The following is a 282,904-nucleotide window of genomic DNA, read 5'->3' as shown; positions in this document are numbered from 1 at the left end:
CCTTTCCCACCAGAAACTCGCTCCCCCGCTCCCGAAGGTAACCTTCCCCCCCTTCCTCGCCCCAGATAAAGCTAACCTCTGCGTCTCAACGAGACTGACTTCAACGGCGAGGATAACCTACCTCCACGATTAGGCTAACTTCGTTCACCCGATAAAGCTAACCCTCCTGCCCTCCCCTCCCTCACAAGGCTAACCTCCTCCCCCCGATAAAGCTAACCCTCCTGCCCCTCCCCTCCCTCACAAGGCTAACTTCGTTCACCCGATAAAGCTAACCCTCCTGCCCTCCCCTCCCTCACAAGGCTAACCTCCTCCCCCCGATAAAGCTAACCCTCCTGCCCTCCCTCACAAGGCTAACCTCCTCCCCCCGATAAAGCTAACCCTCCTGCCCCTCCCCTCCCTCACAAGGCTAACCCTCCTCCCCCCTCCATAAAAATAACACTGCTGCACCTCCAACCCTACAATGAGGTTAATTCCTCCTCCCATGAAGCTAACTTTTCCCTTCCCACAACAAATCTAACCCGACAATTCTATTTAAGATAATCTTGTCATGTTGAATGACGCCTCGGTGCAGGGACGTGATTATTGTGTAATACTAATACACCTCAGGATGCAGAGCCTTAGATGAGAGAGAGGGAGAGGGTTAGGGGTGGCAGTTTGGAGCGGGAGAGGGTTAGGGGTGGCAGTTTGGAGCGGGAGAGGGTTAGGGGTGGCAGTTTGCAGAGGGAGAGGGTTAGGGGTGGCAGTTTGCAGAGGGAGAGGGTTAGGGGTGGCAGTTTGGAGAGGGAGAGGGTTAGGGGTGGCAGTTTGCAGAGGGAGAGGGTTAGGGGTGGCAGTTTGCAGAGGGAGAGGGTTAGGGGTGGCAGTTTGCAGAGGGAGAGGGTTAGGGGTGGCAGTTTGCAGAGGGAGAGGGTTAGGGGTGGCAGTTTGCAGAGGGAGAGGATTAGGGGTGGCAGTTTGCAGAGGGAGAGGGTTAGGGGTGGCAGTTTGCAGAGGGAGAGGGTTAGGGGTGGCAGTTTGCAGAGGGAGAGGGTTAGGGGTGGCAGTTTGGAGAGGGAGAGGGTTAGGGGTGGCAGTTTGCAGAGGGAGAGGGTTAGGGGTGGCAGTTTGCAGAGGGAGAGGGTTATGGGTGGCAGTTTGGAGAGGGAGAGGGTTAGGGGTGGAAGTTTGCAGAGGGAGAGGGGTAGGGGTGGCAGTTTGCAGAGGGAGAGGGTTAGGGGTGGCAGTTTGCAGAGGGAGAGGGTTAGGGGTGACAGTTTGGAGAGGAAGAGGGTTAGGGGTGGAAGTTTGCAGCGGGAGAGGGGTAGGGGTGGCAGTTTGCAGAGGGAGAGGGTTAGGCTTGGCAGTTTGGAGAGGGAGAGGGTTAGGGGTGGCAGTTTGCAGAGGGAGAGGGTTAGGGGTGGCAGTTTGCAGAGGGAGAGGGTTAGGGGTGGCAGTTTGCAGAGGGAGAGGGTTAGGGGTGGCAGTTTGGAGAGGGAGAGGGTTAGAGGTGGCAGTTTGCAGAGGGAGAGGGTTATGGGTGGCAGTTTGGAGAGGGAGAGGGTAGGGGTGGCAGTTTGGAGAGGGAGAGGGAGAGGGAGAGGGAGAGGGGTGGCAGTTTGGAGAGGGAGAGGGAGTGGGTTAGGGGTGGCAGTTTGGAGAGGGAGAGGGTTAGAGGTGGCAGTTTGCAGAGGGAGAGGGTTATGGGTGGCAGTTTGGAGAGGGAGAGGGGTAGGGGTGGCAGTTTGGAGAGGGAGAGGGGTCGGGGTGGCAGTTTGGAGAGGGAGAGGGAGAGGGTTAGGGGTGGCAGTTTGGAGCGGGAGAGGGTTAGGGGTGGCAGTTTGCAGAGGGAGAGGGAGAGGAAGAGGGTTAGGCGTGGCAGTTTGGAGAGGGAGAGGGTTAGGGGTGGCAGTTTGCAGAGGGAGAGGGTTAGGGGTGGCAGTTTGCAGAGGGAGAGGGTTAGGCGTGGCAGTTTGGAGAGGGAGAGGGAGAGGGTTAGGCGTGGCAGTTTGGAGAGGGAGAGTGTTAGGGGTGGCAGTTTGCAGAGGGAGAGGGAGAGGGTTAGGGGTGGCAGTTTGCAGAGGGAGAGGGTTAGGGGTGGCAGTTTGGAGAGGGAGAGGGTTAGAGGTGGCAGTTTGCAGTTTGCAGAGGGAGAGGGTTATGGGTGGCAGTTTGGAGAGGGAGAGGGGTAGGGGTGGCAGTTTGGAGAGGGAGAGGGTTAGGGGTGGAAGTTTGCAGAGGGAGAGGGGTAGGGGTGGCAGTTTGCAGAGGGAGAGGGTTAGGGGTGGCAGTTTGCAGAGGGAGAGGGTTAGGGGTGGCAGTTTGCAGAGGGAGTGGGGTAGGGGTGGCAGTTTGCAGAAGGAGAGGGTTAGGGGTGGCAGTTTGCAGAGGGAGAGGGATAGGGGTGGCAGTTTGCAGAGGGAGAGGGAGAGGGGTGGCAGTTTGGAGAGGGAGAGGGTTAGGGGTGGCAGTTTGCAGAGGGAGAGGGTTATGGGTGGCAGTTTGGAGAGGGAGAGGGTTAGGGGTGGAAATTTGCAGAGGGAGAGGGGTAGGGGTGGCAGTTTGCAGAGGGAGAGGGTTAGGGGTGGCAGTTTGCAGAGGGAGAGGGTTAGGGGTGGCAGTTTGCAGAGGGAGTGGGGTAGGGGTGGCAGTTTGCAGAAGGAGAGGGTTAGGGGTGGCAGTTTGCAGAGGGAGAGGGATAGGGGTGGCAGTTTGCAGAGGGAGAGGGTTAGGGGTGGCAGTTTGCAGAGGAAGTGGGGTAGGGGTGGCAGTTTGCAGAAGGAGAGGGTTAGGGGTGGCAGTTTGCAGAGGGAGAGGGATAGGGGTGGCAGTTTGGAGAGGGAGAGGGGTCAGTTTGGAGAGGGAGAGGAGTAGGGGGGCAGTTTGGAGAGGGAGAGGAGTAGGGGGGCAGTTTGGAGAGGGAGAGGGAGAGGGGTAGGGGTGGCAGTTTGCAGAGGGAGAGGGGTAGGGGTGGCAGTTTGCAGAGGGAGAGGGGTAGGGGGCAGTTTGGAAAGGGAGAGGGGTAGGGGGGGAAGTTTGGAGAGGGAGAGGGGTACGGGGCAGTTTGGAGAGGGAGAGGGAGAGGGAGAGGGGTAGGGGTACGGGCAGTTTGGAGAATGCATCAGGGTGCATAATACTCTCAGATGTAAATAATAAATGAATGACGCCTCAGGGTGCAGATCAAACGATATCTCTGCAGTTAGGACTTTCTCGAGGTTTCACCCGAGGTTTCCTTTCCACAGGTGTGAACGCGTGCGATGGGGGAACATATGTCGGCACCCCTGGTGTGGCGTACGCACTCTATCGGGCGGCTCGGAGCGGCCTCTTTCCCACTTCCGAGGCTGTGGCCTACCTCGAGCGCGCGACACTGCTGGCCAATGTGGGCGTCCACTGGGCAGATTCCGAGAGGGACCCAAAAACCCGTGCGGGTTTCCTTCTTGGTGGAGCTGGAGCCTATTTAGTAGCTGCTCTGGTAACTTTCATTTCTCATTTCCGGTCGGGTTTGCAAATATTCACTTAAATCTCCACCCCTCCCTCGCTCTCCAACCTGCCCCCGCCTACCCCTCTCCCTCTCCAAACTGCCACCCCTATCCCTCTCCCTCTCCAAACTGCCACCCCTACCCCTCTCCCTCTCCAAACTGACCCCCCTACTCCTCTCCCTCTCCAAACTGCCCCGCTTACTCCTCTCCCTCTCCAAACTTCCCCCCCTACCCCTCTCCCTCTCCAAACTGCCCCCATACCCCTCTCCCTCTCCAAACTGATCCACCTACCCCTCTCCTTCTCCCTCTCCAAACTGACGCCCCTACCCCTCTCACTCTCCAAACTGACACCCCGACACCTCTACCCCACTCCCTCTCCGAACTGCCACCCCTTCCCCTCTCCAAACTGACCCCCCTACCCCTCTCCTTCTCCCTCTCCAAACTGCCACCCCGACACCTCTACCCCTCTCCCTCTCCAAACAGACCCCTACCTTCCTCTCCCTCTCCGAACAGACCCCTACCTCCCTCTCCCTCTCCAAACTGCCACCCCTGCCCCTCTCCCTCTCCAAACTGCCACCCCTACCCCTATCCCTCTCCAAACTGCCACCCCTGCCCCTCTCCCTCTCCAAATTGCCACCTCTACCCCTCTCCCTCTCCAAATTGCCACCTCTACCCCTCTCCAAATTCCCCCCCTACCCCTCTCCCTCTCCAAACTTCCACCCTACAGCTCTCCCTCTCCAAGTTGCCACCTCTACCCCTCTCCCTCTCCAAACAGACCCCTACCTCCCTCTCCCTCTCCAAACTGCCACCCTGACACCTCTACCCCTCTCCCTCTCCAAACTGCCACCCCTACCCCTCTCCCTCTCCAACCACCCCTACCTCCCTCTTCCTCTCCAAACTGCCACCCCTGCCCCTCTCCCTCTCCAAACTGCCACCCCTACCCCTCTCCCTCTCCAAACAGACCCCTACCTCCCTCTCCCTCTCCAAACTGCCACCCCTGCCCCTCTCACTCTCCAAACTGCCACCCCTGCCCCGCTCCCTCTCCAAACTGCCACCCCTACCCCTCTACCTCTCCAAACTGCCACCCCTACCCCTCTCCCTCTCCAACAGACCCCTACCTACCTCTCCCTCTCCAAACTGCCACCCCTACCCATCTCCCTCTCCAAACTGCCACCCCTGCCCCTCTCCCTCTCCAAATTTCCACCTCTACCCCTCTCCCTCTCCAAATTGTCACCTCTACCCCTCTCCCAATTGCCCCCTACCCCTCTCCCTCTCCAAACTTCCACCCGACAGCTCTCCCTCTCCAAATTGCCACCTCTACCCCTCTCCCTCTCCAAATTGCCACGTCTACCCCTCTCCCGCTCCAAATTGCCACCTCTACCCCTCTCCGTCTCCCTCTCCAAATTGCCACCTCTACCCCTCTCCTTCTCCAATTTGCCATCCCAACAGCTCTCCCTCTCCAAATTGCCACCTTTACTCCTCTCCCTCTCCAAACTGCCACCTCTACCCCTCTCCCTCTTCAAACTGCCACCTTTACCCCTCTCGCTCTCCAAATTGCCACTGCTACCCCTCTCCCTCTCCAAACTGCCACCTCTACTCCTCTCCCTCTCCAAACTGCCACCTCTACCCCTCTCCCTCTCCAAATTTCCACCCCTACAGCTCTCCCTCTCCAAATTTCCACCTCTACCCCTCTCCCTCTCCAAATTGCCACCTCTACCCCTCTCCCTCTCCCTCTCCCAATTTCCCCCCCCCCCTACCCCTCTCCCTCTCCAAATTGCCACCTCTACCCCTCTCCCTCTCCCAATTGCCCCCCTACCCCTCTCCCTCTCCAAACTTCCACCCTACAGCTCTCACTCCAAATTGCCACCTCTACCCCTCTTCTTCTCCAAATTGCCACCTCTACCCCTCTCCCTCTCCAAATTGCCACCTATACCCCTCCCCCTCTCCAAATTGCCACCTCTACCACTCTCCCTCTCCAAATTGCCACCTCTACCCCTCTCCCTCTCCAAATTTCCACCTCTACCCCCCTCCCTCTCCAAACTTCCACCTCTACTCCTCTTCCTCTCCAAATTGCCACCTCTACCCCTCTTCCTCTCCAAATTGCCACCGCTACCCCTCTTCCTCTCCAAACTGCCACCCCTACCCCTCTCCAAACTGCCACCCTACCCCTCTCCCATTCCAAACTTCCACCTCTACCCTCTCCCTCTCCAAACTGCCACTTCTACCCCTCCGCCTCTCCAAATTGCCACCGCTACCCCTCTTCCTCTCCAAACTGCCACCCCTACCCCTCTCCAAACTGCCACCCTACCCCTCTCCCATTCCAAACTTCCACCTCTACCCTCTCCCTCTCCAAACTGCCACTTCTACCCCTCTTCCTCTCCAAATTGCCACCCCTACCCCTCTCCCTCTCCAAACTGCCACCCCTACCCCTCTCCCTCTCCAAACTGCCACCCTACCCCTCTCCCATTCCAAACGTCCACCCCTACAGCTCTCCCTCTCCAAATTTCCACCCTACCCCTCTCCCATTCCAAACTTCCACCTCTACCCCTCTCCCTCTCCAAATTGCCACCTCTACCCCTCTCCCTCTCCAAATTTCCACCCTACCCCTCTCCCTCTCCAAATTGCCACCTCTACCCCTCTCCCTCTCCAAATTGCCACCTCTACCCCTCTCCCTCTCCAAATTTCCACCCTACCCCTCTCCCATTCCAAACTTCCACCTCTACCCCTCTCCCTCTCCAAATTTCCACCCTACCCCACTCCCATTCCAAACTTACACCTCTACCCCTCTCCCTCTCCAAGCTGCCACCTCTACCCCTCTTCATCTCCAAGCTGCCACTTCTACCCCTCTTCATCTCCAAATTGCCACCCCTACAGCTCTCCCTCTCCAAACTTCCACCTCTACCCCTCTCCCTCTCCAAATTGCCACCTCTACCCCTCTCCCTCTCCAAACTGCCACCCCTATCCCTCTCCCTCTCCAAGCTGCCACTTCTACCCCTCTTCATCTCCAAATTGCCACCCCTACAGCTCTCCCTCTCCAAACTTCCACCCGACAGCTCTCCCTCTCCAAATTGCCACCTCTGCCCCTCTCCCTCTCCAAATTGCCACCTCCACTCCTCTCCCTCTCCAAATTGCCACCTCTTCCCCTCTCCCTTTCCAAATTGCCACCTCTACCCCTCTCTCTCTCCAAGCTGACCCCCAACCCACCTCCGCACCCTTCTCCGAACTGCCACCCACCCACACACCCCTCTCCAAACAGCCACACACACCCCAACAACACTCCTCTCCGAACAGGCACCCCACGCCCCTCTTCAATCAACCACATTCATCCCCCTCCTTCCTCTTCACGTACCTCTCCGACCAGCCACACTTCTCTGAACATTTTCATCCACACACCATCACTCCTCTCTGAACAGCCACACCCCCACCCCATGTACCTCTTCAGTCAGCCCCACCTTTCTCTCCCTCTCCCACCTCCCCTCCACCTGAATGGCACAAACACGTGACCGATGCGAGTCCTCACGCTGTAAGGGGTGGGAGTGATTGCCGGATGAAGGTGCAGGCCCCATGCACATATTACACATGCAGAATTGCCCCATGCTCTCACTCATACATCTTCGCCTCCATCTTCACTTGCCTCACCTCTCATCTCACTTTCTCCAACTCCCTTTTCTTGCACTGGTCACTTTTCTTGCACTGTTTACTTTTCTTGCACTGTTTACCTGCCATACCCTCACCCCACCTCTACTTTCCCAACACCTCCTTCCCAAGGTGAACAACCTTTCTGGAAAGATGGATGAAGTTCGGAAGTTCGTAGACCGTTATGCGAGCCTGGCTCGCACGTGTGAACCGATGTCCTTCTTGTCCTGTGGATCGGACGAGTTATTTGTGGGACGGGCTGGGTATCTCATGGGAGCACTGATCTTACAGCGGGACACGGGGATCGAGGTACGTGACCCTTGTAATGTGCAGGAAGTAACCTCATATGTTTACATCAACTAGCTTACACAACGCTTGCCATTGCAGTCACAGTAATTGATTCCCAGGGTGTTTGCACACACGTAGATGAGAGTGGTACCACGATCATGGGGACAGCACCATGAGGGTCAATAACGTTGCTTGCACACACCTGGATGTGGTTACAGAAAGGTCTCGGGGACTTAACCAGGCCCGATAAGGGTGTTTCCGCACATCTAGGTGAGAGTTGTGGCAGGATAATGGGGACACCACCAGGCCCAATAAGGATGTTTCCGCACATCTCGGTGAGAGTTGTGGCAGGATAATGGGGACACCACCAGGCCCAATAGGGTGTTTCCGGGCATCTAGGTGAGAGATGTGGCAGGATACTGGGGACACCACCAGGCTCAATAAGGGTGTTTCCGGACATCTAGATGAGAGATGTGGCAGGATAATGGGGACACCACCAGGCTCAATAAGGGTGTTTCCGGACATCTAGATGAGAGATGTGGCAGGATAATGGGGTCCACCACCAGGCTCAATGAGGGTGTTTCCGGACATCTAGGTGAGAGATGTGGCAGGATAATGGGGACACCACCAGGCTCAATAAGGGTGTTTCCGGGCATCTAGGTGAGAGATGTGGCAGGATAATGGGGACACCACCAGGCTCAATAAGGGTGTTTCCGGACATCTAGATGAGAGATGTGGCAGGATAATGGGGACACCACCAGGCTCAATAAGGGTGTTTCTGGGCATCTAGGTGAGAGATGTGGCAGGATAATGGGGACACCACCAGGCTCAATAAGGGTGTTTCCGGACATCTAGATGAGAGATGTGGCAGGATAATGGGGACACCACCAGGCTCAATGAGGGTGTTTCCAGACATCTAGATGAGAGATGTGGCAGGATAATGGGGTCCACCACCAGGCTCAATAAGGGTGTTTCCACACATCTAGGAGAGATGTGGCAGGATAATGGGGTCCACCACCAGGCTCAATAAGGGTGTTTCCGCACATCTAGGTGAGATGTGGGGCAGGATAATGGGGACACCACCAGGCTCAATAAGGGTGTTTCCGCACATCTAGGTGAGAGATGTGGCAGGATAATGGGGACACCACCAGGCTCAATAAGGGTGTTTCCACACATCTAGGTGAGAGATGTGGCAGGATAATGGGGACACCACCAGGCTCAATAAGGGTGTTTCCGGACATCTAGAGGAGAGATGTGGCAGGATAATGGGGACACCACCAGGCTCAATAAGGGTGTTTCCGCACATCTCGGTGAGAGATGTGGCAGGATAATGGGGACACCACCAGGCTCAATAAGGGTGTTTCCGGACATCTAGAGGAGAGATGTGGCAGGATAATGGGGACACCACCAGGCTCAATAAGGGTGTTTCCGCACATTTAGGCGAGAGATGTGGCAGGATAATGGGGACACCACCAGGCTCAATAAGGGTGTTTCCGCACATCTAGGTGAGAGATGTGGCAGGATAATGGGGACACCACCAGGCTCAATAAGGGTGTTTCCACACATTTAGGCGAGAGATGTGGCAGGATAATGGGGACACCACCAGGCTCAATAAGGGTGTTTCCACACATTTAGGCGAGAGATGTGGCAGGATAATGGGGACACCACCAGGCTCAATAAGGGTGTTTCCACACATTTAGGCGAGAGATGTGGCAGGATAATGGGGACACCACCAGGCTCAATAAGGGTGTTTCCGCACATTTAGGCGAGAGATGTGGCAGGATAATGGGGACACCACCAGGCTCAATAAGGGTGTTTCCGCACATTTAGGCGAGAGATGTGGCAGGATAATGGGGACACCACCAGGCTCAATAAGGGTGTTTCCACACATCTAGGCGAGAGATGTGGCAGGATAATGGGGACACCACCAGGCTCAATAAGGGTGTTTCCGCACATTTAGGCGAGAGATGTAGCAGGATAATGGGGACACCACCAGGCTCAATAAGGGTGTTTCCACACATTTAGTCGAGAGATGTGGCAGGATAATGGGGACACCACCAGGCTCAATAAGGGTGTTTTTGTCGCCTCATCAATTTCCAAGGCACTATGTGCCTTTTGTGCCCCTGAATGGATCTGGCACTTCATCTGGGTGTGCTTTTCAATCTCTCCAAGAAGGAGCCAGGATTCCTCCTCACAAATCCTTCCATCTTGCAGTGAGGCAGACACATGGTCTGAGATCGTGTTGAATTTTGCCTCGGCGAGTACACCAATCTCGTGATGCTTTGTGGCCTTGATGGCGGCGGCTGACATATTTGCCAGCCACACCGAGTAGCCCACATGTCAGTGTGGCGGCTTTCATTTCAATAACTATCGGGGCTGCGATAACGGTGGAGAGGATGCCAATGCCAAACCAGCAGCCACCAAGGCTGTATCCAAACAACATTAACACCGCGGCGTTACTTTTTGTATAAAGTGGACCTTGTGTCCTGCTCCTCTTCATGTCGCCTTTTGAGCTCGATAATAAGCTGAAGCCTGTGGAGGACAGAATGCGACAAAACTGACTCGCGATAAAAACTATGTAGGGCAGCTATGACTTCCAAATAGAGTTTTGGTGCCGGGAGCTGTGAGGGGGTGAATGGTGGGCCCCGGTGGGTGAGGATTTATGGCCACAGGCCCCACCACCCCCATCAACAGATTGCATGAAAACATTTGCAAGCACAGCAGTAAAAACATTCATGTACAAAGGCCTAGCAGCAAAGACTTCCGAACAATTAGGTTTGGGCGGGTCTGGTTTGAATGACTTGATGTCTCGTGCTTTCTGCCATCAAACGAATACGTTATCCACATCCCTGCTTACTCCTCAGCAATGGTAACAATCATGGGTGAGCTATTGCTCAGGTGAAAGTGCTCAGTGCATTATTTAAGTATTGAGCACTCAAAATGATTTCCTTGTTTCTCACCCCCACACAATAAGATTTTTCATTCTCAAACCTTACCTGGTGTCTTTGCCCTTGTGCAGGTGCTGCCCCCAAACCAGGCTGCTCTGCTGTGTCGGACCATGGTGGAGTCGGGTCGACAGTATTCTGCACGTGTCCAATCCCTATCCCCGCTAATGTTTGCTTATTATGGCGTGGAATATCTAGGTACGTTTGGAGCCTTCCCTTTCATTTTGTGCAACACTCTACTCTGTACCTGTACGAAGGTAACAACTTGGGAACATGCCGAAGCCTGAATACACTGCCAAAAATATAATTTTTTTGTATACTCAGTCAAGGCTCATATAAGAGCAAACACATAGAACATATGATAAAGGGAGTGGGAGACAAGATGGTGAGAGAGAGCAAAGCACAACAGCAGTAGAGAACAGGGACATCAGGAGATCTGTGGAAGAGACAGGGCTGGGGCGGGTTACACGGGATAAACAAGATGGACACTACAGGGGATTTCAGGAAAGAAAACGGTATTTGAAGGAGGTGGGGTTGGAGTGGATTAACAGGGGTAGAAAAGATCAAGGTTTTTGATGGGGGAAGATATGAGATGGTGGTGAACAGCTGTTTTGAAGATCTGGAGGGAGGAGTGGGATTGAAGACAGTGAGGGAGTTTGTTCCAGAGGCGGGAGAAAAGAGGAATGAAAGAATGAAGGTGAGCAGAGAGCCTAGATTTTGGTAGTTTCACCAGAAGAGGGTTGCTGGCAGAACTTGTGCGACCTGCAGGAATATTTAGGGGCAGAGCACAGACAGAGCTGGGGAGCTAGGCCGGATAGGAGTCGGTAGAAGACGAAAAGACCACCAACCTGCCTGTGGGGAGAGAGTGAAATGCCCTCAGAATCAGCTTCATCGCAGGAGATTCCAATGATTCTGAATGCTTTGGTTTCTACAGCGTGAAGCCGAGCTTGGTGTGAGGCAGGTGCACCACCCCAGAGGGGAGAGCAGGACTCCAATGAGCTGCGGAATAAAGCTTTGTATGTGGCGAGGAGCTCAGAAGTGCCCAGGAAGGACTTCGCATGGCGGAGGATACCCAGTCGGCGACTGGCTTTGGAGGAAAGAAAAGGAAAGATCATGAGTCATGACAGATCATGAGACCCAAAAGCTTGAGCGACAGAACTTCTTCGAGATGATTGTTGAGAAAATATATGGGAGGGTTTTCCAGACGGTCTTTTCGGAGGGAAAAAGTGAGAGTGTGAGATTTGTCAGGATTGAAAGACATGTTCCACTTGTTTGACCAGTCTGTGATTTTGACCAGGTCTGCAGAGAGTGAAGAGGCTGCAGACTGCCGATCTGAGGGTTGAGGTATGGAGGGGCAGAGAGAGGAGTCAGCAGCAAACAGACAGAGAGGATTTTCAGAGAGGCGGAGAGATCATTAATGAAGACCAGAAAGAGCATAGGCCCAGAACACTGCCTTGAGGAACTCCAGCCTGAACAGGAAGGGGAGATGAGAGAATTCCATTCAGTGCCACACATTGACTGCAATCAGAGAGGAAGTCCGCAAGCCATGCATGGAGATTTCCGTGGATACCATAGGAGGAGAGTTTGGTGAGCAGAGCGGGGTGCCAGACTGTATCGAAGGCACGTGATATGTCAAGGGAGACAGCTCTAATTTCCTGTTTGGCGTTGAGGACCTCCATCCATTGTTGAGACAGCAGAAGCAGCATGTCCAGAGTAGAGTGACCTGGTCTGAATCCAAATTGATGATCTGAGATCAAGCCATTGGAGAAGAGGAGGGATTTGATGTCAGAAGCGATGATCGATTCCATGACCTTGCTGAATATTGGGAGCAGGCCGATTGGTCTGTAATTGCAAGGATCTGTTTTTGCACCTTTCTTGTGTAAAGCGGAAATGTTGGCTGATTTCCAAGCAGATGGTAGATCACCATGAGCAAAAGAGAGGGTGAAGAGAACAGAGAGAGGGTGAGATAGAGCGGCAGAGCAGGATATTGTCACTTCCGGGTTCGGTTGCGAGAGGACGCTGGCGTTGCATATTCGCCGCTTCTCCGACTGGATGGATGTACAGGGTCTGCTTCTACCTTTCTGACCTGACATCTCACACCTGTCCTGCCTTTTCACACCCGCACGTGCCGCGTGTTCTCCGGCTGGATAACGGAATCTGCTTTTGATGGTACGGAATACGGAATTCGAAAGGCCCGCTCCCGTTGATTGTGGCCGTGGCCTTGTTTGCCGGTGGCCTTGTGGCCTTGTTTGCCGCTGTGGTCTTGATTAGCGGCTGCAGTCGTTTGCCGCTGCGTTTGCCGCTGCGTTTGCCGCTGCGTTTGCCGCTTTGCCTCCTCGACCTTGGCCTCGTACTCGTCCCTTCGCTCCTGCCTGGCATGGCTCTGAAGTACTCCGCCGCAAGGCTTCTTCTGCTCAATAACCGCTCCACCCCATCATGCATCTCTGCCATCAAATCAAATGGACTCCTCCGACGACCCAGGTACATTCACCGTGGCTCCGGTCGCAAGTTTGTTTATTTGCAATCAGGTCACTCCATCCCCGTCCTCTGGTCGGCTCAGCGCACTCTCACTCTTCGTCCCAGCGCACCTGGTCACAGCAACCCACACGATCGCACCTCTTGCCTACGAACCCTGGCTAAATCACCTGAATTCATCCCTGCTGTTCAAAACAACATCAAGCTCACCCTGTTCAACACCCGGTCCCTCAACAATAAATGCCTCATCCTGAACGAATACATCCTGGATAACAAACTGGACTTTCTCTGTCTCACCGAAACCTGGCAACAACCTCTGGACTACTACACACTCAACCTCACCACACCCAATGGATATTCCTACGTCAATAAACCACGCTCGGAGGGCCGAGGTGGTGGAATTGCCGTTATCCACCGTCAAGACATCAAGACCAACCTCATCTCCATCTCATCTGCTCCATCATTTGAACACCTGGCTTTAAAACTCTCTGGTCACACGCAGTCAGTCATGGCTGTCGTCTACCGCCCTCCCAAACCACACCCATCATTCCTGTCTGACTTCTCCTACTTTCTGACCCAGCTATGTTCCCTCTCCCCCTCAATCCTTCTCCTTGGTGATTTCAATATCCACATGGACTCCACTGACTCCACAATAACCACTGACTTCACTGATTTACTCACCTGCTTTAACCTCACTCAACATGTCGACTTTCCTACCCATATCCGTGGTCACATTTTGGACCTTGTCTGCTCCACTGGATTAAATTTGCACCATCTCTATGGCTCCGACCTCACCCTCTCTGACCACTTAGCCATCACTCTGACCATCAACATCCCCGCCCCAACACCAAGGCATTATCGCACAATCAACTTCCGTAAGCTAAACGCTCTTTCACCTACCTCATTCTCATCCACCCTCTCTGAAAAAATGTCCACTTCTCCCTTCATTGACCTCCACACCCCTTCCGACCTCACTGACTACTACAACCACACTCTCTCCTCCTGCCTTGACCAGCTTGCGCCTGTAAAAACCAAAACAGTTTCTTTCACCCATTCTGCTCCCTGGTTTACCCCTGAACTCCACCTGATGAAAACTCGTGCTCGCCAACTTGAAAGACTCCGCAATAAAACGGGTCTCACAGTTCACTCCCAAGCCTACAAGGACCACATACAACACTACAAAGATGCCCTCTCCCGCGCCCGCTCTGCCTACTACTCTCAAATTATCCACTCTGGCTCCGGAAACCCAAAAGCACTCTTCTCGACAATAAACAAACTCCTCCGCCCCCTGAACACCACCACCCAGTCATTCACAGTAGACAACTGCATCTCCTTCCTCTCTTTCTTCCAACGCAAAATTGACAACATCTACAACAGCTTGACCACCGCCGCACCCGCTCCCCCTCCAACCACCTGCCCCCCCTTGTCCTGCCATCCCCTGTCTCGGTTCTCCCCAATCTCTCCTACTGACCTCTCTGAACTCCTCATAGGAATGAAAACTGCCACCTGCACTCTTGACCCCATCCCCTCCAGCTTTGTCAAAGCCTCCCTCCCTGCTCTCTCTCCACTTATCATTGCAACAATAAACTCCTCCCTGTCTACAGGCATCGTCCCACCTTCCCTCAAAATTGCTGCTGTTACCCCCATTCTAAAAAAACCTGGTCTAAACCCTGACACCCTAAACAACTTCAGACCCATCTCCAACCTACCCTTTCTGTCAAAAGTTTTGGAACGCGCTGTAGCCACTCAACTCAAACATCATCTCTCTGCCAATAACTTGTATGAAACATTCCAATCCGGATTCCGCTCCAACCACAGTACTGAAACTGCTCTCCTCAAAATCACCAACGACCTTCTCCTCTCCTCTGACGCTGGCAACCTCAACATTCTCGTCCTCCTCGACCTCAGCGCTGCCTTTGACACCATCGATCACACTATCCTCCTCACCCGACTTGAATCCACCTTTAACGTCACCGGCACTGCCCTCTCTTGGATTAAATCATACCTCTCTGACAGATGCCAGTTCATCTCCATCAATAACTGCAAATCCCCCACTGCTCCCCTCCCCCAAGGTGTCCCCCAAGGTTCAGTTCTTGGCCCCCTCCTCTTCATCCTTTACCTGTCCCCGCTCGGTCACTTAATCCGCCGTCATGGTCTCCAATTCCACTGCTTCGCCGATGACATCCAGCTTTTCATCTCCACCAAGTCCGTCTCCACCGACACCCACTCTATCCTGACAAACTGCATCACTGAAATAAAATCCTGGCTTCAAATCAACTTCCTCAAGCTTAACTGTGATAAATCTGAAATAATCATCATTGGCCCAAAAACGCTCACAAAATCCACCCATAACTTTGCCCTCAACATCGACGGTATCCCAGTATCCACCTCCCCTCACATCCGGAATCTTGGCGTCATCTTTGACCAAACCCTTTCCTTCGACAAATACACTAAACAGATCACAAAGTCAGCCTTCTTTCACCTGAAAAACATTGCCCGTCTCCGCTCATCCCTCTCCTCCACGGCTGCAGAAACCCTCATCCACGCCTTCATCACCTCCCGTCTGGACTACTGCAATAGCCTCCTCTATGGTTCACCCTCAAAAATCACCAATAAACTCCAATACATTCAGAACTCCGCTGCCCGTCTACTCACTCATTCCCGGACCCGTGACCACATCACCCCCGTCCTTTACAAGCTTCACTGGCTCCCCATCCCCCAGAGAATCCAGTACAAAATCCTCCTCTTGACATACAAAGCCCTCCATAACCTGGCCCCATCCTACCTGGCTGACCTCCTCTCCAGACACACTCCCACCCGCAACCTCCGCTCTGCTGGTACCAACCTCCTGACCCCCTCCATCCGGACCAAATTCAGATCCTGGGGGGACAGGGCCTTCTCCATCGCTGCTCCCACCCTCTGGAACTCACTACCTCACACCATCAGAGACTCCTCCTCACTCACCACATTCAAAACATCACTAAAGACCCACCTGTTCAACGCTGCATTCAACATTCAACCCACAGCATTTAACCCCTGACTATCTCTTCTCCTTCTCCCTCCTTTTGCTTTAAATATTTCCCTATTGATTCTTGTCTTGTCTTTTTGATTCTTGTCTTATATATATGCCGTATATCGCTGCTGTTTGTTTTCTTGATTCTTGTCTTTTTGCAATTGTTGTTTTCATGTATTGTTATGCATTATGTTTTCCACTCTGTCAAAGCGCCTTTGGGCTTCTGGAAAAGCGCTATACAAAATAAATGAATTATTATTATTATTATTATATTAGGACCTGTGGGCTGATGCCGTCTGGTCCAGTTGCAGAATCAGAGTCGAGGTTTGACAGAAACTTCTCCACCTTGTCTGGAGAGAAGGACACAGAGTCCAGGAGCAACTGGGTATGACTGGGTAAGGTGGGAACAGAGAGAGATGGGTTTGGGACACAAGATTTTGAGGCAAACACAGAGTTTAGGTATTCAGCTTTTCCACGTGCGGAGTCAGCTGTGTAGCCATTTGAGGTAAGGGAGGGGATGGAGGGGGAACAAACACCAGAGACTTGACCAGATGCCACCAGGATTTGGAGGAGGGGGACGGGTTTGAGAGTTCAATCTTGAGTGTGGAGAGATAGTGCTTCCTGGCTCTCCTGAGGGTAGACACACACTTCTTCCGAGCTTTGTGAAAGGAACTGAGATTGCCTTCAGTTGGATTAGCCTTCCAGGAGGCGAAGGCAAATTGTTTCATGGCAACGTCCTCACCACAAGCTTCAGTGTACCATGGACAGGAGGAAGGGTATGACAACTGAAGACGAGATGGGATAAATCTGTGCATGAGAGAGAGCAGTTTGCTTTGGAAGAATTCCCAGGAAGAATTGATGTCAGAGGCAGTAGAGATGGGAGACCAGTCCAGATGATTGATGGCTGCTTGAAGACCGTGCCATTCGGCCTGAGTGAAATGCCAGACTCGTCGACACTGAGGAGGCTCTCTGAGAATGGCCAGAGAGATGTCCACTTTAACAAGCACATGATCAGAAGAACCGATTGGAGCAGAAGAAGAGCAGCAGACATTTGCAGCGAAGTTTGTCATAACCAAGTCTGGAAGAGAAGATACTCCATTGACTGAGATTCGGGTCGGGAAATTGACAGATTGTGTCAGTCCCAATGAGTCGCAGAAGTCCTTTGCTGAGGTGCCATGCCTGGTGAGAGAGATACCCACACCCAGCCAGCTGGCATGATGACTGTTGAAGTCACCACAAATGAGGAAGAGGGAGTTGGGATGAGTGGATATAAGTTGGTCCATGTTGTCAGACAGGGAGATGTAAATGGAGTCATCACTGTTGGGGGGACGGTACAGAACACATATGAGCAAAAGGTGGGAGCAGAGAGGAAGCCATAGCCAGAGGTACTCCTGGGGGTGAGGTGGAGAGAGGGCAGTGCAAGGAGAGTGAGGAAGAGAGTTTTTGATAAAGATAGCAACCCCACCACCAGGACGAGGCTCAGGTCTATCATACTGGAGGAGGGAGTAACCAGGAAGAGATATTAGGGAATCAGAGACATCTTGAAGGAGGAAAGTTTCTGTAAAGCAGATTAAGTCTGGATTGTCAGAAGCAACCTGAATGTAGAGATCAGTCAGGTTTGAGCGAAGGCCTCGGATGTTTAAGGTCCATACCGTTAAGGAGGTGGGCAAAATATGAGGCGAAGGAGGACAAAAGGCTAGGTGGTGATGGGGCACAGTTAGGAGTAATATGAGGGGGCAGAGGGAAGTAGAAGATTGGAGGAGGTGGAGGAATGAGTTGGAAGAGAGAGGAAGGGGAAGGAGGCAACTTTGAGGAGTGAGATGGGAGATTTGAAGGGGAGGGTTGAGGTGGAGTTTGGAAGGGAAGGGGTGAAGGGGAGTTTTAGTGGGGATTTTTGAAGGGAAGGGTTGAGGGGGGAGTTTTGAGGGGAAGGGGGGGAGGGGGAGTTAAGGGGAAGGGTGAGGGGGGAGTTTGAAGGGGAGATGCCAGGGGGGAGTTTTGAAGGGAAGGGTAAGGGGGGAGATTTGGAGGGGTGAGGGGGGAGTTTTGAAGGGGAGGGGTGAGGAGAGATTTTAAGGGAAGGGTGAGGGGGAGATTTTAAGGGAAGGATGAGGGGGAGTTTTGAATGGGAGGGGTAGGGGGAAGGTAATGATGGAATGGGGGTAGGTGGGAGTAGAGGGAGGGGACATGAAGTGGGTCGCTGTTAAGAGATTGGGTTGGTAGGATACGGGTGAGTACAAGTAGAGGAGGGAAGAGACAGGGAAGGGTTTGACATGGGTGAGTACAAGTAGAGGAGGGAAGAGACAGGGAAGGGTTTGACATGGGTGAGTACAAGTAGAGGAGGGAAGAGACAGGGAAGGGTTTGACATGGGTGAGTATAAGTGGAGGAGGGAAGAGACAGGGAAGGGTTTGACACTGAAGATGTACAAAGGGAACGGTACATGAAACACGAACGTCCATTGCAAACTGAGGATATTGAGATTTTCAGGTTAGAGATACGTTGGAAAATGATAGAGGAGGTGTGATATAAAGGGGAGTTGAGAGATTGTCGAAAGGAAGAACAATAAGATTGCATTTTTTGAATCGGAATGATTTTAAGAGCGATTTGAAAACAGCCTTTTGAAAAGAAAAGAGAGTGAATTGCAATAGAAAAGAGAATACAACATTGGAGAAGGACGTTTATACATTTTAAAACAAAACCGTGCAGACCGTCTGGGTATTCACCAAAATGAAGCCGGAAGAACAAAGATTGCAGAATGGTTTCAAAAGGAGGAAAACAAAGACCCATTAAAGGAGATTAAGAAGCCAGGTGGAGCGGAATCCGAAGGAACGTGGAGGTGTATTTAAGCACTCGGTTAGTATGGGAGACACTCCAACAACGAACGAGGACACACAACAGCTAACTAGGGAACAGGTTCGGACTCAAAAACCCTGGTAAGAAAAATCCGACAAATACTCCCAAATTTTCAAATGAAATGGAAGTAGAAGCACAAAGTAAACACAGACACAGCAAAATAAACAGTAGAAAACGCACAAAACGACTGGGAGTACTTATCTTTAAGGAAACCAGATGAGTCCAGAATCAGCATGACCGAGCTCAAGGAACTGCAACTCCTATTTATTAGAAAATATTTTCTTCAGGGGAACCTAAACGCAAATAATTTGTTTTCTGAAAACCATTGAATATCATTCATCACGGTCTAATTTGAAGGGAAATACTTTTGAATTGTTTTTGCCAATCACAGTGTGTCAAAACAAAGCCCTAGAACGTGGATTTTCGATTTCGCCAGTGACGTCACATCATGAACTCAACTTGGTCCAAATGGCGGTTTACATGGAGAACGTTGTATTCCGAGCTCAGATTCCAATACCGATTCCACCATCATTAACGACTCTGAAGGTTCTCAGTTTGTTCAAACGGATCAGTGGGATTTTGAAGAAATTGACTGGAGACAAAATTAGTGATGGAAACACCTTTGGGGGAATTGTCGAGCCGTAATGTTTTGAGGCAGGTGCGAGCGATTCAGACGAAGATGGTGTTCCTGAAGATGGCGGTGTTAATGCAGATGGAAATGCCGGTCACATGTGTAAAGTATCTCGACAAACTGCGATCAATTGTCGTACGCGTTTATTCACTCTGCCAATCAAGGCCCGATTCACAGCAGCGCCATCCGAGCTCTGGCGTAGGGATACAACCCGGTCCCGGTGTAGGGATACAACGGTGAACATTTGCACTGCATACATGACATCCTCCCCTTTAAGTCCAAAATTACCAAGAGCAATATACGTGCTAGATTTCCAGAATTGACATTTCAAAAGCAACATTTCCAAAACATGTGAAAATATGTGTGCAAACGGTTATGAGAATAATGAAAATACGTGAAAATAGAACATGTGTCAACGTGAAAAAAAAACATCTTCAAAGATTCAACCGGTCGGGTGCTTTTCTCTCACGCATTGAGCGTCGCGGTGTACCAGTGGATACAGAGTCCGAGGTGATTCCTTTGGGTCGCGGTGTACCAGTGGATACAGAGTCCGAGGTGATTCCTTTGGTCTCCACGAAGGGTGTAGCGTTTGCAGAGGTTTTCGGGGCATCCGAGCTGGCTGGAGCGGCCACGACGATCTCCGGCAGTGGCGGGTCGAACTGTTGTCCTGACTGTGACGATGCTGCAGGCTCCATCGACTCACAGTGACGGTAGGTTATGTGGTCCTGATGTCGACGAATTTTGCGGCCGTCCTGCAGGCGAATCACACTGGACAGTGGACCTGGCTTCTCGATGATGTCTCCCGGTAGCCACGTCGCACCTGCACCAAAATTTCGGGCAAACACTGGATCTCCAATGTTGATACATCGACTGTTGGACGTCTTATCGTGCACCAACTTTTGATTAAGCTGGCTCTGATAAACATTTGATGATATGTCTGGTTTGAGATTGTCAAGTGTCGATCTCAAGTGTCGTTTCATCAATAACTCAGACGGAGCTGCTCCGGTTGTTGATTGTGGCGTGATGCGGTATTTGAACAGGAGACGAGACAGCTTTGTTTCCAGGGTTCCCTCCTGAAGTTTCTGCAATCCGGATTTGATGATTCCCACGGATCGTTCGGCCAAGCCATTTGAAGCCTGGTGATGTGGGCTGACAAACTTATGTTTGATGCCGTTCCGACGTGTGAACTTGGCAAACTCGGTACTGGAAAAACACGAACCGTTATCACTCACGATCATCCTGGGCAGACCATGAGTGGCGAAACAGCGTCTGAGTCTTTCGATGACAATGGCTGACGTAGTACCACGCGTCACATAGGCATCAATCCATTTTGTGTGCGCGTCCGTAATTATTAGAATCATGCTGCCGTTAATAGGCCCGGCATAATCGAGATGTAGGCGATGCCACGGTTCGCTGGGCCATTCCCAGGGATGCAGTGGCGCTTTCGCAGGTGTATTCCGGGTGCTCTGGCAGGGGTAACAATGTCGAACATGATGTTCGATATCAGCATCAAGATTCGGCCACCACACATAGTTTCTGGCGAGTGACTTCATCTTCACAATCCCGGGGTGACAGTCATGGATTTCATCCATGACCCTGGAACGCAGATTTTTCGGGATCACGACACGACATCCCCAGAGTAGGCAACCATTTTCCACGCTGAGTTCGTTTTTACGTGCTTTAAAAGCCGCAAAATCTGGGTCACCCTCAGGTAGCAAATGCCATCCAAGCTGTACAGCCTGGACAGTTCTGGACAGAACGGGGTCTCGTCGAGTATGAGTGCGGATCTGGCCAGAATCGACAGCACAATCTTCCAGATGATCCATCAGTGCGATAATGGATCCTGGTGTAGGGGAATCATCAACGGATTCTGGAAGGGGTAACCGACTCATGGCATCTGCATTTGTGATAGACGAACCGGGCTTATAACATATGGTGTAGTCATAAGCAGCGAGAAACAGGGACCAGCGGATGATCCTGGGTGGTAGTGTGTCAGATGTCGCCTTAGTTGGACCAAACAGACTGATCAGCGGCTTGTGATCAGTGCGAATCGTGAAATGATGTCCAAGAAGGTACTGGCGAAATTTGCCAACGCCGAAAACGATTCCCAATCCTTCCTTGTCAAGTTGGGAATAGTTTTTCTCTGCCGGGGTCAACGTTCTGGATGCAAATGCAACCGGTCTTTCTGTACCATCAGGCATCACGTGCGATAATACACTCCCCACTCCATACCGACAGGCATCGCATGTCAGCACAAGATCCTTCTCTGGATCAAAATGAACGAGAACATTGGACGATTTGAGCAGATCCTTAGAGGTCTGGAATGCTGATTGTTCACTAGACCCCCAGCTCCAGGAGACTCCTTTCCTCAAAAGCCGATAAAGGGGGCCCAAAACGTCGGTCACATTCGGGATGTAACGACCATAGAACTGAAGCAAACCGAGGTATGACTTCAATTCGGTCACATCTCGTGGAGAAGGAGCATCCTTGATAGCTCGGACTTTCTCATCTGTCGGGTGTAGACCCTCGGCATCAATCGTATGACCCAGGTACGTGACTGATGGCACCATAAACTTGCACTTGTCTCGACGCAAACGTAGGCCGGAGTCCGAAATCTTCTTCAGAACTCTCTCCAGGTTCTGTAGATGTTCCGCGTCCGTACGACCAGTAACCAGAATATCATCCTGGTAACAAACGACGTTGCGTTCGGCGGCAAACAAACTGTCCATGACACGCTGATAAATTCCAGGTGCAGATTTCACTCCAAAACTAAGTCGGTGGTACCTATACAACCCACGATGCGTGTTGATGGTAAGATACTGTTTCGAATTCTCGTCCAAGCAGAGCTGTAGATAGGCGGATTTGAGATCGAGTTTCGTAAAAGTCTTGCCTCCCGTGAGACGAGCATAGAGGTCTTCGATCCTCGGGATTGGATATTTATCCAATGAAGAACACCTGTTCACGGTCATTTTATAATCTCCACATATGCGGATGGACTGGTCCGATTTTATGACTGGAACGATGGGCGCCGCCCATTCGGCATACTGGATTTGCTCGATGATCCCCAGATTTTCAAGATGATCCAGTTCCTTGTCAATCCGCTCACGCAGGGCGAAAGGGACTGGGCGAGCCCTGCAAAATATAGGATTGGCATCCCGGTCAACCCTGAGTTTAGCCGTATGTCCTTTCAAGGTCCCAAGCTCATCCTTGAAGACATCCGGGTACGTATCCAGCACATTTTTGAGTGTGTATGCTGCGGTAGGAGAAACATTGGCTGCCCGGAGTTGATGAATGCTTTCCCACTTCAGTCGAATTATGCTCAACCAGTTCCTGCCGAGTAAGGAAGGGCCCTTTCCAGGAATGACGATCAGGGGTAGGTGAAACTCACGGTTATCGTAGCCCACCGTGACATCACATGTACCGCAGGGAACAATCTTCTCACCTGTATAGGTGGAGAGTCCATAGGTAGTAGGTTTCAGATGGGGTCGGTCAGCATCACTCCACAGGTTTGTGAAAACAGCATGGCTGATGAGCGAGACGGCCGCACCAGTGTCGACCTCCATTTGCAATGGTCGATTGTTGACGACAACATTGGCAAGAAGAGGGTCCCGCCTATGGTGAGAATCAATATGAAGCAGGTCATACGATTCTGAGTTGTCGGAAACAGAGCTCACCTGGTCAAGCTCGGGTTCCTCCGAACCGATAAACTGATGAATCTTGTCAGCAGCTTTTCCTTTTCCCGATTTGCGAGTGATGCAAGCTGGAGCAATATGGCCAGTTTTCGAACAGAAATGGCAGGTGGCATCTTTGAACCGACACGTCTCCGGAGGGTGCTTTCCGTTGCACCGAAAACAGTTGTTGTGGGTTTGAGACTGCACTGGCTTCTGACGAGGAGCCTTGTTCCAACGTTGTGGCTGAACATGATCCAACCGATTCACAGCAGGGCTGGTACCAGATGAGCGAGTGGCACCGATGCTTGTAGCGTTGCGTTCAGCACTTTCCATGGAAATTGCGGTGTCTCTGGCATTTTGGAACGTCAGTCTTCTCTCAGCAAGCAGGCGTCTACGAGTGCGGTCATCGGACATGCCAACCACCAGCAAATCACGAAGCATGTCATCAATCGTGTCCCCAAACTCACACAGATGTGACAGTTTTTTGAGGTGTGCAATGAAGTCTGCGATCGACTGACCTTGCTGCTGTCTGCACATGTAAAAATTAAACCGACACAGGATGACTGAAGGAGATGGGTTGCAATGTTCCTTCAAAGCGGCCTTGAGCTCTGCATACGTGAGCTCCTGGATTGTCCGAGGCCGAATCAGGTTTTTAACGAGTGTGAACGTCTCACCTCCGCAAACGGACAGGAAGACGGCCTTCATCAGGCCTTCGGTCGCAATGCCGTTCGCCTCGAAGTAGAAAGACAAACGCTCAGAATACGTGTCAAAATCCCCCTCATGAGGGTCGAATTCATCGATATGGCCGAAAGATGTCATGGTCTAGATGTTTACCTTCGTCGCCATGTAAAGTATCTCGACAAACTGCGATCAATTGTCGTACGCGTTTATTCACTCTGCCAATCAAGGCCCGATTCACAGCAGCGCCATCCGAGCTCTGGCGTAGGGATACAACCCGGTCCCGGTGTAGGGATACAACGGTGAACATTTGCACTGCATACATGACAACATGTTCGCTGCAGATTGGTATGTTTTGTTTTTCCGTTCCGTTGACGGTTTGAGGGATTTTGTATTGATAAATCAGTCATATTAGTCCAGAAGAAGTACAGCATGGACGTGACACAGCACAACACTGACACGATAAGGCACAGACAACGCCCAAGCACACTTGGATACCGCCGACCAAATGGGTGACAAATGCTTTGGCGCACCTTAGCAGGCTGACCCCATGTCCTGTATGTTACAGGATCATCCAGTTTCATACTTTCACAAGACACCATTTGTGTCTGTGCTCGTGCTGTGCCAGTGTGTGTCGTGTTGTTAAAGTGCTGTGCCGTGTCGTGTCTTGCCGTGTGTGTAGTGTCTGTGCCGTGTCATAATGTGTCGTGAGTGCTGTGCTGTGTCGTGTCCGTGTCAGAGGGGAGAGTGGGGCCATGGGAGAGCAGAGGTGTTGGGTGGTCGTGGTTGTGAGTGTGGGGTGATTAGGGTGGTCCTTAGTGATGGAAACACTAAGGAAACACAGAAGGCAAAAAAAAAAAATTGAATCGTTTTACTCCTAACCTTTAATTTTTTTGGTATTGAGGTAAACCTTCTGCCTGTGAAATATTTTTTGAATACATCGAGTTTTAGGGGTTGTACAGTGACTCATGGTTGTTCCCGATAAGCGTTGATTTCCTGCATCCGGGAAACCTCTTGCGATGTTCTGTCACAACTTGAAGCAGATACTGGGTTTGTTGTTCATCCCTTGTCAGGAGACGATTGTACTCTTCAATGAGAGCAACTGCATACACCAAAGTACAGCTGTACTGTGTTCAATTAACTTAGAAACAACTTCAAAATGTGCAGTACATAGCAAGGTCATAGGTCAACTGTAATGGTCAAAATCACAAGTATAGCAGTGGAGAATAAATAATCAACTCCAAACATTTAGGCGAGCTAAATATGTGAAATTACAAACTCCGTGTGCAACCCCTAAATTTAGTCCAAATGGCTTAAAGTTTCACCACAAGGGTTTGTGTTTACATACAAAAAATTGTAAGTGTTAGGAGCATGACATTTCTAACTTTCATTTTGAAGAAGCATCCCAGTGGATATAGTTAGTTTGGGTGATGGTCGATGGTACATTGGGCATGGTATGGTTGTGGATATTGGGGGGCGGGGAGAGTGGGTGATGGTTGATGGGGGATTGTAGGAGGGGAATGGTGGAGAGGGGGTTGTGGTGCGCGATGGTCTTCCAGTTTCGAGCGACGGCTGTTTCTTCCGCTTAATCGTGGGGATGGCTCGATTGTGGCGGATAACCAGAAGATCGAAAGTAATTATGAATTGAAACTCTGTTGCTGTTTTTAAACTCTGCTATCATGAAACTTTTGTTTCATAACAGCGCTCTGTAAAATGCTCTGAGCACAAAAGCGAACTTCTTGTCGGACTGATCCACGCTCGTGTACTTTGGACAAACTTCGTCCAATTTCTGGCAAACTTAGTGTATTACTCCAACCACGAAGGTCGCATTGATGAGGCATATTTGCTATAAATCGAAAATTAATCGCAGCTTGAGTTCAATCATACCATGATGTAACCTGTAGACAATACGGAAATGGCGCTCGACTTCATGGTGTGACGTCATGGCTAGTCGTGAAGAAGATTTCGACTTTTAATCGCAAAATTACCTACTTTATAAATGGGAAATCTTAAAGACAAAAAGAAAAAGACATTTATTTTGTGGAGTATCAAGGGATATATTAGTGTTGAGGTGGTCTGAGCATTTGTGTTCTCCTTTAAAACAGAAGAGTTTTCTTGAAACAAGAAAAGCATGAGGGAAAAATAAAGCCCCAAGGGAAAAAAAATAAATTTAAAGTTAAACTTTTTTTTGTAAAGATTTTCTTAGTAAGGAAATGCATTTTGGCAGTGAGTTCGCTGGAACCTTCCAACTGAAGTGTTTATTTCCTTGTATTTATAATTTCACACATTCCCTTTGATGTATTGGATTTACCTTTATCGGGTTGACTTCATTTTCAAAGCACATGGACATTGGATCCGCAGTTTGATATCGTGAAGGACTCGTGCAGTGCATAGAATGCATGTTTGGCAACAGACAAGAGACTCGGAGATACTTGCAAAATATCACGTGATAAGATTGATATCACGTGATTTATCGAGCAAGGAGGATTGCAGGAGGGAGACGAGGAGGATTGCGAGAGGGAGTCGGAGGTCAAACTTGGTGGTGGGAATTGAGTGCGAAAAGCATTTACTGTGTTTACTTTGAAATTTTTCACTTTGCCGAGGGAGAAGTGTGGGGGGGCGTGGCGAGCGGCGAAAGAGGTGTGTGTGTGTGTGTGTGTGTGTGTGTGTGTGTGCATGTGCATGCGTGAGTGCGTGCACGCACTGTGATAACAGGCTCCGGCAGTAGGTCCAGCAGATCAGCCAGAGCAGTGCTGCTGATTGATGACCTGAGTGTCCCAAATTAATCAAGATGGTTACTACCTCTGCCAGTCTGGACAGATCAGAAGCGAGGTCCGGCTCGATCGTTTGAATGTGGGATCAATGGGGGTAGAGGCGGTGGAGATGATGCAGAGGAGGTTGGAAGCGTTTTGTGTGCAGGAGACCAGATAGAAAGGAGACAGAATGAGGAGGTTAGTAGGAGGATACAAGCTGTTGCACACTGGTAGCGATAGAAGGAGTAATGGCGTGGGAATAATACTATCGGAAGAGAACAGCAAACAGCAGGCCAGAGTGGAACGTTTGGAGGAACGGATAGTTATGGCTTGGGTGGTGAGACAGAGGCAAATTGTATGTGTTATGTCGGTACATGGGCCACAAATGGGAAGGAAGGAGTGGGGCGGAGAAACAGGAATTCAGGGATGCACTGGAGAGGATGATGGGAATGGTTGAGATGGAGGTGATGCTGTGCGTTGTGGGGGATTTAACGCGCATGCCGGAATGGCGGAGCCGGGTGAAGAAGAATATGTTGCTAAATTTAGTTGGGGAACGAGGAATAGAGGATCAAGAGCTGGTGACAAGGAAGGAATGGAATGGCCAGAGCGGGTTCATCTATCTATAATTCCAGTAATCTCTGTACGTTTGTACGTCTGTACGTCTGTTTGTCTGTGACCGCTGTTTCTCGACAACCACGGGTCCGATATACTTTTAACTTGCCAGGTATATTGCTGGGGACCCGAGGATGTGCCTTTTCAAGGTTTCATATTAATCGGACAATTACTTACCGAGCTATGTCCAAAAAACGATTCAACCAATCAGAGAGCAGCGAACGATCGCGTGTGCCGAACGTGGAGGACACACTCTGCCTCGGATGGCACATTTGAGAGCGTATTCATTTATTTCACGTTTGCAAACTATGTTGGCGCTATGTTGGCGTTAAACGATGTTTTAAAACTAATTAAAACCCCGGGGGGATTGTCACTGTACTCGCAAGCCGTTCGCCGTTCGCTTTGGCGTTGCGAATGAACCAAAACATTTCATGCACCAAACCATTTCATGTAAAGCGTTCGCCGTTCGCTTTGGCGTTGCGAATGGACCAAAACATTTCATGGACCAAACCATTTCATGTAAATAGAGGGGGGGATATAATTTTAGATATAGATATAGTACGGGCATGCCCTAGTTCTTTCAAAGCGTGAAAGCGACACTATTACCTATAGGAGTGGACAGCATAGAACAGAACTGGATTTGGTGGTGGTAAGGAAGCGACAGCTGTGGAGGGCTAAGGATTGTAAGGCAGTGGCGGGAGAGCATGTTACCACCCAGCACAAGCCTGTCTCCGAGTCTCTCGTCTGTTACCAAACATGCATTATATGCACTGGACGAGTCCTTCACGATATCAGACTGCGGATCCAATGTCCTTGTGCTTTGAAAATGAAGTCACCCCGATAAAGGGAAAGAAGGCCGATGACACTGTCCCGAGAGAGACCAAGATCTGGAGAAGGCGACACTGAGATTGATGGGAGTGCCGGAAGCAGAAGTTAGATTAGTGGAAGGGATGTACAAGGGAATGAAGGGAAGAGTTTTGGTTGGTCCTGGGATTTCAGAGGCCTTCAGTGTGAACATCGGATTGAGGTAGGGAAACACTCTCAGCCCACTCATGTTTATCATGGTGATGGAGCTAGTAAGCAGGAAGGTGAACAGGATGGGTGGTATGCGGACGACATGCCTAATGTGGTGGAGAGTACGTGGGTGATGCAGAAAGTTGTGGCACTGACAGATAACAACAGAGGCTGCAGGTTTGTGAGAACAACTGGGTCAGGGGGATTGTGGAAATGAAGAGGATGGATAGAAGGAGAATGGATAAACTGAGGGAGGAGATTGATGTACAGATGACCTTCATGGGGAGACTGGTGAAATGTCGGCTGATTTTGGGCTGGAAACATGGTGTGGATGGAGGAAGAGAGAATGGCAAAGAGAGCGGATAGGTTGAAGGAGCAAGTTCGGAGGAAAAGAGGTAGACTGAGGTTAAGATGGGAGTATTGTGTGAGGAGAGATGTCAGTAAGGTGTGGGTGGTTGGAGAGAGGTGGCGGAGGACAGAGGGAAGTGGTGGAGCATTGTGGTCAAGGCAGGGCAGGAGCTTGATACCGTTGGACCTCACCCCTTATAAAGGGGGGAGGATGGGGAAGTGGAGGAGGAGGATGGGGGAGCGGAGGGGGAGGAGGATGGGGGAGCGGAGGGGGAGGAGGATGGGGGAGTGGAGGGGGAGCGGAGGGGGAGGAGGATGGGGGAGTGGAGGGGGAGGAGGAGGGAGAGAGGAGGAATAGGTGGAGGTGGAAAAGGAAAAGGGGGAGGAGGAGGAGGAGAAGATATAGGACGATTCCTTTCTCCTAAAGACGAGAAGAAAAATACATAAAATGTCATAGCCCCTGTGGTTTTAGTAATTTTGCTGTATGGAGTTAAAGCCCACCCAGTCAGCCATCTTTGGTCATATTATAAAACAAAATCTTCGACATATATGTATACTCATGTATTGTCTTTGTGTCAAGTTTGAACAAAATCGGTCCATGCATGTCGAGAAATGGTTGGGGACACGTTTAAGTAACAAAATGGCCGCCATTCGGCCATCTTGGATCTGATCTCAGAAAACAATGATGTGCATATGTAAGCCGTCATTCATTATCTGTGTGTCAAGTATGAACAAGATTGGTGAATGCATTTCTGAGAAATGGTTGAGGACGTGTTCAATATCTGGCTTTTTACAACTGAAATGGCCACCAGTCTACCAGTCGGCCATCTTAGATTGCATCGCGAATCAAAATGATGTGCATGTCCATGCCGTCATTTGCTGTGCTTGTGCCAGGTTTGAACAAATTCAGACCATGCATGTTCAATAAATGGTTGGTGACATGTTTAAGTAACAAAATGGCCACCAGTCAGCCATCTTAGATTGCATCGCGAATCAAAATGATGTGCATTTGTATACCATCATGTATTGTCATTGTGCTGAGTATGAAACAAATTCGGTCCATACATCCGAGATATGGTTGCGGACAGACGGACGGACGAGACCCAACCCATAAGCCCCCGTTTAGGACTAAGTTTAACGGGGGAAAATAAAGGTCTTTCTTCAAGGAGGGCCCTTGATATTAGCACAAAGGGATTTAGGGAATCCGATGGTTATCTGCCCCAGAACCACTATCTGCACGACTTGCCACATTATACTGCGGTGTGGAGGTCATTTAACTTATTTGTAAAAGAAAACAAATTGTGCAATGCAATTTTCCAGTGGTTTCTTTTTCCCGTTTAGGCGCGGCACACGGGCTGGCCGCCATATTGCAGGTGCTTCTCCTTCATGCGAGACTGCTGTCGGAAGCTGAATGCTCCCTCGTCTGGGCCTCCGTCGACTTCCTCCTAATGCTGGAGCGTGATGGAAACTGGCCTCCTGTTATGTGTGAACAGATCAGGAGCGACGACGATCAATTGGTTCATTGGTGCCACGGCGCTCCAGGTCATGCTCAATTTGTAACAATCCGTGTTTTTTTTATTTTATCAAATTGTCCAACTGATTCATGGAAACGTTTTTGCCTCGTGCCATCAGTTAAATAACTTGCTCTGAGGTGTACTCTGACTTCTTTTTTTTTGCCTACAGGCGTCGCACTGTTGTTTGTCAAAGCGTTCCAGCTGAGCGGTCGGCCGCAGTATCTGGCCGCGTGCGAAAGGGCCGCTCAGTGCGTTTGGAACAAGGGGCTGCTTCTCAAAGGGCCTGGGACCTGCCATGGGGTCGCTGGAAATGGTTACCTATTTTTGGTGCTGTACCGTTTGACGCAAGATCCCAAATACTTTTACAGAGCATGGAGGTAGGTGGTAGTTATGTCACCCATGAACCTCCATCACTCGCTGTCACTAAAACACTTTTTCTGCGCAAGCAGTTATTCCGCACTTGGGTCACTTTTTGCTTGGCGAGGTACCTGGTCATAGTTTTGAACATGGGATGCTAAACCTTAATAATTTGTTGAAAAGTTAACTTTAATTCATGAAGACGCAGTTAAACAATGAATCTTTTGTTGTTACCCTGCATAGTGTGTGGTGATACAATACGCTCTCACAGGGCTGGTTTGTTGATTACTCATTGAGTCCTTTTTGTTTTTGACAAACGAGTGAAATGGTTAAATGTACTTGGTGTACAAACTTGGAATAGTGAGACACAGGATGTTTCCAATACTGAAGGGGAAGAACTATGGCCTGGCCGTTAATACTGAAGGGGAATAATAATGGAATAGACGGATGGTGAATGGTTAGAACAATGGAATGGTAATTTAGAACAATGAAGGGGAAGAACAATGGAATGGTAAGAACAATGGAATGGTAATTTAGAATAACGAAGGAGAAGAACAATGGAATGGTAATTTAGAACAATGAAGGGGAAGAACAATGGAATGGTAATTTTGAACAATGAAGGGGAAGAACAATGTACTGGATGGTTACAATGCTGAATGGTAAGAACAATGGAATGGTCATTAAGAACAAGCGTTATGCCTAGGTCCCCCGTCGGGGAAGTGATGTGAGTTGACAAAGTGGAACACGCAGAAAACATGCTATGATATGATATTTCGCTCACAAGGGTCAGACATACATGGAGGCGGCCATCTTGGATTTTGACATGGCGACCCAATTTTCAATAGCGTTCTTCCTTATGCCTAGATACACCCACACACCAGAAGGTACTTCGCTTATTTTTCAAGCTATTTCGCTCACAAGGTTCAGACATACATGGAGGCGGCCATCTTGGATTTTGACATGGCGACCCACTTTAAAATAGCGGTCTTCCTTATGCCGAGATACACCCACACACCAAATTAGAAGTTGGTACTTCGCTTATCTTTCAAGATATTCTTCTCACAAGATTCAGACATACATGGCAGCGGCCATCTTGGATTTTGACGTGGCAACCCAATTTTAAACAGCGTTCTTCCTTATGCCGAGATACACCCACACACCAAATTAGAAGTTGGTACTTCGCTTGTTTTTCAAGATATGCAGGTTACAAGGTTCAGACATACATGGCATCAGACATACATGGCGGCGGCCATCTTGGATTTTGACGTGGGTTGCATCCACACAACAAATTCGAATGCGGTCCTTCGCTTACGCATGCACGCCTGCACGCACGCACGGACGGACGGACACACGGACGGAGGGGAAAGCCATAGTCCCCCTTTCGCTCCGCTGAGCGACGGGGTACAACAATGAAGGGGAAGAACAATGGAATGGTAATTTAGAACAATGAAGGGAAAGAACAATGTACTGGATGGTTACAATGCTGAATGGTTAGAACAATGGAATGGTAATTTAGAACAATGAAGGGGAAGAACAATGGAATGGTAATTTAGAACAATGAAGGGAAAGAACAATGTACTGGATGGTTACAATGCTGAATGGTAAGAACAATGGAATGGTAATTTAGAACAATGAAGGGGAAGAACAATGTACTGGATGGTTACAATGCTGAATGGTAAGAACAATGGAATGGTAATTTAGAACAATGAAGGGGAAGAACAATGTACTGGATGGTTACAATGCTGAATGGTAAGAACAATGGAATGGTAATTTAGAACAATGAAGGGGAAGAACAATGTACTGGATGGTTACAATGCTGAATGGTAAGAACAATGGAATGGTAATTTAGAACAATGAAGGGGAAGAACAATGTACTGGATGGTTACAATGCTGAAGCGGAAGAACAACAACACGCTTGTCTTGTTCGTTGTTTTTGCTGCCGTTGAGGGTTATTCCAAAATGATGTGAAAATCAATTGTTGTAATTGGTTTGTAGCACACGGTGTTCATTTGCATGAAGGAAGTGGCATCGATAATGCAATTTGTGCATCCTTTATTCTGAAGGTCCCCTTTTGATTCTCCTCAAGGTTCATGGAGTTCATGTTCACGGAAGAGTTTTGTCGTGGTGCCCGCACTCCGGACTCTCCCTACAGCCTATTTGAGGGCCTGGCCGGGACCGCTTGCTTCCTGCTCGACGTGATCAAACCAGAAGGAGCCGAGTTTCCTCTCTATGCCACATTGTGATCGTCGGCATGATGTACGTTGGGTTTCCACAATCGATGGTACTTTGCTCCTCTCTGCCCTGACCAAAGGCTCAGAGGAAGAATAAAAGATGCTGATCGTTATGGTTTCAAGTATGCAACAACTACTTAAACGGTACCAATTAATACCACTTTGGGGTGAAAGTAGAGCTGCAATAAACCCGATTAATCATCAAGGTAAAATTGAGAACAAACAAAAAAACGCGCATCTTGTTCAATGCCTTCATTTTAAACTAAAAAGATCAAACAAAAAAACGCGCATCTCGTTCAATGCCTTCATTTTAAACTAAAAAGATCAAACAAAAAAACGCGCATCTTGTTCAATGCCTTCATTTTAAACTAAAAATATCAAACAAAAAAACACGCATCTCGCTCAATGCCTTCATTTTAAACTAAAAAGATCAAACAAAAAAACACGCATCCTGTTCAATGCCCCCATTTTAAACTAAAAAGATCAAACAAAAAAACGTGCATCTTGTTCAATGCCTTCATTTTAAGCTAAAAAGATCAAACAAAAAAACGCGCATCTTGTTCAATGCCTTCATTTTAAACTAAAAAGATCAAACAAAAAAACGCGCATCTTGTTCAATGCCTCCATTTTAAACTAAAAAGATCAAACAAAAAAACGCGCATCTTGTGCAATGCCTTCATTTTAAACTAAAAAGATCAAACAAAGAAACGCGCATCTTGTTCAATGCCTTCATTTTAAACTAAAAAGGTCAAACAAAAAACGCACATCTTGTTCAATGCCTCCATTTAAAAACTAAAAAGATCAAACAAAAAAACGTGCATCTTGTGCAATGCCTTCATTTTAAACTAAAAAGATCAAACAAAGAAACGCGCATCTCATTCAATGCCTTCATTTTCAACTAAAAAGATCAAACAAAAAAACGCGCATCTTGTTCAATGCCTCCATTTAAAAACTAAAAATATCAAACAAAAAAAATGCGCATCTTGTTCAATGCCTTCATTTTAAACTAAAAAGATCAAACAAAACAACACGCATCTTGTTCAATGCCTTCATTTTAAACTAAAAAGATCAAACAAAAACCACGCATCTTGTTCAATGCCTTCATTTTAAACTAAAAAGATGAAACAAAAAAACGCGCATCTTGTTCAATGCCTTCATTTTAAACTAAAAAGATCAAACAAAAAACGCGCATCTTGTTCAAAGCCTTCATTTTAAACTAAAAAGATCAAACAAAGAAACGCGCATCTTGTTCAATGTCTTCATTTTAAACTAAAAAGATGAAACAAAGAAACGCGCATCTCATTCAATGCCTTCATTTTAAACTAAAAAGATCAAACAAAAAAACGCGCATCTTGTTCAATGCCTTCATTTTAAACTAAAAAGATCAAACAAAAAAACGCGCATCTTGTTCAATGCCTTCATTTTAAACTACAGAGATGAAACAAAGAAACGCGCATCTCGTTCAATGCCTTCATTTTAAACTAAAAAGATTGTAAAAACGCGCATCTTGTTGAATGCCTTCATTTTAAACTAAAATCCACTTTTACTAAAACTTCTTTTAGTAAAAGATCAAACAATTACTAAAACTTCCTTGTCCATCCACTTTCTGAATAATCTTCTCCAAGAAGTTCTGTCACTCAAGCTTTTGGGTCTCACTATCTGCCATGATCTTTCCTGGGAAAACCACATTTCAAATCTGGCCTCCAAAGCCAGTCGCCGATTGGGCATCCTCCGTCGTGCGAAGTCCTTCCTTGGCACACCTGAGCTCCTCACCACATACAAGGCTTTCATCCGCAGCTCAATGGAATACTGCTCTCCCCTCTGGGTTGGTGCTCCTGCCTCACACCTAGCTCGTCTTCACGCTGTTGAAACCAAAGCATTCAGAATCATTGGAATCTCCCGCGATGAAGCTAACTCCATGGGCCTTTCACTCACTCACCGCAGGCAGGTTGGTGGTCTTTCCGTCTTCTACCGACTCCTCTCTGGCCTTGCCCCCCCAGCTCTCTCTGGGCTCTGTCCCGCAAATATTCCTACAGGTCGCACAAGATCTGCCTGCAACCCTCTTATGGTCAAACTGCCAAAATCAAGACTCTCTGCTCACCTTCACTCCTTCATTCCTCTTTTCTCCCGCCTCTGGAACAAACTCCCTCACTCTCTTCAATCCCACTCCACCCTCCAGGTCTTTAAAACAGCTGTTCACCACCATCTCTTATCTTCCCCCATCCAAAACCTTGATCTTTTCTACCCCCGCTAATTTCACCCCAATTCCACTTTTTTGAAATACCAACTTCTGCCCTGGAAGTCCTTGGTGTCCTTGTGTTTTATACTTCTCCCTCCCCCCCCTCACCCCCCTTCCCACGCCTCCTCCCCCCCAAGCCCTCTCCCTTCCACACATCTCCCTGCTCTCAAATGTTGTGTTTGTGTGCTTCCCCTTCTCTCCCCATCTTGTTTTCCGCTCCCTCTTTTTATATATTTTGTTTGTCTGGTTGATTTGTTTGTGAAGTAAATGTTAGCTCTTTCTCAAGCCTCGATTCAGTATACAAAAAAAAAAGAAGAAAAAAAAGATGAACAAAGAAACGCGCATCTCGTTCAATGCCTTCATTTTAAACTAAAAAGATCAAACAAAAAAACGCGCATCTTGTTCAATGCCTTCATTTTAAACTAAAAAGATCAAACAAAGAAACGCGCATCTCGTTCAATGCCTTCATTTTAAACTAAAAAGATCAAACAAAAAAACGCGCATCTTGTTCAATGCCTTCATTTTAAACTAAAAAGATCAAACAAAAAAACGCGCATCTTGTTCAATGCCTTCATTTTAAACTAAAAAGATCAAACAAAAAAACACGCATCTCGTTCTCAATGCCTTCATTTTAAACTGAAAAGGTCAAACAAAAAAACGCGCATCTCGTTCAATGCCTTCATTTTAAACCAAAAAGATCAAACAAAAAAACGCGCATCTCATTCAATGCCTTCATTTTAAACTAAAAAGATCAAACAAAAAAACGCGCATCTTGTTCAATGCCTTCATTTTAAACTAAAAAGATCAAACAAAAAAACGCGCATCTTGTTCAATGCCTTCATTTTAAACTAAAAAGATCAAACAAAAAAACACGCATCTCGTTCTCAATGCCTTCATTTTAAACTGAAAGGGTCAAACAAAAAAACGCGCATCTCGTTCAATGCCTTCATTTTAAACCAAAAAGATCAAACAAAAAAACGCGCATCTCATTCAATGCCTTCATTTTAAACTAAAAAGATCAAACAAAGAAACGCGCATCTTGTTCAATGCCTTCATTTTAAACTAAAAAGATCAAACAAAAAAACGCGCATCTTGTTCAATGCCTTCATTTTAAACTAAAAAGATCAAACAAAAAAACGCGCATCTTGTTCAATGCCTTCATTTTAAACTAAAAAGATCAAACAAAAAAACACGCATCTCGTTCTCAATGCCTTCATTTTAAACTGAAAAGGTCAAACAAAAAAACGCGCATCTCGTTCAATGCCTTCATTTTAAACCAAAAAGATCAAACAAAAAAACGCGCATCTCATTCAATGCCTTCATTTTAAACTAAAAAGATCAAACAAAAAAACGCGCATCTTGTTCAATGCCTTCATTTTAAACTAAAAAGATCAAACAAAAAAACGCGCATCTTGTTCAATGCCTTCATTTTAAACTAAAAAGATCAAACAAAAAAACACGCATCTCGTTCTCAATGCCTTCATTTTAAACTGAAAAGGTCAAACAAAAAAACGCGCATCTCGTTCAATGCCTTCATTTTAAACCAAAAAGATCAAACAAAAAAACGCGCATCTCATTCAATGCCTTCATTTTAAACTAAAAAGATCAAACAAAAAAACGCGCATCTTGTTCAATGCCTTCATTTTAAACTAAAAAGATCAAACAAAAAAACGCGCATCTTGTTCAATGCCTTCATTTTAAACTACAGAGATGAAACAAAGAAACGCGCATCTCGTTCAATGCCTTCATTTTAAACTAAAAAGATTGTAAAAACGCGCATCTTGTTGAATGCCTTCATTTTAAACTAAAATCCACTTTTACTAAAACTTCTTTTAGTAAAAGATCAAACAATTACTAAAACTTCCTTGTCCATCCACTTTCTGAATAATCTTCTCCAAGAAGTTCTGTCACTCAAGCTTTTGGGTCTCACTATCTGCCATGATCTTTCCTGGGAAAACCACATTTCAAATCTGGCCTCCAAAGCCAGTCGCCGATTGGGCATCCTCCGTCGTGCGAAGTCCTTCCTTGGCACACCTGAGCTCCTCACCACATACAAGGCTTTCATCCGCAGCTCAATGGAATACTGCTCTCCCCTCTGGGTTGGTGCTCCTGCCTCACACCTAGCTCGTCTTCACGCTGTTGAAACCAAAGCATTCAGAATCATTGGAATCTCCCGCGATGAAGCTAACTCCATGGGCCTTTCACTCACTCACCGCAGGCAGGTTGGTGGTCTTTCCGTCTTCTACCGACTCCTCTCTGGCCTTGCCCCCCCAGCTCTCTCTGGGCTCTGTCCCGCAAATATTCCTACAGGTCGCACAAGATCTGCCTGCAACCCTCTTATGGTCAAACTGCCAAAATCAAGACTCTCTGCTCACCTTCACTCCTTCATTCCTCTTTTCTCCCGCCTCTGGAACAAACTCCCTCACTCTCTTCAATCCCACTCCACCCTCCAGGTCTTTAAAACAGCTGTTCACCACCATCTCTTATCTTCCCCCATCCAAAACCTTGATCTTTTCTACCCCCGCTAATTTCACCCCAATTCCACTTTTTTGAAATACCAACTTCTGCCCTGGAAGTCCTTGGTGTCCTTGTGTTTTATACTTCTCCCTCCCCCCCCCCCACCCCCCTTCCCACGCCTCCTCCCCCCCAAGCCCTCTCCCTTCCACACATCTCCCTGCTCTCAAATGTTGTGTTTGTGTGCTTCCCCTTCTCTCCCCATCTTGTTTTCCGCTCCCTCTTTTTATATATTTTGTTTGTCTGGTTGATTTGTTTGTGAAGTAAATGTTAGCTCTTTCTCAAGCCTCGATTCAGTATACAAAAAAAAAGAAGAAAAAAAAGATGAACAAAGAAACGCGCATCTCGTTCAATGCCTTCATTTTAAACTAAAAAGATCAAACAAAAAAACGCGCATCTTGTTCAATGCCTTCATTTTAAACTAAAAAGATCAAACAAAGAAACGCGCATCTCGTTCAATGCCTTCATTTTAAACTAAAAAGATCAAACAAAAAAACGCGCATCTTGTTCAATGCCTTCATTTTAAACTAAAAAGATCAAACAAAAAAACGCGCATCTTGTTCAATGCCTTCATTTTAAACTAAAAAGATCAAACAAAAAAACACGCATCTCGTTCTCAATGCCTTCATTTTAAACTGAAAAGGTCAAACAAAAAAACGCGCATCTCGTTCAATGCCTTCATTTTAAACCAAAAAGATCAAACAAAAAAACGCGCATCTCATTCAATGCCTTCATTTTAAACTAAAAAGATCAAACAAAAAAACGCGCATCTTGTTCAATGCCTTCATTTTAAACCTAAAAGATCAAAAAAAAAACACGCATCTTGTTCAATGCCTTCATTTTAAACTAAAAAGATCAAACAAAAAAACGCGCATCTTGTTCAATGCCTTCATTTTAAACTAAAAAGATCAAAAAAAAAACGCGCATCTTGTTCAATGCCTTCATTTTAAACTAAAAAGATCAAACAAAAAAACGCGCATCTTGTTGAATGCCTTCATTTTAAACTAAAAAGATCAAAAAAAAAACGCGCATCTTGTTCAATGCCTTCATTTTAAACTAAAAAGATCAAAAAAAAACGCGCATCTTGTTCAATGCCTTCATTTTAAACTAAAAAGATCAAAAAAAAAAACGCGCATCTTGTTCAATGCCTTCATTTTAAACTAAAAAGATCAAACAAAAAAACGCGCATCTTGTTCAATGCCTTCATTTTAAACTAAAAAGATCAAACAAAAAAACACGCATCTCGTTCTCAATGCCTTCATTTTAAACTGAAAAGGTCAAACAAAAAAACGCGCATCTCGTTCAATGCCTTCATTTTAAACCAAAAAGATCAAACAAAAAAACGCGCATCTCATTCAATGCCTTCATTTTAAACTAAAAAGATCAAACAAAGAAACGCGCATCTTGTTCAATGCCTTCATTTTAAACTAAAAAGATCAAACAAAAAAACGCGCATCTTGTTCAATGCCTTCATTTTAAACTAAAAAGATCAAACAAAAAAACGCGCATCTTGTTCAATGCCTTCATTTTAAACTAAAAAGATCAAACAAAAAAACACGCATCTCGTTCTCAATGCCTTCATTTTAAACTGAAAAGGTCAAACAAAAAAACGCGCATCTCGTTCAATGCCTTCATTTTAAACCAAAAAGATCAAACAAAAAAACGCGCATCTCATTCAATGCCTTCATTTTAAACTAAAAAGATCAAACAAAAAAACGCGCATCTTGTTCAATGCCTTCATTTTAAACTAAAAAGATCAAACAAAAAAACGCGCATCTTGTTCAATGCCTTCATTTTAAACTAAAAAGATCAAACAAAAAAACACGCATCTCGTTCTCAATGCCTTCATTTTAAACTGAAAAGGTCAAACAAAAAAACGCGCATCTCGTTCAATGCCTTCATTTTAAACCAAAAAGATCAAACAAAAAAACGCGCATCTCATTCAATGCCTTCATTTTAAACTAAAAAGATCAAACAAAAAAACGCGCATCTTGTTCAATGCCTTCATTTTAAACTAAAAAGATCAAACAAAAAAACGCGCATCTTGTTCAATGCCTTCATTTTAAACTACAGAGATGAAACAAAGAAACGCGCATCTCGTTCAATGCCTTCATTTTAAACTAAAAAGATTGTAAAAACGCGCATCTTGTTGAATGCCTTCATTTTAAACTAAAATCCACTTTTACTAAAACTTCTTTTAGTAAAAGATCAAACAATTACTAAAACTTCCTTGTCCATCCACTTTCTGAATAATCTTCTCCAAGAAGTTCTGTCACTCAAGCTTTTGGGTCTCACTATCTGCCATGATCTTTCCTGGGAAAACCACATTTCAAATCTGGCCTCCAAAGCCAGTCGCCGATTGGGCATCCTCCGTCGTGCGAAGTCCTTCCTTGGCACACCTGAGCTCCTCACCACATACAAGGCTTTCATCCGCAGCTCAATGGAATACTGCTCTCCCCTCTGGGTTGGTGCTCCTGCCTCACACCTAGCTCGTCTTCACGCTGTTGAAACCAAAGCATTCAGAATCATTGGAATCTCCCGCGATGAAGCTAACTCCATGGGCCTTTCACTCACTCACCGCAGGCAGGTTGGTGGTCTTTCCGTCTTCTACCGACTCCTCTCTGGCCTTGCCCCCCCAGCTCTCTCTGGGCTCTGTCCCGCAAATATTCCTACAGGTCGCACAAGATCTGCCTGCAACCCTCTTATGGTCAAACTGCCAAAATCAAGACTCTCTGCTCACCTTCACTCCTTCATTCCTCTTTTCTCCCGCCTCTGGAACAAACTCCCTCACTCTCTTCAATCCCACTCCACCCTCCAGGTCTTTAAAACAGCTGTTCACCACCATCTCTTATCTTCCCCCATCCAAAACCTTGATCTTTTCTACCCCCGCTAATTTCACCCCAATTCCACTTTTTTGAAATACCAACTTCTGCCCTGGAAGTCCTTGGTGTCCTTGTGTTTTATACTTCTCCCTCCCCCCCCCCCCCCACCCCCCTTCCCACGCCTCCTCCCCCCCAAGCCCTCTCCCTTCCACACATCTCCCTGCTCTCAAATGTTCTGTTTGTGTGCTTCCCCTTCTCTCCCCATCTTGTTTTCCGCTCCCTCTTTTTATATATTTTGTTTGTCTGGTTGATTTGTTTGTGAAGTAAATGTTAGCTCTTTCTCAAGCCTCGATTCAGTATACAAAAAAAAAGAAGAAAAAAAAGATGAACAAAGAAACGCGCATCTCGTTCAATGCCTTCATTTTAAACTAAAAAGATCAAACAAAAAAACGCGCATCTTGTTCAATGCCTTCATTTTAAACTAAAAAGATAAAACAAAGAAACGCGCATCTCGTTCAATGCCTTCATTTTAAACTAAAAAGATCAAACAAAAAAACGCGCATCTTGTTCAATGCCTTCATTTTTTTTTTTTTTTTTTTTTTTTTTTTTTTTGTATACAAGATCGAGGCTCGTGAAAGAGCGAAATTTTAAACTAAAAAGATCAAACAAAAAAACGCGCATCTTGTTCAATGCCTTCATTTTAAACTAAAAAGATCAAACAAAAAAACACGCATCTCGTTCTCAATGCCTTCATTTTAAACTGAAAAGGTCAAACAAAAAAACGCGCATCTCGTTCAATGCCTTCATTTTAAACCAAAAAGATCAAACAAAAAAACGCGCATCTCATTCAATGCCTTCATTTTAAACTAAAAAGATCAAACAAAAAAACGCGCATCTTGTTCAATGCCTTCATTTTAAACCTAAAAGATCAAAAAAAAAAACACGCATCTTGTTCAATGCCTTCATTTTAAACTAAAAAGATCAAACAAAAAAACGCGCATCTTGTTCAATGCCTTCATTTTAAACTAAAAAGATCAAAAAAAAACGCGCATCTTGTTCAATGCCTTCATTTTAAACTAAAAAGATCAAACAAAAAAACGCGCATCTTGTTCAATGCCTTCATTTTAAACTAAAAAGATCAAAAAAAAAACGCGCATCTTGTTCAATGCCTTCATTTTAAACTAAAAAGATCAAAAAAAAACGCGCATCTTGTTCAATGCCTTCATTTTAAACTAAAAAGATCAAAAAAAAACGCGCATCTTGTTCAATGCCTTCATTTTAAACTAAAAAGATCAAAAAAAAAAACGCGCATCTTGTTCAATGCCTTCATTTTAAACTAAAAGATTTCAAGCATTTTATAAACTAGTATACCCGCTCACTACGGGAGCGGTAAGAAGGGTCATCCCTCTTTGGGGTATACAAGATTACAGTCAATCTATGGGCGGGTCTCGATAACATTTGGTGTGTGTTCATTTACCAAGTTTCTTGTGGAGAGATCGCCAAGTGGTTTAAGCATTCGAGCAAGCACTCCATTCAAAACCATTAAGGAACGGCTGGCTTGGCAAGCACTAGCTAGCTGCTTGGTAAAAGAGCACAACCCGGGCTTCCCTTTCAGTTTCGTATAAACAGCAGTAGCGGCTTTTTCAAAAGTTAATCCCACACCTTTGTGGTTTATAATATTTTTACTTCTGGTAGGACGTGCTCCCACGAAAACGCCACGATAAAGCTAGCTTAACACGGATATACACCTCAACATGCAACATAAGGGTTACACAGCATCTACTCCTCATCTGAGACGTGAGCAGTTCCATTCTGACCCGAGGAGAGTCGTTCGTACCAAATAAGTTGGAAATGGGACGTGCTGCTTCCTCACTTGACGTACAGCATTTGGGCAATGGAGCACCATGAACAAACCCCCATAGGTTGGCATCCAAAGGAGAAGAGGAAGTAATTCCAAGCCGAGGACGGAGAAAAGTGACATCGAAAAGATGGCATCGGGTTTTTTTTGCTCATGTTGAAGGCTTCAGAAGGCAGTACGAACCACGTAGTCCTCATTGAGGCTCAGCCTTAGATCAAAGAATTGCATAATGGTAAAGAGAAGAGAGCATGTAAAGGTGAGTGAAAATGAGTAAGAAAAGTGTGTGATGGAAAAGTGTGTGTGGTGTTTGTTTTGTGAGAAAGAGAGGTCGAAGTTAGGCCCGGTAGCTATAGTTTGAATGAGGCAGGAAGTAAGACCAGCAATCCTGACACGGAGAGGGTAAGATGGTCCGGGCACCACTTTAACGCTCCTAAATCAGAATGGTATTACTACCCTGGGCGGTTGCTGTCTGCAACCTACTACCTAATTACAATACCCAAAGTACCCAAATCAAAGCACAGTACCGTACCCAAAAAGTACAAAGTACCCACAGCTGGTACAGTACCCAAAGTGCTCTGTGAAATGACATCACTTCCCCCAAGCTCAGTGGCTGGGTTTGTCTGAAGCAAAGTTTGGTTGTTGTGTGTGATGTTATATCTCCTCCATGAGCCTTATCCCATGTTAACAAATAGAATCCTGGAATTTGAAGATGACATCAACATCGACAGAGCTACATCTGATTACATCAACATTACCTACCTGTGCTCCATGACCTTGTTTAGCCTCACTCATTACAAACTTCACAGCCATGCATCCCAGCATGAGCAATGGCTCACTTGGCAATAGAAAACAGGTGAACCAAGCCTCCTGGGTCACCTGAGGAACATCTTTCATGTGATACCTCTTAACCCTGACACCGTCATAATGACTCTTCCACACACATCATTCCCATTTGCTCATTTGAAAAACTCTCCATTCAACATCAGCTGCTCCTCCAGCACAGTCTGTAGGACAAGGAATGCAAAAATATTTTATTCAAAAGCAGGAAAAAAGTGAATAATAGAAAAGCCGACAAATTCACTAACTAACCTAACTCGGACTCCAAACATTGTCCGATAACGATTTTGCTTTTGCTTGAGCCAAACATTTAGAAAACACGAAACATTTAGTCAACCACTTTGAGCAAGCCGCTGCACCACCACCCCCACCACCGAGTTAAAATGGCGACGTGACGAGTTAAAATGGCGACGTGACGAGTTAAAATGGCGACGTGACGAGTTAAAATGGCGACGTGACGAGTTAAAATGGCGACGTGACGAGTTAAAATGGCGACGTGACGAGTTAAAATGGCGACGTGACGAGTTAAAATGGCGACGTGACGAGTGAACATGATAAGGAAACAACGTGGGGACGCTCCAAACGTTACAAAGGAGTCTTTTGCTTGGAGGAATAACAAAAGCAAATTTAAAATGTGCACTAAGTAACAAGCATAATTATCAATATGTAAATTCAAAAGTCGACAAAACCAGGGGCCGGTTAATTTCCACACGAGCACCTTTTCCCATAAGAACCGAGTACCGGAGTGAATCGCACAAAGCACATGAATCAATATTCATCGCCAAAGCCATATCGATCGGTGAAAGAAACCCCCGGAACAAATCCGCCATTTTGGTGTCGTGTTCATCATCACAAAATGTTACGTTTCTCACAGAGAAACCCGTGTACATTGTCGGCACAATGACAAATAAAATCAACCAAAAGGTGTCATCGTGGTTTGTGCAGTAATAATCATCTCTGAGTGTCTCAAACTGAACGTATAAAATGTCACAATCCAAAAGAGAACGTCCATGTACATAAAAATCACATGACGTGAAGCACGTGTGTTCAAACCGCAAAACTGTAATCACCACCAAAGGTGGATGGAGGTTATGTTTTCACCCCTATCTGTTTGTTTGTCCGTTTGTTTGTTTGTTTGTGAACAAAATATCTCAAAAAGTTGTGGACGCATTCGGACGAAATTTGACAGAGGTGTAGCGTATATGACAGGAACGAAATGATTAGATTTTGGTGAAGATCCGGATCCGGCTACTAGAATTTTAAAAGTGATTCTTCACCATTGGGAGATAGGGCCAGAAACGATACATAGCAGGATATCTCAAAAAGTTGTAGATGGTTTTGGATGAAACTTGGTGGAGTGGTTGGGCGTGTGACAAAGACAAATAGATTCGATTTTGGTGAAGATTGGAATATGGATTCGGATATGAGGATTATTTAATTTTTTAAGTGATTCCTCACCATTGAGTGATGGGGCTAAAACCAACATTTATCAGGATATCTCAAAAAGTTATGGATGGATTTGGACGAAACTTGGTGGAGATGTTGTGTGTGTGTGACAAGGAAGAATCGATTTAATTTTGTGAAGATCTGGATACGGATCCGGCAAGTAGAATTTTTAAAGTGATTCTTCACCATTGGGAGATAGGGCCAAAAACGATACATAACAGGATATCTCAAAAAGTTGTGGACGGATTCGGACGAAATTTGACAGAGATGTGGCGTATGTGAGAAGGACGAAATGATTCGATTTTGGTGAAGATCTGGATCCGGATAGTATAATTTTTCAGGTGATTCTTCACTTTGAGAGATAGGGCCATAAACGATATATAGCAGGATATCCCAAAAAGTTGTGGACAGATTATTTTGATTAAATGTGATTCTGTATTGTGATATTCTGGTCTACTCTGGGATACAAAACGTAAACTGTTCAACTGCCGGAGGTATGTCTCTACTGAGTAACGTGCTAGTTTGGAATGTAAATACGGAGAGTACAAGTAACAGAGTAAAATAACTCAATTTTCCATGACTTTCCATTCATAGAAACAACAAAATGGCTCCTGGGGACATCATTTTACCATTGATGAACAACAAACATCATGATACCATCACGATAATCGACTATTTGGTCAAATCCACAGATTCAATGAACATGTGACACCTTCACACATAATCAAACTTCAACATCTCTGACATCGTCATCGAGTATTTTTTTCGGCTTCAGTGGAGGCTTTGGGACATTGTTTGACCGATTACTTGGCGCATTTTCATCAAGGTTTTCTCTCGAATGTGTGCGTCTTGGATTAGTTTCAGAGTATTTGTCTTGGTCATCAACAAGACTCTCCTGAGATCTAGTACGGCGTGGGTGGTCATCGTTGCTGTAACTCTCATCCCGACTGTCATAATCTTCCCGACCACGGCCATGATTGTCCCGACCACGGCCATATAATTGTCCCGACCACGGCCATAATCTTCCCGACCACGGTCATAATCTTCCCGACCACGGCCATAATCTTCCCGACCACGGCCATAATCTTCCCGACCACGGCCATAATCTTCCCGACGACGGCCATAATCTTCCCGACCACGGCCATAATTGTCCCGACCACGGCCATAATTGTCCCGACCACGGCCATAATCTTCCCGACCACGGTCATAATCTTCCCGACCACGGCCATAATCTTCCCGACCACGGCCATAATCTTCCCGACCACGGCCATAATCTTCCCGACCACGCCCATAATCTTCCCGACGACGATCGTCACCGGAGCTGTCATCTCGACCGTAGTTTTCCCGACGACGATCGTCATCATGGTAGTTGTCATCACGACGCCGATCATAATCATCACGACGACGATCAAAATCATCCCGACGACGATCATTGTTACGGTCGCCGTTATCACGATGTCTGTCATAACCGTCAGTGTAACGATGGTCAGAACGCTCATCATAATGTTCATCCTTGTCTACATAATTGAGATTGCGGTCTTCATCATTTCCATCCCTGGGGTCAAAATCTTGATGGCCCGGTGGAATTGGACTTTTATCATCTCTCCTGTATTCCTCCCTTGAGGGTTGGGATAATGGAAAAGCAATGATGAAAAGGTCAGTGGTGTTAGATTTTAATGGCCGAGTTGTGATGTCTGATTCAGTGCAGGGCACTGATGCTATTGTACTTACGTCATCGAATAATTGTCGTCAATATTCTTTCGATTTCTTCTCCTCACACAACAGACGACCACAACAATGATGAGGATCAGCAGGAGTACCCCCCCTGCCATCGCGCCCATGTACAGCAAGGCGTTGCTTTTGGCTGGTGGGACAGGGCACGGTCACAGATAGAAAAAGTCTCAGTTCACAATGTCAGTCATATAATTGTCCCATAAGTAGGAATAATGGAACCGAACGGAATTTTATTACCGGTCTCAAAATCAAATCTCAATTAGTGTGAACAGCAAACTACAGAATGGTATCTGTGCATTTGGCTTGGTGTTCAACTTACATGCGGTTGTGTTTCACAGGTCGAGGTAGAGTTGTTTAAAGATATGGTTTAACCAATGTATTTTACCTTTATCTGGAAAGAAAGAGCAAGCGAGAAGGACATATATATGCTAGGAATGTGCGACAAATCGGAGATCAAGTCCCCCCAGGATTCCTTTTTTTGTATACAAGGTCAAGGCTCATGGAGGAGCTAGAACACCGAACGGATCAGGACACAACAGAACAAAAGGAACAGTAGAAAGAGGGGAGAAGACCAACAGCAGGGTTGAAGGATACAACAGAGGGAGACTCAGCCAAATGAGGGAAATGGGAAGGAAAGAGGGGTGGATAAATTGGATACACATGATCGATTTTGAGTAGGTGGTACACCACCCTCTCACGAAACCCCCCTTCCTTTTTCTAACCTCCAACATAACTTAACTTTCTTGCGAGCAATACATTTTCTCAACCAAATGTTGAGAGCTGTGTGTCTGCGAACCACCATTGGAAAGAAGGTCACGAGGCCTCTGACTTGCAATTTGATGTTTCCTCATCTACTCGTCGTCTCTCTACTCTTTTCCTGTTTGTTTATTCCCTTGCTTGTGCCCAACTCTGAGCCCATTGCATATTGCCTTTTTAAACTCAGTCACCTCACTCTTCCATGAGGCTCCATCATGTATAAAGAATAAAAAGGGCGATTTTGGTCCCAGGAACAGACAGACACAACTCAGGTGATTCATCAAAGGTATTGTCGTGTGGCCGCCTTTGATGAAAATCAGGCGGTCACGGATGCCGATCGCGAAGGCCTTAGCTCTCGAGGTGAAAACTCAATGGCGGACTCGAAGATAGACAGCTGTACAAAATAGCGCGGGGTGGAGGGGTGGCGCAAGACCCCTGCAGTCTTACCTGTTCTCGGGGCGTCTCCAATGCTGCTGCAAATTAAATAAATCACACGGAAAACTGCATTCAAGTATATACAGAAAATAATACAAGGATTTATTAACGGTTCCGAGAACAAAGAAATGCCGCGCTATGATGCTCTAAACCCCCTATATGGAGTACTCCCACTCGACAGACTTATTAAACAAACAACAGGGCAGATGACGAAATGAACAAAGCGGGTGTGTGTGTGGTGCGTTCTTAGCTTTGCTCGCTTGGGAGCGTGGCGTGGAGATAGTGCAGGCCTCGGACAGCTAGGCCTCGACATGTGGGTGGGAAGGGGGTCTCCCCGACGCGATTCACTCGCCGGCCCCGGTCCTCTCGCACCGCGACTCTCGAACGCTCACTCCGTCCGGAGGACCACGGTTCCAGCCGCTGTCGTCTCTGCTCGGCGCTCTGGTAATGGTGGGTGGTTGGCGATGGTACGCGCGAGGCCACGAACGCGGCCACTAACGGGGCCACCAACGGGGCGAACCTCGGCACAACAGCCGTCCATGCAAGCACGCGATCCGATCGCAGGGTAGATGGGAGAGAACGAAGGAAGGAAGGAACGAGAGGGAAATGTCCAGCGCACTTAATCGCTTCTGAATTCTCTGTGCTCCCCGAAATGGCGTCTGCTCTGCCTCATGTCCAACTCCGAACTCTTCTTCTTCTCCTTCGCATCGTCACTTCCCTCACGTCACCATCCCGCCCTCTTGTGACGTCCATCGGTCCGCCTTCCCCCATGACGTCAAAAGATATGCCCCCTTTTCATCGTGTCTCGGCAGGGCGTGTCTCAGCCTGCCCATTTTGGTGGGTGTTGTTTTATTGATGTGAAAGGGAAGGGAATTAATTAATGTGGGTGTGCTCGGGGCATGAATTCCTACTGTCCAGGTGCGGTGCCAAAAGGGACATTGGATTGACCACAGAGGTGGGAAAACACACAAAGTTACCCTTATCGCCCTGACTACTTAGCACTTCCTGTCCTCGTACAGGAAACACATACACAATTATCCCGACATACGCCTACACATACTAACTTAAAGGTACATAGTGGGTTCTAGCTATCGCGACATCCCGGGGCATTCGACCTACACAGATCTACCTACATCTAGGTATTCATCTAACCCCCCTGACATAACATTATTTAGCCAAACACAAAGAGAGGCACACAACGAACAAAACTGACGATGTTCAACATAAAACATCCTTATGTACATGACTCACGGTAAGAGACGGTCAATTGATAGTCGGATGACAGCTCACCCATCTTGTTTTTGGATGTACACTGGTAGATTCCATTGTGACTTTGAAGGGACAGGTTCTTCATCGTAAGAGTCCCAGCATCGGCGTCTGAGGAACAAAGGGAATTGCTCAATAAAACCGTGTGTTGAGAATAGTGTGTGCACACACCAGAAGGGAATTACTCAATAAAACCACATGTTGAGAAGCGTGTGTGCACACACCAGAAGGGAATTACTAAAAAAAAAACCACGTGTTGAGAAGGGTGTGTGCACACACCAGAAGGGAATTACTCAAAAAAACCATGTGTTGAGAAGGGTGTGCACACACCAGAAGGGAATTACTCAATAAAACCACGTCTTGAGAAGGGTGTGTGCACACACCAGACGGGAATTACTCAAAAAAACCACGTGTTGAGAAGGGTGTGTGCACACCAGTGATGTCAATAAGTCACTTGAGTTAAGTCTCAGGTAACTCGCAGGTGCCTAGGGTCAAGTGTCAAGTCACCGTGACCGTCGTATTACTTCAACTGTCACGTGCCACATTTACTTGTAAACCAAATGGAGTTCCAGCTCTCACTGAGTTAAGACAGGTGGATTCATTATTATAGTGTACTAGCAGAAGTACCCGGCGTTGCCGGGCTGGGGGGGGGGGGGGATTGGGGGGGTGGCAGGAGAGGAAGGGGGTTCATATATATGCTGGTGGGTGAATGTGGCTCACGCCTCTGAGTTAAGTATGATGCCGATCAGGAAGAAGAAGAAGCCGTACTTCCAAATGCGTACACTTCCGGAATTGTTCGATTTATTTGTATTCAAATGCCTGGTGTTTGTTTTGTATTTGTTTATGCGAATGTGTACTTGTATATAACTGTCATTAATTTTGAAAAGCTTAGGCACTGTCGAGCATTTTTTTTTTTTTTACTCCAAAAAACCTTTTTTTTTTTCAATTTTGTTTTTGGCCTAAAACACTCCCAGGCACCCACTGATGAACCTCTGAAAGTTTGACTAAGATCCGTTCAGCCATCTCTGAGAAAAATGGCGACACACAGACCAACATCTCTCTTATATCGTAGATTGTCGCGTGACTGCTTTCAGTTAACACCGGGAGAGTCACGAAAGGCAATCGAGCATTACTCCGAGGCGATGATCAAACAGCGGATTTTATTATATGCGGGAGGAAGAAAGAGAAGGGGGAGGGATTAAGGGTCTTACCTGCCGCAATCGCCGGCAGTTCCCGAATCTGCGAAAAATAAACTCAAACATAAACGGGGTTAAATGTACAAAAAGAAACAGGTTTATTAAAACGGATGCCGATCCTAAGAAAACGCGACGGTAAACTAAATGTCTAAATGGGACGTCCCCCACACCAGACTTGAACACAGACGAAGGGAAAGATAATGAAAGTAAAATAACAGTGTGTTTTATCGTGGCACTTAGCTCAACTTGGCCATGCGTCTCGCCTGAATTCTTCCAGGCCCCGGCGGCGCGCAGTCTCGACGCAGCTCTGGTGTTGGCGGGAAACCGCTCGTCGTTTGACGCGCAAAGCCAGACCTCGCTGCACGGTCTGCTCACTCCCGGCCCGGTGCGTGAAGCGAAGGAGCAGGCGTGCGATTCGCTCTTCCAGCCACGCCTGTCTTCGTCGTCCGTGCGCGTCAATCTCCTGGCCGCGATTAAGCCTTCCCCATGAACAAAGGACCACCATCAGAGCAAAGAGCCAAAAGTAGAACCAAGAGGCGAGGTGCGGAGCAAGAGAAAGGCATGAGGGGCAAGAAGAAGAGCGTGAGGGGCAAGAAGAAGAGCGTGAGGGCAAGAAGAAGAGAGAAAATGTTGGTCCGAGTCTTCTTTTATTGATCGTCTCATGACGTCATCTGTGCCTCTCTACCAATGCCTGCAGGTCACCGCTACATTGGCCAGCTCTCCACCAATCCACACGCAAGCTGCTCTCGTGATGCAGTCCTATCGGCAGTGCTCAGAACTGGCTTCCGGTTGGTTTTTATTGTTATTCATGCAATTTAATGGGCACTTCCTGCGCTAGTGTCCATGGTGCGGTGCCAAAAGAGATAAAGGATAAATCACAAAGGGAACGACAAACAGAGAATTACTTAACCTAATCCCTGAGCTAAATAACATGCCCCGCCCCCTCGTGACGGGGACAAATATACAACTTCATCCGACATCCGGGCTAAACAGGTTCTCTACTTATTACATGGTGGTGGTTATTCTTCTTCACGACAGTCGGAGCATGCTACCTGCACAAATCTACCTGGTCTAAAGTATCCTTACCCCCACAAACGTAACAGTATGTTCTGAAAAGATGTTTAACTCAAGTTTTTATTTGTCAACTTCATACAGCAGAAAGGTTTTGCTTTGTTCCCAGTAAAAATAAATAGGTGGGAGGAGGGAGGTTTTCCTTCTGACTCGCAAAGGTACCCAGTGTTGCCAGGCAACACAGGGTTACTCCTCCAACCCCTAACCCTGTCTCCTCTCTCTCTCTCCCCCTTCCCCTCTTCCCTCTTCCCCTCTCTCTCACTCCCTCTTCCCCTCCTCTCTCTCTCCCTCTCCCCCTCCCCTCTCTCCTTCCCTCTTCCTCTCGTCTCTCTCCCTCTTCTCTCTCTCCTCTCTCTCTCTCCCTCTCTCTCTCCCTCTTCCCCTCCTCTCTCTCCCTCTTCCCTCTCCCTCTTCCACTCCTCTCTCTCCCTCTTCCCCTCCTCTTCTCTCTCTTCCTCTTCCGCTTCCTCTCCTCTCTCTCCTTCTTCCCTTCCTCTCTCTCCCTCTTCAACTCCTCTCTCTCCCTCTTCAACTCCTCTCTCTCCCTCTTCAACTCCTCTCTCTCCCTCTTCAACTCCTCTCTCTCTCCCTTCCCCTCCTCTCTCTCCCTCTTCCCCTTTTCTCTCTCTCCCTCTTCCCCTCCTCCCTACCCCTCCCCATCCTCATGCTCCTCCCTCCTCTATCGCCATTCTCCCCTTCACTCTCCCAACCGTCTCCCTCCCACCTCTCTAGGTATTCCCGTCAGTCCGGAGGGAGGGATGAAGGAGAGTTAGGGGTGGGAGGAATAACCCTATGTTGCCTGGCAACGCTGGGTACCTTCGCCAGTCATGAATAAATGAAAACTACACAAGTGCAGCGTGTAAGACAGCCTGGTGCTCGGCCGTCAGCACAGCATGCGAGGACGGAATGGGTAAGGAGATTTTAATAATTTACCTGTATATTTATTATGTACGTTAAAATTAAGCGTATAACGTATTAACTGCAATTGTCTGTTAAGGACATGTGCTTTTTTGTTTTCCTTTTTAAAAGGTCCTCAATGGATGGAGGTCCTCAATGCCAAACAGGAAATTAGAGCTGTCTCCCTTGACATATCACGTGCCTTCGACACGGTCTGGCACCCCGCTCTGCTCACCAAACTCTCCTCCTTTGGTATCCATGGAAATCTCCACGCATGGCTGGCGGACTTCCTCTCTAATCGTCGTCAACGTGTGGCCCTGAATGGGTTTCTCTCATCTCCTCCTGTTCAAGCTGGAGTTCCTCAAGGCAGTGTTCTGGGCCCCGTGCTCTTTCTGGTCTTCATCAATGATCTCTCTGACTCTCTTGAAAATCCTCTCTATCTCTTTGCTGATGACTCCACTCTCTGCCGCTCCATTCCTCTTCCCTCAGATCGGCAGTCTGCAGCCTCCTCACTCTCTGAAGACCTGGACAAAATCACAGACTGGTCAAACAAGTGGAACATGTCTTTCAATCCTGACAAATCTCACACTCTTACTATGTCTCTCCGAAAAGATCGACTGGACAACCCTCCCATCTACTTTCTCAACAATCCTCTCCAAGAAGTTCTGTCGCTCAAGATTTTGGGTCTCACTATCTGCCATGATCTTTCTTGGGAAAACCACATTTCCAAGCTGGCCTCCAAAGCCAGTCGCCGACTGGGCATCCTCCGTCGTGCGAAGTCCTTCCTCGGCACACCTGAGCTCCTCACCACATACAAGGCTTTCATCCGCAGCTCAATGGAATACTGTTCTCCCCTATGGGCCGGTGCTCCTGCCTCACACCTAGCTCGGCTTCACGCTGTTGAAACCAAAGCTTTCAGAATTATTGGAATCTCCCACGATGAAGCTATCTCTGAGGGCCTTTCACTCACTCACCGCAGGCAGGTAGGTGGTCTTTCTGTCTTCTACCGACTCCTCTCCGGCCTTGCACCCCCAGCTCTCTCTGTGCTCTGTCCCCCAAATATTCCTACAGGTCGCACAAGATCTGCCAGCAACCCTCTGATGGTTAAACTGCCGAAATCTCGGCTCTCTGCTCACCTTCACTCTTTCATTCCTCTTTTCTCCCGCCTCTGGAACAAACTCCCTCACTCCCTTCAATCCCACTCCTCCCTCCAGGTCTTTAAAACAGCTGTTCACCACCATCTCTTATCTTCCCCCATCCAAAACCTTGATCTTTTCTACCCCCGCTAATTCACCCCAGATCCACCTTGTTTGAAATTCCAACTTCTTTCCTGGAAGTCCTGGCAGTGTCCATATGTTTTATACCTCGCCCACCGCCCCCTTCCCATGCCCCCCCCCCCAAAGCCCTCGCCCTCTCTCAGATCTCTCGATGTCTCCATGTCTCTCGGTCCCTGCTCTCAAATGTTGTGTTTGTGTCCTTCCCCCTCTCTCCCCATCTTGTCTGCCGCTCCCGACGTTATATGTTTTATGTGTCGGTTTGTCTTTCTGTGTGATGATGTTCGCTCTTTCACGAGCCTCGATCTTGTATCCAAAAAAAAAAAAAAAAAAAAAAAAAAAAGACAAGTTATGATATAATTTACCATTAGTGACAATGTTTAAATTAGAACGGCACTCAGTCGAGAGCATACCTTCGCCAGGTGAACAGTTTACGTTTTGTATCCTAGAGTAGACCAGAAAAATCACAATACAGAATCACATTTAATCAAAATCATCCGTCCACAACTTTTTGAGATATCCTGCTATGTATCGTTTATGGCTCCATCTCCCAATGGTGAAGAATCACATAAAAATAAAAAAAATTCTCATATCCGAATCCATATTCAGATCTTCACCAAAATGTAATCATTTCTGCCTTGTCAAACACCCAACCGGTCCACCGAGTTTCGTCCAAATCTATCCATAACTTTTTGAGATATCCCGCAATGTATAGTTTTTGGCCCTATCTCCCAATGGTGAAGAATCACTTAATTTTTGTTCACACAACTTTTGGTCTATGCCCGGGCACGCCGGCTCGAGCCCACGAAGCTCGCCGTGGCAAAAGCGGCGTTCGCCACGCTGGAGCGGCTGGGGATTGTACGGCGCTCCAACAGCGCTTGGGCTTCTCCGCTGCACATTGTGCCGAAGCCCGGCGGGGGATGGCGGCCGTGCGGGGACTACCGCCGGCTCAATGATGCCACCACCCCCGACCGCTACCCGGTCCCACACATTCAGGACTTTTCTGCCCGGTTGGCCAACACGACTGTGTTTTCTAAGGTGGACCTCATCCGGGGCTACCAGCAGGTACCCGTCCAACCGGAAGACGTCCCGAAGACGGCCATCATCACCCCTTTCGGCCTCTTCAAATTCCTAAGGATGCCCTTCGGGTTGAAGAATGCGGCCCAGACGTTCCAGGGGCTTATGGATAGCGTCTTGCGCGACGTACCTTTCCTGTTTGTCTACCTGGACGGCATCCTAGTCGCGAGCGCGTCCCGGGAGGAGCACCTGCTCCATCTCCGCACGCTTTTCGAACGCCTGGGCCAGCATGGCCTAATCATCAACCCTGCCAAGTGCCGTTTCGGCGTCGCCACCATCGACCTCTTGGGGCACCGCATCACCAAGCACGGGGCCGTCCCTTTACCGGCCAAGGTGGAGGCGATCAGGGATTTCCCGCAGCCCCGCACGATCAAGGGGCTCCAGGAGTTCCTGGGCATGGTAAACTTTTACCACCGCTTCGTGCCCCACGTCGCCCGGCTCCTCCGCCCCTTGCACGAGGCCCTTCGGGGCAAGCCGGGCAAAGGTGACATCGCATGGTCGGAGCCGATGGCCGCGGCGTTCGCGGGCGCAAAGCTGGCTCTGGCTGACGCCACCATGCTGGCGCACCCGGTGCCCGATGCACCGATCGCCCTCACCACCGACGCGTCGGACTACGCGGTGGGCGCGGTGCACGAGCAATGGGTGCGTGGTGCTTGGCAACCGCTGGCGTTTTTTAGCCGGCAGCTTCGCCCGCACGAACGCCGGTACAGCACCTTCGACCGCGAGCTGCTCGGGCTCCACCTGGCAGTCCGACACTTCCGCCACCTGCTGGAGGGCCGCCCGTTCACGGCCTACGTTGACCACAAGCCCCTTGTGTTCGCGATGGCCAAGGTCGCCGAGCCATGGTCGGCACGGCAGCAGCGCCACCTCTCTGCCGTGTCCGAGTACACGACGGACATCCGTCACGTGGTGGGTAAGGACAACCCGGTGGCGGATTGCCTTTCCCGGTCCATCCTGCACGCGGTCCACCTCGGGGTCGACTATGCCGGGATGGCGGAGGCCCAGACCGCCGACCCCGGCGTCCAGGCCTTGCGGACCGCCGTCACGGGCATCCGCGTCACCGAGGTGCTGTTCGATGCTGTGGGCACGGCCCTCCTATGCGACGTCTCCCTCGGCCGGCCTCGCCCCATCGTGCCCGCTGGCTGGCAGCACCCAGTGTTCGACGCCATCCACGGCCTGTCCCACCCTGGCGCGAAGGCATCCCAGAAACTCGTCGGGGCGAAGTTCGTCTGGCATGGCCTCAGGAAGGACGTCCGCGACTGGGCCAGGACATGCCTCGCGTGCCAGCACGCAAAATTCCACCGCCACACCCAGGCACCGTTGGCCCCGTTTACGGTGCCCGAGCGGCGGTTCGACCACGTGCACGTCGACTTGGTGGGCCCTCTGCCCCCCTCGCGAGGGTTCACCCACCTCCTCACCATGGTCGACCGCACCACGCGGTGGCCGGAGGCCGTCCCATTGGCGGCGACGTCTGCGGCTGAGGTGGTGCAAGCCTTTATCGCCACTTAGGTTGCCCGGTTCGGTGCCCCCTCAGACATCTCGTCCGACCGCGGCCCCCAGTTCACCTCGGAGCTCTGGGCCGCAGTGGCGCAAGGGCTCGGGGTGAAACTACACCACACCCCGGCCTACCACCCCCAGGCCAATGGCCTGTGTGAGCGCTTTCATCGCTCCATGAAGGCCGCGCTCCGGGCCAGCCTCCGCGACGGCGGCTGGGTCGACAGGCTCCCCTGGGTCCTGCTGGGCCTCAGGACGGCGCCCAAGGACGACCTGCGCACGTCCTCGGCGGAGCTGGTCTTCGGGCAACCACTGCGGGTCCCGGGTGAATTTATCCCCGACTCCACGGCTCCTTGGTCCGCGGCGCAACAGCGCTCCGCCCTTCAGGAGACCGCCCGGAGGTTCGCCCCGGTGCCAACGGCACACCATGGTTGCCCGCCTTCCCACGTCGCCCCGGAGCTTCGCACGGCAAAGTACGTGTTCATCCGGCACGACGCCCACCGGGCACCGCTACGGCCCCCGTACGACGGGCCCTTCCGCGTGCTGGAGACCGGTGACAAATTTTTCACGGTCGACATCGGCGGTGCCCCGGATCGCATTTCCGTGGACCGCCTCAAGCCGGCCCACCTCGATCCGGACCACCCCCCGCCGGCAGCGCTGCCTCCGCGTCGAGGCCGCCCGCCGGCGGTCGGACCCCCGGCAACCCCGCCAGCAGCTCTGCCTCCGCGTCGAGGCCGCCCCCCAGCGTTCGGACCCCCGGCATCCCTCAACCCCGCTGCCCCCCAGCCCTGCACCTATCCCCAGGGGGCGTTTCGGCCGGGTCATCCGGCTTCCCCGCAAACTCACCCTTCAGGTGCGCGGGAATTCTGGGGGTGGGGCGCGTGTGGCCGGCACAAGGGGCAATAATTCCGCGCACCAGTGGGTGGCGCGAGCACCCAGGCGGGGACCGATGGCACATGCCCCGCCCTTCGACCGATCGGCCACGCCCGGGGTCTAGGCGTGGCCTCGGCACATATATGCGGGCTCTAAGCTCGAGCCCGCCCAGTGCTGCAGTTCGAGCTTTCGAAATAAAGACTCTTTTGGTTTTAACAAACGCGTTGTGGCCTACCTCTTTGGCAAACAAGTTGTGTGCGCAGCACCACACTTCAACATAAATCGGCGGCCCATCCCGTCCTCTGGCTGATCGTTTCTTTTTTCTCCACCAGCTGTGTTTGTTTTCACCTTTGAAAATCTGTCTCGGCTCGTAATTAATTAATCACTGTTCGAGAGCGATGTTCACCCTCCTCTCATCCCCTCCCTCGTCCCTTCCCCTCCCCTGTCCTCGTCCCTTCTCCCCTCTCCCCCTGCCCTCGTCCTTTGTCCCTTTACCTCCCCCTCCTCGTCCCTTTACCCCCCCTTGTCACTTGTCCATCCCCCCCCCATCCTCGTCCCTTCCCCCCTCCCACCCTCGTCCCTTCCCCCCTCCCACCCTCGTCCCTTCTCCCCCCCCCCCACCCTCGTCCCTTCTCCCCCCCCCACCCTCGTCCCTTCTCCCCCCCCCCTCGTCCCTTCTCTCCCCCCCCACCCTCGTCCCTTCTCTCCCCCCCACCCTCGTCCCTTCTCCCCCCCCCACCCTCGTCCCTTCTCCCCCCCCTCGTCCCTTCCCCCCCCACCTGTTTACCTGTTAACAAATCAAATGGAATCGTCTCACCTGTTATGCTCGGCGATTGGAAAGTCCTCTGATGATTTTGCTGAGACCACTGGTGATGAACCTGCCGAGACCATTGATGATGAACCTGCTGAGACCATTGGTGATGAACCTGCCGAGACCATTGGTGATGAACCTGCCGAGGCCACTGGTGATGAACCTGCTGTCACTTTGGAAAATGTTAATCCTGAGCATGATGATGCTGAATTCCCGTCAGCAGAAAATCGCGAAACTGTCCCAGTTACTGCTCTCAGTTCATCACCTGGTGAAGCTGGAATCGCAGGAATCAATATTTTGCAAGAGACTCCGATTGTGCTAGATACCGCCACACCATCAAGGTTGTTGCAGTCGGGGGAAGCAACATCGCTGCATCTGCTGATGCTGTTTCACAAAATCCACAGATTATTGCTGTTATTTCACAAAGCAATGTTCCCACGGGGGGAGAGCACACAGATGTTACAACTAGTGCAGGTCCGTGTGCCAATATTGATGACAGTAGTGACATGCAGGATTATACAAGCTTGTGTGATTCGGAAATTAAAACTGACTCTGACGAATCTGACCTGGAGGAAGCAAACAGCCAGGTGGAAGCAATGGAGAAGCTTACCAGTCTAGGTCCAACTTCCCCTGAACAAATAAGACTTTTCTTGCAAAATACGTACAGGAAACGCATTGTAAACCTAACAGAATTTTTTTTTTTTGTGTATAAGATCGAGGCTCGTGAAAGAGCTAACAATCACACAAAAAGTCAAACCGACACATAAAGCACAAAAAATAAGGGGAGCGGTACACAAAATGGGGAGAGAGGGGGAAGGACACAAACACAACATTTGAGAGCAGGGACATCGGGAGAAATATGGGAGGGAGAGGGCTTGGGGGGAGGAGGGAGAGGTATAAAACATATGGACACTGCAAGGACTTCCAGGAAAGAAGTTGGAATTTCAAAAAAGTGGATCTGGGGTGAATTAGCGGGGGTAGAAAAGATGAAGGTTTTGGATGGGGGAAGATAAGAGCTGGTGGTGAACAGCTGTTTTAAAGACCTGGAGGGAGGAGTGGGATTGAAGGGAGTGGGGGAGTTTGTTCCAGAGGCGGGAGAAAAGGGGAATGAAAGAGTGAAGGTGAGCAGAGAGCCGAGATTTCGGCAGTTTAACCATAAGAGGGTTGCAGGCAGACCTGGTCTGAATGACCATAATCAATTGGTTGCAGGTCTCTCCTGAGGGTGAACACACACTTGTTTCGGGCTTTGTGAAAGGAAATGAGATTTCCTTCCGTTGGATTTGCAATAACATAACATAACATAACATAACACAAAAGGTCAGATTAGAGTGTTTTGTCAGCATTTTGTTTCCAAAGCAACTGATGTAAAAAAAAACATAACAATGGCTTGTTTGGAAGCTGATATTATACGGTTAGAGTGTAAACTGGCTAAAGATAATAGCAGAAGAGACCACAGGTTATTGGTTGAAAAGAAGGCTCAACTGAGAGAGCTGATTCAGGAGAAAACAGCGGGCCTTTAGGTCAGATTAAGAATAAACAATTTAAAGGTATCAGACACCCCTCGTAAGACTAACTCTTTCCGAGACACCCCTCGTAAATCTTTCTTCCAAAATTTATTTTGTAAACAAGTCACCCAAAACCTTTTTCCCTGTACTAGACTTTACGGGAAACATGGTCGCCAACCCTGGAGATGTAAGGTTGTGCATTAGAGAGTTTTGTTCAAAGGTTTATGCAAAACAAAATGTTTGTGAGCAAACCATGGAATTTTTAACATCTCACTTTTCATCCCTAACTGAGCCTCAGCGCCTGGGCCTGGATTCACCAATTACGTTGCCCGAGCTAACGCGGGCCCTAGCTGAAATGGACTCGGGGAAAGCGCCTGGGATTGACGGCGAACCGGCAGAATTTTTCGTGGCTTTTTGGGACCTTTGGGCCCTGAGTTATTGAATGTCCTGGAATCATCCTTCGTGCTTGGAGAACTCCCACTAAGCTTTAGAAGAGCGGTGGTGTCGCTGATTCCAAAGACTGGAGATCTACGGCAGATAAAGAATTGGCGGCCGGTCTCGTTACTATGTACGGACTACAAAATATTGTCAAAAGTGTTGGCCAGTCGGTTGAAGACGGTAATCGGTGATCTAGTCCACCATGATCAGAATTACTGCATCCCAAACAGATCTATTTATGATAATATTTTTTTGATCAGGGATTTAATGGAGTGTAATTGCTTGGAAAAGGATTTTGGGATAATATTCCTTGATTTGGAAAGGGCTTTTGATAGTGTTGATCATGTTTTTTGTATTGTGTGCTGGAAGCATGTGGCTTTGGTGCCAACCTTAGGGCCTACGTGACTTTGTTGTACAACAATATATTTAGTTTATTTAAAATAAATAACTAACTCAGTTCTCCGGTGCAGGTTCAAAGAGGGGTGAGACAAGGATGCCCGGTTTCTGGTTTGTTATTCTCCTTGATAATGGAATCACTTCTAATTTTATTTAGGAAAAATATTTCAGGAGTGACTGTGTCCCCTGGGAGTCCTTCAGTCGTTGTATCGGGTTATGCAGATATTGTCTGTGTGGTTGTTAAGAAGGAGAATGATATCCCTGCACTTGTTGAATGTTTAAATCTTTTTTGCCGCACTTCTTCTTTGAAGTGCAACTGGGACAAGAGTAAAGCCTTATGGATTCCCCGTCTCAAGAACATTCCACCTGGAACAGTGCTGGTACCACCTGTGCATCTACCAACAAAGTTAAAATGGGTGGAAGACAGAGTCAAATATCTTGGGGTTTTCCTGGGATCTCCACATTACGTCCTCAAAAATTGGGACGGGATTGTTGAACATGTTAAAAAAAGATTGGGACTGTGGAAACGAGCTCTGCCCCACCTTTCCTACAAAGGCAGGGTTCTAGTTGTTAATAATTTGATAGCTTCTTCCCTGTGGCATAGGTTTATCTGCCTTCAGCTGCCAGAGGCACTACTAAAGGCAGTGCAGAGGCTACTGGTGGATTTTTTTTTGGAGTGGTCACCATTGGTTACTACCAAATGTTATTTGTTGCCCCTTGTCTGAAGGTGGCCAGGGACTGATCGACATAAAAAGTCGCATCATGGCTTTTCGGCTGTGCACAATACAGCAGTTGCTGTACAAGGAACGACTGCCAAGCCGGCTTCTGGCCTATCACATGTTGCGAAAAGCAAGCGGGCTCGGATACGGCCTTGAACTTTTCTTAATCCAACTCCAACATGTCGACACATCTCATCTACCATCATTCTAGCAGAGCCTTCTGAATGCCTGGCAAAGCCTTTCGACAAGTCGCCAGCAGGAAACCTATGCTACAAACACGTGTGTGGAAGAACCCCTTTTTTACAACCCGCTTTTTCCTGCAATTCCAAGAAGCCGAGTCTTTTATCAACACTTTATTACAGCAGGCATAATCAAAGTGTTGGACCTCCACCATGATTCTGGTTGGGGGTGGAAGGCGGTGCAGGAGATAGCTGATATGACTGGAATATGGTCAAATAGAACAAGCATTCTGAGTATTGCGCTGCAATACATGTCCCCTACCGGCAGTCTGTCATCCGGAAAACTGTTGGGGAAATTACCAAAGTTCAAAGTGCCATAACTTTGTCAAAAATGATCGAAACGTCGTGAAGTTCGAACTTGATCTGTAATTTATCATGAGGAAACCATGTACCAAGTATCACTACTTCAACTAAACTCTTAAATCATTAGCATTAAGAGTTTAGAAAAAAAGTCCGGAAAACTGTTCTTTGCGTGACGGACTGACAGATGGACAGACTGACAGACGGAGGGACGGAGTGCAAACCTATAGTCCCCTCCGGTGTACACCGGTAGGGGACGAATAATTGGAAGAGTCCTAAAGGAAACAGTAAAGAAAAGCTTTCAACTTGGACGAAGATGGACCCAGAAAGTTTTGGTGACATTCAATGACTGGCGATTTCCTGGCTTATTGGTACAGCTTAGTCACAGAGACTTGCCCCCAATTAGTGAGGGACAAAACATTTTTCAGAAATGCAGTAGTAAAGACCTGTATCGTTTATGTACTACAGTTCTGCTTGGGAACTCACCGTTAAATGGAGTGGCCAGGTGGAAAGGGCTAATGCCGGAAGAACTCCCATCTGGGGCCTGCATGGGAATCAATATACAGTCACGTGAAAAAGTAAGTACACCCCATGTAAAGTTTTGACTTTTTCAACATATTTCAACATACAGCTCTTTGATCTTCATTTCAACAATATTGACAGATAAAGGTGATATAATATAACAAATATCATGAAACATTTACATTTTGTAGTCCATTGTATAATTTAAATAAACATAAATGCAAATTTCGCATGTGTAAAAAGGAAGTACACCCCTACATTTATCACTACTTCAAATACCTAAAATTAGAATCAGGTGCACCAGCTCAGGTGCAAATGATTAGAACATCGTGAGAGAGGATCTTGGAGGAACCTGTCTTATTTAAACCTCAGACATTTCGTTTGGTTTGCTCTTTGTTGAAGTGTGCGGCGTCACCATGCCTAGATCAAAAGAGCTCTCTGAGGCCTTCAGAAAGAAGGTTATACAGACTTGGCATTTAATATGGAATATTTTTTTGTGGGGGTGAACTTACTTTTCAAGTTGACTTGGAACCAAAAGTTCATTGGAATTATGTTGAAATTATTCTAGATTTTGTTAATGTGACCTTTAAAAGAAACAAAAACCACATTTGACATTTCGAAGCAAATAAATTGATCCTTGAAAGTGATGGAAACTGATATCGAACTCAAATCACAGACAGTACTGTGTTAAGCTTCTGTACGTTTTCCAGAAGTATCTCTTTATTTTGCACATTGGTCAAAATTTTTTTTTTAACAAAAACAAAAGTTCGATTACGACTGGGATTCCAGACAGTAAAATTACAGTTCAGTACTTCGTGTAACCCCCACGAGCATTCAGGAGAGCACGTACACGTTGACGCATGCTGTTCACGAGATTTACCAAGGTTTGGACAGGAATCGCTTGCGATGCAGTGACAATAGCCTGCTGCAATTCACGCACAGTGGTGGGCTGCTCGTCCGAGTTCTCGATTTGACGCGTTAATTCTGCCCACAAGTTCTCTATCGGATTCATATCCGGGGACATGGCAGGCCACTCCATATGCTCTACACCACGGTCAGCAAGAAAGTGTTGGATCATGCGAGCACGATGAGACCGTGCATTGTCATCTTGGAAGACAAAGTTTCCTCGAAAGGCTGCATGAGAAAATGGAAGCAATGTTTCTTCCAGAATGGCCCTGTATAGGGGCTGGTTCAGGTTTCTGGTTCAGGTTTCCATTCAGAACAACCAGGTCAGTTTTTCCCCCTGCATGAAAAGCAGCCCAAATGGTCACCCCACCACCTCCAGCTTGGACTCTTGGCACTATACAATCTTCGTTGGAGGCTTCATGCACTTGTCTGCACACTCGGATGTGGCCATCTTGATGATAAACCAGAAATCTAGACTAGTCACTGAAGATCACGTGATTCCAGTGTCCTGGCTGCCATTGACGGTGCTCTCTGGCCCACTGCAATCGGCGCTGGCGGTGTTCTCTGGTCAGGCGTGGCTTTCTCAGGGTACGCCTGGCACGATAGCCTACTTGAACCAGTCGTTGGTTGACTAGCCTTCTGGATACAGGCACATTTGTCAGTTGCTGCCACTCAGCCCTAAGCCGATTAGCTGACTTGGTACGGCCATTGCGGACTAACCAGTGCAGCTGGCTGTCATCCCTCCTTGTGGTTCTGCGGGGACGTCCTGGCCTCGGCATTGGAGTAGGGACACCCCTCTGAGCATTTCGTTTCAGGATCTTTGACACCTGACCTTGATGATGCCATACTGCTGAGCAATAGCACGCTGTTTCATGCCGGAATTTCGTAAAGCCACCACTCCATGACAAACAGCATTGTCGAGTTGACGGACCATCTCCAGAGGAAGCGGCAATAACATTTGTAGATGTGCAGCAGTTGTTTTCCACTAATACAGAACGCAACAACCCTTATATACCCGATTGTGAAGCCAATCGTCAAATGTATCTGTCCGTACATTTTGTCACGCCACCTGTGATATAATCCTGTTATTGACCTATTGCTGCGACAGACATTCAGTGACATGGTTCTTTTAACAAATAAATCACCAAAGCATAAAAGAAACTCACCAGATTGATATAGTGAGTTCAGAAAGTAAACCCAAGTCAAGAAAAAAAAATTCCATATTAAATGCCAAGTCTGTAGATGCCTACGAGTCTGGGGAGGGATTTAAAAATATCTCCAAACAATTTGAAATCAATCATTCGACTGTCCGGAAGATCATCCACAAGTGGAGAAGATTCCAAACAACTGCCAACTTGTTCAGGCCAGGCCACCCCAGCAAGTTCAGCCAGAGAGCAGACCGCAAGATGCTGAAAGAAGTCTCTAAGAACCTCAGAATGTCATCACGGGACCGACAGGTAGCTCTTGCCACTGTTGATGTCAAAGTGCACGAGTCTACCATTAGAAAGAGGCTGCACAAATTTCATCTACATGGGAGGTATGCCAGGAGGACACCTTTGCTGTCCAGAAAGAACATCAGGGCAAGACTAAAGTTTGCCAATGAACACCTCGGCAAAGACCAGCACTTCTGGAACAATGTGCTCTGGACAGCTGAGTCAAAGGTAGAGCTATTTGGCCACAGTACCAGAAGACATATTTGGCGAAAACCAAAGACAGCATTTGACCACAAGAACCTGATACCAACTGTAAAGCATGGTGGTGGAAATATTATGGTTCGGGGCAGCTTTGCTGCATCAGGGCCTGGGCAGTTCACCATCATAGAATCCACTATGAATTCTTCATTGTACCAGAGGGTGCTTGAGGATAATGTGAGGCCATCTGTCGGAAAGTTGAAGCTCAATCGAAGGTGGACCTTGCAACATGACAATGACCCTAAACATACCAGTAAATCCACCAAGGAATGGCTGAAAAGAAAGAAATGGAGGGTTCTAGAATGGCCAAGTCAAAGCCCGGATCTGGATCCCATCGAGATGTTGTGGGGGATTTGAAATGAGCTGTGCATGCAAGAAACCCCTCAAACATCGCACAGCTGAAAGAATTCTGCATAGAGGAGTGAGCAAAAATTTCCCCCAGTCAATGTCAGAGAATGGTAGACAGTTATGAGAAACGCCTACTTGAGGTTGTTTCTGCCAAAGAGGGCAATACCACCTATTAGAGCCAAGGGTGGACTTACTTTTTCCACAGAAGGAAATGGCATTTCTGTTAATTTTTTGTTGAATAAATTATTGCAAAGTCAACTTTTCATTGTTTTTTGTTCAATTAGATCACCTTTATCTATAGATACTGTTTAACTGAAGATCAAATATTGATATGTGCACATATGTTAAAAAGATTTTAAAAACATTTCATGGGGTGTACTTACTTTTTCCACATGTGAAATTTGCATTTATGTTTATTTAAATTATACAATGGACTACAAAATGTAAATGTTTCATGATATTTGTTATATTATATCACCTTTAACTATCAATATTGTTGAAATGAAGATCAAATAGCTGTATGTTGAAATATGTTGAAAAAGTCAAAACTTTACATGGGGTGTACTTACTTTTTCACATGACTGTACGTGTTGCCCGTTCTGCGTTTGCACGGAGGATGTATTCCATGCTTACGTTGATTGTGCAAGGCTTGCACCTTTATTAGTCCCCTACCGGTGTACACCGGAGGGGACTATAGGTTTGCACTCCGTCCCTCCGTCCGTCAGTCCGTCAGTCCGTCCGTCACGCAAAGAACAGTTTTCCGGACTTTTTTTCTAAACTCTTAATGCTAATGATTTCAAACTTGGCACATGGTTTCCTCATGATAAGATACAGATCAAGATCGAACTTCACGACGTTTCGATCATTTTTGACAAAGTTATGGCACTTTGAACTTTGGGAATTCTGATAATTCTGATGATCCTTAACTCAGTGCCATTTTAAGTTTTAATTTCCTTTAAAAAACATTTTCTCTGCAATAATTGGACCGATTGAGATCAAATTTTCACCATGGGGGGGACCCGGTCTGCAGAATATTTTAATGGTAATTATGACGATACAAGTCACGTGGTTCGGCCGCTATATTGTTTTTCGTGAAAACACGAAAAACCCTTTTTCTCTGCAACGGCTGAACAGATCGAGGCCAAACTTTGCAGGCAGAATCGCATATCGATGACGAACAAAAAAGTCAGCGAGCATGACGTCATGCGTCACATGGTTTCAGAGTTGTGACGTTTTTAAGCATGAACCTTTAAAACCGAGCTCCTCCCTCATTTTTGATCCAATCGAGGGGAAACTTCACAGATCTGTTCCGCATGTCAAGCCACTAAAATGTCATTTTGGAATTTGCGATAGGTCACGTGGTTTGGCAGATATCAATAATGAAACGAAAATATTTTTTTTAAATGGATATCTTGAATCGCCAGTACCTCAGACCGTGAGTTGGTAATAATTTATATAATTCACACAGTGCAATACGTGCAGGCCGCTCCACGGAGCGACCTTGCGGGCTTATCAACGAGGCGAGGCGTGACACACACGTGTCTCAGCATACCTCAGATCAAGTTTGAAAACCAGCATCAACCTGCATAATTTGCATATTCGATCATTTTTGACAAAGTTATGGCACTTTGAACTTTGGTAGGGGACATGTATTGCAGCGCAATACTCAGAATGCTTGTTTCAAGGGCTGAATTACATGGCTGGAAAAATGAAGATCACTTTCTCTCTGCGATCATTTGTTTTTGGTTTCAACGATATGAAAGAACATGTACATATGTTGTTTTTGTTTTTAGTGGCCACGGCGGCAATTTATTTATCGAGGAAAGAAAAACTGAAGGGAAAGCCGATTGGGCAATGCAATGTCATGTTCTTTTTAATACCTTGATATCTGCAAGACTCAAACTTGAATTTTGTTTTTCTGAAAGGAAAGAAAACGATTGATGAGTTCATGAACATTTGGTGTTTTGATGGGATCTGCATGGTGCATGAGAATGAATTAATGATATATTTGTCGGTTCGTTTGGAATGAATTTGTGTGGGGTCAGTTTTTTTTTTGTTTTCTTTTTCTTTTCTAGTTCATTGTACGGTTTTCAATTCCTTTCCTTTCCTGTTTTCTTCTTTTTTTCTTTTCTGTGGTTTTGATTATTGTGCTTGTATTGAATGGTATCTTCACTGACTGGCATGTATTTTTATAATAAAAAGTCTAAAAGTCTCTCTCTCTCTGTGCCTCTCCACCTCTCTGTACCACTCCACCTCTCTGTGCCTCTCCACCTCTCTGTGCCTTTCCACCTCTCTGTGCCTCTCCACCTCTCTGTGCCTCTCCACCTCTCTGTGCCTCTCCACCTCTCTGTGCCTCTCCACCTCTCTGTGCCTCTCCACCTCTCTGTGCCTCTCCACCTCTCTGTGCCTCTCCACCTCTCTGTGCCTCTCCACCTCTCTCCGCCTCTCTGTGCCTCTCCGCCTCTCTGTGCCGCTCCGCCTCTCTCTGCCGCTCCGCCTCTCTCTGCCTCTCCGCCTCTCCCTGCCTCTCCGCCTCTCTCTGCCTCTCCACCTCTCTCTGCCTCTCCACCTCTCTCTGCCTCTCCACCTCTCTCTGCCTCTCCACCTCTCTCTGCCTCTCCACCTCTCTCTGCCTCTCCACCTCTCTCTGCCTCTCCACCTCTCTCTGCCTCTCCACCTCTCTCTGCCTCTCCACCTCTCTCTGCCTCTCCACCTCTCTCTGCCTCTCCACCTCTCTCTGCCTCTCCACCTCTCTCTGCCTCTCCACCTCTCTCTGCCTCTCCACCTCTCTCTGCCTCTCCACCTCTCTCTGTCTCTCCACCTCTCTCTGTCTCTCCACCTCTCTCTGCCTCTCCACCTCTCTCTGCCTCTGCACCTCACTTTCCCTCTCTCTGTCTCTCCATCTCTCTCTGTCTTCCTCTCTCTCTGTCTCTCTTTCCCTCTCTCTGTCTTCCCCTCTCCTTCCCTCTCTCTATCTTCCCCTCCCCCTCTCCCTCTGTCTCCCCCTCTCTCTGTCTGTCTGTCTCCCTCTCTCTTTGTCTGTCTGTCTGTCTCCCACTCTGTCTGTCTCCCCCTCTCTCTGTCTGTCTGTCTCCCTCTCTCTTTGTCTGTCTGTCTGTCTCCCACTCTGTCTCCCTCATTCCCTCTCCCTCCATCCCCCCCCCTCTCCCTCTCCTCCCCCCTTCTGTCCCCCCCATATCTCCCTCTCTCTCTCTGTCTCCCTCTCCCTCTGTCCACCCCTCCCCCTCTGTCTCCCCCCTCTCCCTCTCTGTCTCCCTCCCTCTCCCTCTGTCCCCCCTCCTCTCCCTCTATCTCCCTCTCCAAAAGAACCGCTAATTTCGGTCCCCTTGTGTTTTATACTTCTCCCACCCCCCCCCCCCCTTCCCACGCCTCCTGCCCCCAAGCCCTCTCCCTCCCACACTTCTCCCTGCTCTCAAATGTTGTGGTTGTGTGCTTCCCCTTCTCTCCCCATTTTGTCTTCCGCTCCCTCTTTTTGTATATTTTGTTTGTCTGGTTGATTTGTTTGTGAAATAAATGTTAGCTCTTTCACGAGCCTCGATTCAGTATACAAAAAAAAAACAAAAAAAAACAAAAAAAAAAACCGTCCAGCAAACCTTGCCATCTACTTTCTCAACAACCATCTTGAAGAGGTTCAGTCACTCAAACTATTGGGTCTCACTCAGCCATGATCTCTCTTGGGCAAGCCATATTTCAAAGTTGGCCTCCGAACCCAGACACCGACAGAGCATCCTCTATCGCGCAAAGCCCTTCCTTGGCACACCTGACACCTTGGCACACCTGAGCACTTTTATCAAATAACTCACAATTCTCTCTAAAAATAAGTTGAAATTGACAAAAGTATTTGGTCTCCACAATTCTTTATTTCACTGTTAATATTACAGAACCTTTGTTTATGATTCAGAACTCAATATATCCTTTTAAATGAGAAAAAATAAAAATAAATGGCATTGATAAAACCATTGACATCCAAGACTTAATATTTGGTATCACACACAGCCTTTGGACAAAATAACTGCAGTCAAGCGCTTCCTATAGCCATGAATGAGCTTCCTGCACCTCTCTACTGGCAGTTTGTCCAACTCTTCTTCTGCGAACTGCTCCAGTTCTCCCAGATTTGAAGGGTGCCTTCTCCCAACTGCTGTTTTCAGATCTCCTACAGGTGTTCAATGGGATTTAGATCTGGACTCTGCTGGACACTTCAGAACAGTCCAGCGTTTTGTCTTGAACCATTCCTGCTTTTTGAAGTGTGTTTGGGGTCATTGTCCTGCTGCAAGGCCCATGACCTTCGGCGGAGACCCATCTTTCTGACACTGGGTTGAACATTGCGCTTCAAAATGCCTTGGTAATCCTGATTTAATGATGACGTGCACACATTCAAGGTACCCAGTGCCAGAGGCAGCACAGCGACCCCAAAACATCACTGAACCACTTCCATGTTTGACTGTAAGGAAGGTGTTCTTTTCTTTGAAGGCTTCATTTTGTTTTCTGTAAACATAGAGATGAAGTCCTTCACAAAAAAAAGCTCTAATTTGGTCTCATCTGTCCACAGGACATTATCTCAGAAGGATTTTGGCTTGTTCAGGTGTGTTTTGGAAAACTCGTCGGTCTTTCTTATGTCTCTCTCAGCAGTGGGGTCCTCCTGGGTCTCCTACCATAGAACCCCTTTCATCGAGTTGGTGACGGATGGTGCGAGTTGAAACTGTCGTACCTTGTGTCTGAAGGTCAGCTTGAATCTATTTGGCAGTTGATTGAGGTGCTTTCTCCACCATTTGAACAATGCTTCGCTGCAATCTTCGATCAAGTTTTCTCTTGCCGCCACATCCAGGGAGGATGGCTACAGTGCCATGGGCCTTAATCTTCCTCATAACATTGCATATGGTGGACACAGGAACATAAAGGTCTCTGGAGATGGACTTGTAGCCTTGAGATTGTCCATGCTGGGTTACAATCATGTATCTGACCTCCACAGACAATTCTCTGGGTTTTTTTCTTTTCTCCATGCTCATTGTGGTACACACAGTGACACAAAACAGCAGAACGACTCCCTTTCTCCATTCAAACTGGTTGAATGAGTGATTTTTATATTGCAAGCACCAGCAACACACCATAGGTGAGGTCAATTCCAAAGTAAAGGAGAATCACCTGCTTGAAATCTAATTATTTATAACAACTTTTAAAAGGTGCCAAAAATATTGCCAAGGCCATTTTTGGATTTCTGTGTGGAATAAGCTAAGATTTAGTAGTTTCTTCAGCTTTTGTTGTTTTGTTCCACTGCAAACCAAAGAAATACAAATGTGGATCCCAAAATATTTTTTAATTTAAAATGTTTGGCCACGACTGTACTAAGCTTTCATCCACAGGTTGATGGAGTACTGCTCTCCCCTCTGCGCTGGTGCACCTGCCTCACACCTTGGTCAACGTAATGCCGTACAAACTAAGGCTTTCAAGACAATTGGAATCTCTCGCAATGAAGTTGCGTCTATGGGCTTATCACTTCTCCATTGTCGACAGGTTGGTGGACTGTCTTCTTCCTCCTCATTTCTGCTTTTGCACCCTTGCCCTCACCGTGCTTTACTCCCCCACCACTCCTCTTCCCCAGGTATATGCAGGGTGCACACGGTCCACCAGCAACCCTCTCTGAGTGAAACTGCTTAAATCCTAAACCACTACTCACCTTCACTCAATTCTTCTTTTTCCCCACCTGTGGAACCACCTTACACATTCTCTTCAATCTCATTCTTCCCTGCAGGTCTTCAAAACAGCTGTTCACCATGTCAGATTATCCCCTATCCAAGATCGTGATTTTTAAACACATCGGTGGGCGGTCAAGAGGTATATGAGGCCCCGCCCACGAAATGCATGATTGGTCGTATGACGTCAGAGAGGTGGAAGGTTTGAGAAGAAGAAGAATCCGTTGATGCTCTCTCTCTCTGGTGCTGGCTTCATGGCGGGCAGTCACGTTTTTTGTGTGCGCTTGTGAAGGGAACAAACGGAGCTTTGTGGAGCCTTTGCCCCATTGAAGGAGTGGGTGTTGTTTGTGGGTGTTGTTGTGGGAGTGGGAGTGGGTGTTGATGGAGTGGGTGTACATCTCGCTTGGCGGTGGAAGCAAGGAGGGGCCGGTTGGCTGCTTGCTTCGCGCCTGGGCGCTTGACGCACTGGTTCGGCGCCATTGCTGGAGCGTTGTCCCACGCGGGTGGCTGCATGGATTGCCATGACCATTAACTCCCCGGCGCATATTTGGGGAGGCAAAGCTAGGTGCCGGCCGGCTTGAAATGAAACCATTTCTTTTTCTTTTATCATTCCCCTTGTCTGTTTTTGTGTCAGTGGAGAGTCGCTCGAAGTCGCAAAAAGTTATTTTACCTCAACATTTAATAGTCTTATAATTATTTCATTAAATTATTTATTGTTGCATTTCATTTCTTGTATTGTGAATTTTCCTCGTCTCGTATCTGTGTTTGTGGGTTCGAGGAATAAGCCCCGTGTGGTTCTGTCTGTGGTAAGCACCCTGGTTTCCTTCGCCCGCGCACGACGGACTGACCACCATGTTTCGGCTTTTTCGCCTCGGAGTTAACTGTTCGGCTATCCATCCAAGGATGGTTTTCATCGGCCACGGACGTGACAATATAATATATATGCAATGTCAATGCAAACAAACACAATGTTTATTAAATGAATGAATATACCTGTAATATTAACATAAATAAATGAATATAATATTAATACAAGCAAACAAATAAAATGTTAATGCAAACAAATAAACAAATACAATGTTAAAGTAAGTGAACAAATAAAATGATAAAGTAAATAAATGAATTACAATGGGACTGTAAAAAAAATAAAAAAATTGAATGACCTCACACATTAGGACACAAAACATCAAAAAAACATCCTCAATATTTGCGCATAAATTGATCTTCAAATTTCTCAGCAAAACGGGAGACAAATCAAGAACAGCTTTCACCACTTTGAAGGCGTAACTTGGAAGAAAAGGCCTCACTGAGTAAACGCATCGCCTCACCATGCCCTTTCCCAAAGTTTGCTTTCCGTGTCTCTGCATACTTATCCTTCACAAATTGTGCAAAAGGTGTGAGTGGTGCAGCATGGCAAGGTGTGCCGCCTGGGCTCTCAAGCCGCAAGCTTCCACCACACAACCCGCAGTCAAACCGGTTCACGTCCAACGACTTTGAATGTCGGCCGATACTGGGGTCATCAGAGGGTGAAAGGTACAGGTTCAGTTACCCTGAAGTTTGTAATAACAATGTACTCGTCGTTCTTTCAACACAAATGTTTGTTCACTACGGTCTATTTTTGAGGATAAAACAAACTCGAAAAACATTTTCCATAAAAGAGTAATTATCTTTTTGTAACTTTTTGTCTTTTAAGATGACAAGTAAATTTTTGTTAAGTAACTTTTTTTTTGTAAAAAAGTGACTGATAGTGATAAAAGTGATAACTTTTTGTTATCGATAAAATAAAAAGTAACTTTAAAGTTACTTTTTAAGCGATGCTTTAAAGAGAGTACTTTAAGTACTTAAAGTATGATAAAGCAATACTTTAAAGTAAAGCGATAAAAGTAAAAAAAGTGATAAAAGTAACTTTTTGTCCACCTACAATATTGGAATTGTAGGTGTTGGCTTACAAACCGAGTCGCATTGGCGGTGCACAAAAAGCGTTTTTTTCAATAACAATAAATACAAGGCGCAGGGAGGTGAAATTCGCTGCACATGATGTGCAACGCACGCAGAGTAAAACGAGTGTTCATTTCTGTCCATATACCACCGTTTAGAGGCCATTTTTCCCCGCAAAGCGGGGGTTGGCCTTTTCGGGGACCGTGGTAGTTGTTGTTTTTTGGTCCCCTTTTTGAAGCAATGTTTTACGGCCGGATGCCCTTCCTGACGCCAACCCTTTTTGCCGCCTTCAACGACAAACAGGGAATTACCAGTGAACTGGTACTCAATTAGCCGACCTCGGAAGGATGACAGGCTGAGTCAACCCCCCTGGCATTAATTCGGCGATCGACCGAGATTCGAACCCAGGATCCTAGGATCCTAAGCCGGCACCCTAGCCGCTAGCCCAACACCAGGGATGATGATGTCCATATGATGTCCAATAAATAAAGAACATATAAGCACACCTGACACTAGGCCGAGGCTGCAGATTGGCATGTTCGTGAGGCTGCACAGTCAAAGAAACCTTTCCACAACCTGTCATATTTGATGGGTTTTTTTTACTCGTAGAATTATAATTCCCCTTTTGTTTTACATTACACACATAAGGTCACTTCAAAATCGAATACATCCCAAAATGCTTCTTCATTGTAACTGGTAACTAAAATCATCGTGGATCATCTGCCCCAAGGAGGCAGATCCATTATTTAAAAAAATAACCACCTTTAGAGGCCATTTTTCCCCGCAAAGCGGGGGTTGGCCTTTTTCGGGAACCGTGGTTGTTGTTGTTTTTCGGTCCCCTTTTTGAAGCAATGTTTTACGGCCGGATGCCCTTCCTGACGCCAACCCTTTTTGCCGCCTTTAACGACAAACAGGGAATTACCAGTGAACTGGTACTCAATTAGCCGACCTCGGAAGGATGACAGGCTGAGTCAACCCCCCTGGCGTTAATTCAGCAATCGACCGGGATTCGAACCCAGGATCCTTGGATCCTAAGCCGACACCCTAGCCGCTAGCCCAACACCAGGGTCCAACACCAACACCAACAACAACACCAAGGAGGCAGATCCATTGATGCACAATAATTAGTTGGGGGATGGCATGGAGTGTGGAGAGTGGAAGGCATTTGCATCTGGTGTTTTATCTTCACACTTTGTTTGAATGGCATATTTAAAGCTATGAGACTCCTTCCCGGTGTGTACCCCGGTTTAGAATAGGTACACCATATCCCTGCGCATCGTAAGAGGCGGCTAAGGGTTGGCGTCAGGAAGGGCATCCGGCCATAAAAACATTGCCTCAAACAGGGAACCATGATCGTCATGGGGCCCGCAAGGCTAACCCCCACTCTCGCGGGGAAAATGGCCTTAAAACGATCATTCATTCATTCATAGCTATGAGACTCCCATGTTTGGCACAGAAAGCAGAAGCATTCAGACATTTTGTACAAGAACATTCTGAAACTAGAGCAAAGTAGATAACGCGCCATCGCAAATCCCCACACGTACCACCGAAAGCAAAGTTGAAAGATGGCATAAAGTTCAGCAAGGAGTGACCCAATGTGAAAATTAGATTAAATATTTTTTTGGATGACCCTAAATCCCCAACCCCTCAGCCATTGAATGGAGGTCAAATCCAAAAAATTGTTAATTATTTCATGCGTCCCCCAATGTTGATTTCATATGCAAAGTTTCATTTTTAAAAAATGTTTCAAAATTTGCCCGTAATTGCATTTTTGGTATTTAACCTTTTGACCCTGCTCGAGGGCTCGGAGCCAAAAACGATACTGCTCTTGCACCTTCTTGCCCTGTGGTGATAATAACTACCAAGTTTGGTGAATTTCTGCACAATCGATCAATGAAGAGATAGCATGACAGATGGATGGACAGGAAGATGGAGCCGAGTACAATATCCCCACATGGGTGGTTCTTAGCTACACAAGGCAAAAAAGAAATGAATTGTTTTACTCCTCATCTTAAATTTTTTTGGTGTTGAGGTAAAACTTCTGCCTGTGAAATATTTTTTGAATACATCAAGTTTTAGGGGTTGCACAGTGACTCATGGTTGTCAGCCACTCAATGTTGCCCGATAAGCGTCAATTTCCTGCAATCGGGAAACCTCTTGCGATGTTCTGTCACAACTTGAAGCAGATTCTGGGTTTGTTGTTCATCCCTTGTCAGGAAATGAGTGTAACTGCATACTCCAGATTACAGCTGTACTGTATTCAATTAACATAGAAACAACTTCAAAATGTGCAGTACATAGCATGGTCATAGGTAAACTGTGTGGAAGTACTGTACTGCATTAATGTACTGTATGGCATGGTATTAAATGTACTGTATGGCATTAATCAAAACCAATATGGAAGTAGAGATCTTGACATCATATTGATCGTTGGAATTGGAAAACGAAGCAGATAGACGATTTCGTAAATGAATGTCAGGAATTTGCACGAACGTGGTAATCTCTTGTTCACCTGGTCACAGCCCCGGGCTAGAGCACCCTCCTATTGTGAGGCAAATGCAACTCCCAGCAGGGGGGGAGCGAACCGGCTCCAATGAGGCGAGCGTGGATGACCTCGGGGCATTTGCGGAGAAGGGATTAGCGCGACGATGCCCATAAAGACAGAAACATACTTTGAGTCAGGAGCACTCATCCTCAGAAGCCCTGCCCGACGGAATGAACGCGTACCACGAGTTCGGCGCTGCAGCCGAACAAGAAGGACGATGCGGATAGAGTTTTTTTTTTTTTTTTTTTTTTTTGTATACAAGATCGAGGCTCGTGAAAGAGCTAACATTAATCACACAAAAAAACAAACCGAAACACAAAACTCAAAAAACAAGGGGAGCGGCAGACAAGATGGGGAGAGAGGGGGAAGGACACAAACACAACATTTGAGAGCAGGGACATCGGGAGGACTTGGGGGGAGGTGGGAAAGGAATAAAACATATGAACACTGCAAGGACTCTGGGGTGAATTACCGGGGGTAGAAAAGATCAAGGTTTTCGATGGGGGAAGATAAGAGATGGTGGTGAACAGCTGTTTTAAAGACCTGGAGGGAGGAGTGGGATTGAAGGGAGTGGGGGAGTTTGTTCCAGAGGCGGGAGAAAAGGGGAATGAAAGAGTGAAGGTGAGCAGAGAGCCTAGACTTTGGCAGTTTAACCATAAGAGGGTTGCAGGCAGATCTTGTGCGACCTGAAGGAATATTGAGGGGACAGAGCGCAGAGAGAGCTGGGGGAGCAAGACCGGAGAGGAGTCGGTAGAAGACGGAAAGACCACCAACCTGCCTGCGGTGATTAAGTGAAAGGCCCTCGGAGATAGCGTCATCGTGGGAGATTCCAATGATTCTGAACGCTTTGGTTTCAACAGAGTGAAGACGAGCTAGGTGTGAGGCAGGAGCACCAGCCCAGAGGGGAGAGCAGTACTCCATTGAGCTGCGGATGAAAGCCTTGTATGTGGTGAGGAGCTCAGGTGTGCCAAGGAAGGACTTCGCACGACGGAGGATGCCCAGTCGGCGACTGGCTTTGGAGGCCAGCTTGGAAATGTGGTTTTCCCAAGAAAGATCATGGCAGATAGACCCAAAAGCTTGAGCGACAGAACTTCTTGGAGAGGATTGTTGAGAAAGTGGATGGGAGGGTTGTCCAGTCGGTCCTTTCGGAGAGACATTGTAAGAGTGTGAGATTTGTCAGGATTGAAAGACATGTTCCACTTGTTTGACCAGTCTGTGATTTTGTCCAGGTCTGCAGAGAGTGAGGAGGCTGCAGACTGCCGATCTGAGGGATGAGGAATGGAGCGGCAGATAGTGGAGTCATCAGCAAAGAGATAGAGAGGATTTTCCAGAGAGTCGGAGAGATCATTGATGAAGACCAGAAATAGCACAGGGCCTAGAACACTACCTTGGGGAACTCCAGCCTGAACAGGAAGAGGAGATGAGAGAAACCCATTCAGGGCCACACGTTGACTACGACTAGAGAGGAAGTCTGCCAGCCATGCGTGGAGATTTCCATGGATACCAAAGGAGGAGGGTTTGATGAGCAGAGCGGGGTGCCAGACCGTATCGAAGGCACGTGATATGTCGAGGGAGACAGCTCTAATTTCCTGTTTGGCATTGAGGACCTCCATCCATTGTTGAGACAGCAGAAGCAGCATGTCCAGAGTAGAGTGACCTGGTCTGAAACCAAATTGATGATCAGAGATCAAGCCATTGGAGAAGAGGAAAGATTTCATATCCGAAGCAATGATGGATTCCATGACTTTGCTGATAATTGGGAGAAGGCTGATTGGTCTGTAGTTGCTAGGATCTGTTTTTGCACCTTTTTGTGCAAAGCGGTGACGTTGGCTGATTTCCAAGCAGATGGCAGTTGACCTTGAGCAAAAGAGAGGGTGAAGAGAACAGAGAGAGGGAGTGAAAGAGCAGAAGAACACGATTTTAGGACCCGTGGGCTGATGCCATCAGGTCCAGTTGCAGAATCAGAGTCGAGGGTTGACAGAAACTTTTCCACCTTGTCAGGAGGAAAGGACACGGAGTCCAGGAGCAGCTGGGTACGACTGGGTATGGTGGGTACAGAGAGGGATGGGGTTGGGACACAATATTTCGAGGCAAACTCAGAATTGAGGCATTCAGCTTTTTCACGTGCGGAGTCAGCTGTGTAGCCGTTTGAGGTAAGGGAGGGGATGGAGGGGGAACAAACACCAGAAACAGATTTGACCAGACGCCACCAGGATTTGGAAGAGGGAGACAGATAAGAGAGTTCGGTGTTGAGAACGGAGAGATATTGTTTCCTGGCTCTCCTGAGGGTGGACACACACTTGTTTCGGGCTTTGTGAAAGGAAATGAGATTTCCTTCCGTTGGATTTGCTTTCCAGGAGACGAAGGCAAGTTGTTTCTGGGCAACAGCCTCACCACAAGATTCCGTGTACCATGGACGGGAGGAATGGTATGACAACTGAAGACGAGATGGGATAAATCTGTGCATGAGAGAGAGCAATTTATTTTGGAAGAATTCCCAGGATGAGTTGATGTAAGAGGTGGTAGAGATGGGAGACCAGTCCAGATGATTTATGGCTGCTTGAAGACCGTGCCAGTTGGCTTGAGTGAAATGCCAGACTCGTCGATGCTGAGCAGGCTCCCTGAGAATGGTCAGAGAGATCTCCACTTTAACAAGCACATGATCAGATGATCCGATTGGAGCAGAAGAGCAGCAAACATTTTCAGGGAAGTTAGTCATAACCAAGTCCAGAAGAGAACATGTCACCATGCCAGTTGACTGAGATCCGGGTCGGGAAATTGACAGATTGTGTCAGTCCCAGTGAGTCGCAGAAGTCCTGTGCTGAGGAGCCATGGCTGGTGAGAGAGGTACCCACACCCAGCCAACTGGCATGGTGACAATTGAAATCACCACATATGAGGAAGAGAGAGTTGGGATGAGTAGATAGAAGTTGGTCCATATTATCAGACAGCGAGATGTAGATGGAGTCATCACTGTTTGGTGGACGGTACAACACACATATGAACAAGAGGTGGGGGCGAAGGGGAAGCCATAGCCAGAGGTATTCCTGGGGGTGAGGTGGAGAGAGTGCAGTGCAGGGCGAGTGAGGAAGAGAGTTTTTGATAAAGATAGATAAAGATGATAAAGATAAAGATAAAGATGATAAAGATAGATAAAGTTAAAGAGTTACCTGGTCGATTGAGTTAACGGTAGTTATTACTATTTGAAACTAGTTAATAAAGTGTTGACCTGTTGTAAACCTGTGTCCGGTCATTGGAGTCTTGAGTCTCACCCACCAATTCCACGACAATCTGGAGGCACCGCTGGAATTTCGAGTGGACGTCGCCAAGGTAAGCATGGCGTCCATTATGAAATATGAATTCTGAACATGGTGGAGGAGGTGTGTGTGGGGCTTGCATTCCATAGGTAATCCAAGGAGTGTAAACGTATTTTTTGTCACGACCGTCCGAGGTAAAAGTCACGGATGGAACGTTTTAAATGATTCTATTATTCGTGTGCTTGCGAGGATATGTACATTATACGCTGGGTATTAAAAGCCTTACTCTGTTCTGGAGGTGAATCGGCCCATGAGTGCACCATGAGGCGATTTGTTTGCCGGTTCGGTAAGGTTCGGTAAGGTCCGTACACATGTACAATCGTGTACACCCGTTTTAAATAAATAAATAAATAATTTTTTTTCAGTTTTCCCGCCATGTCTAAAACTCGTTTGATTACAATATAAATTAATGACAGACAACGCCATCTCATGCCGGTCCAGAATTATTGTGAAAGATGGCGATTGGATGAAAATTGCATACCGACACGCCCTCACTGTCCCTCATGTTCATTCCGGCTACCTGTCTCTTGCTCCCGCTCCTTCTCCTTCTCCTTCCCCTCCCTCTAGTTCCCATTGGTGGACGTTTTGCGAGAAGCAAAGCGTTTTGCAGGAAGCTTCCAGGAAGCAAAACCAGTGCTGTTGTGTTTTTTTTTGACGAAATTTGTCAGACAGATAGCATGGGTGAATCGGATGAAAATTAAGGATTTTTGAAATTGTTGTTGACTTTTGGCCTATGTTGAATAAAATAGTTGTTGATTGAACTAGTTGACGGATATATAAATCCCATTCAAAAGTCAAGTGAATTGGATGAAAATTAAGGATTTTTGAAATTGTTGTTGACTTTGGCCTATGTTGAATAAAATAGTTGTTGATTGAACTAGTTGACGGATATATAAATCCCATTCAAAAGTCAAGTGAATTGGATGAAAATTAAGGATTTTTGAAATTGTTGTTGACTTTGGCCTTTGTTGAATAAAATAGTTGTTGATTGAACTAGTTGACGGATATATAAATCCCATTCAAAAGTCAAGTGAATTGGATGAAAATTAAGGATTTTTGAAATTGTTGTTGACTTTGGCCTATGTTGAATAAAATAGTTGTTGATTGAACTAGTTGACGGATATATAAATCCCATTCAAAAGTCAAGTGAATTGGATGAAAATTAAGGATTTTGAAATTGTTGTTGACTTTGGCCTATGTTGAATAAAATAGTTGTTGATTGAACTAGTTGACGGATATATAAATCCAATTCAAAAGTCAAGTGAATTGGATGAAAATTAAGGATTGTTGGAACTTGTTGTTGGAACTTGTTGTTGGAACTTGTTGTTGGAACTTGTTGTTGGAACTTGTTGTTGGAACTTGTTGTTGGAACTTCTTGTTGGAACTTGCTGTTGGAACGTGTTGTTGGAACTTGTTGTTGGAACTTGCTGTTGGAACTTGTTGTTGGAACTTGTTGTTGGAACGTTTTGGGAACATTCAAAGTTGGGTTTTGCTAACGTTTCCACAACGTCGCTACAACGTTTCACTTTCGTTGTTGCAACGTTTTGCTCCAACGTTTTGGGAACATTCAAATGTTGGGTTTTGCTAACGTTTCCACAACGTCGCTACAACGTTTCACTTTCGTTGTTGCAACGTTTTGCTCCAACGTTTTGGGAACATTCAAATGTTGGGTTTTGCTAACGTTTCCACAACGTCGCCACAACGTTTCACTTTCGTTGTTGCAACGTTTTGCTCCAACGTTTTGGGAACATTCAAATGTTGGGTTTTGCTAACGTTTCCACAACGTCGCCACAACGTTTCACTTTCGTTGTTGCAACGTTTTGCTCCAACGTTTTGGGAACATTCAAATGTTGGGTTTTGCTAACGTTTCCACGACGTCGCCACAACGTTTCACTTTCGTTGTTGCAACGTTTTGCTCCAACGTTTTGGGAACATTCAAATGTTGGGTTTTGCTAACGTTTCCACAACGTCGCCACAACGTTTCACTTTCGTTGTTGCAACGTTTTGCTCCAACGTTTTGGGAACATTCAAATGTTGGGTTTTGCTAACGTTTCCACAACGTCGCTACAACGTTTCACTTTCGTTGTTGCAACGTTTTGCTCCAAAGTTTTGGGAACATTCAAATGTTGGGTTTTGCTAACGTTTCCACAACGTCGCCACAACGTTTCACTTTCGTTGTTGCAACGTTTTGCTCCAACGTTTTGGGAACATTCAAATGTTGGGTTTTGCTAACGTTTCCACAACGTCGCCACAACGTTTCACTTTCGTTGTTGCAACGTTTTGCTCCAACGTTTTGGGAACATTCAAATGTTGGGTTTTGCTAACGTTTCCACAACGTCGCCACAACGTTTCACTTTCGTTGTTGCAACGTTTTGCTCCAACGTTTTGGGAACATTCAAATGTTGGGTTTTGCTAACGTTTCCACAACGTCGCTACAACGTTTCACTTTCGTTGTTGCAACGTTTTGCTCCAACGTTTTGGGAACATTCAAATGTTGGGTTTTGCTAAAGTTTCCACAACGTCGCCACAACGTTTCACTTTCGTTGTTGCAACGTTTTGCTCCAACGTTTTGGGAACATTCAAATGTTGGGTTTTGCTAACGTTTCCACAACGTCGCCACAACGTTTCACTTTCGTTGTTGCAACGTTTTGCTCCAACGTTTTGGGAACATTCAAATGTTGGGTTTTGCTGACGTGTCCACAACGTCGCTACAACATTTCACTTTCGTTGTTGCAACGTTTTGCTCCAACGTTTTGGGGACACTCAAATGTTAAGTAAATCGGATAAGAATTCACGAGTTATTTAATTATTAGCGATTAATGAAGTACTTATTTAATTAATTACATTTCTTATTACATTACAGTGGTTACATTACAGTAATTACCTGAGGTAATTACAGTTCTGGTAATTACAGTAATTACAGTAATCATTACAGTAATTGCAGTAATCTTATTACAGTAATTACATTACATTAACTCAGGCACCTTTTGAGTAAGGAAGCTGATATTTGGACATGACACTGACCAAGTGATGTGGCTGTCAAGGAAAATTTTGATTTATTGATTAATCATTTAATAAATTAACTCGTTGATTTATAAATGACTTATTTAATTAAAATTCCTCAGAGATACATCTTCGGATGAGATACTTGCAGATTGGTTATGCTATGAGCCAATTGATTAAGGAAAATATTTTGTGATGGCCATATTGGCAATTTCGTGGCCATATTCGTGGCAACTCAGTTAGTGCCACTGCACCTTTAAAATGCATCCCTGCGTTCATTTTTCGATCGATTGAGTTGAAATTTTGAACAATCGGATCTGGACTGTCGTTATTAACGACTCTAGCACGCACCCGTCCAATCAGGATGGAGCGGTATGGTCCCCGGATTATCACTGCCCGCAGTTTTAATGTTTTACTTTTTCTCTTGGTCATATAATTTTGAAGACATGCATGTCATGATATAGGAAATGTTTGTTCTGTTGAACGGAATAAATGTTGTTTATTTGTGTGGGTGTGTATTTTTTTGTGTATTTTGGATATATTTTCACGACTAATTCCAGTTAACATCCTGCAAAATTTGCTCGTTTGCTGGCCGAGTCGAAATTGCGTTGAGTTCCTATGGCATGCGCCATTAAAAGCGCTGTGTAATGGTTGAGCTCCCTTTATTTCGTTTTGGTCATGCGGATGAGCAGACAAAGTGACGAATGCTGCGGCTGGAGCAGTAGAAGCGATGTTTTTAATTGAAACGATGTAATGAGTAATTAAAAGTGGGAGGGGGCAACACCACGCATACCTCTTTTAAGGTGTGTATAAACCCTGGAATAAACGTGGGAGGGGGCAACACCACGCATACCTCTTTTAAGGTGTGTATAAACTCTGGAATAAACGTGGGAGGGGGCAACACCACGCATACCTCTTTTAAGGTGTGTATAAACCCTGGAATATTTCAGCAATCAATACAATGCTGAAACTATGTAAGTTAAGTTAATGAGTAATTTAATGAGTAACTTAATGAGTAATTTAATAAGTAATTTAATGAGTAATTTAATGAGTAATTTAATAAGTAATTTAATGAGTAATTTAATGAGTAATTTAATGAGTAATTTAATGAGTAATTTAATGAGTAATTTAATGAGTAATTTAATGAGTAATTTAATGAGTAATTTAATAAGTAATTTAATGAGTAATTTAATGAGTAATTTAATGAGTAATTTAATGAGTAATTTAATGAGGAATTTAATGAGGAATTAAAAGTGGGAGGGGGCAACACCACGCATACCTCTTTTAAGGTGTGTATAAACCCTGGAATAAACGTGGGAGGGGGCAACACCACGCATACCTCTTTTAAGGTGTGTATAAACCCTGGAATATTTCAGCAATCAATACGATGCTGAAATGATGTAATTTACTGTGTAAGAGGGTCGACCTTGGGTTTGTTTGGGTTTTGTTGTTTATTTTTGTGGGTGTGTATTTTTGTGTATTTTGTATATATTTTCACGGCTAATTCCAGTTAACATCCTGCAAAATTTGCTCGTTTTTCTGGCCGAGTCGAAATTGCGTTGAGTTCCTATGGCATGCGCCATTAAAAGCGCTGTGTAATGGTTGAGCTCCCTTTATTTCGTTTTGGTCACGCGGATGAGCAGACAAAATGACGAATGCTGCGGCTGGAGCAGTGGAAGCGATTTTTTGAATTGTTCAATGATTATTCGATATTGTTATGACTTATTGTCAATAGGTATACTAAGTGGCCATGAGGTAGCCTGTTGCTATGTACAGTTTTATTCTATTGTTGATTATACCACATAGCTGTGGTGATAAAGGAAATGTTCGTTTTAAATAGATGATTATGATAGGACCATGACTATAAAATCATGATGATTATTATGAATGATATCATAGGGTTCAAATGCAGAATGATTGCATGAACTTGGGAAAGAACTTTCAAGCCCTATGGGATAAATTGGGTGTTACAAGCGATGGAGTTTCAAAATTTAGCATGATTGAAGGAATTTTACAGTCTTATTTCAGGAGTTTTACGAAATTTATATTGCCAAGAGATTTTGGGTACTATTAAAAGAAAAAAATGATGAGATATTTTTCCCAATGAACTTTAATATCTGCCATCCATTTTGGCTGTCTCACGAATGAAGGATGAGTTGCCTTTAGTGGTTGCAAAGAAAATTTGTGGAGACCAGGCAAAATGGGGAAATATGTCAGATATGACCCAAGGACAGGACGGTGATTCATCAATTGACATGAGGTATGAACCAGAGGTGACGACCGATGAGATTCGATCTCAGTCAATGGATGGACCTGTCCTGACATCATTGGGGAAAGGGCTTATGCAAGGAGTCATCCAAAAATGATTAATTTGATTTATTGATGAATATTGATGAATTAATTGAAATTGAATAATTGATTGAATTGTTGATTGATTGAATCTAATTGATTGAATTTAATTGAATAAATTTAACTGGATAAATTGAATTGAATAAATTAAATTGAATATATTGATCGTTTGATTGATGAAAATGCGGTCTCAAGAAAGAAGCTTTAATATCTTTGTGAGATATTATCAATGTGAAGACAACCTTGGAAAATTGAGCAAGGTGGTGAGTTTATATATAGATATATATGTGCGGTTACCATTGTATGATTTCCCCTTCAACAGAGCGGACACCTGAGGTTTCACCCATTTCATACTGACCCTCTGGCTCATCTGCAAATACTGATCTGTGAGATTGGATTGTGCAAAAGCCACAGGTGAGGGAGATTCTCTGGAAATCACCGTTTGAACAGGTGGAGAGATCCTTCCTGGAGGTACGAGTGAAGCTTTAGAGGAACAAACTACAACACATCCAACGCTACTTTGATAAAAGGCAGAATGGGAATTGGAGCCTGCAAGAATACACAAGGACAACCAGAGATTCCACAAAAATATACTTGTACACATCATATGTACGACCGTTATGGTGCCGAAGCTATAAGGCAGGTCGAGAATTGGTATTTGTGGACAAAGGGACATGATGAGGAGTTTCCAAGAGATGGTACATTTGAGCGAAGTCAATTGGAAAGATTGGAACAAAGATTGAAAGCCAGGAAGAGACAGAATCTAACGGTAGACTGGCTTGCATTCCATCTTTGGGATGGTGAATCCAGACAACGGGAACAGCAAGAACGGATAACGGATCTAGAACTTAAAATAAAAAGGATACAGGATACAGTGGAGGAGACAAATGCACAACTGCCCTCGAAATTAGGAATGAAAGTGACAGTTGTCCCATCTGATTTCCAGTTGTCTCCCCAAAAAGGACGGTACAGAGAATTTTTTCGTGTTTCAGGAGATAACGAGAGATTGCAGTGGCAACTCAGGGATGTAGAGATGCAGCCCAGCAATACAAGTGCACAGGTGCACAGACCAGGCAACGACAGAAACCGGTGTTTCAAGTGTGGACGGATGGGACATTGGAAAAGAGGATGTCCGTATACCAAAAGGAAGACAAGTTCATAGGGTAAACCAAGATCAAGGGTACCAGTGCTGACCGATACCTCAGACAATGATTAGGCCTTCATTGCGACAAATCCCAAATGACGATTGGCCTCAACAAATTAGATTACTGGACAAACATGAATAACTGTCGATGATTCTTGGGTCTGAAAAGTTTTCGGAGCAAGAATTATTCATTTTTTCTTTTGCTTGTAAGCAAATTGATAATTAATTGATCAAATGCCTAAATTGGATCTTTTATGATGGGCACAAAATTTTAAATTTACAAAGTTTGGAACAATTGCTTTGCAATTTTTTTTTGGCAAACCAAGTGACAAGAGTCACATCATGATCAGGTGGGAATTTCGGACTATTGTTCCACACGATTGATAGGTCAGTGGTCGACTGACATACAAATGGGTGGGTAGTCAAATTTGGATAAATTATTGTGGGAACTGAAAGGGTAATGTCAATGTGACGTCATAGGGGTTTTCTAAGAATAAACTTTTTGGTCCATTTGTGTATTAGCGCTTATAAAATTGAAGGACAAATTTTGAGAAATTGAAATAAAGTTGACACCCATCCGGATCTGTAAATAAGGGTTCCAACGCAAACAAATACGCATAATGCACGTGTGTGTGGGTATTTTGTGTGTCAATGTTAGTGTTTTTGTGTATCAATCTTACAAGATTGTTGACACCGACAGTGTGCCTTGTCTGGAGAATGGATGGTTCCATGGGGATGGGATCGCATATCGAGAGAATTTGTAAAATGAAAAAAGTAGAAATGTGGTTTGATTATGAGGGTTATCACTTTTGTCAAGGGAGATGGAGAATAAAGATTTGATTTGCTGAGTTATGAGCAGCTATTCATTAATAGTAAAAATTGGGAGTGGTCTTGGGATTCCATTGTGATCGAATTTATATGAGAATCAAAGCTATTTATGGATATGAGCTTCATAAAAATGTGGGAGTACAAAATTAGCCAAATTTTGGCGAGGTCTTACACTGACTTCCCAGAGTACTCTGCTCATGGATTTTTATATATTGTTGTGGATATGAGAATGTTTTTTTATTTTATTGTTGTGGTAAAATGTTGTTGTAAAAGGTTGTTGTAAAATATCACCCCTCCTCCCTCCGTTTGTGGTTGTATAAAAGGTCAAAGGGCGTTCCCGTAGTTAGTCCATAAAACATACATGCAGGACACGATATATCTTTTTTTTGACAGTTATATCCTTATTGTGTGTATTAGTGTAAGGCTGTGTCTTCCATTAATTGAAATACTCCATTGCACCAGTGAAAGAAATAGATCCCCTTTCCTTCCCATCCCCAAAATCTCCCTTTCCTTCCCATCCCCAAAACCTCCATTTCCATATTACATCCCCTCTCGTCATTGCCGAGCCTCGATTGCCCATATTACCTCCCCTCCAATAACCGCCATTGACCACGAGGCTCGAGTCGGGGAAGAAAGGCGTGTCTCCACCTCGTCATAGAGGGGAGGAGTGAGCCAGCCCCACTCGACCAACCATGAGCCAGGGGTTTGGCTAGAGAGGGCGGAGGAAGAGCGATCGGGGAGGTTCGAAAAGGTTGAGGGGCGGGGGCCTATATAACCCAAGGCAGGGCGTGTCCAGGGAGAGATGCGTTTTTACAGAGGAGAGATGCACTTTGAGTTGGTCGCCAAGAGAGTCGTGAGGAGTCAGTCAGTGGAGTCGGTGGTCAGTTGGTTGCGTTGGTTGCGGTGAGGAGTCGGTGGTGGTGGTCAGTTGGTTGCGTTGGTTGCGGTGAGGAGTCGGTGGTAAAGAGTGAGTGGACCAAGAACGAGTGGAGGGTTTGGACCAGACGCGTCCGACGAGGCCTGGCAAAGCACGCGACGTCCACAGCAGCCAAAACAGCAGCGTGGGGCCTGAACGGCGGCTGCTAAACGCGCCGGTTGTGCTGCGGGACCCCCTTGGACCTCCCTCTCCCTCCATCCATCCACCTCCTGCCTTTCCACCCTTCTTGTATACGTGAGTTTGTTTTGTTTGTTCTGTCCCTGGGTATTTAATTAAGTCTGTAGGTAAGCTAAAATTTGCACTGTGTCACCTGCGTCTTATGTGTTGTAAATAAACTTGATTGCTCCTTTTTGCTTATGTGTGTAAATAGTAAATAAATTCAGTCGTATTTCCAAACCTTTCTTTGCCTTCTTTTTCCTCTTTGCATTCGTCGCCTTTGTCTTTTCCCTATTGACTAGCTGTGGTGCGACCCGGCCAACGTTTGGGTGGAATCGGGTGAGTCGGGGATCCTGTTAGGTCGCGGCAATACCAAACCGCTCGGTAACTAACATCTTAAACCGCGATCTGTAACAATTGGTGTCTGGGAGTGGGATTCGAGGCCCGACCAAATTTTTTAAAAAAACGAATAGAGGGAAAAAAAAATTTGGTCAAAATTTGGAGCGGCCGAAATTTGTTTTGTTTTACAAAACCTGAATTTTGAAATCGCGCCATGGCTGGTCAAGGCGACGGGATGCCGGTGGGAGAGATAGACGGGGTAGAATCGACCCAGGACCCCAGGGAAGAAGTGGGAAAAGTGGTGGAGGAGAGTAAAGAAGGTGTGGTTGAGGGGGTATCAGGTGCACAAAATGGCGCTCTCGCGCACGTGGTTACAGCGGCACCAAATTTTGCCGCGCCCGTGACCGTACCACTACCAGCGGGCTTTGATGTGGGGGACTTCATGGCGCAATTCACCGAGATGCTGAGAATAGAGGGGGAGAGATTGAGTAATAAAATGGATGCTCGGAGTGAGCAAATTGAAGCAACAATAAACAGAATGAGGGCCGATAGGGAGGAAAGGGAGCAGAGGGACAGAGACCGCAAGTTGGGCGAAAGGGTCCCAGGGGTGCACGAGGAGGTAAAGCGGGTCGAAAAGCGCTGGTTGAGCGAAGCGGAGGAAAGCACGGGTACAATGACGGGGGTAGAAATCGCGACCCGGGGTTTGGAAAAGCCGGCGACCGATGAGGTAGAGGGTGTTTTATTAAAGCCAACGGTCGTCGAGGTGAACAAAGAAATTATGGGTGTAGTTGAAATTGGAGAGACCGGGGACTTAAAGTTAAAAGAGCAACAATCGGAGGAAGGAATGGAAATTGCTCAAAGTCTAAATGCACATCCTGATGCTGTACTCGCTAATCCAAATGGAAGTTTGCAGGTTTTGGTGCAGGGAGGAAGAAGAACCCCGAAGGTGAGACGTGCTGTGTATTGTGCTGGGAGATTTTGTAAATGGATGTTTAGCGACAAAAGAATTGTCGCGCGATTGGGATCGATATGGCACCCGGGCGTTGGTGAAGGGTCCCGTGTGAGTGGAAATGGCACGCGTGGGAGAAAAAAGTGTGCGTCGGCGAGTGGGTGTGCTATAAAGTGTGGGAGTGAAACCGAGTGCGAGCGAGAATGCACGTCGGGGTGTACGGAGTGTGACACGAATAGTGAGTTGGTGATGGCGCAGGTGCGAGAGGGCACATCGGAGCGCGAGTGTGAAACCGAGTGCGAGCGAGAATGCACGTCGGGGTGTACGGAGTGTGACACGGAGAGTAAGGTGGTGGTGGAACGTGTGCGAGGAAGCACACCTGAGTTGGTCATGGCGCGGGTGTGGGAGAGCCCATGTGAGCGCGTTAGTGGGTGGATGCAGAAGTGCACGCCCATGGTGAGTGTTACGGAGGACGTAACGGAGGAGAGGTGTGGACCAAAGTGTGCGCGAGAGGTGTGGTGTGTAACAGGGAGAGCGTTGGTGGAATGTACGGACGGCGTTGGAACGCCAGGTTTTGTGAGGGTGAAAGGGGTAGCGTATGCTTGTAAGCATGCAAGTAAAGCATCGATGGTAACCAGGTTAGTGGTTAGAGCGACAGATAGCCGATGCGAGCACTCGGGGCGCGGGGTGCTTTGTTGGGTGCGAGGCCCGGCGCCGATCGAAGCTGCGTCGTTTCTCTTCGAAGCGTCGTTGCCGATTCGGGCTTGGCCCCGCCCCGCACGGTCGAGTCCGGGCTTTGTCGGGCGAGGCGACCGGTCCGGTTCAAGGGCGAGTGGGAGGAGGCGGAACGGTGCCCCCTCGTGGGGACGGGGTTCCGACCGGGGGAGATTGAGCCATCGGGCCCGGGACCGCAAGGTGCCGCGCCGAGATGGTGCGTGGAGCCTCGGTCCAACCAAACCACCTCCCTTGAACCGAAAGCCGGACGGATTCAACTGCAGGCAACCAAACCACCCGGATTCATTGCTCGGCTTTACGAACCGAGTTTAATGATGTCACGGCGCACCGAGAGGATGTAATAAGTAGACGGGTGATGAGGATAGTGTTTTGGACCCAAAATTAGAGAAAAACAAAATTTGATGATTGGCAAGGGATTGGCAATAGTGATTGGCAGATGATGGGTAGTGATTGGCAAATTTTTTAATTTGTTGAAATTTGATGTGCAAAATTGGTAGTGAGCGATGGGCCCGGTGGGTAAGGCTGGCATCCCTGCCGCCCTTCCCATGTGGGGGCAAAGGAGCAATAGCTTATGGGGTTGATGGCAGTGAAAACTAGCCCGGGTGGGTTAGGATATTGATAGGGATCTAGCGAAGATGACATTAGGTGACGTTAAGTTTAGTTAGTGACTGATACCTGTAGTGGGGACGCAGGTAGATTAGTATGGATGATAATGACGAGGGAGCGCAATAGTTAAAGGGACGACTGGGAAGCGCAAGTTTCAGAGGGGAGTAGTTAGCTGAGATGATGCCGTGTGTGTGAGGATTGAACAGGTGAGAATTGAACAGGTGTGATTGCACAGGTGTGCAACTGAACAGGTGAATGGAGCAGTGTATGAGGAAGTAGTGGTGATTGCGTGTTGTGTTGACCAAATGGTCCAGGAAGAGGAGGAGGGTGCAGGTGGCACCAGGTAGGATTGCACAGGTGTGCAACGACAGGTGAATGAAAGACAGGTGTATGGAATAAATGGTATGGAGTATAGGAATGGATGGTCGTGGAGTGAGTGTGGTGGAAATTGTGGAGTGGAGTGGATGGTGCGAAGTTGTGAATGGGGGAAGAGTGGACCCCCATCACGGATACCCGGGGCGGGTGGTGTAAGTGTTAGGTAGAGGGTACAGGTAAATTGTGGTTGGATATTGGCATCTGTGGTGCGGGTGAAAGAATGGTCTTTGGATGGGTGCATTAGTGTTGTGGAAATGGCTGGGCGTGTAGCCTGTTAGTGTGTGTAGTTGGTTTGGGCACTCCACCACTGTGAGGATGTCGGCCAGGTGAGGCCGCAGGTGGGCTCTGGGAGCCGGTAGTAGTTGTTGTGGATGGGGCCCGAGGATCCGGAGGACGGACCCGGGTAGCCCAGTGCCAGAGGGCACCATGGGGTGACAGAGCCAGGAGAGGGGCTGTCCCCAGTTAGTTAGGTTAGGGTGAGGAGCTAGGTAAGCTCGGGTGGCAACTACAGTGGTGGAGGTGTGCAGGTGGGTAGACCTGTTGGGAGAGCTAGACGTCGCAGCCCAGAAATTGTGCGAGAGCACCGGGAGATGAATCGGGGGAGTGAGACCCCAAATTGGGGAGCACCACAGTTTGGTCAATGGGAATTGGTTATTAGAACCCATAGTGTAAGCTGGCCGATGGATTGGCAGGGAGAGACCCCGGGTAGTGTAAAGTGTGTTAAAGTCATTTAGAGGATAGTTAGGATGAAGGATCTCCTCGCACCATCTGCATCCACTCACCTGAGGTGACAGGTACTCCGCACCATGCCATGTTTTGTTATTTTTACTGTGCAAATGTTTGGATGGTGAGACGCATCATGACGTGGGTGTGACATTGTGCTTTGATGTTCCATCTCTGCCTCCTTATGAGGATTGATGATGAATTTGGTGATGGCAAATTTTGAAGTAGAGGGATTGTGGAGACGAATTTGGTATAGGGGAAATATGGGGAAGACGTGACAGTAGTGACGAATTTGTAAATGTGTAGATTTTTGTACATATGGGGCAAGGGTAGGGTAGGTGACAGGGGGGTGACGTACGGTAGGGACGAGCTTTCTCACTTCGCCCTCCGTACGCATTTCGCCTTGCATTGCCTTATTGATGTGTACCCTTGTGACCTTACCCCTCGCTCAATTGTCTTTCCCCTTTTGTCTCCCACATGACCTGTGCGCCGTTGGGCGCCGAGGGGAGCGTGCGTGGGTCGGCCATTGTGCGCCCGAAATTCCCAGAACCAGCTGTCTGCATCGATGCACCACATTATGGACCACATGCCTGTGGCCGAGCACCACTTATGGACCCCATGGGTTGGGGCATGGCCCCTCTGCTGGAACCGGCCATGAGGGCCCGAAATCTTGCTGGCGGACCTTGGCCACAGGGCACCGATGCCCCACAGGTGAACCACACATAGTCGGCCCTGTGGGCCATAAATAAAGCAAATAAAAAGGACACATTGGGCACACTTTATTGAAAATAGGCCGCCAGTAAGCAAAGCAAAAGAATGACAACAACTGGAAGAAATAATAATAACCAGCAGAGGGAGCCGCAGAGCAAGAGATCACCTGCAGGGTTAGGGGTTGTTGAATTTATTTTTATTCATTGAACAATGGTGACTGCACCGATTGGTGCTTGGGTGTGTATTGGTGCGTTTTTGGGTGCGTTCATGGTGCGTCGAAGCAGAGCAGACTGTCTCCCCCCCCAGAAAGAACAATCACAGGTCCTGTGTTAGTTTTGTAAATAAAAATAGCGTCATTGTAAATAATGCTTCCCACCGTCAGTGTATAGTTTGAAGACCATTCCGCAATTCGGTTAACTGTGGGCGTAAGTCTGTTAGGCAGGGTGCAATGGAGCAGCGGGAATCATTTATTTATGTTTTAAAACTGTCGCACTCAGGGTCAGGTTAAAAGTAGAGGGAACTACACCTACGTGCCACACTAAGGTAAAAGTTATAGGCCCGGGACGTGCCTAAGGGGAGGAGGGTGCAGTGTTGTGGATATGAGAATGTTTTTTTATTTTATTGTTGTGGTAAAATGTTGTTGTAAAAGGTTGTTGTAAAATATCACCCCTCCTCCCTCCGTTTGTGGTTGTATAAAAGGTCAAAGGGCGTTCCCGTAGTTAGTCCATAAAACATACATGCAGGACACGATACATCTTTTTTTTGACAGTTATATCCTTATTATGTGTATTAGTGTAAGGCTGTGTCTTCCATTAATTGAAATACTCCATTGCACCAGTGAAAGAAATAGATCCCCTTTCCTTCCCATCCCCAAAATCTCCCTTTCCTTCCCATCCCCAAAACCTCCATTTCCATATTACATCCCCTCTCGTCATTGCCGAGCCTCGATTGCCCATATTACCTCCCCTCCAATAACCGCCATTGACCACGAGGCTCGAGTCGGGGAAGAAAGGCGTGTCTCCACCTCGTCATAGAGGGGAGGAGTGAGCCAGCCCCACTCGACCAACCATGAGCCAGGGGTTTGGCTAGAGAGGGCGGAGGAAGAGCGATCGGGGAGGTTCGAAAAGGTTGAGGGGCGGGGGCCTATATAACCCAAGGCAGGGCGTGTCCAGGGAGAGATGCGTTTTTACAGAGGAGAGATGCACTTTGAGTTGGTCGCCAAGAGAGTCGTGAGGAGTCAGTCAGTGGAGTCGGTGGTCAGTTGGTTGCGTTGGTTGCGGTGAGGAGTCGGTGGTGGTGGTCAGTTGGTTGCGTTGGTTGCGGTGAGGAGTCGGTGGTAAAGAGTGAGTGGACCAAGAACGAGTGGAGGGTTTGGACCAGACGCGTCCGATGAGGCCTGGCAAAGCACGCGACGTCCACAGCAGCCAAAACAGCAGCGTGGGGCCTGAACGGCGGCTGCTAAACGCGCCGGTTGTGCTGCGGGACCCCCTTGGACCTCCCTCTCCCTCCATCCATCCACCTCCTGCCTTTCCACCCTTCTTGTATACGTGAGTTTGTTTTGTTTGTTCTGTCCCTGGGTATTTAATTAAGTCTGTAGGTAAGCTAAAATTTGCACTGTGTCACCTGCGTCTTATGTGTTGTAAATAAACTTGATTGCTCCTTTTTGCTTATGTGTGTAAATAGTAAATAAATTCAGTCGTATTTCCAAACCTTTCTTTGCCTTCTTTTTCCTCTTTGCATTCGTCGCCTTTGTCTTTTCCCTATTGACTAGCTGTGGTGCGACCCGGCCAACGTTTGGGTGGAATCGGGTGAGTCGGGGATCCTGTTAGGTCGCGGCAATACCAAACCGCTCGGTAACTAACATCTTAAACCGCGATCTGTAACAATATATAAACTTGAATTTTATCAGCATATAAATTGTGCTGTATGTATGGATGTGTTTTAGGCATAGATGATATGGGAAAATAGTAAAGAAAATTTTGCTGGTTTGAACTATTGTGGGTTTTCAGTTCTGGAGTTCAAACAAAGTCACTGGTTAACAGATGAGAAAGGATAGTAAATAAATTATTCGATGCTGGGCAAATTAAGTACGATATTACTAAGACTTATGAGAGCTATTGTTCTTCCTTACAGCAGTGGAAAATTATTGAAAAAAAATTAGATCCAACATAATGAATCTATAAAAGAATGTGATAGGGATAATATCCTCAATTTGTACTAATTATTTGATTGTGGGTAAAGGAATTAATTTATCGTAGTGGATTGTTAACAGCAGCCTGAAAATGTCCTGAGAGTGTGCATCCATGTAATCAGAAATCCCAGATTTGTTTTTACAAACAACATTTTGGTAGAGGTCTTGTGTGGACGAACACTTCCTTGGTAGATAAAAAACGGTACTGCATGCTGGCAGCCACTTTTGCGGCCAGTTAGGCCAAACAAATTGAGAGGAAATTGTAGTTAAATACGTAAGTTACACATGGCTATTTGTAAAAAAAGGAAATTTGTTGAGATGGGAAACATTTTTCGAAGGTTTATTAAAGTGTTATAATATGACATGTGGCAAGGCAAACTATTGGATGGGAAAATTAGATCTGGTTATAGAATAAATTTACTGACCCCTTGAAGTTAATTCCTCGAATCATTGTTTCACTGGCATTTTTTGTTCACATTGGAAATAGTTTGGTAGAGCTTTGGTTAAAACCTTTGGTTGCGGTATCTTGGAACGAATTGATAAACCATAGGAGATTGAGAAGAATAGAAACAAATATGGACCCAAAATAGAAAGTTGGATTCATGCCTCTCATTGCAAGCAAGCACATGGGGCTAAGGTGGACGATCCCACAGAAAATGAGGCTGCACCTAGCAGCCCAGCAGAACATTCAGTGGCGGATAAATGATAGTCGTGATATACATTCATTTGAATTACATTTTAACACCCCTTGCATTGATAAACATTACATTTTCAACATGTGATATTCCTACTTGGGATAGTGACATTTATTTGCCTACATGACATACCATTATCTACTGATATTAGCGCAACATGAGGGATAATGTATCACAACTACACTCATGATTAGGTGATTTAGTTCGACCCCGGGAGATAGGGGGACCAGGGTAAGACAAATAATCTGATTTATGTTACATATTAAGGGATTGTCTTTATTTACCTTTTAGGAAGCTTGTTAGTTTGGTATACAATGTTGAATGTCATTGACATAAAATTATGTCATAGGTATGAATATATACAAGGAATAGCAGACTTGTTTGTTAGTTTAGTAGTTATATTGGCAATTGTTTTAGTGGTGGCTTGCTTGAAAGCCTTAGTGACGGTGTGTTTGAATAAGGTAACCAACAACACGATGATAACGCATGAAGTGACAAATGAGGAAAGAAATGTGGAACCAGAAAAGGAAGACTTTTATGGCGACATAAATACTGAGATTAAAAGATTAAATCAAGTGATGTTGCAAATGAATACAGTAGAATTAAGATAATGGCATAACGACAATGTTATGAGTTGTGTCAATTACAATATCAGTGAACTCATATCACCACGAGTGACACACTGTTAGGGGAAAAAAAAAAAAAAAAAAAAAAAAAAAAGGAAAAAGAAAAAGTGGAGAGGAATTATGGTAATAATACATTATGCTTAATTTGTTGGTTTGGGAAAATTGTTGTTGGGAATTAGATATTCCCGTTTGTGATTGTAATCATATACAATTTATTTTCTTAGGGTAGTGCTAAAATACCTGCATGAGTTAATTTTTGAACTATATTAACCTGAAAGCAATTGTGGATGCTATTCTTAGTTTAGTAATAAAATACATACCTGATTGAATATTATTTGTGTGACGCATATAAATGAATATAACTTTTTGTGTTAAGGAAAAACAACAAATTGTTGAATGTGAAACTGTCGGAAGATATACATGATTATGCTGATTTCATGGTAAGATGTACCCTATCTGATTCAGTGTGTGTGGAAAGCAGATTCAGATGTGACTGAGCATAAGGATAAGACGAGATCACATTTTGAAGGGAGTGCTAACGGAATTGGGAAGAAGTTCGAGAAAGAAAATTTGTGGCTAAAAAATGAAGTTAATCGTGGCATACACCCTCTTTCTCAAAGAATGATGAAGACATTCTCCCGTGTAACTTGGAGATGAATGCTTACCTTCACCAAGGAAATTTATGTGACCATTTGCCTGGATCACACTGCAACATATGAAAGAAAGGCGATCACTTACTCTTGTTCGAAGGTTTCGAACATTCATCACATCAGAAGTTGCAGGACAACGACATTTTACCTGCAACCTCTGTGAAATGCGGGGACATATGTTATTACTTCACCAACTTCCGGGGAGCCAGCATGGAGCTGCAAACCAATGGCTGTGCCTTTTCACAACAGCTGTGCACGATTTTGCGGGCCACTCCTGGTATGGACCATGGATGACCTGAACACCATGGTCCCAACATCATTGTGGATGCATCCGGCATCCCTGTTCCACATCTTGCTGGCCAATCAACGTCACACCAATACTTGCTGCCCACTCATAATGAGGGAGGAGGCAAGTCGACTACAACTGGGCGAAGGCCTTGTTCAAGGAATCATTATGGTTCACAGCAAAAAGTGGCAAGAATGCTACATGGAGAGCAGGGTCAGTCTATGACTCCGCAATGTTACCACAACAGCGAAATCCTACACGAAGTAGTGCAGGAGCTATGAAGACATTAGGAGAAAATGTTTCATACCTGGATTCAAACACAAGTGATCAGCCCTTCCTTTCAAACAAAGTCAACATTTGTGTGGAGGCAAACGTTTTTGCCAGATGGTGCAGATGCTTTACAAAACTTGAAAATGAAGTGAAATTGTTGTATCTTGGTGATGGTGAAGTGTTGTTTTGAAAAGATATTTGTGATGGAAATGCAATAGATTGAACAATATGGAAGGAGTCAATGACCAACGAAATGTTTTGTGATTCTTGCAGGACGACGGTGTATGCCTCAGGGAATTTGATTACCAAAGTTATGATTATTTACTTATACTTGTAATGATGTTTACTTGCAGTGATTGATTGTTTACTTATACTTGTATTGATGTTTACTTGTAGTGATTGATTGTTTACTTATATTGATGTTTACTTGTAGTGATTGATTGTTTACTTATATTGATGTTTAGATTAATGGTTAATATAAACAAAAACAAAAAAAATGAGGGAATTGTGGAAGTACTGTACTGCATTAATGTACTGTATGGCATGGTATTAAATGTACTGTATGGCATTAATCAAAACCAATATGGAAGTAGAGATCTTGACATCATATTGATCGTTGGAATTGGAAAACGAAGCAGATAGACGATTTCGTAAATGAATGTCAGGAATTTGCACGAACGTGGTAATCTCTTGTTCACCTGGTCACAGCCCCGGGCTAGAGCACCCTCCTATTGTGAGGCAAATGCAACTCCCAGCAGGGGGGGAGCGAACCGGCTCCAATGAGGCGAGCGTGGATGACCTCGGGGCATTTGCGGAGAAGGGATTAGCGCGACGATGCCCATAAAGACAGAAACATACTTTGAGTCAGGAGCACTCATCCTCAGAAGCCCTGCCCGACGGAATGAACGCGTACCACGAGTTCGGCGCTGCAGCCGAACAAGAAGGACGATGCGGATAGAGTTACCTGGTCGATTGAGTTAACGGTAGTTATTACTATTTGAAACTAGTTAATAAAGTGTTGACCTGTTGTAAACCTGTGTCCGGTCATTGGAGTCTTGAGTCTCACCCACCAATTCCACAACAATCGTAATGGTCAAAATCACAAGTATAGCAGTGGAGAATAAATAATCAACTCCAAACATTTACAGTCGTGGCCAAAAATATTGGCACCCTTGCACCTTTTTCAAATAACAATTTTCTCTAAAAATAAGTTGAAATTGACAAAAGTATTTGGTCTCTAAAGTCCTTATTTCACTGTTAATATTACAGAACCTTTGCTTTTGATTCAGAACTTAATACATCCCTTTAAATCAGAAAATAAAAAGAAACGGCATTGAGAAAATTATTGACACCCTCGACTTAATATTTGGCACAGCCTTTGGACAAAATAACAGCAGTCTAGCGCTTCCTATAGCCATGAATGAGCTTCCTCCACCTCTCTACTGGCAGTTTGGCACACTTCTTGTGAAAACTGCTCCAGTTCTCCCACATTTGAAGGGTGCCTTCTCCCAAGTACTGTTTTCAGATTTCCCCACAGGTGTTCAATGGGATTTAGATCTGGACTCATTGCTGGCCACTTCAGAACAGTCCAGCGTTTTGTCTTGAACCATTAATGGGTGCTTTCTGAAGTGTGTTTGGGGTCATTGTCCTGCTGCAACTGCAAGACACATGACCTTCGACGGAGACTCAGCTTTCTGACACTGGGTTGAACATTGCGCTCCAAAATGCCTTGGTAATCTCCTGATTTCATGATGCCATGCACACAATCAATGTGCCCAGTGCCAGAAGCAGCACAGCAACCCCAAAACATCACTGAACCTCCTCCATGTTTGACTGGATGGAAGGTGTTCTTTTCTTTGAGGCCTTCATTTTGTTTTCTGCAAACATAGAGATGATGTGCTTCACCTAAAAGCTCCAATTTGGTCTCATCTGTCCACAGAAGGATTTTGGCTTGTTCAGGTGTGTTTTGGCAAACTCCCGTCAGGGTTTTCTTATGTCTCTCACTCTCAGCAGTGGTGTCCTCTTGGGTCTCCTACCATGGAACCCCCTTTCATAGAATTGTTGACGGATGGTGCGAGTTGAAACTGTCATACCGTGTGTCTGAAGGTCAGCTTCAATCTATTTGCCAGTTGATCGAGGTGCTTTCTCCACCATTCGATTAATCCTTCACTGCAATCTTCGATCAGGTTTTCTCTTGCGGCCACATCCAGGGAGGTTGGCTACAGTGCCATGGGCGTTAAACTTCCTGATAACATTGTGTACGGTGGATACAGCAACATAAATATCTCTGGAGATGAACTTGTAGCCTTGAGATTGTCCATGCTGGGTTACAATCATGTATCTGACCTCCACAGACAATTCTCTGGTTTTCTTCCTCTTCTCCATGCTCATTGTGGTACACAGAGTGACACAAAACAGCAGAATGACTCCTTTTATCTATTCATACTGGGTGAATGATTGATTTTTATATTTCAGGCACCTGCAACTCACCGTAGGTGAGTTCATCTCCTAAGTGAAGGAGAATCACCTGCTTGAAATCTAATTATTTCCAACACCTTCTAAAAGGTGTCAAAAATATTGTCTGGGCCATTTTAGGATTTCTGTGTGGAATAAGCTAAGATTTAGTAATGGTTTCAGATTTATTTATTTTTGTTCCACTGCAAACCAAAGAAATACAAATGTGGATACCAAAAGATTTTAAAATTTCAACAATTTCCTGGAAGAAATGGTGCATTATTTGAAAAAAGTGCAACTGTGCCAATATTTTTGGCCACGACTGTATGCGAGCCAAATATGTGAAATTACAAACTCCATGTGCAACCTCTAAACTTAGTCCAAATGGCTTAAAATTTCACCACAAGGGTTTTTTCGCATATACAAAATTTTTTTAAGTGTTAGGAGGATCAAAATGGCAGGGGGAAAAACTCAAATTTGATATAGGGTCATTGCTGGTGGAAGTTTTTGCCATTATACAAAAATATGCATTTTGGTGTCTGTCTGTTTGACTGGTTTTTCAACCACAATACACTCGGTCGTTATTTATCCAAATGTAAGCAAACTTGACAGGGGGACTAAGGGTCACACGAATGAGGTTGTAGCGATTTAACTTCCCCCAGTGGTAGGAGAATGGGGGTTCTGAAGCACACTAAAATTTAACATTGAAGTCAATGGAGAAAATTAAGGTTAATTATTGACACTGGATTTTCAATGAGATTTTATCCCCCAATTAATTCCCATCCTCAAGATTTCAAGATGTTCAACAGACATTCGCTGACGCTCATTCTCACTCACTGCGTTCGTTCGTCTGCGCATTCGAGACACCCCATTCTCCAACTACTTGTGGTGGAAGGGAAAATTGTGGGAAGGGGAATTAGGGAGGGGAAAGAGAGGGAGAAATGGGGGAGGGTGAAATTAGGGAGGGGGACTGCTTTTGATTCTACTCACTCAGTGGACCAATGAATATTTGTTTTTGTTGTATTTTAGGGAATAATTTAATTTTCTCATAACACTCATCACCATCAAGTGTATTAACAAACAATATGTTGGAACTTGGTTCTTGGTACAAGTATCTTTGATGGGGCAGAGATGAAATGATCGACCTCTCTTAATGTCCTTGTTTGAGCACCTCCTGAGCCACATATCATTTTAAGATTGTAGTAAATTATTTTCCCATTGATTTCTTGGCAACCATCAACACTTCCTGTCCATTCAAGGATGTTGAATCCTCTGGGAGGAGCCTCTAACTTATTTGTACTTATATTTATTCGCTTATTTGTTTTATTTACTTTTCTTTTGGTTGTTTCTTCAAGAAGACTTATTTGATATTTTTCACATTCGTTATGGTTTCCATTTAAATACTAAGGCTGCGTTTTTCTCCACTCTGGTTTGGTTATTGCTTAGTTCTATCATTTACATATCAGTAAAAAATGCAGCAGTAGCCCGTTCAACCCCCCTTTTTTATCTTATCACTTATGTTTATCTTAACACTTACACTCCTCCCAGTTTATCTTAACACTTACATCTTATTGCTTAACACTTATATCCATAATAGGGCTGCAGATTATTGTCAAAAAGTGCCTTAAAAATGGCGGAACTGGCAACTAGCTTCCTACCAGCTACTTTTGGTATTTTTATAATGTAGGGGCCTTGACAAGTTCACAAACCAAAAATACCCAGAATACCTCTGGGGGAACATGTTTTTTTTTTTTTTTTTTTTTTTTTTTTGTATACAAGATCGAGGCTCGTGAAAGAGCTAACATTAATCACACAAAAAGACAAACCGACACACAAAACACAAAAAAACAAGGGGAGCGGCAGACAAGATGGGGAGAGAGGGGGAAGGACACAAAAGAGAGGGGGTAGAGGGGGAAGGACACAAACACAACATTTGAGAGCAGGGACATCGGGAGGACTTGGGGGGAGGTGGGAGAGGAATAAAACATATGAACACTGCAAGGACGCTGGGGTGAATTACCGGGGGTAGAAAAGATCAAGGTTTTCGATGGGGGAAGATAAGAGATGGTGGTGAACAGCTGTTTTAAAGACCTGGAGGGAGGAGTGGGATTGAAGGGAGTGGGGGAGTTTGTTCCAGAGGCGGGAGAAAAGGGGAATGAAAGAGTGAAGGTGAGCAGAGAGACTTTGGCAGTTTAACCATAAGAGGGTTGCAGGCAGATCTTGTGCGACCTGAAGGAATATTGGGGGGACAGAGCACAGAGAGAGCTGGGGGAGCAAGGCCGGAGAGGAGTCGGTAGAAGACAGAAAGACCACCAACCTGCCTGCGGTGAGTGAGTGAAAGGCCCTCGGTGTTGACTACATCGCAGGAGATTCCAATGATTCTGAAAGCTTTGGCCTCAACAGCGTGAAGCCAAGCAAGGTGTGAGGAAGGAGCACCAGCCCAGAGGGGGGAACAGTATTCCATTGAGCTGCGGATGAAAGCCTTGTATGTGGTGAGGAGCTCAGGTGTGCCAAGGAAGGACTTCGCACGACGGAGGATGCCCAGTCGGCGACTGGCTTTGGAGGCCAGCTTGGAAATGTGGTTTTCCCAAGAAAGATCATGGCAGATAGTGAGACCCAAAAGCTTGAGCGACAGAACTTCTTGGAGAGGATTGTTGAGAAAGTAGATGGGAGGGTTGTCCAGTCGGTCCTTTCGGAGAGACATTGTAAGAGTGTGAGATTTGTCAGGATTGAAAGACATGTTCCACTTGTTTGACCAGTCTGTGATTTTGTCCAGGTCTGCAGAGAGTGAGGAGGCTGCAGACTGCCGATCTGAGGGATGAGGAATGGAGCGACAGAGAGTAGAGTCGTCAGCAAAGAGATAGAGAGGATTTTCAAGAGAGTCAGAGAGATCATTGATGAAGACCAGAAAAAGCACAGGGCCCAGAACACTACCTTGGGGAACTCCAGCCTGAACAGGAAGAGATGAGAGAAACCCATTCAGGGCCACACGTTGACTATGACCAGAGAGGAAGTCCGCCAGCCATGCGTGGAGATTTCCATGGATACCAAAGGAGGAGAGTTTGGTGAGCAGAGCAGGGTGCCAGACCGTATCGAAGGCACATGAAATGTCAAGGGAGACAGCTCTAATTTCCTGTTTGGCGTTGAGGACCTCCATCCATTGTTGTGCAAACCGGTGATGTTGGCTGATTTCCAAGCAGATGGCAGATGACCTTGAGCAAAAGAGAGGGTGAAGAGAACAGAAAGAGGGAGTGAAAGAGCAGAAGAACATGATTTTAGGACCCGTGGGCTGATGCCGTCAGGACCAGTTGCAGAATCAGAGTCGAGGGTTGACAGAAACTTTTCCACCTTGTCAGGAGGAAAGGACACAGAGTCCAGGAGCAGCTGGGTACGACTGGGTACGACTGGGTACGGTGGGTACAGAGAGGGATGGGTTTGGGACACAAGATTTAGAGGCAAACACAGAGTTGAGGCATTCAGCTTTTTCACGTGCGGAGTCAGCCGTTAAGCCTTATGATGCTTAAATGATGTCATCAAAATGGCTGCCAAAATTGTAAAGTTGGGCATTGTGTACAGGTGCTGACGTGGTACCTAACCGTTTGTATAGTAGTTTTACTGTCAAGAGAAAAAACATCAGCCTTTTCCTGGGATGAAGACTGTTTCATTTGTGGAGAACCAGAGAATAAAAAGAAAGGAATAAAACTTACAGCAGCGAATATGAAGCCAGCAGAAGTTCGTGAGAATGTGCTTGCAATGGTTCTGATTACAAAAATGATTCCCAAATACTTCACCGTGCAGTTAGTATTATTCGCAGAGACAGAAAAATTACAACCAACAACTGAATACCTTCATACCCAAGAAATTGATCTTAATGCATCAGCTGCGTTTAATTTAAATATTATTTAAATATTATTTAAATATTTAAAATAAATTATTAAATTAATTTAAATGCATTGCATGCATGCATGCATTTGCAATGCATGCATTTAAATTAACTTATTATTTAATCACATAAACCTATAATCACAAAGTTTGAAAGAAGGAAGGTTTATTCCAAAGCAAAGGTGTTGATTACTGATTGTCCACTGATTTAATTGAACTAAATAATGATAAGGGATACAAGTATGCTTTAACTGTTGATTTGAGGAGTAGATTTGCATGGGTTGTTCCCCTGAAAAACAAAAGGGGTAATACTCTTATGTTAGCTTTCAGTGGAATATTTAGTAAAAGCAAAAGAAAACCACAGAAGTTATGGACTGATGAGGGAACAGAGTTCTATTACAAAATATTTATGAAATTTCTTAAAGATAATGGCATTAAATTATACAGCACTTTTAATGAAGGAAAGGCAGTTGTTATTGAGCGCTTCAATCGCACTTTGAAAGAGAGATTAATATATATAAAAAATATACACAAGTCGGTTCTTAACAATGGGTATCTATAATTCAGGACATTGTAGATAATTACAATAATACAGTTCATTCATGAAAAAAAAGGAAAACCATCGGAAGCAGTTACAAAATTAGAATATGAAAAGGAAATTAATTTGAGAAAACCCAAGTTCAAAGTTGGTGATATTGTAAGAATATACAGATGGAAAAGTCATTTTGAGAAAGGTTTTACAAAGAGATGGACTAATGAACTCTTTAAAATTGTTGATGTAATGATGGACTTAAATTCCTTGGACTTACAAATTATATGATATGAATGGGGAAGAAATCTTGGGTTCATTTTATTCACAGGACATTACAAAAGACACAGGTAAGCAGATAATACCCTTGAGCACAATAGGTTAACACTTCACAATCCACTACTATACAGGGATGGGAGGATTAATGTTGTTGTTTGGGGGTGAGGAATATAGAAATATACCTTATTCCTGGACTACAATCCTCCTCAATCCTGAGTAGCTCTTCCATGAGACCGCTCTCAAGAAACTCCTCATAATTATTTAGTAGTCGAAGAGTTGTTCTTAAAAATGGGTTCCTCTTTTCACCTTGTATTGAGCACCCAAGTCTAATTGTTAGTGTCGTTGATTTCTTAAAGGAGTTATTTAAAGCTGTTTTAAAGTGTCTATCACATTGTTCCACAGCCTCCTGAATAGATTTAGGTTTATTAACAAACTTTTTTAACTTCATAATTGTTAGGGGTTTCTAAGTATTATAACAATGCTCCATAAAGGTAATATTTATAGATGCTTCTTTGCTTAAAATAAAATTTTCTTCATGATTTATCATTTCATCTCTGCCCAACAAAGATACTTGTACCAAGAACCAAGTTCCAACATAATGTTTGTTAATATACTTGATGGTGATAAGTGATATAAGAAAATTAAATTATTCCCCAAGATAAAACATAAACAAATATTCATTGGTCCACTTGGTGAGTATAATCAAATGCAGTACCCTTCCCCAATTCCCCCTTCCCCATTTCTCCCTCTCTTTCCCCTCCCTAATTCCCCTTCCCCAATTCCTCCTTCCCCAATTCCCCCTTCCCTATTTCTCCCTCTCCTTACCCTCCCCAATTCCCCTTCCCCCAATTTTCCCTTCCACCACAAGTAGTAGGAGAATGGGGTGTCTCAAATGCGCTGGCTAACAGCGAACGAACTGAGTGAGTGAGAATGAGCGTCAGCCAATGTCTGTTGAACATCTTGAAATCTTGGGTATGGAAATGAATTGGAGGACAAAATCGAATTGAAAACCCAGTGAGTCAATAATTAACCTTAATTTTCTCCATTGACTTCAATGTTAAATTTTAGTGTGCTTCAGAACCCCCATTCTTCCACTACTTCCCCCTCCCCTCTCTCACACACCCAACCTGTCCAGCAAGTTTCGTCCGAATCTGTCTACAAATTTGAGATATTGTGCTATACATCGTCTTTTGCCCTATTTCTCCATGGTGAAGAATCATTTCAAAATATCTCAGATCCAGATCCGATCCAGATCTTCACCAAAATCTAATCATTTCCTCCTTGTTACATACCCAACCTCTCCACCAAAATTTGTCCGAAATCTTATTTTTGGATATCTCAATTTTTGATATCCTGTTCACAAACAGGTAAGGTGTCACGCAGAGCACAATACTTGCAGCAAAATCTACCCCCGGCCCCAAAAAAGTTGCTATAGATACATAAACTTGTCCATTTAATTAAAATTAAAATTAATGATCTTAATCAATGCTCAGGTCCATCGGATGAAAATTGATTAGTTTTCAGATGAAAACTGATGATTTTAGAAGTTTGACCTTGAGTTGACCTTTGACCTTAAAAAATAGTTGTTTTTTCTCAATTCAGTGATGCACTTTGCAATTGCTCTTTAATTTTCAGTTTAATCGGAGTAACATTTACAATTTTTCAGAAGAAAATTTATAATTTTAGAAGGTTGAGTTTGAGTTGACCTTTGACCTTAAAAAGTTTGTTTCCAAATTCAGTGATGTACTCTGAAAATGCTGTTTAATTTTCAAGGCAATCAGATGAAAATTGATGATTTTAGAAGTTTGACTTTGAGCTTACTTTTCTGACCTTTTGACCTCAAAAATAGTTGCTTTCCCAATTCAGTGACTCAATATGCAATTGCTGTTTAATGTACAAGTTAATAGGATGAAAATTGATTATTTTTCAGATGAAAATTTATGAATTAAAAGTTTGACCTTGAGTTGACCTTTTTACTTTTTAACCTTGAAAATCGTTCGTTTCCCAATTCAGTGAGGCACTATGCAATTTATGTTTAATTTTCAAGTCAATTGAATGAAAAATGACGATTTTAGAAGTTTGACCTCAAGACAACCTTTGACCTCAAAATCCATAGGCTTCCAAGTTGAGACTACCACTACAATTTGGTAGTTTCTTGACAATCGGTTCAGAACCTGTACACCTGCAGGCGAGTTACAAACAAAGTGACAAAGTGACAAACAAAACAAGAAAGGACGAAAATCGAGAGAATCAATAATTAATTGATTCAATAATTGAATTAATCAATAATTAATTGATTGAATTGATTCAATTGAGCAGGTGCTAATTGTGTAAATAAAATAAATAAATACTAATTGTAAAATAATTATTTTTAAAAATCAATTCACTAATTGCATACGTCGACCACCACTGTTTCATCCAAATCTGTAACTTTTTGTGAATTAAGTAATTAATCGAATAATTGATTAATAAATAAATCAAAAATACCTTTTATAGCCAAATCCCTTGGTTACCGTCATGTCCAAATATCAGCTTCCTAGCTCAAAAGGTGCCTCAGATATTGCCCAGATGAGAAAGGAAATCGATAGTAATTAAGTAATTACTCCCGCCAGGGAGTAATGCATTCGATCGTGTCCGTCCGTGTGTGTGTTCGTGTGTTTGTGAACAAGATATCTGGAAAAGTTCTGAACTGATTTGGATGAAAGTTGGTGGGATGATTGCCCTTGGAATAAAGAAGAATTGATTAGTTTTTGGTGAAGCTCAGGATATTATTCCGGATCCATGAATTTTGTGAAGGATTTTTTTTTACCATTGGAAGATAGGGCTCAGCAGCGGCCACCCACGGCAAGAGTATGCGCTCTACTGAGTGGCGTTCAAGTTAATCAATTAATTGATGAATCAACATAAAAAATACCGTTTTTGCCAAAGCAGGTGCTCAGTATTGTGCCAAAATTTCAGCTTCCTAGCTCAAAGGAACAAACAAGAAAACCTTTGACCGTTGACCTTTACAGTTAAAAAAACATTGACAGCCTCACTTTTGTCCTTTGGAATCCTCTAGTAAAGTTTGGCGAAGACAGCTGAAAGTGTTCGCAAGTTATCACACTCACAGGCAAACAAACAAACGAGACAGACTGACTGACCAATGACAATAATTTTCAATTTTCGTCATGATAACAAAATCGACTGACCAACAAACTTCAAAAATCTTCGATTTTGCAAGTAAAAAACAAAGACAGGGGTGAAAACATAACCTCCATGCACCTTCGGTGGCGGAGGTAACTAGAACGGCACTCGGTAGAGCGCATACCTCCGCCAGGCTGAACACCAAATTCTAATTGGCTTGTTCTTGACATCAAACAAACTCATCCACCTAATTTCGTCACAGTCGGTCCACAATGTTTTGAAGTATTGTGGTATATATCATTTTTGGCTACATATCTCAATGGTGAAAAATCACTTGAAAATTAAAAACCTCTCGTATCTGCATTCGGATCTTCACTAAATCCGAATCAATTCATCCTTTTAACACACCCAACCTGTCCACCAAGTTTCGTCCAAATCTGCCCACAACTTTTTAAGATACATACATATTACGGATCTTCACCAAAATCTCATCATTTCGTTTTTGTCACATTCCCAACCTCTGCACCATATTTTATCCGAATCCGTCCACATCTTTTTGAGATATCCTGTTAACAAAGAGACAGAGGTGAAAACATAATCTCCATCCACCTTCTGTTGCATAGGTACCGGTAATTGGCCATAAGGATAATAACTCCTGTAGTGTTTAAGCCTGGTGTTGGCTTAGTGGTTAGGGTGCCAGCTTGGGATCCCAGGATCCTGAGTTTGAATCCCGGTGATCGTTGAATTAACGCCAGGGGGATTAACTCAGCCGGTCATCCTTCCGAGGTCGGCAAATTGAGTACCAGCTTGCTGGGATGAATGATCCCGGTGTGGACCCCGATTTAGAATAGGTACACCATATCCCTGCATGTCGTAAGAGGCGACGAAAGGGTTGGCATCTGGAAGGGCATCCGGCCATAAAAAAAAACACAAAAAAAAATTGCGTCAAAAAGGGAACCATGATGATTGTCATGGGGCCCGCAAGGCTTACCCCCGCTCTAGCGTTACTGATTTTGGGGTACATGGGATAAACAAGATGGACACGACTAGGATTTTCAGGAAATAAAACAGGGAATTTGAAGGAGGTGGATTTGGGGTGTATCAACGGGGATAGAAAAGATCAAGGTTTTGCATGGGGGAAGATAAGAGATGGTGGTGAACAGCTGTTTTGAACACCTGGCGGGAGGAGAGAGATTGAAGAGTGTGTGGGAGTTTGTTCTAGAGGCGGGAATAATTTACTGATTTCGAAAACATGGAAATCCACAAACACGTGGAAATTTCTCATCGCACGTACATAAACATACAAAAACAAAAATAAAAAAGGCATGGTCAACAAAATGAACATTCCCTAAAATATGGAACTCTGAGTGACAAAAAGTGCACATGGGAAGTTGCACGAAGACATGGTGTAGTTTGTGAGTACCTTTTCTGGCAGCTCGTGCAGCGGTAATTAAACTTGTAGCGGATGCCGTACGAATGACAGCGTGTAATGGGAGGTAGCTCAGGATGGACCAAGCAGGCATTGCGCGCAAACAGCTGCCACATCTGACCATGGCCATCTCGAATGCCGTGCAGCACCCACGAGGCAGCGTGACACATCTCGTGGATGAGGGTATCACGCAGTCGGTCTGGGGCAACGAACAAAAAACACTTCATCAAGAGCTGTTTGCACCTCCTCACAGTCACAGTACAAAGTCATAACAGTTGATTCGACAATCTTGGCCTCCAGAATTACCCTCTTTCAATCTCATAATCTCAATGAAAATGTTTCAGGACTTTTGTTCCCAATTATATTCTTTAAAATGGATTAGCATTACGCTCATAAATACGAGTGCCAAGTAAAGAAATTTCCTTTGAGTAGTCACACATCTGGCCATGTTTGCCATTTTGCACCTTATAACAAACCACATTTTCTTTAGAAAATGCAAATCATCTCCATGTGATGTGGAATGATCTCAAACTTTCAAAAAAAAAATTCATGACCAACACAAATTACTTTCAATCCCCTAACACAAATTAAACAGGTTTTTGCACATAGAAGCCACACATACCCATCGTTCTCCAAAAGTTTGCCTCGTTTACACCATGTACCCACAGTAAATAAAACGTGCAAGACTCAGAGACGTACCGGCTGTATCGCACACCTTCTCAGAGAGCTCGATACGAGCACATCGTGATCTGTCCTTTCCAAACTGCAAAGTCGAGATGCAGTGCCCAGCCGTCTTACGAAGTCTTCGGTTCCACGTTACTGGCATATCATCTGGGAGCTTTCATCATGAAAAACAGGAACGCTTGAGCACCCCAGTGCACCAATCCCCAAGCACCTTAGTCTCTCCCTGCACCTGTCGCCTGCCCCCACGCTCCCCACCCCCACTCCACTGCCCACTTGTACCCCCATCTTCTCTGAATCTCCAACCCTATCAATCTCAGTTGGAAGCATCCGACAAGGTACAGAAAACCAGGTGAGAAACAAGTACATTCTCCTACATAATTAACTATTTTATTAATTTGCTTCTGTCTGATTTTCAAATGGAGAAAAAGGAGCAGAATGAAATAAATTAATTTGGGGGCACGGGTGGAGAGTTCATCAAATGTATCCAACAATGGGGTTGCGTTTTAAAGAAAAGTGTGATGGAAGGGTGGTGAGTGTTGATAAAAATAAAAATGAAGACAGTGCAACCTTGCCCTCAAATACGGAATCGTTGTACAGGCAGTAGAGACGCACGGTGATATCCTGACGGACCTGACGGAAATGTCGGACGGAAAGCGATGACTGCGACACCATTTCTGTCAGGAAACATCCTGGGAATGTGCAGAGCCTACATACACAACGAAAGCAAAGTAACATGTGGTACTGTAGTCACCTTGAATCCCACAGTGCTCACCGACCATCAAACCCAGGCATGTTGGGCCTGAAATTGGATATTCAAACGTATGGATATAGGTTTACTTGCTTCTTGAAAGTACAAAGTCATTCAGCAAAAGAATGGCGGTACAACGTATCCTGCAGGAAACAAGCGAGCAGAACCCCCCGAATAGTCGGACAGCCAAACGACAAGTACATTGGCTGCACTGGGGAATGACCTTTGATTGGCACGCACGTTATCTACCTTGAGTAGGTTTCCCAAAACAATGCCATATATATATATACATATATATATTGTTACAGACGCGGCTTTTAGATGTTATATTGACCGAGCGGTGGTGTATTTAACCGCGTCCGAACAGTTACTCCCCGATTAGAACCCGATTCCACCCGACGTTGACCAGATCGCCCCACAGATATTCAATCGGGAAATCTCTAAAGCGACCGAAAGAGAAGGAAAAGAAGAAGAAGAAGAATACGGAGGAAGAACAGATTTATTATACACACACAAGCAATGGATGGAAGAAGCAGTAACACAGCGAATCGTTAACTTACACTATTCATTTTTACTTAGCCCCAAGACAACGAGCAGGACAGGACGTTCACACTTACACAGGGGATAATGCAGGCAGGTAGGGCTTGAGGTGGATTGCTTGAGAGGGAGGCAAAGTCGGGAGGCCGCAGCTCGCAATTCCTCGCGGTTTTGGCGGGAAACCCTCCGTCGTGTATCCGCTGCGGTAGACGTCACGCGCTGGTTCGGCACACCTGCTCCTCTTCTTGGGGTGGAGCCGTCTCCCTCCTTTCAGCGCGTCTCTCCAAAGCTGGTTTCCTTGCCGAGTACCTCTCCTCTTTGGCTTGGAGCGTTTCGCATCTCACCGCTCCTTTTGGTGCAGCCTCTTTGCTCATCTCCCAGGGTCATCTCTCAAGGCCTCTGGTAAAGCAGTCCCTTACAGTCGCTTTTATCACCTCGGGCGAAATCAAGCCGCCGGCTCCGAGGGCACGCCTACCGGGTCGCTCACCGCGGTGTTGATTGGCTGTTAGGGCTGGTTCACTCCTTCCCTCTTATGACGAGGTGGAGACACGTCTTTCTTCCCCAACCCTACCTCGTGGCCAAGGGTGGTTGAAGAAAACCGCCCAAAATGCGGAAGGCAATTGGAAGGGAGGTTTTGGGGAAATTGGAAGGGCCTACGCTTATTTTGTTTGATACAATGCAAAGTCAATCTAGTGGGAAACACATATTTAGCCTACATGGAATAAGGAAATACACTATTTAAAAGATATATCGTGACCTGCGTGTAAGTTTCATGGAATTAACTAGGAGGCCGACTGCGACCATTATTTACATTAACAGGGTGTTACCGTACTTTTGTAACGTTCACATTGTAACGTTTCCACATTCGTTGCAATATATATATATATATATATATATATATATATATATATATATATATATATATATATATATATATATATATATATATATATATATATATATATATATTGTTGCGATTTTCAGTTTGTCAAGTGAGCCTAATAAAGGTTAAAGTTTGCCCCCCATAGTTACTCACACAAGCAACATGTAGCCTCGTGATAGTATAGTTATGTCTTAGTATTTGTGAGCTTAGTTCCTTTCCAGTGTTAGTTCTGCGTTGAGTAGAGCCAGGAGAATAGGCCCGACTTGCCACCGACTTTCCAGCTACCCTAGCCTCAATCCAGTTTGCTAAACGTTGGTTGATCATTGGGCGAGTTAACACGAGGCAGGCTAGGAGGACCGGGGCGGAGTCGAGGGTGGAGCGGCGGAAGCGCTGACGGTAAGCACGAGCCGCCAATCAGAGCTCGGAGGTGGTGACGGCGGCGTTGCGTCACAGGGTGTGGTGAGAAGGTTCGAGTGAGTTCCAGAAGGTTCGGGGGGCGTAGCTAGAAAACCCATTGCGCGAAAGTCCTCGGGAGGACTTGCTGCGAGAGAGAAAGATAAGGGACTTGCATCGGAGGGCTTGAGGGACTAGCGCGGGAAAGCCGAGAGCAGAGGAGGACTCCCGGCAGTTGATGAACTTGATGAACTTCACGCACTTGCACGAGAGCGGTACAGATACGCAGGCGCAGCCAGACGCGCTTGAACCGAATACCACGCATTTGAGACGCGCGAGTGAGAACGGCTGAGTAATCGCCAGCCGCGCTAAAGTCCACCCTTTGCCGTTCCGCCCCATCATCTGCTTGTCCGGGAGACGCGCCACGAGTCCCTGCCTTCGCCTGCCACCATCTTCGCGGGACGTGCTGGGGCCGTGGAGAGCCGGAAGGAGGCCGTCTCTGTACGACCACATTGACGTGTGGGGAACATCTACCCATCTGCAATTCCCTGTGTGAGTGTGAGACGGGCCCGTTGTCCAAGGGATAAGTTAAGACTGCTTAAGGTTGCTCTGTGTCTCTTCGTCCTTGAACCTTGTATATACGTGTGGGAAATAATTAAACCCTTTTGTTCTTCCTTTCTTCCTGATTCGACCGTTCCTGTGGTTTACTCATTTGACTAAGCATGGCACGAGCACAACCGCTCTAATCGGGTTCCAACATCTAAGTAACTGCGCGGACCACGTGTACGCAATCTGCTCGGCATACTCAAACCACACGTGGTTCGTGCGAGGCTTGTTTCCTCGCTCCCAGGGCAGCGCGGGGAATTAGGTACGAGCGAGAAGTGGTCCCGAAACCCTACTCCGCGTGTGTCCGGGAGGGACATCTCAAGTCTCGGTTCCGCGCCAAGTCCAGCAAGACAAGGGGATTAATCCCCCCTTGGTAAGGGGAATAAGGGCGGCGTAGAGAACCGCAACAATATATATATATATATATATTAGGGTGGTCCTCAAATGTAAACCAAAAAATAAAATTGGACTTTTTTCAGGTGCTTGTTGCTAAAATTGTTCCTTATTGTGAAAAAATGAAATGTGCCAAAGATGGTTTCTATATGACTTTATTTACTACTGTCATACATGGGTTGAAAATTACAATGTTTCAGTATCGACACACAAAATTGTTTTTAATAAACTAACACTCAGATGTAATCCCAAATCAGTAAGAATGTATGACAATCATCATAAACACACAGAGTAAGAGTCCTCCAGACCATTGATTCCTCATTAATAAGTTCTGTGGTAAATTATTTCCTCCTTATCTTCTTTGCGTCGGGGAACTGATGGCGATGCCACTCAACAACTTGCAACAGGTACTGGTGCTGCTGTTCATCCTTTGTCAAGACCTGATTGTAGTCCTGTATTAATGCTACACCACGTTCTGCAAAGTCGTTGACAGTGGCAATACCACGCAAGACTTGCTGTGATGACTGAAATGATGGGTCATCGGCCCACTCACCAAGGTCCTTTTCTAGGAAGTCAGTATTGACTTTGAATGCAGTAAAAATTCGCAGTGAGGCAGAAGTAACAAAATCTGCAACAGTCTTGGCAGCGATGGCTTATTTTGCTGTAAGATCCATATGTACCCGTGGTTGAGGATTCTCTTGGCATTCTTCTTTAAGAGCAGCTACTATCATTCGCTTGACATCAAGCTCAACACTATCGTCAAACAGAGCAAGTCCTGCCAGTTCTTCGCTGAGGTACCACAAGTGATTGGAAAGCTTTTTGCTGGTGGCTTCGGCAATCATTGAATCAGGATAGAAAATGAGTGCTTTAAGAGAGCTAAGTCTCCAGCGGGAGCACCAATGGCAGATGGAGCGCTGAACCAGGCTTTGGTATACACTGCTCCAACAAATGCTGTAAAACGCTTTATGCCAGCGAGTTCCTTTGGGGTCAGTCGAAACTGATCACGGAACAAGTAGATCTTGATTCCATAAATCACACAGGCCATCCATCTTGCCCGATGCATGGCTCCTGGCTGCATGAACCTGAATCCTCTCGGAGGACGCTCACCAAACAGAATAATAGTCAACTCAAGAAGTTCACGGTAGTCATATCGTAGTTGGCCCGATTCCAGTTTCTGGATGCAGAATGAAACGACATCTTCTTTGCAACTTAAAAATACACCTGAAACTACAGAGTCCAGGACTCCAGGTCATCAGGCATCATTGTCTTAAACTTGCTTTGGTCAATGGAATTCCAGTTTGACTGGAAACGCTTGAAGACGGCTATCTCAGGTCCTTTTGATGGACCAAGAAATGGTTTGAATGCTGCCATTGCTGCCTCTACCACTAGTTCCAGAATGTGATGCTGGCATGCAAAATGTAATAGTGGTCGTCCAAGCTTTTGCTGCAAAATAGTGTACGCACCAAGTGCTGAACCAGTGTTGCTGGCTGTCGTGTCAAAGCTCATACCTGCCACCATGTCTTGCAAATGCCATTCTTCGAGGCATTGCATAACAGCAGCAGCTGTTGCTAGTCCAGTTCCTGCTGGCAGCTTTGGCACACCCAGAAGCTTTCCAGTTCCTTGTGGGTCACTGACAATGACAGGAAGGCGATCAACTTTTTTAGTCCCATCGTCTGGAATGAGCTTGCCATCCCAATGAACCACCAGACTTGTGTTTGGAGCATAGGATGCCTGGATGTCACCTGCAATTGTCTTCCGTTGGATCCGCCTGGATTTCCTGATCGATGTGCGGTTGATGGCCAACTCTGAAGGGTCATGTCCCAGAGCAGAGGCTGCTGCTGACAAGATGTGAACAGCTGATCGATCGCTAACCTTGGTGCGGTCGAGAGCTGCTGTTAGGTCCGGTGTAATAATGCTACTTGCACGCTTTCGGCTCTGCCTCTTTGAAGCAGATAGAACAGCAGAGTAGTCATGATCACTGGCTTCAGCACTGCTGTCTGTTGATGATGCTAGCTCAAGAGTCTCCTCTCAGGCTGCTTGCTTCTCTTTTTCATGCTGCTCTCTTTCAGTCAACACCTTGTCGCGTTGATGTGTCCGCTCCTCTTTTCCTGCTAGCACCTTGTCAACACCAACCATAAAGCCCCGTCGACCTGGCTCCCGTTGTGCCTTAAGGAATTAACGGTCCTCTGGTATTTTGATCAAATCAAGGACATCAACATGAGCAATGTCAAATAAGTCACGTAGACCGGTTTGAAACTGCTCTTCTTTCTTTATCTGAGGGACAGATCGCCGGCTCTTTCCTTTCAGGATGGATCTGTATTGTTCTACTTTTCTCTCTAGTTTTGCAATGATATTCCGCTCATCTGCAGTGGGGATCCGTGCTTTCTCCCAGATGCATAGTCTCACGAACAACAGTTGTTGCGGCACTGCTTATGTCCAATTTCTCAGCATGATGTAGCTTAAAATATCGCTGCAAAATCTCTTGCCAATTTGGGAGCCGAGTTTCTGGTAGTTTTTCAATATGGCAGCCTATCAGCCACACATGGTTCTTTTTCTGGTTGCTCTTCTTGAAGTACTTGCACTCGCCATCATAAGTGAAACAAACCGAAATAATTTCTGTATAGTGCTGATTAGCAGATTAGCAGGGGCCATGTGACAGTGGTAAAAGTTTTCAAAATGAAATGAAATTTTACCCAATTCGTTTTCTCTACAGGTGTAATAAAAAAATGGAAAAGCACTTTCGAAAAGTTAATGTTTACATTTGAGGACCACCCTAATATATATATATATATATATATATATATATATATATATATATATATATATATATATATGTATATATATGTATATATATATTTATATATTATATATATATATATATATATATATATATATATATAGATATAAAAAAACCACCTTTAGAGGCCATTTTTCCCCGCAAAGCGGGGGTTGGCCTTTTTCGGGAACCGTGGTTGTTGTTGTTTTTCGGTCCCCTTTTTGAAGCAATGTTTTACGGCCGGATGCCCTTCCTGACGCCAACCCTTTTTGCCGCCTTTAACGACAAGCAGGGAATTACCAGTGAACTGGTACTCAATTAGCCGACCTCGGAAGGATGACAGGCTGAGTCAACCCCCCTGGTGTTGATTCAGCGATTGACCGGGATTCGAACCCAGGATCCTAGGATCCTAAGCCGGCACCCTAGCCACTAGCCCAACACCAGGGTTATCTATATCTATATCTATATATATAGATATAGATATAGATATATAGATTGGACCCCGATTAAATTAAATATTGGACCCCGATTCGAGCGGTTCTATTCGTACCACGCTTAGTCAATGAGGAAATCACGAGAACGATCAAATGGAAGGAAGAACACAGCTTTAATTATTATTCCCACACGTATGTACAATGATCGGTAGACGCAGAGACACAGAGCAGCACTTAAACAGTGTTATCCTTATTCCCCAGACTCGGGCCCGTCACACTCACACAGAGATGGCAGGCAGGTTGATGTGCAGGCCAAACGCATCGACGTGGTCGTCCAGGAACGGCCCCGTCTGGCTCTCCACAGTCCCAGCACGTCCCGCGAAGAAGGCAGGCAGGCGGTGGAAGGATCCTCGTAGCGCGTCTCCCGAACAAAAGGCAGCAGATGAGGTAGGAAGGAAAATACGCGTCTCTCAGCGCGGCTGGCGGTTACACAGCGCGTTATCACTCGCGTAACTCAATGCACTCTATGCGGCTCGGCTTCAAGCTCAACCGAGCGTTACTTTCATACGAGCGCGTATCCGGGTTCATGCGCGTCTTTCTCCACTCAATGCCAACTCAGTCCTCTTACTGCTCTCTTCAATCCAGCTGCTCGCGAGTCCTCTTGGGGGCTTTGCGCAACGGCTTATATTGATATGCCCCGAACCTTCTCGAACCTTCCAACCACGCCCTGTGACGCAGTGCTGCCGTCACACCCTCCGAGCCCTGATTGGCGGCTCGCACTTACCGTCAGCTCCTCTGCCGCCCTCATTCGGCCCCGCCCCGACCCACCTAGGCCTGCCTCGTGTTAATTCGCACCAAAATAATCAAAGGCAGCACGAAGAGGCATGAGGCTAGGGAGGCGGGATCAGTCAATGGAAGTAGGAGTAGGACCTATTCTCCTTACTCTACTCAACGCAGAACGAACATAGGAAAAGGACTAAGCTCACAAATACTAAGAGATAACTACACTATCGCGAGACTGCATGTTGCTTGTGTGACTAACTATGAGGGGGAAATTTAACCTTTATTAAACAAACTGTTACCAAAACTCAAAACCGCAACAATATATATATATATTGTTGCGGAAATGAGGATTGTGTTTTTTTGATTGTGTTGTATTGTATTGTAAATTGTTATGAATTATTGTTTAGTCTGAGCCCTCCTTGCTCCAGTGTGTATAAAGGTCAAAGGGCATTCCGGTAGTTAATTCCATAAAGCATACATTGAAGGACACTATAATACCCTTGTTCAGTAGTTTATTTCCTTATTATGTGTATCAGGGTAAGGCCTTGTCTTCCATTAAAATGACACTCCATTGCACCAAGTGAAATAGATAGATTCCTTTCATTCCCCATTCCCACTCCCAAAACTTCCATTGCCAAGCCTCAATTTCCAGCTACATCCCCTCCAAGTCTCCATTGCCAACTGCACTGGGCAGTTTGCCAGTTTGTTACAGCTGTGGGTTGTTTTCGCTCCAAAACCACCATTGAACATGTGCTCGGGTCGGGGAAGAAAGGCGTGCCCGCCCGTCGTCATCAAGGGCGGAGCCAGAGGGTCGCGCGACCAACCAGGGCCGAAGTGAGCACACCGATGGGCGTGTCCTGAAGGCCGGCGGCTTAATCGCCGGAGGCGCTATAAAGGCGCGCGCGCAAGAAGTTGGAGAGAGCTGAGTTGTGTGGTTTTGGTCAGAGGTGAGTTGTGTGGTTTTGGTCAGAGCGGGGGTTGGTCGTCAGAGGTGGTCAGTGGTTGCGTTGAGTTGTCGGTGGTGAGGAGTGATTGGACTAAGCAAGAGAGAAAGAGTCCTGGAGTTAGTGAGAGAGGGAGAGAGAACCCGTCACGCCAGACCCCCCACCAGCAGCGTTGGCTTGGCTCCACCAAGCAGCTCCGACACCGTTACCCCGCGCACACGACAGGATCGGTGGCATCGGCGGCCGTCGAGGTCCAGCCCGACGTCCCGTGCGGGATCAAGCTCCAGCCAGCTCCGGACCTTCCTCTCCCTCCAGCCATCCACCTCCCGCCAGTCCTGCCTTTCCATCCTTTTGGTGTACGTGAGTTTGTTCTGTTTGTTTTGTCCCTGGGTAATTAATTAAGACTGCATAGACAAGCTAGCGATTTTCACTGTGTCCTTCTGGTCCGTCCTTCTGTCTACATTATTTTCTTATCTTTCCTTCTCCTTGGTTTCTTTGAGCCTGTAAATAGTAATAAATAGTAATCGTATTTCAAACCTTTTTGCCTTCGTCTTCCTCTTCTTCACATCCGTGTCGTCTTTGTCTTTTCCCTCATTGAATAGCTGTGGCGTGATCTGGCCAACGTTCAGGGGATCGGGTGAGTCGGGAAAAACTGTTCGGCCGCGGCACCTCCGCTCGGCAAACAACATCTTATCCGCGGACCGTAGCAATATATATATATATATATATATATATATATATATATATATATATATATATATATATATATATATACATATATATATATATATATATTGTTGTGGTTTTGCGTGACCCCGTTCCCTTACCAAGGGGAGATTAAGCCCCTTGTTCTCCTTGGGTCTTCGCAACCGCGAGACGAGTCGCCACTTCCGGTCAGACGCGGGACAGGGTTTCGGGACACTTTTCACACGTACCTAAGTACCCACGCCGCCGCGGAAGCGGGGATCAAGTCTCGCACGAACCACACATAATTTGAGTACACCCGAGCGGATTGCGTACCACGTGGTCCGTGCAGTTACCTTGTTATTGGAACCCGATCAGAGCGATATAATTCGTACCATGCTTAGTCAATGATGGAGAGACAAAAGCGATCGAATCAAAGAAATAACAGGTTTAATAATTATTATTTACAATGATTGGTAGAAGAAGCAGAGACACAGGGCAGATCTTAGTCAGTCTTAACTTATTTCCCAGACAATGGGCCCATTCACATTCACAAGGGGATGAAGGAAGGATTGTTCATGCGCTGAACACGCCGGCTTTGGTCGTTCAGGAACAGCTCACCCAGCGTGGCTCTCTGGCGGTCGCCGCACGTCCGCCGATGAAGGCAGGGAGGCAGGCGGGCGGGAGAATCCTCGCGGCGCGTATCTCGAACAAAGAATGAATGAATGAATGAATGAATGATCGTTTTAAGGCCATTTTCCCCGCTAGAGCGGGGGTTAGCCTTGCGGGCCCCATGACAATCATGGTTCCCTGTTTGAGGCAATGTTTTTATGGCCGGATGCCCTTCCTGACGCCAACCCTTGGTCACGCTCTTACGATGCGCAGGGATACGGTGTACCGATTCTAAATCGGGGTACACACCGTGATCATTCATCCCAGCAAGCTGGTACTCAATTTGCCGACCTCGGAAGGATGACAGGCTGAGTCAACGGCCGCGGCTGAGCTCTCAAGTTATAAACCTATTAGTGACTATGACCTTTGACCTCTTGACTCCAAAATCGAATCAGTTAATCTTTACCTCATTATACATACCTGTACCAAGTTTGACCTAGATCCCTTCAGCTGGTCTCAAGTTATCGCGGTAACGAAAACCAATCACGGATGGACGCACGGACGGACAGATGCATGGATGGACAACCCGAAAACATAATGCCTCTGGTGACTTCGACGGCGGAGGCATAAAAAGGGAAAGGATGCAAAGCTTGAGGTCCGTTCATTAAAAAAATTAAAAAAAAAATCCAATTATGAATTCAGTTTTATAAAGAAGACGTCATGGGTCACATGTCCGATCAAAGTGGGGCAGTTTGGAACCCGGTTATAACTATCCACAGTTTTAAAGTGGCCCGTCATAGGTGGCCCGTCATAGGTGGCCCGTATAGTTTGATTGTTGTTGTTTACAAGGTTAAAGATAGTTTGTTTATGATTGAAATTGTTTGCAAGGTAAATGATAGTTTGTTTATGATGGGTACCATATTTATTATTAACCGCACTTTTTTAATCGGCAAAAACGTTTAAAAATATGGGTGCGATTAATACACAGGTATAGCAAAATAAATAAATAAATAAAGTATACCAAGTCGAGGCTCATGTAAGAGCTAACACATAAAATATATAATAATGGGAGTAGGAGACAAGAAGGGGAGAGATAGGGAAGCACAACAACAGTGGACAACACGACATCAGGAGATCTGTGGAAGGGAGAGGGCTGGGGTGGGGTACATGGGATAAACAAGATGGACATGACGAGGACTTTCAGGAAAGTAAACAGGGAATTTGAAGGAGGTGGATTTGGGGTATATCAGCGGGGGTAGAAAAGATCAAGGTTTTGGATGGGGGAAGATAAGAGATGGTGGTGAACAGCTGTTTTGAACACCTGGAGGGAGGAGTGGGATTGAAGAGAGTGTGGGAGTTTGTTGGAGACGCGGGAGAAAAGAGGAATGAAAGAGTGAAGATCTTAAAAACAATCAACGCTGAATTTAAATTATATTCCAATTGTCATGCATATACCAGTAGATCTATATTGTACATATCAGGGAACGTTTCGAGCTTTCACAATTATGTAAAACTATGCAAGTACAAGCGATCGCAGTTTGTATGTTTTTACCCGTGGAGTCACGCACCATAACCCCGACATGTCATCACGCTCTTGTAAATTCTGATTGATTGACAAACAGGAGTGAGGAATGATCGATGGTAATACCACCGTGGTCTCCAGGGCCGGGTTTACAAAGGCTCCGATGGAGTCTCGAAGCGAAGCCCACAATCAGAAAGGCCCATAATGACCAAGATATATATATATATATATATATTTTTAAGTGTACACATTGCGATACGTTTAAATAAAGAATATCTATAAAATTTAATGCTACTTTTAAAAAACATACGACTCAAATTGAGAAAAAAAACATACTGCTGTGGCGGACATGAAAGCTCACTGGCGTGATGGCATCATTCCGCGCACCAAGTGGGCGGCGGCCACGCCCGAGGGGTAGGCGTGGCCTCGGGATATACACGGGGCACACAGCCCCGAGCACGGCAGTGCTACAGTAGGGCTCTTTCAATAAAGACTCTTTTAATTCACCGCGTTGTCCGCTTCCTCCTTGGTAAGCAAGTAGCGCGCGTAGCACCGCGCTTCATTTGGTGACCTCGACGTTGGATCAGCCATCGCTGACCATCCGTACATGCTATAGCAATGGCAATCAACGCGGTAAAGCTGCCTGAGTTCTGGGAGGCACACGCCGAGCTCTGGTTCGTGCAAGCCGAAGCCCAGTTTCAGCTTCGGCGCATCACGGGCGACGCGACGCGATACTACCACGTCGTCGCCGCCCTCGGGCCCGGCACAGCCGCCCGGGTCGTATCTGTCCTGAGGAACCCGCCGGACGACCACAGGTACGAGGCGATCAAGCGTCTCCTCCTCGCCACGTTCGGCCTCATGGAGGACGCACGAGCCGACCGCGTCCTGGACCTCCCCGAGCTCGGCGACACACAACCGTCGGTCCGAATGGACCATATGTTGTCGCTGCTGGGCGACGGAACCCCAGATTTTCTATTCCGAGTGCTATTTCGACGCCAGCTGCCGGCACGAGTACGTCTCGCGTTGGCCGGTTCCATGATAACGGAACCCCGAGCTGTCGCTGCCGAGGCCGACAAGTTCTTCGCGGCTTTGGACACGCGGGTGAGTTTCGGTGCGGCTGTCGCGGCTCCCGGGGCTGCGCGCCCCTACTCCGAGCCCGAAACTGCTGTGGGTGACCACCCCTACTACGCGACGCACCGCTTGGCCGCTGAACCTCCTGCGGCTGACCACCCCTACTACGCGACGCACCGCGTGGCCGCTGAACCTCCTGCGGGTGACCACCCCTACTCCGAGGGGCGCCTCGTGGCGGCCGCCACGCCACGCCCACCTCCGCGGAAAAAACCGCAAGCCTGGTGCCGGTTTCACACCAAGTTCGGCCACAAGGCTCGGCAGTGTCGCCCGCCGTGCTCATTCGGCAGGTCGGGAAACGCCCGGCCCGGCCCTCGGTAGTGGCACTGAGCGCCGACCATTCAAACAGCCTACTGTTCATAACGGACACCTTGTCTGGGCGCCGTTACCTGTGCGACACGGGAGCGCAGGTGAGTGTCGTTCCCACCGGTACATCCGACAAGCAAACCGCGGGCCGGGGCCCCGCGCTGCTTGCTGCCAACGGTACGTCCATACGCACATACGGAAAACGCTGCCTCTCTCTGCGGTTCGGAGGGCAGGTTTTCCGGTGGTCGTTCGTCACTGCCGACGTGCCCATGGCATTGCTTGGCGCGGACTTCCTGTGTGCAAATGGGCTGTTGGTGGACGTAAAGCACAGAAGGCTCGTCCAGGCCGAGACGTTCAGCTCGCTCGCTTGTGCGCTGCCCGGCTAGTTGAGCAGCTCCCGGAGCGGCTTGCTGAGCGGCTTGCTGAGCGGTTCAGTTCCGGCCAGGTTGATCTGTACGCTTCCGGCAGCGGACGAATTCACCCGCCTCCTCGCCGGCTTCCCGGGCCTCATGCGGCCCACCTTCTCGGCGGGGGCCGTCAAGCACGGGGTGGAACACCACATCCCCACCGCCGGGCCACCGGTCTACGCCCGGGCACGCCGCCTCGAGCCGACGAAGCTCGCGATAGCTGAAGCGGAGTTCGCTACGCTGGAGCGGCTCGGCATTGTGCGGCGCTCCGAGAGTGCTTGGGCGTCGCCGCTCCACATCGTGCCAAAGCCCGGCAGGGGATGGCGACCGTGCGGGGACTACCGGCGCGTCAACGACACCACCACCCCCGACCGCTACCCCGTCCCCCACATTCAGGACTTCTCCGCCCGGTTGGCGGGCATGTCCTTCTTTTCAAAGGTGGACCTCATACGCGGCTACCATCAGGCCCCCGTCAGGCCGGAGGACATCCCGAAGATGGCCGTCATCACGCCATTCGGACTTTTCGAATTTCTTCGGATGCCCTTCGGGTTGAAAAATGCGGGTCAGGCGTTTCAGCGACTAATGGACAGCATCTTGCGTGACTTGGATTTTGTGTACGTCTACCTGGACGACATCCGCGTCGCCAGCGCGTCCCGCGAAGAGCACCTCCACCATCTCCGCACGCTCTTCGAACGCCTGTGCCAGCATGGCCTCATCGTGAACCCCGCCAAGTGCCGGTTCGGTGTCGCCGACATCGACTTTTTGGGGCACCGCGTCACCAGGCACGGGGCCGTCCCCCTGCCGGCCAAGGTGGAGGTGGTGAAGGGGTTTCCGTGCCCCAGCACGATCAAGGGGCTCCAGGAGTTCCTGGGCATGGTAAACTTTTACCATCGGTTCCTGCCCCGCATCGCCCAGCTCCTGCGCCCCCTGCACGAGGCCCTCCGAGGGAAGCCGGGCAAAGGTGACGTTACCTGGACCGAGCAGATGGACGCGGCGTTCGCGGGCGCGAAGCTCGCATTGGCTGACACCACCATGCTCGCGCACCCGGCGCCCGATGCACCGATCGCCCTCACCACCGACGCCTCGGACTACGCGGTGCACGAGCAATGGGTGCGTGGTGCCTGGCAACCGCTGGCATTCTTCAGCCGGCAGCTTCGCCCGCCCGAACGCCGTTATAGTACCTTCGACCGCGAGTTGCTCGGGCTTCACCTGGCGGTCAGGCACTTCCGCCTTCTGTTCGAGGGCCGTGCGTTCATGGCCTTCGTCGACCACAAGCCACTGGTCTTCGCGATGGGCAAGGTCGCCGAGCCGTGGTCGGCCCGGCAGCAGCGTCACCTCTCGGCCATGTCCGAATATACGACGGACATCCGGCACGTCGCGGGGAAGGACAACCCGGTGGCGGATTGCCTTTCCCGGTCCGTCGCCCACGCAGTCCACCTCGGCATCAACTATGCCCGGATGGCGGCGGACCAGGCCGCCGACCCCGGCGTCCAAGCCTTGCAGACCGCCATCACGGGCCTCCGCGTTGCACAGGTGCCGTTCGACGGCACGGGCACGGCCCTCTTGTGCGACGTCTCCCTCGGGCGGCCTCGCCCCATCGTGCCTGCGGGCTGGCAGCGCCAGGTTTTTGATGCCATCCACGGCCTGTCCCACCCGGGCACGAAGGCCTCCCAGAGGTTGGTCGCCGACAAGTTTGTCTGGCATGGCCTCCGGAAGGCGGTCCGCGGCTGGACCAGGACGTGCCTCACGTGCCAGCGCGCGAAGGTGCACCGACACACCCGGGCCCCATTGGCCCCGTTTACAGTGCCGGAACGTAGGTTCGACCACGTTCACGTGGACCTGGTGGGACCTCTGCCCTCCTCGCGGGGTTTCACCCATGTTCTCACGATGGTGGACCGCACCACCCGGTGGCTGGAGGCCGTGCCTTTGGCGGCGATGACGGCGGCGGACGTCGTGCAGGCGTTCATCGCCACCTGGGTTGCCCGGTTCGGCGCCCCCTCGGACATCTCGCCCGACCGCGGCCCCCAGTTCACCTCGGAGCTCTGGGGGGCGGTCGCGCGGGGCCTCGCGCTCCAGCTGCACCGAACCACGGCCTACCACCCCCAGGCCAACGGCCTGTGCGAGCGGTTCCACCGCTCGTTGAAGGCCGCGCTCCGGGCCACCCTCCGCGACGGCGGCTGGGTCGACAGGCTCCCCTGGGTCCTGCTGGGCCTCCGGACGGCGCCCAAGGACGACCTGCGCGCATCCGCGGCGGAGTTGGTCTTCGGACAACCGCTGCGGGTGCCGGGCGAGTTCCTCCCCGACCCCACGGCACCATGGTCCGCGGCGCAGGAGCGCTCCGCGCTGCAGGAGACCGCCCGGAGGTTCGCCCCGGTGCCGACGGTGCACCACGGGCACCCACCTATGCACGTCGCCCCGGAGCTTCGCACCGCGGAGTACGTCTTCGTCCGGCACGACGCCCACCGGACACCACTGCGGCCCCCGTACGACGGGCCTTTCCGCGTGCTGGAGACCGGGGTGAAACATTTCACCTTGGACATCGGCGGTACTCCCGACCGCGTCTCCGTGGACCGCCTCAAGCCGGCCCACCTCGACGTGGACCACCCACCGCCGGTGGCTCGGCCCCCGTGTCGGGGCCACCCCCCTGCGGACGGACCCCCGGCACCGCCCGGCCCCGCCGGCATGCCGCCCCCCGGCCCCGCACCCATCCCGGGTGCAGCCGGAGGCATTCCAGCGGGCATCCCTGCACCCCGGACGCCGCCAGTCGCCAGAGGGCGCTTCGGCCGGGTCATCTGTTTGCCCCGCAAACTGACCCTCCAGGTGCGCGGAATTCTGGGGGGGCGCGTGTGGCGGACACGAAAGCTCACTGGCATGATGGCATCATTCCGCGCACCAAGTGGGCGGCGGCCACGCCCGAGGGGTAGGCGTGGCCTCGGGATATGCACGGGGCACACAGCCCCGAGCACGGCAGTGCTACAGTAGGGCTCTTTCGATAAAGACTCTTTTAATTCACCGCGTTGTCCGCTTCCTCCTTGGTAAGCAAGTAGCGCGCGTAGCACCGCGCTTCACTGCCATTTACTGGTGTGTGACGTTACCACACTGTTAATGGCGTACATTTCAGTCCCGGTACGATAAGCTTGGAAGTCATCCGTTTCTGTATGAATGGTGTATGGGCGAAACTTCCCTCAATTTGTTCACGGATTTAAGGGTGTCAGCGAGAATAATGATGTGTTCAAAACATGATGTAACATCGTCAAAATGGCCAAGACAGACTATCGGCTTTGATGAAGTGGAGGAGGGTAAACTAAAGACCCGAAGATCCCAAACCAGCAACCTTAACCGTTAAGCCAACACCAGGCTTGGTGTTGCAATACTCAAAGCCGTTTCTCCACCTGGCCAAGTTGCCGTCTGTGGTCGCACCTTGCAAATCGCCAGGTAATTACAATCTCTGTTTTAAGGGGAAAATACAAGGTAGACCATGTATCACAGTAAGACAGGTGGTTGTGGGACTGTGGGAGGGTGGCAATGGGGTTTCTCATGAAAATGGACAATGAGGAATTGAGTTCTTCACAAAAACAGCAACACGACCTGTGGAACCGGGGAGGGATCTGTTAAAATGGCAGAGAGAATGATCATCCAGGTCGGCAAACAGAGTCCCGCGGTGACTCCCTCCCAAATGGCCTTACAAAGGTCGACAGGGACAAGATTCATCGTGGAGGTCAGGTCGACTCAACATTTGCCGGGCCCCAGAGAGGGGATGCGGAAACATCGACCGGACCGCCCCATCATGATCACCTTTAAGAACCTGAACTAGCACGTGGTCCTTCCTCAGAGAGGCTCGGACCTGCACATGGAAACTTTGCAGGAGTGTTACATGGGCCCCAGGCAACCGTATCACGACTTGGCCTTTCAGCCATGCTCCGGGACAGCGATCACCTCAACCTTGGGGCCTTCTGAGATCTAGCTGTTTAATCATGTGGTCATGCATTCTGGCAGCCAGAAGATTGGCTTGCCAATCACAATGTACACACCATCTGGGGTAGCAAGGTCCCACTCTGCTGAAACTCTGGGGTCGACTCTGAGTGACTTCATTTAAGAAGTAACCAGTTTAAAGTAACCAATAACAACACAAACAAATTATATTTGACAAGAAAACAATACCAATCATAAACAAACCATCTTTAACCTCAAAAACAATACTAATCAAACAATCCTAATAACTAGTAGAGATACATTCAAAGTAGACCGCCCCAATGCCAAATAAACAAGCATTCTGAGTATTGCGCTGCAATATATGTCCCCTACCGGCAGTCTGTCGTCCGGAAAACTGTTGGGGAAATTAAAAAGGGTTATTCACCCACAGGTTCTGAATCGTTCCCAATCGCTAGTTACCTCAGGACGGGCTCACCTGTGATTCACACTCGGGACTTCGATTTGTACACCTTGCAGACAGGTCAGCAGAAGCACGAGAAAATAAGTTGTTGAAAAAGAACCTTTCGAGTTGCTAAATATCAGTAATTTATTATATTTTCCGGTTCACGATCAATGATCGATGTGTATATATATATATATGTTGCTCGGCTTGGCTCCGCCCCTCCCGAAAGCGCGCGGTGTGTCGCGCTGTTGACGTTCGCGAGACGAGGCTGAGGGCACGCGGTGCGGCTTGAGGAGAACTCTAGAATAAACAAGACATATCCATTTTAAAAAAATATTTTCGTTTAATTGACGATATCTGCCAAACCACGTGCACTATCGCAAATTCCAAAAGCACATTTTTGTAGACTGACATGCTGAACAGATCTGTGAAGTTTCCCCTTGATTGGATCAAAAATGAGGGAGGAGCTCGGTTTTAAAGGTTCATGCTTAAAAACGTCATAACTCTGAAACCATGTGACGCATGACGTCATGCTCGCTGACTTTTTTGTTCGTCATGGGTATGCGATTTTGCCTGCAAAGTTTGGCCTCGATCTGTTCAGCCGTTGCAAAGAAAAAGGGGTTTTCGTGTTTTCACGAAAAACAATATGGCGGCCGAACCACGTGACCTGTGATGTCATAATTACCATTAAAATATTCCACAGACCGAGTCGCCCCTACGGTGAAAATTTGATCTCAATCGGTCCAATTATTGCAGAGAAAATCTTTTTTAAAGGAAATTAAAACTTAAAATGGCACTGAGTTAAGGATCATCAAAATTATCAGATTTATCAAAGTTCAAAGTGCCATAACTTTGTCATAAATTATCGAAACGTCGTGAATTTCGAACTTGATCTGTAACTTATCATGAGGAAATCACGTACCAAGTTTGAAAACATTAGCATTAAGTGTTTCGAAAAAAAGTCCGGAAAACTGTTCTTTGCGTGACGGACTGATGGACTGACCTACTGACAGACTGACTGACAGACTGACAGACTGACAGACGGAGGGACGGCGTGCAAACCGATAGTCCCCTCCGGTGTACACCGGTAGGGGACTAATAAATAACATATCCTCCAGCGGGCGACATCGCCAGGGTGTTTTCAGTGCCCCGCGATGCCATGGTGCAGCACATGGAGACAGAATTGGGAGGGAGCGGTGTACAATAATTGATCAACAACAACAACATAAAAGGCCATTTTCCCTGCTAGAGCGGGGGTTAGCCTTGCGGTCCCCAAGACAATCTTCTCCACTTTGCCCTATTTTCTGCATCTCTCATTGTTAACCCCCTTGCCCGCATTTCTTCTTCCACCATCTTTAGCCAAGTCTTTCTCGGTCTTCCCCGTCTTCTACTTCCTTCTACATTCATTTCCATCACTCTTCTCAACCAGTCACTTTCATCCTTCCTCAACACATGACCAAACCATCTCAACCTGTTCCTCTTCACAGCATCAATCACAGGCTCTATTCCCATCATCTTTCGCAATTCATCATTTGTCTTCCTCTCTCTCAACGATACTCCGCACATCCGTCGAACCATTCGCATTTCCACCCTTTCCAACCTTCGTTGCTGCTCTACGTTCATTACCCATGTCTCGCTCCCATAACTCATAACACTTCTCACACATGCAGCTAACACCTTTTCCTTCAGCTTCAACGACACTCCCCTCATCATCAGCACGCCACAATAATTGATCAATGAACTTATTAACTGCATCATTAAAATAGGTGAATAATAATCGTAAAATAATTAATTTCTTAATCAATTGGCTAATAGCAAACCGAAACCACCACTGCTTCATCCGTATCTAACTTTTTTTTTTAAAATTAGATAATTAATACAAAAAAGAATTAATTAATCGATTAATCAATAAATCAAAAACAAATATCAGTTTCCAAGCTCAAAATGTGCCTGAGATATTGGCCAGATGAGAAAGAAAATTAACAAGCAATTCATAAAGCGATAATAATTAAGTATTTGATCAATTAATTTATGAATAAAAAAATACGGTTTTTGCCAAAACACTTCCTCACTATTGCGCTGAAATTTCAGCTTCCTAGCTCAAAGGATAGCTGAGATATCGCCCAGACAAACAAACAAACAAACAAACAAACAAGAAAACAAATGGAGTGAAAACCAGGTATGCCCTTTTGGCGTGCGTCATCGCCGGGCCCCCTTCGGCGCCCAATGATGACGTTGTGCATCGTCTGGAGATGTAATAAGGAGAGGCGGGGTACAATAAAGAAACTATTGTTAACCTCGTAAACAATCAGGTTCATGAACAAATGAACTCGAACCTTTGCAACAATGCAATCATCACTCTCATCCGAGGCTTGATTTGTATTTCCTTAAAACAGGGATTTTAATTACCTGGCTATTTGCAAGGCATGAGTGTTCCTCTCACCTTCCAGTACGATCATCTTGAGAGGCCCCAGAAACCATGGGTTTGAATTCCGTCGCCACATCACTCGCAGGTCTTGTCCCTTTGTTATCGCGACCGGGTTTCTTCTGTGCAGGTGTCGAATGGGGTCGAGTCGGGAGAGTGACGGGACACCTGGGTGCCACCGCGAGAGGCCCGCGCTCGTCTCGTTGCACCGGTTGTTTGCGTGGCAGAAGTCTGGACGATTCTTTGTCTAAGGGTAAACGAGCACAGAGATGAAAAGGAAAACCGTGGCTGGCAAAAAAAACTGAGGAAGTGAATCCGCATACAGAAGAGCATGGTGTCGTGGAAGTGTTGTGAGACTCAAGACTCCAATGATGTCACAGGTTTACAAAAGATCACAACTTTATTAACTGGTTGTTCACATCATTCCAATACCAAATAACTACCGTTTAACTCAATGGACCATGTAACTCTATCCGCATAGTCCCTATTTCGTGGCTGATGTCTTCTCTGCAGCGCCGTACTCGTGGTACGCGTTCATTCCGTCAGGCAGGGCTTCTGAGGATGAGTGCTCCTGAGTCAAGGAGATGTTCACTCTTTTATGGGCACCGCAGTATTAATCCTTCCTCCGCTAATCCTAATCCGTTCTCCGCAAACGTTACTCGGTCGCCTCACTGGCACCAGCTCGCTCCCCTCCTGCTGCGAGTTCCATTTACCAAACAATAGGGGGGTGCTCCAGCCTGGGGCTGTGACCAGGTGGACAAGAGATTACCATATTGGTGCACATTCCTGACATTCATTTACGAAATCGTCTATCTGCTTCGTTACCAGTCCCAATCAATGAGTTACCAGTCCCAATCAATGAGTTACATTTCCACAATGGCATTGATGTTTTTGTGAGAGGCAAGCAAGGATAGGTGGGAGTCGGCAATTAGTGAGGCAAGGAAAGATAGCTGGGAGTAGGCAATTAGTGAGGGCAAGGAAGGATAGCTGGGAGTAGGCAATTAGTGAGGGCAAGGAAGGATAGGTGGGAGTAGGCAATTAGTGAGGGCAAGCAAGGATAGCTGGGAGTCAGCAATTAGTGAAGCAAGGAAGGATAGCTGGGAGTCGGCAATTAGTGAGGGCAAGCAAGGATAGCTGGGAGTCGGCAATTAGTGAGGGCAAGCAAGGATAGCTGGGAGTCGGCAATTAGTGAGGGCAAGGAAGGATAGCTGGGATTAGGCAATTAGTGAGGGCAAGGAAGGATAGGTGGGAGTAGGCAATTAGTGAGGGCAAGCAAGGATAGCTGGGAGTCTGCAATTAGTGAGGGCAAGGAAGGATAGGTGGGAGTAGGCAATTAGTGAGGGCAAGCAAGGATAGCTGGGAGTCGGCAATTAGTGAGGCAAGGAAGGATAGCTGGGAGTCGGCAATTAGTGAGGGCAAGCAAGGATAGCTGGGAGTCGGCAATAAGTGAGGGCAAGCAAGGATAGCTGGGAGTCGGCAATTAGTGAGGGCAAGGAATGATAGGTGGGAGAAGGCAATTAGTGAGGGTAAGGAACGATAGCTGGGAGTAGGCAATTAGTGAGGGCAAGGAAGAATAGGTGGGAGTAGGAAATTAGTGAGGCAAGGAAGGATAGGTGGGAGTAGGCAATTAGTGAGGGCAAGCAAGGATAGGTGGGAGTAGGCGATTAGTGAGGGTAAGGAACGATAGCTGGGAGTAGGCAATTAGTGAGGGCAAGGAAGAATAGGTGGGAGTAGGCAATTAGTGAGGCAAGGAAGGATAGCTGGGAGTAGGCGATTAGTGAGGGTAAGGAACGATAGCTGGGAGTAGGCAATTAGTGAGGGCAAGCAAGGATAGCTGGGAGTAGGCAACTAGTGAGGGCAAGCAAGGATAGCTGGGAGTCTGCAATTAGTGAGGGCAAGGAAGGATAGCTGGGAGTAGGCAATTAGTGAGGGCAAGCAAGGATAGCTGGGAGTAGGCAATTAGTGAGGGCAAGCAAGGATAGCTGGGAGTAGGCGATTAGTGAGGGCAAGCAAGGATAGCTGGGAGTAGGCGATTAGTGAGGGTAAGGAACGATAGCTGGGAGTAGGCAATTAGTGAGGCAAGCAAGGATAGCTGGGAGTAGGCAATTAGTGAGGCAAGCAAGGATACCTGGGAGTAGGAAATTAGTGAGGGCAAGCAAGGATAGCTGGGAGTAGGCAATTAGTGAGGGCAAGCAAGGATAGCTGGGAGTAGGCGATTAGTGAGGGCAAGCAAGGATAGCTGGGAGTAGGCGATTAGTGAGGGCAAGCAAGGATAGCTGGGAGTAGGCAGTTAGTGAGGGCAAGCAAGGATAGCTGGGAGTAGGCGATTAGGGAGGGCAAGGAAGGATAGCTTGGAGTAGGTGATTAGTGAGGGTAAGGAACGATAGCTGGGAGTAGGCAATTCGTGAGGCCAAGGAAGAATAGGTGGGAGTAGGCAATTAGTGAGGGCAAGCAAGGATAGCTGGGAGTAGGCAATTAGTGAGGGCAAGCAAGGATAGGTGCGAGTAGGCAATTAGTGAGGGTAAGGAAGGATAGGTGCGAGAAGGCAATTAGTGAGGGTAAGGAAGGATAGGTGCAAGTAGGCAATTAGTGAGGGTAAGGAAGGATAGGTGCATGTAGGCAATTAGTGAGGGTAAGGAAGGATAGGTGCACATAGGCAATTAGTGAGGGCAAGGAAGGATAGGTGCACATAGGCAATTCGTAAAGGCAAGGAAGGATAGGTGCACGTAGGCAATTAGTGAGGGTAAGGAAGGATAGGTGCGCATAGGCAATTAGTGAGGGTAAGGAAGGATATGTGCACATAGGCAATTAGTGAGGGAAAGGACGGATAGGTGGGAGTAGGCAATTAGTGAGGCAAGGAAGGATAGCTGGGAGTCGGCGATTAGTGAGGGTAAGGAACGATAGCTGGGAGTAGGCAATTAGTGAGGGCAAGGAAGAATAGGTGGGAGTACGCAATTAGTGAGGGCAAGGAAGGATAGCTGGGAGTAGTCAATTAGTGAGGGTAAGAAAGGATAGGTGCGAGTAGGCAATTAGTGAGGGTAAGGAAGGATAGGTGCATGTAGGCAATTAGTGAGGGTAAGGAAGGATAGGTGCATGTAGGCAATTAGTGAGGGCAAGGAAGGATACGTGCGCGTAGGCAATTAGTGAGGGTAAGGAAGGATAGGTGCGAGTAGGCAATTAGTGAGGGTAAGGAAGGATAGGTGCACATAGGCAATTCGTGAGGGCAAGGAAGGATAGGTGTGCGTAAGCAATTAATGAGGGCAAGGAAGGATAGGTGCGAGTAGGCAATTAGTGAGGGTAAGGAAGGATAGGTGCGAGTCGGCAATTCGTGAGGGCAAGGAAGGATAGGTGCGAGTAGGCAATTAGTGAGGGTAAGGAATGATAGGTGCGAGTAGGCAATTAAGGAGTGTAAGGAATGATAGGTGCGAGTAGGCAATTAGTGAGGGTAAGGAAGGATAGGTGCGCATAGGCAATTCGTGAGGGCAAGGAAGGATAGGTGCGCATAAGCAATTAATGAGGGCAAGGAAGGATAGGTGCGAGTAGGCAATTAGTGAGGGTAAGGAAGGATAGGTGCGAGTCGGCAATTAGTGAGGGCAAGGAAGGATAGGTGCGAGTAGGCAATTAGGGAGGGTAAGGAATGATAGGTGCGAGTAGGCAATGAGTGATGGTAAGGAATGATAGGTGCGAGTAGGCAATTATGGAGGGTAAGGAATGATAGGTGCGAGTAGGCAATTAGGGAGGGCAAGGAAGGATAGGTGCGAGTAGGCAATTAGTGAGGGTAAGGAATGATAGGTGCGAGTAGGCCACATAAGAGGTTCAAGCAAATTCTAAAATAACACCATTTTGTGCTTGTAATATGGAAATGAAGCTTTTTGGGAAATAAGAACAGTTTGTTGTTGTTTTTTAACCGTTAAATAATGCCAAGAGAGTAATTTCCTTTTCATCTGGACATATTTATTGATCACAAGCTTCAAATATGAAACAACACCCAACAACAACAACAACAACAACAACATCCCTGAAAATGTCTGCTGCTCTTCTTCTGCTCCAATCGGCTCATCTGATCATGTGCTTGTTAAAGTGGACATCTCTCTGACCATTCTCAGAGAGCCTCCTCAGCGTCGATGAGTCTGGCATTTCACTCAGGCCAAATGGCACGGTCTTCACGCAGCCATCAATCATCTGGACTGGTCTCCCATCTCTACCGCCTATGACATCAACTCATCCTGGGAATTCTTCCAAAGTAAATTGCTCTCTCTCATGCACAGATTTATCCCATCTCGTCTTCAGTTGTCATACCCTTCCTCCCGTCCATGGTACACGGAATCTTGTGGTGAGGCTATTGCCCAGAAACAACTTGCTTTCGTCTCCTGGAAAGCAAATCCAACGGAAGGAAATCTCATTTCCTTTCACAAAGCCCGAAACAAGTGTGTGTCCACCCTCAGGAGAGCCAGGAAACAATATCTCTCCGTTCTCAGGACCGAACTCTCTTATCTGTCTCCCTCTTCCAAATCCTGGTGGCGTCTGGTCAAATCTCTTTCTGGTGTTTGTTCCCCCTCCATCCCCTCCATCCCCTCCCTCACCTCAAATGGCCACACGGCTGACTCCGCACGTGAAAAAGCTGAAAGCCTCAACTCTGTGTTTGCCTCTAAATCTTGTGTCCCAAACCCATCCCTCTCTGTACCCACCGTACCCAGTCGTACCCAGCTGCTCCTGGACTCTGTGTCCTTTCCTCCTGACAAGGTGGAAAAGTTTCTGTCAACCCTCGACTCTGATTCTGCAACTGGACCTGACGGCATCAGCCCACGGGTCCTAAAATCCTGTTCTTCCGCTCTTTCACTCCCTCTCTCTGTTCTCTTCACCCTCTCTTTTGCTCAAGGTCATCTGCCATCTGCTTAGAAATCTGCCAACATCACCGCTTTGCACAAAAAAGGTGCAAAAACAGATCCCAGCAAATACAGACCAATCAGCCTTCTCCCAATTATCAGCAAAGTCATGGAATCCATCATTGCTTCAGATATGAAATCTTTCCTCTTCTTCAATGGCTTGATCTCTGATCATCAATTTGGTTTCAGACCTGGTCACTCTACTCTGGACATGCTGCTTCTGCTTTCTCAACAATGGATGGAGGTCCTCAATGCCAAACAGGAAATTAGAGCTGTCTCCCTTGACATATCACGTGCCTTTGATATGGTCTGGCACCCCGCTCTGCTCACCAAACTCTCCTCCTATGGTATCCATGGAAATCTCCATGCATGGCTTGCAGACTTCCTCTCTGATTGCAGTCAATGTGTGGCGCTGAATGGAATTCTCTCATCTCCCCTTCCTGTTCAGGCTGGAGTTCCCCAAGACAGTGTTCTGGGCCCTGTGCTTTTTCTGGTCTTCATCAATGATCTCTCTGATTCTCTTGAAAATCCTCTCTATCTCTTTGCTGATGACTCTACTCTCTGTCGCTCCATTCTTCATCCCTCAGATCGGCAGTCTGCAGCCTCCTCACTTTCTGCAGACTTGGACAAAATCACAGACTGGGCAAACAAGTGGAACATGTCTTTCAATCCTGACAAATCTCACACTCTTACGATGTCTCTCTGAAAAGACCGACTGGACAACCCTCCCATCCACTTTCTGAATAATCCTCTCCAAGAAGTTCTGTCACTCAAGCTTTTGGGTCTCACTATCTGCCATGGTCTTTCCTGGGAAAACCACATTTCAAATCTGGCCTCCAAAGCCAGTCGCCGACTGGGCATCCTCCGTCGTGCGAAGTCCTTCCTTGGCACACCTGAGCTTCTCACCACTTATAAGGCTTTCATCCGCAGCTCAATGGAATACTGCTCTCCACTCTGGGCTGGTGCTCCTGCCTCACACCTAGCTCGTCTTCACGCTGTTGAAACCAAAGCATTCAGAATCATTGGAATCTCCCGCGATGAAGCTAACTCCAAGGGCCTCTCACTCACTCACCGCAGGCAGGTTGGTGGTCTTTCCGTCTACCGACTCCTCTCTGTCCTTGCCCCCCCCCCCCCCCCCCCCCCAGCTCTCTCTGGGCTCTGTCCCGCAAATATTCCTACAGGTCGCACAAGATCTGCCTGCAACCCTCTTATGGTTAAACTGCCAAAATCAAGACTCTCTGCTCACCTTCACTCCTTCATTCCTCTTTTCTCTCCCCTCTGGAACAAACTCCCTCACTCTCTTCAATCCCACTCCACCCTCCAGGTCTTTAAAACAGCTGTTCACCACCATCTCTTATCTTCCCCCATCCAAAACCTTGATCTTTTCTACCCCCGCTAATTTCACCCCAATTCCATTTTTTTGAAATACCAACTTCTGACCTGGAAGTCCTTAGTGTCCTTGTGTTTTATACTTCTCCCACCCCCCCCCCCCTTCCCACGCCTCCTCCCCCCAAGCCCTCTCCCTCCCACACATCTCCCTGCTCTCAAATGTTGTGTATGTGTGCTTCCCCTTCTCTCCCCATCTTGTCTTCCGCTCCCTCTTTTTATATATTGTGTTTGTCTGGTTGATTTGTTTGTGAAGTAAATGTTAGCTCTTTCACGAGCCTCGATTCAGTATACAAAAAACAAAAAACAAAAACCCAGGCATTTTAAGGCCATTTTCCCTGCTAGAGTGGGGGTTAGCCTTGCGGTCCCCAGGACAATCTTCTCCATTTTGCCCTATTTTCTGCATCTCCCCTTGATAACCCCCTTGCCCGCATTTCGTCTTCCACCATCTTTAGCCAAGCCTTTCTCGGTCTTCCCTGTCCTCTACTTCCTTCTCCATTAATTTCCATCACTCTTCTCAACCAGTCACTTTCATCCTTCCTCAACACATGACCAAACTATCTCAAACTGTTTCTCTTCACAGCATCCATCACAGGCTCTATTCCCATCATCTTTCGCAAGTCATCATTTGTCTTCCTCTCTCTCAACGATACTCCACACATCCACCGAACCATTCGCATTTCCACCCTTTCCAGCCTTCGTTGCTGCTCTACGTTCATTACGCATGTCTCGCTCCCATAAATCATAACACTTCTCACACATGCAGCATGCACCTTTCCCTTCAGCTTCAACGACACTCCCCTCAGCACGCCACTCAGTTCCCGAAACTTCTTCCATGCACATCTCACTTGAGCAACCGTTGCCGAGTCTAGAGTGAGATGTGCATGGAAGAAGTTTTGGGAAACTTCCCCCCAATGTCTCCCATAATCCTCAGCTTAAAGCATAACCCCATTATCTTGATGACTTACCTTTGTTTTTTGATGCACCCATGGTGGGTTTCGTGCCACCATTCCCTGCTGCCTGGGAAGAGACCAGGCAGCCAGAGACGGACTGGTCACCGGGTTTACGATTGCTGCCCATGGAGCCTCTGATGCGCGACAGCAAACTCTCAAACTCCCCGTCAGAAGAGCTGTCGGACAATACCAAGATCGGAGACTCGTATCTCGCCCCGATACTTGGCGGACACTGAATCCGAGCTCTCGAGGAGGGCTCCATGGTTGCAAGCATGGCGTTAGAACGTGATGAAACGTGGGGTCGTGCGACCTGAGTTGGTGTTCCTCGGGAGGTCGGAAACAATGGAGAACCTCCTTCATGGCTGGGCAGTATCTTGTTTCTGTTCAAAACCGGATGTGGAGGACCTTTCAAAACTGGCGAATCACTGTCTGGTAGTGGCCGAGAAAGCAAGCATGAGATTCCTCTCGATTCAACACCTGCCAATAATGAAGGGGCAGAGCAGGTTGGGGAGGGTTATATTCACACAGATTATGGGTTTTAAAAAAACGTTAATATCCAGCTTATACATGTCCCAGCGTACACCCAACCCCACTCACACACAAGCGACTCTCTCACAGCGGCACGCACCAATATTTGAGGTCTCCGTTCTAATATTACCCATCACACCAACATTTGAGGTCTCCGTTCTAATATTACCCATCACACCAACATTTGAGGTCTCCGTTCTAATATTACCCATCGCACCAACATGTGAGGTCTCCGTTCTAATAATACCCATCGCACCAACATTTGAGGTCTCCGTTCTAATATTACCCATCTGTACATTCAGGTTACAATTGAACTCCAGACATTAAGTTTAACAGAAGTGTTCCTCTTGCAGTTCCACTCCGATCCATGTTTCTCTCCTGATCATTCTCTCTGCCATTTTGACAGATCCCTCCCCGGTTCCGCAGGTCGTGTTGCTGTTTTTGTGAATAACTCGGTTCCTCATTGTCCATTTTCATCAGAAACCCCTCGTCACCCTCTCATCAACCACCTGTTTTACTGTGATACATGGCATCGCAAGCATAAACCACAGAATCAACACACGATACACACTCACAGGGCTAACCGCAAACTGCAAGGGTACAACTTTTGGACAACACCGATAATCACTTTTTACAACTTACAAACAGTTCATCCAGACTACCATCAATTATACCAGCCCAACCCTGGCCACCACTCATTAAGAACATAACACACAAAAACTTCAAAAAACACAAAACAAAGCTCTCAGGATCAGGTTGCACAAGATTTAAACAAAGGCCACGTGCATGCTGAAACAAAAGCACTTGCAATAGTAATCCATCGAAATACGAATGGGACTCCATTCATCACGTCCGCAGCTCAACGTCCCTCGCACACATCATTCCATGACCACGCATCCTCCACCCCGACGTCCACAGCTCAACGTCCCTCTCACACATGTCACTCTATGACCACGCATCCTCCATCCCGACGTCCACAGCTCCACATCCCCCTCACACATGTCACTCTATGACCACGCATCCTCCACCCCGACGTCCACAGCTCCACGTCCCTCTCACACGTCACTCTATGACCACGCATCCTCCACCCCGACGTCCGCAGCTCAAGGTCCCTCTCACACATCACTCTATGACCACGCATCCTCCACCCCGACGTCCACAACTCAACGTCCCTCTGACACATGTCACTCTATGACCACGCATCCTCCACTCTGACGTCTGTAGCTTAACGTCCCTCTCACACATCACTCTATGACCACGCATCCTCCACCCCGACGTCCGCAGCTCAAAATCCCTCTCACACATCACTCTATGACCACGCATCCTCCACCCCGACGTCCACAGCTCAACGTCCCTCTCACACATCACTCTATGACCAGGCATCCTCCACCCCGACGTCCGCAGCTCAATGTCCCTCTCACACATGTCACTCTATGACCACGCATCCTCCACTCCGACATCCGCAGCTCAACGTCCCTCTCACACATGTCACTCACTCTATGACCACGCATCCTCCACCCTGACGTCCACAGCTCAACGTCCCTCTCACACATCACTCTATGACCACGCATCCTCCACCCCGACTTCCGCAGCTCAACTTCCCTCTCACACATGTCACTCTATGACCACGCATCCTCCACCCTGACGTCCACAGCTCAACGTCCCTCTCACACATCACTCTATGACCACGCATCCTCCACCCCGACATCCGCAGCTCAACGTCCCTCTCACACATGTCACTCTATGACCACACATCCTCCATCCCGACTACATGAAACGTACAACCGCTCATCATTACTATCATGTCCTCCTACCTCACACCAAACACCTCCATGTGTCATATTCACAACTATCTCTGATCTCAGTCCACAGAACATCGTCCCTCAACCAACATCCCCTTAAAATTCACTCTTCTGAAGAAACATTTAGTCGTGAAATGAGAGACTTCAGTGTGGGCACCACACAGCCCTCATGCAATATCAACATCGGTTCCAACATACACTAAACCGAACATGTCCCCTCTGTCTATCCTCCGCACATATGACTAGCTGTCCCGCCCTGGTCGAACACAGACACCTCTTCAACACCGGATCTCTGGGAGCATCCAGAAGACGCTGCTGGATAATTGAGCGGTGCTAGTGTTTTTTCTTCATGAGGGAATGAAACTACAACAACTGCAACGGCACTCGGTAGAGCGTCTCGCCTCGCACACTCATTCTAAGCAAAAAGAATCGTTAACTAAACACGCTACGAAACACTAACTAAACTACTGTTATGGCTAATACATCCGTATCATCCATGCACCCGATTACATCACATGCATTGCCATTATCCATAGATTTAATGATTGATTATTAGGATATTTAACGACCACATTTGTGCACATCAAGGCTAAATTGTGTCAATGAAGGTGAATATGAAAACATTTTAAAACCATATTCCCCATGGCTAATAGATCATATGTGTGACAAGTTTCACATCGATCTGTTAAGAGGATCTGAAAAAGTTTGTTTTTTATTTTTATTTCAATATGGCCACCAGGCCACTTGACCGATGTTGTTCTCCTCCTTTTCCCTTTACAAGGGGTGAGGTCCGATGGCACCAAGCTTCTGCCCTGCCTTGACCATGATACACCTCCACTTCTCTCTGTCCTCGGCCAACTCTCTCCATCCTCCAACCACCTCCACCTCCACCTCACTGATATCCCTCCTCACACGATCCTCCCATCTCAACTGCGGTCCAACTCTTTGCCTCCGACCTTGTTCGCTCAACCTAACCGCTCTCATTGCCATTCTCTATTCCCCCATCCGCATTAAATGTCCAGCCCATCTCAACCGACATTTCACTAATCTCCCCATCAAGCTAACCTGCACAACAATCTCCTCCCTCAGTTAATCCATTCTCCTTCTATCCACCCTCTTCACTCCCACAATCCTCCTGACCCAATTGTTCTCGCAAATCTGCACCCTCTGTTGTTGCCTCTGTCAGTGCCACCATCTTCAGACCATAAAGGTAGGCCGGCATTATGCACGACATCAGAACCTTTCCTTTCAATCTCCCAGATATCTTTCTGTCTGCCATTAAACCCTCCACCCTCCTCCATGCATTTGCACCCAACCGAATCCTCCTCTGCCTCTGACTTAACATTCGCGGTCACTGTTCCACCCAGTACTCAAACCTATTTCCTTGTCTGATGTCCTTCCACTCCAACCTGATATTCATTTAATTTCTCTGCTGCCCAAACCACATCACTTCTGTCTGCTCCATACTCGTTTTCAGCCCATGTTTCTCAAATGCCTCTTCCACCCACTCCCTCCCCTCAATACATGCCCCCCCCCCCACCTCCACATGCAATATCCTCCCCAGAATACCTTTCATGTTTACCTTCCTGCTTACCAGCTCAATCACCATGATAAACAGGAGTCGGCTGAGAGCTTCCCTGCCTCAAATCGATATTCACATTGATCTCCGACATCCCAGGACCAACTCTTTCCTTCGTTCCCTTGTACATCCCTTCCACCAACCCAACTTCTACCTACTGCACTCCCATCCATCTCATTGCCGCCATCACCATCTCTCTCGGGACAGGCAGTGTCATAGGCCTTCTCCAGATCCACAAATCCCAATACCATTTCACCTTGCACCTCCAACCTCTTCATCCACCTGACTCCAACTTCTCCCGATGATGACATAAATTTAAATCTTCACTGGCATCGGGTCGAAGATTAGATATATGAAGCTTCCGATTTTTCAGATAAGGATTTTGATTCGACCAATTATATGGGTGGAATACCACTTCACTAATGACGTCATTGCTATCACCTTATATACCTAATGGAGAGTTGATGACATGCCATGTCAACCTTTTTCGTTGAGTGGTTTCAGAGATGTCCAATGTTTTTTGTTTTTTAAAATCCAATATGGCTGCCAGACCATGTGACCAATGATGTTTAATTTTTCAAACTACACTACATGGCCAAAAGTATGCGGACACCTCTTCTAATTAGTGGATTCGGCTATTTCAGCCACACCCATTGTTGACAGGTATATATAATCAAGCACACAGCCATGCAATCTCCATAGACAAACATTGGCAGTAGAATGGGCCGTACTGAAGAGCTCAGTGACTTTCAACTTGGCACCATCATAGGATGCCACCTTTCCTTTCCAACAAGTCAGTTCGCCAAATTTCTGACCTGCTAGAGCTGCCCCAGTCGACTCTAAGTGCTGTTATTGTGAAGTGGAAACATCTAGGAGCAACAACAGCTCGGCCGCGTAGTGGTGGGCCACACAAGCTCACAGAACGGGACCGCCGAATGCTGAAGCACGTAGCACGTAAAATCGTCTGTCCTCGGTTGCAACACTCAGTACCGAGCTCCAAACTGCCTCTGGAAGCAACATCAGCAAAACAACTGTTCATCGGGAGCTTCATTTAATTGGTTTCCATGGCCGAGCAGCCACACACAAGCCTAAAACCACCATGCGCAATGACAAGAGTCGACTGAAGTGGTGCAAAGTTCGCCGCCATTGGACTCTGGAGCAGTGGAAACGCGTTCTCTGGAGTGATGAATCACACCACCATCTGGCAGTCCGACGGACGAATCTGGGTTTGGTGGATGCCAGGAGACGCTACCTGCCCAAATGCATAGTGCCAACTGCAAAGTTTGGTGGAGGGGGAATAATGGTCTGGGGCTGTTTTTCATGGTTCGGGCTCGGGACCTTAGTTCCAGTGAAGGGAAATCTTAATGCAACAGCATACAATGACATTCTAGTAAGCAGATAGCGAAAGAGAGGTGTGATGTGATGGGGGTGAGTTGCTTGAAGGATGAAGTGGGACAAATCGTTGTGGACCCAGATGGAATTAAAGGAAGATGGAAGAGATATATGGAAATACTGTTGAATGCAGAGAATGAATGGGATGGCAACATCAAGAGTAACCGAGTTTTAGGACTGGCAGAGAAGATAACTGAGAAGGAAGTTGAGGAAGCGATAAAAGCAATGAAGAGTAGAAAAGCAGGAGGGCCGACGGGAGTTGTGGGAGATATGTTGAAGGCAGCAGGAAGTTGGGGTGTGAAGAGAATGACAGAGATCTGTAAGCTGGTGGTGAAAGAAGGCCGCATTCCAGTGGTTTGGGAACTGAGTAGCCCCATCCCTCTATACAAGGGGAAAGGTGACCCTCTGGACTGTGGCTCGTACCGAGCGATAAAGTTATTGGAGCATGGAATGAAGGTATGGGAAAGGGTGTTGGAGAGGAGGATAAGGAAGAAAGTGAAGATTGACGAAATGCAGGTGCTGGGCTCGGATGGAGGTGCTGGTAAAGGAGGGTTTACCATGGGAGTTGTTGTATGCAGATGATCTGGTGTTGATTGCAGAAAGTATGTATGGACTGAAAGAGAAGATGAACAAGTGGAAGGAATGTATGGAGACAAAAGGTCTGAAGGTGAATATTGGAAAAACGAAGGTGATGGCAAGTGGTAAAGCATGTGGTGAGGTGGAAACAACTGGGAAGTCGCCCTGTGCTGTGTGCAGGAAGGGTGTCGGAGTGAATTACATTCAATGTACAATGTGCGCTGAGTGGGTTCATCAAAAATGTAGTGGTTTGACAGGGTCATTAACCAGTGTGGCAGCTACATTCAAGTGTAAGGTGTGCACAGAGGGATCTGCAGATGGAGGAAATGTTGAGTTGGATCTTGGAGATGGCGTGAAGCTGGAAGGTGTGAAAACATTTTGTTACCTCAGAGACATGCTGAATGAAGAAGGTGGATCAGACTCGGCAACGGTTGCTGGAGTGAGATGTGCATGGAAGAAGTTTCGGGAACTGAGTGACGTGCTGATGAGGAGGGGAGTGTCGTTGAAGCTGAAGGGAAAGGTGCATGCTGCATGTGTGAGAAGTGTTATGATTTATGGGAGCGAGACATGGGTAATGAACGTAGAGCAGCAACGAAGGCTAGAAAGGGTGGAAATGCGAATGGTTCGGTGGATGTGTGGAGTATCATTGAGAGAGAGGAAGACAAATGATGAATTGTGAAAGATGATGGAAATAGAGCCTGTGATTGATGCTGTGAAGAGGAACAGGTTGAGATGGTTTGGTCATGTGTTGAGGAAGGATGAAAGTGACTGGTTGAGAAGAGTGATGGAAATGAATGTAGCAGGAAGTAGAGGACGGGGAAGACCGAGAAAGACTTGGCTAAAGATGGTCGAAGAAGAAATGCGGGCAAGGGGGTGAACAAGGGGAGATGCAGAAAATAGGGCAAAATGGAGAACATTGTCATGGGGACCGCAAGGCTAACCCCCGCTCTTGCAGGGAAAATGGCCTTAAAATGCCTGTTGTATACAATGACATTCTAGACGATTGTGTGCTTCCAACTTTGTGGAAACAGTTTGGGGAAGGCCCTTTCCTGTTTCAGCATGACAATGCCCCCCCCCCCCTTCCCGTGCACAAAGCAAAGTTCATACAGAAATGGTTTGTCGAGATCAGTGTGGAAGAACTTCATTGGCCTGCACAGAGCCCAGACCTCAACCCCATCGAACACCTTTGGGATGAATTGGAACGCTGACTGTGAGCCAGGCCTAATTGGCCAACATCAGTTCCCGACCTCACTAATGCTCTTGTAGCTGAATGGAAGCAAATCCCCGCAGCAATGTTCCAACATCTAATGGAAAACCTTCCCAGAATAGTGGAGGCTGTTATAGCAGCAAAGGGGGGACCAACTCCATATTAATGCCCATGATTTTGCAATGAGATGTTCGATGAGCACATACGGGTGTGATGTCTGGGTGTCCACATACTTGGGGAATATTCACTACATGACCACATGGCTAGATGGACGATCACATATGAAATTTCGCATCAATCAATTTTGGGCTTCAAGAAAAGGATTTAAGGTTTGCATTAAATACAACATGGCCACCAAAACCAGATGATTCATGAAGTTTTAGTTATCACCATTGTATCCCCATGGGTAGTCGATGATATGCTTAATGTTTCGGATCCATTGGTGCAGCGGTTCGAGAGAAGATGCATTTTTAAAAACGGTTTTAGCTTAAATTCAACATGGCTGCCATATAATGTGACCTATGATGTCAGCATTATCAATTAAATATTCTCCATGGGGAATTCCCCATTTGTTTAAAGTTTTGCATCGATCAGAGAAACAGTTGCAGAGAAAAGAATTTATAAGTGAAAACATATAGATGTGGACACAGGTAGACAGACGCATTACAATAGGTTTGCAACCCCTTTGGGACGAGAGTACCAACAACCACCACCAACAGGTTCCATAACGTCTCTCCACTCCAACTTCTGCCCCATCTTCTATCGTATATGTTTGCTGCGTCGACCTATCCTTTCACCGCTCCAGTTGTTCAAAGTCTTTCCTTGAAAAAGCAGAGCTACTCACAATCTACAAGGCCTTTGCACAAAGTTCACTCGAGTATTGCCGTCTCCTCTGGGTTAGAGTCCAAGAAACGCATCTGTCTCTCCTGGATTACGTGGTATCTAAAGCTCTCACAATTATTGGAATCTTCAGCGGTGAGACCAAAGCACATTGCTTACACATTCCAGGCAAGTCGGTGGTCTCTGTTTTCTATCGCCTCACCTCTGGTCGAGCTCCCTCTACTCTCAGTCATTCGACCTTCCCCAGCAAGTCCAGCATGTATGTGTTCTTCCAGTAACCCTGTACAGCCTGACTGCAAACCTTAACTCTTTTGTTCTTCGATTCTCTAATCTGTGAAACAGCCTTCCGAGGCTTTACGATCCCAGTCTTCCATCAAGGATTTCAAGCAAGCAATGCACTACCATCTCGTGTCATTTCCCATAGGGATCTAACATCTTTATGAATGCATTGACACTGCAGAGCCAAACTCCTTTACTTGCACCGTTTGCTCTCATCCTCTCTTATTGAATGCTTATTGAATCAAACTGTTGCCATGTAGGCCCACCATCAGTCCATACCCTCAGTCGCCTTGCTACTCAATCTTGTAAAGAATAAATAAACAAACAAACAACCAAATAACAAAATGGGCGAGGAAACACTCAGCTGTCCCTGAACATGTTTATAAAAAACCGAAGCATATAAACATACCTGAGGTCGCAAGAACAGACGGTGCAGGATGGTAAAAATCTTCATTTCCAGACAACTCAATGTGATCTTCCACAATGAAACCGTCGAGACTGTGGATAAAGGAATAAAACAGTGATGAAGAAGTGTTCCAGTTCCTAAATGCATAAATCCTAAATGCACTGTACAAATAAAATTATATAATAGTTAGTTAGATAGATAGTTAAGGTGTCAACACAGGTGCAGTGACTGCTCCTCCATGTCCTCCCATCTGTCCCATAATGATGATCCGTCACCACAGACTTCAATCTAGTGCCAATGTTTGGGCATCCGCCAGTGACGTTATTTGTCTGGCCCCACAATCTGCCCTGATGCAGTCCATCCACATTTTTGTGGGCCTTCCTCTGGGTCTGGAGTCATTTACTCTTCCTTCTCAGAGTATTTTGAAAGTCTGTTGTGGGACATCTTTTCAGTGTGCCCAAATAAAGTAAGCCTTTTTTGTGTTATACTCTCTGTTATTTTGTGTTTTACTCGGAGAGTTTCCTTTATTATAGTATATGCCTTATTTTGGCCAGCTGAGTTACTCCCATTATTTTTCGAAGGCATATCGTTTCAAAAACAAGGAGTCGCTGACTCCATGTTCATCGTCTTGCTTTGTTGCACTAACGTATCAAAGGCGAGGGGGTGGGGGTGGGGGGAGTGGAGAGTAGGGCGGCACTTTTGGGTGGTCATACTATCCACCGCCAACACCACCCGGAGACGCGTTTTTCAGAAAACGAGCACCTTTTAGTCGTCAGCACTGCTCTTAGGCTCAATTCTGCAGTTTAAATTTTGAAAATCGATTCAGTTTAAGAGTTTGTAGAGCGTATCACATTTTAGGTGTTAACAGTGTGCGGAGATTAAATAAAGGCACAAACCCTGCCCGGAGAAGTCCGGAGAGTTGTATGAGGGTGGAGGGGTCTAGTAGGATGGAGGAAAGAGTGGGAGGGGCTTAGTAGAATGGAGGGAGGAGTGGGAGGGGCTTAGTAGAATGCAGGAAAGTGGGAGGGGCTTAGTAGAATGGAGGGAGGAGTGGGAGGGGCTTAGTAGGATGGAGGGAAGAGTGGGAGTGGCTTAGTAGGATGGAGGGCAGAGTGGGAGGGGCTAAGTAGGATGCAGGGAGGAGTGGGAGGGGCTTAGTAGGATGGAGGGAGGAGCGGGAGGGGCTTAGTAGGATGGAGGTCCATGTACAGGGTGGCACAAAGGTAACCACCTGATTTGAACAGCTGTATTTTGTGTTATATAATTTTAATTATTTTCTCTTTTTCTTGCAGATATAAAGTGTAAGGTATCTCGACAGACTACGATCGATTGTAGCACACGTTTATTGACTCTGCCGATACAGGCCCGATTAACTGCAGCGCCATCCGAGCTGGGGCGTAGGGATACAATGCGGTCACGGTGTAGGGATACAACGGTGAATATTTGCAGCTTCATACATGACATCCTCCCCTTTAAGTCCAAAATTACCAACAGCAATACGTGCTAGATTTCCAGAATTGACCTTTCAAAAGCAGCATTTCCAAAACATGTGAAAATATGTGTGCAAACGGTTATGAGAATATTGAAAATACGTGAAAACAGAACATGTGTCACCGTGAAAATAGAACGTGTGTCAACGTGAAAATAGAACGTGTGTCAACGTGAAAATAGAACGTGTGTCAACGTGAAAATAGAACGTGTGTCAACGTGAAAATAGAACGTGTGTCAACGTGAAAATAAACATCTTCAAAGATTCAACCGGCCGGGTGCTTTTCTCTCACGCGTTGAGCGTCGCGGTGTAGCAGTGGATACAGAGTCCGAGGTGATTCCTTTGCTCTCCACGAAGGGTGTAGCGTTCGCAGAGGTTTTCGGGGCATCCGAGCCGGATGGAGCGGCCACGACGATCTCCGGCAGTGGCGGGTCGAACTGTTGTTTGTTTGTTTTGTTTTTTTTTGTTGTTTTTTTTTGTTTGTTTGTTTTTGTATACTGAATCGAGGCTCGTGAAAGAGCTAACATTTACTTCACAAACAAATCAACCAGACAAACAAAATATATAAAAAGAGGGAGCGGAAGACAAGATGGGGAGAGAAGGGGAAGCACACAAACACAACATTTGAGAGCAGGGAGATGTGTGGAAGGGAGAGGGCTTGGGGGGAGGAGGAGGCGTGGGAAGGTGGGGGGTGGGGGGGTGGGGGTGGGTTAAGTATAAAACACAAGGACACCAAGGACTTCCAGGACAGAAGTTGGTATTTCAAAAAAGTGGAATTGGGGTGAAATTAGCGGGGGTAGAAAAGATCAAGGTTTTGGATGGGGGAAGATAAGAGATGGTGGTAAACAGCTGTTTTAAAGACCTAGAGGGTTGAGTGGGATTGAAGAGAGTGAGGGAGTTTGTTCTAGAGGCGGGAGAAAAGAGGAATGAAGGAGTGAAGGTGAGCAGCGAGTCTTGATTTTGGCAGTTTAACCATCAGAGGGTTGCTGGCAGATCTTGTGCGACCTGTAGGAATATTTGTGGGACAGAGCCCAGAGAGAGCTGGGGGGGCAAGGCCAGAGAGGAGTCGGTAGAAGACGGAAAGACCACCAACCTGCCTGCGGTGAGTGAGTGAGAGGCCCTTGGAGTTAGCTTCATCGCGGGAGATTCCAATTATTCTGAATGCTTTGGTTTCAACAGCGTGAAGACGAGCTAGGTGTGAGGCAAGAGCACCAGCCCAGAGGGGAGAGCAGTATTCCATTGAGCTGCGGATGAAAGCCTTGTATGTGGTGAGGAGCTCAGGTGTGCCAAGGAAGAACTTCACACGACGGAGGATGCCCAGTCGGCGACTGGCTTTGGAGGCCAGATTTGAAATGTGGTTTTCCCAGGAAAGATCATGGCAGATAGTGAGACCCAAAAGCTTGAGTGACAGAACTTCTTGGAGAGGATTATTCAGAAAGTGGATGGGAGGGTTGTCCAGTCGGTCTTTTCGGAGAGACATCGTAAGAGTGTGAGATTTGTCAGGATTGAAAGACATGTTCCACTTGTTTGCCCAGGCTGTGATTTTGTCCAGGTCTGCAGAGAGTGAGGAGGCTGCAGACTGCCGATCTGAGGGATGAAGAATGGAGCGACAGAGAGTAGAGTCATCAGCAAAGAGATAGAGAGAATTTTCAAGAGAGTCAGATAGATCATTGATGAAGACCAGAAAAAGCACAGGGCCCAGAACACTGCCTTGGGGAACTCCAGCCTGAACAGGAAGAGGAGATGAGAGAAACCCATTCAGGGCCACACGTTGACTACGACTAGAGAGGAAGTCCGCCACCCATGCGTGGAGATTTCCATGGATACCAAAAGAGGAGAGTTTGGTGAGCAGAGCGGGGTGCCAGACCGTATCGAAGGCACGTGTTGTTCTGACTGTGACGATGCTGCAGGCTCTATCGACTGACAGTGACGGTAGGTTATGTGGTGCTGATGTCTACGAATTTCGCGGCCGCCCTGCAGGCGAATCACGCAGGACAGTGGACCTGGCTTCTCGATGATGTCCCCCGGTAACCACGTCGCACCTGCACCAAAATTTCGGGCAAACACTGGATCTCCAATGTTGATACATCGACTGTTGGACGTCTTATCGTGCACCAACTTTTGATTAAGCTGGCTCTGATAAACATTTGATGATATGTCTGGTTTGAGATTGTCAAGTGTCGATCTCAAGTGTCGTTTCATCAATAACTCAGACGGAGCTGCACCGGTTGTTGATTGTGGCATGATGCGGTATTTGAACAGGAGATGAGAAAGCTTTGTTTCCAGGGTTCCCTCCTGAAGTTTCTGCAATCCGGATTTGATGATTCCCACGGTTCGTTTGGCCAAGCCATTTGAAGCCTGGTGATGTGGGCTGACAAACTTATGTTTGATGCCATTCTGACGTGTGAACTCGGCAAACTCGGAACTGGAAAACCACGTGCCGTTATCACTCACGATCATCCTGGGCAGACCATGAGTGGCGAAACAGCGTCTGAGTCTTTCAATGACAATGGCTGACGTAGTACCACGCGTCACATAGGCATCAATCCATTTTGTGTGCGCGTCCGTAATTATTAGAATCATGCTGCCGTTAATAGGCCCGGCATAATCGAGATGTAGGCGATGCCACGGTTCGCTGGGCCATTCCCAGGGATGCAGTGGTGCTTTCGCAGGTGTATTCCGGGTGCTCTGGCAGGGGTAACAATGTCGAACATGATGTTCGATATCAGCATCAAGATTCGGCCACCACACATAGTTTCTAGCGAGTGACTTCATCTTCACAATCCCGGGGTGACAGTTATGGATTTCATCCATGACCCTGGAACGCAGATTTTCTGGGATCACGACACGACATCCCCAGAGTAGGCAACCATTTTCCACGCTGAGTTCGTTTTTACGTGCTTTAAAAGCCGCAAAAGCTGGGTCACCCTGAGGTAGCAAATGCCATCCAAGCTGTACAGCCTGGACAGTTCTGGACAGAACGGGGTCTCTTCGAGTACGAGTGCGGATCTGGCCAGAATCGACAGCACAATCTTCCAGATGATCCATCAGTGCGATAATGGATCCTGGTGTAGGCGAATCATCAACGGATTCTGGAAGGGGTAACCGACTCATGGCATCTGCATTTGTGATAGACGAACCGGGCTTATAACATATGGTGTAGTCATAAGCAGCGAGAAACAGGGACCAGCGGATGATCCTGGGCGGTCGTGTGTCAGATGTCACCTTAGTTGGACCAAACAGACTGATCAGCGGCTTGTGATCAGTGCGAATCGTGAAATGATGTCCAAGAAGATACTGGCGAAATTTGCTGATGCCGAAAACGATTCCCAATCCTTCCTTGTCAAGTTGCGAATAGTTCTTCTCTGCCGGGGACAACGTTCTGGATGCAAATGCAACAGGTCTTTCCATACCATCAGGCATCACGTGTGATAATACTGTTGTGGATTTGAGAATCTTGTTTTTTTTTGTGTAAATATCACCCTCTGTAAAGTGTAATGAATACTTGTAAATATCTCCGGTTGGTGTGTAAAGGTCAAAGGTCGTCCTCTTAGTTACTCCATATACATGCACATAGCAAATCATATACCCTTCTAAATAGTTATTTCCTTATTCTGTGTATTAGCTTAAGGCTCTGTTTCCCATTAATTGACACTGCATTGCACCGAATCAGGTAAGACAGAATCCCTTTTCAAGTCTCCCCCAATCCTCTCAGTGCATTGGGCGGTTTTCTTCACCCCAAACTCCATTATGCACGCGGTCAAGTCCACGAACAAGGGCGTTGCCCGCCCCTCGTCAACGGAAGGTGGAGCCAGCGAGCCCCCACCAGCCAATCAGGGCTGGTGAGATACCATCACGGGCGTGGCGCGGGTTGATCTCAAAGCGTGTTATAAAAGCGCCCGCGCAAGCCTTTTTGAGAGAAGTGCGTAAGAGTCCAGTTGAGGAGAAGCAGAGAGAGGGATTTTTGAGGGAGGTGCGCTGGACCAAAGGCAGATTCTGCGGAATAGGAAAAGAGCGTCAGAGACGCAGGAGGCGGAGGACGCGTGAGACAGCTGCCGGTATGAAACCAAATACATGGAGCTGCCGGCTCCTCGCTGCCAGCCCGAAGCGGCGCTGTGTTTGCCGGGTTTTCGCCTCGACCCAAAGCGCGGATCGGAGAGCGCGCTTGGAGCTGGACCTCGACGCCTGGAGCTGGACCTCGACGCCTACCATCTGCCTGGACCCTCCTCTGCCGTCCCAAAACCATTCCTGCCCTTCCATCCTTTTGTGTACGTGAGTTTGTTTTGTGTGTCTTGTCCCTGGGTATAAGTTAAGCCTGTTTAGATAAGTCAGTACTGTTGCACTGTGTCTTCTGGTCCTTCCCTCCTTCTGTAAATTATTTTCTTATTCTTCCTTCTCCTTGGTTCTTTTGATTGTGTAAATAATAGTTAGTAATAAATCATATTTGTATTTCCTACCTTCGTTCTTCTTCTTCATGCTCATCCGGTCGTCTTTGTGATTTCCCCATTGAAAACCTGTGGCGCGATTTTGGCCAACGTTCAGGATCGGGTTAGTCTCTGCTAATGGTTCGTGCCGCGGTTGCTAAACCGCTCGGCAATTAACATCTGTCAGCGGTCGCGAACGAGGTTGCGCACCTGCCTCTCCGGAGGGAGTTTGTGCAGCTTCATGACCACGTCGGTCAGTCGTAGACGAGGGGATTAATCCCCCCTCGATAAGGGGGAAAGAGGCCGACGGAGAGATCCGCAACAAATTGGTGCTAGGAGCGAGATTCGGACCTGAATCGCGCTTAGCGCGCTCAAATTACGAGTGGCCCAAGATTTTATTTTATTATAACATCTAAATTAAAATCGTGCCATGGATGGTCAAGGTGATCGGATGCCGGTTGGGGAGTTAGAGGGGTTGGAATCAACCCAGGACCCCAGGGAAATGTATATGGGGGAGAGGGAGGAGGAGAGCAATGAAGATGTGGTTGAGGGGGTATCAGGTGCACAAGATGGCGCCCTCACGCACGATGTTGCAGCGGCACCAAATGTCGCCGCGCCCGTGACCGTAGCAGCACCGGTGGATTTGAACCTTTTTATGCTGCAAATGGAGGCCCTTATGGCCAAGATGGGTGAGCAAATGGAAAAAAAAAATGGATGCTCGGAGCGATAAGACCAGTGAGCAATTGGGGGCAATGAGGGATGAAGCGAGGGGTACCAGTGAGCAATTGGGGGCAATGAGGGACGAAGCAAGGGGTACCAGTGAGCAATTGGGGGCAATGAGGGACGAAGCAAGGGGTACCAGTGAGCGATTGGAAAATCAAATTGGGGGATTAAAAACGGACATGGGAAATCAAATCGGGGGGCTAGAAGCTAAATTTGAGGGTTTAGACAATAAATTTGAAGGTTTAGACAATAAATTTGAAGGTTTAGACAATAAATTTGAGGGGTTAGACAACGGGATGAAAGAGGTGAAGAATGGGTTAGGTGGGTTAGAAAACACAATGGAAGGCAAATTGCGGGAAATAGGGGAGCAATCCGCCCGGGAAATTAAACAGATGGGAGAACAGATAGAGGAGGTGAAAATCGGGTTAGAAACCAAATTGGATGCCCAGAGGAATGATTTGGAACAGATGGCGGCAGCATCTACCAAAGAGATGGGAGAAATGGGGGAGGAGATCAGACGAGGTGTGAGCGAGGAGGTCTCGTGGGTACGTGAGGAGGTAAAGCGAGGTGAGGAGCGTATGGAGAAAGAGGTGAGAAATAGTACGGCTAGGTTACAGGGGGGCATAGAGGATCTGACGAGGGGAGTAGAGCAGCTGACGGTGGGACAAAAAGAATTAGTGGATCAAGTGGAAAAGAACACTGCGATAATCGGGGGGTTAAAGGCGACGCAGAAGGAGATAAAGAAAGAACTCATAGCGACAAAGAGGGAATGTCAGATGGTACATGAGGGGTTGACAAAGAGGTTGGACGAGGTAACGGAGGCAATGGAGACGAAAGAACGGGAGGTGAGGTTTCACTCCAAAACTGAGTCGGTGGTACCTGTACAACCCACGATGTGTGTTGATGGTAAGATACTGTTTCGAATTCTCGTCCAAGCGGAGCTGTAGATAGGCGGATTTGAGATCGAGTTTCGTAAAAGTCTTGCCTCCCGTGAGACGAGCATAGAGGTCTTCGATCCTCAGGATTGGATATTTATCCAATGAAGAACACTTGTTCACGGTCATTTTATAATCTCCACATATGCGGATGGACTGGTCCGATTTTATGACCGGAATGATGGGCGCCGCCCATTCGGCATACAAGATTTGCTCGATGATGCCCAGATTTTCAAGATGATCCAGTTCCTTGTCTATCCGCTCCCGCAGGGCGAAAGGGACTGGGCGAGCTCTACAAAATATAGGATTGGCATCCCGGTAAACACTGACTTTAGCCGTATGTCCTTTCAAGGTTCCAAGCTCATCCTTGAAGACATCCGGGTACATCTCCAGCACATTTTGAGTGTGTATGCTGCGGAAGGAGAAACGTTGGCTGCCCGAAGTTGAGAATGCTTTTCCACTTCAGTCGAATTATGCTCAACCAGTTCCTGCCGAGTAAGGAAGAGGCCCTTTCCAGAAATGACGATCAGGGATAGGTGAAACTCACGGTTATCATAGCCCACCGTGACGTCACATGTACCGGCTTGTACCGCAGGGAACAATCTTCTCACCTGTATAGGTGGAGAGTCCATAGGTAGTAGGTTTCAGATGGGGTCGGTCAGCATCACTCCACAGGTTTGTGAAAACAGCATGGCTGATGAGCGAGACGGCCGCACCAGTGTCGACCTCCATTTGCAATGGTCGATTGTTGATGACAACAGTGGCAAGAAGAGGGTCCCGCTTATGGTGAGAATCAATATGAAGCAAGTCATACGATTCTGAGTTGTCGGAAACAGAGCTCACCTGGTCAAACTCAGGTTCCTCCGAACCGATAAATTGATGAATCTTCTTGTCAGCTTTCCCTTTTCCCGATTTGCGAGTGATGCAAGCTGGAGCAATATGGCCAGTTTTCGAACAGAAATGGCAGGTCGCATCTTTGAACCGACACGTCTCCGGAGGGTGCTTTCCGTTGCACCGAAAACATTTGTTGTGTGTTTGAGACTGCACTGGCTTCTGACGAAGAGACTTGTTCCAACGTTTTGGCTGATCATGATCCAACCGATTCACAGCAGGGCTGGTACCAGATGAGCGAGTTGCACCGATGCTTGTAGCGTTGCGTTCAGCACTTTCCATGGAAATGGCGGTGTCTCTGGCATTTTGGAACGTCAGTCTTCTCTCAGCAAGCAGGCGTCTACGAGTGCGGTCATCGGACATGCCAACCACCAGCAAATCACGGAGCACGTCATCAATCGTGTCCCCAAACTCACACAGATTTGACAGTTTTTTGAGGTGTGCAATGAAGTCTGCGATCAACTGACCTTGCTGCTGTCTGCACATGTAAAAATTAAACCAACACAGGATGACTGAAGGAGATGGATTACAATGTTCCTTCAAAGCGGCCTTGAGCTCTGCATACATGAGCTCCTGAATTGTCCGAGGACGAATCAGGTTTTTAACGAGTGTGAACGTCTCACCTCCGCAAACGGACAGGAAGACGGCCTTCATCCGGGCTTCGGTCGCGATGCCGTTCGCCTCGAAGAAGAAAGACAACCGCTCAGAATATGTGTCAAAATCTCCCTCATGAGGATCGAATTCATCGATATGGCCGAAAGAAGTCATGCTCGAGATGTTTATCCTCGTCGCCATGTAAGGTATCTCGACAGACTACGATCGATTGGAGCACACGTTTATTGACTCTGCCGATACAGGCCCGATTAACTGCAGCGTCATCCGAGCTGGGGCGTAGGGATACAATGCGGTCACGGTGTCGGGATACAACGGTGAATATTTGCAGCTTCATACATGACATAAAGTGAAACCCTTGAAGGTAATAATGAGCCGGTATGCACCTCAGCAACATGCAACAATAGTTGAATTTTATTTCAAAAACAATTGTTCAATAATTTCAACTCGGGGAGAATTTCGGTGAGTTTTTGCAACTCCAAAGGCTCCAAATCCACAGCGTATTCGGGTGTTGATTTCCCGGTTTCGGGAATCAGGAACGACAGTTGATTAAACGCGAACTGGCACAGACCACGAAGCAGCCGATCCCCGACTTGAGCGAGGAGGAGAGAAGGTAAATGAGAACCCAGACCAGCCGATCCCCGACTTGAGCGAGGAGGAGAGAAGGTAAATGAGAACCCAGACCAGCCGATCCCCGACTTGAGCGAGGAGGAGAGAAGGTAAATGAGAACCCAGAAACCTTGAGGAGAAGACGCTCAATTGGGTATTTTACGACGGTCGCTGCAACAAATCTTGGTGCAGGAGTTGGACGTTTATCGCTCCCAGACACCTTTTTGTGTGGCGATCTCAAATAATGCGTGGATGTAAATAATCCATCCACTCTGTTGGAGACTTTCCTTTGTCCAAGAAATCAACGATTTATCACCGGAAGTTTTGACGAGGGTGATGGAAAACCCATCGAAAGAGCTCGGATTTGTGAATGCGAAGCAGCCGGTCATTTACAGGACGTAATTTTCATGTTTAATTTCATAAAATCTCAATGGATTAAACAATTGTTTGTCATTCATAGTTTGTGTGTTTTTGTTTTTTTTTCCAAAAGTTATCGGCAAACCAAATCAGGTGGAACTTTTGTGCCAACCTCGCCAAAATTATTGAACAATTGTTTTTGAAATAAAATCCAACTATTGTTGCACGTTGCTGAGGTGTATACCGGCTCATTATCACCTTCAAGGGTTTAACTTTATATCTGTAAAAAAAAGAAAAACAATTAAAATTATATAAAACAAAATACAGCGATTTCAATCAGGTGGTTGTTACCTTTGTGCCACCCTGTACATAGAGTCCCGACATGGCGGTGTTCGTGCCTGTGTTTAATGCGATACGCTCGACAAACACTTAACCTGACCAAATTTCAAAATTTAAACAACGGAATTGAGCTAAACAGCAGATCAAGTGCGAAAAAAGTGTTCATTTCCTTAAAACGTTTCCTAAAAAAAACGCGTTTGCTAAAAAATGTCTCCGGGCATTTCCAGGCCAGGGTATTTTTGGTGTTTCCAACTACATCGTCTGACGCACCCAGTGCCCTCAACATGGGTTGATGGATATCGTCGGATTTTGCGTGCTCTGCATGACGTCTTCCTCTTCTTCAAGAAAAATTAACACCCAAAACACAGTCCGTGAACTCTTAATTGCGTTAAGACTGCTGAGAACCCTCAGACCTTTGGCGACTCTGAAGACCACCAAGACTCCTGATGACCCAAAATACCCTTAAAGACCCAAAACGCCCCGAAGACCCAAAACGCCCCGAAGACCCAAAACTCCCCGAAGACCCAAAACGCCCCGAAGACCCAAAATGCCCCGAAGACCCAAAACGCCCCGAAGACCCAAAACGCCCCGAAGACCCAAAAGACACCAAAATGGTCAAAGATGCCTATCCCTCTGAAACAACGTGTGATGAGGCACGCGGAGCGCGCTGAGTCATGCTCGTAATATCAAATACTCAGACATTTTTTTATGATGAAAAATTAAATTAAAAAAGAAAGAATTAACTCTTAATTAATTTAGAAACAATTGATGAATAAAAAGAAAAGTTTAATAAAAAATGAGCTTTCCCTGTTTGCATGGACTTCTCGCATTGACTTATAGTTGGTCGTTTTAGCATCTTTGACATCGGTTTACTGCTTTGATTGCTTTGGCAAATGTAAGCTTATTTGTTTGATTCTCATGATTTTATGAGTTTCATGAGCTTTCGCAAGTTTAGGGGTCTTAGGGGTCTTCGACTGAAGGTGGCACATGAACGTGGGTGGAATTTATTGGTTCATGGGTTGGCATTCGCCGTTTCCGCATTGTCTGTCTGCATTTGGGACCCCTCCCGTGCGTCGTATGTGTTGGGATGGTGCTGAGGTCACTTTGATAGTGTTGACTAACTGACCAACATATAGAATAAGCCAGTGTCTCAATGAATCACAATTCATTGATCTTTGATTGATTCACAATCGCACTCTTCACTTCCATGGTGACAGACAGCTTAGAGACTTTTAGAGTACTTCAAAATAAAAATAAACATTTTTTTTTTTTTTTGTATACAGAATCGAGGCTCGTGAAAGAGCTAACATTTATCACACAAACAAATCAAACAGACAAACAAACAAAATATATAAAAAGGGGAGCAGTAGACAAGATGGGGAGAGAAGGGGAAGCACATAAACACAACATCTGAGAGCAGGGACATCGGGAATGTGTGGGAGGGAGAGGGCTTGGGGGGGAGGCGGCGTGGGAAGGGGGTGGGGGGGGGGGGGGGTGGGAGAAGTATAAACACAAGGACACCAAGGACTTCCAGGAAAGAAGTTGGTATTTCAAAAAAGTGGATTTGGGGTGAAATTAGCGGGGGTAGAAAAGAACAAGGTTTTGGATTTATTTTTATTTTTTTATGGTTTTGGATTCAGTTAGCTGATATGTAAATCCTATTCAAATTTCAAGTCAATCGGATGAAAATTTAGGATTTTAGAAATTCATAAAAAGTGGTTGACCTTTGGCCTATGTTGACCTTTTGGCCGACGCTGATCTCAAAAATAATAGTTGGTGGTTGAATTCAGTTAGCCGATATGTAAATCCTATTCAAATTTCAACTCAATCAGATTAAAATAGAGGATTTTAGAAATTTGAAAAACGTTCTCGACCTTTGGTCTGTTGACCTTTTGACCTCAAACATATATAGGATTTTGTCGGACCACGAACTCTACCATTTGCTGAAGTTTCGTGAAGTTCGGTTTAGAATTGTGACCCGTAGGCAAGTATAAGTGAGCGGACAGACAAACACACAAACACACACAAACCGGAGTGATCAACATACTTGGCAAAAAAAAAAATGTTTGCCAAGTAACAAGAAGACGTCATGCAGAGCACGATACTTGCAAAATCCACTCCCCCTCCCAAAAAGGTTGTCATGGATCCATCAGGCGGTCTTGTGCATTACCCTTACACACTGTAAGAAGATGACGTTGAGTTTCAGTTTAAGAGATGGAGGCTTTATTGATCACCATACAATGCAGCATCACCATGTACGGCCTCTTCTTCACCCCGACCCTCTCACATGCCACGCCCTCTCATGCTAAATATTGATGTATATAGCATGGTTTTGGATGTATGATGAAGGCGATTTGTGTTCAAGTATATAATACAATTTAAACAAGAAAGAGCAATCAGAGATTGCAGACCTCACCAGGACATGTTTTCAGTGTTTTTTAAGGCTTTTGTGTTAAAACAAATATGGCGGCCGAACCACGTGACAGATGACGTCATCGTTATTTTTCTCCACCAATTTATCCCGAGATGATGCTCAAGAAATTTAATCTTGATCGGATGAAGTTTTGTACTTGTCTGACGTGGGAAGAACATTCTAGAGGTTGAGAGGCAATGGACCGATTGGAACGGAGGATCGATGACATCAGACCACGGACGTAAAAACCACGGCTGGCCGGCATTTTGCCCTCTCGTTTTTGGGATCTCTTCACGCCTGGACCTCATTCTTCTGTTTGACCCTAGACTCTTGCTGGTTGGACAACGATGGACGGCGGAGCGACGGTGGGGTGCTGACGATTCTAGTTGAAGAGGATAGTGTGACCAGTTTTTCCCATTTGAATTTATGCATCTAGTTTAGTAGTATTTCAAGGCTTCCTTGCTCTAACGTATCACTAAACTTTGGTGCAGAAGCACCAAACTCAGAAAATAACTACAACGGTGCTCGGTAGTGCATACCTCCACCAGGCTGAACAATTTATGACTTATATCTGCACATCGGATTTTTATGCGAAAAAATAAAAATATTTTTTCATATAAAACGGCTTTTTTGCGCGCAAAAAAATTATTTTTCTATTTTCGGAGAAAAAAAATATTTCGCCCTTTTTCGGGAAAAATAAAATAAAATGCCCTTTTTGGTCGAAAATGTCTGGCAACGCAAAAAAAATGAGGGAATTTTTCGAAATTTTTAACTGCGATCGAAATTTTAAACTGCGATCAAATTTTTTTGCTGCGATCGATCTCAAAACAAAATGTTGCGTCCACTTGCATGCGTTGCGTCCCCAGCGTCTACAGCAGTGAGGCGGTGTACTACAGTGAGAGAGTGTACACAAAGTGCGAACAAGTCTCCTATCAAGATGAGTGCTGCTCTTCGTGACAAGTGGCTGAAGGAATTCAACGCTGGCGGCGATGGGGCCACCTTCAAGTACGTGTCGAGTGACACGGCTTTCTGTCGAGCTTGTGAAAAGACTTTCCGGGCGAAGCAGAAGTCTGAGCTGGCCCAACATGTCCGAGGAGACCGCCACAAGAGCAACTTGGCCTTGAAGAAGAAGAGGACGGTCACGCAAGCCACCATGGAGGACTTTGGTGGCGGAAAGAGGCACAAGTGCGACGTCGTGGCTCAGGAGCTGTGCCAGGCCATGCTGGCCGCTGGCATCCCATGGTCGAAATTGGAAAACCCTGCCCTCCGGTCGTTCCTGGAGAAGCACATCACTCTCCAGATCCCCGATGAAAGCTGGATTCTAAAGCACTACCTCGACAAGTGCTACGACGAGGCCTTGGCGGGGATCCGTGCCAACCTCGGACAGCAGCCCATCTGGCTGTCCGTCGACGAGACGACCAATTCGGCAGGTCGATATGTGGCCAACATCATCGCGGGACGCTTGTCCAAGGAGGGGTACTTTCGTCCCCACCTCGTCCAGTGCATGTTTCTGGAGAAGACCAACTCCGGGGAGATCTTGCTCGCAGTCAATGACACGCTGCACTATCGTTGGTCTGATTTCAAGCCGGAGTGCCTCAAGGTCCTCGTCAGCGACGCCGCGGCCTATATGATCAAGGCCGGCCATGCCCTGAAGGAACTCTTCCCGGACTTGCTGCATGTGACTTGCGTTGCCCACGCGCTCCACCGTGTCTGCGACAGTCCGAGAAATGTTCAAGGACGTCAACGACCTGATTGCCACGACGAAGAAGGTGTTCGTCAAAGCCCCGTCGCGTGTTGTCCTTTGGAAGGAGCAGCAGCCCAATCTTTCTCTCCCCCCGGAGCCCATTCTGACTCGGTGGGGGACGTGGATCGACGCCACGGTGTTTTACGCCGAGCACTTCGAGGCCGTCAAGGACATTGTGGACCAGCTGAATGATGACGACGCGATGGCAATCCGGAGTGCCAAGGACCTGTTCGGAAAGGCGGACATCAAGCTCAGTTTGGTCTTCTTAAATGCCCACGTGTCGTTCATCCCGAAGATCCTTAAGCAGCTGGAGGAGGCCGGCATGGAGCTGGCCAAGGCCTTCCAGCTCCTTGATCAGGCCAAGGAGGAGCTCGAAAAGATCCGAGGCTGCCGTAAGGAGATCCTGCTCACCAAGTTCAAGGCGGTGCTCCAGCGCAATCCCGACATTGGTGTGCTGAGGACAGTGGCTTTGATCCTGGATGGAGATCAGCACGGATCTGAGGTTGGTGTGCCGGCTGGAGTCAAGCTTGCCGACATCCCCCTCTTGAGGTACTGCCCCATCGTCAGCGTCGACGTGGAAAGGTCCTTCTCCGTCTACAGAAACGTCCTCACCGACCGCTGACACCGCCTCACCAAGGAGAACATTACCAAGATAATGATTTCAAACACCTACTTTAACCGTTCCTAAAAGGGTCTTGTCAATTTCTTCTAGTCCTCTACTTATCAAACAATGCGGTTGCAATAAAGGTACCTGAACGTCATTTTTTACCTGTTTACTAGCCCAGAGTGCTTAATGTTGTGCAGGAAAAAGCTTACCATTTTTTGTTCTTTTTTTGACTGATTTCTGAAAAACATGGTAATAATAAAAAATGAATAAAACGGGGGAAAAAAATATTTTGGGATTTTTCACATTAAAAAAAAAAAATTCCGCTTTTCAAAACATAAAAGGCCTATTTTCTTAACATAAAAATCCGTAGTCTACAGTTATATCCCATTGATAGGCCAGATCTGGATTCAGACCTCAACCAAAATCGAATCGGCTTGTTTATGTCACCGACCCACCTAATCCACATACCTTTGTCATAACTCATCCACAACTTTTTGAAATAGCATGCTGCACGGTATATCGTTTTTGGCCCCATCTCAATGATGAAGAATCACTTTTTTTTTTCTTTTTTTTTCTTTGTATACAAGATCGAGGCTCGTGAAAGAGCTAACATTAATCACACAAAAGACAAACCGACACACAAAACACAAAAAACAAGGGGAGCGGTAGACAAGATGGGGAGAGAGGGGGAAGGACACAAAAGAGAGGGGGAAGGACACAAACACAACATTTGAGAGCAGGGACATCGGGAGGACTTGGGGGGAGGTGGGAGAGGATTAAAACATATGAACACTGCAAGGACTCTGGGGTGAATTACCGGGGGTAGAAAAGATCAAGGTTTTCGATGGGGGAAGATAAGAGATGGTGGTGAACAGCTGTTTTAAAGACCTGGAGGGAGGAGTGGGATTGAAGGGAGTGGGGGAGTTTGTTCCAGAGGCGGGAGAAAAGGGGAATGAAAGAGTGAAGGTGAGCAGAGAGCCTAGACTTTGGCAGTTTAACCAGAAGAGGGTTGCAGGCAGATCTTGTGCGACCTGAAGGAATATTGGGGGGACAGAGCACAGAGAGAGCTGGGGGAGCAAGGCCGGAGAGGAGTCGGTAGAAGACAGAAAGACCACCAACCTGCCTGCGGTGAGTGAGTGAAAGGCCCTCGGCGTTGACTACATCGCAGGAGATTCCAATGATTCTGAAAGCTTTGGCCTCAACAGCGTGAAGCCGAGCAAGGTGTGAGGCAGGAGCACCAGCCCAGAGGGTGGAACAGTATTCCATTGAGCTGCGGATGAAAGCCTTGTATGTGGTGAGGAGCTCAGGAGTGCCAAGGAAGGACTTCGCACGACGGAGGATGCCCAGTCGGCGACTGGCTTTGGAGGCCAGCTTGGAAATGTGGTTTTCCCAAGAAAGATCATGGCAGATAGTGAGACCCAAAAGCTTGAGCGACAAAACTTCTTGGAGAGGATTGTTGAGAAAGTAGATGGGAGGGTTGTCGAGTCGGTCCTTTCGGAGAGACATTGTAAGAGTGTGAGATTTGTCAGGATTGAAAGACATGTTCCACTTGTTTGACCAGTCTGTGATTTTGTCCAGGTCTGCAGAGAGTGAGGAGGCTGCAGACTGCCGATCTGAGGGATGAGGAATGGAGCGACAGAGAGTAGAGTCGTCAGCAAAGAGATAGAGAGGATTTTCAAGAGAGTCAGAGAGATCATTGATGAAGACCAGAAAAAGCACAGGGCCCAGAACACTACCTTGGGGAACTCCAGCCTGAACAGGAAGAGGAGATGAGAGAAACCCATTCAGGGCCACACGTTGACTACGACCAGAGAGGAAGTCCGCCAGCCATGCGTGGAGATTTCCATGGATACCAAAGGAGGAGAGTTTGGAGAGCAGAGCAGGGTGCCAGACCGTATCGAAGGCACGTGAAATGTCAAGGGAGACAGCTCTAATTTCCTGTTTGGCGTTGAGGACCTCCATCCATTGTTGAGAAAGCAGAAGCAGCATGTCCAGAGTAGAGTGACCAGGTCTGAAACCAAATTGATGATCAGAGATCAAGCCATTGGAGAAGAGGAAAGATTTAATATCTGAAGCAATGATGGATTCCATGACTTTGCTGATAATTGGGAGAAGGCTGATTGGTCTGTAGTTGCTGGGATCTGTTTTTGCACCTTTTTTGTGCAAAGCGGTGATGTTGGCTGATTTCCAAGCAGATGGCAGATGACCTTGAGCAAAAGAGAGGGTGAAGAGAACAGAAAGAGGGAGTGAAAGTGCAGAAGAACATGATTTTAGGACCCGTGGGCTGATGCCGTCAGGACCAGTTGCAGAATCAGAGTCGAGGGTTGCCAGAAACTTTTCCACCTTGTCAGGAGGAAAGGACACAGAGTCCAGGAGCAGCTGGGTACGACTGGGTACGGTGGGTACAGAGAGGGATGGGTTTGGGACACAAGATTTAGAGGCAAACACAGAGTTGAGGCATTCAGCTTTTTCACGTGCGGAGTCAGCCGTTAAGCCGTTTGAGGTGAGGGAGGGGATGGAGGGGGAACAAACACCAGAAACAGATTTGACCAGACGCCACCAGGATTTGGAAGAGGGAGACAGATCAGAGAGTTCGGTCTTGAGAATGGTGAGATATTGTTTCCTGGCTCTCCTGAGGGTGGACACACACTTGTTTCGGGCTTTGTGAAAGGAAATGAGATTTCCTTCCGTTGGATTTGCTTTCCAGGAGACGAAAGCAAGTTGTTTCAGGGCAACAGCCTCACCACAAGATTCCGTGTACCATGGACGGGAGGAAGGGTATGACAACTGAAGACGAGATGGTATAAATCTGTGCATGAGAGAGAGCAATTTACTTTGAAAGAATTCCCAAGATGAGTTGATGTCAGAGGCGGTAGAGATGGGAGACCAGTCCAGATGATTGATGGCTGCTTGAAGACCGTGCCAGTTGGCCTGAGTGAAATGCCAGACTCGTCGACGCTGAGGAGGCTCTCTGAGAATGGTCAGAGAGATGTCCACTTTGACAAGCACATGATCAGATGAGCCGATTGGAGCAGAAGAAGAGCAGCAGACATTTTCAGGGAAGTTTGTCATAACCAAATCCAGAAGAGAAGATGCTCCGTTGACTGAGATCCGGGTCGGGAAATTGACAGATTGCGTCAGTCCCAGTGAGTCGCAGAAGTCCTTTGCTGAAGAGCCATGGCTGGTGAGAGAGGTACCCACACCCAGCCAACTGGCATGGTGACAATTGAAATCACCACATATGAGGAAGAGAGAGTTGGGATGGGTAGATAGAAGTTGGTCCATATTATCAGACAGTGAGATGTAGATGGAGTCATCGCTGATTGGTGGACGGTACAACACACATATGAACAAAAGGTGGGAGCGAAGGGGAAGCCGTAGCCAAAGGTATTCCTGGGGGTGAGGTGGAGAGAGGGCAGTGGAGGGCGAGTGAGGAAGAGAGTTTTTTATAAAGATAGCAACCCCACCTCCAGGACGAGGCTCAGGTCTATCATACCGGAGGAGGGAGTAACCTGGGAGAGATACCAAGGCATCAGAGACATCATGAAGGAGGAAAGTTTCTGTTAAGCAGATCACATCTGGTTTGTCAGAAGCAACCTGTATGGAGAGGTCAGTCAAGTTTGAGCGAAGGCCCCGGATGTTTGAGGTCCATACCGTTAATGAAGAGGAAGGGGGAGCATCGGGTCCAGAACAGGGGGGGGGGGGAGGGGTAGGGTAAGATGTGGAAGAGGAGGAAGAGGTAGGGAGAGCTGTTGAAGGTGTGTCAGAGATTTCAGAATAGCTTGGAGAAAGGGAAGAATGGGGCGGACAAAAGGTTTGATGGAGATTGGGTGAGGCACAGTGAGGTGTTATTTGAGGAGGGGGAAGAGCAAGGCAGAAGGTTTGGGGAGATGAAGGTGAAAGTTGGAAGGAGGAAGAAGCAGGGAGGATGCTTTGAGGAGGAGGGGTGAGAGGGGAGTCTAGGAGGGGAGGAGCGAGGGAGAGTCTCGGAGGGGAGGGGTGTGGGGGGAGTTTAGGAGGGAGGGGAGGGAAGGGGCAAGGGGGGAGATTTGAAAGGGATGGGTGATGGGGAGGATTTGGAGGGGAGGGGTGAGATTGGATTTTGAAAAGTGTACGATTCATGGGAAACGAACATTTTTTGCAAAATGAGTTTGAGACCTTCGAGTCAAAAATACGTTTGAGGACACTGGAGGAGGGATGGAGTTCTGGATAGTTTAGGGAATGTAGAAAGGAGGAACTGTAAGAGATGGTATTATATATATATTTTGGAATGAATAGATTTGGTGAGCAAGACGAAAGCATCCTTTTGTAGGAAAAGAAGAAAAGGGTGTTATAATATATGAGAGAAAATAGTTGTTCAGGGGAGAGATTATACATTTCTAACCGCGTGATCGCGAACGAAGAACGAACGAACAAAAAGAACAAATAAACGAATAAGACCTGGGAAGGAAATAGTTTTTTGGGGGGGTTTTTTTTTTTTTTTTTTTTTTTGTGAGTACAGATATTAAACAAGGAGGTACGGGGTGAACGACTGGGACGAAACAGTGAACGAAAATAATTTCAGCGCATTCGAAGAATCGCTGAGAGAAAAACAAACCACAAGGTCGGAGACGGTACGGTAGTCCAAGCCTACGAGTACTAGGCCGCAGAATACTCGATACCATTAACCGACGATTGTGTATACATGTACGAAAAATTAGCACCGAAAATTTTCCAAAAGATACGCTATAGGTACATACACCGAAAGATAGATACAGTCTCGACAAAAACACGATTGAGAAATATCACTTAGCTTCGAAAGCGTGAGCGCATGGAGCAGCTTCGAAAAGACGTGACCTCGCCGTGATCTCGCGAGCTTCAAGGAATTGAAACTGAAGGAATTGAAAAATTCTAGTATCCGAATCCATATTCAGATCTTCACAAAATCGAAACAATTCGTCCTTGTCACACAACGAACCTGTCCACCAGGTTTCGTGCAAATACGCCCACAACTTTTTGAGATATCCTGTTTACAGACAGACAAACAGACAGGGTGAAAATATAACCTCCGCCCACCTTCGGTGGCAGTGGTAATAACATATACACTCAACCCTCGGCTATCGCGAACTCAGCTATCGCGTATATCTGCTATCGCGGCTACCTAAAAAACTGCGCAAACACGACTATCGCGCCCCAAATACGCGCTATAGCGCACCGGAAATGGTGGGGGGGAAAAAATAAATTCAAACAGTCCAGGTGCTACGTCATCGCCGAGCGTGGGGTGATTCACGTGTTGATTGGTTGTGACGTCAGGACGTCAGGGGCACTGTGATTGTCCGCCCGGCGCCATTCAAGTGCGCGTCGCCTCAGAGTGAATACTGTATGTACTGTAATAGCAGTGTCTAAACCTTTTTTTGTGATATAACAAAGGCCGATATACCCCAACCCCGACCCCCCACCATTGCCCAGCGTAATGCAGCGGCACCTGCAAGGGAAATCAAGAAGAGGAAGAACTTAACTACGCTCAGAATTGCGAAATTGTGCAGTTGATAGACAATGGTGAAACAAAGCGAAGTGTTGGAAAGAAATTTGGGATAAATGAGTCAACAGTGCGAGGTATTTACCAAAACCGTGACCATATCAAGGCCCATATGAATCTTGCCTCATCAGAAGCAGGTGCCAAGCTACGCGAAGCCGTAATCAATTGCTTCTCAAGACAGAACAATTACTAGGACGATATCTGAAGAGGCAAGCAAAGCGAAACTTGGCAATTGATACTCGTGAAATTATGGACACTGCCAAGGACATTTATGCTGCTGTGGCTCGTAAGATGGGTGTGCAACAACCTTCAGTCTTTCTTGCATCCAAAGGGTGGGTAGATAAGTTCATGTCCCGTCATAAAGTAAAAAGTGTTAAGATATCTGGCGAGGCGGCAAGTGGGGCCAAGTCTGCAGCCCGTGAGTACCCTGAATCTCTAAAAAAATATTATTGATGAAGGCCAGTCCACTCCCGATCAAATTTTAAATATGGACGAAACCAATTTCTATTGGAAAGCAATGCCTCGGCGAACATTTATCACTACCAAGTCAGCCAAAGTTCGTGGAAGGAAGGCCATAAAGGAGCGTTTCACCCTGCTGTTCGCGATGAATGCGTCAGGAACATGCCGCCTTAAACCCACAGTTGTGCATCGAGCTAAACGACCCAGGGCCTACAAAGGATGCAACTTGAACTAATTAAATGTGCACTGGTTGACATCAAAGAAGGGGTATATGTCAGCCAAACTTTCCCAGGACTGGCTCAAGGAGGCATTCATTCCCGAGGTTGAGGATTTTTGCAAGTCCCAAAACATAAGGTTGAACATTCTCCTGCTCCTCGACAATGCCCCTGGACATTCGCCATTTCTAAGGGCCGAGCATCCCAATGTGCAGGTCGAGTTTTTGCCACCAAACACGACTTCCTTGATCCAGCCCCTCGATCAGGAGGTCATATCAGTTGTGAAGGCGTCCTATTCCACACGGCAATTTAGGAAGATGCGGCAGGCAACTAAAGACACCGCCGTTATCCAGCAATTGCTCGACAGTGAGGATGAGGATGACATGGTTCAATGGGATACTGAGGCAGAACAAAAAGTGATTCGGTATTGGAAAAACTACAATGTGAAACGGGCTATTGACTTAATGGTAGACTGCTGGAACAATGTTACCCCAGCCACTATCAATCATGCCTGGCGTAACATTTTGGAAGGTCTCACTGAGGACCGCCAGGTGGCTGTGCCAGGTACGCCACAGACTGTTGAGGCAGAAGTAGAGGCAGCGGCGGAAGAGGCACGCCAAATCCCTGGAGCTGGTTTTGCTGAGACTACTGGTGAGGACATCCAAGAAATGATACAGCCTGCTGCAGTTACTGTTGACGAAATAATTGAGGAAGATGATGTGGCACAAGAAGAGGACAGTTCAGGAGAGGATGAGGAAGGTGTAAATGTGAGGCGTGAGGGATTATCCATGGCCGTCATCAAGAAGATGATAGACTTGGGTTGCCAGCTTCGCCACATCCTTGAACAAGATTTAACAATCAACAGCGAAGCAAGGTGCTCCTTTATTAATAAGGCACTGGCTGGTTACGAGGAGCAGTATCACGCCCACATCAACTCCCTCCGCCAATGCCAGATCACCGAATTCTTACGGCGTCGCAACGAGGCACAGCCCTCTGTCTTTGACGAGCCCTCTGACGTTGAGGGTTCTCTGGTGCTACAGCTGACGCAATCCTGGATGAGTTAGAGGCACGTAGGGGTGGTCAATAAGACTCCACCCAAGCCTCGGAACCTACCCAACCATCTAAGCCCCTCATCGTCCCCAAAAGGTAAATAAAATGGTTTAAAAAAGTACTTTTTTTACCTTTTTATTTTTATTTACATATTGTGATTCTTGTTTTAATGTTTCTTTTTATGTTAATGTTTCTTTATATGGTAGAAACACTTGGTAAAAAAGTGGCAAAAATAGGTTAAATATGTGGTCAACTTGGGGGTCCTGGCACCAATTAGAATTATTACCATACGTTCTTCAGTTCGGCTATCGCGATTTCGGCTAACGCGCACCGATGGCGGCACCAATTAGGCGCGATAGCCGAGGGTTGAGTGTAATCTTAAAATGAAAAACGAAATTCCACTTCGATTTGTTCAAGCAATTGAGGTTACAGCTGCTGAATAAACCTGATCAATATCTCAATAACGAGGCAATCTATGCCAACGCGACGTCTACTGATATGCCTCCGCCTAAAATTATTACATCATTATACAGTGCCTTCTGAAAGTATTCACACACCTTGACTTTTCACATTTTGTTGTGTTAATGCATGAATTTAAAATTGATTAAAGTGAGATTTTTTTTGGACACTGATGTACACATAATACCCCATAATAATACCCATAATACCCAAGTGCAATCTCGTGTTTAGAAATTATTTCAAAATAATTAAAAAAGAAAAGCTGAAATGTCTCGAGTCAATAAGGATTCAACCCCTTTCCTACGACACTCCAAATTGAGCTCAGGTGCATCCAATTTCCTTTGATCATTCTTGAGATGTCTCTACAACTTGATTGGAGTCCACCTGTGGCCAATTCAATTGATTGTACATGTTTTAGAAAGAAACACATCTTTCTATATAAGGTCCCAAAATTGACAGTGAATGTCAGAGCAAAAACTGGACCAAGAAGTCGAAGGAACTATTCGTAGAATTCCGACATATACAGACTTGGCATTTAAAATGGAATTTTTTTTTTTCTTGACTTGGGTTTGTTTCTGAACTCAGTCGATCAATCTGGTGAGTTTCTTTTATGCCTCGGTGATTTATTTGTTAAAAGAACCATGTCACTGATTGTCTGTCACAGCAAGAAGTCAATAACAGGATTATATCACAGGTGGCGTGACAAAATGTACGAACAGGTACATTTGACGATTGGCTTCACGATCGGGTATATAAGGGTTGTTGCGTTCTGTATTAGTGGAAAACAACTGCTGCACGTCTACAAAAGTTATTGCCGCTTCCTCTGGAGATGGTCCGTCAACTCGACAATGCTGTTTGTCATGGAGTGGTGGCTTTACGAAATTCCGGCATGAAACAGCGTGCTATTGCTCGGCAGTGTGGCATCACACAAGGTCAGGTGTCAAAGATCCTGAAACGAAATGCTCAGAGGGGTGTCCCTCCTCCAATACCGAGGCCAGGACGTCCCCGCAGAACCACAAGGAGGGATGATCGCCAGCTGCACCGGTTAGTCCGCAATGGCTGTACCAAGTCAGCTAATCGGCTTAGGGCTGAGTGGCAGCAACTGACAAATGTGCCTGTATCCAGAAGGCTAGTCAACCAACGACTGGTTCAAGCAGGCTATCGTGCCAGGCGTCCCCTGAGAAAGCCACGCCTGACCAGACAACACCGCCAGCGCCGATTGCAGTGGGTCAGAGAGCACCGTCAATGGCAGTCAGGACACTGGAATCACGTGATCTTCAGTGACGAGTCTAGATTTCTGGTCTATCGTCAAGATGGCCGCGTCCGAGTGCGCAGACAAGTCCATGAAGCCTACAGCGAAGATTGTATAGTGCCAAGAGTCCAAGCTGGAGGTGGTGGGGTGACCGTTTGGGCTGCTTTTCATGCAGGGGGCAAAACTGACCTGGTTGTACTGAATGGAAACCTGAACCAGTTCAAGTACAGGGCCATTCTGGAAGAAACATTGCTTCCATTTGCTCGTGCAGCCTTTCGAGGAAACTTTGTCTTCCAAGATGACAATGCACGGCCTCATCGTGCTCACATGATCCAACACTTTCTTGCTGACCGTGGTGTAGAGCATATGGAGTGACCTGCCATGTCCCCGGATATGAATCCGATAGAGAACTTGTGGGCAGAATTAACGCGTCAAATCGACCACTTGGACCAGCAGCCGACCTCTGTGCGTGAATTGCAGCAGACTATTGTCACTGCATGGCAAGCGATTCCTGTCCAAACCTTGGCAAATCTCGTGTACAGCATGCCTCGACGTGTACGTGCTCTCCTGAATGCTCGTGGGGGTTACAAGAAGTACTGAACTGTAATTTTACTGTCTGTAATCCCAGTCGTAATTTAACTTTTGTTTTTGTTAAAAATAAATTTGGCTAATGTGCAAAATAAAGAGATACTTCTGGAAAACGTACAGAAGTTTAACACAGTACTGTCCGTGAATTGAGTTTGATATCAGTTTACATCACCTTCAAGGATCAATTTATTTGCTTTGAAATGTCAAATGTGGTTTTTGTTTCTTCTAAAGGTCACATTAACAAAATCTAGAATAATTTCAACATAATTCCAATGAACTTTTGGTTCGAAGTCATCTTGAAAAGTAAGTTCACCCCCACAAAAAAATATTCCATATCAAATGCCAAGTCTGTAATTGTGAGGAGACATAGATCTGGGGAAGGGTATAAAATAATTTCTAGATTGTTGAAAGCTCCCAAGAGCACAGTGAGCTCGATCGCATGGAAATGGAAAGAATACGGAACTACCCAGAATCTTCCAAGAGCTGGCCATCCGACCCAACTGAGCAACCGGGCAAGAAGGACCTTTGTCGGGCAGGTGACCAAGAACCCAATGACCACTCTGACAGAACTACAGAGTTCCTTGGCTGAGATGGGGTAACCTGCCGGTAGGACAAAAGTCTCTGCAGCACTTCACAAACCTGGGCTTTATGGGAGAGTGGCCAGACAGAAACAATTCCTAAGAAAAAGGCACATGACAGAACACCTGGAGTTTACAAAAAGGCACGTGAAAACCCCAAAGCATGAGGCAAAATATTCTGTGGTCTGATGACATGAAAACTGAACACTTTGGTCTGAATACAAAGCGCTATATCTGGCGGAAACAGACGACAGCTCATCACCCATCTAACATCATCCCCAACATGAAGCATGGTGGTGGCACCATCATGCTATAGGGATGCTTTTCAGTGGCAGGGACTGGGGGACTTGTTAGAATAAAAGGAACAATGAATGGAGCCAAATACAGGGAAATCCTTGAGGAGAACCTGCTACTGAGTACAAAAGACCTTAGACTGTGGTGAAGATTTCCATCCCAACAGGACAATGACCGCAATCATACAGCCAAAGCAACATGGGAATGGCTTCAGAACAAGAACGTGAATGTCCTTGAGTGGCTCGGCCAAAGCCCAGACGTGAATCCCATTGAGTATCTGTGGAAAGACTTGAAGATGGCTGTTCACCGACGCTCCCCATCCAACTTGACAGAGCTTGAACAAATCCACAAGGAAGAATGGAAGAAACTCCCCAAATCCAGATGTGCAAATCTGATACAGACATACCCAAGAAAACTCGATGCTGTAATGACTGGCAAAGGTGCTTCTACGAAGTATTGACTCAGGGGGTTGAATACTTATGTGAATTCGATGTTTTTCTATATTTCATTTCTAATTGCGTTGTAAAAAATTCTAAAAAACAAATTCCACTTTTGACATTGTGGAGTATTATGCGTAGATCAGTGACAAAAAATCTCAATTGAACCCATTTTGAACACCAATCCATATTTAAACTGAAAAGGTTGAACAGCTTGGTCCATGAACCGTGATCCCTTACCAAAGTGGAGGTGGATACTTTTGGCCCTGGGAGGACTTCGTTCCACCTCCTGAAACCCTCAAATGGAGATAACAACCAACACACACACACACACACACACACACACACACACACACACACACACACACACACACACACAGCTAGCTTGGAGGCAGTGCCATCACTACCGTCACTTCCTGTTACGTTCTCTGACCTCTTGACCCCATAATCTAATCAGTTTATATTTAGATCATTATACATACTTGTACCAAAGTTTGATTTGGTTCCTGTTAGCCATTCTTAAATTATCATAGCAGTGAAACCTAGTACAGACTCTGACCTTTGACTTGTTGATGCCAAAATCTAACCGGTTCATATTTTCATCATAATATACAGTCACGTGAAAAAGTAAGGACACCCCATGTAAGGTTTTGACTTTTTCAACATATTACAACATACAGCTATTTGATCTTCATTTCAACAATATTGATAGATAAAGGTGATATAATATAACAAATATCATGAAACATTTACATTTTGTAGTCTATTGTATAATTTAAATAAACTTAAATGCAAATTTCGCATGTGGAAAAAGTAAGTACACCCCTGGCTCTAATAGGTGGTATTGCCCCCTTTGGCAGAAACAACCTCAAGTAGGCGGTTCTTATAACTGTCTACCAGTCTCTGACATCGACTGGGAGAAATTTTTGCCCACTCCTCCATGCAGAATTCTTTCAGCTGTGCATTGTTTGAGGGGTTTCTTGCATGCACAGCTCGTTTCAAATCCCCCCACAACATCTCGATGGGATCGAGATCCGGGCTTTGACTTGGCCATTCCAGAACCCTCCATTTCTTTCTTTTCAGCCATTCCTTGGTGGATTTACTGGTATGTTTAGGGACATTGTCATGTTGCAAGGTCCACCTTCGGTTGAGCTTCAACTTTCCGACAGATGGCCTCACATTATCCTCAAGCACCCTCTGGTACAATGAAGAATTCATAGTGGATTCTATGATGGCGTGCTGACCAGGCCCTGATGCAGCAACGCTGCCCCCAAACCATAATATTTCCACCACCATGCTTTACAGTTGGTATCAGGTTCTGTGGTCAAATGCTGTCTTTGGTTTTCGCCAAACATGTCTTCTGGTACTGTGGCCAAATAGCTCTACCTTTGACTCATCTGTCCAGAGCACATTGTTCCAGAAGTGCTGGTCTTTGCCTCGGTGTTCATTGGCAAACTTTAGTCTTGCCCTGATGTTCTTTCTGGACAGCAAAGGTTTCCTCCTGGCACACCTCCCATGTAGATCAAATTTGTGCAGCCTCTTTCTAATGGTAGACTCGTGCACTTTGACATCAACAGTGGCAAGAGCTACCTGTAGGTCCCGTGATGACATTCTGGGGTTCTTAGAGACTTCTTTCAGCATCTTGCGGTCTGCTCTCGGGCTGAACTTGCTGGGGCGGCCTGGCCTGAACAAGTTGGCAGTTGTTTGGAATCTTCTCCACTTGCAGATGATCTTCCAGACAGTCGAATGATTGATTTCAAATTGTTTGGAGATCTTTTAAAATCCCTTCCCAGACTCGTAGGCATCCATAACCTTCTTTCTGAAGGCCTCAGCGAGCTTTTTTCATCTCGGCATGGTGACGCCGCACACTTCAACAACAAAGAGCAAACCAAACTAAATGTCTGAGGTTTAAATTAGACAGGTTCCTCCAAGATCCTCTCTAACGATGTTCTAATCATTTGCACCTGAGCTGGTGCACCTGATTCTAATTTTAGGTATTTGAAGTAGTGATAAATGTAGTGGTGTACTTACTTTTTCCACATGCGAAATTTGCATTTATGTTTATTTAAATTATACAATGGACTACAAAATGTAAATGTTTCATGATATTTGTTATATTATATCACCTTTATCTATCAATATTAGCCTGGTGTTGGCTTAGCGGTTAAGGTGCTGGCTTGGGATCCTAGGATCCTGGGTTCGAATCCCAGTCGATCGCTAAATTACTCAGCCTGTCATCCTTCTGAGGTCGGCAAATTGAGTACCAGCTTGCTGGGATGAATGATCCCGGTGTGTACCCCGGTTTAGAATAGGTACGATGTCCCTGTGCATCGTAAGAGACGACTAAGGGTTGGCGCCAGGAAGAGCATCCGGCCATAAAAAAAAAAAACATTGCCTCAAACAGGGAACCATGATTGTCATGGGGCCCGCAAGGCTAACCCCTGCTCTAGTGGGGAAAATGGCCTTAAAACGATCATTCATTCATTCTTTATCTATCAATATTGTTGAAATGAAGATCAAATAGCTGTATGTTGAAATATGTTGAAAAAGTCAAAACTTTACATGGGGTGTACTTACTTTTTCACGTGACTGTATACTTATACCAAGTTTGGTCAAAATCCCATCACTGGTTCACAAGTCAGAACAGTAACAGAATTCTTACCAAAAGGGACCTCTGCCCTTTGACCTCAACCCCATGATCGAATCAGTTTATCTTTACATCATTATGCAGACCTGTACCAAATTTGACTTGGATCCCTTCTGTCGTTAAGCTATTGCGGTAACGAAAACCCATCACGGACGGACAACCTGAAAACATAATGCCTCTGACAGCGGAGGCATAAAAAAAAACACGACGATGATAACAACACTTGCAAGTCTCTGATTAATTAAAAGACTGTGGAGGCCACTGATGTCTGTTAACATGAAAGGGATGGCAATACAAGAGGGAAAGCATCTATATATATAAAGTAGAGTTGGCCTCTGTGTCTGTATCCTGATCTATGTGTGATCTCTAAGATCTCGAGAACCCGTGGACGGATTTGTGAGCGGAAAGTACTGTTCGACTCGGGATGGTCCCAGGAATGTCACGGAGACATAAAAATTTAAAAAATTTCGGGTTTTAAAATTAGCGTATTACGCATAATTAGCACTAGCAGAAGAGAGAGGGATTCGAAGGGAGGGAGCGCAGCGCTTCTAGCGCTTCTGACTACAGCACACCTTAAAATTAAAAAAACTTCGGGTTTTAAAATTAGTGTGTTACGCGTAATTAGCGCTAGCAGAAGAGAGAGGGATTCGAAGGGAGGGAGCGCAGCGCTTCTAGCGCTTCTGACTACAGCACACCTTAAAATTAAAAAAACTTCGGGTTTTAAAATTAGTGTGTTACGCGTAATTAGCGCGAGCAGAAGAGGGAGGGAATCTAAGGGAGGGAGCGCAGTGCTCCCTCCAGCGCTTCTGTTAGCGTAATTAGCGTATTTCGGAACGTTAATTTTTCAACTTCATTATTCGGAATCAGTACGTCCCAGAGAACCTTCGTAACGTTAATTTTTCAACTTCATCCGATTGACATGGGACCAACGGCATGTGACAAAGAGTGAAACATACAGGCTACATTTATTTGACGACAATGAGTTCCGACTTCCGACCTCGGTGGGATGACAGGCTGAGTCAACCCCCCTGGTGTGAAGGGGGAGGAGGAGGGGAGGGGGAAGAGAAGGGGAGGGGAACGAGGGGGAAGGGGGATGGGAGGGGGGAGGGGGAGGGGGAAGGGGGAGGGGGAGGGGGAAGGGGGAGGGGAGGGGGGGAGGGGAAAGGGGGGGCCGTGGGGGGGAGGGGAGGGGCCCTTCTTCCCCTGGGCACCCCCGCACCCTTCCCTCCCCCCCTTCCCCTCCCCCCTCCCCCCCCTTCCCCCCCTCCCCCCCATTCCCCTCACCCTCCTCTTCCCCCTCCCCTCCTCCTCCCCCGCTTCCCCCTCCCCCCTCCCCCCCGTTCCCCTCCCCTCCTCTTCCCCCTCCCCTCCTCCTCCCACTCCCGTGCAAAGCCGGGTACCTCTGCTAGTATCTGATAAGAGTGGATGAAAACACCGGAGTGGGTAGAACAAAAAGGACAGCGGGATGGAGCATTGTGATGAACAAGGACAAGGTAATAATAATAAATCTTTATTGTCCCATATTCAGGGAAATTATTCTTTGGTGACACCAAAAGTTAACCATCATTAAAACTTAAAACACAAAGGGAATAAGAAAACGAAATAAAAAGATATAAAATATAAAATAAATAAAAAATAAAAAATAAAAAAGAAACAATAAAAAATAATGGAGCATTGTGATGAACAAAGACAAAGGGATGGATCATTGTGATGAAGAAAAAGGGATGGAGCATTGCAATGAACAACGACAAAGGGATGGAGCATTGTGATGAACAAAGGCAAGGGGGTGGAGCATTGTGATGAAGATATTGGGATGGAGCATTGTAATGAACAAAGACAAAGGGATGGAGCATTGTAATGAACAAAGACAAAAGGGAAGGAGGCAATGTAATGAACAAAGACAAAGGGATGGAGTATTGTGATGAACAAAGACAATGGGATGGAGCATTGTGATGAACAAAGACAAGGGGGATGGAGCATTGTGATGTAAGACAAAGGAGTGGAGCATTGTGATGAAGGACAAAGGATGGAGTATTGTAATGAACAAAGACAAAGGGATGGAGTGTTGTGATGAACAAAGACAAGGGGGTGGAGCATTGTGATGAACAAAGACAAGGGGATGGAGCATTGTGATGAACAAAGACAAGGGGGATGGAGCATTGTGATGAAGACAAAGGAATGGAGCATTGTAATGAACAAAGACAAACGGATGGAGTATTGTGATTAACAAAGACAAGGGGATGGAGCATTGTGATGAACAAAGACAAGGGGATGGAGCATTGTGATGAAGACGAATCTTGTGGTGAGGCAGTTGCCCTGAAACAACTTGCCTTTGCCTCTTGGAAGGCTAATCCAACTGAAGGCAATCTCAGTTCCTTCCACCAAGCTCGGAACAAGTGTGTGTCTACCCTCAGGAGTGCCAGGAAGCACTATCTCTCCTCACTCAAGAACGAACTCTCAAACCTGTCTCCTTCCTCCAAATCCTGGTGGCGTCTGGTCAAATCCGTTTCTGGTGTTTGTTCCCCCTCCATCCCCTCCCTTACCTCAAATGGCCACACAGTTGACATCGCACGTGACAAAGCCGAATGCCTCAACTCTGTGTTTGCCTCAAAATCTTTAGTCCCAAACCCATCTCTCTCTGTTCCCACCTTTCCCAGTCGAACCCAACTGCTCCTGGACTCTGTGTCCTTCTCTCCTGACAAGGTGGAGGAGTTTTTGTCTAACCTCGACTCTGATTCTGCAACTGGACCAGACGGCATCAGCCCACGGGTCCTAAAATCCTGCTCTGCCACTCTATCTCACCCTCTCTCTGTTCTTTTCACCCTATCTTTTGCTCAAGGTCATCTGCCAGCATCCTGGAAATCAGCAAACATTACCGCTTTACACAAAAAAGGTGCAAAAACAGATCCTTTTAACTACAGACCAATCAGCCTGCTCCCAACTATCAGCAAAGTCATGGAATCCATCATTGCTTCGGATATGAAATCTTTCCTCTTCTCCAATGGCTTGATCTCTGATTATCAATTTGGATTCAGACCAGGTCACTCTACTCTGGACATGCTGCTTCTCCTGTCTCAACAATGGATGGAGGTCCTCAATGCCAAACAGGAAATTAGAGCTGTCTCCCTCGACATATCACGTGCCTTCGATACGTTCTGGCACCCAGCTCTGCTCACCAAACTCTACTCCTATGGTATCCATGGAAATCTCCATGCATGGCTTGCGGACTTCCTCTCTGGTCGTAGTCAACGTGTGGCCCTGAATGGATTTCTCTCATCTCCCCTTCCTGTTCAGGCTGGAGTTCCCCAAGGCAGTGTGCTGGGCCCTGTGCTTTTTCTGGTCTTAATCAATGATCTCTCCAACTCTCTGGTAAATCCTCTCTATCTCTTTGCTGATGACTCCACTCTCTGCCGCTCCATTCCTCTTCCCTCAGATCGGCAGTCTGCAGCCTCCTCGCTCTCTGAAGACCTGGACAAAATCACAGACTGGTCAAACAAGTGGAACATGTCTTTCAATCCTGACAAATCTCACACTCTTACTATGTCTCTCCGAAAAGATCGACTGGACAACCCTCCCATCTACTTTCTCAACAATCCTCTCCAATAAGTTCTGTCGCTCAAGCTTTTGGGTCTCACTATCTGCCATGATCTTTCTTGGGAAAACCACATTTCCAAGCTGGCCTGCAAAGCCAGTCGCCGACTGGGCATCCTCCGTCGTGCGAAGTCCTTCCTAGGCACACCTGAGCTCCTCACCACATACAAGGCTTTCATCCGCAGCTCAATGGAATACTGTTCTCCCCTATGGGCTGGTGCTCCTGCCTCACACCTAGCTCGGCTTCACGCTGTTGAAACCAAAGCTTTCAGAATCATTGGAATCTCCCGCGATGAAGCTATCTCTGAGGGCCTTTCACTCACTCACCGCAGGCAGGTAGGTGGTCTTTCTGTCTTCTACCGACTCCTCTCCGGCCTTGCTCCCCCAGCTCTCTCTGTGCTCTGTCCCCCAAATATTCCTACAGGTCGCACAAGATCTGCCAGCAAGCCTCTGATGGTTAAACTGCCAAAATCTCGACTCTCTGCTCACCTTCACTCCTTCATTCCTCTTTTCTCCCGCCTCTGGAACAAACTCCCACACTCCCTTCAATCCCACTCCTCCCTCCAGGTCTTTAAAACAGCTGTTCACCACCATCTCTTATCTTCCCCCATCCAAAACCTTGATCTTTTCTACCCCCGCTAATTCACCCCAGATCCACCTTGTTTGAAATTCCAACTTCTTTCCTGGAAGTCCTGGCAGTGTCCATATGTTTTATACCTCTCCCACCGCCCCCTTCCCATGCCCCCCCCCCCCCCCAAAGCCCTCTCCCTCCCACAGTTCTCTCGATGTCTCCATGTCTCTCGGTCCCTGCTCTCAAATGTTGTGTTTGTGTCCTTCCCCCTCTCTCCCCATCTTGTCTACCGCTCCCGATGTTATATGTTTTATGTGTCGGTTTGTCTTTCTGTGTGATTAATGTTCGCTCTTTCACGAGCCTCGATCTTGTATACAAAAAAAAAAGAAAGAAAAAAAGAAAAAAAAGACAAAGGAATTGAGCATTGTGATGAACAAAGACAAAGCGATGGAGCATTGTGATGAACAAAGACAAAGGGGTGGAGCATTGCAATGAACAAAGACAAAGGGATGGAGCATTGTAATGAACAAAGACAAAAGGGAAGGAGCATTGTGATGAACAAAGACAAAAGGGAAGGAGCATTGTCATGAACAAAGACAAAGGGATGGAGCATTGTGATGAACAAAGACAAATGGATGGAGCATTGTGATGAACAAAGACAAGGGGATGGAGCATTGTGATGAACAAAGACAAGGGGATGGAGCAGTGTGATGAAGACAAAGGGATGGAACATTGTAATGAACAAAGACAAAGGGATGGAGCATTGTGATGAACAAAGACAAAGGGATGGAGCATTGTGATGAACAAAGACAAAGGGATGGAGCATTGTGATGAACAAAGACAGGGGATGGAGCATTGTGATGAAGACAAAGTGATGGAGCATTGTAATGAACAAAGACAAAAGGGAAGGAGCATTGTGATGAACAAAGACAAAAGGGAAGGAGCATTGTAATGAACAAAGACAAAGGGATGGAGCATTGTGATGAAGACAAAGGGATGGAGCATTGTAATGAACAAACACAAGGGGATGGAGCATTGTGATGAAGACAAAGGGATGGAGCATTGTAATGAACAAAGACAAAAGGGAAGGAGCATTGTAATGAACAAAGACAAACGAATAAAGCATTGTGATGAAGACAAAGGGATGGAGCATTGTATGAACAAAGACAAAGGGAAGGAGCATTGTAATGAACAAAGACAAAGGAACGAAGCATTGTAATGAACAAAGACAAAGGGATGAAGCATTGTAATGAACAAAGACAAGGGGGTGGAGCATTGTGATGAAGACAAAGGGATGGAGCATTGTAATGAACAAAGACAAGGGGGTGGAGCATTGTGATGAAGACAAAGGGATGGAGCATTGTAATGAACAAAGACAAAGGGAAGTAGCATTGTGATGAACAAAGACAAAGGGATGGAGTATTGTGATGAACAACGACAAGGTAATGGAGCATTGTGATGAACAAGGACAAGGTAATGGAGCATTGTGATGAACAAGGACAAGGTAATGGAGCATTGTGATGAACAAGGACAAGGTAATGGAGCATCGTGATGATCAGGGACAAAGGGATGGAGCATCGTGATGAACAAGGACAAGGTAATGGAGCATTGTGATGAACAAGGACAAGGTGATGGAGCATTGTGATGAACAAGGACAATGTCATGGAGCATTGTGATGAACAAGGCCAAGGTAATGGAGCATTGTGATGAACAAGGACATGGTAATGGAGCATTGTGATGAACAAGGACAAGGTAATGGAGCATCGTGATGAACAAGGACAAGGTAATGGAGCATCGTGATGAACAAGGACAAGGTAATGGAGCATCGTGATGAACAAGGACAAGGTAATGGAGCATTGTGATGAACAGGTACAAAGGGATGGAGCATTGTGATGAGCCAGGATAAAGGGATGGAGCATTGTGATGAGCAAGGATAAAGGGATGGAGCATTGTGATGAGCAAGGATAAAGGGATGGAGCATTGTGATGAGCAAGGATAAAGGGATGGAGCATTGTGATGAACAACGACAAGGTAATGGAGCATTGTGATGAGCAAGGATAAAGGGATGGAGTATTGTGATGAACAAGGCCAAAGGGATGGAGCATAATGATAAACAAGGACAAAGGGATGGAGCATTGTGATGAGCAAGGACAAAGGGATGGAGCATTGTGACGAACAATGACAAGGTAATGGAGCATGGTGGTGCACAAGGACAAGGTAATGGAGCATTGTGATGAGCAAGGACAAGGTAATGGAGCATTGTGATGAGCAGGGATAAAGGGATGGAGCATTGTGATGAACAATGACAAGGTAATGGAGCATTGTGATGCACAAGGACAAGGTAATGGAGCATTGTGATGAGCAAGGTGTTACGAATTCGGGATTTATGTGAATTACTATTCAGGTTATTTCTTATTAATGTTTATTCTATTAAAGGTTGTTGTGGTTAAATGGTTATAAGCGCTCCTGTTAACAGGAGACCGGAAACGGGATGGAAAACCGGAAGAGGAAAAAGACAAGCTTGGGAGAGAAGCGGCCATCTTCATCCTCGACCAGCTGCGACGCGAGCCGAGTCGATCTTTACCTGCTTTGGAACGCTGAGTTTGAAAAGCCCGTCTGGCGAGAGGAGTTACCTGCGCGGGGTGATTGCCTGTTACGTGTCAGGTTGCCGTGGGTTCCTGGAAGGAACCAAGCGTCCGGCACTGTTCGCCTCGACGCCTACGAGGGCGTGTACGGGTCGCACCTTGGGCCTCGCGCGCTTTGCGAGCCGTTCACAGCCCAGAGGCCACGATCGCGGGCTCCGACCCCGGTGGCATCCCGAGGAGGTGTCCGCTGCAGCAACCGTTCCCGGTACGGGACATGCACGTTTGGAGCACGTCGGCCAGGGGTCCGTTCAACCGCCCGTGTGCGGAGAAGTCGACCTTCACCTTGGTCTGGAGGGGCTGAGAGACATTGTGAGGGACAGTGACTATTGAGGGGGCCGTGAGTGGGGTAAAGGGGGGAAATATATAAGATGGCCATCTTAGCAATATTGTTGGAATATTCATACTGAGCGTTGAAGTATTGTGTTGTGGATGATTCTACCCAGGGGTGAATATATTGCTGATTGATCCGGATCCTTGGTGTCATTTCCTTATTGATTTGGATTGTTTCCTTCGTTGGTCCACCGGAGGGTTTAATTAGTATTGATTGCATTACGAAAGCGAATAAATCATATATCTTTCTGGCGGGGTTCCTCTCAAGGTCCGGGGGTCACCGAGACCAGGCGGTCACAGGGAGGACCACGTAACAGAATTGGGGGCTCGTCCGGGATATAAACTTGTGTAAAATAATAAAATTATATTTTTATTAATTAAAATTACTTTTTTATTGGAGTCAGGTGACTGCTGGAACTACAAAGAGGAAAGGAGAGTGGAACGAGAACTCCAGGAAAGGTTAGAAAGGATGAAAACAGAGGAAAGGAAAGCAGAAGAGAGGAGAGAAGAGAAACAAGCAGAGGAAAGGAGAGTGGAACGAGAACTCCAGGAAAGGTTAGAAGGGAGAAAAGCAGAGGAGAGAAAAGCCGAAAGGGAATTAAAGGAACGTGACATGGCGCTTCAGCAAGAAATTAAATTCAAGGAGCTGCAGTTAATGAGAGAACGGGGAGAGGTACCACCCTTGCTGACGGGGCCGACACCTAGCCCGAACACCTGGGATGTGGGCAGACATGTGAGGCTGGTTCCACCCTTCAGTGAAAAGGAAGTCGCTAAATTTTTTCCACACTTTGAGAAAGTGGCTCGACAGTTAAGCTGGCCAGAGGAGGCCTGGACCATACTAGTGCAAAGTGTGCTGGTGGGTAAAGCTCAAGATATTTATTCGGCGCTACCAATGGACCAATGTGCAGATTATGAGGTATTGAAGAAGCACATTCTCAAAGCCTATGAGTTGGTTCCTGAAGCTTACCGGCAAAAATTCAGGAATGCCAGGAAGAGGGAGAGTGAGACCCATGTGGAGTTTGCCAGAGTGAAAGAAAACATGTTTGATCGGTGGTGTGAGTCAAAAGGAGTCGGGAAAGACTTCGAAGCATTGCGTGACTTGATCCTGGTGGAGGAATTTCAACAGTGTGTCCACGAGGACATCAAAGTGTACCTGCAGGAAAAGAAAGTACCAAAGTTGTGGGATGCAGCCACCATGGCAGATGATTATGCCTTAACACACCGGATAGGGGTCCACAAACCTAACTCCTCGCCTAGACTTCAGCAGGGGAGTTATGGAACACCCGGTGCAGAGAACGACAATACATGGCGGCGGCCTCGAGAGGATTATGGGGACAACTCTGATACCCCAACTGTCCGAAATCGGGGGGCTACGGGCCCAAGACAAACTTATTTTCCGGGGGGCCCGAGGCAGACCACGAGTTTTTCCTCCGGGCCTACTTGCGCTTTTTGCAAGAAACCTGGACACTTGATGTCCGGTTGTTACCTCATGAAAAGGGAAAACCCAGAGCGGAGTCCGAATAGTACAACTCCGAATGCGATGGCAAACGTAAGAAATCGCCCACAGAAGAGTTACCAACCATTTATTTATGAGGGGTTTGTCTCACGAGAGGGAGACTTGACTAACCCAAGATCTGTTAGGGTATTGAGGGACACAGGAGCCCATCAATCCTTAATGCTTGAAGGCATTTTGCCATTGTCAAAGAGTACAGCAACTGGTGATAGTGTTCGGTTACAAGGGATCGGTGGCTGTGTTAATGCCCCACTTCATGTCATCCATTTGGAATCCGATTTGGTGTCAGGACCGGTCACCGTCGGTTTACAAGCCACGCTTCCTGTAGAGGGAGTATCTGTGGTTATCGGGAATGATTTGGCCGGGGGTCAAGTTTATGGTAACCCGAGGGTTGGTAAAGAGCCCAGCAGGGAAAATAACACCACACCAGCTCGGGATGGCGACAAAAGTACCAAGTTATTTGTAGGGGGACTGAACTTCAAAACAAAGGAAGAAGTTCTGACCTCTGTCTTCAACAGATATGGGCCGCTGGTGGAAGTGCGGTTGGTAAAAGACAGGGAAACGCAACAGTCAAGAGGGTTCGGCTTTGTCACGTTTGCAAGCACAAAAGACGCCAGAGAGGCAGAGAAGAATTGGAATGGTAAGGATTTGGAGGGTCGGACCATAACAGTAGGGAAGGCATTTCGTAGGCGTCGAGAGGTCTACAGAAGAGGACAACTTGGCGGTAGTTTTCGTGTTGGCAGCAGCCGATATTACTATGGAGGCTCCCAGAGTGACGGCATCTCCCGAAAGAATGATTGTCAGAGCACTGGCCGAGACGGAGACCGCCAGTCAGGTGACTACTGGGACAAGTGGTCCCACCGTAACTGTTAGGAGTCCGGAGAAGTTGAAGCACTATATACGGCGGAGCCGCCGAGCCTGGGCTCCTACACGGACTAACCGTGAACGCCACGTTCCTAAAGGCGTCCAGGTAGTGAACTTTCCTGCACGGACTAACCGTGAACTCCACGTTCTTAAAGGCGTCCATGTAATGAACTTTCCTCCCTGGACTAACCGTGAACTCCACATTCCTTAAGGCGTCCATGTAGTGAATACTCAGCTTGGCCTCCCGAAAATGTGCTATCGAGTTGTTTAACTTTGGGGCTTTGGTCACCACCCCTTAAACCTGCATTCAAGAGAAACTAGAAGTTGTTGATGCTTGGTCCAGAGTGAATTCCCTTTGGAATCATTTATTTTATTTATTTATTTATTTATTTATTTATTTATTTTTTGTATACAAGATCGAGGCTCGTGAAAGAGCGAACATTAATCACACAGAAAGACAAACAGACACATAAAACAAATAACATCGGGAGCGGTAGACAAGATGGGGAGGGGGAAGGACACAAACACAACATTTGAGAGCAGGGACCGAGAGACATGGAGACATCGAGAGATCTGTGGGAGGGAGAGGGCTTTGGGGGGGAGGCATGTGAAGGGGGGGGGGGGGGCGGGAGAGGTATAAACATATGGACACTGCCAGGATTTCCAGGAAAGAAGTTGGAATTTCAAACAAGGTGGATCTGGGGTGAATTAGTGGGGGTAGAAAAGATCAAGGTTTTGGATGGGGGAAGATAAGAGATGGTGGTGAACAGCTGTTTTAAAGACCTGGAGGGAGGAGAGGGATTGAAGGGAGTGTGGGAGTTTGTTCCAGAGGCGGGAGAAAAGAGGAATGAAAGAGTGAAGGTGAGCAGAGAGCCGAGATTTCGGCAGTTTAACCATCAGAGGGTTGCTGGCAGATCTTGTGCGACCTGTAGGAATATTTGGGGGACAGAGCACAGAGAGAGCTGGGGGAGCAAGGCCGGAGAGGAGTCGGTAGAAGACAGAAAGACCACCTACCTGCCTGCGGTGAGTGAGTGAAAGGCCCTCAGAGATAGCTTCATCGCGGGAGATTCCAATGATTTTGAAAGCTTTGGATTCAACAGCGTGAAGCCGAGCCAGGTGTGAGGCAGGAGCACCAGCCCATAGGGGAGAACAGTATTCCATTGAGCTGCGGATGAAAGCCTTGTATGTGGTGAGGAGCTCGGGTGTGCCGAGGAAGGACTTTGCACGACGGAGGATGCCCAGTCGGCGACTGGCTTTGGAGGCCATCTTGGAAATGTGGTTTTCCCAAGAAAGATCATGGCAGATAGTGAGACCCAAAAGCTTGAGCGACAGAACTTCTTGGAGAGGATTGTTGAGAAAGTAGATGGGAGGGTTGTCCAGTCGATCTTTTCGGAGAGACATAGTAAGAGAGTGAGATTTGTCAGGATTGAAAGACATGTTCCACTTGTTTGAGCAGTCTGTGATTTTGTCCAGGTCTTCAGAGAGTGAGGAGGCTGCAGACTGCCGATCTGAGGGAAGAGGAATGGAGCGGCAGAGAGTGGAGTCATCAGCAAAGAGATAGAGAGGATTCTCCAGAGAGTCGGAGAGATCATTGATAAAGACCAGAAAAAGCACAGGGCCCAGCACACTTCCTTGGGGAACTCCAGCCTGAACAGGAAGGGGAGATGAGAGAAATCCATTCAGGGCCACACGTTGACTACGACCAGAGAGAAAGTCCGCAAGCCATGCATGGAGATTTCCATGGATACCATAGGAGGAGAGTTTGGTGAGCAGAGCTGGGTGCCAGACCGTATCAAAGGCCCGTGATATGTCAAGGGAGACAGCTCTGATTTCCTGTTTGGCATTGAGGACCTCCATCCATTGTTGAGACAGCAGAAGCAGCATGTCCAGAGTAGAGTGACCTGGTCTGAAACCAAATTGATGATCAGAGATCAAGCCATTGGAGAAGAGGAAAGATTTCATATCCGAAGCAATGATGGATTACATGACTTTGCTGATAATTGGGAGCAGGCTGATTGGTCTGTAGGTGCAAGGATCTGTTTTTGCACCTTTTTTGTGTAAAGCGGTAATGTTAGCTGATTTCCAGGATGCTGGCAGATGACCTTGAGCAAAAGATAGGGTGAAAAGAACAGAGAGAGGGTGAGATAGAGCGGCAGAGCAGGATTTTAGGACCCGTGGGCTGATGCCGTCTGGTCCAGTTGCAGAATCAGAGTCGAGGTTTGACAAAAACTCCTCCACCTTGTCAGGAGAGAAGGACACAGAGTCCAGGAGCAGTTGGGTTCGACTGGGAAAGGTGGGAACAGAGAGAGATGGGTTTGGGACTAAGGATTTTGAGGCGAACACAGAGTTGAGGCATTCGGCTTTGTCACGTGCGATGTCAACTGTGTGGCCATTTGAGGTAAGGGAGGGGATGGAGGGGGAACAAACACCAGAAACGGATTTGACCAGACGCCACCAGGATTTGGAGGAAGGAGACAGGTTTGAGAGTTCATTTTTGAGTGAGGAGAGATAGTGCTTCCTGGCACTCCTGAGGGTAGAGACACACTTGTTCCGAGCTTGGTGGAAGGAACTGAGATTGCCTTCAGTTGGATTAGCTTTCCAAGAGGCAAAGGCAAGTTGTTTCAGGGCAACTGCCTCACCACAAGATTCAGTGTACCATGGACGGGAGGAAGGGCAAGACAACTGAAGGCGAGATGGGATAAATCTGTGCATGAGAGAGATCAGTTTGCTTTGGAAGAATTCCCAGGAAGAATTGATGTCAGAGGCAGTGGAGATGGGAGACCAATCCAGCCGATTGATGGCTGCTTGAAGACCGTCCCAGTCGGCCTGAGTGAAATGCCAGACTCGTCGACGCTGAGGAGGCTCTCTGAGAATGGCCAGAGAGATGTCCACTTTGACAAGCACATGATCAGAAGAACCGATTGGAGCAGAGGAAGAGCAGCAGACATTAGCAGGGAAGTTTGTCATAACCAAGTCTAGAAGAGAAGATACTCCATTGGCTGAGATCCGGGTCGGGAAATTGACAGATTGTGCCAATCCCAGTGAGTCACAGAAGTCCTTTGCTGAGGTGCCATGACTGGTGAGAGAGGAACCCACACCCAACCAGGTGGCATGATGACAGTTGAAGTCACTACATATGATGAAGAGAGAGTTGGGATGATTGGATAGAAGTTGGTCCATGTTGTCAGACAGTGAAATGTAGATGGAGTCATCACTGTTTGGGGGACGGTACAGAACACATATGAACAAAAGGTGGGAGCAGAGAGGAAGCCGTAACCAGAGGTACTCCTGCGGGTGAGGAGGAAAGAGGGCAGTGCAAGGAGAGTGAGGAAGAGAGTTTTTGACAAAGATAGCCACCCCACCACCAGGCCGAGGCTCAGGTCTATCATACCGGAGGAGGGAGTAACCAGGAAGAGATATTAAGGAATCAGAGACATCTTGAAGGAGGAAGGTCTCTGTTAAGTAGATCAAGTCTGGATTGTCAGAAGCAACCTGTATGGAGAGATCAGTCAGGTTTGAGCGAAGGCCCCGGATGTTTGAGGTCCATACCGCTAATGAAGAGAGAGGGGGAGCATCGGGTACAGGACAGGGGAGGGGAGGTGTAGGGTAAGATGAAGGATGAGAGGGGGAGGTAGGGAGAGCAGTTGATAGTGTGTCAGATGTTGCAGAAGAGTTCCAAGAAAGGGAAGGATGAGGAGGATGAAAGGTTTGATGGTGAAGGGATGAGGCACAGTGAGGGGTTGTTTGAGGGGGGGGGCAGAGGAAAGTAGAAGGTTTGGGGGGGTGGAGGTATGAGATAGAAGGGAGACGAAGTGGGGAGGAGGCAGCTTGGAAGAGGAGGGGGTGGAGGGAGAATTGGAGAGGAATGGTATGGGGGGAGAATTGAATGGGAGGGATTGGGGGGGAGTTTTGAAGGGGAGGAGTGAGGGGGAAGTTTAGGAGGGGAGGGGCAAGGGGGGAGTTTTGGAGGGAAGGGGCAAGGGGGAAGTTTAGAAGTGGAGGGGCAAGGGGGGAGTTTAGGAGTGTAGGGGCAAGGGGGGGGGGGTTAGGAGGGGAGGGGCAAGGGGGGAGTTTAGGAGGGGAAGGGCAAGGGGGGAGTTCAGGAGTGGAGGGGCAAGGGGGGAGTTTAAGAGTGGAGGGGCAAGGCGGGAGTTTAGGAGTGTAGGTGCAAGGGGGGGGATTTGGATGGGAGGGGCAAGAGGGGAGTTTAGAAAGTAGATGATTAATGAAAGACGAACATTGATAACAAATTGGGTTTGTTGTGATTTTCAAGTTAGCAATCCGATTCAGAATGATGGAGGAGGGATGGAATGAATGTGAATTTAGACCATGTAGTGAGGGAGACGTATAAGATATTGAATTTCTTTTTTTTGAAGTGGAATGAGTTGGAGAGGAAATTGAGAAAAGCATTTTAAATAGGAAGAAAAACAGCGTGTTGTAATATACCACTGAATAAAACACAGAAGGGGAAAGGTTAAACATATTTAAATAATATTTAAACAGAACTGTGAACAATCTTATATGCACAAAAATACCAACGGGAGGAGAGCCGAGAGGGACCACCACGAGTCACGTGAACAGGGCAAACGGTGGATGGCAAGGAGATAATGGGGGCGGGGCGAACAGCACACCTGGACAGAAAATACAGGATGAGACAACAGTACACGTGGAGAAAAGAAAATAAATGTTTTTGTTTTTTTGTTTTTTTTGTTTTTTTAGGGGGGTGGGGGGGGGGGTGGGGGGGGTGGGGATTTAGAACGTTAGACAGAGTATTATGTTCGGGGTAGAAGGGAAAAAACCAAGAGCCAAGCAAAACATGCTTAAGTTAACAAAACACCGACGGGGGTACAACTACAAGGCCACACACGAGGAGCAGAACACAATTAATTAATTACGAGTTACAGGAAATTCAAACCAAAACTAACTATAATCAAACAATATCGCATGGACGATAAAATAACGAGTTGAAATTTGACAATCTATCTGGGGAAATGGGGGAGAAACATGTGGTCGAAGAACGAACGAACGAATAAGAATGAATAAACGAATGAGCACAGAGAAGGTAATGTCTTCTTTTTTTTTTTTTTGAGTTGAGATTTACATAAGGAAGTAGGCTATGGGGTGGAAAGACTGGGAAAACAGAGAACGAAAGTTATTGGATCACAAACGACAGACCGCTGAGAGAAAAACAAAGCCTCAAGGTTGTACAGTGTACACTGTACAAGGCCTCAAGACGACACGAATTAACACGATTTTCAATACAGGTATGAAAGATTTGCACCGAAAATCTTTGTCGGGACAATATACGTACATACACCATAAAATAAATACAGTTTTAACGAAAATACAAAATGGGAACAATTACTTAACTTCGATTTCGATGGAGAGCGTGTGGAGCTGCGAAAAAACGAACCCTCGCCAGCAAGACCGGAAACGGAAGTGGGGTTTTGTGAAATTTTGTTGCTTTATTTTTGAGATGTGATAATTGTGCCTGGGGGAACTGATGATTTGGGGTGTGAGAGATCTTGTCTGTTTATCAAAGTTGGCCTGCAAAGAAAGTTTTCGCGGTGTTCAAACTTTCTTTCTTGAAGGGGGGGAGTCTTACGAATTCCGGATTTATGTGAATTACTATTCAGGTCATCTCTTATTAATGTTTATTCTATTAAAGGTTGTTGTGGTTAAATGGTTAGAAGCGCTCCAGTTAACAGGAGACCGGAAACGGGATGGAAAACCGGAAGAGGAAAAAGACAAGGTCGGGAGAGAAGCGGCCATCTTGATCCTCGACCAGCTCCGACGTGAGCCGAGTCGATCTTTACCTGCTTTGGAACGCTGAGTTTGAAAAGCCCGTCTGGCGAGAGGAGTTACCTGCGCGGGGTGATTGCCTGTTACGTGTCAGGTTGCCGTGGGTTCCTGGAAGGAACCAAGCGTCCGGCACTGTTCGCCTCGACGCCTACGAGGGCGTGTACGGGTCGCACCTTGGGCCTCGCGCGCTTTGCGAGCCGTTCACAGCCCAGAGGCCGCGATCGCGGGCTCTGACCCCGTTGGCGTCCCGAGGAGGTGTCCGCTGCAGCAACCGTTCCCGGTACGGGACGTGCACGTTTGGAGCACGTCGGCCAGGGGTCCGTTCAACCGCCCGTGTGCGGAGAATTTGACCTTCACCTTGGTCTGGAGGGGCCCAGAGACTGTGAGGGACAGTGACTATTGAGGGTGCAGTGAGTGGGGTCAAGGGGGGAAATATATAAGATGGCCATCTTAGAAATATTGTGGGAATATTCATACTGAGCGTTGAAGTATTGTGTTGTGGATGATTCTACCCAGGGGTGAATATATTCCTGATTGATCCGGATCCTTGGTGTGATTTCCTTATTGATTTGGATTGTTTCCTTCGTTGGTCCACCGGAGGGTTTAATTAGTATTGATTGCGTTACGAAAGCGTATAAATCATATATCTTTCTGGCGGGGTTCCTCTCAAGGTCCGGGGGTCACCGAGACCAGGCGGTCACAGGGAGGACCACGTAACAAAGGATAAAGGGATGGAGCATTGTGATGAGTAATGGAGCATTGTGATGAACAAGGACAAGGGGATGGAGCATTGTGGTGAACAAGCACAAGGGGATGGAACATTGTGATGAACAAGGACAAGGTAATGGAGCATTGTGATGAACAAGGAGAAGGTAATGGAGCATTGTGATGAGCAAGGATAAAGGGATGGAGCATTGTGATGAAGGAAAGGAATAAAACTCACGAGGACGTTGGTAAGGTACAAGTCTTCTTTTCACCAGGGGTCTTCGTCTTCACCAGAACTGGGAAGGAAGGGCAGTAAATACAAAATTGATACTCCTTAATTGATAAAGGGTAGTAAATACTAATTGATTAAAGCACAGCATGTGACATTCAATTGCACACGAGGGAATGCCTTTGGCAACCACCTGGACATGTTATTGGGTGTCCTCTGGAATTCACGCACGCGCACCAGCACACGCGCACACACGCAAAGGAGTATAAACACATAACACCTGTAATTGCATTCACTCTGTCATCCCACAAAAGTGAGTTAAAAAACAAGGTGGCATTTTTGGGATTGGTTCCGGCTGATGTGTCAGTCTTTGGTGGATGAGGATGCAATCATGCACAGACATTTCAGGATGTATTAGCGTATTTTGGAAACAAAGCCAAGACTCGTAGAAGAGATTAAAGAATGGGAATATAACAGAACAGAAAGAGAAAAGAGAAAATATTGCAGAGGACACACCTGCAACAAAGACCAGAAGAGTAGAAATGTAAAATGGGGGATTTAAAAAAAAAAAAAAACACCTTTAGAGGCCATTTTTCCCTGCAAGCGGGGGTTGGCCTTTTTCGGGAACTGTGGTTGTTGTTGTTTTTCGGTCCCCTTTTTGAAGCAATGTTTTACGGCCGGATGCCCTTCCTGACGCCAACCCTTTTTGCCGCCTTTAACGACAAGCAGGGAATTACCAGTGAACTGGTACTCAATTTGCCGACCTCGGAAGGATGACAGGCTGAGTCAACCCCCCTGGCGTTAATTCAGCGATTGACCGGGATTCGAACCCAGGATCCTAGGATCCTAAGCCGGCACCCCAGCCGCTAGCCCAACACCAGGGACTATCCCAACACCAGGGGATAACAAAGAAATATAGGGTGAGGGATATGGTTGGGGAGTACATCACCTGGAAGTGAAGGAGTTGGGAGTACATCAACTGGAAGCTCCCTTTTGGGGTGAGGCTTGGGTTATTAAAGGTAGAAAAGATGATTAGTATGGATGCAGGATGATCTGTGATGGTCAACAGTCATCTTGAAGTCCTGGAAAGAAGAGTGGGAATGAATAGACCAAGGAAGTTGGCTCCACATGTGAGAGTAAAGAGGAACAAATGAGTGGAGGTGAGCAGGCAGCCGAGAGTTTGGGAGTTTTACCGGGAGGGGGTTACTGGCAGAGTGTGTGCACCTAGCAGAATTTTATAGGGGGAGGGTAGAGTTTGTAAAGGGCATCGGGCATGAGACCAGAGAGGACGCGTCTCAAAGACAGAGAGACTATCAACCTGCGTGCGACGCGGGAGGAACTGGCCCAGATATTCAACATAATTGCAGGGAAAGTCATACAGCAGTTGTTTCAATTTAGGCACGAATCATGCTCCTGATGTGGTAACCAGTGTTAAAGTTTGCATGTACTTCTATTAACACCTGGATATCTCATTTATGAGACTGGAGCCACTTCAATGGAGTGACAGAGATCCTTCCTGAACACGTGTTATTCTTCGAACAGCATCACTCCATTTCAAGATGGCGGCTGTCATGCAGTTGTTATGATTTTGCCTGTGAAAGAGCGAGATAATCCATTTTTGAAATCATAAGCAACAACTTTGTATTTTGCTGCAAGGACGTCGTGGTTTCACGGGAATCTACTTTAATCCAGCCAAAGTAAGTTCCTCGACTGCATTTTAAAACTTCAGTTTCTGTTGGTTTCATTTCGAGTTGTGGTTTCGTTATCAGAATGATATGGCCAAAAACAGCAAACCAAGTGTTCACATTTATGCTCTGACCATGGATACCAACCATTTGCTTTCAAAGGAAATGGACATGAGTTTGTGGATAATTTTAATTACACAAGAGTTATCCCAAAACGACTGAGTCAGTGAATGGGATTTTACATGACAAGTAGCTCTTCATCATTTCTTCAGTACCCGATGTCGAGGTTTGATCACAGAGGCCATACAACAAAACAATATTTTGAATTTACTCGACAACTCGACAGTCTAACAAGTAGGGTGTGTGTATGTATGTATGTATGTATGTGTATATATATATATATATATATATATATATATATTGTTGCCGATATGAGATTGGCATCCATCCATATCCGCTTGTAAATATTCCCCTATTTCCTCCATACTTCCCAACTATCCCCAATCCCCCATTCCCTAGTCCCATTTTCTGTAAACAACACTCTATAGACCCGACCTCCCCCTATTTCCCCCATTAAATGTCGCATCCAGGTCCACCGCATCTCACGTAGACAACTATAGGACATCTTGCTAGTTATTCTTAGTCTATGTCAGTTAAGGACTCGTTTCCATTAATTGTGACTCTTCGTTGCACCAGAATGTGATTGTATGGCACCGTTAGGAAGTTTAGGACCTCCCAATACCTCCCCGCAGCTCTTCCTCACGGTTCAGCAACAACAACAGCAACAGCAACAACAACAACAGCGGCGGCGGCGCGGGGAGTGTGCGCCCTCACTCCGGCTTGGTTGGTGGGGGGTGTTGGGAGGGCACCATGCCTTTCCAACGAGCCGCCATCGAGCATGTGCTCGACGGGGTTACCAAGTAGGGGCTCGCTGTCAGCTCCTCGTCAAGGGCGGAGCCCGGTAACCCCCGCATCCAATAGAAGCGGCGGACCGATCCCATCTGGGGCAGAGCCAACGAGCCGAGGGCGTGTCACTCCCCGCTGAGCATGCGCAGGAAGAGGGAGGTGACGTCAGATGTGCCCTGAGCTGGGAGAGAGAAGGACGCCACCTCCGAGCGCTGCAATACCTCCCCGCATCTCTGGACCGGACCGTGTTTGATTCTGCCCCTGAGCCAAGGTGCACCTTGTGCTATCGACTGCCTGTCCTTCCCTGCCATCAATCCCTGTGTAAGTCAGTCTTGTTCCGTTTGTCTGTGGTCTGTCTGGGATAGATAAGATTGTGTCTAAGTGCCTATCTCTTCTGTGCTTTACCTCTTACCTTGTAATCTACCCCTTTTCTCCACCACCAATTATATCCTCCTCCGGAGGTCTTGAGAACTGTACCCCTTGTGTCGTTTCATTTATCCCAGCCGTTGTGTCCTTTCCTTCATTGATTTAGCATAGCGCAACGTGGTCAACGTCGGGTGGAATCGGGTGAGTTGGGGAAGAATCGGGTAAACTGTGCGAACACGGCGGCCATTCCGCTCGGCCCATCATAACATCTTAAGCCGTGTCCGTAACAATTGGTGTCGAGGAGTGAGATTGGACCCGAAGCGCGCTTAACGCGCTCAAAATTACAAGTAACCGAAATTTGTTTTGTTTTAAAATAAAAACCCAAATTTTGAAAGTCGCGCTATGGCAGATCAAGACGGCTGGGTTCCAGTAGAGGAGAGTGAGGCAGGGTCGATCCAGGACCAAATTGAGGGACAAGAGGAGAGCGAAGCAGTGAGGGCGGCAGGTTCGCAAAATGGCGTCCTCGCGCACGAGGCTTCAGGCGCGCAAAGTGGCGTCCTCGCGCACGTGGGGGTAGCGGCACCAAATTTTGCCGCGCCCGTGACCGTAGCAGCGGCCGCAGCACCAATGAACTGGGGCCTATTCATGCAGCAGATGCAGGCCTTCATGGTCAAGGCAGATGAGGAGAGGGAAGAGAACAGGGGGATGAGAAACCAAATTTTAGGAATGGGGAACCGGATGGATGCTCAGAGTGAGCAAATGAGGGCTCAGAGTGAGCAATTGGGGGTAATGAGGGATGAAGCGAGGGGTACCGGTGAGGGGTTAGACAATGGGATAAAAGAGGTAAAGAATGGGTTAATGGGGGTAGAAAACAGAATGGCCGCTCAAGAGAATCAAATGGAAGGGATGCAAAAGGGGTTAGAGGGGTTAGAAAACAGTATGGAAGGCAAATTGAGGGACATGAGGGACCAAGCGGAAAGGGAAGTTAAAAAAATGGGGCAGCAGATAGAGGGGGTCAGAATGGGGGTAGAAACTAAATTGGATGCTCACAGGGAGGAAATGGAGCAGATGAGGGTGGCATCTGGGCAGGAGATGCAGGTGATGGGAGAAGATATCAGAAGAGGGGTGAGTGAGGAGGTCGGAGGAGTGCGCGAGGAGGTGAGGCACTGTAAGGAGCGCATGGAGAAGGAGGTGAGAAAGGGGACTGTAAAATTGCAAGGTGGTATAGAGGAGTTGACGCTGGGAGTAGAACAACTGACAGTGGGACAAAAGGAGTTGGGGGACCAGGTAAAGAAGAACACAGCGGTAATAGAGGGTTTAAAATCGACACAGAAGGAGATGAAAAAGGACGTAGGGGTAATTAAAAAAGAGTGTCAGACGGTACATGAGGACCTGACGAGGAAAATGAACAAGGTGGTAGAGGTGATGGAGGTTAAAGAGCGGGAGGTGCGGGAGCACATAGAAAAAAATAAGGTGGAGTTAGAGGAAGAACTTAAGGGGGCGCACGAGGAGATGAAGGAGGTGAAGCAGAAATTAGAAGAAGTGGAAGAAGGGGTGAGCGAAATTAAGAAGCGACGGAGAGAGGATAAGAAAGAGATAAAGGAGGAAGTAAAAGAATTGGTCCAAAGTCTGTGTTCGGATCGTGATGATGTGCTCATTAACCGGATGAGGGATTCGCAGGTGATGGAGGAGAAGCGAAGAGAAAGAGGACCCGGTGTAAGTGGTGACCAATATGGTCGTGCGTATGATGCGCCAGGTGATTTAATAAGCTTGGGGGTCGAGATAGACCCGGATGTTCGTGAGAGGCCAAGAGTGAGGTGTATGGCTGGTCCGGAGGGTATGGAACGAGGGTGCAAGCGAGAGGGTCCGGTGATGGGAGAGGTGCGAGGTGTGAGTGAGCAAGGTTGTGGTGGTATGGAATGGGTAGCGGGTTGCGGAAGTGTGACCCATGCATCGCCACCAACAGGGGTAGTTTTTAGAGGGACAGGGGAGGCACGGGAGCCCCTTGGGGGTAATGTACTGTGGGGGCCCGGCCGGTTCGGCCCCGCGCTGACCCCGCAAGGGGCGACGCACGGGGTCCGGCAGGCGGGCAACGACTCGCATACGAGGTGGTCCCACAAGGTCCCACTCGCGCCGTATGACGGTGGGTAAGGGTGGCATCCCTGCCACCCTTCCCATGAGTGGGGGCAAAGGAGCTATAGTTTATGGGGTTGATGGCAGTGAAAACTAGCCCGGGTGGGTTAGGATATTGTGTGTAGGGATCTAGCGAAGATGACATTAGGTGACGTTAAGTTTAGTTTGGGACTGCTACCTGTAGTGGGGACGCAGGTAGATTAGTGCGGATGATAATGACGAGGGAGCGCAATAGTTTAAAGGGACGACTGGGAAGCGCAAGTTTCAGAGGGGAGTAGTTAGATGAGATGATGCTGTGTGAGAACTGGACAGGTGTGTGGAGCAGTGAGTGTTGTGGATCAGCGCGAATGCGCTTGGGGGAGAGAAGGGTGCAGGCGGCACCAAGTATGAGAGCACAGGTGTGCAAGTACAGGTGTGTGGAATACATGGAGTATTGGAATGAGTGGTGTGGAGAGAGTTGGAGTAAGTGGTACGGAGTGGTGTGCATGGTGCGAAGGTGTGGATGGGGGAAGAGTGGACCCCTTTCACGAGTACCCGGGGCGGGTAGTGTAAGTGTTAGGTAGAGGGTATAGGTAAATTGTGGTTGGATATTGGCATTTGTGGTGCGGTTGCAGAATGGTATTGTGGATGGGTGCATTAGTGTTGTGGAAATGGCTGGGCGTGTAGCCTGTTAGTGTGTGTAGTTGGTTTGGGCACTCCACCACTGTGAGGATGTCGGCTAGGTGAGGCCGCAGGTGGGCTCTGGGAGCCGTTAGTGTCAGTGGGTGCCTGAGGATCCCGGGTGTGGATCGGGCAGCCGTGCCAGAGAGGGCACTGAGGGGGTGAGAGTGCGAGAGGGCCTTCCCCAGTTAGTTAGGTTAGGGTGAGGAGCAGGTAAGCTCGGGTGGCAACTACAGTGGTGGAGGTGTGCAGGTGGGTAGACCTGCTGGGAGAGCTACACGTCACAGCCCAGAAATTGTGCAAGGGCACCGGGAGATGAATCGGGTGAGTGAGACCCCAAATTGAGAACCACCACAGTTTGGTCAATGGGAATTGGTTTTTAGAACCCATAGTGTAAGTTGGCCAATGGATTGGCAGGGAAAGACCCCGGGTAATGTAAAGTTGTTAAAGTCATTTAGGAAATAGTTAGGATTGATGAACCTGTCGCACCATGCGCAGCCACTTACCTGTGGTGATGATGACTCCACACCTGTGTTTCTTTGTTCTGTGTTGCAGGAAATGAGAATTGCTGTTGGATTTGTGAGACGCATCACGACGTGGATGAGACATTGGGGTGATTCCATCTCTCCCTCCTTAGGAGGGACTGATGATGAATTGGTGATAGCAAATTTTGATGTTGAATTGGAGATGGCAAATTTTGATGTAGAGTTGGAAATGGCAAATTTGATTGGTTAGGAGGGAAAGAAGACGAATTTGGTTTATGGGAGGAACGGGGAAGACAGTAGGGACGTTTGTTGATGTGTAAAGTAGATGTTTATGGGTAGTGTTGTGTTTTGTGGATACAGTAAGGGGTAAGGGAGGGGCAATGTAGGTTACCTGGTGGGGGGGGGGGGGCGTACGGTAGGAACGTACCTGTCTCACCTGGTTCCCATGTGCCCCCAGTGTGCATTACCTTGCATTGCGTGCACTTTTGCGCCCTTACCACCTTACTCACTTGTTTCTTTTGTCTCCCACCTCCGAGGATCTGGCTTTGGGGCGGAGAGAGAGGAGAGAGAGGTGCTGGCTCCGCAGTTGTGGGCCTGTACTTTCGCTGCTTGCTGCCTGGATCGATACACCATATGGACCGCAATTTTTGTGGCCGCGCACAATGGACCGCAGTTCTTTTGCGGGCAAGCACCACCCGTTGATGGACCTCTGGGTCAACGTGGCACCTATGCCATACAGGTGAACCACTTATAGTTGGCCCCCCTGACGGCCACAATTCAGAAATGGACGCGGTTGGCGCCTTTCTTTATTTTTAAAGAAGCCAGAAGGCCAAGAGCACTCCAGGAAGGCAAGACCAGCAGCAGAACCTCGGCCGGCTGCGACACCACCGGTGACCATGGACAATTAATTGTGCATTTTTATGAACACTTTATTGGTGCACCGGATGGTGCTGACTGTGTGTATGGGGTGGTGCTTTTGGTGCTTGGATGGGGTGCTCTGCACATTATTAAAGGCCGTAGGGCCACAGGGCACTCGTGGGTTGGTGTATCGATGCTGGCATGCGTGCTCTCTCTCTATGCATAACATCTGCATGTGTTCCTCAAAGAACAGGTCCTGGATCGTAGTGTAAATATCAGTCTTGTATAAATGATGCTCCCTACCGGCTGTATGTTTAGTTTGAGGATTCTTTCCGTGATTCGGTTATCCTGTGGGTGTGTTTCTGTTAGGAGAAGGGTGCAACGTCGCAGGGGGACATATTTACTCATTTGTGAACATCTGTAAAACTGTCGCACTCAGGGTTGAGTTAATAGTAGAGGGAACTACATCTGAGTGCCACACTAACGTAGGTAAAAAATTATCGGGTCGGGACGCCCCGAGGTAGAGAAGGGTGCAATGTTGCGGATATGAGATTGGCATCCATCCATATCCGCTTGTAAATATTCCCCTATTTCCTCCATACTTCCCAACTATCCCCAATCCCCCATTCCCTAGTCCCATTTTCTGTAAACAACACTCTGTAGACCCGACCTCCCCCTATTTCCCCCATTAAATGTCGCATCCAGGTCCACCGCATCTCACGTAGACAACTATAGGACATCTTGCTAGTTATTCTTAGTCTCTAATAATAATAATAATAATAATGCATTTATTTTATATAGCGCTTTTCAGGAAGCCCAAAGACGCTTTGACAGAGTGCAAAACATAATGCATAGCAAAACATAAAGACAATTGCAAAAAAGAAGAATCAATAGGGAAATATTCAAAGCACAAAGGAGGGAGAAGGAGAGGAGATAGTCAGGGGTTAGATGCTGTGGGTTAAATGTTGAATGCAGTGTTGAACAGGTGGGTCTTGAGTGATGTTTTGAATGTGGTGAGTGAGGAGGAGTCTCTGATGGTGTGAGGTAGCGAGTTCCAGAGGGTGGGAGCAGCGATGGAGAAGGCCCTGTCCCCCCAGGATCTAAATTTGGTCCGGATGGGGGGGGGTCAGGAGGTTGGTACCAGCAGAGCGGAGGTTGCGGGTGGGAGTGTGTCTGGAGAGGAGGTCAGCCAGGTAGGATGGGGCCAGGTTATGGAGGGCTTTGTAGGTCAAGAGGAGGATTTTGTACTGGATTCTCTGGGAGATGGGGAGCCAGTGAAGCTTGTAAAGGACGGGGGTGATGTGGTCACGGGTCCGGGAATGGGTGAGTAGACGGGCAGCGGAGTTCTGAATGTATTGGAGTTTATTGGTGATTGTTGAGGGTGAACCATAAAGGAGGCTATTGCAGTAGTCCAGACGGGAAGTGATGAAGGCGTGGATGAGGGTTTCTGCAGCCACGGAGGAGAGGGATGGACGGAGACGGGCGATGTTTTTCAGGTGAAAGAGGGCTGTCTTTGTGATCTGTTTAGTGTATTTGTCGAAGGAGAGGGTTTGGTCAAAGATGATGCCAAGATTCCGGATGTGAGGGGAGGTGGATACTGGGAAACCGTCGATGTTGAGGGCAAAGTTATGGGTGGACTTGGTGAGCGTTTTTGGGCCAATGATGATTATTTCAGATTTATCACAGTGAAGTTTGAGGAAGTTGATTTGAAGCCAGGATTTTATTTCAGTGATGCAGTTTGTCAGGATAGAGTGGGTGGCGGTGGAGATGGACTTGGTGGAGATGAAAAGCTGGATGTCATCGGCGAAGCAGTGGAATTGGAGACCATGACGGCGGATTAAGTGACCGAGGGGGGACAGGTAAAGGATGAAGAGGAGGGGGCCAAGAACTGAACCTTGGGGGACACCTTGGGGGAGGGGAGCAGTGGGGGATTTGCAGTTATTGATGGAGATGAACTGACGTCTGTCAGAGAGGTATGATTTAATCCAAGAGAGGGCAGTGCCGGTAATGTTAAAGGTGGTTTCAAGTCGGGTGAGGAGGATGGTGTGATCGATGGTGTCAAAGGCGGCGCTGAGGTCGAGGAGGATGAGAATGTTGAGGTTGCCAGCGTCAGAGGAGAGGACGGGGGTGATGTCAGTTAAGTCTATGTCAGTTAAGGACTCGTTTCCATTAATTGTGACTCTTCGTTGCACCAGAATGTGATTGTATGACACCGTTAGGAAGTTTAGGACCTCCCAATACCTCCCCGCAGCTCTTCCTCACGGTTCAGCAACAACAACAGCAACAGCAACAACAACAACAGCGGCGGCGGCGGCGCGGGGAGTGTGCGCCCTCACTCCGGCTTGGTTGGTGGGGGGTGTTGGGAGGGCACCATGCCTTTCCAACGAGCCGCCATCGAGCATGTGCTCGACGGGGTTACCAAGTAGGGGCTCGCTGTCAGCTCCTCGTCAAGGGCGGAGCCCGGTAACCCCCGCACCCAATAGAAGCGGCGGACCGATCCCATCTGGGGCGGAGCCAACGAGCCGAGGGCATGTCACTCCCCGCTGAGCATGCGCAGGAAGAGGGAGGTGACGTCAGATGCGCCCTGAGCTGGGAGAGAGAAGGACGCCACCTCCGAGCGCTGCAATACCTCCCCGCATCTCTGGACCGGACCGTGTTTGATTCTGCCCCTGAGCCAAGGTGCACCTTGTGCTATCGACTGCCTGTCCTTCCCTGCCATCAATCCCTGTGTAAGTCAGTCTTGTTCCGTTTGTCTGTGGTCTGTCTGGGATAGATAAGATTGTGTCTAAGTGCCTATCTCTTCTGTGCTTTACCTCTTACCTTGTAATCTACCCCTTTTCTCCACCACCAATTATATCCTCCTCCGGAGGTCTTGAGAACTGTACCCCTTGTGTCGTTTCATTTATCCCAGCCGTTGTGTCCTTTCCTTCATTGATTTAGCATAGCGCGACTTGGTCAACGTCGGGTGGAATCGGGTGAGTTGGGGAAGAATCGGGTAAACTGTGCGAACACGGCGGCCATTCCGCTCGGCCCATCATAACATCTTAAGCCGTGTCCGTAACAATATATACTTCCGTTGAACTTGGGGACGACTAAGAAGAAGACCTTTGTTGGTCGAAAGCTTGTCGGAAATTAAAGATCGATGTCCTGAAGCTACATCCGCGTCTGATTGAATCTCCCGATTATTTATTTAATGCAAATGAGACGCCCTGCTCGTACTGTGGAGTTTCTACTATTTCTCACAGTTTTATATATATATATATATATATATATATATATATATATATATATATATATATTGTTACAGATACGACTTTGATGGTATGGTGGGCCGAGCGGGATGGCCGCCGTATCCGTACAAGTTACCCGATTGTGCCCGAATGTTAACTAATCGCGCTACGCTGGCTCAATAGGAAAGAGAAGACACCCGGCTGGGTTATAATGACACAATACGACACCAGGGGTTCAGTTCTCAAGTATATTCGTACGGAAAAAGGTTAGATTACAGGGACAAGAGGGAAACATAGGAAGGTGGGCACTTAAACACACTTATATTATCCCCGGACAGACGACAGGTAAACGCGGGACAAAATGCTGACTCACACGGGGGTTGATGAAAAGGGGAGGCAGGTCGCGATGGCTCAGGTGCACCTGGCTCAGGGACAGAATCACGTACGGTGGTGTCCAACAGATGCGGGGAGGTCGCTCAGCGCTCGTGGGTCGCGACTTTGGTGGAGATGCCGGGGAGGTCGCTCAGCGCTCGGGAGGGTGGCGTCTTGTCCTTCCAAGCTCGGGGCGCATCTGACGTCACGTCCGGCGCGGGGCCGCGTATATCCGGCGGGGAGTGACACGCCCTCGGCTCGTTAGCGCCGCCCCAGATGGCATCGGCCCATGGCTTCTCATTGGGTGCGGGGGTTACCGGCTCCGCCCTTGACGAGGGGCCGACAGGGAGCCCCTTCGTGGTAACCCCGTGGAGCGCGTGGTCAATGGCGGCTAACCGAGCCGGAAGGAGGACGCCCACTCCCCATGCCGTCACCGCGCCGCCCCCCTCTTTTGTTGTTGTTGTTGTAGTTGGCGCTTCTTCATGGGGAAGAGATGCGGAGAGGTATGGGGAGGTCCTAAACTTCCTAACAGGTGCCATATAATCACATTCTGGTGCAACGAAGAGTCATAATTAATGGAAACAAGTCCTTAACTGACATAGATTAAGAATAACTAGCAAGATGTCCTATAATTGTCTACGTGTGGTGCGGGGGACCTGGGCACGACATTTAATGGGGGGATGAAGGGGAAGATCGGCTCTAATGGGTGTTGTTTACAGACAATGGGACTAGGGAATGGGGTAAGGGAGAGTTGGGGAGTATCGGAGAAAATAGGGGAATATTTACAAGCGGATATGGAGGCCAAATTCCATATTCGCAACATTGCACCCTTCTCTACCCTCGGGGCGTCCCGACCCGATAAATTTTTACCTACTTTAGTGTGGCACGCAATGTAGTTCCCTCTACTATTAACTCTACCCTGAGTGCGACAGTTTTACAGATATTCACAAATGAGTAAATATGTCCCCCTGCGACGTTGCACCCTTCTCCTCACAGAAACACACCCACAGGATAACCGAATCCGGAAAGAATTCTCAAACTAAACATACAGCCGGTAGGGAGCATTATTTACACGACTACGCTGCTATTTACACTACGATCCAGGACCTGTTTTTGGAGGAACACATGCAGATGTTATGCATAGAGAGAGCGCGCTTGCCAACATCGATACACCAACCCACGAGTGCTCTGTGGCCGACGGCCTTTAATAACGTGCAGAGCACCCTTTCCCGAGCATCAACAGCACCACCCCACCACCAATCGGTGCAGTCACCATTGTTCATTGGAATAAAAATAACTTCAACAACCCCTAACCCTGCAGGTGTCTCTTGCTCTTCTTGTGGTGCACTTGGTGGTGTTAACTATTAGTGGTTCACCTGTATGGCATAGGTGCCACGTTGATCCATAGGTCCATCCCCGGGTGGTGCTTGGCCGCAAACGAACTGCGGTCCATTGTGGGTGGCCACAAACATTGCGGTCCATATGGTGTACCGATCCAGGCAGCGAACAGCGAAAGTGCAGGCCCACAACTGCGCAGCCAGCACCTCTCTCTCCTCTCTCTCTACCCCAAAGCCAGATCCTCGGAGGTGGGAGACAACAGAAGAAACAAGTGAGTAAGGTGGTAAGGGCGCAAAAGTGCACGCAATGCAAGGTGATGCACACTGGGGGCACATGGGAACCAGGTGAGACAGGTACGTTCCTACCGTACGCCCCCCCCACCAGGTAACCTACATGGCCCCTCCCTTACCCCTTACTGTATCAACAAAACACAACACTACCCATAAACATCTACTTTACAAATCCACAAACATCCCTACTGTCTTCCCCGTTCCTCCCATATACCAAATTCGTCTTCTCTCCCTCCTAACCAATCAAATTTGCCATTTTCAACTCTCATCAAAATTTGCCATTTTCAACTCAACATCAAAATTTGCCATCACCAATTCATCATCAGTCCCTCCTAGGGAGGGAGAGATGGAATCACCCCAATGTCTCATCCACGTCGTGATGCGTCTCACAAATCCAACAGCAATTCTCATTTCTGCAACACAAACAAAGAAAACACAGGTGTGGAGTCATCATCATCACCACAGGTAAGTGGCTGCGTATGGTGCGACAGGTTCATCAATCCTAACTATTTCCTAAATGACTTTAACAACTTTACACTACCCGGGGTCTTTCTCCGGCCAACCCATTGGCCCTCTTACACTATGGGTTCTAAAAACCAATTCCCATTGGCCAAACTGTGGTGCTCTTCAATTTGGGGTCTCACTCCCCCGATTCATCTCCCGGTGCCCTCGTACAATTTCTGGGCTGTGGCGTGTACCTCTCCCAGTGGGTCTACCCACCTGCACCCCTCCACCACTGCAGTTGCCTCCGAGCTTACCTGCTCCTTACCCTAACCTAACTACCAGGGGAAGGCCCTCTGGCTCTCTCCCCACTCCGTGCCCTCTCTGGCACTGGGCTGCCCGATCCACACCCGGGATCCTCAGGCACCCACTCACAACTACCGGCTCCCAGAGCCCACCTGCGGCCTCACCTGGCCGACATCCTCACAGTGGTGGAGTGCCCAACCAACTACACACACTAACAGGCTACACGCCCAGCCATTTCCACAACACTAATGCACCCATTCACAACACCATTCTGCAACCGCACCACAAATGCCAATATCCAACCACAATTTTCCTGTACCCTCTACCTAACACTTACACTACCCGCCCCGGGTACTCGTGAAAGGGGTCCACTCTTCCCCCATCCACACCTTCGCACCACGCACACCACTCCATACCACTTACTCCAACTCTCTCCACACACCTGTACTTGCACCCTGTGCTCTCACACCTGGTGCCACCTGCACCCTTCTCTCCCCAAGCGCATTCGCGCTGATCCACACACTCACTACTCATACACTGCTCCACACACCTGTCCAGTTGCACACCTGTGCAATCACACCTGTTCAATTCTCACACACACGGCATCATCTCAGCTAACTACTCCCTTCTGAAACTTGCGCTTCCTAGTCGTCCCTTTAAACTATTGCGCTCCCTCGTCATTATCATCCATACTAATCTACCTGCGTCCCCACTACAGGTATCAGTCACTAACTAAACTTAACGTTACCTAAGGTCAATCTTCGCTAGATCCCTACACACCATATCCTAACCCACCCGGGCTAGTTTTCACTGCCATACACCCCACAATCTATTGCTCCTTTGCCCCCCCATGGGAAGGATGGTGGATTTGCCATCCCACCACATCGGGGGTCTCTCACTACCAATTTTGCACATCAAATTTCAACAAATCAAAAATTTGCCAATCACTGCCCATCATCTGCCAATCACTACTGCCAATCCCTTGCCAATCATCAAATTTTGTTTTTCTCTAATTTTGGGTCCAAAACACTAACCTCATCACCCAGTCTACTCACTACTGCCTCTCGGTGCGCCAATTCCTGTCCAAAGCCCGGCTTCGCAAAGCCAAGCAATGGATGCTGGTTATTTTGTGCCGGCGGCTGGATGCGTCCGGCATTCGGGGCAGGGACGGGGGCTTACCCGGGCCGAGATCCCACGCATCACCTCGGCGTGGAGCCATCCAATGTCCCGATCTCGACCTGCCGGCACGTCTCAACAAAACGTGGTTGCCATAACGACCCTTCCTATCCAGCTGCCCGCTCCACCTAGTGGAGCCTGGACGCGGCCGTTCAAAGCGAGGCCCGGCACGCACCGAGGGCCCGCTTCGGCTAAAAGTCGACCTAACCTTTAACCCGGTTATCGTCGACGCCTCACCTGCAGGCTTACATGCATACGCTACCCCTTTCGTGCTCATACATGCAGCCGTTCCCATTCTCCTCGTACCTTTCCTTACACACCCCGGTACACTCACTCCGCCCATCGACTTGGTCACACACCTGACCACCGAACACTTTGGCACACACTCGTTGGTAGCACACCTCACCAATACACCTCTTCGCGCCCCCTCCTCGGTCACCTCCTCTGTGACAATCACAGGTGTGCCCTCATTCGCACACCCAACCACGTGCCTCACTACCAATTCCAGCGTGCATTCCCACTCACGCTCTACCATTCCAGGTGTGCATCCTTCCATCCCAGGTGTACATCCTCGCTCACCTGTCACAACTAACTCACGCTCCATGTCACTCTCACTACTTTCACCTCCATTCCTGACAGAGCACTCACCCTTACTCTTGACAGCGCACTCTTTCCTCATGCACCTGTCCGTCACACACCTTTCTCGCGCACACTCTCCCGTTACACCCTCTGTAACACTCACCACAGGTGGACACTCTTCCTTACTTCTGACAGCGCACTCTTTCCTCATGCACCTGTCCGTCACACACCTTTCTCGCGCACACTCCTGCGCACACTCTCCCGTCACACCCTCTGTAACACTCACCACACCGCGCTTCCATGTGCCCCCTCGCACACGCGTTACGACCGACTCACTCTCGCCAGCACACTCACTCCTTGGCACGCACTTTTTCCTCACACACCCCAGAGTCGGACTTTCTTGCACACCTCCTTTTTCGCACACCAGACCTGTCGCACACTTCACCAACGGCCTTTCACGAACACCCGGGTCTATCTCGACCCCCAAGCTTATTAAATCCCCTGGCGCTTCATACGCACGACCATATTGGTCACCACTTACACCGGGTCCTCTTCCTCTTCGCTTCTCCTCCATCACCTGCGAATCCCTCATCCGGTTAATGAGCACATCATCACGATCCAAACACAGACTTTGGACCAATTCTTTTACTTCCTCTTTTATCTCTTTGTTATCCCCTCTCCGTCGCTTCTTAATTTCGCTCATCCCTTCCTCCACTTCTTCTAATTTGTGCCTCACCTCTTTTATTCCCCGGTACGTCTCCTCAAGCTCGTCCTCCAAGGCTACCTTGACCGTTTCCATGTGCGTCCTCACCTGCCGGTCCTTCGTCTCCATTACCTCTATCACCTCGTCCAACCTCGTTGTCAGTCCCTCACGTACCATCTGACATTCCCTCTTCGTCGCTACCAAGTCATCTTTTAGTTCTTTCTGTGTCGCCTTTAAACCTCCTAATACCGCAGTGTTCCTTTGAACCTGCTCCACTAACTCCGTCTGTCCCACCGTCAGCTGCTCCACCTCCTGCGTCAGGTCCTCTATGCCCCCTTGTAACTTTACAGTCCCCTTTCTCACCTCCTTCTCCATGTGCTCCTTACAGTGCCTCACCTCCTCGCGCACTCCTCCGACCTCCTCACTCACTCCTCTTCTGATCTCCTCTCCCTCTACCCCATTTTTCACTCCCTCTATCTGATTCTCCTGGGCAGCCATTCTATTTTCTACCCCCATTAACCCATTTTTCACCTCCTTTATCCCGTTGTCTAACCCCTCAAAATTTTTGTCTACCTTCTCACCAGTACCCCTCGCTTCGTCCCTCCTTACCCCCATCTGGCTTCCCATTACCCCCAATCGCTCACTCCGAGCCCTCGCTTCGTCCCTCATTACCCCCAGTTGGTTCCCCATTACCTTCATTTGCTCACAATGAGCATCCATCAGATTCCCCATTCTGTTTTCCCTTTCTTCATTATACTGGACCACAAGGGCCGTCATTTGTATACAAAACGAGTTCCAATCCATCGGGGGCGCTGCCACGGTTGCCGGCGCGGTGATCAGCGAGGCGCCATTTTGCGCGCCCGCTTCTTCGTGCGTGACGGCGCTATTTTGCGAACCTGCCGCCCTCACTGCTTCGCTCTCCTCCTGTCCCTCATTTTGGTCCTGGATCGACCCTACCTCACTCTCCCCTACCGGACCCCAGCTGTCTTGATCCGCCATAGCGCGACTTGCAAAATTCGAGTTTCGTAAAACAAAACAAATTTCGGCCGCTCCAAATTTTGACCAAATTTTTTTTTTTTCCTCTATTCGTTTTTTTTTTTTCTTCAAAATTTGGTCGGGCCTCGAATCTCACTCCCGACACCAATTGTTACAGATACGACTTTGATGGTATGGTGGGCCGAGCGGGATGGCCGCCGTATCCGTACAAGTTACCCGATTGTGCCCGAATGTTAACTAATCGCGCTACGCTGGCTCAATAGGAAAGAGAAGACACCCGGCTGGGTTATAATGACACAATACGACACCAGGGGTTCAGTTCTCAAGTATATTCGTACGGAAAAAGGTTAGATTACAGGGACAAGAGGGAAACATAGGAAGGTGGGCACTTAAACACACTTATATTATCCCCGGACAGACGACAGGTAAACGCGGGACAAAATGCTGACTCACACGGGGGTTGATGAAAAGGGGAGGCAGGTCGCGATGGCTCAGGTGCACCTGGCTCAGGGACAGAATCACGTACGGTGGTGTCCAACAGATGCGGGGAGGTCGCTCAGCGCTCGTGGGTCGCGACTTTGGTGGAGATGCCGGGGAGGTCGCTCAGCGCTCGGGAGGGTGGCGTCTTGTCCTTCCAAGCTCGGGGCGCATCTGACGTCACGTCCGGCGCGGGGCCGCGTATATCCGGCGGGGAGTGACACGCCCTCGGCTCGTTAGCGCCGCCCCAGATGGCATCGGCCCATGGCTTCTCATTGGGTGCGGGGGTTACCGGCTCCGCCCTTGACGAGGGGCCGACAGGGAGCCCCTTCGTGGTAACCCCGTGGAGCGCGTGGTCAATGGCGGCTAACCGAGCCGGAAGGAGGACGCCCACTCCCCATGCCGTCACCGCGCCGCCCCCCTCTTTTGTTGTTGTTGTTGTAGTTGGCGCTTCTTCATGGGGAAGAGATGCGGAGAGGTATGGGGAGGTCCTAAACTTCCTAACAGGTGCCATATAATCACATTCTGGTGCAACGAAGAGTCATAATTAATGGAAACAAGTCCTTAACTGACATAGATTAAGAATAACTAGCAAGATGTCCTATAATTGTCTACGTGTGGTGCGGGGGACCTGGGCACGACATTTAATGGGGGGATGAAGGGGAAGATCGGCTCTAATGGGTGTTGTTTACAGACAATGGGACTAGGGAATGGGGTAAGGGAGAGTTGGGGAGTATCGGAGAAAATAGGGGAATATTTACAAGCGGATATGGAGGCCAAATTCCATATTCGCAACAATATATATATATACAGTTTGTTTGAAATAAATCACAAATATCAGAAGAAAGTTTTTAAAATTTAGAGCTATTCTCACTCAGAGTTAAACATCACCGTAATATTATGCGGTTGCTTCAACGTTTTCGGTGAATTATATGTCATTCCCATCTACACGGGCATGTATTCCTATTAACGTTATGTAAAGTACATAAATTGTGTGGATTACATCATTTGTGGATGTGATCAATTGCCAGTATAGTAACCATTTTATATAACTGAATGTGCAGGCGCAGCATCTAACTCAATATGTCGAAATGTCACACACATCCATGCCCGTGGGAATCCCACGGGCATGGATGTGTGTGACGAATTTTAAATACATGTCGACTGATATTTTAGGCGGTGTATTTTCGTTTATCATCATGGTGCGATTTTTAAAAATATCTCTGCATTTTCCTCTCCAATACCTCCTCACACTTTACACACACACCGGCCCATGTTTACATATACACACACACACACACGCACGCACGCACGCACGCACGCACGCACACACACACACACACACACACACACACACACACATATGTATACACATATGTATCCACATATATGCACATTATACATCTACACACACACACACACACACACACACACACACACACACACACACACACACACACACACACACACACACACACATATACACACATACACACACACATACAACAACAACATGCATTTTAAGGCCATTTTCCCTGCTAGAGCGGGGGTTAGCCTACATACACATACACACACATATATACACACACACACACACACATATGCACACGCACACACACACACACGTACACACGTACACACACACACGTACACACGTACACACACACACGTACACATGTCCCACATGTATATATCCCATATCCCACATGTATATACATGTTTAAAGTGTACGTGCCCTTCCCCCCTCCCCCGCCCGGCAACGCTGGGTACTTCTGCTGGTAACTAATAAAATAAAAACGAAGAAATATCTCTCGGTTTCATGAAACTCGGTGGAATTGGATAGCTCGGTGAATTCACTCGGTGTATTCGGTTCGGCTCGGTTCACTCTGTTTAAAGAAAAAGCGATAATGTCGACATGTTGCGGTCTGTGTCATGTTGGGCGGTGTATGATACTTGTTGGCTGTTGGGCGGTGATATGGTGTATTTTTAAAAATATATCTCTGCATTTTCCTGCGTTGCTGACACCGAGTCGTTCTTCATCGACTGTGTCATTCATTTTTGAAATGGAAGTTTCCACGCAACGCATGAATTGTCACGAGTCAAGAGGAAGTGTCTCGTCATCATCAAATGACAAATATATTACATTGTGAAAATTAAAGATTTCAAATAAACCTATTTAAAGTGTATGCGCAAATAACTAATAAATAAAGAAACGAAGAAATATCTCTCGGTAATTTCCTGAACCATATTTTACTTCCGGCTAATAATGTTGAATGAAATAAAAACGAAGAAATATATGTCGTTTTGTGACGACTGTCATCAAAAGTAAACGGTGAATTCACTCGGTTTATTCGGTTCGGCTCGGTTCACTCGGTTTAAAGAAAAAGCGATAATGTCGACATGTTGCCGTCTGTCATGTTGGGCGGTGTATGATACATGTTGGGCGGTGTATGATACATATTGGGCGGTTGTTGGCGGTTGGGCGGTGGGCGGTGATATGGTGTATTTTTTAAAATATATCTCTGCATTTTCCCACGTTGCTGACACCGAGTCCAAAACCATCGATAAAAATGAAATCATATGGTGAGTTAGATTGGAGATAAAGGCGTGAGAGAGACTCAATGGCCTTGAAGTTACAGGCGTTTGAGAATTCATTTCGTTCTATAAACGGCAACTTTCATCGGATTTTCTTCCCGTTTTTTTTCAACCGAGTCTAAAACTATGTTAGCGACTGTGAAAAATGAAATGATATATCGAATTTGATTGAAATAAAACTGGGAGAGAGAGCAAGACACCACGGGCCTACAAAACAGGCCTCAAAGCTATGCGAGTTAATAAAATGGTGGATATTTGTTTATATGAAGTGAAGGCTCTCCCAGAATGGGTGGAGCTATGGGTGGAGCTACTCTGTAAACCGAGTAAGCCACACCCCGGACAGACGCTCAACAGACAGACAGACAGACAGACAGAATCATCTACGGCTATTATAATACAGATATCATGAAACATTTACATTTTGTAGTCCATTGTATAATTTAAATAAACATAAATGCAAATTTTGCATGTGGAAAAAGTAAGTACACCCCTACATTTATCACTTCTTCAAATACTGAAAATTAGAATCAGGTGCACCAGCTCAAGTGCAAATGATTAGAACATTGTTAGAGAGGATCTTGGAGGAACCTGTCTTATTTAAACCTCAGACATTTAGTTTGATTTGCTCTTTGTTGAAGTGTGCGGCATCACTAGCCTCGATCAAAAGAGCTCTCTGAGGCCTTCAGAAAGAAGGTTATAGATGCCTACGCGTCTGGGAAGGGATTTAAAAAGATCTCCAAACAATTTGAAATCAATCATTCGACTGTCCGGAAGATCATCTACAAGTGGAGAAGATTCCAAACAACTGCCTACTTGTTCAGGCCAGGCCGCCCCAGCAAGTTCAGCCCGAGAGCAGACCACAAGATGCTGAAGGAAGTCCCTAAGAACCCCGAAATGTCATCACGGGACCTACAGGTAGCTCTTGCCACTGTTGATGTCAAAGTGCATGAGTGTACCATTAAAAAGAGGCTGCACAAATTTGATCTACATGGGAGGTGTGCCAGGAGGAAACCTTTGCTGCTCAGAGAGAACATCAGGGCAAGACTAAAGTTTGCCAGTGAACACCTAGGCAAAGACCAGCACTTCTGGAACAATGTGCTCTGGACAGATGAGTCAAAGGTAGAGCTATTTGGCCACAGTACCAGAAGACATGTTTGGCAAAAACCAAAGACAGCATTTGACCACAAGAACCTGATACCAACTGTAAAGCATGGTGGTGGAAATATTATGGTTTGGGGCAGCTTTGCTGCATCAGGGCCTTTGCAGCTCACCATCATATAATCCACTATGAATTCTTCATTGTTCCAGAGGGTGCTTGAGGATAATGTGAGGCCATCTGTCAGAAAGTTGAAGATTAAGCGAAGGTAGACCTTGCAACATGACAATGCCCCTAAATATACCAGTAAATCCACCAAGGAATGGCTGAAAAGAAAGAAATGGAGGGTTCTGGAATGGCCAAGTCAAAGCCCGGATCTAAATCCCATCGCGATGTTGTGGGGGGGATTTGAAACGAGCTGTGCATGCAAGAAACCCCTCAAACACCGCACAGCTGAAATAATTCTGCATGGAGGAGTGGGCAAAAATTTCTCCCAGTCGATGTCAGAGACTCGTAGACAGTTATGAGAAACGCGAACTTGAGGTTGTTTCTGCCAAAGGGGGCAATACCACCTATTAGAGCCAAGGGTGTACTTACTTTTTCCACATGTGAAATTTGCATTTATGTTTATTTAGATTCTACAATGGACTACAAAATGTAAATGTTTCATGATATTTGTTATATTATATCACCTTTACCTTTCAATATTGTTGAAATGAAGATCAAATAGCTGTATGTTGAAATATGTTGAAAAAGTCAAAACTTTACATGGGGTGTACTTACTTTTTCACATGACTGTACCTATTCTAAATCAGGGTACACACCGTGATCATTCATCCCAGCAAGCTGGTACTCAATTTGCCGACCTCGGAAGGATGACAGGCTGAGTCAACCCCCCTGGCATTAATTCAGTGATCGATCGGGATTCGAACCCAGGATCCTGGGATCCCAAGCCGGCACCCTAACCGCTATGCCAACACCAGGCCAAGCCAACGCCTGTATGCAACAGCTAATACCCTCTCGACCAACCTCCTCACCCTGTCCCCCTTCCATCTGGTCTCCTGAACACACAACACTTCCAACCTCTTCCTCTGCATCATCTGCATCATCTCCATCACCTCGACTCCTCTCCCCTCCATTGATCCCACATTAAAACTACCTAGAGTCCTAGAAGGACCTCGTTAATGAACTTCTGCCTGGCAGAACTAGTACCATCCTAATCAGTTTGGGACATTCTGGTAATCAATTCGCAGCACTGCCTGGGCTGACCTGGTGGACCTATCACCTTTGTCTATTGTCACCATCCTGCGTGAAAACAAAAAAAAACACACACACACACACACACACACACACACACACACACACACACACACACACACACACACACACACACACACACACACACACACACACACACACACACACACACACACACACACACACACACACAATGCCTTCTCCACTCGCTCCTTACATTTTCTCACTCGACAAACTTGGCTCCTCTTCCCCTCTACCTCACACCTCCCCTCCATCCCCACCTGACTTGATCCTTCCTCACACTCAACCCACTTATCCATATATCCACTCCCCTCTCACACTCCCCCTTCACCCTCCCTTCCCCCACACATTTTGGCCTGTTCCTCCCCGTTCACATCACTATAAGGGCAAAAATATGAGTCACCTGGAACAAGAATGGCACTGTTTGACATCACGACGTCGACTGACATACCTCTGTCCACATTACATAATTATACGCTAGCATATAAAACCTGTTGCTTCTCTGATGGGAATACCAATCTATACTGAAATGGCTAATCTATGTGGCAAGAACAAAAACGAATTACGGCGAGATCCTACCCTCCGTGCAGGGTTAACCAACATAAAAAGTTGGCAGTTGCAGTTTCGCCACATGGTCAAAATCCCATCAATGGTTCACAAATTAGTGCAGCAACAGAATTTTTACCTAACGGGACCTTTGACCTCTTGACCCCAAAAGTTCATCTTTGCATCATTACAATACCAGTACCAAGTTTGACTTGGATCCCTTCTGCCATTCCTAAGGTATTGCGGTAACAAAAACCTATCACTGACTCACGGACACCCACAAGCATGATCGTGGTGAAATTGTATCGAAGTTAGCGAAAAGTACCGAAAAAAAACAAAAATACCCAGGCGCCATTACCACTTCTATCCACTACGTGGCCACTATAAGAACTTGGCTCCAAAGTGTGAAGCGCAGTCCTGAGACATTTATCATGCTTTATCCACGTGTATGCTTAGAATGGTAAGGGAACTACTTTGCATATCGCTTGCTTGCGTGCTTGAATATGATACTCTTTCTTGCTCATACGTTTGCCATATATTGATCCGATGATTGCCAATTCTCTCTTCGATATTGCTGGAGTTCGATTCTGATTAAACTCACTTTCTGAGACACTGTTGTGGATCTAATTATTTACAACACTGAATCAGAATCGAATCTACTACCTTCATTTGAAGATCAACATGACTCACAAGCTCTTACAACTGCCCACGTTCGGAGCGGACCCACAAACTGCGGAAGCTCCAAGCCAGCTCAAGCATTGGCTCAGTCTGCTGACCAGCGACCTGCAAGGGCATACCGACATCACAGACGAGGTGAAGCGCGCGGTGCTTAACTCCCATTTAACCCACGTCGTCCACGACTACATATCCCATTGCGAGACGTTCGACCTCGCCGTGGCGGAGCTGCGCGCCATCTATATCAAGCCGCGGAATGTCATTCATACGCGGTACCAGCTCACCACGAGGAAGCAGGACGCTTCGGAATCCCTCACTCATTTTGCCCAAGAATTGCGCTGTCTTGGCAAAGAATGTGCTCATGAGGTCAGAACCCATGAGCAAATGTGCGACGATTTGATGCGCGATGCATTCATTTCTGGAATCTACTCTTCAAGCATCCGGCAACGTCTGCTGGAAAAGCCGAACCTGACGATGAAGCAGGCACTCGATCAAGCTCTTGTGCTTCATGAAGCTCAGGCACAATCGGAAGTATACGGACGGCCCTACGTTACCGCGGGGCTCACTGAAGAGCGACGCTCGGAGACCGAGGTTGCTGCAAAGTGCGCCACTCCCGACTCGCTGCCCGAGATGGCGGAGGCACTCGGAGCCGAAGGTACGAGCCTCGCCGTGACTACCTCGGCCGGGAGCAACACTAAGTGCGACTTCTGCGGCAATATAAATCATCCCCGCTCCGCGTGCCCGGCCCGCGAAGTGACTTGTCATACTTGTGGCCGGAGAGGCCATTTTGCAAAAGTATGTCGATCGGGGCGTGGGCGGCGTCCCCGACCAACAGTGGCCGGCATCAATTTGACACATATGGCACGCGCACCACCCCTGGCTACCCCGGCGCAGCCCGGACCTCATGGGTTGTCCAGAGCCGTTGTAACAGTCCTGATTGAAGGACAGACTGCCGGAGCCTTGGTTGACACGGGATCGACTGAAAGCTACGTGGATCTGGGCCTCGTTCGCCGTCACGGATGGCCGATCCTGGGCAGATCGCGCCGGATCTTCATGGCATCGCAATCTTTATGGATGCGCACTAAGGGTGAATGTCGCATAAAGCTAGTGATTAATGGTACAATGTATCCTGATGTTCATTTAATGGTGTTGCCTACTCTTTGCGCCGAAGTCCTATTGGGGCACGATTTTCTCGAACGCTACAGCCGCTTAGAAATGACATTCGGGGAATATGCCACAATCTCAGTCTCTGCCCTAGCAGGGATGTCTATTGAACCTATGACCTCATTCCCGAACCTAACTACGGATAGCGCCCCAGTCGCGATCAGATCCCGGCGCTACTCCTGGGCTGATGCACAATTCATTTCCGAGGAGACTAGCAGACTCCTCCGCGAAGGCATAATCGAGCCCAGCCGATCTCTTTGGCATGCGCAGGTGTTGGTTGTCCAGTCCGAAAATCATCGCAAGCGCATGGTAATCAATTATTCACAAACCATAAATAGATTTAGGCATCTTGATGCCTACCCACTTCCGGGATTGGATTCTTTGTTTTGGTAGGTCGCCCAATATTCCGTGTATAGTACTCTCGATCTCCGAAGTGCGTATCATCAAATTCCAATAGCGGAGGCTGACAAAATCTATACAGCTTTTGAATCAGGTCAGAGGCTGTATCAATTCACGCGTTTGCCCTTCAGCATTACAAATGGAGTCACTTGCTTTCAAAGGGCCATTGATGACATAATTGCCAAAGAACGATTAACAGATGTTTTCGTTTATTTGGATAAGCTTTCAAAGGGCCATTGACGACATAATTGCCAAAGAACGATTAACAGATGTTTTCGTTTATTTGGATAATTGACAGTCTGCGGCTATGATCACTGATGAGGCTCACCATGACGCTAATTTGCAGCGCTTTCTCCAGGTCACGCGAAAGTACAGTCTGACTCTTAACGAGGACAAATGTCGATATTCCTCAAGGACGATAGATCTCCTGGGGTATACGGTGACCCAAGAAACCATAACACCTGACAAGGAACGCCTGCGCCCTTTGCTCGACATGGCACCGTCGCATGATCGTGCTTCTTTGAAGCGTGCTCTCGGGCTGTTTGCACATTATTCAAAGTGGGTCAAAAATTACTCCGAGAAGCTCCGTCCCCTCGTTGATTGTAAAAAATTCCCTCTGCCTTATGCTGCCAAGGTCGCCTTCCAGGGACTGAAGTCAGACATAGCTGGCGCTGATGTGTCTTCTCTCGACGATAACATTCCCTTTGTACTTGAAAGTGACGCGTCGGATCACGCGATCGCTGCCACGCTCTCTCAAGGGGGGAAGCCTGTGGCCTTCTTCTCGAGGACGTTATCCTCCGCTGAGAGGCATCACTCTTCTGTCGAGAAAGAAGCCTACGCAATTGTTGAGTCGATCCGTCGGTGGAGACCTTATTTGCTAGGCAAACGTTTTGATGTCATCACCGATCAACAGAGTGTTGCGTTCATGTACGACACACGGCATGCCCAGCGCATTAAGAATGAGAAAATCACTCGCTGGCGCATAGAGCTCGCTGTTTACAGCTTCGGTATCACGTACCGCCCAGGGCGGGAGAATCACGGAGCAGACGCTTTATCCCGACCAGATGTTTGTGCGAGTTTAACCTCCACCGAGGATTTGCACGTTCTTCATGAAACCTTGTGTCACCCCGGGGTGACTCGCCTGGCTCAGTTCGTGCGAAGTCGTAATTTGCCCTACTCTGTCGAGGATGTTCGTCGTCTGTGCCGCACTTGCCCTGTTTGAGCTGAACTCAAACCTCACTTCTATAAACCAAACATGGGGACGTTGATTCAGGCTACTAAACCATGGGACAGGTTGGCGATGGACTTCAAAGGACCTCTACCAGCCTCCGGTACCTCTCGTTACCTCCTCACAATTGTGGACGCGTATTCCAGATTCCCTTTCGCCTTCCCGTGCAGCAATATGTCCGCGGCTACGGTTATCCGATGTCTGCAATATCTGTTCTCAATGTTTGAGAATCCGGGATATGTGCATACTGACAGAGGTGCATGTTCTTGTCGCAGGATGTGAGGGCATTCCTGTTGCAGCGTAATATAGCATCCAGCTATACCACTCCGTACAGCCCGCACGCTAATCGTTGCGTAAAGCGCTTTAATGGCACAACATGGAGGGCCATCTCTTTGGGCCTCAAGACTCATGGCCTACGACCAGACCAATGGACGGGGATGGTGCACGGGGCCCTACACTCGATCCGCTCGATCCTATGCACCGCTACAAACAAAATTCCTCACGATCGTTTATTTTGCGACCCGCATCGCACGGGTTCTGTGCGCCCTCTGCCTGGGTGGCTTGCCCAGCCTGGTCCGGCTTTTCTCAAACGGGCGGTGCACATGAGTAAATACGACCCTCTCGTTGACAAGGTTCATATCTCCAAACTAATCCTGATCACGCTCGGGTCCAGCTGCCAGATGGACGCGAGTCAACTGTGTCGGTCCGTCAACTCGCGCCCTGCAGGGATCTCGTTTGGACAGAGCTCTGCTCGGGGAACCCGGTGTTGGGGAATTCTCCTCCGATTCCACCCTCTCACTCGCCGAGCCGCCAGGTATAATTGTGCCACCCCTGTCTCCGGCGACAGAGAGCACTCCTGATGGAGTCGATCTAGACGCTGCCACCGAGAGCCCCGATGTGTACCGAACGCGCACGGGACGAGAGATCCGCCGCCCTGATCGTTTTGGCTGGTCGTGATGTGATGCCAGGATTTAGGGTACTCTTATGTAATCGGCTGCAAATCATAGTTATACGCTTGATGCTAACCGGCTTGCTCGCGAGGTTTTAAACCCAGGGAGAAATGTGGTGAAATTGTATCCAAGTTGCGACCCAGGTGCCATTACCGTTTCTGTCCACAATGTGGCCACTATAAGAACTTGGCTCCAAAGTGTAAAATGCAGTCCTGAGACATTTATCATGCTTTATCCACATGTATGCTTAGAATGGTAAGGTAACTACTTTGCATATCGCTTGCTTGCGTGCTTGAATACGATACTCTTTCTTGCTCAATTTGTCATATATTGATCCTATGATTGCCAATTCTCTTTTAGATATTGCTGGAGTTCGATTCTGATTAAACTCACTTTCCGAGACACTGTTGTCGATCTGATTATTCACAACAATGATGTCTCCAGCAAATTCGTCAGTGGAGGCATAAAAGCAATGCGAATATCTGTCAATTTGTTTGAAGAATTAAAAATTGGAGGATGGAAATGTTCACAATAAAAAGGTCACTATCCATCCAATCAGAAAAATCTCATGATACAAGAAATATGAAAGAGAACCATTCTCACCCCTTCAACAAACGCCTATTTTAACACAGCAGAGCTCTTCGGGGATAACAGATTGAATAAAAACCACCGTTTAGAGGCCATTTTTTCCCCGCGAAGCGGGGGTTGGCCTTTTCGGGGACCGTGGTAGTTGTTGTTTTTTGGTCCCCTTTTTGAAGCAATGTTTTACGGCCGGATGCCCTTCCTGACGCCAACCCTTTTTGCCGCCTTCAACGACAAACAGGGAATTACCAGTGAACTGGTACTCAATTAGCCGACCTCGGAAGGATGACAGGCTGAGTCAACCCCCCTGGCATTAATTCGGCGATCGACCGAGATTCGAACCCAGGATCCTAGGATCCTAAGCCGGCACCCTAGCCGCTAGCCCAACACCAGGGATAACAGATTGAATGACCGTAAGAAATAAAATAGAAATGTGAGGAATTACGAGGCATGAAATTGTGGTGAAAAAGAGCAACTACTCACAGACATCGTCGTCGTCATCGTCGCTCGTGTCCCAGAGAAAGACATTGGGGCACGGTGTGTTTTCCTTGTTACTGCGACTCACAGAGGTCTTGCCTCCAACTCGCTTGTATGCGCATGGAGATTGCATTAACTTCTTTCCATCTTTTCCTTCCATCGCACGTCTCACTCTGAGCAACAACATGGAAAAAGACTAACAGTCAACACAAGGTGAGTCATGTGCACTTACATACAAAGGAGAACATACAAAGGGCATTGGTCATTTGTGGAACTTGTGTGACGTTGTATCCATAGACAGTGACGGGGTATTGGTATTGTCTCTTGCATTAGCATTTATCATCTTGCATTAGCTTGTGACCAGATCAGACAATTACGACAGACCCACAAGTGAATTCACCTGATGGGACAATGAGATATCTCCTGTGCTTGGAATTAAACATGTAATTAGAATAGGTAAATCAATACACAAACCATTAGAATTTTTCGCAAGAGCTGCTGGATATGCAAGGAAAATCCCATCACAGATCATGAAAACCGGGAGTTGTAATCAATCGAAGAACTATGAACTCACGTTATATAATAAACTGAAATAGCAGGATGATAACTGGGAGGAGAGGAATGAGGAATGGAGAGGAGTGAGGAAGGAAGTAGAGGAGGAGTGATGGGAGAGGTTAGAGAGGAGAGTGAGGGGAGGAGAGTGAGGAGGGAAGAGGTGAGCGAGGAGGGAGAAGGGAGGAGAGTGAGGAGAGAGGAGAGAGGAGGGTGACGAGCGAGGAGAGTGAGGAGAGAGGAGAGAGGAGGGTGACGAGCGAGGAGAGTGAGGAGGGAGGAGAGTGAGGAGTAGGGAGCATGGAGAGAGGACGGTGAGGAGAGAGGGAGGGTGAGGAGAGAGTAGGGTGAGGAGAGAGGAGGGTGACGAGAGAGGAGAAGACGAGAGAGGAGACTGAGGAGAGGAGAGTGAGGAGGGAGAAGAGAGGGAGGAGGGAGGAGAGTGAGGAGAGTGAGGAGAGAGGAGAGAGGAGAGTGAGGTGAGAGGAGAGTGCGGAGAGAGGAAAGTGCGGAGAGAGGAAAGTGCGGAGAGAGGAGAGTGAGGAGAGAGGCGAGGGAGGAGGGAGGCGAGCGAGAAGGGAGGAGAGAGGGGAGTGAGGAGTGGGGAGGGTGAGGCGCAGGGAGGATGAGGAGAGGGGAGGGTGAGGAGAGGGGAGGCTGAGGAGAGGGGAGGGTGAGGAGAGGGGAGGGTGAGGAGAGGAGAGTGAGGAGGGAGAAGAGAGGGAGGAGGGAGGAGAGTGGGGAGAGAGGAGAGTGAGGAGAGAGGGGAGTGAGGAGAGAGGAGAGTGAGGAGAGTGAGGAGAGAGGAGAGAGGAGAGTGAGGTGAGAGGAGAGTGAGGAGAGTGAGGTGAGAGGAGAGTGAGGAGAGAGGGGAGTGAGGAGAGAGGAGAGTGAGGAGAGTGAGGAGAGAGGAGAGAGGAGAGTGAGGTGAGAGGAGAGTGCGGAGAGAGGAAAGTGCGGAGAGAGGAAAGTGCGGAGAGACGAGAGTGAGGAGAGAGGCGAGGGAGGAGGGAGGCGAGCGAGGAGGGAGGAGAGAGGGGAGTGAGGAGTGGGGAGGGTGAGGAGCGGGGAGGGTGAGGAGCGGGGAGGGTGAGGAGAGAGGCGAGTGAGGAGAGAGGGGAGTGAGGAGAGAGGGGAGTGAGGAGAGAGGAGAGTGAGGAGAGAGGCGAGTGAGGAGAGAGGGGAGTGAGGCGAGAGGGGAGTGAGGAGGGGAGGAGAGTGAAGAGTGAGAGGAGAGTGAAGAGTGAGAGGAGAGAGAGAGAAGAGAGGAGAGTGAGGATGGGAAAGGAGAGGACTTTTTATATGGTTGGGAGATTAAATTACATGCTTGGGAGATTAGATTACATGCTTGAGAAGACTTTTTACATGCTTGGGAGATTAGATTACATTCTTGAGAGAAGACATTTTACATGCTTGGGAGATTAGATTACATGCTTGAGAAGACTTTTTACATGCTTGGGAGAAGACTTTTTACATGCTTGGGAGATTAGATTTCATGCTTGAGAGAAGACTTTTTACATGCTTGGGAGATTAGATTACATTTTTGGGAGAGGACTTTCTACATGCTTGGGAGAAGACTTTTTACATGCGTGGGAGAAGACTTTTTACATGCTTGGGAGATTACATTACATGCTTGGGAGATTACATTACATGCTTGGGAGAAGACATTTTACATGCTTGGGAGATGAGATTACATTCTTGGGAGAGGACTTTTTACATGCTTGGGAGATTAGATTACATGCTTGGGAGAAGACATTTTACATGGTTGGGAGAAGACTTTTTACATGCTTGGGAGAAGACTTTTTACATGCTTGGGAGAAGACTTTTTACATGGTTGGGAGATTAAATTACATTCTTGGGAGAGGACTTTTTACATGCTTGGGAGATTAGATTACATGCTTGGGAGAGGAATTTTTACATGCTTGGGAGATTAGATTACATGCTTGGGAGAAGACATTTTACATGGTTGGGAGATTAAATTACATGCTTGGGAGATTAGATTACATGCTTGGGAGATTAGATTACATTCTTGAGAGAAGACTTTGTACATGGTTGGGAGATTAAATTACATGCTTGGGAGATTAGATTACATGCTTGGGAGAAGACTTTTTACATGGTTGGGAGATTAAATTACATGCTTGGGAGATTAGATTACATGCTTGGGAGATTCGATTACATTCTTGAGAGAAGACTTTTTACATGGTTGGGAGATTAAATTACATGCTTGGGAGATTAGATTACATGCTTGGGAGATTAGATTACATGCTTGGGAGAAGACATTTTACATAGTTGGGAGATTAAATTACATGCTTGGCAGAGGACATTTTACATGCTTGGTAGATTAGATTACATTCTTGAGAGAAGACTTTTTACATGCTTGAGAGAAGACTTTTTACATGCTTGGGAGAAGACTTTTTACATGCTTGGGAGAAGACTTTTTACATGCTTGGGAGAAGACTTTTTACATGCTTGGGAGATTAGATTACATGCTTGGGAGAAGACTTTTTACATGGTTGGGAGAAGACTTTTTACATGCTTGAGAGAAGACTTTTTACATGCTTGGGAGATTAGATTACATGCTTGGGAGAAGACTTTTTACATGGTTGGGAGAAGACTTTTTACATGCTTGAGAGAAGACTTTTTATATGCTTGAGAGATTAGATTACATGCTTGAGAGAAAACTTTTTACATGCTTGAGAGATTAGATTCCATGCTTGAGAGCAGACTTTTTACATGCTTGGGAGATTAGATTACATGCTTGGGAGAATAGATTACATGCTTGAGAGCAGACTTTTTACATGCTTGGGAGATTAGATTACATGCTTGGGAGAATAGATTACATGCTTGAGAGCAGACTTTTTACATGCTTGAGAAAATACTTTTTACATGCTTGAGAGAAGACTTTTTACATGCTTGAGAGATTAGATTACATGCTTGAGAGCAGACTTTTTACATGCTTGGGAGATTAGATTACATGCTTGGGAGAATAGATTACATGCTTGAGAGAAGACTTTTTACATGCTTGAGAAAAGACCTTTTACATGCTTCAGAGAAGACTTTTTACATGCTTGAGAGATTAGATTACATGCTTGAGAGATTAGATTACATGCTTGAGAGATTAGATTACATGCTTGAGAGCAGACTTTTTACATGCTTGGGAGATTAGATTACATGCTTGGGAGAATAGATTACATGCTTGAGAGAAGACTTTTTACATGCTTGAGAAAAGACTTTTTACATGCTTGAGAGATTAGATTACATGCTTGAGAGATTAGATTACATGCTTGAGAGATTAGATTACATGCTTGAGAGCAGACTTTTTACATGCTTGGGAGATTAGATTACATGCTTGGGAGAATAGATTACATGCTTGAGAGAAGACTTTTTACATGCTTGAGAAAATACTTTTTACATGCTTCAGAGAAGACTTTTTACATGCTTGAGAGAAGACTTTTTACATGCTTGAGAGATGAGATTACATGCTTGAGAGCAGACTTTTTACATGCTTGGGAGATTAGATTACATGCTTGGGAGAATAGATTACATGCTTGAGAGAAGACTTTTTACATGCTTGAGAGAAGACTTTTTACATGCTTGAGAAAAGACTTTTTACATGCTTGAGAGAAGACTTTTTACATGCTTGAGAGAAGACATTTTACATGCTTGAGAGAAGACTTTTTACATGCTTGAGAGAAGACTTTTTACATGCTTGAGAGAAGACTTTTTACATGCTTGAGAGAAGACTTTTTATATGCTTGTGAGATTCGACCCCTTATGACCCCGAAGATCCTAAAGACCCATAACACCATTAAGACCTGAAACACCCTCAAGACCATTTAAAACGCTGAATATCCCAAAGACCCTTTGGACCCCAAAGACCCTTGAAGACCCCTAAAGACCCATTAATGCCTTTAAGACACTGAAGACCCATTAAAGATCCCGAACACTGTTTAAGACCTCAAAAATCCTTAACACCCCAAAGACCCTTCAGACTTTGAAGACCATTCTGACCCCAAAGACCCTGAAGACCTGAAAAACACTTTAAGACCCCTTTACCTACTGGCATCACCTCAACACACCATTTATATAAACCCAAACCAGCATCACCTAAACACACCATTTATATAAACCCTTCTGCCACCTGCCTTGCCTGCTCTCTTACTCCACCCCCTCCCCCCCCCCCCCCATCTCGTCTCCCCTCCCCCCACCACCTCATCTCGCCTCCCCATCTCTTCTCCCCTCCCTACCTCGTCTCCCCCCCCCCCCATTTCGTCTCCCCTCCCCCCACCACCACCTCCCCTCCCTCTACCACCTCCCCTCCCCCCCCCCCCATCTCGTCTCCCCTCCCCTTGTTCTAACTCCTTGTTGTAACCCCTCGTCTCCCCCATCTCAGTGGAGGATTTACATTTACACAGGAAAAGAACTGAATTTTACCAACTCACCTCTAATCGTAATTTCTTTTCTTACTTTTAATTATATTGGACACAATTTGCCGCCGATTCGTTCACTTGAAACACCAGAAAGAAAACCAACCCTGCGAACTCGTTCAGGTCACTCATTTGAATTTAATGACGCATCGGAAGCAGAGGCACGACACTTCCGGTTTAGTCGAATGCTGAATGTTCTTCTTCTTCTACATATGAGTTTTATGCCGTTTTCAGAGCCGGTAGGCTCTATACACGCCACGCAGCTGAACATCACTGTATTTTTTTTTTTTTTTTTTTTTTTTGTATACAAGATCGAGGCTCGTGAAAGAGCGAACATTAATCACACAGAAAGACAAACCGACACATAAAACAAATAACATCGGGAGCGGTAGACAAGATGGGGAGAGAGGGGGAAGGACACAAACACAACATTTGAGAGCAGGGACCGAGAGACATGGAGACATCGAGAGATCTGAGAGAGGGCGAGGGCTTTGGGGGGGGGGGCATGGGAAGGGGGCGGTGGGAGAGGTATAAAACATATGGACACTGCCAGGACTTCCAGGAAAGAAGTTGGAATTTCAAACAAGGTGGATCTGGGGTGAATTAGCGGGGGTAGAAAAGATCAAGGTTTTGGATGGGGGAAGATAAGAGATGGTGGTGAACAGCTGTTTTAAAGACCTGGAGGGAGGAGTGGGATTGAAGGGAGTGAGGGAGTTTGTTCCAGAGGCGGGAGAAAAGAGGAATGAAAGAGTGAAGGTGAGCAGAGAGCCGAGATTTCGGCAGTTTAACCATCAGAGGGTTGCTGGCAGATCTTGTGCGACCTGTAGGAATATTTGGGGGACAGAGCACAGAGAGAGCTGGGGGTGCAAGGCCGGAGAGGAGTCGGTAGAAGACAGAAAGACCACCTACCTGCCTGCGGTGAGTGAGTGAAAGGCCCTCAGAGATAGCTTCATCGCGGGAGATTCCAATAATTCTGAAAGCTTTGGTTTCAACAGCGTGAAGCCGAGCTAGGTGTGAGGCAGGAGCACCGGCCCGTAGGGGAGAACAGTATTCCATTGAGCTGCGGATGAAAGCCTTGTATGTGGTGAGGAGCTCAGGTGTGCCGAGGAAGGACTTCGCACGACGGAGGATGCCCAGTCGGCGACTGGCTTTGGAGGCCAGCTTGGAAATGTGGTTTTCCCAAGAAAGATCATGGCAGATAGTGAGACCCAAAATCTTGAGCGACAGAACTTCTTGGAGAGGATTGTTGAGAAAGTAGATGGGAGTGTTGTCCAGTCGATCTTTTCGGAGAGACATAGTAAGAGTGTGAGATTTGTCAGGATTGAAAGACATGTTCCACTTGTTTGACCAGTCTGTGATTTTGTCCAGGTCTTCAGAGAGTGAGGAGGCAGCAGACTGCCGATCTGAGGGAAGAGGAATGGAGCGGCAGAGAGTGGAGTCATCAGCAAAGAGATAGAGAGGATTTTCGAGTCAGAGAGATCATTGATGAAGACCAGAAAAAGCACGGGGCCCAGAACACTGCCTTGGGGAACTCCAGCCTGAACAGGAAGAGGAGATGAGAGAAACCCATTCAGGGCCACACGTTGACGACGACTAGAGAGGAAGTCCGCCAGCCATGCGTGGAGATTTCCATGGATACCAAGGGAGGAGAGTTTGGTGAGCAGAGCGGGGTGCCAGACCGTGTCGAAGGCACGTGATATGTCGAGGGAGACAGCTCTAATTTCCTGTTTGGCATTGAGGACCTCCATCCATTGTTGAGACAGCAGAAGCAGCATGTCCAGAGTAGAGTGACCTGGTCTGAAACCAAATTGATGATCAGAGATCAAGCCATTGGAGAAGAGGAAAGATTTCATATCCGAAGCAATGATGGATTCCATGACTTTGCTGATAATTGGGAGAAGGCTGATTGGTCTGTAGTTGCTAGGATCTGTTTTTGCACCTTTTTTGTGCAAAGCGGTGATGTTGGCTGATTTCCAAGCAGATGGCAGTTGACCTTGAGCAAAAGAGAGGGTGAAGAGAACAGAGAGAGGGTGAGATAGAGCAGCAGAGCAGGATTTTAGGACCCGTGGGCTGATGCCGTCGGGTCCAGTTGCAGAATCAGAGTCGAGGGTTGACAGAAACTTTTCCACCTTGTCAGGAGGAAAGGACACGGAGTCCAGGAGCAGCAGGGTACGACTGGGTATGGTGGGTACAGAGAGGGATGGGTTTGGGACACAAGATTTAGAGGCAAACACAGAGTTGAGGCATTCAGCTTTTTCACGTGCGGAGTCAGCTGTGTAGCCGTTTGAGGTAAGGGAGGGGATGGAGGGGGAACAAACACCAGAAACGGATTTGACCAGACGCCACCAGGATTTGGAAGAGGGAGACAGATAAGAGAGTTCGGTCTTGAGAACGGAGAGATATTGTTTCCTGGCTCTCCTGAGGGTGGACACACACTTGTTTCGGGCTTTGTGAAAGGAAATGAGATTTCCTTCCGTTGGATTTGCTTTCCAGGAGACGAAGGCAAGTTGTTTCTGGGCAACAGCCACACCACAAGATTCCGTGTACCATGGATGGGAGGAAGGGTATGACAACTGAAGACGAGATGGGATAAATCTGTGCATGAGAGAGAGCAATTTACTTTGGAAGAATTCCCAGGATGAGTTGATGTCAGAGGTGGTAGAGATGGGAGACCAGTCCAGATGATTGATGGCTGCTTGAAGACCGTGCCAGTTGGCCTGAGTGAAATGCCAGACTCGTCGACGCTGAGCAGGCTCCCTGAGGATGGTCAGAGAGATGTCCACTTTAACAAGGACATGATCAGATGATCCGATCGGAGCAGAAGAAGAGCAGCAGACATTTGCAGCGAAGTTTGTCATAACCAAGTCTGGAAGAGAAGATACTCCATTGACTGAGATTCGGGTCAGGAAATTGACAGATTGTGTCAGTCCCAATGAGTCGCAGAAGTCCTTTGCTGAGGTGCCATGCCTGGTGAGAGAGATACCCACACCCAGCCAGCTGGCATGATGACAGTTGAAATCACCACATATGAGGAAGAGAGAGTTGGGATGAGTAGATAGAAGTTGGTCCATATCATCAGACAGCGAGATGTAGATGGAGTCATCACTGTTTGGTGGACGGTACAACACACATATGAACAAGAGGTGGGAGTGAAGGGGAAGCCGTAGCCAGAGGTATTCCTGGGGGTGAGGTGGAGAGAGTGCAGTGCAGGGCGAGTGAGGAAGAGAGTTTTTGATAAAGATAGCAACCCCGCCTCCAGGACGAGGCTCAGGTCTATCATACCGGAGGAGGGAGTAGCCCGGGAGAGATACTATGGAATCCGAGACGTCATAAAGGAGGAAAGTTTCTGTTAAGCAGATCACGTCTGGTTTGACAGAAGCAACCTGTATGGAGAGATCAGTTAAGTTTGAACGAAGGCCCCGGATGTTTGAGGTCCATACCGTTAATGAAGAGGAAGGGGGAGCATCAGATACAGAACAGGGGGGAGGAGGGGTAGGGTAAGATGTGGAAGAGGTGGAAGAGGTAGGGAGAGCTGTTGAAGGTGTGTCAGAGATTTCAGAATAGCTCGGAGAAAGGGAAGGATGGGGCGGACAAAAGGTTTGATGGTGATTGGGTGAGGCACAATGAGGTGTTATTTGAGGAGGGGGAAGAGCGAGGCAGAAGGTTGGGGGAGCTGGAGGTGAGAGTTGGAAGGGGGAAGAAGCGGGGAGGACGCTTTGAGGAGGGGGAGTGAGAGGGGGGAAATTGAGAAGCAATGAGGGTGGGGAGATTTGAAGGGGAGGGGGGAGGGGGGAGTTTGGGAGGGAAGGGACAAGGGGAGGGATTTGAAAGGGATGGGATATGGGGGAGATTTGGAGGGGAGGGGTGAGGCAGGAGTCTAGGAGGGGAGGGGCGAGGGGGCGTCTTGGCGGGGAGGGGTGAGGGGGTAGTTTAGGAGGGAGGGGGCAAGGGGGGAGATTTGAAAGGGATGGGTGATGGGGAAGATTTGGAGGGGAGGGGTGATGGGGAAGATTTGGAGGGGAGGGGTTGTGGGGAAGATTTGGAGGGGAGGGGTGAGATTGGATTTTTGAAAGTGTACGATTTATGGGAAACGAACATTTATTGCAAAATGAGTTTCTTGTGACCTTCGAGTTAAAAATACGTTTAAGGACGCTGGATGGAGGATGGAGTGCAGGAGAGTTTAGGGAATGTAGAAAAAAGGCACTATAAAAAAACCACCTTTAGAGGCCATTTTTCCCCGCAAGCGGGGGTTGGCCTTTTTCGGGGACCGTGGTTGTTGTTGTTTTTCGGTCCCCTTTTTGAAGCAATGTTTTACGGCCGGATGCCCTTCCTGCCGCCAACCCTTTTTGTCGCCTTTTACGACAAGCAGGGAATTACCAGTGAACTGGTACTCAAAAAAGCACTATAGGAGATGGATATTTTTTTGGGGATGAATTGATTTGGTGAGCAAGTCGAAAGCAGCCTTTTAAAGAAGAAGAAGAAAAAGGTGTTATAAAATATGACGGAATACATAACTTAAGGGGAAAGTGTAAACATTGAAGGTTAATGAGTGAAAACTATCTGGGGAAATGGGGGAGAAACACGTGGTCGAAGAACGAACGAACGAATAAGAATGAATAAACGAATGAGAACAGAGAAGGAAATGTTTTTTGTTTTTTTGTTTGTTTTTGAGTTGAGATTTACACAAGGAAGTAGGCTATGGGTGAAAAGCCTGGGAATACAGAGAACGAAAGTTATTGGATCACAAACGATGGACCGCTGAGAGAAAAACAAAGCCTCAAGGTTGTACAGTGCACACTGTACAAGGCCTCAAGACACGACACGAATTAACACGATTTTCAATACAGGTATGAAAGATTTGCACCGAAAAATCTTCGTCGGGACACAATATACGTACAACACCATAAATAAATACAGTTTTAACGAAAATACAAATGGGAACAATCACTTAACTTCGATTTCAAATCGTTCGCGACGCGGCAAAGGCCTTGCTCGCGACACGGCAAACAGACGATCAATTTATGAAAGATAAACACCGAGAAACAACCAAAGTTGCACACAATAACTTCACACACCGAAAGATAAATACAGTTTCGACAAAATACAATTGTGAACAGACTTAACTTCGAAAAACGTGGAGACCGTGTGGAGCTTCGAAAATCCCTCCCACCGTCTCCGAGATCTCGCGAGATTGAAAAAGTCTCTGATTGTGTTGCCGGTAGGCTCGTCGTTGCAAAAAAAAGAAAAAAAGAAAACATTATTGAAAAGGAGAGAGACGGATTTGGTACACAAGATTTTGAGGCAAACACAGAGTTGAGGAATTCGGCTTTGTCACGTGCGATGTCATCTGTGTAGCCGTTTGAGGTAAGGGAGGGGATGGAGGGGGAACAAACACCAGAAACGGATTTAACCAGACGCCACCAGGATTTGGAGGAGGGAGACAGGTTTGAGAGTTCAATCTTGAGTGTGGAGAGATAGTGCTTCCTGGCACTCCTGAGGGTAGAAACACACTTGTTCCGAGCTTGGTGGAAGGAACTGAGATTGCCTTCAGTTGGATTTGCCTTCCAAGAGGCAAAGGCAAGTTGTTTCAGGGCAACTGCCTCACCACAAGATTCAGTGTACCATGGACGGGAGGAAGGGTAAGACAACTGAAGACGAGATGGGATAAATCTGTGCATGAGAGAGAGCAGTTTGCTTTGGAAGAATTCCCAGGAAGAATTGATGTCAGAGGCAGTGGAGATGGGAGACCAGTCCAGATGATTGATGGCTGCTTGAAGACCGTCCCAGTCGGCCTGAGTGAAATGCCAGACTCGTCGGCGCTGAGGAGGCTCTCTGAGAATGGCCAGTGAGATGTCCACTTTAACAAGCACATGATCAGAAGAACCGATTGGTGCAGAAGAAGAGCAGCAGACATTTGCAGGGAAGTTAGTCTTAACCAAGTCTAGAAGAGAAGATACTCCATTGACTGAGATCCGGGTCGGGAAATGGACAGATTGTGTCAGTCCCAATGAGTCGCAGAAGTCCTTTGCTGAGGTGCCATGGCTGGTGAGAGATGAACCCACACCCAGCCAGCTGGCATGATGACAGTTGAAGTCGCCACATATGAGGAAGAGAGAGTTGGGATGAGTTGATAGAAGTTGGTCCATGTTGTCAGACAGTGAGATGAAATGGAGTCATCACTGTTTGGAGGGCGGTACAGAACATGTAGGTGGGAGGGGATTGGAAGCCGTAGCCAGAGGTACTCCTGGGGGTGGGGTGGAGAGAGGGCAGTGCAAGGAAAGTGAGGAAGAGAGTTTTTGATAAAGATAGCCACCCCACCACCAGGACGAGGCTCAGGTCTATCGTACCGGAGGAGGGAGTAACCAGGAAGAGATATGAAGGAATCAGAGACATCTTGAAGGAGGAAAGTTTCTGTTCAGCAGATCAAGTCTAGATTGTCAGAAGCAACCTGAATGGAGAGATCAATCAGGTTTGAGCGAAGGCCTGAACCAAAATCAAATCGCTTGTAAGTCGCATGTTCTTAGACAAGGAGATTTAGAACAAGGAGCCTCGTCATGGTTGACTGGAGGAATCCCCGTCATGGTCGAGTGGAGGAATCCCCGTCACGGTCGAGTGGAGGAATCCCCGTCACGCTCCAGTGTAGGAATCCCCATCATGGTTGAATGGAGGAATCCCCGTCAGGGTCGAGTGGAAGAATCCTCGTCATGCTCTAGTGTAGGAATCCCCGTCATGATTGAGTGGAGGAGTCACGGTCGAGTGGAGGAATCCCCGAACGCTCTAGTGTAGGAATCCCCGTTACGGTCGAGTGGAGGAATCCCCGAACGCTCTAGTGTAGGAATCCCCGTTACGGTCGAGTGGAAGAATCCTCGTCATGCTCTAGTGTAGGAATCCCCGTCATGATTGAGTGGAGGAGTCCCCGTCACGGTCGAGTGGAGGAATCCCCGAACGCTCTAGTGTAGGAATCCCCGTTACGGTCGAGTGGAGGAATCCCCGTCACGGTCGAGTGGATGAATCCCCGTCACGGTCGACTGTAGGAATCCCCGTTACGGTCGAGTGGAGGAATCCCCGTCACGCTCTAGTGTAGGAATCCCCGTCACGGTCGAGTGGAGGAATCCCCGTCACGGTCGAGTGGAGGAATCCCCGTCACGGCCGAGTGGAGGAATCCCCATCATGATTAAATGGAAGAATCCTCGTCATGCTCTAGTGTAGGAATCCCCGTCATGATTGAGTGGAGGAGTCCCCGTCACGGTCGAGTGGAGGAATCCCCGAACGCTCTAGTGTAGGAATCCCCGTTACGGTCGAGTGGAAGAATCCTCGTCATGCTCTAGTGTAGGAATCCCCGTTACGGTCGAGTGGAGGAATCCCCGAACGCTCTAGTGTAGGAATCCCCGTTACGCTCGAGTGGAAGAATCCTCGTCATGCTCTAGTGTAGCAATCCCCGTCATGATTGAGTGGAGGAGTCCCCGTCACGGTCGAGTGGAGGAATCCCCGAACGCTCTAGTGTAGGAATCTCCGTTACGGTCGAGTGGATGAATCCCCGTCACGCTCTAGTGTAGGAATCCCCGTCACGGCCGAATGGAGGAAACCACTTGTCAGCTGGACAAAGGCGAGGCTGTGACTGTGACCTTATAGAAGAAGAAGAAGAGAGAGGGAGGGAAGAGACCTCGCGAACGAATCACATGTACGTGATGAAGAGGAAGAAGAATCCTGAAGAGAATTGTTGTTGTTGGCGTTGGCGCCATTAGCAAAAGCACAGGTGATGTATTGACGAGCAGACGAGATGCTGCGCCGAGGCAGGCGGTTCCCGAACCCCTTCGAGGACTACAGTGGGTCCATGACCTCCGGGACGAGCCCCGAGACCATTGTGAACTCCGTGCGAGACATCGTTGGACGCATTTTGGCGCAAACCTCAGACAGTGCGTTGTGTGTTACACGTTCGTCACTAACATTAACAACCATTAAACGGTTCATGTTAACGATTCACACCACGTTATTGAACCTCGCAAGGAACCTCATCCACACCTTGTTTATTTTCACCCACATAGTCTCATTAATCGTATCTGAACCTGAAAATGTACCTTTCCCACCAGAAACTCGCTCCCCCGCTCCCGAAGGTAACCTTCCCCCCCCCCTTCCTCGCCCCAGATAAAGCTAACCTCTGCGTCTCAACGAGACTGACTTCAACGGCGAGGATAACCTACCTCCACGATTAGGCTAACTTCGTTCACCCGATAAAGCTAACCCTCCTGCCCTCCCCTCCCTCACAAGGCTAACCTCCTCCCCCCGATAAAGCTAACCCTCCTGCCCCTCCCCTCCCTCACAAGGCTAACTTCGTTCACCCGATAAAGCTAACCCTCCTGCCCTCCCCTCCCTCACAAGGCTAACCTCCTCCCCCCGATAAAGCTAACCCTCCTGCCCTCCCCTCCCTCACAAGGCTAACCTCCTCCCCCCGATAAAGCTAACCCTCCTGCCCCTCCCCTCCCTCACAAGGCTAACCCTCCTCCCCCCTCCATAAAAATAACACTGCTGCACCTCCAACCCTACAATGAGGTTAATTCCTCCTCCCATGAAGCTAACTTTTCCCTTCCCACAACAAATCTAACCCGACAATTCTATTTAAGATAATCTTGTCATGTTGAATGACGCCTCGGTGCAGGGACGTGATTATTGTGTAATACTAATACCCCTCAGGATGCAGAGCCTTAGATGAGAGAGAGGGAGAGGGTTAGGGGTGGCAGTTTGGAGCGGGAGAGGGTTAGGGGTGGCAGTTTGCAGAGGGAGAGGGTTAGGGGTGGCAGTTTGCAGAGGGAGAGGGTTAGGGGTGGCAGTTTGGAGAGGGAGAGGGTTAGGGGTGGCAGTTTGCAGAGGGAGAGGGTTAGGGGTGGCAGTTTGCAGAGGGAGAGGGTTAGGGGTGGCAGTTTGCAGAGGGAGAGGGTTAGGGGTGGCAGTTTGCAGAGGGAGAGGGTTAGGGGTGGCAGTTTGCAGAGGGAGAGGGATAGGGGTGGCAGTTTGGAGAGGGAGAGGGGTCAGTTTGGAGAGGGAGAGGAGTAGGGGGGCAGTTTGGAGCGGGAGAGGGTTAGGGGTGGCAGTTTGCAGAGGGAGAGGGTTAGGGGTGGCAGTTTGGAGAGGGAGAGGGTTAGGGGTGGCAGTTTGGAGAGGGAGAGGGTTAGGGGTGGCAGTTTGCAGAGGGAGAGGGTTAGGGGTGGCAGTTTGCAGAGGGAGAGGGTTAGGGGTGGCAGTTTGCAGAGGGAGAGGGTTAGGGGTGGCAGTTTGCAGAGGGAGAGGATTAGGGGTGGCAGTTTGCAGAGGGAGAGGGTTAGGGGTGGCAGTTTGCAGAGGGAGAGGGTTAGGGGTGGCAGTTTGCAGAGGGAGAGGGTTAGGGGTGGCAGTTTGGAGAGGGAGAGGGTTAGGGGTGGCAGTTTGCAGAGGGAGAGGGTTAGGGGTGGCAGTTTGCAGAGGGAGAGGGTTATGGGTGGCAGTTTGGAGAGGGAGAGGGTTAGGGGTGGAAGTTTGCAGAGGGAGAGGGTTAGGGGTGGAAGTTTGCAGAGGGAGAGGGGTAGGGGTGGCAGTTTGCAGAGGGAGAGGGTTAGGGGTGGCAGTTTGCAGAGGGAGAGGGTTAGGGGTGACAGTTTGGAGAGGAAGAGGGTTAGGGGTGGAAGTTTGCAGAGGGAGAGGGGTAGGGGTGGCAGTTTGCAGAGGGAGAGGGTTAGGCTTGGCAGTTTGGAGAGGGAGAGGGTTAGGGGTGGCAGTTTGCAGAGGGAGAGGGTTAGGGGTGGCAGTTTGCAGAGGGAGAGGGTTAGGGGTGGCAGTTTGCAGAGGGAGAGGGTTAGGGGTGGCAGTTTGGAGAGGGAGAGGGTTAGAGGTGGCAGTTTGCAGAGGGAGAGGGTTATGGGTGGCAGTTTGGAGAGGGAGAGGGGTAGGGGTGGCAGTTTGGAGAGGGAGAGGGAGAGGGGTCGGGGTGGCAGTTTGGAGAGGGAGAGGGAGTGGGTTAGGGGTGGCAGTTTGGAGAGGGAGAGGGTTAGAGGTGGCAGTTTGCAGAGGGAGAGGGTTATGGGTGGCAGTTTGGAGAGGGAGAGGGGTAGGGGTGGCAGTTTGGAGAGGGAGAGGGGTCGGGGTGGCAGTTTGGAGAGGGAGAGGGAGAGGGTTAGGGGTGGCAGTTTGGAGCGGGAGAGGGTTAGGGGTGGCAGTTTGCAGAGGGAGAGGGAGAGGAAGAGGGTTAGGCGTGGCAGTTTGGAGAGGGAGAGGGTTAGGGGTGGCAGTTTGCAGAGGGAGAGGGTTAGGGGTGGCAGTTTGCAGAGGGAGAGGGTTAGGCGTGGCAGTTTGGAGAGGGAGAGGGAGAGGGAGAGGGTTAGGCGTGGCAGTTTGGAGAGGGAGAGGGTTAGGGGTGGCAGTTTGCAGAGGGAGAGGGAGAGGGTTAGGGGTGGCAGTTTGCAGAGGGAGAGGGTTAGGGGTGGCAGTTTGGAGAGGGAGAGGGTTAGAGGTGGCAGTTTGCAGTTTGCAGAGGGAGAGGGTTATGGGTGGCAGTTTGGAGAGGGAGAGGGGTAGGGGTGGCAGTTTGGAGAGGGAGAGGGGTGGCAGTTTGGAGAGGGAGAGGGTTAGGGGTGGCAGTTTGCAGAGGGAGAGGGTTATGGGTGGCAGTTTGGAGAGGGAGAGGGTTAGGGGTGGAAGTTTGCAGAGGGAGAGGGGTAGGGGTGGCAGTTTGCAGAGGGAGAGGGTTAGGGGTGGCAGTTTGCAGAGGGAGAGGGTTAGGGGTGGCAGTTTGCAGAGGGAGTGGGGTAGGGGTGGCAGTTTGCAGAAGGAGAGGGTTAGGGGTGGCAGTTTGCAGAGGGAGAGGGATAGGGGTGGCAGTTTGCAGAGGGAGAGGGTTAGGGGTGGCAGTTTGCAGAGGAAGTGGGGTAGGGGTGGCAGTTTGCAGAAGGAGAGGGTTAGGGGTGGCAGTTTGCAGAGGGAGAGCGATAGGGGTGGCAGTTTGGAGAGGGAGAGGGGTCAGTTTGGAGAGGGAGAGGAGTAGGGGGGCAGTTTGGAGAGGGAGAGGGAGAGGGGTAGGGGTGGCAGTTTGCAGAGGGAGAGGGGTAGGGGTGGCAGTTTGCAGAGGGAGAGGGGTAGGGGGCAGTTTGGAAAGGGAGAGGGGTAGGGGGGGAAGTTTGGAGAGGGAGAGGGGTACGGGGCAGTTTGGAGAGGGAGAGGGAGAGGGAGAGGGGTAGGGGTACGGGGCAGTTTGGAGAATGCATCAGGGTGCATAATACTCTCAGATGTAAATAATAAATGAATGACGCCTCAGGGTGCAGATCAAACGATATCTCTGCAGTTAGGACTTTCTCGAGGTTTCACCCGAGGTTTCCTTTCCACAGGTGTGAACGCGTGCGATGGGGGAACATATGTCGGCACCCCTGGTGTGGCGTACGCACTCTATCGGGCGGCTCGGAGCGGCCTCTTTCCCACTTCCGAGGCTGTGGCCTACCTCGAGCGCGCGACACTGCTGGCCAATGTGGGCGTCCACTGGGCAGATTCCGAGAGGGACCCAAAAACCCGTGCGGGTTTCCTTCTTGGTGGAGCTGGAGCCTATTTAGTAGCTGCTCTGGTAACTTTCATTTCCGGTCGGGTTTGCAAATATTCACTTAAATCTCCACCCCTCCCTCGCTCTCCAACCTGCCCCCGCCTACCCCTCTCCCTCTCCAAACTGCCACCCCTATCCCTCTCCCTCTCCAAACTGCCACCCCTACCCCTCTCCCTCTCCAAACTGACCCCCCTACTCCTCTTCCTCTCCAAACTGCCCCCGCTTACTCCTCTCCCTCTCCAAACTTCCCCCCCTACCCCTCTCCCTCTCCAAACTGCCCCCATACCCCTCTCCCTCTCCAAACTGATCCACCTACCCCTCTCCTTCTCCCTCTCCAAACTGACGCCCCTACCCCTCTCACTCTCCAAACTGACACCCCGACACCTCTACCCCACTCCCTCTCCGAACTGCCACCCCTTCCCCTCTCCAAACTGACCCCCCTACCCCTCTCCTTCTCCCTCTCCAAACTGCCACCCCGACACCTCTACCCCTCTCCCTCTCCAAACAGACCCCTACCTTCCTCTCCCTCTCCGAACAGACCCCTACCTCCCTCTCCCTCTCCAAACTGCCACCCCTGCCCCTCTCCCTCTCCAAACTGCCACCCTGCCCCTCTCCCTCTCCAAATTGCCACCTCTACCCCTCTCCCTCTCCAAATTGCCACCTCTACCCCTCTCCAAATTCCCCCCCTACCCCTCTCCCTCTCCAAACTTCCACCCTACAGCTCTCACTCTCCAAGTTGCCACCTCTACCCCTCTCCCTCTCCAAACAGACCCCCTACCTCCCTCTCCCTCTCCAAACTGCCACCCTGACACCTCTACCCCTCTCCCTCTCCAAACTGCCACCCCTACCCCTCTCCCTCTCCAACCACCCCTACCTCCCTCTTCCTCTCCAAACTGCCACCCCTGCCCCTCTCCCTCTCCAAACTGCCACCCCTACCCCTCTCCCTCTCCAAACAGACCCCTACCTCCCTCTCCCTCTCCAAACTGCCACCCCTGCCCCTCTCACTCTCCAAACTGCCACCCCTGCCCCGCTCCCTCTCCAAACTGCCACCCCTACCCCTCTACCTCTCCAAACTGCCACCCCTACCCCTCTCCCTCTCCAAACAGACCCCTACCTACCTCTCCCTCTCCAAACTGCCACCCCTACCCATCTCCCTCTCCAAACTGCCACCCCTGCCCCTCTCCCTCTCCAAATTTCCACCTCTACCCCTCTCCCTCTCCAAATTGTCACCTCTACCCCTCTCCCAATTGCCCCCTACCCCTCTCCCTCTCCAAACTTCCACCCGACAGCTCTCCCTCTCCAAATTGCCACCTCTACCCCTCTCCCTCTCCAAATTGCCACGTCTACCCCTCTCCCTCTCCAAATTGCCACCTCTACCCCTCTCCGTCTCCCTCTCCAAATTGCCACCTCTACCCCTCTCCTTCTCCAATTTGCCATCCCAACAGCTCTCCCTCTCCAAATTGCCACCTTTACTCCTCTCCCTCTCCAAACTGCCACCTCTACCCCTCTCCCTCTTCAAACTGCCACCTTTACCCCTCTCGCTCTCCAAATTGCCACTGCTACCCCTCTCCCTCTCCAAACTGCCACCTCTACTCCTCTCCCTCTCCAAACTGCCACCTCTACCCCTCTCCCTCTCCAAATTTCCACCCCTACAGCTCTCCCTCTCCAAATTTCCACCTCTACCCCTCTCCCTCTCCAAATTGCCACTTCTACCCCTCTCCCTCTCCCTCTCCCAATTTCCCCCCCCTACCCCTCTCCCTCTCCAAATTGCCACCTCTACCCCTCTCCCTCTCCCAATTTCCCCCCTACCCCTCTCCCTCTCCAAACTTCCACCCTACAGCTCTCACTCCAAATTGCCACCTCTACCCCTCTTCTTCTCCAAATTGCCACCTCTACCCCTCTCCCTCTCCAAATTGCCACCTATACCCCTCCCCCTCTCCAAATTGCCACCTCTACCACTCTCCCTCTCCAAATTGCCACCTCTACCCCTCTCCCTCTCCAAATTTCCACCTCTACCCCCCTCCCTCTCCAAACTTCCACCTCTACTCCTCTTCCTCTCCAAATTGCCACCTCTACCCCTCTTCCTCTCCAAATTGCCACCGCTACCCCTCTTCCTCTCCAAACTGCCACCCCTACCCCTCTCCAAACTGCCACCCTACCCCTCTCCCATTCCAAACTTCCACCTCTACCCTCTCCCTCTCCAAACTGCCACTTCTACCCCTCTTCCTCTCCAAATTGCCACCGCTACCCCTCTTCCTCTCCAAACTGCCACCCCTACCCCTCTCCAAACTGCCACCCTACCCCTCTCCCATTCCAAACTTCCACCTCTACCCTCTCCCTCTCCAAACTGCCACTTCTACCCCTCTTCCTCTCCAAATTGCCACCCCTACCCCTCTCCCTCTCCAAACTGCCACCCCTACCCCTCTCCCTCTCCAAACTGCCACCCTACCCCTCTCCCATTCCAAACGTCCACCCCTACAGCTCTCCCTCTCCAAATTTCCACCCTACCCCTCTCCCATTCCAAACTTCCACCTCTACCCCTCTCCCTCTCCAAATTGCCACCTCTACCCCTCTCCCTCTCCAAATTTCCACCCTACCCCTCTCCCTCTCCAAATTGCCACCTCTACCCCTCTCCCTCTCCAAATTGCCACCTCTACCCCTCTCCCTCTCCAAATTGCCACCTCTACCCCTCTCCCTCTCCAAATTTCCACCCTACCCCTCTCCCATTCCAAACTTCCACCTCTACCCCTCTCCCTCTCCAAATTTCCACCCTACCCCACTCCCATTCCAAACTTACACCTCTACCCCTCTCCCTCTCCAAGCTGCCACCTCTACCCCTCTTCATCTCCAAGCTGCCACCTCTACCCCTCTTCATCTCCAAATTGCCACCCCTACAGCTCTCCCTCTCCAAACTTCCACCTCTACCCCTCTCCCTCTCCAAATTGCCACCTCTACCCCTCTCCCTCTCCAAATTTCCACCCTACCCCTCTCCCTCTCCAAATTGCCACCTCTACCCCTCTCCCATTCCAAACTTCCACCTCTACCTCTCTCCCATTCCAAACTTCCACCTCTACCTCTCTCCCTCTCCAAATTGCCACCTCTACCCCTCTCCCTCTCCAAATTTCCACCCTACCCCTCTCCCTCTCCAAATTGCCACCTCTACCCCTCTCCCTCTCCAAATTGCCACCTCTACCCCTCTCCCTCTCCAAATTTCCACCCTACCCCTCTCCCATTCCAAACTTCCACCTCTACCCCTCTCCCTCTCCAAATTGCCACCTCTACCCCTCTCCCTCTCCAAATTTCCACCCTACCCCTCTCCCATTCCAAACTTCCACCCTACCCCTCTCCCATTCCAAACTTCCACCTCTACCCCTCTCCCTCTCCAAATTTCCACCCTACCCCACTCCCATTCCAAACTTACACCTCTACCCCTCTCCCTCTCCAAGCTGCCACCTCTACCCCTCTTCATCTCCAAGCTGCCACTTCTACCCCTCTTCATCTCCAAATTGCCACCCCTACAGCTCTCCCTCTCCAAACTTCCACCTCTACCCCTCTCCCTCTCCAAATTGCCACCTCTACCCCTCTCCCTCTCCAAACTGCCACCCCTATCCCTCTCCCTCTCCAAGCTGCCACTTCTACCCCTCTTCATCTCCAAATTGCCACCCCTACAGCTCTCCCTCTCCAAACTTCCACCCGACAGCTCTCCCTCTCCAAATTGCCACCTCTGCCCCTCTCCCTCTCCAAATTGCCACCTCCACTCCTCTCCCTCTCCAAATTGCCACCTCTTCCCCTCTCCCTTTCCAAATTGCCACCTCTACCCCTCTCTCTCTCCAAGCTGACCCCCAACCCACCTCCGCACCCTTCTCCGAACTGCCACCCACCCACACACCCCTCTCCAAACAGCCACACACACCCCAACAACACTCCTCTCCGAACAGGCACCCCACGCCCCTCTTCAATCAACCACATTCATCCCCCTCCTTCCTCTTCACGTACCTCTCCGACCAGCCACACTTCTCTGAACATTTTCATCCACACACCATCACTCCTCTCTGAACAGCCACACCCCCACCCCATGTACCTCTTCAGTCAGCCCCACCTTTCTCTCCCTCTCCCACCTCCCCTCCACCTGAATGGCACAAACACGTGACCGATGCGAGTCCTCACGCTGTAAGGGGTGGGAGTGATTGCCGGATGAAGGTGCAGGCCCCATGCACATATTACACATGCAGAATTGCCCCATGCTCTCACTCATTCATCTTCGCCTCCATCTTCACTTGCCTCACCTCTCATCTCACTTTCTCCAACTCCCTTTTCTTGCACTGGTCACTTTTCTTGCACTGTTTACTTTTCTTGCACTGTTTACCTGCCATACCCTCACCCCACCTCTACTTTCCCAACACCTCCTTCCCAAGGTGAACAACCTTTCTGGAAAGATGGATGAAGTTCGGAAGTTCGTAGACCGTTATGCGAGCCTGGCTCGCACGTGTGAACCGATGTCCTTCTTGTCCTGTGGATCGGACGAGTTATTTGTGGGACGGGCTGGGTATCTCATGGGAGCACTGATCTTACAGCGGGACACGGGGATCGAGGTACGTGACCCTTGTAATGTGCAGGAAGTAACCTCATATGTTTACATCAACTAGCTTACACAACGCTTGCCATTGCAGTCACAGTAATTGATTCCCAGGGTGTTTGCACACACGTAGATGAGAGTGGTACCACGATCATGGGGACAGCACCATGAGGGTCAATAACGTTGCTTGCACACACCTGGATGTGGTTACAGAAAGGTCTCGGGGACTTAACCAGGCCCGATAAGGGTGTTTCCGCACATCTAGGTGAGAGTTGTGGCAGGATAATGGGGACACCACCAGGCCCAATAAGGATGTTTCCGCACATCTCGGTGAGAGTTGTGGCAGGATAATGGGGACACCACCAGGCCCAATAAGGGTGTTTCCGGGCATCTAGGTGAGAGATGTGGCAGGATACTGGGGACACCACCAGGCTCAATAAGGGTGTTTCCGGACATCTAGATGAGAGATGTGGCAGGATAATGGGGACACCACCAGGCTCAATAAGGGTGTTTCCGGACATCTAGATGAGAGATGTGGCAGGATAATGGGGTCCACCACCAGGCTCAATGAGGGTGTTTCCGGACATCTAGGTGAGAGATGTGGCAGGATAATGGGGACACCACCAGGCTCAATAAGGGTGTTTCCGGGCATCTAGGTGAGAGATGTGGCAGGATAATGGGGACACCACCAGGCTCAATAAGGGTGTTTCCGGACATCTAGATGAGAGATGTGGCAGGATAATGGGGACACCACCAGGCTCAATAAGGGTGTTTCTGGGCATCTAGGTGAGAGATGTGGCAGGATAATGGGGACACCACCAGGCTCAATAAGGGTGTTTCCGGACATCTAGATGAGAGATGTGGCAGGATAATGGGGACACCACCAGGCTCAATGAGGGTGTTTCCAGACATCTAGATGAGAGATGTGGCAGGATAATGGGGTCCACCACCAGGCTCAATAAGGGTGTTTCCACACATCTAGGAGAGATGTGGCAGGATAATGGGGTCCACCACCAGGCTCAATAAGGGTGTTTCCGCACATCTAGGTGAGATGTGGGGCAGGATAATGGGGACACCACCAGGCTCAATAAGGGTGTTTCCGCACATCTAGGTGAGAGATGTGGCAGGATAATGGGGACACCACCAGGCTCAATAAGGGTGTTTCCACACATCTAGGTGAGAGATGTGGCAGGATAATGGGGACACCACCAGGCTCAATAAGGGTGTTTCCGGACATCTAGAGGAGAGATGTGGCAGGATAATGGGGACACCACCAGGCTCAATAAGGGTGTTTCCGCACATCTCGGTGAGAGATGTGGCAGGATAATGGGGACACCACCAGGCTCAATAAGGGTGTTTCCGGACATCTAGAGGAGAGATGTGGCAGGATAATGGGGACACCACCAGGCTCAATAAGGGTGTTTCCGCACATTTAGGCGAGAGATGTGGCAGGATAATGGGGACACCACCAGGCTCAATAAGGGTGTTTCCGCACATCTAGGCGAGAGATGTGGCAGGATAATGGGGACACCACCAGGCTCAATAAGGGTGTTTCCACACATTTAGGCGAGAGATGTGGCAGGATAATGGGGACACCACCAGGCTCAATAAGGGTGTTTCCACACATTTAGGCGAGAGATGTGGCAGGATAATGGGGACACCACCAGGCTCAATAAGGGTGTTTCCACACATTTAGGCGAGAGATGTGGCAGGATAATGGGGACACCACCAGGCTCAATAAGGGTGTTTCCGCACATTTAGGCGAGAGATGTGGCAGGATAATGGGGACACCACCAGGCTCAATAAGGGTGTTTCCGCACATTTAGGCGAGAGATGTGGCAGGATAATGGGGACACCACCAGGCTCAATAAGGGTGTTTCCACACATCTAGGCGAGAGATGTGGCAGGATAATGGGGACACCACCAGGCTCAATAAGGGTGTTTCCGCACATTTAGGCGAGAGATGTGGCAGGATAATGGGGACACCACCAGGCTCAATAAGGGTGTTTCCACACATTTAGGCGAGAGATGTGGCAGGATAATGGGGACACCACCAGGCTCAATAAGGGTGTTTTTGTCGCCTCATCAATTTCCAAGGCACTATGTGCCTTTTGTGCCCCTGAATGGATCTGGCACTTCATCTGGGTGTGCTTTTCAATCTCTCCAAGAAGGAGCCAGGATTCCTCCTCACAAATCCTTCCATCTTGCAGTGAGGCAGACACATGGTCTGAGATCGTGTTGAATTTTGCCTCGGCGAGTACACCAATCTCGTGATGCTTTGTGGCCTTGATGGCGGCGGCTGACATATTTGCCAGCCACACCGAGTAGCCCACATGTCAGTGTGGCGGCTTTCATTTCAATAACTATCGGGGCTGCGATAACGGTGGAGAGGATGCTAATGCCAAACCAGCAGCCACCAAGGCTGTATCCAAACAACATTAACACCGCGGCGTTACTTTTTGTATAAAGTGGACCTTGTGTCCTGCTCCTCTTCATGTCGCCTTTTGAGCTCGATAATAAGCTGAAGCCTGTGGAGGACAGAATGCGACAAAACTGACTCGCGATAAAAACTATGTAGGGCAGCTATGACTTCCAAATAGAGTTTTGGTGCCGGGAGCTGTGAGGGGGTGAATGGTGGGCCCCGGTGGGTGAGGATTTATGGCCACAGGCCCCACCACCCCCATCAACAGATTGCATGAAAACATTTGCAAGCACAGCAGTAAAAACATTCATGTACAAAGGCCTAGCAGCAAAGACTTCCGAACAATTAGGTTTGGGCGGGTCTGGTTTGAATGACTTGATGTCTCGTGCTTTCTGCCATCAAACGAATACGTTATCCACATCCCTGCTTACTCCTCAGCAATGGTAACAATCATGGGTGAGCTATTGCTCAGGTGAAAGTGCTCAGTGCATTATTTAAGTATTGAGCACTCAAAATGATTTCCTTGTTTCTCACCCCCACACAATAAGATTTTTCATTCTCAAACCTTACCTGGTGTCTTTGCCCTTGTGCAGGTGCTGCCCCCAAACCAGGCTGCTCTGCTGTGTCGGACCATGGTGGAGTCGGGTCGACAGTATTCTGCACGTGTCCAATCCCTATCCCCGCTAATGTTTGCTTATTATGGCGTGGAATATCTAGGTACGTTTGGAGCCTTCCCTTTCATTTTGTGCAACACTCTACTCTGTACCTGTACGAAGGTAACAACTTGGGAACATGCCGAAGCCTGAATACACTGCCAAAAATATAATTTTTTTGTATACTCAGTCAAGGCTCATATAAGAGCAAACACATAGAACATATCATAAAGGGAGTGGGAGACAAGATGGTGAGAGAGAGCAAAGCACAACAGCAGTAGAGAACAGGGACATCAGGAGATCTGTGGAAGAGACAGGGCTGGGGCGGGTTACACGGGATAAACAAGATGGACACTACAGGGGATTTCAGGAAAGAAAACGGTATTTGAAGGAGGTGGGGTTGGAGTGGATTAACAGGGGTAGAAAAGATCAAGGTTTTTGATGGGGGAAGATATGAGATGGTGGTGAACAGCTGTTTTGAAGATCTGGAGGGAGGAGTGGGATTGAAGACAGTGAGGGAGTTTGTTCCAGAGGCGGGAGAAAAGAGGAATGAAAGAATGAAGGTGAGCAGAGAGCCTAGATTTTGGTAGTTTCACCAGAAGAGGGTTGCTGGCAGAACTTGTGCGACCTGCAGGAATATTTAGGGGCAGAGCACAGACAGAGCTGGGGAGCTAGGCCGGATAGGAGTCGGTAGAAGACGAAAAGACCACCAACCTGCCTGTGGGGAGAGAGTGAAATGCCCTCAGAATCAGCTTCATCGCAGGAGATTCCAATGATTCTGAATGCTTTGGTTTCTACAGCGTGAAGCCGAGCTTGGTGTGAGGCAGGTGCACCACCCCAGAGGGGAGAGCAGGACTCCAATGAGCTGCGGAATAAAGCTTTGTATGTGGCGAGGAGCTCAGAAGTGCCCAGGAAGGACTTCGCATGGCGGAGGATACCCAGTCGGCGACTGGCTTTGGAGGAAAGAAAAGGAAAGATCATGAGTCATGACAGATCATGAGACCCAAAAGCTTGAGCGACAGAACTTCTTCGAGATGATTGTTGAGAAAATATATGGGAGGGTTTTCCAGACGGTCTTTTCGGAGGGAAAAAGTGAGAGTGTGAGATTTGTCAGGATTGAAAGACATGTTCCACTTGTTTGACCAGTCTGTGATTTTGACCAGGTCTGCAGAGAGTGAAGAGGCTGCAGACTGCCGATCTGAGGGTTGAGGTATGGAGGGGCAGAGAGAGGAGTCAGCAGCAAACAGACAGAGAGGATTTTCAGAGAGGCGGAGAGATCATTAATGAAGACCAGAAAGAGCATAGGCCCAGAACACTGCCTTGAGGAACTCCAGCCTGAACAGGAAGGGGAGATGAGAGAATTCCATTCAGCGCCACACATTGACTGCAATCAGAGAGGAAGTCCGCAAGCCATGCATGGAGATTTCCGTGGATACCATAGGAGGAGAGTTTGGTGAGCAGAGCGGGGTGCCAGACTGTATCGAAGGCACGTGATATGTCAAGGGAGACAGCTCTAATTTCCTGTTTGGCGTTGAGGACCTCCATCCATTGTTGAGACAGCAGAAGCAGCATGTCCAGAGTAGAGTGACCTGGTCTGAATCCAAATTGATGATCTGAGATCAAGCCATTGGAGAAGAGGAGGGATTTGATGTCAGAAGCGATGATCGATTCCATGACCTTGCTGAATATTGGGAGCAGGCCGATTGGTCTGTAATTGCAAGGATCTGTTTTTGCACCTTTCTTGTGTAAAGCGGAAATGTTGGCTGATTTCCAAGCAGATGGTAGATCACCATGAGCAAAAGAGAGGGTGAAGAGAACAGAGAGAGGGTGAGATAGAGCGGCAGAGCAGGATATTAGGACCTGTGGGCTGATGCCGTCTGGTCCAGTTGCAGAATCAGAGTCGAGGTTTGACAGAAACTTCTCCACCTTGTCTGGAGAGAAGGACACAGAGTCCAGGAGCAACTGGGTATGACTGGGTAAGGTGGGAACAGAGAGAGATGGGTTTGGGACACAAGATTTTGAGGCAAACACAGAGTTTAGGTATTCAGCTTTTCCACGTGCGGAGTCAGCTGTGTAGCCATTTGAGGTAAGGGAGGGGATGGAGGGGGAACAAACACCAGAGACTTGACCAGATGCCACCAGGATTTGGAGGAGGGGGACGGGTTTGAGAGTTCAATCTTGAGTGTGGAGAGATAGTGCTTCCTGGCTCTCCTGAGTAGGCTGGGCCAAATCAGGGGTGATTTTCAATTTTTCATACTACAAGGTTGTAATTTACCTAAAAGTTGTGGCTGGGTAACAGAAACAAAACCATGAAATTTTTTTTCAAAAATATTGACGTCTTACGGTAAAACAGCCCGTTACCATAGCAACCGTTACAGACGACTCAAAAAATCCTTAAAATCGATGATTTCTCAGGCTGTGTGTGACCCCCAGAGTTGATTCTGGTACCAAAAGATTCAGAATTGAAAGCCAAGGATGATTGGATAGCTTAACAATGTCTGTGACACAATTCAATGCAACTTTTATCCCAAAAACTCATTTTTATCTCAAATTTAAGGCATTTGTTTGAAAAAAAAATGAAAATTTTGCTTTTTAATCATAGGATAATCATTAATCAGAGCTATAGTCAAATTAAATGTACTTTAAATTAACTTTTGTCATTGATTAAGCTTTTTTGTCTCAAATTTAAGGTCTGACATTGAACATTGATAACAAAATAAAAAACCTAGTCCCAATTGTAATCAATGGAGGCCAATGACTTCTTGGTCACAACCTCAGTGGATGTTGCCAGTCCATGCAGCTTCTCCCTGACGCCCTTCACAACCCTGTATAGAGCCTGGAGCTGCGCCTCAGATTTGGGGGCCTTGTTAGTGTTCAAATCTGTGGCGAGTCCAAGTGTCCGCTCTGCTGCGTCATTGACAACTGGGAGTTTGGCCACAACTTCCTTGCCATGACGATAGCTGTCTGAGGTGGGCCACTGTGCAACGGGGAGCTTGACAAAACTGGAGTCAATACCCAAGAGTTCAAACATGCTCCAAGAGTCGTAACCAACAAAGTCTTTGAGGGCTTTACTCCCCAATTGCTGTGAGGCTGGCATCTCCTGTATCATGTTATGTGCAGTCCCATGGTACCTGAGCATAGCCCTTCTCATAGTCTGCTTGTCAGATGACGTTCTGTCCGAGAAGAGTGCCAAAGAGACCAATCTCTCTGAGAGGTACCACAAATGGTTTTGTAGCTTCTCTCGGGCCACAGTCACAAAGGACAGAAATTTGGCAGGCCACTTTGTTGGATTCTTTGCGATACTGGCCTCAGCCTTGAGGAGGTTCTTCATCAGGTACATGTCGTTAGATGGTGCATCTGCAGCACTGGTACATGTCAACCACGCTTTAGTGTAGAAGACTGACATGAATGCAGCGAGACTGGTTATGTCTTCCAGCTCTTCGGGTGTGTAGATATCTCCCAGCTGCCGACGGAAGAGTGACACCTTTATAGTGTATAAAGTCTTGCTCATCCAACGGGCGTGGTGGAATGCCAAAGGAGCTTTGATAGTGATGGTCCTCATACCATCAGGGACAGTCCCTCCAAGAAACAGCAGTGTGAGGTGTGCCAGCTCCAGGTAGTCGTGTCGAAGAGTCTCCTTTGTGCTATTGTCCATCCACGTCTGAAGGAAGGTGATGGTGGCATGTACATGGCCAGCCAGCTCTCTCTGTTGAGCAGACACCTCGACCAATGTGTAGTTGCCCTGGTCCAATTCACTCCAAGTGTTGAGCAGTCGCTTGAACAGCTGTTCATTAGGTCCTGTGGTGGGGCCATACACTATTGAGCAAGACGCCCCTCCAACCAATTCGTGGATGTGGTGCCGACACGCCAGTTGCAGAAGACTCCTGCCAAACTCAGTCTCCAGTCTTACTACGACTCCACTCTTGACCCCAGAGTTCACTGCCGTTGTATCGAAGACAAGAGCGCCTATCCTTGATGTGTGCAAGAGCGCCTTGAACGCCCTGATGAATGGTTACAGTAACAACCGAAAGCAGGCATTAAAATTAATGATTGTAAGCTGCTTTTGTTAACTTTTTTTTATTGAAATTAAGATGGCCAAATTTAAACAACGTTATAACAGTTATAAAAACTGCACAATACAAGGTTGTAAAAGACAATTTAAAGTAAATTTAATCTGATTAATGGTTATCCTATGATTAAAAAGCAAAATTTTCAATTTTTTTCCATAAATATGCTTGAAATTTCAGACAAAAATCAGTTTTTTGGATAAAAGTGGTATTGAATTGTGTCACAGACATTGTTAAGCTATCCAATCATCCTTGGCTTTCAATTCTGCATCTTTTGGTACCAGAATCAACTCTGGGGGTCAAACACAGCTTGAGAAATCGTCAATTTAGGCATTTTTTGAGTCGTCTGTAACTGTTGCTATGGTAACGGGCTGTCTGACCGTTAAACGTCAATATTTTTGAATTTTTTTTTCATGATTTTGTTCCTGATACTCACTCACAACTTTTAGATAAATTACATTGAATTAGGAAAATCACCTCCGATTTGGCCCAGCCTACTCCTGAGGGTAGACACACACTTCTTCCGAGCTTTGTGAAAGGAACTGAGATTGCCTTCAGTTGGATTAGCCTTCCAGGAGGCGAAGGCAAATTGTTTCATGGCAACGTCCTCACCACAAGCTTCAGTGTACCATGGACAGGAGGAAGGGTATGACAACTGAAGACGAGATGGGATAAATCTGTGCATGAGAGAGAGCAGTTTGCTTTGGAAGAATTCCCAGGAAGAATTGATGTCAGAGGCAGTAGAGATGGGAGACCAGTCCAGATGATTGATGGCTGCTTGAAGACCGTGCCATTCGGCCTGAGTGAAATGCCAGACTCGTCGACACTGAGGAGGCTCTCTGAGAATGGCCAGAGAGATGTCCACTTTAACAAGCACATGATCAGAAGAACCGATTGGAGCAGAAGAAGAGCAGCAGACATTTGCAGCGAAGTTTGTCATAACCAAGTCTGGAAGAGAAGATACTCCATTGACTGAGATTCGGGTCGGGAAATTGACAGATTGTGTCAGTCCCAATGAGTCGCAGAAGTCCTTTGCTGAGGTGCCATGCCTGGTGAGAGAGATACCCACACCCAGCCAGCTGGCATGATGACTGTTGAAGTCACCACAAATGAGGAAGAGGGAGTTGGGATGAGTGGATATAAGTTGGTCCATGTTGTCAGACAGGGAGATGTAAATGGAGTCATCACTGTTGGGGGGACGGTACAGAACACATATGAGCAAAAGGTGGGAGCAGAGAGGAAGCCATAGCCAGAGGTACTCCTGGGGGTGAGGTGGAGAGAGGGCAGTGCAAGGAGAGTGAGGAAGAGAGTTTTTGATAAAGATAGCAACCCCACCACCAGGACGAGGCTCAGGTCTATCATACTGGAGGAGGGAGTAACCAGGAAGAGATATTAGGGAATCAGAGACATCTTGAAGGAGGAAAGTTTCTGTAAAGCAGATTAAGTCTGGATTGTCAGAAGCAACCTGAATGTAGAGATCAGTCAGGTTTGAGCGAAGGCCTCGGATGTTTAAGGTCCATACCGTTAAGGAGGTGGGCAAAATATGAGGCGAAGGAGGACAAAAGGCTAGGTGGTGATGGGGCACAGTTAGGAGTAATATGAGGGGGCAGAGGGAAGTAGAAGATTGGAGGAGGTGGAGGAATGAGTTGGAAGAGAGAGGAAGGGGAAGGAGGCAACTTTGAGGAGTGAGATGGGAGATTTGAAGGGGAGGGTTGAGGTGGAGTTTGGAAGGGAAGGGGTGAAGGGGAGTTTTAGTGGGGATTTTTGAAGGGAAGGGTTGAGGGGGGAGTTTTGAGGGGAAGGGGGGGAGGGGGAGTTAAGGGGAAGGGTGAGGGGGGAGTTTGAAGGGGAGATGCCAGGGGGGAGTTTTGAAGGGAAGGGTAAGGGGGGAGATTTGGAGGGGTGAGGGGGGAGTTTTGAAGGGGAGGGGTGAGGAGAGATTTTAAGGGAAGGGTGAGGGGGAGATTTTAAGGGAAGGATGAGGGGGAGTTTTGAATGGGAGGGGTAGGGGGAAGGTAATGATGGAATGGGGGTAGGTGGGAGTAGAGGGAGGGGACATGAAGTGGGTCGCTGTTAAGAGATTGGGTTGGTAGGATACGGGTGAGTACAAGTAGAGGAGGGAAGAGACAGGGAAGGGTTTGACATGGGTGAGTACAAGTAGAGGAGGGAAGAGACAGGGAAGGGTTTGACATGGGTGAGTACAAGTAGAGGAGGGAAGAGACAGGGAAGGGTTTGACATGGGTGAGTATAAGTGGAGGAGGGAAGAGACAGGGAAGGGTTTGACATGGGTGAGTATAAGTGGAGGAGGGAAGAGACAGGGAAGGGTTTGACACTGAAGATGTACAAAGGGAACAGTAGTGTAATAATGTTGCTTCTGGGACACCTCCGTTTAACATGGGAAATCCCTATCTAATGTCATTTACCCCCTTGTCTTTTTCAAAAATCATAAACACCTCTATTTCTCCCACCCTCATCTTTATGAACCTTTTGTCTGTAGTACCTATCCTTAATGTTGTTCATTAGACTACTCAAACACTACAAATATTTGTTTTCTCTTATAGACCTATCATCCTTCTGCTACATATCATCTGGCAGATTAATCTTTGACCCACTCAAACATTGACCCATTCACTTCCATATTAATTCTTTCCCTCCCTCATTGCCCCTAAACACCTATATTTCTCTCACCCTGTTCTTTACGAACCTTCTAACCTTTTGACATGTTATCCTTATTCATTAGACCACTTAAACACCTGTGATCCTTCTGACCTCATGGACCTTTTAACCTTTTACTCTTAATATCATCTGGTGAATATAACCCACTCAAACAACGACCCTACAAATATTTGTTTATGCGTGGGAAATAATTTAATTCTCCTACAACTCTCTTCACCATCTAATATATTAACAAAAAATATGTTTGAGTTTGGTTCTTTATTAAGATATTTTAACTGAGCTAAGATAAAATGGTAAACCTCCCTCAATGTTCTTGCTTGAGCGCCTCCAGTGCCACATACCATTTTTAAATTAAAGTATATATTTTCCTGACAACCATCAAAGTTTTCCGTCCACTCAAAAATATTTCCATCTTTTTTACCCAATTCACCGGTATTTAAATTAATTCTCTTATTTGTTTTGTGAACTTTTTTACCAGTTGCCTTTTCAATTATACCTATTTGATATTTTTCACATTCATTATGTTTTCCATTTATATACCAAGGTTGATTACACCTCCACTCTTTAGTCTGGTTGATACTTGGTTCTATCATTTATATAATAGTAAAAAAGGCGGCGGTAGCCCGTTAAAATCCCCAACCCCCCCCCCTTTTTAACTTATCACTTATATATATCTTATCACTTATATATATCTTATCACTTATATATATATCTTATCACTTATATACTTATATAACCATAAGGGAGACTATCAATTCCATTTTCTAAAATAAACCTCTTATCATCAAAAGCCCCCAATGCTTTCTTATTTATCTCTTCTGAATATAATTGATGTTTATAACTTCTTATTCCATTAATCTTTCTAAACTCTTCTTTCTTTGTTGTTAAACAGTTATAATAATCCTTAAAGTTTATTGTTTCTTTAATAACATTTTTCTTTACACCTTTTAACTTCTTATCAGTCTTTTCAACGTTATTCACAATGTATTTATAAGCATAAGCCTTTGACCTCAATCCCACAAATTCACTCATAACATTTCCTCCTAATTCATCCTTGAACTTTCCAATCACCTTTTTATTTTTAGAAGAGAACAACTCACTCTCTGGACTGTAATTACTCGTGTCATAGATATTAATGTCTCTTTTCATGTCTGAATAAACATCGTTGGTATTAATTTTCAAAATAAAACTATCTGTATCCATATAAAGTAGATTAACATCATTTTGATATTTCTTCCTCAAGTTATTATAAAAGTAATCATACATTAATGACTTTGATAAATCAAGAATTGTTGTTCCAATATAAATAGGTTTGTTCATTTCAATACTCTCTTTAATCAAATGGATCGCACAAAAGTTCTCAGTAAAGACCTCAGCTCGAGTAAAACTCGGTCTATTAATTAATTTTGATGCTTGTTCCCAAGATGTTGATAGTCTGATATTTTGTCTTTTCCTCACATTCTCCATAGTCTTACCAAAGACCGCATTATTCATCAATTTATAAAAGTCTTTCTCAAAATCTGTTTTTGACTCTGTTCTTCTTTGTGTATTAAAATCAATGTACCCCTTTAACCAATGACTTTGATTGAACTTTAGAACCCTATGGATCTTCTCTACTCTTAGACCTTTTGATAAATATTGTCGCAAATTTCTTTGGTGTAGAACATAATTTTTCTTGTTATATAATGTAGTAAGTAATTTTTCTGTTGATTCACCTATATCAAACGATCATTGATAATCACTCAACCATTCTTTCTTTGGACTTGCTTTCTCACAAGCAAATGGGAGATCTTTGTGTAGGTTATGGAGTTCCTCTGGATATTTTAAATCAATTTCAAAATAATAACCAACTTTTTCTTCATCCAATTCTTTTTGTGTAGAGATACATACATCTTGTAAAACGTTTTTGTAGTCTTTTTCCTTTACCCATCTAAGTTTTCCATAAGGAAGAGCCTGAGACATTGCCCAGCCATACAGGTTGTTCGCGTCATAGTACATCAAGTAAGAACTCTCTTTCGTTGGATCATAATTTGGAAGATATTTGTTATTTGCTTTTGCGTATCTACTCGAGCAGACTTGTGAAATTCCACCTCTTTTTGCCTTTTCAATCATCAAAAGCATATCAACATCGGTTATCAAATCCAAATCTTGTTTTGTCATTTTCAACATCGCACTCCAGGCCAATCCAGGTGCTGTGTAGTAGTGAGCAGGATCCAATCCATATCCAGTGCGACAAACAGATCTAAAGGCTTCAAATACATCGGCCAATAAAAGCACATCAGTTTTGAGATACAAATCGTGATACTCGCCAAGATTCTTGATGTTATATTTTTCCCAAACATTTTGTGCGTGTACATAATCTTTATCAGATATATGACTATTATTTAATTTGTTATAGAAATTTTCTTTTGAAGGAAGTTGTGTTTCATTGAATCTCTCAAATGAGTCCATATAGTCATAGGGGTAAATTCCCTTTTGTGTTAGAAAATCTTTATCTAAAAAATACTCTGAAAGACATGGAAACTCTTTTAGATTTTGAACCAAGTTAACCAATGGACTTGCCATGAATTTAAATGTATCAAGAAATCTGATATGAGTAATAGGAGATGTGTGAATTGTTTTTGTGAATGAAATGTATTTCTGATCCGTGTTTGGAATTGCTGAGATACTTCCAGAAGTCTTTGAGAGTTCCTTGATAAATAGATGTGTATCATAATGAGCGTTGTTATGAAGAAAGACAGGAATGAAAGAGGGGAGTTGATAATTAATATTACAACTTTGATGAGCCGGACCTCTATATTTACCAGTGAGATGACAATGGTCTCTAACCTTTAGACCTTTACCAATTTTCTCCTCACAAATATGACAGACATTGTTTTTTATAAATTCCCTTTTTTCTTTACTTGTTAAGGACATTGGTTTATTGGTTTCTCTCATTATCTTGGTTAATCGAACACAGTCTTTTTCTAGTCGTTTCACAAACTCCTCTGGGGTATTTGAGCCTCTATACATCTCTAACTTGTTATATTTATCACCAACGGATGATTTGATATAATAACAAAAACCACAAGGAGTATGTTTTTGATATTTATTTGTGTATGATTCTTTTGGATCTTGAGAAGCAGTATCAATTTTTTCTAAAATACTTTCAAAATCAGCATATATAACAAATGGATGTTTGATCTTTTTATTTTCATCTTTGAATGTGATCTTTGAGCCTTCTTTAGGCATATTGATTACCGTTGATTTATGTTCGCCACAATAATTTGAATGTTTATCTAATCTTTCTTGTGAATTGAAGAAGTTAAGACAACGCAAACAAATATATATTTTATTTGTTCTCTTACAGACTTGTGGTTTTATTAATTTAGCAATATCTTTGATGTATGTATAATGTGAATTTTCGTCTGAATTAAAATATAGAAGATTAATATGAGTTTGTTTACAATTGTCAGAAAGCTTTAAAACCTGAATGTTGTTTGTTTCTGTTAGACCATAAACATTAACTGATAAATTATTCATCTTTTCAAATTTAGGAATATCATTTAAAGTCATCGGAAACTTTAGATCTTTCGTATTTAATGTATTCTCATATTTTTTATAATGAGATACTCTTTCATCATGAAAATGTGGAGGATGTAAGTGTGCTAAAATAGACCAGAGAAAACATTTATTGTCTTTATTTTTGATATTGATAACTGCTTTTCTATTTTTGATAACACTGGGTAAATCAATGTAAGAAGAAGCTTTTAGAGGATCTGATTTAAGAATATGAATGTCTATGTAAATAATTTTTCCTATATTGAATCCACTTCCTACGATTGAATTATCCACATCTTGCTCTTGTTTAATAAGTTCATCATAGACTCCTGATGTTTTAAAATCTTGATATGAAGATATAAAGTGTGGCTCAGTTCTCATGTATGGTGCATCTATAACTCCTTCATCCTTTGTCATTTCTAATTTTACTCCCATATAAAATTTAAGTGGTTTCATTTCCTTTAGTGTTTTTTCAATCAACGTTTGAACAGCAGGTTTAACTATTTCTACAGCATCAACTATAGACTCTGGTTCAGGAGGTTTGAAGTTAAAGACTCTTATTTTAATATGTCCTTTGAATGCTCCATCAGAGTTTTTAGTTGTGATAAAATTTGATAAATGTAGATTTGTTTTAAGATGTATTTTGAAGCCTTTCTTGAGGATATTTTTATTACATGTAGAACAGTGTTTTGTTTCAGGTGGAAGAGGGGAAAGTTTGTTTAAAATGTTGTATGTATGTTTTGCGGTGAGAATATGTTGTTTATAATATTTTACTTCCTTCTCGCAAGTATCACAATAAACCATATTTATAGCGTGAGAAAACGTGGTGTTTTATATATATCACTGTGCTTAAAATAAAACACTTTTGAGCTTTACAGCTCCGTTTTATATATATCGCTGTGCTTAAACTAAAACACTTTTTCACTCAGAATCATCTAAGTCATAACTATCACATGAATACTCAGAATCATACTCAGAGTCATCAATAAAGCTACTCTCATAACTATCATTTGAGCACAAACTATTAGTATCATAACTATCATCTGTGTTCAATGAAATACTATCATCACCATCGTCCAAGTTCAATGAAATACTATCATCACTATCGTCTGAGTTCAATGAAATAGTAAAATCTTCACTGCTGTATTGACTCATATTTAATTAGCAAGAAAAATATTCCCATCAATATCTATATACTTTCTTTCATTAACAGATTCAATCTCTACAATTTTTATATCAAAAGTTATCTTTAAATAATCTCTAACTATCATAGAACGAAATGACATTTCACCAGAAATATTAACATCATTCATTTTACTTAGATCTACACCCTTTGGATTATTAAAGAAAATACAAATGTCTCCTCTAGAATTATTAATGGTCTTATCATTCTTTTTCAAAGTATCGTGGTCAATCACTTTTTCAAGCTTTGAATAAATTGCCAGGAGTAGAGGAGAAACTTTTGTTAGATTTACTTTAATGGATGTCTTTCCAGGTATAGTTAGAGCTCTTCCTTTAAATGAAATAGAGGGGCTCATGTTATTTTCCATAACTGGTTTTACCCAAAAATTTCCATATTTATCTTTGTTCAATTTAACATCTTTGACATATTTTTCTATATCTTCCACCGAAGTAGAGATTGATTGAAATTTGTCTTTTGTGCTTTGAAACATTGTATTTATTAATGAATAAACTTGCGTTTAGTTTAAGTAAAAATTTACCACATAAATATGATAAGTTCTGAAGGATATTTAGAATTTCCAGACTCTCCATATGATAAATTAGAGAATTGTCCGGCTTGTGATAGAGTGGGGCTTAATGATGAGGATTCATATAAACAATGTATTTTCTGTGATTTAATTTTAATTAATGATAATAAGAAATATAAAAAAATATATAACTCTTTTAAATTAGAACCAAAAATGAATTACTTAACAAGATTAATAAGAGAGATGAATGTTAAGTATTGTGATGATAATACACCATTTCTTTCAAGGGAAGAGACTAATTGTATTGAGGAAATGTATAAGGGTTTAATGATATTTATTATTCAAAATAATTTTAATGGAAATGTTAATACAAGATACTATATAAATAAAATAATGGATTATTTTGAAATTAAACCCGAACTCAGGATAAAATATAGTTTCTCAAATAGCTCAAAAAAAGTTGGATAACTTGTTTTCCAAATATATAAATGAATGATTTTTTACCCGTTTGGGAAAATAAGATAAAATTTAATAACCATAAAAACATTCCAAATTCATTGAGATGTCTAATAGTTGGTTCAAGCGGATGTGGAAAAACCTGTTTACTTTTAAAGATGCTCCTTGGTTCTAATTTTTTAGATTATGATAATTTAATAATTTTTACAAAGTCAAGTTTTCAACCCGAGTATCAACTACTCTCACAGGGTTTTAATGCGGGTCTTAAAAAGGAAGACATTATCGGTTTATTTAAACTTCAAAACAAACTAAATGATTATAATATTGATGATATAATACAATTATTTTGTGATACACAGAAATCAAAATCGAAACCCATAACTTGTATTCTCAGTGATAATACGGATGATATACCTTCACCTCAAGATTTAGATAAATCAAAAAAGAACCTTGTCATCTTTGATGATTGTGTTAATGAGAGAAACCAAACAGTAATGGATAGCTACTATACAAGAGGGAGACATTCTTCTTGTAATTGTATATATCTTAGTCAATCATATTTTCAACTCCCTCGACGCTCAATAAGAAACAATGCCAATACTTTTATTTTATTTAAGTTAAATTCAATAGATGTAAATAATTTTTGGAGAGATAATTGCTCTACGTTATGTAGTAAAAAAGAATTTGAAAATTATATGAAACACACGATTGGAAAATATAAATATATTGTTGTGAAACAAGATGAGATACTAAATGATATTTTTCAATAAATAAATACAGTAAATGAATACTGAAGAAAGAGAAAGAAAGTTTAAGGAACATCAACAATTAGTTTCAAAAGTTGTTAAACAACAGGAAGAGATAAAGAAGAAACGGAGACAGAAACTAACTGGTGAAGAAGCCTTTGAAAGAAAACAAGAGAAATTCTTTAAACCACTTTTGAAAACTCAACACCCTACAGTTCCCACGGTAGAATTTACTCCGAAAAAACTTCAAATGCTCAAAGATTTTAGTCAGATAACAAAACAAGAACTTGGTGAATTAGAATATGATGACGAGGGATTATTTCGGAAACTTGAGGAGGTAAATCAACCCCCTAATTATGTTGTGGAAGCTCTTCAAAACAATGAATATTCGGCGGGTTCAAAAACCAGAGCAGGTCTCATTCCAACAGAAGAACCAGCAGTGTTTCATCTTGTGGAAGAAAAGGTATTGATATTTAATGATGAATTGATGTTCTTGAGTTCTACTCAACCAAATGTTAAATTAACTCCAAGATTAATGTTTCTTCTAACAAACCCCGGATTCAGCGGTTCAAAATATTTTGAGGAACCACTTGATATGGAAAGAGAGGAAGATAGGGTATATATTGAGTTGCTAAATGCACTTGATTATGGAGTTTCTGTTGCTGGTAAAAGTAAGAAGAATGAGAAGGAGAAACATATTATTGATGCTTTAAGTAAGCTTGGTTCGGGTGTTAGTTTTCTTCCAAATGACCCATCACAATTAGTTAATAGGCTATTATTGTTGTTAGGTAGTAAGAAGGCTGGAAACAACAATTGTTTTAATGAATCCTCAGCCATTTTAGATCAGTTGATGAACATGAAAATAATTAATAAATGTCAATACAAAGATATTTTATTAGATATTAAATAAGATGAGAAGCACAATTCTTAGTTTTAATTTCACAACGAGCGATTACACAGCTTCATTCCCTTACCCACTACAACTTGACCCCCTTACCTCATATGAGGCATCTTTGTTGTCAATGGAAACTTACAATACCCTTTTTAATATCACAGAGAAAAACAACAAGTTTAGTTATAATCCAGGAAGTGGATATAAAACTATAACCGTTTCACCTGGAGCTTACGAGATTTCTCAAATATCTTCAGAAGTCTCTCGCCTTATGAAAGAAAAAGGTGATGAACCAAAAAATATTGTAATAGATATTCAAAAACACACTTCAAAATCAACTATTAAACTTTAAAATAATTATAAAGTTGATTTCACGATTGAAAATTCGTTTAGAGAGCTATTGGGTTTCTCTTCAAAAAAGATTGAAAATAACGGGACGTTTTACAGTGATAATGTTATCCAAATATCCTCCGGTATAAATTCAGTATTAATTCATTGTGATTTGATTGATGGTGCTTATAACGATGGAATAAGAACAAATACAATATTTTCATTCAGTGCATACTCAACCCCGATTGGTTATAAATTTAATATGGAACCAAAAAATCTTGTCTATTTACCTGTGTCAGGAAAAACCATATACAGAGTAAATTTTAGGATAACCGACCAAGATAATCGTATGATATCCTTTAATGATGAAATTATATCCATCAGAATTCACCTACGTGAAGTTTTTCAATAAATAAATAATGGTTATTGTGAGAAAACACGAGTTGGGAAAATATAAAATAATTACAGGGGAGGGCATGTTCCTTTCACCAGACTATACAAGGTATGTGGGTAGAGGATACTATAAACCTAAGAGACAACGAGGTGTAGGTCATCAATTTCGAAATAAAGGAGATGGGATAATTGATACTCTAATGGGTATTGGTTCAACCATCCTTAAACATAAAGACCTAATTGGTTCAACTGCTTCTGCCGTGGGCTCCGTTGCGGGTGCTATAAAGAGTATAAAAGATGCTCAAAAGGAGTCTCATAAATTACAAGCAATCAAAGAAATAAAAAAAGGTAAAACTCAACTATCTTCACAAGAACGACAAAAAATCATTAAAATACTTGGGTCAGGGTTTCAACAATTTTAATGCTATATAAATACAAGTATGGAAGCGATTGATAGTATCTATGATTTGGATGATACGATTATCATTTCAAACTCCACTAAAAAGGAAGACTATTTTAAGGTAAATGCTATAACAGGAACAGACTGGAATTCAAACGGAACAAAAAGTTTTGAAATAAATAATCAACAAACTTACTTGAATATAGCTGATAGTTTCTTGCTGTGTAAATTTAAATTCACTAAGGCTGCGAATAATACTAATGCTACACTCGTAAATGATTTCTTCTGGAAAATGTTTGACAGTGTCCGCCTGTATATTGGAACACAAGAGGTTGAAGCGGTTGATTATGTCTCTGCTACATCTGAAATGATGAAATTTACACTATATTCATTTAGTGATAGAATGGGTAAGGGAGCTGTTGAGGGTTTTATTCCTGATATGTCAACGGGTACAAACGCAGACCCTGGTTATAGTCAAAGGAAGTCAATGTATAATGATGACGCAAAAGCTGAGAATAGTTTTACCGTAGCAGTACCTCTGAAAGGTATATTTGGATTTTGTGATTATGATAAAGTTTTGTATGGGCTTAAAATTAGATTTCAACTACAAAGGAATGATAATGTAAATAGATTGCTTTTTGGGGATGAAAATGCTTTTGGAGAAAATAATAAATTTGTTATTAATGATTTGTGTTGGTATATCAGTGAATATACTCCTAATCTTAAAACGGAAGAGATGTTAAATAGAAGACTTAACTCAAAGAAACCGCTAAATGTATCATACCTTAAAAGAAGATGTCAACACGTTAAACTGGAACACACTACCTACACTTGGAATTTAGGTGTTCTTCAAGGAAAGCCACGATACCTCTGGCTCATTTTTAAAAAACCAGATGGAGAGGACGGTACTAATAAGAATAATGCCCTGAGTGATAATGCAAAGGTGAAACAACTTCGGGTTTCTCTTGATGGCACATTTTATCCGCGAGATAGATTGGAAATTGATTGGGAAAAAAATGATTATGCGGAAGCCTACAAGTCCTACCAAAAGGTGTGTGAAAGTAATGGTAATAATGATCCTATTTTGGATATGGTTGCGTTTCAAAAACTTTATACAATCTACGCAATTGACCTGAGTTCTCAAAAGGAAACTATAAAGTCTAATCGAGTGGATACTTCTCTATACATTGAAAGAGGGGAGAGTGAAGAGGTTAATGCATATTGTTTGCTTTTGGAGGAAACAGAATTACAGATTAATACAGATAATGGTGTTATGATTAATATCACATAGGTTTTTTCTCATAAATAAATGGTTGGGGTATATGTTAATCAAATCAATCTTAATAAATTAACATCTTGTATTCAAAATCAAAAGCCTTGTATTATTAATGTTAATACAATTCAAAGAAAAGGAGCTGTAAGAATTGATGTTTTACTCACACACACACAAGTAAAAACACTAAATGATGTTGGATCACTTAAAATTAAAATGACGAAACCTATGTTAAAGAAATATTCAATAGACGAGTCAAGAGGAGGATTTCTCCCGTTTCTAATTCCTTTATTTGCTGGTTTAAGTGCGGCGGGAGCATTGACTGGTGGTATTTCAGCAGCGGTAAAAACTGCTAACGAAAGGAAGGCACAACTAAAAGCTCAAAAAGAATTGGAAAGACATAACAAGGAGTTGGAGAAACAAATTAGTGGAAGTGGTGTAATTGTAGATTTTGCTCAAAAACTTGAAAGTCTACCTGATAAAGCTAGATTGTTGGTTGGAGATATGCTTTCCTCTATCGCTCAAGCGGGTGTTAAACTAACTAAACGGGGTAATGGATTGTATCTTTCTCATAAATAAATGGATAAATGGTTTAAACAATTTGGAAAGAATACAACGTCAAATATAGAACTAGCTAAGTATTGTAAAACACTAAAAATTGATAATGTGGTTATTTGTATGAGAGATGAATTAACACATATAAATAAGAATACAAAGAATATTATTATGAATTTAGACACACAGAATGGTTCTCATTGGGTTTGTATTCATAATAGTCAGGATAAATATTATTTTGATAGTTATGGTATGCCACCACCTGTTGAAGTAATACAATTCTTACAGAATGGTGTTTATCAAACATTCCAAGTTCAAGAAATTAATTCTAAATGTTGTGGCCAATTATGTTTATATGTATTATTTCAACTCAACAATAATGAAAATTTTTATGATATCATTTTTTATCTAATATAAATGACCTATGTTGGAAAAGATGGTTCTATCTTTGGAAAATCCTCTCAGGATATTGATTTATCAAATTATTATACAAAGGCACAGGCTGAACGACAAAAATATAGTGTAAGTAAAAATATTAATATGAAGAATACTTATAAATTAATCAATTATCCAAACCCTACAGATGCGAATGACTTGATTAGATTCAGTGATTTATCACAATATATATCTTTAAAGAAAACAGCACGTTTTGTGAAACAAGTAAAATTTACAACCACAACACCTGGTTATACTGACCATACACCTTTCCTCATTGAATTTAACTACCTGCTTACAATTAAATTTTATAAAGAAGGACATTTAGTTAATATGCGAATTAATAAATGGGGGTATGATATGCCTGATTTAGGGTATAATTGGTCTTTTTCAATAAACATAGAAGACCTACATGATTTAAATCAGTCTCGTAAAGAAGAATATTATCCACTTGGTGAAGATAAGGATTTATGTGGAAGTACAATTAGTAAACAACAAATACGTGATTTTAAGAAAATAAAAATATATGATAGTATAGCGATGGTTCGCATGACAAAGAAGGAAGGTAATGAGATAAGGATAGAAAGCCGAGGAATACAAACCGATTTGGTAGTGGGAAGATGGGGTGGTATTACCTGTCATAATATTAATCTCACATATATTTCTGATACATAAATGGCAGGAAGAAGACTACAAGAGAATTATAATTTTTGTATTCAAGGATACCTACAAGAAAAGGGTGCTCGGTATTACATACCTTATGATTTGGAGCATATACATGGGAATTTTGTCATAAAAAACTGGCCTTATACTGATATTGTTAAACCCACAAATAGAGACTTGTTTAAAATATTAAATAAAAATGAACTTCTCAAAGTTATGAAATATAAAACTCTTTTAGAAATCGTCAACAAATCTTATTGGTATCCTATTATGAGAAAAATAATTATAGATACAAGAATATCTCAAAATCCAGATGAGTATATGTATAATATTCTTTGGGGTTCAAACTCAAGGGTAGCAAGGGATGAGGAAGGAGTTGAAGAAGAGAAGGAGGAAAGAGAGAAAAAGGAGAAGGAGGAAAGGGAGAGGGAGGAGAAGGAGGAGAGGGAGAAAAAGGAGGAGAAGGAGGAGAGGGAGAAAAAGGAGAAGGAGGAAAGGGAGAAAAGGGAGAAGGAGGAAAGGGAGAAAAGGGAGAAAAAGGAGAAGGAGGAGAGGGAGAAAATGGAGGAGGAGGAGAGGGAGCAAAGAGAGAGGGAGGAAAAATATAAAAAGATGGAAATCACTGAGATTCATAAAAGATTGAGTGTATTAAAGCAAATAAATCAATCTCAACGCACCGAAGAGGAAATTAAAGAATTAACAACTCTTATGAAGATAATGGTTTCAAAAATAAGAACGTCAATGTCTTCAATTTCAGGGAGGAGATTTAAACGAGAAAGTGGTGAAGAAGAAGAAGAAGAAGAAGGAAAAGATTATGTGATTGATGATGTTGGTGTCATTGACTTTAGTTAGTTTTTATTTGTAAATAAATGGAGGAGAGAGTGAAGGCATTCCTTAGGATTCTTTATGTTTTAAAAATAAAGATTGAAATGTATATGTTGAAAACCAAAAAGGTTTTGATACTCTGTCGGAATTTTTCTGATAAATAAATATGAGTTATTGTCTCAAATGTAAAAAGAAAACTAAATCTAAAAATATCTCTTATGTTAAAGCTAAAAATAATAGAGTTTATCAAAAAGGAATATGTCAAGTATGTGGCTCTAAAAAGTGCCAATTCATCTCTCCTAAAAGAGGAGGAGACATACAAAAGTTTCTGTCAGGAAGTAAATTTACAACAACTGGAATTCCAGGGGAATTACACCTTCCAGGGTATTCTTTCTGTGGTCCAGGAACAAACTTGGATAAAAGATTAGATGAGGCTGACAATCCTAAACCTTGGTCTAAACCTACAAATAGGGTTGACGAAGTGTGTATGAAGCATGATATTGCTTATGGGAAAACCACTACGTTGACTGAAAAACATAAAGCCGACAGCGAAATGTTGTATAATTTGTCTTTGATACAAAATCCAACGTTGAGAGAGAAAGTTGATAGGTTTATTGTGAGAAATTTGATAAATGCTAAATTGAAACTTGGTCTTGGTTATTCCTCAAAAAACTATTAGGCTCTAATGATGCCATCAAGACTGAGGAGCTTTTGGCTGAAGAATTACACAAACCTATAATCACAAAGTTTAAAAGAAGGAAGGTTTATTCTAAATACACTGACCACATATGGTCCGCTGATTTAATTGAATTGAATAATGACAGGGGATACAGGTATGCTTTAACCGTTATTGATTTGAGGAGTAGATTTGCCTGGGTTGTCCCTTTAAAAAATAAAAGGGGTGATACTTTAATGTTAGCCTTTAAGCTAATATTTGATCGGGATAAAAGGAAACCAAAGAAGTTATGGACTGATGAGGGAACAGAGTTCTATAACAAAATATTCATGAAATTTCTTAAGGGGAAGGGTATTAAATTATACAGCACCTTTAATGAAGGAAAGGCAGTTGTTATTGAGCGTTTTAATCGTACTTTAAAAGAGAAATTATATAAAAAATTCACACAACTCGGTTCTCAAAAATGGGTGTATTTAATTCAGGATATTGTAGATAATTACAATAATACAGTTCATTCATCAACACAATCAAAACCATCAGAAACATTTACAAAATTAGAATATGAAAAGGAGATTAATTTGAGAAAGCCCAAGTTTAAAGTTGGTGATATTGTAAGAATATACAAATGGAAAAGTCATTTTGAGAAAGGTTATACACAAAAATGGACTCGTGAATTATTTAAAATCATTGATGTAATGGATACAGTCCCTTGGACCTACAAATTATATGATTTAAATGGAGAAGAAATCTTGGGTTCATTTTACTCACAAGAATTACAAAAAACACAAGTAAGCAGATAATACCCTTGAAAATAATAAATAAATAAATAAAATGTAATGGGGATACGTTTTTAAATCTGTGAACCCCAAACACAGAATCCCACAACTTTTTAGTTGGGGCTTAACTTTTGTGTGTGTATAATGGGGATACGTTTTTAAATCTGTGAACCCCAAACACAGAATCCCACAACTTTTTAGTTGGGGCTTAACTTTTGTGTGTGTATAATGGGGATACGTTTTTAAATCTGTGAACCCCAAACACAGAATCCCACAACTTTTTAGTTGGGGCTTAACTTTTGTGTGTGTATAATGGGGATACGTTTTTAAATCTGTGAACCCCAAACACAGAATCCCACAACTTTTTAGTTGGGGCTTAACTTTTGTGTGTGTATAATGGGGATACGTTTTTAAATCTGTGAACCCCAAACACAGAATCCCACAACTTTTTAGTTGGGGCTTAACTTTTGTGTGTGTATAATGGGGATACGTTTTTAAATCTGTGAACCCCAAACACAGAATCCCACAACTTTTTAGTTGGGGCTTAACTTTTGTGTGTGTATAATGGGGATACGTTTTTAAATCTGTGAACCCCAAACACAGAATCCCACAACTTTTTAGTTGGGGCTTAACTTTTGTGTGTGTGTGTATGTGCGAGTGAGTCATAATAATATACAAACCCTAACCCAACCCAAGCCCTAACCCAACCCCATCCCTAACCCAAACCCATCCCTAACCCAACCCATCCCTAACCCAACCCCATCCCTAACCCAACCCCATCCCTAACCCAACCCCATCCCTAACCCAACCCCATCCCTAACCCAACCCCATCCCTAACCCAACCCCAACCCTAACCCAACCCCATCCCTAACCCAACCCCATCCCTAACCCAACCCATCCCTAACCCTCACATTCAAAATCCCAACCCTAACCCAATCCCATCCCTAACCCAACCCCAACCCTAACCCTCACATTCAAAATCCCAACCCTAACCCAACCCATCCCTAACCCAACCCCATCCCTAACCCAACCCCATCCCTAACCCAACCCCAACCCTAACCCTCACATTCAAAATCCCAACCCTAACCCAACCCCATCCCTAACCCTCACATTCAAAATCCCACCCAAACCCTAACATAATCTTTCTTTTCTTCTTTTTTAAATACGTATTTCTTTTTTTTTTTTTCCTCTTCCTCCAATTCTGTCTTTCAAGGCTTTTAAGTTTGAAGAAGTAGAAATGGGAAGAAAGAATTTTCCAGCATTTTCTTCCTCGAACTTTCTTGATATTGCTTAAATCAAGCGTCATTAAATAAAGAACATTGTTCATTGCTTTAGAATCCAAAGAGTCTCCAAGAGGAACCCCACAGGTAGAGTCTCCAAAATAAAACCAACTTTCCAAGTTCCCAAGGTATAACCACATTCCTGTTGAGCCTCCAAGATAGGTATCACAGTCATCAAAACAAAACCCCCATTCCGAGTCTCCAAAAATATAACCATCTTTCCAAGTCCCCAAGGTAAAACCACAATTTTCAGAAATATTGGGGGTTTCCGTGATAAGTCTCACATAGTATAACTGCGGACCATCAGGGAAAACTTCCCTTTCCCAATTTTTTAGGGTTTCTATGATGTGTCTCACATAGTATAACTGCGGACCATCAGGGAGAATTCCCATTTCACAATTTTTTAGGGTTTCTATGATGTGTCTCACATAGTATAACTGCGGACCATCAGGGAGAACTCTCCTTGCCCAATTTTTTAGGGTTTCTATGATGTGTCTCACATAGTATAACTGCGGACCATCAGGGAGAACTCTCCTTGCCCAATTTTTTAGGGTTTCTATGATGTGTCTCACATAGTATAACTGCGGACCATCAGGGAGAACTCTCCTTGCCCAATTTTTTAGGGTTTCTATGATGTGTCTCACATAGTATAACTGCGGACCATCAGGGAGAACTCTCCTTGCCCAATTTTTTAGGGTTTCTATGATGTGTCTCACATAGTATAACTGCGGACCATCAGGGAGAACTCTCCTTTCCCAATTTTCAGAAATTTGTGGGTCTCCAATGTATGACTTGTATTCTGGCTCATCAAGGTAGAACTTGTTCAGTGGGTTTTGTTTTGATAACTCACAACAAGTATCATCATGGTAAAACTCTTTTTCAGGATTTTGTGGATCTCCAAGGTATAACTCTTTGGCTGGGTCATCAAGGTAGAACTCGTTCTGGGGGTCTTGGTTGTTCAAAATGTCTTCAAACAAAAAAATAACTTCATCCCAAGTTGTGTTAAAAGCAGAATTTTCATTTCGTATCTCAGATACAATTTCCTGTGAAAGAAAATAACAATGTATTAATTTAATACAATATTTTTTATTTGTATAAATCAAGCTCTATGAATATTAAAATAAACTTTGTTAACTCTTACACGAGTCTCATCTTAAAAAAAAAAAAAAAAAAAAAAAAAAAATTAAATAAATAAATAAATAAATAAACAAACTTACCTCCATTGATAAGAGGTTCGAGTCCAGTTCATCAATCTGAAGGTTGAGTTCTACACAGGTAGTAGGACTCCATGGAATAGCAAAGTTATCCCATTCCATTTCGGCATAGTAGTCCATTCTCAAGTGAAGCAGAAAGCGTGTTTGAAAAAGCCTGTGTGGTCGGTGCCTTTTATAAGGACTGGGTGTATCTTCCTGTGGAAATTCCCTGGGCGTGTCTTAACTGGAAATGATGTGATGGAAATTCCCTGAAAATGATGTAATGTATTACCTGGAAATGATACAATGCTGAAGAGTTTATAAAGTGGGTGGGACTTAGCAAAAGTGGGAGGAGCTTAGCAAAAGTGGGCGGGGCTTAGTAAAAAGTGGGCGTGGCTTAACAAAAAGTGGGCGGGGCTTAGTAAAAATGGGTGTGGTTTACCAAAAAGTGGGCGGAGCTTACCAAAAAAATGGTATGTGGCACTGGAGGCGCTCAAACAAGAACATTGAGGGAGGTTTACCATTTTATCTTAGCTCAGTTAAAATATCTTAATAAAGAACCAAACTCAAACATATTTTTTGTTAATATATTAGATGGTGAAGAGAGTTGTAGGAGAATTAAATTATTTCCCACGCATAAACAAATATTTGTAGGGTCGTTGTTTGAGTGGGTTATATTCACCAGATGATATTAAGAGTAAAAGGTTAAAAGGTCCATGAGGTCAGAAGGATCACAGGTGTTTAAGTGGTCTAATGAATAAGGATAACATGTCAAAAGGTTAGAAGGTTCGTAAAGAACAGGGTGAGAGAAATATAGGTGTTTAGGGGCAATGAGGGAGGGAAAGAATTAATATGGAAGTGAATGGGTCAATGTTTGAGTGGGTCAAAGATTAATCTGCCAGATGATATGTAGAAGAAGGATGATAGGTCTATAAGAGAAAACAAATATTTGTAGTGTTTGAGTGGTCTAATGAACAACATTAAGGATAGGTACTACAGACAAAAGGTTCATAAAGATGAGGGTGGGAGAAATAGAGGTGTTTATGATTTTTGAAAAAGACAAGGGGGTAAATGACATTAGATAGGGATTTCCCATGTTAAACGGAGGTGTCCCAGAAGCAACATTATTACACTACTGGGAACGGTACATGAAACACGAACGTCCATTGCAAACTGAGGATATTGAGATTTTCAGGTTAGAGATACGTTGGAAAATGATAGAGGAGGTGTGATATAAAGGGGAGTTGAGAGATTGTCGAAAGGAAGAACAATAAGATTGCATTTTTTGAATCGGAATGATTTTAAGAGCGATTTGAAAACAGCCTTTTGAAAAGAAAAGAGAGTGAATTGCAATAGAAAAGAGAATACAACATTGGAGAAGGACGTTTATACATTTTAAAACAAAACCGTGCAGACCGTCTGGGTATTCACCAAAATGAAGCCGGAAGAACAAAGATTGCAGAATGGTTTCAAAAGGAGGAAAACAAAGACCCATTAAAGGAGATTAAGAAGCCAGGTGGAGCGGAATCCGAAGGAACGTGGAGGTGTATTTAAGCACTCGGTTAGTATGGGAGACACTCCAACAACGAACGAGGACACACAACAGCTAACTAGGGAACAGGTTCGGACTCAAAAACCCTGGTAAGAAAAATCCGACAAATACTCCCAAATTTTCAAATGAAATGGAAGTAGAAGCACAAAGTAAACACAGACACAGCAAAATAAACAGTAGAAAACGCACAAAACGACTGGGAGTACTTATCTTTAAGGAAACCAGATGAGTCCAGAAACAGCATGACCGAGCTCAAGGAACTGCAACTCCTATTTATTAGAAAATATTTTCTTCAGGGGAACCTAAACGCAAATAATTTGTTTTCTGAAAACCATTGAATATCATTCATCACGGTCTAATTTGAAGGGAAATACTTTTGAATTGTTTTTGCCAATCACAGTGTGTCAAAACAAAGCCCTAGAACGTGGATTTTCGATTTCGCCAGTGACGTCACATCATGAACTCAACTTGGTCCAAATGGCGGTTTACATGGAGAACGTTGTATTCCGAGCTCAGATTCCAATACCGATTCCACCATCATTAACGACTCTGAAGGTTCTCAGTTTGTTCAAACGGATCAGTGGGATTTTGAAGAAATTGACTGGAGACAAAATTAGTGATGGAAACACCTTTGGGGGAATTGTCGAGCCGTAATGTTTTGAGGCAGGTGCGAGCGATTCAGACGAAGATGGTGTTCCTGAAGATGGCGGTGTTAATGCAGATGGAAATGCCGGTCACATGTTCGCTGCAGATTGGTATGTTTTGTTTTTCCGTTCCGTTGACGGTTTGAGGGATTTTGTATTGATAAATCAGTCATATTAGTCCAGAAGAAGTACAGCATGGACGTGACACAGCACAACACTGACACGATAAGGCACAGACAACGCCCAAGCACACTTGGATACCGCCGACCAAATGGGCGACAAATGCTTTGGCGCACCTTAGCAGGCTGACCCCATGTCCTGTATGTTACAGGATCATCCAGTTTCATACTTTCACAAGACACCATTTGTGTCTGTGCTCGTGCTGTGCCAGTGTGTGTCGTGTTGTTAAAGTGCTGTGCCGTGTCGTGTCTTGCCGTGTGTGTAGTGTCTGTGCCGTGTCATAATGTGTCGTGAGTGCTGTGCTGTGTCGTGTCCGTGTCAGAGGGGAGAGTGGGGCCATGGGAGAGCAGAGGTGTTGGGTGGTCGTGGTTGTGAGTGTGGGGTGATTAGGGTGGTTCTTAGTGATGGAAACACTAAGGAAACACAGAAGGCAAAAAAAAAAAATTGAATCGTTTTACTCCTTACCTTTAATTTTTTTGGTATTGAGGTAAACCTTCTGCCTGTGAAATATTTTTTGAATACATCAAGTTTTAGGGGTTGTACAGTGACTCATGGTTGTTCCCGATAAGCGTTGATTTCCTGCATCCGGGAAACCTCTTGCGATGTTCTGTCACAACTTGAAGCAGATACTGGGTTTGTTGTTCATCCCTTGTCAGGAGACGATTGTACTCTTCAATGAGAGCAACTGCATACACCAAAGTACAGCTGTACTGTGTTCAATTAACTTAGAAACAACTTCAAAATGTGCAGTACATAGCAAGGTCATAGGTCAACTGTAATGGTCAAAATCACAAGTATAGCAGTGGAGAATAAATAATCAACTCCAAACATTTAGGCGAGCTAAATATGTGAAATTACAAACTCCGTGTGCAACCCCTAAATTTAGTCCAAATGGCTTAAAGTTTCACCACAAGGGTTTGTGTTTACATACAAAAAATTGTAAGTGTTAGGAGCATGACATTTCTAACTTTCATTTTGAAGAAGCATCCCAGTGGATATAGTTAGTTTGGGTGATGGTCGATGGTACATTGGGCATGGTATGGTTGTGGATATTGGGGGGCGGGGAGAGTGGGTGATGGTTGATGGGGGATTGTAGGAGGGGAATGGTGGAGAGGGGGTTGTGGTGCGCGATGGTCTTCCAGTTTTGAGCGACGGCTGTTTCTTCCGCTTAATCGTGGGGATGGCTCGATTGTGGCGGATAACCAGAAGATCGAAAGTAATTATGAATTGAAACTCTGTTGCTGTTTTTAAACTCTGCTATCATGAAACTTTTGTTTCATAACAGCGCTCTGTAAAATGCTCTGAGCACAAAAGCGAACTTCTTGTCGGACCGATCCACGCTCGTGTACTTCGGACAAACCTCGTCCAATTTCTGGCAAACTTAGTGTATTACTCCAACCACGAAGGTCGCATTGATGAGGCATATTTGCTATAAATCGAAAATTAATCGCAGCTTGAGTTCAATCATACCATGATGTAACCTGTAGACAATACGGAAATGGCGCTCGACTTCATGGTGTGACGTCATGGCTAGTCGTGAAGAAGATTTCGACTTTTAATCGCAAAATTACCTACTTTATAAATGGGAAATCTTAAAGACAAAAAGAAAAAGACATTTATTTTGTGGAGTATCAAGGGATATATTAGTGTTGAGGTGGTCTGAGCATTTGTGTTCTCCTTTAAAACAGAAGAGTTTTCTTGAAACAAGAAAAGCATGAGGGAAAAATAAAGCCCCAAGGGAAAAAAAATAAATTTAAAGTTAAACTTTTTTTTGTAAAGATTTTCTTAGTAAGGAAATGCATTTTGGCAGTGAGTTCGCTGGAACCTTCCAACTGAAGTGTTTATTTCCTTGTATTTATAATTTCACACATTCCCTTTGATGTATTGGATTTACCTTTATCGGGTTGACTTCATTTTCAAAGCACATGGACATTGGATCCGCAGTTTGATATCGTGAAGGACTCGTGCAGTGCATAGAATGCATGTTTGGCAACAGACAAGAGACTCGGAGATACTTGCAAAATATCACGTGATAAGATTGATATCACGTGATTTATCGAGCAAGGAGGATTGCAGGAGGGAGACGAGGAGGATTGCGAGAGGGAGTCGGAGGTCAAACTTGGTGCTGGGAATTGAGTGCGAAAAGCATTTACTGTGTTTACTTTGAAATTTTTCACTTTGCCGAGGGAGAAGTGGGGGGGGGGGGGGGGGGGGCGTGGCGAGCGGCGAAAGAGGTGTGTGTGTGTGTGTGTGTGTGTGCATGTGCATGCGTGAGTGCGTGCACGCACTGTGATAACAGGCTCCGGCAGTAGGTCCAGCAGATCAGCCAGAGCAGTGCTGCTGATTGATGACCTGAGTGTCCCAAATTAATCAAGATGGTTACTACCTCTGCCAGTCTGGACAGATCAGAAGCGAGGTCCGGCTCGATCGTTTGAATGTGGGATCAATGGGGGTAGAGGCGGTGGAGATGATGCAGAGGAGGTTGGAAGCGTTTTGTGTGCAGGAGACCAGATAGAAAGGAGACAGAATGAGGAGGTTAGTAGGAGGATACAAGCTGTTGCACACTGGTAGCGATAGAAGGAGTAATGGCGTGGGAATAATACTATCGGAAGAGAACAGCAAACAGCAGGCCAGAGTGGAACGTTTGGAGGAACGGATAGTTATGGCTTGGGTGGTGAGACAGAGGCAAATTGTATGTGTTATGTCGGTACATGGGCCACAAATGGGAAGGAAGGAGTGGGGCGGAGAAACAGGAATTCAGGGATGCACTGGAGAGGATGATGGGAATGGTTGAGATGGAGGTGATGCTGTGCGTTGTGGGGGATTTAACGCGCATGCCGGAATGGCGGAGCCGGGTGAAGAAGAATATGTTGCTAAATTTAGTTGGGGAACGAGGAATAGAGGATCAAGAGCTGGTGACAAGGAAGGAATGGAATGGCCAGAGCGGGTTCATTCTTTCAAAGCGTGAAAGCGACACTATTACCTATAGGAGTGGACAGCATAGAACAGAACTGGATTTGGTGGTGGTAAGGAAGCGACAGCTGTGGAGGGCTAAGGATTGTAAGGCAGTGGCGGGAGAGCATGTTACCACCCAGCACAAGCCTGTCTCCGAGTCTCTCGTCTGTTACCAAACATGCATTATATGCACTGGACGAGTCCTTCACGATATCAGACTGCGGATCCAATGTCCTTGTGCTTTGAAAATGAAGTCACCCCGATAAAGGGAAAGAAGGCCGATGACACTGTCCCGAGAGAGACCAAGATCTGGAGAAGGCGACACCGAGATTGATGGGAGTGCCGGAAGCAGAAGTTAGATTAGTGGAAGGGATGTACAAGGGAATGAAGGGAAGAGTTTTGGTTGGTCCTGGGATTTCAGAGGCCTTCAGTGTGAACATCGGATTGAGGTAGGGAAACACTCTCAGCCCACTCATGTTTATCATGGTGATGGAGCTAGTAAGCAGGAAGGTGAACAGGATGGGTGGTATGCGGACGACATGCCTAATGTGGTGGAGAGTACGTGGGTGATGCAGAAAGTTGTGGCACTGACAGATAACAACAGAGGCTGCAGGTTTGTGAGAACAACTGGGTCAGGGGGATTGTGGAAATGAAGAGGATGGATAGAAGGAGAATGGATAAACTGAGGGAGGAGATTGATGTACAGATGACCTTCATGGGGAGACTGGTGAAATGTCGGCTGATTTTGGGCTGGAAACATGGTGTGGATGGAGGAAGAGAGAATGGCAAAGAGAGCGGATAGGTTGAAGGAGCAAGTTCGGAGGAAAAGAGGTAGACTGAGGTTAAGATGGGAGTATTGTGTGAGGAGAGATGTCAGTAAGGTGGGGGTGGTTGGAGAGAGGTGGCGGAGGACAGAGGGAAGTGGTGGAGCATTGTGGTCAAGGCAGGGCAGGAGCTTGATACCGTTGGACCTCACCCCTTATAAAGGGGGGAGGATGGGGAAGTGGAGGAGGAGGATGGGGGAGCGGAGGGGGAGGAGGATGGGGGAGCGGAGGGGGAGGAGGATGGGGGAGTGGAGGGGGAGCGGAGGGGGAGGAGGATGGGGGAGTGGAGGGGGAGGAGGAGGGAGAGAGGAGGAATAGGTGGAGGTGGAAAAGGAAAAGGGGGAGGAGGAGGAGGAGGAGAAGATATAGGACGATTCCTTTCTCCTAAAGACGAGAAGAAAAATACATAAAATGTCATAGCCCCTGTGGTTTTAGTAATTTTGCTGTATGGAGTTAAAGCCCACCCAGTCAGCCATCTTTGGTCATATTATAAAACAAAATCTTCGACATATATGTATACTCATGTATTGTCTTTGTGTCAAGTTTGAACAAAATCGGTCCATGCATGTCGAGAAATGGTTGGGGACACGTTTAAGTAACAAAATGGCCGCCATTCGGCCATCTTGGATCTGATCTCAGAAAACAATGATGTGCATATGTAAGCCGTCATTCATTATCTGTGTGTCAAGTATGAACAAGATTGGTGAATGCATTTCTGAGAAATGGTTGAGGACGTGTTCAATATCTGGCTTTTTACAACTGAAATGGCCACCAGTCTACCAGTCGGCCATCTTAGATTGCATCGCGAATCAAAATGATGTGCATGTCCATGCCGTCACTTGCTGTGCTTGTGCCAGGTTTGAACAAATTCAGACCATGCATGTTCAATAAATGGTTGGTGACATGTTTAAGTAACAAAATGGCCACCAGTCAGCCATCTTAGATTGCATCGCGAATCAAAATGGTGTGCATTTGTATACCATCATGTATTGTCATTGTGCTGAGTATGAAACAAATTCGGTCCATACATCCGAGATATGGTTGCGGACAGACGGACGGACGAGACCCAACCCATAAGCCCCCGTTTAGGACTAAGTTTAACGGGGGAAAATAAAGGTCTTTCTTCAAGGAGGGCCCTTGATATTAGCACAAAGGGATTTAGGGAATCCCATGGTTATCTGCCCCAGAACCACTATCTGCACGACTTGCCACATTATACTGCGGTGTGGAGGTCATTTAACTTATTTGTAAAAGAAAACAAATTGTGCAATGCAATTTTCCAGTGGTTTCTTTTTCCCGTTTAGGCGCGGCACACGGGCTGGCCGCCATATTGCAGGTGCTTCTCCTTCATGCGAGACTGCTGTCGGAAGCTGAATGCTCCCTCGTCTGGGCCTCCGTCGACTTCCTCCTAATGCTGGAGCGTGATGGAAACTGGCCTCCTGTTATGTGTGAACAGATCAGGAGCGACGACGATCAATTGGTTCATTGGTGCCACGGCGCTCCAGGTCATGCTCAATTTGTAACAATCCGTGTTTTTTTTATTTTATCAAATTGTCCAACTGATTCATGGAAACGTTTTTGCCTCGTGCCATCAGTTAAATAACTTGCTCTGAGGTGTACTCTGACTTCTTTTTTTTGCCTACAGGCGTCGCACTGTTGTTTGTCAAAGCGTTCCAGCTGAGCGGTCGGCCGCAGTATCTGGCCGCGTGCGAAAGGGCCGCTCAGTGCGTTTGGAACAAGGGGCTGCTTCTCAAAGGGCCTGGGACCTGCCATGGGGTCGCTGGAAATGGTTACCTATTTTTGGTGCTGTACCGTTTGACGCAAGATCCCAAATACTTTTACAGAGCATGGAGGTAGGTGGTAGTTATGTCACCCATGAACCTCCATCACTCGCTGTCACTAAAACACTTTTTCTGCGCAAGCAGTTATTCCGCACTTGGGTCACTTTTTGCTTGGCGAGGTACCTGGTCATAGTTTTGAACATGGGATGCTAAACCTTAATAATTTGTTGAAAAGTTAACTTTAATTCATGAAGACGCAGTTAAACAATGAATCTTTTGTTGTTACCCTGCATAGTGTGTGGTGATACAATACGCTCTCACAGGGCTGGTTTGTTGATTACTCATTGAGTCCTTTTTGTTTTTGACAAACGAGTGAAATGGTTAAATGTACTTGGTGTACAAACTTGGAATAGTGAGACACAGGATGTTTCCAATACTGAAGGGGAAGAACTATGGCCTGGCCGTTAATACTGAAGGGGAATAATAATGGAATAGACGGATGGTGAATGGTTAGAACAATGGAATGGTAATTTAGAACAATGAAGGGGAAGAACAATGGAATGGTAAGAACAATGGAATGGTAATTTAGAATAATGAAGGAGAAGAACAATGGAATGGTAATTTAGAACAATGAAGGGGAAGAACAATGGAATGGTAATTTTGAACAATGAAGGGGAAGAACAATGTACTGGATGGTTACAATGCTGAATGGTAAGAACAATGGAATGGTCATTAAGAACAAGCGTTATGCCTAGGTCCCCCGTCGGGGAAGTGATGTGAGTTGACAAAGTGGAACACGCAGAAAACATGCTATATGATATGATATTTCGCTCACAAGGGTCAGACATACATGGAGGCGGCCATCTTGGATTTTGACATGGCGACCCAATTTTCAATAGCGTTCTTCCTTATGCCTAGATACACCCACACACCAGAAGGTACTTCGCTTATTTTTCAAGCTATTTCGCTCACAAGGTTCAGACATACATGGAGGCGGCCATCTTGGATTTTGACATGGCGACCCACTTTAAAATAGCGGTCTTCCTTATGCCGAGATACACCCACACACCAAATTAGAAGTTGGTACTTCGCTTATCTTTCAAGATATTCTTCTCACAAGATTCAGACATACATGGCAGCGGCCATCTTGGATTTTGACGTGGCAACCCAATTTTAAACAGCGTTCTTCCTTATGCCGAGATACACCCACACACCAAATTAGAAGTTGGAACTTCGCTTGTTTTTCAAGATATGCAGGTTACAAGGTTCAGACATACATGGCATCAGACATACATGGCGGCGGCCATCTTGGATTTTGACGTGGGTTGCATCCACACAACAAATTCGAATGCGGTCCTTCGCTTACGCATGCACGCCTGCACGCACGCACGGACGGACGGACACACGGACGGAGGGGAAAGCCATAGTCCCCCTTTCGCTCCGCTGAGCGACGGGGTACAACAATGAAGGGGAAGAACAATGGAATGGTAATTTAGAACAATGAAGGGAAAGAACAATGTACTGGATGGTTACAATGCTGAATGGTTAGAACAATGGAATGGTAATTTAGAACAATGAAGGGGAAGAACAATGGAATGGTAATTTAGAACAATGAAGGGAAAGAACAATGTACTGGATGGTTACAATGCTGAATGGTAAGAACAATGGAATGGTAATTTAGAACAATGAAGGGGAAGAACAATGTACTGGATGGTTACAATGCTGAATGGTAAGAACAATGGAATGGTAATTTAGAACAATGAAGGGGAAGAACAATGTACTGGATGGTTACAATGCTGAATGGTAAGAACAATGGAATGGTAATTTAGAACAATGAAGGGGAAGAACAATGTACTGGATGGTTACAATGCTGAATGGTAAGAACAATGGAATGGTAATTTAGAACAATGAAGGGGAAGAACAATGTACTGGATGGTTACAATGCTGAAGCGGAAGAACAACAACACGCTTGTCTTGTTCGTTGTTTTTGCTGCCGTTGAGGGTTATTCCAAAATGATGTGAAAATCAATTGTTGTAATTGGTTTGTAGCACACGGTGTTCATTTGCATGAAGGAAGTGGCATCGATAATGCAATTTGTGCATCCTTTATTCTGAAGGTCCCCTTTTGATTCTCCTCAAGGTTCATGGAGTTCATGTTCACGGAAGAGTTTTGTCGTGGTGCCCGCACTCCGGACTCTCCCTACAGCCTATTTGAGGGCCTGGCCGGGACCGCTTGCTTCCTGCTCGACGTGATCAAACCAGAAGGAGCCGAGTTTCCTCTCTATGCCACATTGTGATCGTCGGCATGATGTACGTTGGGTTTCCACAATCGATGGTACTTTGCTCCTCTCTGCCCTGACCAAAGGCTCAGAGGAAGAATAAAAGATGCTGATCGTTATGGTTTCAAGTATGCAACAACTACTTAAACGGTACCAATTAATACCACTTTGGGGTGAAAGTAGAGCTGCAATAAACCCGATTAATCATCAAGGTAAAATTGAGAACAAACAAAAAAACGCGCATCTTGTTCAATGCCTTCATTTTAAACTAAAAATATCAAACAAAAAAACACGCATCTCGCTCAATGCCTTCATTTTAAACTAAAAAGATCAAACAAAAAAACACGCATCCTGTTCAATGCCCCCATTTTAAACTAAAAAGATCAAACAAAAAAACGTGCATCTTGTTCAATGCCTTCATTTTAAGCTAAAAAGATCAAACAAAAAAACGCGCATCTTGTTCAATGCCTTCATTTTAAACTAAAAAGATCAAACAAAAAAACGCGCATCTTGTTCAATGCCTCCATTTTAAACTAAAAAGATCAAACAAAAAAACGCGCATCTTGTGCAATGCCTTCATTTTAAACTAAAAAGATCAAACAAAGAAACGCGCATCTTGTTCAATGCCTTCATTTTAAACTAAAAAGGTCAAACAAAAAACGCACATCTTGTTCAATGCCTCCATTTAAAAACTAAAAAGATCAAACAAAAAAACACGCATCTTGTGCAATGCCTTCATTTTAAACTAAAAAGATCAAACAAAGAAACGCGCATCTCATTCAATGCCTTCATTTTCAACTAAAAAGATCAAACAAAAAAACGCGCATCTTGTTCAATGCCTCCATTTAAAAACTAAAAATATCAAACAAAAAAAATGCGCATCTTGTTCAATGCCTTCATTTTAAACTAAAAAGATCAAACAAAACAACACGCATCTTGTTCAATGCCTTCATTTTAAACTAAAAAGATCAAACAAAAACCACGCATCTTGTTCAATGCCTTCATTTTAAACTAAAAAGATGAAACAAAAAAACGCGCATCTTGTTCAATGCCTTCATTTTAAACTAAAAAGATCAAACAAAAAACGCGCATCTTGTTCAAAGCCTTCATTTTAAACTAAAAAGATCAAACAAAGAAACGCGCATCTTGTTCAATGTCTTCATTTTAAACTAAAAAGATGAAACAAAGAAACGCGCATCTCGTTCAATGCCTTCATTTTAAACTAAAAAGATCAAACAAATAAACGCGCATCTTGTTCAATGCCTTCATTTTAAACTAAAAAGTTCAAACAAAAAAACGCGCATCTTGTTCAATGCCTTCATTTTAAACTACAGAGATGAAACAAAGAAACGCGCATCTCGTTCAATGCCTTCATTTTAAACTAAAATCCACTTTTACTAAAACTTCTTTTAGTAAAAGATCAAACAATTACTAAAACTTCCTTGTCCATCCACTTTCTGAATAATCTTCTCCAAGAAGTTCTGTCACTCAAGCTTTTGGGTCTCACTATCTGCCATGATCTTTCCTGGGAAAACCACATTTCAAATCTGGCCTCCAAAGCCAGTCGCCGATTGGGCATCCTCCGTCGTGCGAAGTCCTTCCTTGGCACACCTGAGCTCCTCACCACATACAAGGCTTTCATCCGCAGCTCAATGGAATACTGCTCTCCCCTCTGGGTTGGTGCTCCTGCCTCACACCTAGCTCGTCTTCACGCTGTTGAAACCAAAGCATTCAGAATCATTGGAATCTCCCGCGATGAAGCTAACTCCATGGGCCTTTCACTCACTCACCGCAGGCAGGTTGGTGGTCTTTCCGTCTTCTACCGACTCCTCTCTGGCCTTGCCCCCCCAGCTCTCTCTGGGCTCTGTCCCGCAAATATTCCTACAGGTCGCACAAGATCTGCCTGCAACCCTCTTATGGTCAAACTGCCAAAATCAAGACTCTCTGCTCACCTTCACTCCTTCATTCCTCTTTTCTCCCGCCTCTGGAACAAACTCCCTCACTCTCTTCAATCCCACTCCACCCTCCAGGTCTTTAAAACAGCTGTTCACCACCATCTCTTATCTTCCCCCATCCAAAACCTTGATCTTTTCTACCCCCGCTAATTTCACCCCAATTCCACTTTTTTGAAATACCAACTTCTGCCCTGGAAGTCCTTGGTGTCCTTGTGTTTTATACTTCTCCCTCCCCCCCCCCACCCCCCTTCCCACGCCTCCTCCCCCCCAAGCCCTCTCCCTTCCACACATCTCCCTGCTCTCAAATGTTGTGTTTGTGTGCTTCCCCTTCTCTCCCCATCTTGTTTTCCGCTCCCTCTTTTTATATATTTTGTTTGTCTGGTTGATTTGTTTGTGAAGTAAATGTTAGCTCTTTCTCAAGCCTCGATTCAGTATACAAAAAAAAAGAAGAAAAAAAAGATGAACAAAGAAACGCGCATCTCGTTCAATGCCTTCATTTTAAACTAAAAAGATCAAACAAAAAAACGCGCATCTTGTTCAATGCCTTCATTTTAAACTAAAAAGATCAAACAAAGAAACGCGCATCTCGTTCAATGCCTTCATTTTAAACTAAAAAGATCAAACAAAAAAACGCGCATCTTGTTCAATGCCTTCATTTTAAACTAAAAAGATCAAACAAAAAAACGCGCATCTTGTTCAATGCCTTCATTTTAAACTAAAAAGATCAAACAAAAAAACGCGCATCTTGTTCAATGCCTTCATTTTAAACTAAAAAGATCAAACAAAAAAACACGCATCTCGTTCTCAATGCCTTCATTTTAAACTGAAAAGGTCAAACAAAAAAACGCGCATCTCGTTCAATGCCTTCATTTTAAACCAAAAAGATCAAACAAAAAAACGCGCATCTCATTCAATGCCTTCATTTTAAACTAAAAAGATCAAACAAAAAAACGCGCATCTTGTTCAATGCCTTCATTTTAAACTAAAAAGATCAAACAAAAAAACGCGCATCTTGTTCAATGCCTTCATTTTAAACTAAAAAGATCAAACAAAAAAACACGCATCTCGTTCTCAATGCCTTCATTTTAAACTGAAAAGGTCAAACAAAAAAACGCGCATCTCGTTCAATGCCTTCATTTTAAACCAAAAAGATCAAACAAAAAAACGCGCATCTCATTCAATGCCTTCATTTTAAACTAAAAAGATCAAACAAAGAAACGCGCATCTTGTTCAATGCCTTCATTTTAAACTAAAAAGATCAAACAAAAAAACGCGCATCTTGTTCAATGCCTTCATTTTAAACTAAAAAGATCAAACAAAAAAACGCGCATCTTGTTCAATGCCTTCATTTTAAACTAAAAAGATCAAACAAAAAAACACGCATCTCGTTCTCAATGCCTTCATTTTAAACTGAAAAGGTCAAACAAAAAAACGCGCATCTCGTTCAATGCCTTCATTTTAAACCAAAAAGATCAAACAAAAAAACGCGCATCTCATTCAATGCCTTCATTTTAAACTAAAAAGATCAAACAAAAAAACGCGCATCTCGTTCTCAATGCCTTCATTTTAAACTGAAAAGGTCAAACAAAAAAACGCGCATCTCGTTCAATGCCTTCATTTTAAACTAAAAAGATGAAACAAAGAAACGCACATCTCGTTCAATGCCTTCATTTTAAACTAAAAAGATCAAACAAACAAACGCGCATCTTGTTCAATGCCTTCATTTTAAACTAAAAAGATGAAACAAAGAAACGCGCATCTCGTTCAATGCCTTCATTTTAAACTAAAAAGATTGTAAAAACGCGCATCTTGTTGAATGCCTTCATTTTAAACTAAAATCCACTTTTACTAAAACTTATTTTAGTAAAAGATCAAACAATTACTAAAACTTCCTTGTCCATCCACTTTCTGAATAATCTTCTCCAAGAAGTTCTGTCACTCAAGCTTTTGGGTCTCACTATCTGCCATGATCTTTCCTGGGAAAACCACATTTCAAATCTGGCCTCCAAAGCCAGTCGCCGATTGGGCATCCTCCGTCGTGCGAAGTCCTTCCTTGGCACACCTGAGCTCCTCACCACATACAAGGCTTTCATCCGCAGCTCAATGGAATACTGCTCTCCCCTCTGGGTTGGTGCTCCTGCCTCACACCGAGCTCGTCTTCACGCTGTTGAAACCAAAGCATTCAGAATCATTGGAATCTCCCGCGATGAAGCTAACTCCATGGGCCTTTCACTCACTCACCGCAGGCAGGTTGGTGGTCTTTCCGTCTTCTACCGACTCCTCTCTGGCCTTGCCCCCCCAGCTCTCTCTGGGCTCTGTCCCGCAAATATTCCTACAGGTCGCACAAGATCTGCCTGCAACCCTCTTATGGTCAAACTGCCAAAATCAAGACTCTCTGCTCACCTTCACTCCTTCATTCCTCTTTTCTCCCGCCTCTGGAACAAACTCCCTCACTCTCTTCAATCCCACTCCACCCTCCAGGTCTTTAAAACAGCTGTTCACCACCATCTCTTATCTTCCCCCATCCAAAACCTTGATCTTTTCTACCCCCGCTAATTTCACCCCAATTCCACTTTTTTGAAATACCAACTTCTGCCCTGGAAGTCCTTGGTGTCCTTGTGTTTTATACTTCTCCCTCCCCCCCCCCACCCCCCTTCCCATGCCTCCTCCCCCCCAAGCCCTCTCCCTTCCACACATCTCCCTGCTCTCAAATGTTGTGTTTGTGTGCTTCCCCTTCTCTCCCCATCTTGTTTTCCGCTCCCTCTTTTTATATATTTTGTTTGTCTGGTTGATTTGTTTGTGAAGTAAATGTTAGCTCTTTCTCAAGCCTCGATTCAGTATACAAAAAAAAAGAAGAAAAAAAAGATGAACAAAGAAACGCGCATCTCGTTCAATGCCTTCATTTTAAACTAAAAAGATCAAACAAAGAAACGCGCATCTTGTTCAATGCCTTCATTTTAAACTAAAAAGATCAAACAAAAAAACGCGCATCTTGTTCAATGCCTTCATTTTAAACTAAAAAGATCAAACAAAAAAACACGCATCTCGTTCTCAATGCCTTCATTTTAAACTGAAAAGGTCAAACAAAAAAACACGCATCTCGTTCAATGCCTTCATTTTAAACCAAAAAGATCAAACAAAAAAACGCGCATCTCATTCAATGCCTTCATTTTAAACTAAAAAGATCAAACAAAAAAACGCGCATCTTGTTCAATGCCTTCATTTTAAACTAAAAAGATCAAACAAAAAAACGCGCATCTTGTTCAATGCCTTCATTTTAAACTAAAAAGATCAAACAAAAAAACACGCATCTCGTTCTCAATGCCTTCATTTTAAACTGAAAAGGTCAAACAAAAAAACGCGCATCTCGTTCAATGCCTTCATTTTAAACCAAAAAGATCAAACAAAAAAACGCGCATCTCATTCAATGCCTTCATTTTAAACTAAAAAGATCAAACAAAGAAACGCGCATCTTGTTCAATGCCTTCATTTTAAACTAAAAAGATCAAACAAAAAAACGCGCATCTTGTTCAATGCCTTCATTTTAAACTAAAAAGATCAAACAAAAAAACGCGCATCTTGTTCAATGCCTTCATTTTAAACTAAAAAGATCAAACAAAAAAACACGCATCTCGTTCTCAATGCCTTCATTTTAAACTGAAAAGGTCAAACAAAAAAACGCGCATCTCGTTCAATGCCTTCATTTTAAACCAAAAAGATCAAACAAAAAAACGCGCATCTCATTCAATGCCTTCATTTTAAACTAAAAAGATCAAACAAAAAAACGCGCATCTTGTTCAATGCCTTCATTTTAAACTAAAAAGATCAAACAAAAAAACGCGCATCTTGTTCAATGCCTTCATTTTAAACTAAAAAGATCAAACAAAAAAACACGCATCTCGTTCTCAATGCCTTCATTTTAAACTGAAAAGGTCAAACAAAAAAACGCGCATCTCGTTCAATGCCTTCATTTTAAACCAAAAAGATCAAACAAAAAAACGCGCATCTCATTCAATGCCTTCATTTTAAACTAAAAAGATCAAACAAAAAAACGCGCATCTTGTTCAATGCCTTCATTTTAAACTAAAAAGATCAAACAAAAAAACGCGCATCTTGTTCAATGCCTTCATTTTAAACTAAAAAGATCAAACAAAAAAACACGCATCTCGTTCTCAATGCCTTCATTTTAAACTGAAAAGGTCAAACAAAAAAACGCGCATCTCGTTCAATGCCTTCATTTTAAACCAAAAAGATCAAACAAAAAAACGCGCATCTCATTCAATGCCTTCATTTTAAACTAAAAAGATCAAACAAAAAAATGCGCATCTTGTTCAATGCCTTCATTTTAAACTAAAAAGATCAAACAAAAAAACGCGCATCTTGTTCAATGCCTTCATTTTAAACTACAGAGATGAAACAAAGAAACGCGCATCTCGTTCAATGCCTTCATTTTAAACTAAAAAGATTGTAAAAACGCGCATCTTGTTGAATGCCTTCATTTTAAACTAAAATCCACTTTTACTAAAACTTCTTTTAGTAAAAGATCAAACAATTACTAAAACTTCCTTGTCCATCCACTTTCTGAATAATCTTCTCCAAGAAGTTCTGTCACTCAAGCTTTTGGGTCTCACTATCTGCCATGATCTTTCCTGGGAAAACCACATTTCAAATCTGGCCTCCAAAGCCAGTCGCCGATTGGGCATCCTCCGTCGTGCGAAGTCCTTCCTTGGCACACCTGAGCTCCTCACCACATACAAGGCTTTCATCCGCAGCTCAATGGAATACTGCTCTCCCCTCTGGGTTGGTGCTCCTGCCTCACACCTAGCTCGTCTTCACGCTGTTGAAACCAAAGCATTCAGAATCATTGGAATCTCCCGCGATGAAGCTAACTCAATGGGCCTTTCACTCACTCACCGCAGGCAGGTTGGTGGTCTTTCCGTCTTCTACCGACTCCTCTCTGGCCTTGCCCCCCCAGCTCTCTCTGGGCTCTGTCCCGCAAATATTCCTACAGGTCGCACAAGATCTGCCTGCAACCCTCTTATGGTCAAACTGCCAAAATCAAGACTCTCTGCTCACCTTCACTCCTTCATTCCTCTTTTCTCCCGCCTCTGGAACAAACTCCCTCACTCTCTTCAATCCCACTCCACCCTCCAGGTCTTTAAAACAGCTGTTCACCACCATCTCTTATCTTCCCCCATCCAAAACCTTGATCTTTTCTACCCCTGCTAATTTCACCCCAATTCCACTTTTTTGAAATACCAACTTCTGCCCTGGAAGTCCTTGGTGTCCTTGTGTTTTATACTTCTCCCTCCCCCCCCCCACCCCCCTTCCCACGCCTCCTCCCCCCCAAGCCCTCTCCCTTCCACACATCTCCCTGCTCTCAAATGTTGTGTTTGTGTGCTTCCCCTTCTCTCCCCATCTTGTTTTCCGCTCCCTCTTTTTATATATTTTGTTTGTCTGGTTGATTTGTTTGTGAAGTAAATGTTAGCTCTTTCTCAAGCCTCGATTCAGTATACAAAAAAAAAGAAGAAAAAAAAGATGAACAAAGAAACGCGCATCTCGTTCAATGCCTTCATTTTAAACTAAAAAGATCAAACAAAAAAACGCGCATCTTGTTCAATGCCTTCATTTTAAACTAAAAAGATCAAACAAAGAAACGCGCATCTCGTTCAATGCCTTCATTTTAAACTAAAAAGATCAAACAAAAAAACGCGCATCTTGTTCAATGCCTTCATTTTAAACTAAAAAGATCAAACAAAAAAACGCGCATCTTGTTCAATGCCTTCATTTTAAACTAAAAAGATCAAACAAAAAAACACGCATCTCGTTCTCAATGCCTTCATTTTAAACTGAAAAGGTCAAACAAAAAAACGCGCATCTCGTTCAATGCCTTCATTTTAAACCAAAAAGATCAAACAAAAAAACGCGCATCTCATTCAATGCCTTCATTTTAAACTAAAAAGATCAAACAAAAAAACGCGCATCTTGTTCAATGCCTTCATTTTAAACCTAAAAGATCAAAAAAAAAACACGCATCTTGTTCAATGCCTTCATTTTAAACAAAAAAGATCAAACAAAAAAACGCGCATCTTGTTCAATGCCTTCATTTTAAACTAAAAAGATCAAAAAAAAAACACGCATCTTGTTCAATGCCTTCATTTTAAACTAAAAAGATCAAACAAAAAAACGCGCATCTTGTTGAATGCCTTCATTTTAAACTAAAAAGATCAAAAAAAAAACGTGCATCTTGTTCAATGCCTTCATTTTAAACTAAAAAGATCAAAAAAAAACGCGCATCTTGTTCAATGCCTTCATTTTAAACTAAAAAGATCAAAAAAAAAAACGCGCATCTTGTTCAATGCCTTCATTTTAAACTAAAAAGATCAAAAAAAAACGCGCATCTTGTTCAATGCCTTCATTTTAAACTAAAAAGATCAAAAAAAAAAACGCGCATCTTGTTCAATGCCTTCATTTTAAACTAAAAGATTTCAAGCATTTTATAAACTAGTATACCCGCTCACTACGGGAGCGGTAAGAAGGGTCATCCCTCTTTGGGGTATACAAGATTACAGTCAATCTATGGGCGGGTCTCGATAACATTTGGTGTGTGTTCATTTACCAAGTTTCTTGTGGAGAGATCGCCAAGTGGTTTAAGCATTCGAGCAAGCACTCCATTCAAAACCATTAAGGAACGGCTGGCTTGGCAAGCACTAGCTAGCTGCTTGGTAAAAGAGCACAACCCGGGCTTCCCTTTCAGTTTCGTATAAACAGCAGTAGCGGCTTTTTCAAAAGTTAATCCCACACCTTTGTGGTTTATAATATTTTTACTTCTGGTAGGACGTGCTCCCACGAAAACGCCACGATAAAGCTATCTTAACACGGATATACACCTCAACATGCAACATAAGGGTTACACAGCATCTACTCCTCATCTGAGACGTGAGCAGTTCCATTCTGACCCGAGGAGAGTCGTTCGTACCAAATAAGTTGGAAATGGGACGTGCTGCTTCCTCACTTGACGTACAGCATTTGGGCAATGGAGCACCATGAACAAACCCCCATAGGTTGGCATCCAAAGGAGAAGAGGAAGTAATTCCAAGCCGAGGACGGAGAAAAGTGACATCGAAAAGATGGCATCGGGTTTTTTTTGCTCATGTTGAAGGCTTCAGAAGGCAGTACGAACCACGTAGTCCTCATTGAGGCTCAGCCTTAGATCAAAGAATTGCATAATGGTAAAGAGAAGAGAGCATGTAAAGGTGAGTGAAAATGAGTAAGAAAAGTGTGTGATGGAAAAGTGTGTGTGGTGTTTGTTTTGTGAGAAAGAGAGGTCGAAGTTAGGCCCGGTAGCTATAGTTTGAATGAGGCAGGAAGTAAGACCAGCAATCCTG

General features: G+C 46.3%; 4 protein-coding genes across 7 annotated transcripts in view; 2 read left to right on the top strand and 2 right to left on the bottom strand.

Moving 5' to 3' along the window:
- LOC144888887 (lanC-like protein 3) overlaps positions 1-32,588 on the top strand; it is a 34,880-nt gene extending 2,292 nt beyond the window's left edge. The window contains exons 2-7 of the mRNA XM_078768546.1: positions 3,219-3,448; positions 7,224-7,400; positions 10,399-10,522; positions 29,715-29,915; positions 30,057-30,264; positions 32,331-32,588. Coding sequence (XP_078624672.1) covers positions 3,219-3,448; positions 7,224-7,400; positions 10,399-10,522; positions 29,715-29,915; positions 30,057-30,264; positions 32,331-32,487 — 1,097 coding nt within the window. The 3' untranslated portion in view covers positions 32,488-32,588. The remainder of the gene's footprint in view (positions 1-3,218; positions 3,449-7,223; positions 7,401-10,398; positions 10,523-29,714; positions 29,916-30,056; positions 30,265-32,330) is intronic.
- Positions 32,589-42,921: 10,333 nt separating this feature from the next.
- On the bottom strand, positions 42,922-48,516 carry LOC144888886 (uncharacterized). Its single transcript, XM_078768545.1, has 3 exons — positions 48,368-48,516; positions 45,923-46,055; positions 42,922-45,809 (listed from the first exon to the last, which is right to left on the bottom strand). Exons 1-3 carry the CDS (start codon positions 48,468-48,470, stop codon positions 44,963-44,965), a joined length of 1,083 nt encoding a protein of 360 aa, XP_078624671.1. The 5' UTR covers positions 48,471-48,516; the 3' UTR covers positions 42,922-44,962.
- A 22,288-nt stretch (positions 48,517-70,804) lies between these two features.
- LOC144888885 (germ cell nuclear acidic protein-like) lies at positions 70,805-226,482 on the bottom strand. Of its 4 annotated transcripts, none has more exons than XM_078768541.1 (10): positions 226,378-226,482; positions 216,281-216,447; positions 188,293-188,350; positions 143,397-143,485; positions 134,800-135,261; positions 127,578-127,806; positions 108,171-108,309; positions 107,619-107,757; positions 106,914-107,118; positions 70,805-71,360 (listed from the first exon to the last, which is right to left on the bottom strand). In XM_078768541.1, the coding sequence occupies exons 2-10, from the start codon at positions 216,432-216,434 to the stop codon at positions 71,105-71,107; spliced, it is 1,731 nt and encodes a 576-aa protein (XP_078624667.1). In that variant the 5' UTR covers positions 216,435-216,447; positions 226,378-226,482; the 3' UTR covers positions 70,805-71,104. The 4 variants fall into 4 exon arrangements, with proteins under 4 accessions (XP_078624667.1, XP_078624666.1, XP_078624668.1 ...); XM_078768540.1 differs by lacking the exon at positions 226,378-226,482 and adding an exon at positions 221,269-221,508; XM_078768542.1 differs by lacking the exon at positions 226,378-226,482 and adding an exon at positions 221,294-221,508.
- A 2,288-nt stretch (positions 226,483-228,770) lies between these two features.
- LOC137439981 (lanC-like protein 3) lies at positions 228,771-273,680 on the top strand. The gene is made up of 7 exons (XM_078768544.1): positions 228,771-229,169; positions 232,605-232,834; positions 237,226-237,402; positions 240,402-240,525; positions 270,806-271,006; positions 271,147-271,354; positions 273,423-273,680. Exons 1-7 carry the CDS (start codon positions 229,034-229,036, stop codon positions 273,577-273,579), a joined length of 1,233 nt encoding a protein of 410 aa, XP_078624670.1. The 5' UTR covers positions 228,771-229,033; the 3' UTR covers positions 273,580-273,680.
- Positions 273,681-282,904: the final 9,224 nt, after the last annotated feature.

This window comes from Myxine glutinosa, chromosome 14 (assembly GCF_964187855.1).
Source record: "Myxine glutinosa chromosome 14, kmMyxGlut1.1, whole genome shotgun sequence".
Classification (NCBI taxonomy): Eukaryota; Metazoa; Chordata; class Myxini; order Myxiniformes; family Myxinidae; genus Myxine; species Myxine glutinosa.
This window is presented reverse-complemented; position numbering and strand designations above follow the sequence as displayed.

Excerpts from the sequence above, each read along its gene's own strand:
- LOC144888886 (XM_078768545.1), bottom strand. The coding sequence starts at position 48,470 with ATGAAGAACCTGTCCCTTCAAAGTCACAATGGAATCTACCAGTGTACA. Across the intron at positions 46,056-48,367 it reads TCAATTGACCGTCTCTTACC|CCAAAAGCAACGCCTTGCTG; the intron begins GTGAGTCATGTA and ends CTGTCCCACCAG. Across the intron at positions 45,810-45,922 it reads GACGACAATTATTCGATGAC|GGAGGAATACAGGAGAGATG; the intron begins GTAAGTACAATA and ends CCAACCCTCAAG.
- LOC144888885 (XM_078768541.1), bottom strand. The coding sequence starts at position 216,434 with ATGGAAGGAAAAGATGGAAAGAAGTTAATGCAATCTCCATGCGCATAC. Across the intron at positions 127,807-134,799 it reads GGGTGCATCAAAAAACAAAG|ACAAAGAATCGTCCAGACTT; the intron begins GTAAGTCATCAA and ends GTTTACCCTTAG. Across the intron at positions 108,310-127,577 it reads CAAGATGATCGTACTGGAAG|GCTCTGCACATTCCCAGGAT; the intron begins GTGAGAGGAACA and ends TTGTGTATGTAG.
- LOC137439981 (XM_078768544.1), top strand. The coding sequence starts at position 229,034 with ATGCTGCGCCGAGGCAGGCGGTTCCCGAACCCCTTCGAGGACTACAGT. Across the intron at positions 232,835-237,225 it reads CCTATTTAGTAGCTGCTCTG|GTGAACAACCTTTCTGGAAA; the intron begins GTAACTTTCATT and ends CTCCTTCCCAAG. Across the intron at positions 240,526-270,805 it reads TTATGGCGTGGAATATCTAG|GCGCGGCACACGGGCTGGCC; the intron begins GTACGTTTGGAG and ends TTTCCCGTTTAG.